Source organism: Cryptomeria japonica, chromosome 8, assembly GCF_030272615.1.
Source record: "Cryptomeria japonica chromosome 8, Sugi_1.0, whole genome shotgun sequence".
NCBI classification, from domain to species: domain Eukaryota; kingdom Viridiplantae; phylum Streptophyta; class Pinopsida; order Cupressales; family Cupressaceae; genus Cryptomeria; species Cryptomeria japonica.
The window spans coordinates 489,680,283-489,968,640 of NC_081412.1; the positions used below are offsets into that span (position 1 = coordinate 489,680,283).

A 288,358-nucleotide genomic window follows, 5' to 3' on the forward strand; every position below is an offset into this window, starting at 1 on the left:
TATGATACTATCAGTTTAATATAGCAAGAACTAACTAGGATATGATTTAACATAAATTTCTCATCATGTGCACTAAGAATTTATGTATTATCTACTCAACATTTGGCTTAATTCTAGGAGGTAATTAATAGTTGGATTTGAGAACATTTATATAACTTAAAATAAATTATAAGATAACATGGAATTCTTAAATTTATTTGTCATTTTAGTATGTTTTCATGGAGATTAAGTGGGTAACAACATATATTGGTTCCCTATCTAGGTAATAGAGTCAATTCTAATCTTGTAGACATTCTCAAGTCTTACAATTAGACTTCAATATCAATGGGCTTTCATGAATCATTTCCTTACAAATTTGTACCCTACGAATGTAGAAGACTATAATCATTCTTTGAGATCCTTAATAAAACACTAAACTCTCCTATGTTTTTCTTAGAGCATTTCAATTCTTTTCTTGAAAGAATAAGAAAATAAAACATACACAAATGCAAGAAAGTAACAAAGAAGAACTCATTGGTTCTTAATCATTCTATTCATAAAATATTCAAGTATACATCAAGGAGAAAATTATAGTAACTCACACTTTTCATATAATTTAACTAATATAAAATTTCTATACAAAGATCATCTACATATTATCTATTACCAAAATAACTCATTGTTCTACAATATGACCTACCCAATACCAAAAAGAAAATAAAACCTCATCCAAGGCTCAAAAATCTCCTTTATATAAACAAGGGAGAAAACAAGCTCAAAGCCTTGTACATATTTCTTATTTTCATTTGACTAGCATTACAATTAAGGAATATGCCACAAAGGCAAAATTGCTTCACATAGGACAAAAACATCTCAAGCCTTGAGAAAGTGCTACAAAATTTGTTAAAATCACTTGAGAATATCTTTGAAAATCATTGGAGCACGTTGATGAAGATATTGAAACTGTATTAAAGAAGATATCAACCACTATCACATCAACTCTGATAAGAAAAAGAGTTATTAGTTGACTAAAGCGGTGATGGATAATTCAAAATTGTGCTAGCTACAATGTCACCTGTTGAGTAGGATAATATCTTCTAAAATTAGATGACTAATTGAAATACAAATATACCTTAATCATTATACTTTCCAACCCATCCTATATATGTCTTCTCCAAATTCCATTAGAAAGCAAGTAATCTTAAAACCTTATCATTGTGGATGGTATCTCTGGCATCCAATATTGCTCCAATATCCTTGACAAAGCTATCAAGATTCACTTCTAAAATAAACAATTCATCTAGTGTGTTGTTCAAAAGATTTACATCTACCTCAACATAAAAACACACAAAGGAAGACAGAGTGGGAACCACTATATTGAATTGATCTTTCCATACATCTAATGGTTTGATGATCCCATGATCACCCAAAATGCTTAGCAAAAAATTTCTCTATTTTTTCTAGTAGGTTCAAATTGTCTATTACCTACTTGTCCAATTTGGTTAGACATATTAGAACTTCCTCCATTATGATTAGCATATCATTTATTGTAACAAGCTCTCCTCAAGAACATGTGGATCAAAATTTTCACATTTATGCACTAATTCAAATAGTGCAGTATTGGGAGCCCATCTTTCTACTATTCACTTCAATTTTTTCCTATCAATTAGGTACTTTTGGTAGGTAGCCTTGACATATGAATAGGCTTTCCAAGTATCATCTAACTTGATCACTATTTTAGAAAGCCTATAATCTAGATCAAATCTTTCACAATCTCATTTATTTCACTTGCTCGAGCTTATCCTTGGCACCTTCAACTTGTTCATTCAATTCCTTCATTCTTGCAAGCAATCAATCTCTCTCATATGAAGATAATTCTATATATAACTGGGAGGAGTAGAGATAATGGGCATAGTAGTAGTTGTTGAAGGGAAAGGAAATGGAGATATAACTTTATTGAGCCTAACCATTTAGCTTTCACATATTGAACATGCAACTTTTCAAAATCTGTTTGTAGCTTCTTAGTTGTTGCCTCGTTGAATAAATTTGTATTAACTACCAAGGATGTAGACCAAGGAGAACTAGTATCTAATAACCTCTTAATAATAAAGCTCATTGTCAATTCTTGAACATCACTAACAACTTGAGGCTTATTGGTGTTGGAGGCCATTCCCCAAATAGCTAGGGTTTCAAACTTTGGATTGAAACCAAAACCTAAAAGAGACAACTTTTCATGTTCCTCTATGCAAACACTTTAATATACTACCTCCTTATAGTATCCAATGCAATGGTAGAGGATAAATATGGCAGTAGGAGTATACCATTCTCTTTCTCTTTTCTCCTTGCTTCCTCTGGAATGATTTTCACTTATAACCAAACTCAACTTCTTTCAAGACTTTATTTTTTATCTCCTCATGTTTCACGAGTGATCTAACTCTACGATTCTATCAATAAATTTATTTTGGTACTCGTTCCTTCTTGATTCTAAGGTTAAAAAAACCCTAAACTCCTATATTTTACAAATGCATCATTAGGCATGAGTTGAGTACAAGCTAGGGCTCTAACACCATTTGTGTTGTCACTACTATAACTTAGGATAACTTTCATTCTACTTGTATCCATAATGATAGTTGTGACCTTTGGAAGTGATGGTGGAGGTTGATTAACTTCATACTCTTCTCCAATTTCTTTCTCACCAACAACTTCAATTTGGACTATGTCCTTAGTAGCTCCCATATATGCAGTCAAATGTTGTTGGTCAAGCTTTCTTTTCTATAGAGTTTTCTCCTAAGGAATGTCAAGAGCCTATGACTATGCAGGGAGAACAACATGTATAGTATACTAGACCTGTGGAGCATATTCAACTAAATTATAGTCTCTTTACCCTTTATAGTGGAATCCTATGGTGTGGGGACAACATAAGTTCCCCTCCTTGTTTTATATGCAAGCCTTTGTTCCTCTAGTTTTGTTTTTTTCACTAACTCCTCTTCTTTATCCAACATCTTGTGTTTTATTTTAATTGGATCATCAACATCTACAACTGCACCTTGGTATTTTGGATATTTTCTTCTTCTTTATTCCTCTTTACTCCTAATGTTTTCCCACTTGGCCTTTCTGACGGCCACCTGTTTAGCAATCATGACATTCCTAAATCTTATATTTTCTTCATACATCATCTCATGTAGGAATAAAAACCTATTAAGGCTTGTTCTAAATTTATTTATAAAGCCTTCTAGATTAGAAATTATAGTTGTGTATTGAACCATTCTATACAATTTCAATATCAAATACGTCTAACGTAATACATACTTATTAGTTTCATTGAAGCCATAGATTTTTTGGATCTAGTGAAGTAGAACCACTTCTTATAGTGATCCTCAAATGAGATTTGTCTGATTCATTAAATTGCTATATGATCTCATGATATGCCAACCTCTTGGAGATATGTTTTGGGAGAATGTGAGGGTTGACCCTACAACCATATATCCTAATAGTGGTAGAGTTGGCATTAAAATACCAATCTCTAAGTTGTGATTGATGCTTAATTTTGGTAACATGTCTACAAGTATCAAGAGGTCCAAAATCTCTTTGTGCAATCTATAATTTTCTTCATCCATCACATTTAGGATTCTTCTTATAAATACCTCCTCAAACAACACAAATTTGTATATGTTGCAGCCTTTGTCCCAAATATACATCTAGCACTATATTATATATATACCTTCACTATTAAAATGTCTAACCTCTAGATGTCATTCCTTTAATCTTGAAAATAAAAACATATTTCAAAGGAGAATATGCCACTTGAACTTAACATCCTTGGGGTTAGATCTGCTTGCTACCAATTGCTTGTGCATATTGTCTTCTTTGAGAGTTGCATAATCATATTTCAATGTTTATTATGACTTTTGGATATCAACAATCATATACATGATGGGAATTATGATTTTTACCTTTGCATCCTACCCCAATACTTTACACAAGGTATAGTAAGTATTAATGAAATGGCCTTGAAATATATCAATGGTCAATGGCTCAACATCATTTGGTAGGATTTTCATTGAATTTTCATCCACCCCCTTTACTATGTCTTGGAAATAAGAAGGCATTATGTGTACTCTTGTTTATTTTATATTTCTCCTTGAAAAAATCAACTTTTACAGCCTTGCTAGCTACTATATTCAACCCAAATGCCTCTAATATATATTCCTTACTTATACCTAACATCATCCCATCTCCTTGCAACCTAAAAAAAAAAATTCTTCTCATTGAAATGCATAGCCACTTCTTTGATGAAATAAACTCTACAAACACATTAGGAAACACTATTTTTTCCAATTCCAACAACCATGCATTTTTTGAGGGAATACTTGCTCCAAGGATCTTCCTATACTAGCATTCAAACAATAACCACACTATCATAAGGATATAATCATTTGAGCAATCTCTTGCATTGTCTAGCAATATGTCATCTGGTCCTCCTGGGCTATGGACATGATTAGGTCTTATATAGAAGACCTTGGAAACTATGCTAGCAAATCCTCATCCAATTTGAAGTAGAAGGTTGTGAACTTGTCTTACTCATTTTATCTTAACAACCTGAAATTAGATATTTTAAACTACTATATTAGGGTTTAAGAATTTTAGTCTTATGATACTTCTTTTGCATAATCACCTAGCTAGAACAAATAGAAGCACAGAGAAATAAGAAAATGAAATAAAAAATTTAATTCTGGCTAAAAAAGATGCACTCAAGTATTTTATCAAAAAACCCTAGTTTGTCGCGCCACCACCAAACAACTCTTTAATGCTCAAATCTAAAGGAAAATACAAACTAGATATTATTAGGATGTTATTGTATTATTATTGGTCTAATTGGTGAAAGAACGAGACTAATATTGATCAAGTGACTGTTACTTCTCATTTGAGTGAATAGAGTGTCCATAGTTGACCATTTTTAGTTTTGAATTTTGACCACTAATTTGGTTTGGTGAGAGTGAAACAAATAGTTGAGATAATCTTGACCAAGATTGAATCTTGTACATTGGATGTTCTCAACCAATTAGAAGAGACTATATGGAAAATATGCTTTACATGCTGGCAAATGGGCTCATCAACTTCGTAGTCTCTATCAAGGACACATGGTATTATAGTGTAGTAGCACAAGCCAAGTCGGGTCTCTCTTATTCTTCTTCATGATCATATGCTACCCAATAAAAAGTAGTGTCTAGGTCCATCAGGGATAAAATATTCTATGGTATCTTCATTTTTAGTAGGGCCCAAACTGATATTTAGGTGACACATGGCAGCATAGTGTAGGCAAGTGAGGTGGGGCCATGTGTTCATCCAAAAGTGCATGCTAGGGTGACACTTATCACTTATCATGGTAGTACAAGCAAGAGATGGGCTAGGCTAAGGGGGCCTACACTGATGCATAACCAATGAGGAGCATCCAAACTAATTTCACTAGACTAATGACAGGGTCCAGATTGTAGGGTGTGCTCAACTATATACTTAGGAAAAAGAATATAATTTGAGTGATGGGAAAAACAAGTAACTCTAACAAGAAAATATGCTTATTGATGAGACCAAAGGACATAAGTTGTAAACAATAGTCAACAAAAAATATAACAAAAGAGACTAATTTGGTTGATCTAAGGCAAAGAATACCTATACCTTCAAGAATACATAACCTAGGAATTTGTAGCGATGAGACCATTTTCTCTAGTTGAGGATACACACTACAAAAAAATATGGTAAGTATCCAAAACACTCTGATAATAAACTAGAAACAAAACAAAAACAAACAAAAATAAAGACAACATAGGTATATACAATATAATACATTGTGAATGGAGAAGTTCTAGAATTTTTCATGCATTGGTAATTCTTTCATTTCACCATTCAGATGATGTAGAAAATAAGAATCTTGGTCATGAGTGTTAATGATTGAATATAGGATTGGTCCACAAGGAATGAAACTTTCCATATTTGTCTTTTTATTGCATCCTTGCATTCCATAACAAGACCAAATCATCAGCCTAAATTTATCTACTTAAGACCTTTTTGTTAAGTAAATATTTCATTTATTGTTATCTTGTTTCAAAATTTTCTTTTGTGCAAGTCTCCTAGTCTCATCCAACTTTGTGAGATGATTGATTTTGCATGCCATAACATCATTGATGTCTTAAATAAACTATGCACTGGAAATATATTTTTCATTGGCATTCTTGCATATAAACCATTAACAAACTCAAATGGAGATTTTCATGTAGTTTTCATCACTATAACTCCATCAACCCATAGTGTGAACCTGAGATTTGAATCCAAATACTTCTTATTTTTATCAAGCATCCTCAACTACTTGTTCATTTACTTGTGGGTGGTAAGGTGAAGAGTAAGACAAGTTGATATCATAATTATTATACAAAGTTGTGAACTCTTTAGACCTAAAGCATATAGCATTATCTATGACTAACTTAATAGGGACTCCAAATCTTATAATGATATTTTATAAGAAAAAACCCATCACAATAGTGTTGGTATTTTTCCTAATTGGTATGGCCCCAATCCATTTTAATAAAATAATCTATTGGCACTAGGATCCATCTATTCCCACTACTAGACTTCTCAATGATTTTGCCAATAAAATCAACGCCCCATTGCTAAAAAGGGGCCTCTATAGTCATGGGACTTAAAGGAAATGTTCCAAAGTACTTTATTTTTCTAGACAACTTCTGATAAGCTTCACATTTTCTATGCACCTTTTGAGAGAATAAATTAAGTAGGCCACCAATATCTTGACCTCAAAATCATGTGTGTTGTTGTCACTACTATAAAATGGCCTCCAAAAGATCCATTGCATATTTCATTGAGCATCTCTATGGCTTGATCACTATCAACACGTCTCAATAAAATTTGATCTATGTTTCTCCAATACAAGTCACACTGTGAGATAACATACTTGATTGACTATAGTTTAAGAGTTCTATTTTGGCTTTCAGTCACCTCCTTTGGGCAAATCATGATCTAAAAATTACTTTGTGCCATGGTAAGGATTGCAAGTTTTATTTCTTCACAAGTATCTCTTCTTCTATATGGTTCACTTGCAGTGCTTCAAGGTTTGATTGAGTCATCATCTTGTCCATCCTTGTCTCCTTACCAAATTGGTTATTTGGATATCTATGTTCAACTCTTGAATCATGTCTATCCATCTACAAATCCTGTTGGCATTATAGTAAGAAATATTGTTGGCATTTCAATATCAGGAGATTGTTGATATTCAATAAGGATATTGAGAAGGTTATTGAAGATTATTGATATAACTGAAGAAGGATGATAACTATCTTTATAACATTATTTTGTCATTGATGTCAAGAAATTGATTATCTAATTCAGTATGATGTTGCCATATCTTGAGAAGATTTATTAGAAGAGAATTAAGATGTCGGTAAAAGACACAGAAAGAATGTGATGAATAAAGAGGAGGAATAAGTTATTCAATGGGCAACTATTACCGAGTTAGACAATGATGAGATCATGATGTTTAGATTGTTTTGATATCCTACATATGTTGTTGATTGTAAGGTTAATACTATACTATGTCACCAAGCAAAGAACCTAGTCGGTAAACCCTAAGGTTATCGATATCGGTTAATGAAGGTGAAATGTCTACCGAGTAAAGTTTAGTATTTACCGAGTTGCAACCGAGTTATGACAGTGCGCATTGGATGGATAAAAGCATTATTTAATGAAGGACAATGATTAGCTAGAGATGTATAAATGATTGGTATGTCGTGCATGAAGTTTGTTAAGGATCTATGGCAAAGGAAAATCGGCAGGAAGATCTACAGCATAGATTGAACCGCAATAACCTTATGCAAGTTCCAAGAAGGGAATGCAAGTCCCTAGGTAAGGTAAAACATTTTCAGATTGGAAGGATACATTGAACCTAGTCAAGTTTGAAGATCTGGTGGCTAAGATTAATCATGGGAAATGTGATCAAGGAGATTTAGCGGTTAGCAATTTTTTATAAATAAGGAATTGTTAATAACAATAAATGCGGGCAAGTGTATGCACGGGGATGCTACATAGTGATTACCGAGCATAGAAGCTTGAAGACCTATTTGAATAACAGAGTAGAGAGCCCCGCAGAGGGACAAGATAAGTCCTATGACTAGATTATTTTGAGCAAATAAGAATCTGCTTTAGCATTTTAGATGTGAAGTTGCAGATAGATTTTTATTACTGTTATTTTGTAAGTGACAGAAAATCTCTTAACCGAGTGGACTTAACAGTCTTATTTGTAAACCCTCTAGCAAGGTGTAGACACTTAAAAATAATTATTTTAATTATTTTTAATTCCTCACATAATTAATTAATTAATTATGTTAATTAAAATTCTTCTCAATATATTAAATATAATTAATATTGTCACTATAGCATATGATTTATTTAATAAATCAATCTCTTTCTTTATTCTTCTAAAAAATCAAATCCTCACAAATCTTCCTCTTAGCTAATTAATTTCAATTAATTTGTTAACCTACATGATTTCTACAAATCATCTTCTTAATTCATCATTAACCTAATAAATTCTTCTAGAAACTCCCTAAACTCACTTAACATTATTCTTCTAATTTTTTATTCCCTCCACTCATTCTCTCTCCTAGTCAAATTCTCCTACAAATATAAATCCCACCTAACATTTCCTCTAATCCCCTTCCTAATGAGTCGTTAATGGCTAATCATCATGATTAGCCACAAAGTCAACTCTTTGTCCTTTCATCCAGCCACTAGCTTTAAATGCTCTTTTTCTAGATGAATGTAAGATTTTCGAAATCTCACATTCCTCTAGGCATTTCCCTCTCCCAAGGAATTTTTAATTCCTTTTTATTCTTCTAATCCCCATAATATCCATTTTTGGAGAATTTTTAATTCCTCCAATGCATCTTGTAGAGTGTGGAGATACGAAATGTCTTTAAGGAATATTTCTTGGTCTCCACACCCTCTCTTGGAGCTTGTGTGAGCTCACAAGTAAATCTTAGCCCTTCATCTCAAATTCATCCTAGCCATCTATTTTCCTCTCCTCTTCCTATAAAATAGGGTTCCATCCCTTCATTCAAAACATCTTGAAATCTAGTAAGCTTATGCTGCCCTTTTAAGCCCAAGAAATCATCTTGGCAACTTGATCATCTCATCCTTATCATTCATCATTTTCATTTGTGCACAATATTGGAGAGCCATCCACATCCAGCAATCGAAGGAGCACATCAAGTGGAGCATTATCAAGGGGCACCTTCACTTCATCAAGCTCAATCCGAAGGAGAAGGTAAAATAGCAAGGTGAAATGGTCTTTTATGATATTTTAGCATTCTGCATGTTTATTTCGTTATGTTTTGATCAGTTTACCTTTCAAATTTGTTTTTCCCTCTTCATTTTGGCACGCCGGTGGGACTCACGTCCCTGAGAACTAATGTTTTTTTTTTTTTTTTAGGTTTTTTGTGAGTTGTGAGACGCAGGTTCCAGAATAGTGTGACTGCAGAAAAAAAATTATCTTTTTCGCAGGTTCTAGAATAGCGGCTCTGCATTTCTGCGCGACAGCTCCTCCTTATTCTATTCTGTTTCTTTTTTTTTTATGTTTCTGTTTCTATTGCAGCACAATAGCTCTATTATCTGATTTGTTATTTGATTTGTTGTCTATTCTGTTTTAGTATAATCTGTGTGAAAGTAGGAGAGTATGCTCTTATCTATATAGACAATCAGAAATCCAGACCTTTCACTTTTCTATTCTGTTTAGTACGACTGTATGCTCTGACCATAGGAAAGTGTGAAAATAAGAGAGTATGCTCTTGTCTATCTAGACAATCAAAAATCTGGACTTTTGACACTTTTCTATCTGTGTAGTGCTACTGTCTGCTCTGTTAATCTGTCTGAAAATTTTAGGCGCTAACTGTAGTTTGCATTTAATTTATTTATTTCCTGTTATCTGCTCTGTTTAAATATAATCTGTCCGCCCACAGGAAAGTGTGAAAGTAGGATAGTATGCTCTTGTCTATCTAGACAATCAGAAATCCGGACCTTTGACATTTTTATTTTATTCTATTTAGTGTGACAATTTGCTCTGTTAAATCTAGGGTTTCTGTCTGCTCTATTAAATCTAGGGTTTCTGTTTTGTTAAATTTAGGGTTTTTGTACTGTAAAATTTAGGGTTTTTGTTCTGTTAAATTTAAGGTTTTTGTTCTGTTAAATTTAGGGTTTCTATTCCGTTAAATATAGGGGTAAAAAAAAAAAATTTAGAGTAAATTTTTTTCTGTTTTTTCGCCATATCTTCTTTATCTTGACTCCATTTCCCTTCAAACTTCACTAGATTCTCCACATTGCCATTTTCCACATTTTCTTCCTTGGAGGCCTTATCTCAAAAATCCACTTTTTGAAGCCCAAAATCTCATATTTCTCTATTTTTAGGGTTTGCCATAACTTCTTCCCTTTTCATCCAATCACCTCCAAATTTTTCCCATATTATCCATCTTCAACTTTTGCTTCTTTGTCCCTCTTGGACAAATTTTCCCATTCCTTCATCTCTCCTCCAAAATCCCCATTTTTCGCTTGCCTATCCCTTGGAAAGTGGTAAAAACCTAGTCAAACCCCATTTACCCATCAAAGCTTTCTTCAAATCTACATTTGTCATTAGTAAAAAAGTTTTTATTCATGTTTTTCTATTCATTCCCAAAAAATTAAAAAAAAATTAATATTTTTGTCATTTTGTTGATTTTTGCAGGACGCTTGTTGAAGACTATTTTTCCAAACTACTAATCAAGTTGTTTTGCAGGACGCTTTTTGAAGACTCCATTTTTCAAACTACTAATCAAGTGGTTTTGCAGGTTGCCTACCTGATTCAACCAAATATCATGCATTTATTTAAATTAGGCACCTAGATATTAATTAAAATGGAATGAACCATTGTCTTATGTGTCTTTAAGAAAAGTGTAAAAGTAGGAAAGTATGCTCTCGTCTTACTAGATGATCATAAATCCAGACCCTCCAACCTTTTCTTGTTTGATTGTGTGTTTACCTCTAGCAGGCCTGCCCTCCCAACTTGCTCTTTGAGAAGGTAAGAGGGGAACGACCCAAGTGAGTACACCCGGACCTGGGGTTCCTAACTCACTATAATAAATAGGCCATTGACTACAAAAGGGTTAATGGTTGGGGATATATGAGAGTTCACTCTCACATTGGGTGCTTAGTAGGATCCTAGAGATCTCAATCATGCATGCGTGACTACTAAGTTCTTTGTGCTTCGTTGGGCTATAGGCCTCAATTGTGCTTGCGCAACTTCGAAGGGTAGCTCCTAATGGGAAGACTTACTAAACACCTTGTTCATAGTGGCCAAAAACCCTCTAGTCATTGGTGCAGGAGGTCGGACCTCTGAAGCAGCCCATATTCTTACAGCCCTTAGTAGAGACACAAAGTTCACCATGAGGAGTTTTCATGGGAATTGATGCTTGGCTGCCCCGAGAAGTGAGTGTCGTGGAGGGGAGCCAATGGGGTCAAGGATCTAAGTGTCTACTCTGGGTAAGCATAGATGGGAAACCAATTGGGATTCAATGACTATTGTCCTTGCCAGCCTTAAGAATGTTGTATATGAGCATGAGTGTCTTTGAGATAATATGCATTTAATCATTGTGTTTGCTTTGTTTGATACATACTTACCAAGAGTAGACTAAAAACACATCACTATCCCCAAACACTTTGCAAAAATATTTGTCAAGACACAAACAAATTGTCCAAGTCATTACCCACACCAAGTCCAAAATTGCATCAAAACTCCGTCCGTCTCATTTTTCATAAGCCTAAGAGAGAAGCTAAGAGTTTATCCTCTATGTCAACATTCAAGTTTGTCCTTTGAAACACCTACTATCGTCCAAATCAGGGTGGTCATATCCCTTCATACAACTTGTCATTTAAATAGATCCTTCATGTTCATGCCAAAGACAACCTAGTCATCAAGTTTTCTTCTAAACCATCACTACCATACCTTCTTCATCAATCATATTCAAATTTCTTAAGTCCTTTCATCCTCAAATTTCTTAAGTCCTTTCATCACAAATTTCTTAAGTTCTTTCATCCACAAATTTCTTAAGTCCTTTCAGCACAAATTTCTTAAGTCCTTTCATCCTCAAATTTCTTAAGTCCTTTCATCACAAATTTCTTAAGTCCTTTCATCCTCAAATTTCTTAGGTCCTTTCATCACAAGTTTCTAAAATCCTTCCATCACAAATTTTCTAAGTCATTTCATCACATTTTTCCTAAGTCTTTTCATCACAAATATCGTGTATGGTCACAACTCAATCCCAAAAGAAAAAGATGGCTGATCAATAATATGGCATGCTAGACATTGGTGTCCTATATGAAGATCCCACGCAAGATCATACACAAAGTGGGCAACCAAGCGATCAAGATCAAAGCCAAAATCTTGACATGGTTAACCAAGATGAACTTTGTCTAGAAGTGCAAACTTTCCTAGCAGATTCTTATAACCAAGAGATGATAGAAAAGTTTATTAAACACAATCCTACTGCACTTCTGAAATCTCTTCTTGAACATGGAGCTCAACTTCCACCCAAATTTAATAGATCCACTCTCGTCCAACAACCACAAGGAGACCTCGCTCCCACACAAAGTGTTGCACCTACTATTCAAATTCAATCAATTGCAACCCCATCAATCATCCAAGCCCAATCAATGCCACCCGCGACACCTCCCACCACGGTCTCCATCCTACCTTCTTCCTCCTTACCATCCATACCACTATCAAATCCAATCTCATCCATTCTCCAAAAAACTTCTATACCACCTCCTTCTATTCAACCACATATTTCTATTCCACAAACTTCCCTTTCTCCCAACAATGTCGCAAATTTTATCTAGACTGCATTCAATCCCATCACAACAGTTGGCAGACCGCAACCAACTGTCACACAAACCCCAGCGACATCGGTCATCACATCCCACATTCCCCCCTCCTCATCATATCAATATATTGGTGGTGGTGCACCTTCTTTGGTTCATCCAATTCTTGGGGCAAATACAATCCATCAATATCAAAGTCCACAACAAGACCTCATCAAAGAAATTCAAGACATGAAGAATATCATCAAAAACATGAAAGAAAAGACTAATAAAAGGAAAGCTTACTCATTCGAAGAGTTTTACCCTTGTCCTTATGGCCCATCTATATCAGTTGCACCATATCCCTCGGGATTTGAGATCCCTAAATTCACTAAGTATGAAGGCAAAGGAGACCCCCACGACCATGTCCAAGAATTCCACATCTTATGCCAAGAAGTCTCCTATAGTGACCTTTATCTTCGCATACTCTTTCCCAAGAGTCTCACGAGAGACGCCCTGGCATGGTTCTCATCTTTACCACGAGGTTCCATTGTCTCTTTTCCAGACTTAGCAGAAAAATTTGTGGCCCACTATGCATACAACATGGGTAATGATGTTTCTATGATGGACCTATGTAATACAAAACAAAGGCCTAGAGAAACCTTCGCCAATTTCCTACAAAGATGGCGACATCTTATCAAAAAATTCCAGTGGGACATGCCAAAACAACATCAAATTGAACTATTTCAAAAGAACTTGGTGCCTGAACTTTCACGACCTTTAATATCTCAATGTATCAAATCCTTCCAAAAATTGACCGATAAGAGCCTCGCCCTCGAACGTGTCTTGTTGGAGGAAGGAACCTTGAAACATTACCAGAAGTCATCACAAAGTTCTTCCTCTTATCATAACAACAAGCCAAAATTCTGGGCTAAAAATAAAAAGGTGGTCGATGATGGTGTAACTGATGCAAAGCGGGTCCAAACTGTGGCCGCTCCCCCAAAATCCACCACCAATATTCATCAATTCAACAATCAAAACAATTCAAATCAATCTCAAAAACCTCACAACAATGTCTCAATCCAAGGACGACCACCCCGATCGAATAATAGGACTCCAAGAGATTTCACTCCTCTTGTTGAGCCTATTGAAGTGGTGTTTCAAAAACTTGTCCAAGCAAGTATAGTGGTTTTTCCAATCACTCGCCCGTTTGATCCCAATCAACCTAAACCAAGATGGTATAATGAAAATGAGTATTGTGAATACCATCGTATCAAGGGACATGATACACAAAAGTGTATGAAACTGAAGATCTACATACAAGATCTCATTGATAGAGGTGAGATTGAGGTAGCAAATGCAAAACCTGGTAATAACAATGACAAACTCAAAATGTACCAGGAACCCTTCCCAAAGCATGATAAAGGAAAAGGCTCAACATCTAACGCAATGGATTATGACTACGCTAATCACATAACCGGTTTTGTTTTCTTAGTAAGTCGCATTGAACCTGCAAACAATCATGTCAATGTCATAACCATCCAAGGAGTTAATCCTCCTTCTTCCCAAAGTAGACCAAATCCGGCTAGAATAGTCACTCAAGGTGCCACGCCTTCCACCTCCCATTTCCAGAATGACTGTAATACAACTACACGCTGAGGAAGAGTCACCATCCAAGGAGTTCCTCCCCCACCAAACCCCCCACCCATGTCTTCCACCCGCCGATATGACCTCCTTGATCAACTTGGGAAGACACCTGCACAGATCTCCATTTTGGAACTTCTCAAGACTTCTCCGATCCATAAAGAAATTTTGGAACAAGCCCTTCTCCAATCACGCGTTCCTGATAACATCAACGCCACCCAATTTCAAACCCTCATTGGAAACCTTGCTGTCCAACAACACATTGTATTTAACTCCAAAGATGCTCCCGTGGATGAGGACCATAACAAACCTTTGCACATCAAAGCTCTCATCCACAAGCACAAGGTCAAACGTATCCTGATAGACGGTGGATCCAAGCTTAATCTATGTACATACAAATTGATAAAACAATTGGGACTTTCTGAAGATCTGATAGACACATCAAGAAGGATCACAATAAAGGCATATGATGATGCAGAAAGAATTTCAAAGGGCGTGATTACCTTACCTCTTCAAGTGGGCCCCATTACAATTGAAACTCCTTGCCAAGTACTCGATCTTGATCTCCCCTACAACATTCTCCTCGGGAGGCCATGGATTCATTCCTTGTAGGCCGTACCCTCCACCTATCACCAATGCATCAAATTCCCCTATAATGGAAAAGTGATCACTATCAAAGGTGATCCCCAACCTTTTCAATATTGCAAACTATTAGAGGGGAAGCATCCGTATCATTGCCCACTAAATAGACCTTCGCCAATGCCTCCATCTGACACATCAAATGTTGCCTCCACATCATCCCAACCAAATAATCAAATCAAGATCTTGCACAATGGCTATGGAGAATACAAATTGGAGGACGTCTTATTAATAGGAAACCTCCCTCTCTCTCCTAAGTCATTTGGTAAACCAAAAGAGCTAAAAAAGGACCCAAAACCAGTCATGCAATGCCAAAACACCACCTTCTAGCAATGGGGCCCACTTGATAACGAGAACCTCGAAGTAGATATCTCTTTATGGCTGTACCGGGAAGAGGAAAATGATCCAACAAGAATATCCAAATAAATGTACCCAAAAGCATTTGCCATAGTTGAAAAAATGGGTTACAAAGGACACGGTTTGGGACAAGAGGAGAAAGGAAGAAAAGTACCCATAAATCCTATCTCCTACAGATACAACAGAGGCTTGGGGTACACCCTGGTGCCTAAGATTACTATCGTCGGTGCCCCTTCTAGTCCTTCTTCGGATATCAAAAGCGCTGACGAAGAGGAATTCCATGAAATGCCTTATGAATATGAGAAAGATACCTTCTTTGATGCTTACATCAATACCATCACCCCCGTAACCCCTCCCACTTCACATGAGCTACATCTTGTCCATCCTGAACTCATTGACTGGGGCCAACGAGACAAACCCAATTTAGATATATGCGTCGACGATAATGCTCTCATTTCTCTCCTAACAACGCAAAATATGGAAGATTGTAATATAATTGAGGGTATTCAACTACACGAAAAGGGATACTTTGGTAGTCAAGTCAATGCCCTTATCCACAAAAAAGAGAATAAAAGAAAAAGATATGATTTCCTAGGTGAAAACCTCCTTGAGGTGCCTTTGGATGAACAAGAAATAAAAACAAAGGACGTATCTAAAAGTGAAAACCTAGAAAAGACACTTGACGATGAGGGATTTGACCTCCCTACCATTGGTTACCTTCCATAGGACAAATCAAATTTGTTGATAGAAGAAACAGACAGCATCAACATGGGCACCGAAGTCATTCCGAAAAATGTGCTCATTGCCAAATCCCTCATCGAAATTGAGAAACAAGACTTCATCAACTTCCTTACAGAGGTTAAAATCAATTTTGCATGGTCCTATTCTGATATGCCAGGGTTGGATCCTGCCTTGGTGGTTCACAATCTCGTCGTCTGCCTAGATGCAAAACTTGTAAAACAAAAACTCCGCAAAATGCACTCGCATATTTCTCTCTTGGTCAAGGCAGAACTTCAAAAGTTGTTAGACGCAGAATTTATCAAACCCATAGACTACGCTGAATGGGTCTCCAACATTGTGCCTGTTGGCAAACCTGCTGGGGGCATCCGCATTTGCACAGATTTTCGAGATCTAAATATAACTTGTCCTAAAGACAATTTCCCGCTCCCAAACATAGATATGATTGTAGATCTTACAGCAGGACATGAAATGCTATCGCTAATGGATGGGTTTTCTAGATACAACCAAATCAGGATAGCAGATGAGGATCAACATAAAACCGCATTCACAACACCATGGGGTACTTTCTATTACAGGGTCATGCCTTTTGGCCTTAAAAATGTTGGAGCTACATATCAACGGGCAATGACAACAATTTTTCATGACCTCTTGCACAAAATTATGGAGGACTATGTGGATGATCTGCTAGGCAAATCCAAGACAAGACAAGAGCACATCCCTATTCTAAAACAGATCTTCGAAAGATTGGAAAAATACAAGCTGCGCCTAAATCCCAAAAAGTGTGTGTTTGGCGTCACATCGAGAAAACTACTAGGATTCATTGTTTCCCGCATAGGCATCGAGGTTGATCCCGCAAAGGTAAAAGCTATTATGGAAATGCCTCCGCCAAAAACTCTCAGACAACTACGCAGTCTCTAGGGAAAACTCCAGTCTGTCAGGCGTTTCATTTCACAACTAGCCAACAAGTGCCATCCATTTGCACACCTGTTACGTAAAGACACAAAATTCAAATGGGATTGCCTTTGTCAAAAGGCCTTTGAAAAATTAAAAGAATATCTAGCATCACCTCCAGTTTTGATGCCACCTACCCCTGGAAAACCCCTCATTTTGTACATATGTGCTACTACAGTGGCATTAGGGGCATTACTGGCGCAAACAGATGATCAAGGGAAGGAACACGCCATTTACTACATCAGTCGGACATTGGTAGGATATGAACTCAACTACACCCCCATTGAAAGAGCATGTTTGGCATTAGTATTCAGCACACAGAAACTACGACACTATATGCTAAACAACAAGACAAAATTAATTGCTAAAATTGATCCACTTAAATATCTCCTGTCAAAAGTTGCTCTCACTGGCAGAACGGCTAAATGGGTCATGCCTCTAAGTGAGTTTGACATCGAATATGTGGACAGAAAGGCAATCAAGGGACAAGTTATTGCAGATCAGTTGGCTGAAGCTCCACTTCCAAGCAACCATCCTCTTCTCACAGAATTACCAGATGAGTTCATTATGACTGTTACCACATCCTCCACATGGAAATTGTATTTTGATGGCTCCTACACTCAAAATGGATCGGGGGTAGGAATATTATTGGTCACACCTCAAGGAGATGACATCCCCAAATCATACAAGATAGCCTTTGCATGTACTAATAACATAGCAGAATACAAGGCCCTCATCACAGGTTTACGCTTGGCTATCCATTGGAAAATAAAGGAATTACAAGTCTATGGCGATTCCCAGCTCGTCATAAAACAAGTCAATGATGAATACCAGACAAAAGATGATAAACTCCTTCCCTTCCGTACCATGGTTGAAGATCTTAAGCAACATTTCACGGCAATCAAGTTTGATCAAATCCCATGAACAAACAACAGGGCTATAGATGCAATGGCCACCATTGGCTCCCTCCTTCAAATGTCAGCACACAGTCAGAAGTGCGAGTTCTTGGTCGAGTAATTGTTTATACCAGCATACGACCTACCAAAATTTGAAATGGTGTGTGTTCTTGTTGGTCCAGAGTCCCCTTGGTACCAAGAAACCTTCGCTTTCCTCAAAGACAACACCATTCCCCCACATCTCACCAAAACCCAACAACAAACTTTCATCCGCCGATGTGCCCATTACACCATCCTTGCAGACACCTTGTTCAGAAGGCATTTTGATGGTTCCCTCCTAAGGTGTTTAGATAAACAAGAAGCCGAATGGGCATTACGCGAAGTACATGAGGGCATCTGTGGGGCACACTCAAGTGGACTCACATTGGCTAAAAAACTTTTGAGAACATGATACTATTGGCCTAAAATGGAAGAAGATGCATACAACTATGTGAAGAAATGCATCCCTTGCTAGCAGCATGGCGACAAGATTCATGCACCGTCACAAGAATTGCAGCCATTCATTACACCATGGCCCTTCTCGCAGTGGGGGCTCGATCTCATTGGGAAAATCCACCCTTCATCTTTCAACAGACATAAATTCATTATCACCGCCATCGAATACTTCACCAAGTGGGTAGAGGCTATCCCTCTTACTTTCACCACCGACAAGCAAATATCCAAATTCATCTTGAACTACCTAATCTGTCGATATCGCATCCCAAAAGTTATCATCACAGATAATGGTCAACAATTTAAAAACCAAGATGTCAAAGAACTCTGCCAAAAATTCAACATCAAACACCGCTTCTCCACTCCATATTATCCCCAAGGCAATGGCCAAGTTGAGGCTTCTAATAAAACCCTAATAAAAATCCTCAAAAAGACAATCAATGAAGCGGGCTATGATTGGCACCTCCAAATCCATCCTACATTGTGGGCCTACCGCACCTCCATCCGCACCCCCACAGGTGCCACTCCTTATTCCCTAGTATTTGGTTCCGAAGCTATCCTTCCCCTTGAGATCGAGATCCCCTCTCTAAGGGTATTGCTGCAAAACATCCTACCAGAGGAAGAATACAGAATGGCCCGCTTACAAGAGCTAGAATTGTTAGATGAAAGGCGCCTCAAGGCCTTGAATCATCTCTGGGTATATCAAAACCATATGCGCATGAGTTATCATAAAAAAGTCAGAACCCAAGAATTCCAAGTTGGTGATCTTGTCCTTATGGAGAATTAGAAAAATCTATAAGAAAGAGAAAAGAAAGGCAAGTTCAAGCCTAATTGGCTTGGACCATATGTAATCACAGCGAAATATGGATCAGGAGCTTATCAGTTGGCTACTCCTGAAGGCGATCCTTTGGATGATCCGATGAATATCATGCACCTCAAAAGGTTTTATGCTTAGTCCTCAGAAAGTCTTAAATTGTCAAAAAAATAAAAAAATGAAAAAAAAAAGATCCTGAAAAAATTGTCACTTTGGTGCAAACCTGGCAAACAGGCACCTTATGATACAAAAAAATTAAGAAAAAAAAGAAAAAATCATAAAAAGAAAACAAAACAATTCGTGGCGCTATGGGCAAGTATCTTGGTGAAGACCTCTGTGCAGGAGACAAGGTAAATAACCGGATCCATTGTCTATCATGTCGATACTACAAATCATCTGCCATCTAGCCCACCCATGCACAACATTCCTTCTTTTCCACCTCCCAATAAAACATGCGTATGATGATGAGTCTTCACCTAAGTCATGAACAAGAAATGTCCCAGTGAAACTGAGCTTTTATGCCTCTGTATAAGCTTCAAGAAGTCTTGAGAAACAATCCCAAGTCCATCCTAGTTCTACTCTTGGCAAGAGGTATCATTTGGTCGCAAGGAAGAGACTTGTTAGATTTTGTTAGATCTTTTCATATAGGCTTGCATCTTTTGCCCTATGACTGCCACTATTTACGACTGCCTGGGTTCTTCCATATTCAAGTATGTTATGATAGGTGCATACTGGGGCATATTTCATAGTATGGCATGTTTTGGATCCTTCTTGTATAAACCGACGACCTGGTACTAGTGTTTATCAACACTTACCTTCTCATGTACAAGAGGTATCGGTGTGTTTGAGGGTTTCCTTGCACGAACCGACAACTTTGTATTAGTGTTTCTTAACACTTGCATTGTTGTATGCAAGAAATTCCCATTTGTCTGTAGAGTCAGTCCACACCCTAGGTTTCTCATGGCATCCTGATTTCTATAATCAGTGGTGCAAGTCACTCAGGGCAACATCAAACTAGGTTGGCTCTCCACATTTATTGTGCACAAAATCTCACTATCATTCCATCAAATCCTAAACTCAATAATCCCATGGAATTCTCAATTGCCCCCATTTTCCTCTGCGATCTCGCATCTCTTATTCTTCTTTCCAAATACCTCACGACTACTTCATATACCTTCTTCATTTATCCCTTCCACCCTAATTTTTCTTCCTCTATTTTTTTTTTCCTCACATAATCAATTTTGATTTTGATTCATGTCTTATACAGGATGTATCTCTCCTGAAACCAAATGTTGTGATCTGATCATGTCTTATACAGGATGAATCCTTCCTGAAACCAGACATTGTGATCTGATCATGTCTTATACAGGATGAATCCTTCCTAAAACCAGACGTTGTGATCTGATCATGTCTTATACAAGATGAATCCTTCCTGAAACCAGATGTTGTGATCGATCATGTCTTATACAGGATGTATCCTTCCTGAAACCAGACGTTGTGATCTGATCATGTCTTATACAAGATGAGTCCTTCTTGAAACCAGACATTGTGATCTGATCATGTCTTATACAGGATGAATCCTTCCTAAAACCAGACGTTGTGATCTGATCATGTCTTATACAGGATGAATCCTTCCTGAAACCAGATGTTGTGATCTGATCATGTCTTATACAAGATGAATCCTTCCTGAAACCAGACGATCTGATCATGTCTTCTACAGGATGAATCCTTCCTGAAACCAGACGCTCTGATCATGTCTTATACAGGATGAATCCTTCCTAAAACCAGACGTTCGTTGTGATTGATCATGTCTTATACAGGATGAATCCTTCCTGAAACCAAACACTCTTATCATGTCTTATACAAGATGAATCCTTCCTAAAACCAGACGTTGTGATCAATTATGTCTTATACAGGATGAATCCTTCCTGAAACCAGGCACTTTGATCATCTTTGTCTTATACAGGATGAATTCTTCTTGAAACCAGACTGAATCTAAATCTTATCAATCGAATCAAATCAAATCTATTGGGATATCAATTTCGCAAAACTCCAAAGATCAAATACCTCAATTGATCTCCCGGGGGGGCATCACCATACCATAATCTATAAATCAAGAGCTAGGGCATCCTATCAAACCAATATCAACATCAAAACAAGATTATTCTTTGAATCAATGTGTCATCACACCTCGCTTCAAAGAGGGGAAAAATGTAGACACTTAAAAATAATTATTTTAATTATTTTTAATTCCTCACATAATTAATTAATTAATTAATTATGTTAATTAAAATTCTTCTCAATATATTAAATATAATTAATATTGTCACTATAGCATATGATTTATTTAATAAATCAATCCCTTTCTTTATTCTTCTAAAAAATCAAATCCTCACAAATCTTCCTCTTAGCTAATTAATTTCAATTAATTTGTTAACCTACATGATTCCTACAAATCATCTTCTTAATTCATCATTAACCTAATAAATTCTTCTAGAAACTCCCTAAACTCACTTAACATTATTCTTCTAATTTTTTATTCCCTCCACTCATTCTCTCTCCTAGTCAAATTCTCCTACAAATATAAATCCCACCTAACATTTCCTCTAATCCCCCTCCTAATGAGTCGTTAATGGCTAATCATCATGATTAGCCACAAAGTCAACTCTTTGTCCTTTCATCCAGCCACTAGCTTTAAATGCTCTTTTTCTAGATGAATGTAAGATTTTCGAAATCTCACATTCCTCTAGGCATTTCCCTCTCCCAAGGAATTTTTAATTCCTTTTTATTCTTCTAATCCCCATAATATCCGTTTTTGGAGAATTTTTAATTCCTCCAATGCATCTTGTAGAGTGTGGAGATACAAAATGCCTTTAAGGAATATTTCTTGGTCTCCACACCCTCTCTTGGAGCTTGTGTGAGCTCACAAGTAAATCTTAGCCCTTCATCTCAAATTCATCCTAGCCATCTATTTTCCTCTCCTCTTCCTATAAAATAGGGTTCCATCCCTTCATTCAAAACATCTTGAAATCCAGTAAGCTTATGCTACCCTTTTGAGCCCAGGAAATCATCTTGGCAACTTGATCATCTCATCCTTATCATTCATCATTTTCATTTGTGCACAATATTGGAGAGCCATCCACATCTAGCAATCAAAGGAGCACATCAAGTGGAGCATTATCAAGGGGTGCCTTCACTTCATCAAGCTCAATCCGAAGGAGAAGGTAAAATAGCAAGGTGAAATGGTCTTTTATGATATTTTAGCATTCTGCATGTTTATTTCATTATGTTTTGATCAGTTTACCTTTCAAATCTATTTTTCCCTCTTCACAAGGTAACATTCTAAATGAGTGTTTGAAATCCTTTGACAAGGTCACTTCTAACAAAGTGAAGATCCTAACAGATCTGAGGGAAATCCCTTAACCGGGTCACATCTAGCAATGTGTTTGTAATCTTTAACAGTATTTGCTTTTAACCGAGCATACTCTAGAAGAGTATATTTATTAGTGGGTCCGAAATCCCACAGTGGTTTTTCCCTATTTGGGTTTCCACGTTAAATCTGGTGTTATGAGTGTTATTATGATCATGTGTTCATAAGTTTGCATGTTTAGCAGTTTTTGGTTAAGTTGCTGAAGTATAAGTTACCGAGGTTGAATTTGTTGATTTTATGGAAGTTTAAGTTTGTATGATTCACCCCCCCCCCCCCTCTCATCTTGTTAGCTATTGGCATCTATACTTTACATTTAGTATCAGAACTAACAATTGGTATCAGAGCTTTGGACTCTGGAAGAAAAAGTTTAAAGGTACTTCAGGCAAAGATTCGAAGATGTATATAAGGGATGCACTGAAGCTGAACAAGTCAAGTTTCTCCACATGGCAGAAAAGGATGAAGCTGCATTTATCATGAATTGGAGAATATGCAACATATTATCTGGAGAATGATTACATTGCACCGAGCACCAACCCTATGACCTTGGAAGAGATTAAGGCAAAGCAAAAACATATTCAAGCTATGATTGAAATAACATCAGCATTGACCGACTCAGAGTTTAATGATCTAGAAGGCTATAATGATGCAAAAGCAATGTGAGCTAAGCTCATATCTATGTATGGAGGTGATGAACATGTTCAAAGAGTAAGATTAAATAGTCTAAGAGGACAACTTGAATCCATGAGGATGAATGAAGGTGAGAAGATAACCCAATACAGTACAAGACTAAATGAGATTGTCAATCAAATTAAAGGAGCAGGTGGGACTATTGAAGAAAAGGATATAACAAGTAAGTTGTTGAGAACCCTTCTACTAGCTTATGCTATTCGAGTCTCTGCAATCAATGAATTGAGGTCTATACCTAACATGCCAGTTTCTTTGGATGCTACTATTGGTAAGCTACATGCATTTGAGTTAAGTAATTTTGATAACAGCGGGTCTTCGGTAAATAAAGTAGAATCTGCATTCAGTTCTTTTCATATTGGTGAATTTGATGATTACAATGATAGAATGAGTAAGTACTCTGAAGGGGATCATAGTGGAGCAAGTGAAAGATTTCGCAAGAACATGGAAAAAGTGCACAAACTGTATGAGAAAATCAAGAAGCAAGAAGAATTTGAAGCATTATTAGCCAGAAGGTTACCGAGAGGAAAAGGTAAGTATAAAGGAAAGCTACCTTTAAAATGTTTCAATTGTGATAAAATAAGACATATGGCTTCTAACTGCCTTGACAAAGAATCTAGTGAAAAGAGAGAATATCGAGATAACAGGCAGAAAGATAACCAATACAGAGGACACCAAGACTTCAGAAGGAGAGATAGAAAGACATGTCTAGTAGTAGATGAGGAATCCAATGAAGACAAATCTGATGAAATTGATACTGAGGAAGTTGTTTATGTGGCTATTAAAGATGGATCTGATGAAGAAAGGTATGAAGGAAAAAACCTAATATCTCACATAAATAATAATGATTCTTGGATCATAGACAGTGGTTGCTCACATCATATGACAGGTGATAAACACAAGTTTGTTAAATTAGAAGACTATGATGGAGGATATGTAAGATTTGGTAATGATGCACCGTGTCCGGTAAAAGGTAAAGGATCTATAACACTTCTTGGCAATGCTAAATGTGATGATGTATACTGGGTTGAAGGTTTGAAATACAATTTGTTGAGTGTAGCATAGCTAAACAATACAGGATACCGAATAGAATTTCAGAAAGGAATTGTCAAAGTTCATGACAAGCATGGAAAGTTAGCTGCTACTGGGACACAAACAAAAGGTAATACATTTCATCTTGACTCAACTCGGAACAAGTGTCTTTATGCAAAGATAGATGATACCTGGTTATGGCATAAAAGGTTTTGTCATGTAAATTTTGACAATCTGATCAAAATAAGTAAGAAGCACCGAGTAAGAGGTCTACCGAGTCTTGAAAAACCTAAGAATGTTGTGTGCCGAGGATACCAAATGGGTAAGATGTCAGTCATGTTTTTAAAAGAAAAATCAGAAGCTTTTCAAATGTTTAAATGGTACAAGGCAAGAGTTGAAAATGAAACAGGAAGACAATTGAAATGTCTTAGATCTGATAGAGGAGGAGAATTCACTTCTGATGAATTTAACTTATTCTGCAATGATCATGGTATAAAGAGGCAAGTATCTGCACCGAGAACACCTCAGCAAAATGGGATAGCCAAGAGAAGAAACATATCAATTGTGGATTGTGCAAGAACCCTGATGATAGAAAAGAGGGTACCTAAACATTTTGGAGAGAAGCAATCAGCACTGCAGTTTACACCCTGAACCAAGTTCAACTGAAGAAAGGAACTATGAAGACACCATATGAGATCCAGTATGACAATAAACCTAATGCAAGCTACTTTAAAATCTTTGGAAGTAGATGCTATGTTCACAAAGATAACAGAAATGGAAAGTTTGATTAGAAAAGTGAAGAAGGAACATTTCTTGGTTATTCTTCTAGAAGTAAAGCATTTAAATGTCTGATCAAATCATCTAACAAAATAGTGGAAAGTGCAAATGTGAAAATTGATGAATTTGCAGAAAGAAATGATGAAGGAAATTCCAAAGAACCAGAAGATTATGAAGAATTTGTTTATGTTCAACCGAGAAGTCCTACCGAGAAAGCTACTGAAGAAAATGAAGATAATGTCCAGTTACCGAGTGATGAAGAAGATCATACAGAACCTACCGAGCCTATATTAGCCAAATTTGTTAGAAGACATCATGCATCAAGTCAGATTATAGGAGATAAAGATGATCCAGTGATGACAAGAAACAAACTAAGACAGAACACATGTCTGATTTCTGAATTTGAACCGAGAATAGTGAAAGAGGCATTTAACAGTGAAGATTGGGTAAATGCTATGACATAAGAGATTGATCAAATCAAGAAGAATGACACATGGATACTAATCCCAAGACTAAAGGACAAAAATGTAATCGGTACTAAGTGGATTTTCATAAACAAGTTAAATGAAAAAGGTGAGGTCATTCGCAACAAAGCAAGACTAGTTTGCAAAGGTTATGCTCAAGAAGAAGGAATAGATTATGGTGAGACTTTTGCACCTGTGGCTAGACTTGAGGGAGTAAGAACATTGTTGGCATATGCTGCTTTCAAAAATTTCAAGGTATATCAAATGGATGTTAAATCTGCATTTTTGAATGGTATACTAGAAGAAGAAGTTTTCATTGAACAACCTGAAGGATTTGTTGAAGACAGGAGTAAATATCAGGTATGCAAACTAAACAAAGCCTTATATGGTATGAAACAAGCACCTAGAGCATGGTATGAGAGACTGCACTCTTATTTAATTAAGATTGGTTTTATAAGGACAAGTGAAAACAACAATATGTACATGAAGAAATATGAGGACAATGGAATACTGATCTCAACCATATTTGTTGATGACATTATATTTTGTGGTAATGACTCCTTATGCAAGAACTTTGGAAATGAAATATGCAAAGAATTTGAGATGTCACTAATCGGTGAGATAAACTATTTTATAGGTTTACAGATACTGCAAATGAAAGATGAGATTTTCATTACTCAATCCAAGTACATAAAGGAAATCTTGAAGAAATTTGGAATGGAGGATTCTAAACTAGTAAGTACTCCTATGACTACTAACTGTAAATAATCAAAGAATGATGAATCTGCATATGTTGATGAGACACTTTACCGATCTATGATTGGAAAATTGCAATATGTTGTGCATAGTAGACCGGATATAGCACATGCAGTAGGTATTGTAGCAAGATTCTCTACAGATCCCAAGGAAACCCATATGACAACAATCAAGGGAATTTTCTGATACCTGAGAGGCACTGAAGATTATGGCTTAGTATATGAAAAGAGGAATAATTTTGATTTAAAAGTTTATATTGATGTTGATTGGGTAGGCAACATAGATGACAGGAAAAGCACAAGTGGTGGAGCTTTCTTTTTGGGAGAAAGACTAGTAAGTTGGCTCAGCAAGAAACAAGGATGTATTTCTCAGTCTACAGCAGAAGCTGAATATGTTGCTGCAACATTGAATTGTACCAATATAGCATGGATCAAACAACTGTTGGAAGGTATAAATGAGAAAGTTACCGAGCTAGTAACTATATTATGTGATAATACTAGTTCCATTAACATTTCAAAGAATCCAGTAATGCACTCTAAGACAAAGCATATATCTATAAAGTATCACTATCTCAGAGAAGAAGTTCAAGAGAAGAAAGTTGTGTTGGAATATATCAGTTCAAAGGAGCAATTAGCAGACATCTTCACAAAGCCACTGCCAAGGGACACTTTTGAGTATCTCAGAAGCAAGTTAGGGGTCCTACCCCTATCTTCTACTCACTGACCGAGTTCAGTGAAAGCATCAATTCGATGAATCTACATAATATTATGTGTGGATTGATGTTGATTTATGCACTTTAGAAGGTTTTCTAAAGGTGTGCAGGAAATAGTGAATAGAGACAAGTTGATCTGACCGAGACTGAGATGTTACACAACACGGCAAATCACTTCACAGAGGAAGAAATCATGATTTAGTTCTTTTAATCTTGGCATTGTTGTCAAAGGGGGAGAAGACTATAAATGGTTGACTGAATGGTAAAGCCTTGAATGATGAAAATAATAGAAGACTAATGACAGGGGGAGTAGATTGCAAAAACGGAGAAGACTAAATGCAAGTCAACAGCTCAGAAGCCTAATGAAAAATGGAGAAGACTTCAGAAGACAATAGATCAAGGATAACAGGAGAAGTCTAACAACAATCTGAATCCGAATCAATTTGAATATCTTGTTGGTATTACCATTTAATTGTTGGTTTTGCCATCAATGCCAAAGGGGGAGATTGTTGGCATTACAGTAAGAAAGATTGTTGGCATTTCAATATCAGGAGATTGTTGATATTCAATAAGGATATTGAGAAGGTTGTTGAAGATTATTGATATAACTGAAGAAGGATGATAACTATCTTTATAACATTATTTTGTCATTGATGTCAAGAAATTGATTATCTGATTCAGTATGATGTTGCCATATCTTGAGAAGATTTATTAGAAGAGAATTAAGATGTCGGTAAAAGACACAGAAAGAATGTGATGAATAAAGAGGAGGAATAAGTTATTCAATGGGCAACTATTACCGAGTTAGACAATGATGAGATCATGATGTTTAGATTGTTTTGATATCCTACATATGTTGTTGATTGTAAGGTTAATACTATACTATGTCACCGAGCAAAGAACCTAGTCGGTAAACCCTAAGGTTATCGATATCGGTTAATGAAGGTGAAATGTCTACCGAGTAAAGTTTAGTATTTACCAAGTTGCAACCGAGTTATGACAGTGCGCATTGGATGGATAAAAGCATTATTTAATGAAGGACAATGATTAGCTAGAGATGTATAAATGATTGGTATGTCGTGCATGAAGTTTGTTAAGGATCTATGGCAAAGGAAAATCAGCAGGAAGATCTACAGCGCAGATTGAACCGCAATAACCTTATGCAAGTTCCAAGAAGGGAATGCAAGTCCCTAGGTAAGGTAAAACATTTTCAGATTGGAAGGATACATTGAACCTGGTCAAGTTTGAAGATCTGATGGCTAAGATTAATCATGGGAAATGTGATCAAGGAGATTTAGCGGTTAGCAATTGTTTATAAATAAGGAATTGTTAATAAACAATAAATACGGGCAAGTGTATGCACAGGGATGCTACATAGTGATTACCGAGCACAGAATCTTGAAGACCTGTTTGAATAACAGAGTAGAGAGCCCAGCAGAGGGACAAGATAAGTCCTATGACTAGATTATTTTGAGCAAATAAGAATCCGCTTTAGCATTTTAGATGTGAAGTTGCAGATAGATTTTTATTACTGTTATTTTGTAAGTGACAAAAAATCCCTTAACCGAGTGGACTTAACATTCTTATTTGTAAACCCTCTAGCAAGGTAACATTCTAATGAGTGTTTGAAATCCTTTGACAAGGTCACTTCTAACAAAGTGAAGATCCTAACAGATCTGAGGGAAATCCTTTAACCGGGTCACATCTAGCAATGTGTTTGTAATCTATAACAGGATTTGCTTTTAACCGAGCATACTCTAGAAGAGTATATTTCTTAGTGGGTCCGAAATCCCACAGTGGTTTTTCCCTATTTGGGTTTCCATGTTAAATCTGGTGTTATGAGTGTTATTATGATTATGTGTTCATAAGTTTGCATGTTTAGCAGTTTTTGGTTAAGTTGCTGAAGTATAAGTTACCGAGGTTGAATCTGTTGATTTTATGGAAGTTTAAGTTTGTGTGATTCACCCCCACCCCCCTCTCATCTTGTTAGCTATTGGCATCGATACTTTACATTTAGTATCATAACTAACAAATCCTACCGGTCACATCCTATTGGGTGAAGATATTTTTGACTATAGCATTAGGGACATAGGTATTTATTAAATTTATCCTACAACATATGGCCAAAAATTCTTAAGAACCTTGAGAAAAACACAAACTTGCTTCTTCATTATGTAATATTTCAATTTTGTTTCTTACAAATAGTTGCTAAAAAGAGAAATGGGTTATTCATACCCTTCATGACTATGTTATAATAAGACAAAAACAATAGTATAGAACAACGCAAAAGAAAAAAATAAAAGGTTTACTAAAATCAAGAGATTTTAGTACTGATGCTTGCTTGATCACCTCATTTATGTTCTTGAAGGCTTGAACTACTTCACCTTCCAATGAAATCAACTCTCTCTTTTTTTTTTTTGGAGATTCATTTAGTTGTCTCTACAAAATTTGTTATAAATCTACTTAAAAATTTAATCTATTTAAAGAAATATTAGATTTGTTTAATAGATTTAGGGATTTGGATCCTCTCTATAGTTATTTCTCTACCAAGGTCAATCTTGATTCCATCTTTTGAAACAATGTGCCCCAATAGCTTCCCCTCTAATAACCCAAACATGCATTTCTTAGGGTTTAGAGAGATACCATATTCAAGGGCTATTGTGATTTTTTTTCAAATACATATAATGATCTTCATCCCTTTTGGAAAAGGAAGTTAATTCATCCTAATACACAACCATTATAATATCTAGTAAATCAAAAAATGCAACATTCATGGAACCCTACAATGTGTCTCTATCATTTATCAACCTATATGACATGGTGACATAAACATATGCTCCCTAAGGAGTAGTTAAGGTAGTATTGTATTGCTCTAGTTCCTTTACCTTCACTTGATTTTAGCCAAAGAAGCCATCCATTATGGATAACAACTCGCACCCAATCATCTTCTACAATATTGTTTCATTGTTTGGTAGTGGATAATTGTCTTTTAATGAAGACACGTTTAGATTATTAAAATCAACCTAAATTCTAATGTCTTCATTCTTCTTTAATACTTGAACCAAATTAGATATCCAGGTGGAATGCCTTGTAGGTTTTATGATTCCACTACCTCTTAGTTTTATCAGTTCTTAATGCATCTATGGTGCCAAAGTAGGGTAAATGGGTCTCAACTTCTACTTGAAAGGTTTCCCATCAAATCTTAAAGGTATATCTTGTTGGAAGAGATCATATCTATATACTTCCAAATCATCATTGGACCATGCAAACACATGCTTGTATTTTTTGAGCAATGCAACAAGCATAGTCCTAATATTTGGAATTTTATTTGTCTTGATATGGATTATCTCATTCCCAAACTTAGCTTCTTTTCCATAAACAACCTCCACAAAATATTGGAATTAAATCTCTTGATTGTGGCACTCATCAATGCAATGGATGGATATTAACAAATAATCATCATCCAAAAAGACCCACTAGTTGTAGATGTTCTCGAGAATAGATGCCCTAGTTTTGACCTCAAATTTTGATATCAATGCTAAGATTATATATTCTCTTATAGCTATTATTTCTAAGAATCAAGGGATTACATTCTTGGATCTTTCAATCTATACTTTGGAAAATGCATCAAAGAGCTCTATGTTATTGTTATCATTAAAGCTTTCACCCTTTTTGAGATATTAACTTAGCAATCTAATGAAACACGAGATGATCTCATGGAGTGTGGGCTTTGATGCTTAAGACCAACCTCTAGAGAGGTATGGTTTCCTTGGAGCTCACCTAATATAACTTGTGGTCCTATTGCATACTTAGAAAAATGATGAAATAAATATGAAATGAATCTATTTCTACTAGGGTGGTGAACAAAATTATTTCAAACTTGTATTACTATTTTGGACACACAACTAACCAATGATAATGTTGGTCTACACACAACTCAAAAGTTTCATATTCTCATGCATCAATACTTCATAGTGAGGTCATGCTATTTACTATCTTATAAAGAAAATATAAACTTTTTTCACAACTTTATCATTTAATATTATCCCACAACCTATAACTTGCACAAAACACATATTTTCTACCTAAAGGTATTGATAACGAGACTTAGTTTTAAGGATCTTTATACAAATAATAAGAAGATGTGTTAATCATATGATAACACAATAAAATATCTAATTATGAAGGCAAAAGGCTTATCTCTTATTGATAAAAAGGGTTTATAGTAGCTTGTCTAAGTTTTAAAAATAACTCTTTGAGTTACAATTCCATTACAGGGCCAAAAAAAACTTGCTTTCCAGTTACAATAGTAGCCTAAAATATCAATAACAAACTAAAAATACAACCAAGACCCATGCCCATTGCAACACTTGTATTTTATGTTCCAATCGAGAAAGAGGGTAGTGTCTAAAAGTTTTCTTGAATTATGTCTACTTGTCTTTTCTATGGACATGTCAATTGCATTTATTAGGTTGAGCAAAGGATTGGGGTTAATTTTTTAAATCACAAGTCTCTATGTATAGTAGAGACCATTGATTTAGATATTATATTTGATGGAAAGACAACCATATGCATCATTACCCAATAAACAATGGTTTCACATTAAATTTGTCTACACATTCCTAAAGAAAGGAGAGTTCCCTTCACATCTTATATTTGGATGGTTCTAGAAACATATCAAACCACATTTAACAGGGAATATGAAACTATAAACTCCTTCCTCTATGTTTTCCTCCACAACATACATCTAAACCTAGCACCTTTCTTTCGAAAGCCCAAGGCATTGTTTTAAGCTAACAAACCCCATGCCTCATGGTGCTTTAAATGATATTGTTTGACATTTTCGGCCATGTCTAAGATGGACAAGTACATCAAAAATTTATGATATTAAGACACTTCACCCTATGTAATATGACCTGTAATGTTGCTTTGAATGCATGCTTGCTTGAAATTGAATTTTACATCATGCAATTTTAGAGGGTATCATCTATTCATTTGATACAAGTGTTCATATTTTATATATTTTTCTAAAAGAAAGTCTCATCCTACAAATTCAAAAAATGAATAGGAAGGCAATAGTATGAATTGACTTATTGACAATTGTTTGCATCTTGAAGTATACACTTCTTGATTTTGTGAACAAATATAAATAAACCCCTCCTTATTGGTGGGTTTTTTTGTTTTACAATTTACTATACACAAAAAGTATGAATAAATATGTTAGACCAGAGATGTCCCACCTACCAAGTACAAAAGCAAGTAGGCATTTGGTAGTCAAACACTGGCATGTTCGACATGTAACCCATAGAGAGACTTTGTTGGATGACGTCCTTAGAGTTCTTTCTAGACTCATATGCATTATCTTTAGTAAGACATGTATGTGCATAAAGTATTGATAAAACTATAAAATTCTTGGGTCTAAAACAATGTATTATATTGGGTGGCTATCGTCCTAATGCACTTTCCAGGGAGCAAAGCCTAGGAAGGATAGCTCACTCGTTGCTTATTTTTTATGATCCACTATTATATGTTTGTAGCATAGCTATTATTTTCTTGACAAAAGCATGACTAGTTGTTCTTTCTTATATTCATGTGAAAGTATTTTTATCTCCTTGCTAATAATCATTAGACTATATTCTAAATTTATGAGGACTACTAAATGATCTTTTGAAAATGACAAATACACATAATTCATTATAGTCTTTTTATTTCTACACCATGAATCAATTTTTTATTATAATGTTACTAAATATGTTGGTGATTTTATTTATAGGATATTTTTCATAGACCATGTCTTTAAAATAATTGTTCAAATGCTACCTCTAAAAAATACATCTTCCATTTCCTTACTCAAAAGGGTGAAATACAAAAGTAGCTCTTGAAGAATTAATATGGCTTTGAAGATTTATGTAAGAGTTCAAATTAGATGCTTGTAAAAGTATCACCTTACTATATGATAATTGAAGTTATCTTACTCTTACCAAAGAATCTCATTTCTAAAGAGAGAAAAGAATGTTGAAGATCATGGGTACCTCATTAAAGTGAAATAATTTCATCATAAAATTTCTCTCTAGTTCCATCATAAAAGTACATTGAAGATCATGGGCACATGTTATATATTGGAATCTTAGGCATCGCTTATGAAAACCTTTGTGTAGTGATTGGTTTTTAGGTGATTTTATTTAGGGGGACTATGCATGGAACCACCTAGTGGCTAAATCCTGGATGTAAGACCTAAAATGCATAACATGAGACCTTTAGACATTATATGCTCCAAATTCAATTCAATGCTTGGCCAATGGGAGTTGCCATTAAGGGGGAGTGTACATAACAATGGCACCAGTAGATGTAAGACCTTAGGCATAAAATAAGATTTGTGGCATTTTGACAACTTAGGATGACTAAATCCTTGGATGTAACACCTAAGAGGCACAACATAAGACCTCTAGGAATTCTTAAGTCCTACAGGAACATTTTATTAAGTCCTATGAGCACATTTAATTTAATCCTACAGACATATTGTAAATTCTTCTCCTTGTAAATCCTAAACTTGTAAAAGTGTTGTATTAAGTCCTACGTGTACATTATGTAGACAACTAAAATTGTCATGTTTAATTAAATAAATATTTTTATGTATTTAATTATTTGATACTAATTCTTATATTAATTAAATAAATCTTTATTTACTTAATTAATTCACTTTAGCCATTTCTAGCCTTTTCTCATTTAAATAAATATTATTATTTATTTTAATTATCCCTTTCTAATTAAATAAATATTTTATTTATTTAATTGATCCCACTTTCTTCTATTAATTAAATAAATCTTTATTTATTTAATTAATTTATTAGCCTTTTCTAATTCATGACACTTGTCATTTATCTCTTAATTCCTACACTGCATACCCTCTCATTATTTTCCAATTTCCTCTACCTACCCTTTAATCCTAGCCGACCATTTATCTCAATCTTATCTCTCCATTTCCTCCAGTGTCTTCTATATAAGAGGATTCCCTCTTCCTTTTCAACCCTAATAACCTAATCAATCTTGTGTAATCAAGCCTTCTTGCAATCAAGATATCAACCACAATTTGTTCTTTGTTGAGATCGTGTGCACACATAAAATCTAATAGTAAATATATCAAACAAGATCAATGGAGAAATGAGACAATGAAGATTGAAACCCTACTTGATATGTGAATGGTATATCTTGTTTTGTTATTGTTTATTTGCATGATCTTAGGTATCTTCATTTGTGTATGGTGGATGTTTTTCATTGTTAGGCTAGGGTTTTTGTGGTTGGATCTTTATTAGTCTTTTAATATTATTGTTTTCATCACTACTTTTCACCATATACTTTTTGGCACACCCGGTGGGACTCTTGTCCTTTTTATTTTGACATCTTGTTTGCATATTTGTGTTTTTGAAAAGTTGCAGGTTGGATTTTGCGATGATTCTCTTTTATTCTGCGTTTGTAACTGATCTTATCGCATTTTTGCTCGACCTCCATGTCTGTGACAATTTTGGTTGTGGTTCTGATTTGTCTTTTTGCTTTGCAAATCTCAGATCCAGAAATCGCATCTAGGTTGTTTATTGTCACGTTTTTTATGCATTTTCGCGTCTAGGTTTCATATTATCGCGTTTCTATTTTGTAGGGTTGTTTTTTTTGTTTTGCGGGATAGGTTTTTCAAAAATCGTGTCTGCAAATTTTTTTTTGCGTCCTTGTTCAGAAATCGTGTCTGTGTAAGCTTTTTTCGTGTCTACACTTTTTTGTTTGTTTTGTAGGTCTAGGTTCCTAAAATCATGTCTTGGTGCTCTGTTTCTGTGTCTGCATCATCTTTTTGCATTTGGGTCTCATATAGTCGTGTCTATGTTTTCAGTTTTCATTTCACTTCATTTTAGGGTTTTTAGATTTTGGTTTTACCCCAACTTCTTTTGTACGGACTAACGAAGTGGTTCAACTGTGTGAAAAGGAGAATATGTTTGGTTGAAGGCCCCTATTTCACAAAGACATTTGGGATTTCTAAAAATTTACCTAACTTGTGTGCTTAGAGGAGGGGTATCATTTTACAACTACTAACAAGTTTGGTGCAGGACCTTTGGCAAAGATTTGATTTTGAAATTGCTTGATTTGTCTTCTTTAGTCTAGCGTACACTTCAATTGGTGCTCTAAAATTAACAAGTGTCTTTTGTGTCTTGAGCAATAGGCTTTTCTTTGTTTTACCTTTTAGAGGGCCTGCCTCCCGAGTAGCCCATAAGGCCAAGTGAGAGGGAACGACCCAAGTTGTAACGAACTAAAGCCAAGCTCTTCCAAGCCATTATAAATAAAAGTGTTTTGTGACGAAAGTTGCAAGCAACGAGTCTTACATGCTGCTATAACGTTGTTATGACTCCCCATAAACCCTATAGAGCGCAACCTCTATAGGTTGGGAGGCCTTCCATTTAACGGAGTATAACACGTTGTTGATTATAGACACCCGAACAAATGCCCTTACTAGACATATTTTTGTGTTAGAAACCAAAAACCTTCTAGTTGTTGGTACATGAGGTTGGACCTCTGATGTTGTCTCACATTCTTATGATTCTTAGTAGAGATACAAAGGTTTCCACAGGGAGTTTTCATGGGGACTAGTGCTTGGTTTCCCCGGAGAAGTGAGTGTCATGGAGGGGAGCCAGTGGGGTCAAGCATCTAAGTATCCACTTTGAATAAGCGTAGTTGCGAAACAAAGTGATATCCAACAACTATTGTCCTGGCCAGCCTTAGGATTTGTGCTTGCATATTTTTATTTCAAATCAGACAAACACACTTTCAAACATTGTGTCTTCATTGTTTGTTGTGTCTTCTTGCCACAAAAACATTCAACATCAAGATTTGGTCGCATTCAACAACTTTACAATTGGACAGAATTACAAAACATTTTCAAAATCACATATGGGTTTTACTTAAACGGCGTCTGTGTTTAGAACTTACAAGAAATTGCAAAAGATTTGTCAAGAGAAAAATGGGTTTAAGTTTTGAGATTTAAAAATCTTCTAAGGTATTTCCTATAGGGCTTCATCATTTTTAGTCAACCAGTATCAGTCACATATTTATCCATCATTTCCCTTCATTTGCAATACCTCATACACATTTTCCAAAATAGAGTCAAAAGGTTGCTTTGTTGTCATCATCATATCTTACAAACTTACTACAACATATCATTAAGTATCATTCCCGCATCAGATATATCATCTTAGGGTCCCATTTGGTCATCTTTAGTCAAGGTCAACTTACCTCATCAAGAGATCTATCATCTCTTTGGAAGTCACACCTTAATTTAGATCACATATATCTTGAACCTACATTTTGGGCATTGCAAGACAACCCTAGATTCATTCCATCTTATATCCTTTCTTGATATTTCTATAGTCTTCATATTTTCTTCCATCTTTCATTTTATCCAAGGATAAGTTCATGGTTGAAACCCATTCCCAAAGGTCTAAAAGAGAAGCCAAAGAAGCTCTAAGATCTCTCAACATGAGTACCTATGAGATTGATGGAGACAAATTTTACAATCCATTTGACAATCATAGTAATATACCAGACAATGACAATGAGAACACCAATGATAATGAAAAAGTATCTATCACATCCACAAAAATTGAAGAGAACATCATAGATCTAAGGTTAAATATATTGGTTGAAGAAATCATGAGAAGAGATAGACAATACTTCTTTCAAGTCATGGCACATAGTGAGATGAAGCTACCTCATGATTTTGATGTGTCATAAATTATAGAAGAGGACCCTAATCAAGGAAATGAAACAAATGCAAATCCTAGAGGACATAATGGTGGTAATAAGAGAGAGTGTTTCGTGTCAGACTCACCTTCATCCTTATTTCAAAAACCAAAAGTTCCCAATACCTATGCTCATGCCAATTTTGCTAGGAACTCTCATGAACAACCCTGCAGTCGTCCTTTATTGTGGAGAGGAACTATCACTACACATGCTCATGATGATACCCAAGATCATACCAATGCATACAATTACACTCAAGCGAACATTGAAAATCATGACACAAGGAGACCCTGTGTCAGATTTGGGGTCAATATTCAAGATCACTCTTATGATACCTCCCATCCTCATGGTCATGACATGTATCGACCTAGACCTAGTGCTCCTCGTTATAATACCACGCCAAGTGGTCCATATGCAAGCTACAACTATGTCCATCCTCCATATGAACACATTTATGATCAATATCATCCATACATGCATTATATCCCTCCTCCTCCACCCGGTGGCTCAAGCGGTGAGGGACTAGCTCAAAGAGAAAAGACACCACTCAAGAATGGCTTGAAAAAATAAATCATGGATTTGCAAAAGCAAATGGCTGTCATGAATACACCAAAGCAACAATATACAATGAAATATATATGTCCTTACCCATTTGATAGAAGTATTCCAATGCCTCCATTTCCTCCACATTTTGTGACACCAAAATTTGGCAAGTATATAGGCAAAGGGGATCCTAAGGCACAAATAAGAGAATTTTTCACATCTTGCATTGAGGTAGTAGGAGAAGAAACTTACTTGATGAGATTGTTCCCACAAAGTTTAGGTGGACAAGCTATGGAATGGTTCTCCCAACTTCCATTTGGAATCAAATCATGGAGTGATCTAGTAGAGGCTTTCATACAACACTTCTCATATAACATTGAAACAGATGTGTCAGTGACCACCTTATACAATACTAAGCAGAAAAATGGGGAATATTTGATTCTTTATTACAACAATGGAGAGGTCTTTCTAGTTGTTGCTCTTGTGATATTCCACAAAAACAAATGGTAGAAATGTTCACTCAAAATGTCAACAAGGATATTGGATATGAGCTAAGAAAGGCTTGTTTGTCTACCTTTAAGGAAGTCATAGAAAAGGATTGGCAATAGAGAAAGTCCTTATTGAACAAGGCATCATTAATATATTCAAAGAGAACAAAGAGGAATCAAATGGGAAAGAGAAACCCCACTTTTGGAACAAGAATAAGAACACAATTGATGATGGGATAGTATATGCAAATGTTGTAAAACTAAAAGTAACTTTCCCCAGTGCAAGTCAATACAAGCAATCAAATGAACATTCAAAGACCATTAAAGCCTCGAAGAAAATACACTCCATTGGGGGAGCCACTTGAGACAGCATTCAAAAAATTGGTTGCAAACAAGCTCATAACACTACTAGATAATCCACCTTATGAACCAAAAGTAAAACCTGCATGGTGGAATGATGGTGAATATTGTGAGTATCATAAGAGCAAAGGACACAAAACTAGCAATTGTCATAGATTAAAGGATGTCATATAAGATCTTATTGACAAGGGTGACATAGAAGTTGATGGTCATACCTCCAATGAGGAACATGCGATGTTTAAGGAGCCATTTCCTAGACATGATAAAGGTGTAAAGTGGAAAATTGAACCCTAGTGATTCCCCACCTAGGAAAGAGAAAGGAAATTGCTAGGACGATTTTCACTTGGGAGATACTTTACATTCAAAAGAGGGGTTGAATCCACTAGATCCAAATCGAAGGGAAATAAGGATGTGAATGCCAAGTGGATTGCAAGGGTTAGAATGTAATTTGCCCTCTTTTGTAAGTAGAAGAGTTGACTTGTTGACTATGCAAAAAATGAAGACAAAATGGGTGAAATAAGGAGATATCGATTCGGGATCGCACTGTAACTTTAGATTTGAGGTATTTAGACTGATACGAACTTGCCCTGCAAATTTGGAGAAAATTTGTTGGGACTGATTGAAGTTGCACCTGGTCCTCCGAAAAATGCACGAGTCGAAAAGGGTTTTTCCGTCTCTGCAAATGAAGCCTAAATATGCAATTACAGTCGTGCACTTGCAATCTACACATAGAAAAGAAGTGAAGAAGGGTTGTGGGTAGGGGTTTTCCTTATTCAAACCCCGGTTGAGGAATCAACCTTGAAAGAATGTAATTGCAAATTCTTAAATGTAAATAATGAAAATGTATACCTTGTAGATCTGCAATTTGTTGATGATGGTTTCTTTGCTTCTTGAATGTAATCACAAGTGTTGCATGAAATGAAATGTAACATGACAAAATCCTAACACACACACATGCTTGTAAATGAATGTTGTAATGTTTCTCTAATGGATGAATGAAGAAGACACGTGAAGAAGAAGACTTGATGGATGCTTGAAGACTTGAATGATTGATGATGATAATGAAGGCTTCCTCCTGAATTTCGCTTATCCTTGCTTATCTATTTTTTGCTTATGCAAATGAGAGGACTAAATCCCTTTTTATACATGCCTAGGAGAATAATTTTCATCTCACCAAAGGCCGACATAGAAGAATTTAAGTCCCTGAGAAGCAAATTAGGTCCAAGGATCAGATGGACCCATCTTAGGGCCACCCTAAGAGGGAGGAGAGGGGTGCCACACCCCTGTCCAAGGGGGTACAGGGGTGCCACGCCCTTGTCTTGCCCTATTTGTGGGCCTAGACATGGTCTCAAGGTGATGCAGGGGCCGAAATAGGAGAAGATTTGGAATGATGATGCAGAGAGAGGTCCCAATCAAGTAAGGGAATGCAGTCACAAAGGTGAGGGTCTAAAATATGGTCAAAATTGCAAGGGTTGCAATTTTATGACGCTACAAAAGGAAAAGCCAAAACATATAAGCAAGCCAATTATACTAAGATTTCCTATGATTATGACTCGACTGTTAACCACATTTCAATGGAGAATTATGTTTCTACCATTACCATAAAGGAAAAAACTCTTGCAGGTTCTACCCAAAGAAGTAAAGTTGTTTTAAAAGGCATTGGACCATCTTCCCCTTCATCTAATGACAAAACCTTTGAATGTAATGTTACAACCCGTCAAGGTAAAGTCACCTTATGTAAGGTGTTCCACCTAAGACCACCACTTCTTCATCTACCCAAAATGAGTATGACCTTGTAGATTAGTTAGGGAAGACACCCACCCTCATTTCCATCCTTGAGATTTTGTGTATATCCCCTTCACATAAGGCCATTCTTGACAAAGCATTGAGAGAGACCTTCGTACCAACTGATCTGAATGTGGACCACTTTCAAGCCATGGTGGGATACCTTTCCACTCCACATTGCCTTACATTCACAAAAGCCAATGGTGTGTCCATATGCCAACCACACAATGCACCCCTCTACATTGAGGCCTTTCTCCACAAAATCCATATCAAATGATTCTTGATAGAAGGAGGACCAGGTTTGAATATTTGTACATTGAACACTATTAAACAATTGGGATTCTGAACAAACTGTTAATTCAAAGAACAAGATCACCATAAAAGCATATGATGACAAAGATCACTCATCCAAGAGAACAATCACCTTACCTTTAAGAATTGGGCCAGTCATGAGGGATGTGGTTTTTCAAGTCTTTGATCTAGATCTCACATACAACATACTTTTGGGATGTCCATGGATTCATGAGATGAGAGCAATACCATCAACATATCATCAATGCATAAAATTTTCTCACAATGGAGTTGAGGTAACAATAAAAGGTGATCCAAATCCATTCATATATTACAATAACTTGCGACCAAGGTCAAAGATAATAATTTCAATTAATAGAGAAGCAACTCCATCATCAGCATATGTTGATCTAGAATCATTGAATTCTTCTACCTCAAAACAAGTAGAGCTTAAAGAAAAATTCAAGGTTAAAGACATGGGATGTGGTGAATATATCTTTCATGTTGATCAACTCCCACTATCTCCTAATACATTTAGACGACAAGAAAAATCTACAAAAAAATTGTAATATCAAGGAATTGGGTGTGAACCACCTAGTGTTGTGGCTACTAAGTCTAAATGCAAATCTCCTCTAGTGGTGTAAGCAACTCTTGATATCAATAGTCCTAAGAGTGGTTCCAACAAAGAATATGTTAAATATATCACCAACCCTCTTGAGAACTCCTATAGCCTTACCATTTCATCTACTCATTCCATTTCCACTCCTCTCTTAGACTTGGATAAAAAAGAATCACAAAAGCCCTTACTAATTGGGGATCAAAAATCAAGATTTGAAAAGAAAAATCTAAAAGTCAAAAATAAAGAAAATTCCTTTAATCCAAATCAAAATCAAAATCTATTAGACTCTGCAAAAATCAAAGTCAACGATAAAAATCCTATGAAGAAAAAAGAACAAGAGTTGATCTCCCCTGATATCAAAATAACTGGGGGAAAAGTTTTAAAATTTTAAGTCAAAAGGAATACTTGTTGATCCTAAGTCTTCATCATGCCATGCTACTTTCACTTCTTTTCATAATCATAAGCCTTCATTCCTCATCCACTTGTTCCACACATCCATCCCCTTTTGGCGATAGATTACATCAATCGACTTTTAATGGAACTTTCTTGAAGGACTTTGTTGTCAGGGATGCCCAAACTTCTTTAGGTGACATGCATATGGGCCTACATAGTCCACACATTAGTAATCCTACCTTAGTTCCTTCATCAAGGAAGACAATCAAGGGAGCAACATATCATTCAATCAAGGAACCACGCAATTATAATCACAAGGTGAATCCTCACAAATTTGAGGTGGGTGACTTAGTTCTCACAGAAAATCCTAAAAATTAGCAAGACAAAGATAAGAAGGGCAAGTTCGAACCAAATTGGCTTGGTCCTTATGTCATCACAACAGTCTATGGATCAAGTGCATATCAGCTCTCAACACTAGATGGAGAACTTTTGGAGGATCCTATCAACAACATGCACCTTCCCAGGTTTTACAAATAGCTTTTCAAAATATCTCAATTTTAAAAATACAAAAAAATCAAAAAATATGTCAAAAACTAAAATAAAATTATAAAAAAAATCGTTACTTGGTGAAAACTTGGCAAACAAACGCCTTGTGACACAATTTTTTTTTGAAAAATCGAAAAAAGTAAATAGAAATAAATCCATCCAACGGTGAAAACCACTTCGGTGGCGCCCTGGGCAAGTACCATGGTGAAAATCAGGTTACGGACATCATGTGTAGAGACATTGCTCCTCCCTCCTTAAAGGTTCAATCTTATCCTTTCACTTTTCACACACTCATAACCTATACATCCATAATAAATCTACTCATTCTCATCATGGCTTGTTATTGATCTACCTAAGATTGGCTAGCCATTCATAATAAACCTCCCTTTTCACCATAATAAATTAAGTCCAATTTGCAATTGGGGCAAAATTCTAAATTTGGAAGTGGTACCCTGTGCATCACATGTTTTGAGGAGCATCGTCTTTTCGTTCCTCCTTCTTTTCATGCATAATCTATAATAAGAAGTCATTTACATCGCCAATCCACAGTAAAAATTCATTCTTCTTCACAATAAAGTATTAGTTTCACGGATTCAGTCAGTTTCAGATGAGACACAAGCACCAGTGGGCTTTCAACAAATTAAATCTTCTAGCAGACTTTGGCAACAACATGGGTTTCAGCATTATCTGTTCTTTATTAGGATGACAACATTGTGACCAAATCAAACATGTTAGAATATGTGTCAAGAAACACAAATAACTTGAATATTTCATTGTATGTTGGTGTCAAGTCTTGGTTTTCTTTTAATTTCATCTTTTAAGGTGACATGTCTTTTATCTTTTCCAGGATGTCTCTGACTAGAGATTCTACCTCTAGGATGTCTTTGAATAGAAAGGCAAGGATGTGATATGCTCACCTATTGTTTTGATGTATGTGGACTGTCTCTTAGTAATGTTATGACTTGTCCAAGGATATGAGAACATTGTGATTCTAGTGTGAACTGAGGCATTCCTTGTTTGCGACTGTATGATCTCCATGCAAATAAGTACAATGATTTTCTAGGTCAAACTTATACCTAGATGGTCATAACCTATTTGCCATAATAAAGATCAATGATGATAAAGCACAAGAATCTCTTTCACTTCCATATCTTCTATCTTCCATCCCCCTTCATGATTGACCTACATCGTCCTTCCTTGAGTCCATGTAGCCCGCTATCACATGACATATAATGACATGCCAAAAATATCTGCATTTCATGTAGTTTGCACCTGCATCATCACATGTTAGTATATCTCATTTCATACATACATATAGATATCACAATCGCATCACATCCTGCATGTATCATTGATTAGCATTTGCATTCTCATATAAAAAACATAAAGGAACAAAAATATATTGCATTCCATCATGTACATATCCATCGCATTGAGCATCACAAGCATCATAATAAAACATGTAACATGCATTATTATAAGCATAACATCATCATAAAGCATATGGAACATCACATAGGAACACATGCATATAGTTGCCGCAAGGATAGATCATCTCATATATATCAAAATAATAAAGTGTCATGATACAATGACATCAAAATCTCATATGGCTACAAAATCACCCAAAGGTGTCTACATCATCATACAAAAACTGATACAAAATGGGATCCAAGATAGCTATGATGAAGACCCTCCCTCAGAGCCGGTAGGCCTCAAAGGAATCTGAGCTCCTGAAGGATGACCCCCTAGATCATCGCATATGTCCCCTCCTATAGACCCTGCGGGACCATCTTTTCACCAAAGCAGTCAACAGTCTTGTGTTTGCCCAAATCTCAGGCATATACATATTATGTCTCAATCCCATCGCCTTGATCATGGCGTGGTCCTCAACAGTCAAATCTGTTCGTAATCTCTGTGTCATAGGGAATCGCTCTCTAGACTCAATTTGGGGTAAGTACTCCTACATCCAATCAAATCAGTCATGTCAATCCTAGTGGTACTCATGTTCATCACATAGTGTTGCTTATCTTATCCTATCCTAGCCTAGTATCTATGTCAATCACATGGTGTTGCTCATCGGGCTCTATCCTAGTGCTTATGTCTATCACATGGCACTGCATCCTAGTGTATATGTTTGTCACATTGCACTTAATCCTATTCTTCTAGAGCACTCACTGGATTTTATCAATTCGACGACTTATCCTATACTCAACTTAGCAAACCATACCTATTTAGGGCACCTGTTGAGTGAATCCTCTCAGCAGCTTATCCAATTGGCAACGTATGTTTATTGAAAAATAGTCAATTCTATCCTTCTTTCTAGTTTGTCTTGTTTAGGGAAACTGTTGAGTGAATCCTCTCAGCAACTTATCCAATTGGCAACGTATGTTTATCATAGAATTGTCAATTCTAGCCTTGTTTTCAGTTGTCTTCCCTCGGGCACCTGTTTGAGTGAATCCTCTCAGCATCTTATCCAATTGATAGCATATGTTCATCATAGAACTATCAATTTTTTCCTTTTAAGACATAGACACTATTTTGTTGATTCTTCTTGAGTCAATCTTTTTCCTGTGTGACCTTGCCACCCTATCTTGTCAGTCCTTTCTAGCCTTTCTTTCTTATCGAGAGATTGTCTACAATCTTTTCAAACATTTTCATCCAATCTCTCGAGGGGGCATATCCTTCCCATCTTGAGGAATGTATCAGTGATCTTATCTTCTTTGAGCCAATGTGACAAGCTGCATTGTCTCAAAGCAAAGTGTAGACACCTACAATTGTCCTGTTTAATTAAATAAATATTTTTATTTATTTGATTATTTGATCCTAATTCTTCTATTAATTAAATAAATCTTTATTTATTTAATTAATTCACTTTAGCCCTTTCTAACCTTTTCTCATTTAAATAAATATTATTATTCATTTAAATTATCCCTTCCTAATTAAATAACTATTTTATTTATTTAATTGATCCCACTTTCTTCTATTAATTAAATAAGTCTTTATTTATTTAATTAATTCATTAGCTTTTTCTAATCCATGACACTTGTCATTTATCTCTCAATTCCTACACTACCTACCCTCTCATTATTTTCCAATTTCTTCTGCCTGCCCTTTAATCATAGTCGACCATTTATCTCAATCTTATCTCTCCATTTCCTATAGTGTCTTCTATATAAGAGGACACCCTCTTCCTTTTCAACCCTAATAACCTAATCAATCTTATGCAATCAAGCCTTCTTGTGATCAAGCTATCAACCACAATCCATTCTTTGTTGAGCTCTTGTGCACACTCAAAATTTGAGAGCAAATATATCAAACAAGTTCAATGGAGATAGGAGACAATGGAGATTGAAACCCTACTTGACATGTAAATGGTATATCTTGTTTTGTTATTGTTTATTTGCATGATCTTAGGTATCTTCATTTGTGTATTGTGAATGTTTTTTTTTTGTTAGGCTAGGGTTTTTGTGGTTGGATCTGTGTTAGTCTTTCAATATTATTATTTACATCATCAGTTTTCAACGTATACACATTCTATTATGACCTACATGCACTATATAATGAACGTGGGGACAAGCTAATTTGAGGAGATTGCATCTCTAATATATAATTTTTCATAATACCTCATAGCATCATTTCTAAAACATCAAGATTATAAATTATGCAAGATGGCTTTCATGTAGCCCGAGTTGCATGATCTTCATGTTGGCATATATTTGTGTCCCTATTTATCATTGTCAAAGAAGACCTACATTACTCGGATACTTCATTTTTCTTTTATGGAAATTGACATGTGTTGCCCCCTATTAATATTAAGGGGGAATATTACAAAATAATATTATTAGGGGTCATACCCTAATAACATTTATATATTGTTCTAATACAAGGTTAAAAATCCTTATATATATTATATGCTTTATTAAAATTATCCCATTTGAAATGACTATAATCTAATAACTATCCTAGATTATTAGTTATTTGTGAATGGGGGTTATTGAAAAGGTGTGACTGGTGAAGCCACCCTCTATGACTAGTGAAGTCACCCTTCCTCCCACGTATTTAAGGAAATTCTCTCTCATTTAAGAGCATGCAAGTTTGGATATTTTATAGTGATTTATATCACTATGCACATAAGTTATTATGGGTCATGTGGAAGTAAGGAGACATATCCCCAGATTTGGTCTATTTATGATAAACCATGTTTTGTAATTGTTTTGAATGGAATGATGCTTTATCGGGTTTTAAATTACCTCAAAGGGTTTTCCCCATGCATATCTTGTGTAATGTGTATTTTTATGGTCAATTGTATGATTTCCATCTTATTTATTTTTTATGTTGTCTATAATGATTAGTATCCTAAAATTCTAATTTTTAACATATATCCTTAAAGTTCCTAACTCTATCAAAATATTTAGGAAATCTATCCTCTTTATCTTTCCTCTTAGAGAAAGGCTCTAATTCTTCTTTACTCCTCTATTTCCTTTTTTATTTTAAATTTTTATCCATCCATTTATTGTAGTTATAGATCCTACCTCGCATGGAAAATTATGCCTACTAGAGAGGGGAGAAGTCTTTGATTTAGGATTTAAGATCCCTTATGTGATATCTTTACTATCCAAAGACCCTATAACCCTTGCAAGATCATCCTTATTATTCCACATTTTATTTTCAACTTCTTCAATTAGTTTATCTAAGACTAGCAACAACCGGACACTATTTTCTTATGCAGGATTAAAATTAGACAAGGATTTCAAATTGAAATTACAAATTTTTTTATATCTTGTATTGTACTCATTATTACCCCAATTTATTTTTCTATTGTCTTTAGCACCCCTTTGTGGACCCTTATCTAAGACCAATACATGGGAATCATTTTATCCATGATTGGAATTAGGTAGAGTGCATATTGATGTTGTTTACTTTGTTATACTCAAGTCTAAGATTATTTCCATTTGTTAGGTTACTTGAGATCTGCAAAATTCTAAGAACTAAATCTTTCACTTCATTTCATCTACAATGTTCAAAAACCTTGGAGGATACAACATTAGTCATGTTCAAATGGTTTTTTTAACAACCTTTACTGATTCATACATCACATTTTCATTGTCACTTTTATTATGGGCTTCCTCTTTAGATAAGGGCATTATGTCCCTTGTATGAACCTTCATTCTATTTTAGTTATTCCTACATTTCTCATTGTTCTGAGTGATTATCTATTTAATCTTGTCTAATTCTAGCTCTTGGGCCTTTTTTTTTATGTCCAAGGATAGTGTTAAGCATATATGCCATATTATTATGTTGGCCCCTTTGGGGGATTTTATCGATATGAATTATATTAGCACCTTCCAAATTAGTGGTTAGGGCCACAACAAAATGAGTCTCCATTTTTTCTTTCACATCATTAATGTGCTCAATATTGTTAAATATCTTAGGGTTTATAGAAGCTGTATTTTTAAATTTTCCCTCAATTTTAACAATTTCATATTTTTTGCTACATCATCAACACTATCATACTAAGTATAAACAACAACACCAAGAGGGTGGATATCCAACCATGGACATTTTTATACTTCATCATCTCTACACATCTGCATATGGAACACCAATGACAACACACATATGATAGGAAAATCATCAACCATATGTACTATCAACCATCTACACTATTTCCTTAACACTCATTTAGATCATATATATACAATGAACAACACCATGATTGCACAAGATACATCAATGAAAACATATCATCATTATCATAAGCACCATAATGAGTGTAGACATCAAACACCAAGAAGGTGGACATCCACATCAAGGAAAGTCTTCAATCATCAACTATCTCCTTAGCACAACCATTTGCACCATACATCAATGCCAACATCTTACCAACACATAAGACATGAATAACAACAATACAAAAATATCCAACAATCACAACTCATCACATCAATAATAGTCTTTAACAAACAATCATAACACATGAACAATGTAAACTTTCATTTGGCTCAACATCAATTACAACACACAAGTTGAGGGTTGACATCAATGACAACACTTAGACAACCACTGTCAACAATGGAACAATTATAAATAAGTACATAATAATGATGTGAAGAAGAACATCAAATGTCAATACAAGAGATAACCCCTATTAAATAAAATATACCTCCCAAATAGGTAGTTACTACTCTCTTAAATTCCAAGGAAAATATCTAAACAATTCTCTTTATGATAATAAGTAGAAAGAAGAATGGGAGGATGCCAAAAAAATGAGTGAATATATGTGATTAGATTCAAACATATAAGGAATCCAATAGAAAAGGATATTGGGAGAAAGAAAAACTAATATAAAAATGAATACATGATTACCTCTGATCTAAAACATGTGAGGAATCCAAAGGGAAATAAAAATGAGAGAAAGACATAAAGGATATATATAAATCCTTGATCTAAAACTCAAACATGAGAAATAGTTTTTCACAACGGGAAAAAATATTGTGATATAAAAATGGGTCTATACAATCAAATATGTATATGATGGAGGGATAAAGACATATCAGACTTGTCTTATGGATAAATAATTTTCCCAAAAAATTTATTGACTACATGAGACTTTTTCTTTAGTAGGTAGGATGGAATTTGTTAGGATAATAATTTCCTTGATAGCTTCATATGGATGGGAAGCACATTTCAAGTGGATATAAAGTTTACTTTCTTACATGGGTATCTCCTTGAGTGGATACATATGAAAAAATCTCTAGGGTTTATAAATAAGGAGAGACATGATTTATTTGCAAGCTCAACCTTTTATGTTCGCTAAAGTAGACTCCTAGACTTTGGTATTAGAATATTGACAATTTATTCATAACGAATGATTTTATCAATGTCAAAATGACCAAAATATGTACATAAAGATAAAGGAAGATCAAGTCTTGATCATTGTGCCATATTTTGATAACCTTATTTTTGCTATATCTTTACCAAGGATTATTGGTGGCATGAAGAAGGAGCTTAAGGGAACCTTTCAAAAGATTGATTTTGGATTGTTACAATATTTCCTTGGAATTCAAAAGAATTATGAAGTGGATGAGATATTTATATCCCAACCTAAGTATATTTCAGACTTGGTCACCACATTCAATATGTTGGATTACAAGCTTTCTTTTAATCCATATCAATTTGTTATGAAGCTTTTTGTTGATTGTACTCGAGTCTTATTGATGTAACATTTTATGTATAGTTAGTTGGGAATCTTATCTATCTAATTCATCCCAACTTATCTATCTAATTCATGCTATACTTGATATATCATTTGTAGCTAATTTGATTTCCAGGATTCTATGATAATGCGAGTAAAATTATTGATAAGTAGCGAGGAGTATTAATATATATTTGTATAAGAATCAAATATTTGGGGAATAATGATAATAAAATTAGTGAGATATACATATTTTTGATTAGGTAGAATATATTGATATTTGAATATATACATTATGTTATACTTTTCATTTGAGATTTACAAAAATTACATGGTCTTGTAGAAAGAAACATGTCGTTTCTCATCTACTCTAAGATATAGTAATTAGAAGTTGTGAATGCTACCTAGGGGATAGTGGGCATTCGCCAATTTCTAGGAGAGAATTTTACTTTATAGTCTAGGTTCACTACTTTGTTATGTGATAATAAGGGAGACATTTCGTTCACTAATTATCCAATAGCTTATTATATTGTTGCAAAGGTGTCTTAACCTTTCTCCTAATGTTAAAATTATGAAGTGTGATTTTTGAGTTATAATATAGAAAGTATGGGATTTGCTAGCTTCTAGGAGATATCAATATTGTGTCACACCCCGCTATGAGGTCTAGAGGACTTAAAACAATAAAATCAATGAAAATGCGATTTTTTTTTTTTTTGGATAGATTACATTATACACATGCAAAGAGTTACATTCAACAAGATAAATAAAGATACACAATTAACAACTAGCAATCGTATAACAATGTAACTCAAGGAAGGACAATATCTAAAAAGACAAACAAGGAACTGCTATACAACATCGTTCATTTACAAAGATACAAGATACATTTACATTGCTTTTCTTTTATTTTCTTTCTTGTTTTTTCATGTATAAAAAAGAAAAAAGAAAAACCAAGAAAGAAAAGAAAAGTATATAATTTTCACCATTACAATACATGTAATATGAAAGACATTTGATATTTAATATATAATAAATAACATTTATTAGCTTAAAGAATATAATACTTTCTTAAGACTATCATTTCAATTTTACTTAATTTATCATTTTTTATCACATAAAATAATAAGAAATGTACAAAAAAATATTTTATTTGTAAAATCAATATATTAATGTTTTACTTATATAATCTTGGTGGATGACTTATATATCTCATAGCATCATTCTCACCAATTAACTCAACCAATTGAACTACAACCTTTTGACTACTTATAATATAATTTTTTAATAGAACATATAGTGTATTCTTCTCTACCTTTATAATTTAATAAAATTCTTGACTTATTAAAATTATTTAGAATAATAATATTGTTATCTACATTTTTTATTTATTTTAAATTGCTATGTTAGTATATTTGGTTCATAAGATTATTTTATATAATCAATAATTAAAATTGTATTTTTTTTAATAATATAAATACAAATTTTTCTTTCCTATAAATATAAATATAATTTTTAATTTTTTTTTCAATCTAAATAAATAGAAGTTCTGTTTTGAATTTGTTTGCCACAACTCTTGGTATTGCTATGATCCTAAATAATAATAATAACAATAAAAATAACAAAATTGAACTTAGAACAATTACAAATTTATTTTCATATTTAATGGATGATTAAATACGGAAAAATATTTTATTTATCTGTGCCTTATCTCTTTTTAATCCTCTGTTTCTCTATAACTCTTTTCTATACACCAAATTGGATCTCCGTCCCCACAATTTTAAAGAGATCATATAAAAAAACCTTCATACAAAATCAAAAAACACATAGTAAGCGTGCGCTGGCCTCTTTGAGCTCAATGATGATGTTGGGGAGGCAGATAAGATTGAATTTGTAGAGAAAGAGGGAGAATGATAATGGCAACGGCAACAATGTCTGTGAATCTTACTCCCAATCTGGTGGCATCATTTACCAGTGGTAATAGGCCATGGAATCATAGTTTTAATACTAACACCGCAACAATTGGCTATAATGGCGCTACTGTACTTGCCTGGAAGCAAAGGTGCGAAGCCAATTTGGTGTGTATTTATTTGTGTGGTATTACGGCCTACGAATATTGAATTGCAATGCATTGAAATTCAAGCAGGCTAAAATTTATCTGTGGTACATTCCAAAGACGGAGGCCGCGTTTTGAATGCAGAGCATCCGTCGACGAGAATGATAATGATCAGGTACTTGAGCTAATTCTCCATTTATTTCGTTCGTTTACATTGGGCCTGACATTTTTATCATATGTTTGGGGCACGCCCAAAACCTGCATTTATATCTTTATTTGAGAATTTTGTCAGACAAGCCATTTTCTTCGACCCACAAATTGATTCATCTGCTTATTTCTTTTCAATTTTCTTTATAGAAGAGAGACATTGCTTTTTAATTATCAATTCAGAATGCGTATTAAAAAAGTCTATCAGCTACCTTAAACTATGCATATTAATTTGAAGGAGTTTCCACTTGATAACATAGATAAATCCCATTGCAAGAGAAACAATAAGTATTCCTTCCAGCCAAGAGCCAAATGGTAAGCAGAAGTTTCAGGGATTTAACAGTAAGAATGGAGACTATAGCCCTAATACTGGGCCGAGTATCAGCAGCTACATGACTTTTTTTTGGTTGGATAAACAAGAAATATGTTAAGAAACCAAGCACATAATTACAGAGCATCCGAAACTTGTGAATGGTATAACATTCTAACCGGAGTTGGATTTTCACAAATTTTAAAAATGTCTGAACATAGATCTAAACCAGACAAAAAAATAAAACCATGTCCTCTAAGGGGACATCATATCAGCTATACTCTGTAGATAATGTGTAAACAGTAACGCATCCCAAATCATATCTATAAGTATAGATAATAATCCTTCTGATGTCCAATTAAGAAGCAATGAATAATGAGCCTTCAAAAGTCTTACGGCATCACAAATATTTCTCAGTCGATGAAGGCTCCAATTAAACCAAATTTATCCAAGTGGGTTTTTAGATAACACCCTATTGAAATTTAATATAGCTTTACAAGAGCTAGCACTTCTTGTCATAAATGCAGAACTGAATGATTGAAGTCATGAAACCTCCTTTTGAGAGCATAAACATCAGTCTTCCTAATGTCTGAATGAAGATCATTCGAATCCTTATCTCACTGGTTCCCAACATCAGCATCGTGATTTTGCTGGTTGAGCAGAGTGCAATTTGGTCCTGCTGAGCATTTGTTCATTGTTTAAGCCTCTACAGCTCTCCCTTCAGGTCATATACCCCAGTCACTAGTATGGTAGGCTTAAAGCTCAACAATGAAAAGGCAAAATAGGGCCTTAGAAGGTAACCCCTTTTTGTCCTCCAGCAGCATGATAGAGAAAAAAAATCCGTTTCTTCAACCATCTGAATTATCATCCTGAGATCACTGGTAATCTAGAGTTATGTCACTTGATTGACCACTTTGGTGGGAGTATAAGCTGACTGACCCTGGTCTAGTTTCCATGGGGTTGGGGTATGGAGTCAATGAGAGGGGCTTTAGTATCCACAGCTGTAATGTCCCCTTCCTCAGCACTATCAGCTTGGTGACCATTAGTCTATTCGGCAAGTTCTTGTAGGCTAATGAGTTAGGGTTAGGGCATTCAAGGAGACTTGTGACCGTTCAGTCCAGCTAATCTGGGATTGTCAAGACTATTTTTAAGAGCATGATGACCTTTTTTGGAGGGGATTCGGGCAATTTGCCCATTTTTACTATTTTTAGTAAGCCACAGTCTAGACACCAACTTGGTCAGTTGACAGAATTACTATTTGGGGCAAAGAAGCAATAGTCTGCAAAAAATTGCGATTATAACCGATTAATCTTGAATCCTGGAGCTAGCCGATTTATTCCCCGAAAAAATCCCAATTCACAAAAAAATCACTGACCAATCATTGACCTAATTTTCAGCGATTTTTTGCATATAAATCGCATTACAATCATGTTAAAACCCCCCCAAAATGGCAAAAAAAGAAAAAAAAAATCATTGTAAAAACTCACAAAACCCTAGAAAAACTCATGAAATTACTGAGTTGCCCAGAAATAGGGCTGATCCAAGACGAAATTAGAGTCAATGTGGAATCAATCTTGAAATAGTTTGTTATTTTGTCCCTTAGTTTTCTTTTCGACCTTTGAAAATCCCTAAATAAAGGAGTGGGAGGAGCAATGGGAGGAGCAATGGCAGTCATCAACCAAATTTGAAAGGCCTCAATCATCCTAAATCGTGCAGGGCATATGAGATAGTGTCGAAGCAATTGGCATATCTGCCCTAAATCGTGACTTCGATATGATTCAAGCTCTCTACACACCCCGCCCCATGGATTCTATTGTGAATAAGTATATAATTAATATTGTAAACTAGCTTTAAAATTAATACTATTATGCAATTTTATAGATGGCATTTAGAAGGGGAAGGAGCAAACCCCTATTGTTTATAATTAATACCAAAGAAGCAATAGTTGCCTAAAAATCACAACTAATTGCGATTAACCGTGAGTCAGGCAAGGGCTTGTTTTTTTCCCCAAAAATATGGATAACTCAGCGTCATGCCCCGATTTTGTAGTAACAAATTAGATTAATAAACAAAACCATACACATCCTAAGGTGATAATGTATATGCAAACCTGACAACAGTAGTATATAATATTTCTTTTAAATCAACAGTTTGAAAGATAAATTGGATTAATTGTCATAAAATAATAAACAGGCATTAGTAGTGGCAGACCAGATCTGACACATGTCAGATCTGTCTGCCTTTGCAACAATTAAATAGATCACTAATTTATGCAGCGATGTGAATGTTGAAAATATTAGTTGTTAGTCAACACATTAATGAAGAGGCACGATTTGTCTAAAGGGAAAGGTGCGATCAAGGAAAGGTTGTATCCATCACCAAACAAAAGGGTGCAACCATTCAACCATTCGAATATATATTTAATAAGAATCGCATACTCATTAAGGATTATGGGAGATATCCATCACAAAAGATATAAGTTTTAAACTACAGAAGACCGATATATATTATCAATCAGATCAGATCAGAACTGTTATTAAGTTACAGGCAGTAACATGCTTGTTCTTGGTGGTATGCATGGGGATGTGTTTAATAAGTATGCTTAAAATATAAAGCCTGATAATGTTCTTATGCAGAATTAATAGTAATATTAATATGGACTGCAATTTGTATGACAGTCATACTTAATTTAATATATATTCATGATACATAAGAAGTTAGTATACTTACAGTCCAAATCATGCTATTACTGTCAGTATTTATTATTTAAGGAGATGGGATCAAGTTGTTTCCAAGAGGGGCAGTCTAAATCCAGACAATAGGGTGATTCCCAAGAGTGGGTGGGGATCAGCGTCCCGAGAACCTTGAGGGACAGGGTCTCAAGATAGGATAAGGGCTTGGATCTGTAAATTTTGAGGGAACCTATTGTATTTGGTATCTAAGCGCTTGGGTAACATTCACATCCTCTTCTTCCTTAAAACTGAAGTAGTAACAAAGTTTGACACATGCATTAAGAATTATGGATGTATGATAGATGAGCAAGTTACTTATTAATAAATTAATGGAATATCACTGATTTGATTTATGTTAAGATAGAATTGTCTCCTTATCAATTTAGTTTAAGTCATAAGTACATTGGAATAGGTTAATTATGGTTAAAACAGGCCTAAACCTAGTAGGGGACATTACACTCAGTCAACAATTTTCCATGATTTTTTGCATTCAAATCACGATGGTATAATCGGCTGCAAAAATTGTGAAATATCAGCAACCCTAAAATTAGCACGAAACCCACAAAAAACCCTCAAAATAGTGAAAAAATCCTGTGAATGTCTTATAAATGATGTCATGTGATGTCTTCAGTGCGTTCTTGGTCACAGAAGAGTAGAGAATGGCTGGAAATTAGAGGGTTTTTTAGCGACGTGATAGGCGGAACATCCAAGTATTCATCTTTGTCAATGTTGTTCTTTTGTTGCATTTTTCTATGATTTAGTTATTTAGTTGAAGGACCCCTTGTTTTTCTATTTTGTGCCCTATTATTTTTCTATGGTTATTTTTCAATTGGCCAACAAATACCCGAATGTTCTTCTCGCCTTAAAACTCGATAACATTCCAAGTTTTCATATTAAAGCCTAATATGGGATAGACATCACAAACATTTTTAGATGAAAATGGAGATTGATTTCAACGGCTTATGAGATTCTTTTTGATGTTTGTGCGTGATAATACTCATAGTAGAACTCATAAGTTTTTAATATTAGATATTATTTTACCTGCCATCTCCCTTTTGTCATCCTATTTTGATTATTTTTGACCTTTTTTTGCATCCAAAAACTCTAAAAAGCCTCTAAAAACATCATTTCGCCTAATAAAAAGATCATTTTGCTCTCTTCACTCTCTTTTCTCATTTTCTCTAAATTTATTTTTTGTGGGGCATAGCCCACGAATCCCCATTTCTAGCCCATGGGTTTTGTTGTCATTTTATGAAACCCTTGGTCCATCAGTGAGAACCGATCAGAGATATGTTCAATGGACCAGCGCTGCCCCAGTGATTAGGGAGAAAACCAATGGAGGCGTGAAGTGTTGTCTTGTCAGAAGGAAAGTTCCTAAGCCTTCTCTTCCCTGGAACCCCGTAACTCCGGAACCCCGAAGTTCCCAAGTTCCTAAGTCTTCTCTTCCTCGGATTCCCGTAACTTTAGAACCCCGAAGTTCCCAAGTTCCTAAGTCTTCTCTTCCTTGGAACCCCATAACTCCGGAACCTCGAAGTTCCCAAGTTCCCAAGTCTTCTCTTCCTTGGAACCCCGAAGTTCCCAAGTTCCTAAGTCTTCTCTTCCTCGGAACCCCGTAACTCCGGAACCCCGAAGTTCCCAAGTTCCTAAGTCTTCTCTTCCCCGGAACCCTGAAGTTCCCAAGTTCCTAAGTCTTCTCTTCCTCGGAACCCTACAAATCCGGAACCCCGAAGTTCCCAAGTTCCTAAGTCTTCTCTTCCCCGGAACCCCGTAATTCTGGAACCCCGAAGTTTCCAAGTTCCTAAGTCTTCTCTTCCCCGGAACCCCGTAATTCTGGAACCCCGAAGTTCCCAAGTTCCTAAGTCTTCTCTTTCCCGGAACCCCGTAACTCTGGAACCTCGAAGTTCCCAAGTTCCCAAGTCTTCTCTTCCCCGGAACCCCGTAACTTTGGAACCTTGAAGTTCCCAAGTTCCCAAGTCTTCTCTTCCCTAGAACCCCGAAGTTCCCAAGTTCCTAAGTCTTCTCTTCCTTGGAACTTTGTAACTCCGGAACCCCGAAGTTCCCAAGTTTCCCAAGTCTTCCGACTTCCTACAACTTGCAACAATTCTAGATGGCGTGATCAACCCTCAAAGCTCTTAATGCTACATCAACTCTTGCGACTTGTACACTTTCTTTTGTGGAGCTACAGGGGTGCATTTAATGATTTTTGTAGGATTTTCATCAAGTGGAGTACAAGGCCATGCTTATTTATGGTTACTTGTTGACCTTCATGTCATGCCTGCATGCTCTGACTTTGGAATGTCAGGGAATCCACCTTTTAGAAGTACTTTTCTTCTTGGGATTGCCTTGTCAAGGTATGGTCGGGTTGCTTGCATGTACACCATGTCAGGTGCATGCACTTCCCTGCATTCCCTGACTGACATTCCTTTGCATACACAAGGGTCAAGGCTTCTCTTCCTTGACTAATGGTCTCTCCTCTGTGATCAGTTTTCTATATAAAGGCTGTTAAGCCTCATTGTAAAGGGTTCTCTCCGTGTTGGCTTGAGCTATTCTATGCTCTTTCACTTCTCTTGAAGACTTGAATTTATCTTGCATTTCTGCAACTGTAAGTTTGGCCATTGGCCTTATAATGAATTGAAATCATCATTCTTGCCTTACTTCAATTTATGCATGTTGTGTATGTGTTCTTACCTTCATTGTAAGTGTATGTTTGTGGCTTTCTTTCACATATATGCTGTGTTAACTTGTTTTTGGGTGTGACTTGTGGGAAACCTTGTCCCCTCTTGACATTCAGCAAGTTCTAACCTCCATACATGCGTTGAGGTCATTCATGCAACTGAAGTTTGTGCATCTCTTGGGTATTTCAATGGATTCTTTGTGCCATTTCGGGTGGGGAGAGAAACATCTCTTATCTTGGTGCATCACGTCCTTTCATTTTAAGCATTTCTCCCTTCCTTTTCCTCTGCAAGTTGTTAGGATAGGTTTAGAAGTATAATTTGGAGTGTTGAGTTGGTTCAGCACCTGCACTTGGATTGAGAGGGAAGCCGGCCTACTCCGGAGATTCAACCCCCTCGCGCAAGGTCCCACACTTCGGGGTTGTTTCCATGTTTCACAAGGTTGCTGAGTTGATAGCTCAGCAAGGGTGCAAACTTTTGTGATAATAGGTTCCGTTTCCTTGCACCTCTTCCATCGTTGGGTTTTTTCTCACATCTAACACCTTGTGCAACTTATCATTGCTGCTTCTCAAACTCATTAAGTCCTCCATTCCCAAACCCCCACTTAGTGGGATCTTGTAGCCATTCCCGTACTAGCAACTCAGCTATTTTATAATACTTTTGTTGATTATTTGATTTATGTATCACCAAAAAAAAAAATGCAACCTCAAACTAGATAGTATACCATCTCTTAAAATCATCTATTCTAGCTTGCAGATGTTCATTCAAACATAAAAGGCATGCATAGAGAAAAACCACAAACTTTGTACTTAGTTTATAGGTTGACTTTATAAATCACACACTATATTATAATTGACATTTTGACAATTGTCACTATCTAGATATTATTTATGCTGTTGTGGTATGTTTTGTGCAATGTAATCAACAATACGAGTATAATTGGGAAATATGGGCAAGGATACACAGAGAAGCTGCTAATAGTTTACACAGAAATAATATGATGCTTCATATCTTTGTTTTTAATCAAATGCAAGTTACATATTTATAGGATTTCTATATCCTACTATTTAAGGACCTCCCTATAACAACTCTCCTAAATATTGGAGTTGTTTTAACAACTCAACACATACAAATCACTAACACGATAACCTATACAACAAACTTAATAAATAATAATCATGTCTCCTAACAATAATATTAAGTTGTTTGTTAACAACTTTATAGCTAACCTAAACTCCTTTGTGAACACTAATTCCCAACACCCCCCCTGAGTGTGAACATGGGTTGAAAGTACATCACAATACCTAATGATCACACATAGTAGCTCATCATAAGATATGAGTAGGGACATACACATCTACCCATGAGAAGCAATAGTGGAACTTGTCTCACTACGCTCATATTCTTTCATCCAAGGATAGGGACCAACACATCTATCCATGGAACCAAGGATAGGGACTAACACATCTATCCAAGGTCTTACATAATGTTTGGACAAGGACAAACACCTCTATCCAACATCAAAGTCATGAATAGGGACAAACACATCTACTCACAACAATTATGATTGGGGACAAACACATCCAATCATAATCACCATCTCATGTGACTGGGGACTAATACATCCAGTCATCTTGTGAATGGGGACTAACACATCCATTCACAAACAACCAACAATAGTGATTGGGGACAAACACATCCAATCACTTACATCATCTTGTGAATGGGGACAAACACATCCATTCACAGGTTACAAAGAAATCCAAGTCTTTGATGTTGCGTATGTAGCCACCATTTGAGATCATTGCCACTCTAATCACAAATGATATGAGATGGTTGCCGTTGCTACTTGCAAACCGATCTTGGCTTTAGTTGTTTTGGCACAAGTTGTTTTGTCACTAATGCAGTTTTACGACTCCATTGCTAGTGACTCACAAGAGGTCGCTAAATTTCCTCCAGCCTCCTGTGCCTCCACCCTCCAGTGGGTTTGCTACTTAAAAAAATTGTGTTTTGAGGCTCATTTCAAGTTTTGAGGAAAGAACATATCCTCCCCCCTAATCTAAATAATATTGAAGGTGTCGGGTTCCACCGAAAATGCACCTTGAAATGATCAACACTTTTATGAATTTGACACGACAAGTAACAACTAATGAAAACGATACAGATTAACTTTGACACAACCTATCTCTTAAGAACTTATAATATATTTTGAAATACAATAACTACTATAACTAAACAACAAAATATAATGGCTCTACCAAACCTAACAAGAGAAGGATAACATGAATATACATGATCAAAGCATTCATTCCCATCCAAGTGGTTTTGTAACACACCTATGATATTTCCCCTCACGGTGAATCTGCATTGCTCCCAATAGAAATGCTTCAATAGAATACCCTTCAAATGCTTCAGTAGATCACCTCCTTGATACAAATGAGTTTAATCCCGTTGAAGGGTGCTGCTATGCTTGCTCTATTCAAAACTTTCATCATTGATTTAGAGAGGCAAAATTATTTCCATGAGATAATGTCGTGGCTTTGTGGAATGCACCATCTCACTTCGTTGTGCCACATTTGCACTGGTGAAGTCCTTTCTTCCACTGGTATTGGTCGAGTTGCTATGCGGAATGCTCATTGAAGTGATATTTGACAGAGAAAAGTTTGTGCACTCGTTGATCCACAAAGATTTTTGCCTAAGCTACTGTAAAGAAGTCTTTGGAACACGTCTTACCTTCCCACATAGATCAAGGATATCTCAAGACTATCGATCTTCAAATGAGTGCACCCTTGGATGAAGCTACACCAACAAAAGAAAAAATTGCAATCATGAAGGTCGATCGGGCCCTGCCGACAGCGTAACACACGAATCTTCAACCCACCACGGTAAACAAAAAAATGATTTGCCAATGAATAAATCCACCACAAATGGGATCGCAGTGCCAATGGGTAAACACAAAAACAAGAAATAGAAGCCTTAAAAATGATTAAACCAGTAGTGACAAGTATACACGAGTCTTTCTCCATTTGCCAATACAAACCAATAAGATTCAATGTTCTTCTGACCAAAAAATGTCAATCTGAGAAATTAAAGATCTTGCCAAACTGCGAGCCGATCATTTAAATGAACTACCTAGCCAAGGCAACTAGCATGGAGAAAATCATGGATACATGGATTAATCCCTGTTGGTGTAAATAATTATTCATCTTGGATATTATTACACTTACTTAAGTTTACTTAGGAAATGCATTTCATAGTAGTTTGGGTATGAGACACTTGGGTGTTTGTGCCACATTGGGATAGTGTGTGTAGGAGAATTTCCACCTTTTATGGTGTTGATCTTGTTGTTACACTCCACATTCAGTGGGTGATCCGCCTCATGTGGACTATTATATTATTTCTCCTACCTACCCACACCTATTTCCTACCTACCCTTGTTTCTTATTGAGCCACATGTCATGTTTATGTGCTCACATATCCCTAGCCTTGCCTATATAAGCAAGCTCATCTACATTGTATGTAATAATTGATTTTATTGATCATTTTCTATTGATGAGAATACAGTTTATTCTTGTCCTATATTGTGTCTCTATTTTGTACATTTCATTGAGCTTTTGATCTTGGCAAAATCTCACATGGTATCAGAGCCATTGGGGCTTCATTGATTGGTTTTTGGAGACATTGTGGAAGGCTTCTATTTTCGGATCTGAGGGACTGCATTTTTTGGAGGCATCTTAGAGCGTTTTCGACCTCACCATTGTGTCCGGGAGGCCATTTCCACAAAAATCGAGTATAAATTCGACCTATTTTGGCGAAAATCGATTTTTGGGTGTGGAGGAAATATTTTGCCCAATTTGGGCGGTACGGTATGGAATTTTCGGATTTTTTTTTCAAAAAAAAAAAACTATTTTTTTTCTAAAAATTATTTTCCAGTTTGAAATTTTTTTGAAAAAAAAAAATAAATTTTTTTTTAAATTATTTTTGGGATCCGTGCCTTATGCCCAGTCAGCAGTGCCACATCAGCAGTTCAGTTGGCTGCCAAATCACCCTGCCACGTCACCAATCTAGTTGGCTGCCAAATCACCCTGCCACGTCAGCAGCCCAGTTGGCTGCCACATCACCTGCCAAATCACTTGCACAGTCAATGCCAAGTCAGCGCCCAGTCAGCCACGAAGTTTGGCCGACAGTCATACGGTCATCAAATTTAACCCCACAGTCCGCTGACGTCATCATGTTTTCAAAATTTTTGCAAGCCCCTCTCATTGAGCTTTTTGATTTTGCAGTTCAACTTCAAATGGCCATATCTTGCTCATTTTTGCTCCTTTTTTGGTGCAATTGCTTTTGAAATGGGCTAGAATTTTGTGTACTTTCATGTGGTGGAATTATTTTCTGATTTTGATCGACAAATTTTTCAGAATTCTCAGTTTTTGGTGACTGTACCTGTCCAATCCCCGTTTCTGCAACTTCCAGGTCTTCGTTCGGGCTCATATGAACTCCTTTTCAGGTGCCGTTTTTTTTGAAAGTGCATTATTTTTTGTCTACTCTTAGAATATGCTATCGGTTTGCAGCAATTGTGGGTAGAAATTGTACTTTCATCATATGGTCTTATTTGGCCAATTTGGCATTTGTATTGCATAGATCTATCCTTCTGATCTTTTGCTTTGAAGTTCTCAGCCTATTGGGGTAGTTGTAAAACAAAATCAGAACTCCATCTTGCCATTGTTTGCAAGTGGCCTATTGTACACGCACTACATATAAAGTGCCAAAATCATCATTTTTTGGGGGAGTACTTTGATTGCGTGAATTTGGGGGGGTGTCTCTTGTACTTTTGTGCTCTTGTGTTCCTTCCTTTTTGCTGTTATGGGTTCTTCTAAGTTTCCTCTCTTAACTCCTCATAATTATGCTACTTGGAAAATTGATGCATGGAGTAAACTTATGGAAAAAGGACTAACTCATTACATTGATGGAACTATTGTTGCTCTTGCTGATCCTAAGGTTGATCCAGTTGGTCACTTGGATTGGCTCACTAAAAATATCATGGCAATTGGTACCTTAAGAAAGTATGTATCAAAGGATCTCATTTTTCATATTGAGAAGTGTACTCTAATCAAGGATGCTTGGCAAAAGTTTCAAGACTTATATGGTCAAGTTGATGAGATTAGGAGATATCAAATTGATAGTGATCTCACCATGTTGGATCCCAAGATCTTTGATACTATACAAGATTATGTCACCAAGGCAAATGAATTGAGGGCACAACTCAAAGATTGTGGCATTGATAAGAAGGATACTCAATTTATCTTCAATTTGATAGGCAAGCTTCCACAAGAATATGCAGCATTTGTTTCTAGTTTCCAAACCCATAGGATGACAATGGGTTCAAGCTACACAATGCCTACATTTGATGCTTTCAATGAAATGTTGATGATGGAACAAACTAAGTTGATAAGCATGGGCATTCTTAAGGCTTCTAAGTCTCAAGCATTAGTGGCAAATCAAGGGAACAAAGGAAATCAAGGAAAGGACAACTCAAACAAAAAGAAATGGCAATCAAAGCCTAAGGACAAAGCATCATCCTCTCCACAACAAGGAGATACATCCTCTTCCAAGAGGGATAATTCACCAAAAAGAGGGAGAGACCTACTTGTGCCTATTGTAAAAAGTTTGGTCATGAGGAGCGTCGTTGCCATTTTAAGAAGATTGATGAGCTCACACATATCATCAAAAAAAAAAAATTGATTTGCCTAATGTCTACAAGAAGGATGATTCATCAACTTCCACTTCCTCACATTCAAAAGGAAAAGGGCAAGCATTCATGGCTTCTACAAGTGGGAAGACTCACTCTTTTGGGACAAGAAAAGGAAAAGCTCTATGTGCTACTATCAGTCATGATTCAGAGAGATGGCTTCTAGATTCAAGGGCTTCTCATCATATGGCATCTTCGCAGTCTATGTTCTCTACATTTGAGCCTTGCACCATGCTGCAGATTTTGATGGGCAATCATACATACATGGATGTGATTGGGAAAGGATCTATTGACATTGGGGATAACTCCTTCAATGATGTGTTGTGTGTACCCCACTTGACAAACAATCTCCTTTCTATCTATCAAATCACACATGGCGCAACTAAGAGAGTTGTGGAGTTCACACTTGAGTCAGTTTTCATTAGAGACTTGGAGACTAGAGCTATCATTGCGACTGGGGTGGTTGATCATGCATCTCGGTTATACTCCTTTTCAGATTTTGTTGATGATGGTGATTTCACATTTGATGATTCTACACATGATGATCACACTTCTTGTGATGGTTCAGTTTTTGAGGAGAACTTTGGACACTTGAACATGGGGATTCTCACATGTGACCCCGTTCTTGAGCCTTGTATTCCATCTCCTCATATTGATATCACATCATCTATTGCACCTGATGATGCGGATAGTGCGACAGTTTTGCCTTCATGTGATTCAGTGCAACAAGATATTCATTGTCTTCCAGTTTCAGATTCATGGGATGATTACTTGACAGACATTGCAAGTTTATTTATGGAATCCTACATTGCAGATTTGGGAGACATCATTGATGACATTCATCTTCTCTTTGATGAAGGTGATCCTTCTTCAATTGTTGTGAGGGAACACTCTGACCCTCTTGTTCATTCTCTACATGATCATTCTTTCGAGGTTGACGTGATTGTGGATACTTATGTACAGCAGTTGAAGGAGGTCTCTTTATTTTTTGAGGAGACATGTGAGTCTTTGGGACATGTTCTACATCCATCTCCACTAGATCTTGGAGTGCCTTTTTCAGCAGTGTGGCACAGTTTACCACCTTTAAAGGGGGTATCTTTCAGCATCGACATGGGGACACTTGAGCAGTTTTCAGAGATTCCTTTCATCATGAGTTTTCTTCATACATCTTCCCTTCATGATTGGGGAGACTTCATGGATACACCTTTGGTTTTGTTTCTTCCTAAGGGGAGGAATGTTGTTCGACGTTTGTGGAGCAGTTTCTTCATACATTGAGCTTCTATACAATCCCATCAATACGTGTATAACAAACCAAGCCATGCATACAATGATAACACAGGCCTTGTACCGTTCCGCTACGCTACTTTGATTTGGAGATATGGCTAAAACAATGAATGAAGTTATGCGGGCCTCAATTTGGAGTAGATTTAGTCAGAACAGATCTTTACCGCAGTGTCTGCAATGATCCTGATTTTGAAAGCATAATGCTCATTTAACTCATGGTCGCCTCTACTCTCAATCTCCGAAGTATCCCAGAAAGAAACACAATGTTCATCCCAGCATCAGTGTGGACATGCATCACTAAAATCTCTTTGCAGCCCATTCCAATTATGAATATCTCAACAGTGTGTCATTTCAACAATTAAAGTCACAAAAGAAAATCTCCAGCTATCTCCCTTATTGCTCGTACAAAGCATTATTTTAGGAATGCAAAAATAATGCCCATTATCTGATAGTATCAAATTGATCACACCATATTCCCCTAAACCCGCTTTGATACCAAATTGGGAAATATGGGCAAGGATACATAGAGAAGCTGCTAATATTTTACACGGAAATAATATCATGCTTCATATCTCTGTTTTAAATCAAATGCAAGTTACATATTTATAGGATTTCTATATCCTATTATTTAGGAACCTCCCTATAACAACTCTCCTAAATATTGGAGTTGTTTTAACAACTCAACACATACGAACCACTAACACAATAACCTATACTACAAACTTAATAAATAACAATCATGTCTCCTAACAATAATATAAAGCTGTTTGTTAACAACTTTATAGCTAACCTAAACTCCTATGTGAACATTAATCCCTTATTGCTCGTACAAAGCATTATTTTAGGAATGCAAAAATAATGCCCATTATCTGATAGTATCAAATTGATCACACCATATTCCCCTAAACCCGCTCTGATACCAAATTGGGAAATATGGGCAAGGATACATAGAGAAGCTGCTAATATTTTACACGGAAATAATATCATGCTTCATATCTCTGTTTTAAATCAAATGCAAGTTACATATTTATAGGATTTCTATATCCTATTATTTAGGAACCTCCCTATAACAACTCTCCTAAATATTGGAGTTGTTTTAACAACTCAACACATACGAACCACTAACACAATAACCTATACTACAAACTTAATAAATAACAATCATGTCTCCTAACAATAATATAAAGCTGTTTGTTAACAACTTTATAGCTAACCTAAACTCCTATGTGAACATTAATTCCCAACAAGTATAAAACTATGAAAATCTATTTCTTACAATTCATGGGTTGAACTCTCTATTTTATTTTCTTTGAATATCTCTATGCTATGAAAATGCCCTTAAATATATAAAAGTAGTAGTTTTTGATTGTGTTTCTACAATTTTTTATGTTTTTTTTTAAATCTGGTTTTTTCCCAATTTTTTCAAAAAATCTTATATTCCTGGTTTGTCGATTTTTTCCCCAAAAGATTAATGCTGTTATGATTTGGGGTATGTTGGTAAATGCATTTGATGATGATATTTTTGTAGTTAATGTGGCCCAGAGCAATTCTTTTATATAATGCTAAAAAGCATTAAAATTAAATTAAAAAAATTAATTTAATAAAATGACTAAGTGGATGCTTAGAGGGGAATGTTGTTTTATATTAAATAAAATGAACACTTAGAAGTGGGCACCAACTTTGGGAGACATAAGGAGAAAATAAATTAAATTAAAAGTTGCAAATCCCTAAAAGGGGTGTTGGGTTGTGGAGGCAAATAAAAAGGCATTTTGGAGCTCATTTTGATTATGTATGATTTGGATATTGTAAACAAAACTTGCTGGTTGGACTTCATTAGTGGCATTGTGAGGACAAAAACCCTTGTAGAGAACATCTTCTTCATTGGTGAAAGATCTAACCTGGGAGATTGATTGGTGGTTTCATTTAGGATTCACATCTAGGCTTTATGTGAGATTATTTTTGTTGGTATCTACAGAGGATTCAAAGGGCAGATTCAAGCTAAGGAGAGCAGATTATATTGTTTATTTGCCTCTCTTTTCTAGCCGTACCATTCCCCTTTCTGGCCATACAAGCTAGGAGGAGGTGTGGGAGTTTGTGGAGAGTGGCGCCTGGGGTTTTGGGGGGTTTTTTCTGTTGCTTTGGAGGTGTCTAAGGCTTGCTTACTCAGAGATATTCAACTCGTGACTTCTAGAGGTGATTTTGGGAAGTGGCATCCAAGTTTAGTGTTGCCAGTTTGGTTCTAAGTGCACAAATCAGACTTGTATACTTAAGATTTAATGGATATGTTTGTATTGTTCATTTGAAGCCATTTGGCCGTTTGGGTATTGAAAATATTGAACATATTTTGCTGTTATCAGTTTGTAATAAATGTGAAAATAATTCCCAACTATGGGTTTATGTCATTTTGAGCATGTTGGAGCAAAAAGAATGATTAGAGTTTCAAGTTGTCAACTAGTACTCCTCAATAACAGAAGATGGTATGGACATAATTGCATCATCTAATGATGATTCGCAGTGTATGACAATGATTGGACCATGCAATACTATGCAACATAGTAGTTGTGATGTTGTAAAGATTGGTCTGTTTGAGATTGAGTGCCACGAAGAAGAATTGTAAGGTTATCTAGAAAGTCCCATGATTATGCACTTTGATTACATGTAGGTTGGCCAAGAAATTCACACTCCTTTGTTCCAAGATTGATAAGATCGTTGATAGAATTTGGATAAGAGATGTATATCTCCGAGTAGCGCAACAAAGTGGCAGAGCATTGATTTTGAGATTGATATGTGATCCTGGTATTTTGTTTTGAGCGTATAGGTGTAGAAGGCAGTTGATTTGGTAACAAGTGCGAATTGCTTGAGGACAAGCAATTTTGGACTAGAGGATTGTAATGTCCCCAATTTATGGCTGGGTTGGCCAACATCAATATTTTAAATAAATAAATGAATAAATAAATAAATAAAAAATAAAATTAATAATGAATTTATTAAATATTTTGTTGAAGGGGCCAACTTTGGTGAATGCAATTAAATAATTTTCTCATTGTTTAGCTCGACTTGGTTGGGAAAATGTGTGGGTCAGTTTCCTTGTGCTTGGGTTGACTTGAGGAGACGTGTATTTATATAGGCCAATCATTTGAAGGAGGCATCAAAGAGTTTCCATTTGTTAATGCATTTAACGAATGCAAAAGGGAGCTCAGACGCAAACTTGAGTATCTCATTCCTAGTAGGACATAGCCCTTGCCAGGCTGACTGATTGATGCAATATAAGAGTCTATAGGGGGATATTGAGAGTAATGGTCTTGCCAGAACCTTGAGGAGAATCACCTAACACTCCATTACGAGATCCTAGAGTTCTAGCTTGCAGCTGGGCATGATTGAAGGAGCATACTAGATAAGCATGCGTTAAGGAATTGATCAACACTGATTTGGTGTATGAAGGCGGACAACATCACATCAGCCAATGCTTGTGCCTCTAAACGCAAGCAACTAAACTCATTTCATCAACACCATTATTTCCTATCAGGGGCATTTGTGTGGAAAGGTCTTGGAGATTAGTCATTTTTGTTGCGAATATCCTAAAGGGCATTTATACATTGAGACAACACCTACATAGTATAGAATACTTGGAATCGAATACTTGAACAATACATAGATGTGTTAAAGGTATAGGGGATTGTATTTGTGATTTATATGAACCGAATGCCATCTGAGTTGTCATTTTGAAATTGTTCATTGATTTCGAGTTGATTGGTTAATGTGATCTGAAGATTTGAATCTGAGGTTTTCTTTTGTAATTTGGAGATTACTATTTAAAATTCATTTTTTGTTAAAAATTACAAAACTTCACAAGCTGGTATATTTCATACGATATCAACTATGGGCAACATGGAAATATTCAAACTTTTTATAGGTCAATCCATTCATTCTTGAGTAAACTTTAGGTTGTGATTGCTTTCTTTGGCAGTTGGCTTTAGGATTTGCAATATCTTGGCTAGTGTTGCAATTATGGATCTTTTTCTATTTTAGCCATAGAAACGAGACTCGAACTCGGCGCGGACTCGGCAAGGGTGACTCGACTCAAGACTCGAGATTCGGCAAAAAAACTCAGCGAAGACTTAGCAGGACTCGACAAAGTGAAAAACCCAAGAAATTTAGAGAATTTTAAGGATTTAAAACTTGTTTCATGACCCTTTATTTAATAAACCTTAAAGGCACAATAGCATCATCAAATAGAAGCTAGTTTGATCACATACACAAGTATACATTGATCACATAAGTATAAATGTAAATTGTAGTTGAAGGAAATAGTAAACTTAGCTATATAAATATTGTCAAATGTATACAAAACTCATGGAATATAAAATCCATGACATCAAATGTTCCACACAAATATCAAAACAATAACTACAAGTCTATGGCTCAAAGGAGTCCACATCCCTCCTACGAAGGCATCTAAGGTAGGTCTTGGATGATTCAACAGCCATAGTCTTTGTCCGTGACTCCATGCCACCCTCACCAACATCAGTTGTGTGTGTGTCTACTTGTGCTCTAACCTCCTCCTCTGCCATAGCTACAACTTCCAGCCTCTCTATTTGCTTGGTCAACCCAATCAAGGTCCTCGTCACTAAAGACAAGATCCAAAGCCTCAGTGATCCACACAAGGTGTTAGATGTGAGAAAAGCCCAATGATAGAAGAGGTGTGGGGAAACGCACTTGCGTTTTCGTGCGGGCTGGAAGTGGGGGTTTGAGGGCTATGCCCCCGAAATTCTTTTTTAGGACAAAACGTCAAAAAATTTCCTTTTGTCTTTATTTGAGATATAAATTTTTTTTGAGTTTGGCTGAGTCCAGGCATAAGGACTCATTGGGTTTGAGCTGAGTCCGCAATTTCCTGGACTTGCCAGGACTCGCCTAGGACTCAAACGAGTCCGAGTCTGAGCCCCTGGGACTCGCCCAGGGTCACCCGGCTTGGGACTCACTGAGTCTTGGCAAGTCTAGGTTCTTTGTCGGGAATTTTAGCAAAGGTAAATCATTGTTCAATATAGAGTGGGTAGAAAAGAATAAGTGGAAGAGTTAGAACAAAGAGGGAGTAGAGTCTAGAAGACAACCATTATTTAAAGAAGGGAGTAGAACTTTATTTTAGTAGAGTTGAGAATTGAGAAGAAAAGAATGGAGACTATGAGGGAGGAGAGAAAATGAGATGGAGGCTGTATGAGAAGCCACATAGTGAGAGAATAGCTTGGTTATAGGTAGTAGTTACAGTTATTGTAGCTTTATGTAATTTTGTAAGCAAGTTGTAATTTTCTATAGATACTTTATTGATTTACAATAGCTGTGCATTTTTCGCTTCCATCTTGCATATGGCTGTATTGAGTAGGTGTTGAGATGCTAGATTATGCTGTTTTTCATTAGACTCCCTGGTCTAGACTGCATTTAAGTGAAGAGAGAATTATCCTTAGCCATTTGATTAGAACATCCAAATTATACTATCCACTATAAAGTAGGGAAATGAGCATATACCACTTTGCAAGCGACAAAAGGTGCATTCCAATTTATGTCATTGTTAGAGTGGTTTTGTCATTGTTCTTACCTGGGTTGTGTTGATGTGTTCACTAGGCACATGCAAACTCAGAATAAAATACCAAATTATCTTACCCTCTCTTGAACAAAATCTTTTGGATGCTGAAGATTCGCTTAAGGTTCATCCAAGAAAGACTCCAAGGTTCATGAATGTAGGGTCACTACGTGTGGATAAGCTCTGTTGGTTTGATGTGATTATACTGGAATCACAAGGGGACTTACATTCGAATGCCTGAATGCTTGATTTGCTGGAACTTAGATCCTATCTACCCAATTGGAAGATAAAAAAGAGCAAAAGAGGCAGGGTTTGAGAGAGTCTATGCTAGGACCTAGAATGTAAGAAGATGAATGAATGACTTTATGGAATCCTACTGGGCAAGGTCTCACCATCAAATAGAACAATTTGACACAAGCTTAGTGCAATCTTCTAAGGACATTTCAAAGATATTCGAACCAATACCACCAAACATTGATCACCTTTCAAGTTAATGCATAAACAATGAGTGTAGGACGATTCGAGGTTAAGCTCATGTTATTCCAGTTGACCACACAAGGCGCAATTACAAGCAGCAAGAGGCTAGTGATATATGGGTTGGGCGGATTCCACATGAATACATTCAGCAACTTCTTCCATTCAATCTAATTATTTAACATCTAACATGAAAATCCAACAAGAAACCATGCACATTGTAAAGAAACAACACACTTCACCATAACTTCAATGAAAATGGAGTTCATTTACAACTTAGGCAACAATTTCTGCCTTCTCTTCCTACTCTACTTTAACTTCTATTCTATTCTCTTAAGACTATCTACTGACTATTAACTCACTATCAGCTATTCTCCAACTATTAACCGTTACAAATGAAGAGTCTGAGCCTTTTATAGTGCTCTCAATACAATTCAACTACTCGGATCAATTTGAGATCAATGGCCAAGATTTTACAATAAAATCCCTAATTAGGGTTTGTTACAACAAACTTCTCCATAGCCAATGAGAAAATTACATTCCATGAGCGTGGACCAATAGATATTAGGGGTAGGTGCCTCGGAGTTTGTGCCATCACTAGTGGGCTTGATTCATTGAACTTGGATGCGTTGATGTAGACCTTCCTTGATTGGTGAGTGGTGACTGGGATGATGACTAGGACGCCACCTCAACTCGCATTTTGCAGGTTTGGGAAGACTTGATACTCGACATGACAAGCTTACTCAAAGTAGTGGTGATGGGATATCCTTCACTTGCTTGCCTTGGAGTGATTGTATAACATTCCTTTGATCTCTTCATGCCTTTAGGGTGTGGGGAGAATCTTTGACTATCTTGAGATCTTCTCCCCTTGACGTTCTTGTATTTGCATGATGAAGTCTTTTGAAGGCATCTTCCTTGTATCTTGTCCTTGATGTTGAAACTTTCTCCTTGAGGTCTCTACTCCAATCTTCCTCCAATCTGATCTCTTAGATTTCATACCTTGCTTCCTGCAAAACAAACAAATGGGCATCAATCTCACATGATATATGACCTTTTCACACTCCCACTTTGACTTAATTTCTTATTCTACATGTGCAGGTCTGATATGTGTTTCTATAGGGGAGATTGCTCCTTTTGATAAGTGAATTCACTGTCTAAGAGGTATCCTTATTGTCTAAGGGTGAATCTGAGCTGTCTAATGATGAAATCTGTCTGCCTTGATCATCAGGTCTGCACCTTCAAAGTCTGATTTTGCCTTTGTGAGAATGATATTATTGCTTCTTTGATAAATTCGCCTTGCTAATGATTGAATTCTTCTCCAATATACTTCACTGTCTTGATCTTGAAAATCGTTGACTGTTGGAGCTGCTTACAAAATTCGCTGATAAAAGGAAGATAATGTTTTAGTTTGATGTTAAAATGAGCTTATAAGGTCCCTTTTATATGCGATCTAGGGTAGAGATATGTTTCTTAGAATGCAAGGCTGGCCTGATTTAGTGTGAAAAAAAAGTTAAATTATCTTTCATAATGCTGGCCGACTTGGTAAAGTTTACTTTCCTTTTTAACAATTTGAATTTTAAATTTCTTTGGGCGGCAAAATACTTGCTGCTTGGGAGCTCATGCAAGTTACATACATTTTGGTCTAAACAGTGATTTCGCTCCATGTCCTTGCTAAGAACAAGCCCTAAATGGTCAAGTTCGCTCACTGTCCTTCTCAAGGACAAGACCTATGTGGAAAAATTGCTCTCTGTCCTTCCTAAGGCAAAGATCAAAATCAGAATTTTCGCTCCTTGTCCGCCCTAAGGACTGTTACTATTTGAAATTCGCTGGCCAGCCTCTTGAAAAATGCATTCTTATCAATTCGCTTCATCTATTTGGTGATCAAAATCAAGGTAAGGGTTCGCTCTATGTCCTCTCTAAGGACAAGCCCTATAATAAGTGAATTCGCTCCATGACCACCTCAAGGACAAGACATATCATTCACTTTGCTCTGTGTCCTTCCAAAAGACAAGACCTTTATTAAGTTACTTAATTTGATTTAAGCAATGAAGGTCTAAAACAAGTGATTTTCTCTAAGACCGGCCTAAGGACAGGCCCTAAAAGGAATTTCTCTTTGTGTCCTTTCCTTCCAAGGACAGGACCTAAAGTATGGGTTTCGCTCTTAGACCTCGCTAAGGACAGGTTCAAATCATTCAAACTGAAGAAAGGCAAGACAAATTCGCTTGATGACCTTGAAGAGGACAAACCTTATAACTGAAAATTTGCTCCATGATCTAAACGAAGATTTTGCTCTATGTCCTTTGTGAGGACTGCTCTCAAGAAATGGTTTGCTCTAGGACTGCCTTAAGGATAAGTTTTATAATCAAACCCGTTTCATGTCCTTTCCAAGGACAAGACTTATACCTTGAATTTGCCCATTTAAGAAGACCAGTCCGAAATAAAGAAGCTTGCTATATGTCCTTTATAAGGACAAGACCTAAATTCAATTTCGCTTTATGTCCTTTGTGAGGACAAGACCAAAAGATAAAATTCGCTCACCAACCTTCCTAAGGACAAGACTTCAAAGTGCAGCTCACTCACCGTCCTTGGTAAGGACAAGGTCAAAATGTGAAGTTCGCTCTTTGTCCTTTCTAAGGACAGGTCCAAAATGATGAATTTCGCTCTGTGACCAGCCCAAGGACAAGCTTATAGATGAATTTTTCTCTGTGTCCTTCGGGAGGATGGGACTCAAAGACAAAGTTTTCTCTTGACCCTGATGTAAGGGACAGGACCTATAATTCATTATGTGTTCAACCAAGGTTTGATTTAGCAACTTGAAGCCTGGCCAAATAGTACACAAAACCCTAGGAATGATCTAAATAACCCCTAATCACCCAACTGTTCTGACCTACTTCACTCCACCCTGAGGAGATCCACCTGACTTGATGACCTTTGAGAAACTCAATCCCTTCAAAGCAAAGGCTAAGACACCAAAACGACCAACAAAAAGTGGGGGTCCCCATTTGCAATGGGGCGATGTGTGAATATCTCACAATAGGTTGCATCTCCAATTCTTGACTCTTTCCTCTAGGTCCACCGGTCTGCCAAATTATGGAAACACTTACTTTTGAATTTGCAAACTTTGCATAACAGTTAATGCCTTCTTTCCTTGTTCATCATTGCTGAATCCATCTTGATGCTTATTTCCATTTTGTTTTTCATCCACTCCATTTCTATTCTTGAACATTTTCTTTCCCTTGACTTTATTGAAGTTTTCTTGCTCCTTTTCTTTGATCTTTTCATTCTAGAGTTGCTTCGTTTGCTTTGCATTTCTAGTTTCTTCACCAGGGTCTATATTATAAGGAAACCAAAATGAAAGACATCATATGGAGCCTTAAAATTCAAAAGAATGATCTAAACTTATTGAGTCTTTATTTGTATGTTTTACTCCACACTTTTCCAAATGCGAATAGAGTTACTTGATTTGAGGTTGTATTTAGTGTAATCAAATTCTACTGAGTCTAGAGTTAAAAACTCTTGGTGAACATACAACCTGAGCTTCATTTGTTTTTTTGAACAACACTTTGAGTATATCCCATGCTTTTATTGGGTGTTGTTACTTCTTACTATAGATGGGAAGCCTCAACTCTTTGGAGAGAAATGAGACATGAAAATTCATCTCATGCATCTTGGGAAATTTCTTTTGAGTGCTTGGAGCCTTTCCTTCTCTTATAGTGGCTTGCCACAACCCTATGTATTTCAACAATTCTTTGTTATGTTTCTCACAGATATTGTAATTGTGTCCATTGAGGATGCTGTAGCCCTGAAATATATGCCATCGTTCAATGCTTCCAATGAAAATCTGGATGTCACCAAAATCAGCAATGAGAGAAAAGTAAACGTCTACATAATAAATTTATGGCCTTTGGAAGATAGAGTATCCAATAATCACCTTTACCTCCAAAATCAAATTTGAAAATTCAAAATATGATGTGTATGGATCTGCCACATGGCATGCTATAATTCTCCAGAATCTCACTCCTTTATTTGCCACTTGTCACTTGTGAAGTCACTGTTTTTGTAATTTTTCTACTACAAGCCACTCCATAATTGGTTGATGGTGGTTTAGCATTTGATTGTCTTAAGATATATAAAATAATTTTTACTCATTTGGCCAATTACACTTTGACATGTGTCATCCATACATATGCCATGTTGGAAGTCAAAACATAGTTAAAATCCAGTAAATTCTAAATGAGCATTACAAAATTCAAGGAGGATTCAGGCTCAAACCTGACTCTAGACCCAAAAGGATGAAGTTTAGCCCACTTGATTAGCTGTATGATTGTACCCCAATGTGGATTTGCACATAGTTACAAGACTCGGACTCGCCTCGAACTTGGCAAGCTGATTTTTGACTCAGACTCAGACTCGGCGCCCGGACTCGGCAAAAACTTGGCAAATAGAAAAACCCAAGAAATTCAAAGATTTTTAACGATTTTAAACTTGTTTCATGTATTTTTTAATAAATAAACCTCAAAGACACAATAATCTCATCAAATAGAAGCTACTTTGAACACATACACAAGTTTACATTCATCACAAGTATTTATGCAAATTTTAGGCTTGAGCTGAAGGAAATAAGCTAAATTAAATAACACATCAGAAATATAGAGTGTCAAATGTCTACAAAATTTATGTAATATGAAATCCATGTCATCAAAAGTTCAATATATATATCAACATAAAAGCTAGAGCCTAGAAGTCTAAGGCTCAGAGGATCCAATATCAGTGATTGCTCAACTCTACAATTCGAGGTCCAATGCTCACATTCACACTACCACAGACCACTACTTCCAGATCCAGGAAATGGAGGTCAAGGATTTGAAGAACCCTCTCCACCAATGGCTGCCATTTCTTCCATTTGCTCCCTTTTTAATTCGTCTCTCTCTTTAAATTCCTGTAATTGAGCTTGTACTTCACATATAGCCTCAAGGGGTGCTTTTTTTGCAAGGGTTTTCATCATGGCATTCTATTTGTGCAATGTGATATTTCAACTGGTTAATACCTCCCCCATTATATTGTTTTGCAATAAATACATGTTACTTCTCCTTTTTTTGATTCAGGGATGCCATGTTTCTATTAAATTTTATGATCATATTAGATAGACAGTAAATCAAACACAAATGCACAGAATATATCCTAGGAAAACCTTCCTCTTGAAGGTGAAAAACCCAGCTACAAGGAGTCTTAATTACTTCCAATAAAATGACAATAGTTTTATAGTGAGTTCCTTCACACTTTGAAGCAATGTGACAACTGAATTTACTCTAGACTGCAATGTACAATTAATGACTGCTGTATAATGATCTATTCTTGATCAATCTGCTTCTATATCAATTGGTGCCCTTGATGATGAGAACACGCTGCTGAAGAATGAGATCGAACTTTGTGTAGAAGAACACGAACTGCTGCTTGCTGTAGAATAAGATATGTCTGACTGCCTGATATATGTAATCCAATGGCTTTGGAGGATGGAGACAAAGCCTTATATACACCCTATATGTGTTCCTTTAACCATCACGACTTTTCCAAGAGTCAACCATCATAAAACATTGTGTCTCTTTATTAACACGTTCCAAGAGTGGCGGGTTTAGTTATTTTAAATGATATTGGCACAATGAATTAATTATTTATATAAATCGTAATTGTTCCCTTCACGTCTTTAATTGTTTTATTAGATTGACGTGTAATTGTCTTGGACAATTGTGTCGGTCCTAAAGGAGTCCGACCTTAGCTATTCACATTAACACTCCCTCTTAGCTAGGGAGGAGTCCTTCTTGATAAATGAGTCACATAGTGACATCCACCATGACTTCTATTTATGGAAGTGTAAGTGAACACAAGTGTTTTATCATGGAGTCACTCAATGTGATATGATCATCTCAATATGATGTTCACCATGGCTACTTCCAGAGGGTGAATAAGCATAAATGCCAAGTCATGGAGTCTCTCACATGACATCCACCATAGCTACTCGCAGAGGGTGGAACAAGGGTTGGAACCTCAAACTTCTCTCACAGAGAAGAATGCATAACAAGGGTTTATACCTCAAACTTCTCTCACAGAGAAGAATGCATAACAAGGATTGATACCTCAAACTTCTCTCATAGAGAATAATGCATTATAATACATATCAAATAATTATCGATGTTCAGACTCCCTCTCAGCAAGGGCCTCATTCTCCACGACTCCAAGCTTGTCTCGAAAATCCACAAACTTCACTTTCACAAGAGGTTTGGTGAGAATGTCAGCCGTCTGTTCCTCAGTGCAAATGTATCTCAACTGAATCGCGTTCCTCTGTACCTTATCTCTGATATAGTGGTATTGAATCTCAACATGCTTTGTTATGTCATGGAACACTGGATTGACTGAAAGCTTCACACAACTTTGGTTATCACAATGAATGGTAGTAGGCTCCAATGATTGTCCAAACAATTCACAAGGAGCTTACGAAGCCACACTACTTCGCGAGTTGCCACACATGCTGCAATGTATTTTGCCTGTGTAGTGCTCAGAGCTACTGAAGACTGCTTCTTGCTACACCAAGAAATCATAGCAGATCCCAAACTAAAACAACAACCAGAGGTGCTCTTCCGATCAGTAACACTTCCTGCCCAATCAGAATCAGAATATCCTTCAAGAATCAGGTCCACACTGGAAGAGTATTTCAAACCATATCCAATTGTGCCATGCAAGTATCTCAAGATATGCTTGGCTGCAACTAGATGTATCTGTCTAGGTTCACTCATGAACTGGCTAAATGCACTCACTGCATAACAAATATCTGGTCTAGTGTTAACTAGATACATCAAGGACCCAATCAACTGCCTGTACATAGTAGGGTCCACAAGATTTGAACTAGCTGCAACTTCCCTCAATTTCTTCAAGTTAGTTTCCATTGGTGTGGACATAGATTTACCATCTGTCATTCCAAATCTCTTCAAGATATCGATGGTGTATTTTCCTTGACTTAGGATAATCTCATTGGGCCTCTGCCAAACTTCAAACCCTAGAAAGAAGTGCATGAGTCCTAAGTCCTTCATCTCGAATTCGGAAGTCAACTCCTTCTTACATCTATCAATGAGATGATCTTCTCCGGTAACAAATAGGTCATCAACATAAAGTACAAAGATCAACATATCACCATTGAATACCTTGAAGTAAAGGTTTGGATCAACATCATTCTTGCAGAAACCCAAACCTACTAAGTATCTGTCGATTCTTTCATACCAAGCCTGAGGAGCCTGTTTAAGACCATATAGGGCTTATTTCAATCTACACACAGGAGACTCTTTCCCATGAATCACGAACCCCTCAGGTTGCTCTATGTAGACCTCTTCTTCAATCACACCATTTAGAAAAGCAGTCTTCACATCCATCTGATGCAACTTCCATCCCTTAGCTACTGCAATGGCAATGATGGTTCTAATGGAAGTATAGCGAGCAACAGGAGCAAATGTTTCTTCGTAGTCTATTCCCTCTTGTCAAGAGAAGCCACGAGCCACAAATCTAGCCTTGTACTTTTCAATGCTACCATCAGTTGCATGCTTTATCTTGTACAACCACTTGGAAGATACAACAGACTTCTCTTTTGGTCTAGGCACAATATCCCACACATTATTCTTGAGAATGGATTGATACTCCTCATCCATTGCATCTTTCCAAACTTGTTGTTTTGAGGCTTCCTCTATGCTAGAAGGTTTTGACTCAATAAGATTACACATTAATGCAACATAACTAGAAAATCTCTGTGGTCTTTTGCTTTCTCTGAATGTGCCTCTAGGAGCGGCAAACTGTTTTGCTTCCTGCATAGTGTTTCTCGCCCAAAGAGGTCTCTTTTGAGTGTAAATTGAGACACAACAATATCTCTAGGCCCATCAGTGGGATCCAAAGGTTCAATTGGATCATTACTCATATCAGGTTCTGTAGTCTCCCTCTGAATCTCAGGAGCATGATCAACATCCATGTCTTGAGGAGTCTCATCATCTATCTCCATGCATGAGCCCTTTGATTTCCTGGATGCAACATCTTCCTCAAATGTGACATCCCTGCTAACTTCTATTTGCTTCTGACCAGGAATGTAAATATGGTAGGCTTTGGAGGTTTCACTATAACCCACAAATATTCCTCTCTTGCCAGAAGGTTCCAACTTGGTTCTCTTGTCCTTGGGAATATGAACATACACAGGACAACCAAATATTCTCAAGTGGCTGATATCAGGCTTGATACTTGAAAAGGCTTCTTCAGGAGTCATATTTTGTAATATCCAATGAGGACATCTATTCTGAACATACACTGCTGTTCTAGAGGCTTCTGCCCATAGAAAAATCTGAAGGTCTTGATCATGAATCATAGCTTTTGCAGCTTCAACAATAGATCTGTTCTTCCTTTCAGCGATCCCATTTTGTTGAGGGTTGTAAGGAACACATAACTCCCTCTTGATCCCTGCCTCAATACAAAAATCACGAAAGCTACCTGAGGTGTACTCACCTCCTTTATCAAACCTTAAAATTTTAATTTTCTTTCTAGATAAATTTTCTACAAGAGCTTTAAACCTTTAAACCTACCTAGGACTTCATCAGACTCTTTAGACCTTAAGAAATAAATCCAAGTCTTCCTAGAGTAGTCATCTATAAAAGTTACATAATACAAACATCCACTTAGGGATGGAATTGACATTGGACCACATAAATCTGAATGTACAAGATCTAGTATTTCTTTAGACCTACTTTCACTGCTATGAAAAGGACTTTTAATATTTTTGCCCATAGAACAACCTTTACAAGTGCCATCATTTACATGAATAAGTTTAGGAATACCTTTTACCATCTTCTCCAATGATGGAAGAGCCTTGAAGTGAAGATGTCCAAGTCTTCTGTGCCAGAGTTCACTGGAACTGGGAGAATCATGAATAAGAGCTTGAACAGGGAGAGTTGAGAGTTTGTATAAACTCTCATGTCAATATCCAATCACACGAGCAGTCTTGATGTTGGAGTTCTTAGGCCAAGCAAGAACTCTTCCTTCAGAAAATGCAATTTGATAGCCCTTATCCTCCAAGGCTGAAATAGACACAAGGTTTCTCTTGATCCTTGGCACGAACAACACATCACTTAGGTGTAGAGAAACTCCAGATTCAAGGTTTAGAGATGTAGCACCAAATCCTCTTTCTGAATAGCATGCATCATTTCCAATAATAACTTGAAGATTTGACTCCCTCTCCACCAAATCAGAAAGGTGCTCCTGATAGCCGGTGATGTGTTTAGAGGCTCCACTACCAATCAACCAAGTATCATTGTCTGTAGGAACATTGCTTGATAATGCTAATATGAAAAGAAAACCATTTGAGTTATCTTCAACCTCCTTCTAAGATGAGACTTCATCGATGTTTGCTCCTTGATGATTAGGTCTTGTCAAACAATCCTTTGCAAAGTGACCAAACTTGTCACACCTAAAACACTGGATGCGAGAGAGATCTTTCTTCCTCTTCCTAGAATCATGTGCAAAATCTGATTTGAAATCTCTATTCCTTTTGAAGTTGCCCTTCTTCCAATACTTACATTTCTTGGTAGATTGAGTGGCAAGAACATGTGTATCTTCATTTTGAGAACTCTCGATAATTCCTCTAGCGGTCAATCTTGATTCTTCTTGAATACAATCTGCACATAGTCAATCAAACTTAGGTAATTTGGATCTTCCACTTATGCTTTGGATAATTGGATCCCATGAATGAGGCAGACCATTCAAGGCTAGCATGACAAGGTCTTTATCAATCACTTGATCCCCAATTGCGCTTAGTTGATCTCTCAATTCTGAAATTTTCATGAAATAGGTGATAACTGAATCTCCTTTTTCCATCTTCACTTGGTGGAGTTGCTGCCTCAAGGAGGCAAGAGCCCTACTTACGTTGTTAATCTCATATAAATCTTCTATGGTTTTGAACATATCTCTCGTAGTTGTCATCTTGGAGATGAGAGGCACCAGGTGATCTCTCACAGAGTTGATTAATATCTTCTTTGCTTTGATGACATTTTTCTTAAATTGAAGCTTCTCCTCATGATCTTCAGGTACGGATAAATCCTTTTGCTCCACAAATTGAAGAAGATCATTTTCTTCAAGTGTAATGAGCATTCTAAACTTCCATGAGGTGAAGTTAGATGTGCCTTCAAGCCTATCTTCAACTTTAAGGCCGTTCACCATTTTCGAGACTTAGTAGATAATTCTCGAAGGAGGGAGAGAGGAGAGAAAGCTGAAAAGTTGTAGAGAATCTGATCACGATCTTCTTTCACCGTGGCTCTGATAGACTGATACTATGTTAAATTTTATGATCAGATTAGATAGACAGTAAATCAAACACAAATGCACAGAATATATCCTGGGAAAACCTTCCTCTTGAAGGCGAAAAACCCAGCTACAAGGAGTCTTAATTACTTCCAATAAAATGACAATAGTTTTATAATGAGTTCCTTCACACTTTGAAGCAATGTGACAACTGAATTTACTCTAGACTGCAATGTACAATTAATGACTGCTGTATAATGATCTCATCTTGATCAATCTGCTTCTATATCAATTGGTGTCCTTGATGATGAGAACACGTTGCTGAAGAATGAGATCGGACTTTGTGTAGAAGAACACAAACTGCTGCTTGCTGTAGAATAAGATATGTCTGACTGCCTGATATATGTAATCCGATGCCTTTGGAGGATGGAGACAAAGCCTTATATAAACCCGATATGTGTTCCTTTAACCATCACGACTCTTCCAAGAGTCGACCATTATAAAACGTCGTGTCTCTTTATTAACACGTTCCAAGGGTGGCGGGTTTAGTTATTTTAAATGATATCGGCACAATGAAGTAATTATTTATATAAATCGTAATTGTTCCCTTCACGTCTTTAATTGTTTTATTAGATTGACGTGTAATTGTCTTGGACAATTGTGTCGGTCCTAAAGGAGTCCGACCTTAGCTATTCACATTAACAGTTTCCAAGCCTTATCCTGTCAAACTTGGGCACCACTTCCACTACTAGTGGGCTGAGACATTATGCTGCAATATATTATAAATGAAAAAAATCAGCATAATGTCTCTTATTCTAATTAAGTTAAACTTAAAAATAAATAATAGAAAGAAAAAACGAAACTAGGGTTTCAAGTTCAACTTTCATATTTTTTCCATCAATATAAAATAAAACAAAAACAAAACAAATGTACAAAAAAATGGAAAATATGAAAGTAAGAAAGTAAAAAAATAACAAAAAATGGTACTTGCTTCTATAAATTTGCTAGAAACCTCTTCCAAATCCTTCTTTAACACCTTTAAATGCTTGAATGCAAGCTACAAACTTGCACAAACAATCAACAATCCTTATCCCCTCTTCAATCTATCTGCTGGTCTTCTCTTCAATGCCTCTATTTTTTTGCTCAAAACCCTCTTTTTCTCTCCTCGTGTTTGCAAACAACAAAAATTACTTTTTAGGGTGGGAGACAAAACATATTAACCTTTTGTTTTATTTAAAACAAAGTTATTTTTTTTTTTCACTTTTTACATGCTGATTGAGCAGTCGTCTAGCCCATGGGACTCGGCGAGTCTGCCAAGTTTGGCAGACTGGGCGAGTCTGCCAAAACTCGGCCAGACTCGGCCGAGTCCGAGTCTAGAGGCCATTGGCCTCGGTGAGGGCGACCTGCCTCGGGTCTCGGCGAGTCTTGCCCAGACTCGCAGAGTGTTGTGACCTTTTTCACACATCGCCCCATTGCAAATGGGGACCCCTGTTTTTTCTTTTTAGGGTTTTTGTTAGAGCCTTGTGACCTTCTTGCATCGGTATTGCCGAGCTTTGCCAGTTTTGAATGGTCTGAGTTTTGAAGTTGTTAGTCAATTTGTGCAAACCAAGATAGGACAGAGTCTAGACACCGTCAAAGTGCCTAGAAAGGCCAAAGGATGAAGATTGCAATTGATTTGGGTCAATTTGGACAACTTTCTATTTTTGGAAAGTTTTGCTTTTTGCTTTTTCCTATTTTTTAGGAAGTTTCGTTTTTGGCATTTCGAGTATGATCCCCGAAGTGGCTATTTTTAGAAAGTTTTTCCTATTTTTTAGGGTGCTTGCTTTTTCTATTTTTGGAAAAGGGATCTAGGGTTTGCACTGTCGACTCTGAATTACACCGGAAATGATCAACAAATTCCTCCGAAATTCAAGTTTTGTTCAAAAAGGCCAAATTCCTAAATTTTAGGGATCATGAGGAATTCAAGGGATGATTGAAGTATGGTTTTCAAATTTCAAGGCAATCCAAGGAGTATTGTTCAAGTTATGAAGATTCGAAGTTTTGATCTCATGGTGCGTGGATTTCTTGAAGTTCACCCTCCTTGGTTCTTGAAATCCATGAAGGTGATAGCAATGGGTCATGAAGTTGAGAAAGTCCGCCCTTGTCTAAGTGAAAGGTGCTTAAGATGATCCAACTCTGCCCTCACCATGGTGCAAGGAAGTGATAAAGTCCGCCCAAGGGTATGAAGGTAGCATGAGAAAGGTTCCTAAACATCATGAAGTCCGCCTTAGGGTATGAAGCAATGTGGCATAAAGTAAGTAAAGTCCGCCCTATCAAGAGGTTGAGTGCACAAACACAAGGAAGTCCTCCCTCCTTGGTCACATAAAGAACAAAGTCTGCCTTCATGAAGCTTAAGATCAGTAAAGTCCGCCATGAGTCTTGGTGCACAACCTTGGTGAAGTCCGCCCAAGAGAATAATCAAAGTGCAAATCCCTCATCAAGTCTGCCTAAAACACATTGAATGGTGCATCAAATCAGTGAAGTCCACCCAATCTGCAAGGTAATGTGGTGTATGAAATCTGTCAAGTCCGCCCTAGGGAATGGTTGCAAAGTGCACAAGTCAAACAAAGTCCGCCTTAGGAAGAAAGTTGAAGGGTCCAATGCAAGGTAAAGTCCGCCATGAGTCATGAAGAGAGAAAAGTCTGCCCTATGCTGCAAATGAAAGGTTCCTAAGTGAATTGAACTCTGCCCAAGAGTATAACATGAAGTGCACAAACTCATGGAAGTTCACCCAACTCATAAGGAATGGTGCACACATCCCTCCAAGTCCGCCCTACCTCAAGTGCGAGAAGAAATTCTTCAAGTAAAGCCCGCCCAACAACATTTTGCAAAGGGAAACAAAGTCAGTCAATTCTGCCCTCATGAGAAACATGCTAAATTTAGAGAGAAGGAATATTCCTATGTGATATCAGCACAATCTCTTGATCAAGTTCGGACTAAGTGCAGATTTGGAAAGTTTTTGAAAGAATAATATGGAAGATCAAATTCGATTTGCAGACTGAAAACCAAAATAGAAACTTCCATTCAGACTGAGATTTATAATTCAGTTCAACTGAGATTTAATTTAGAAACTTTCTTTTGCACTTTGAAGGACTAAAGACTAAATAGAAACAAATTCAAGAGGATCTTCTATGTTTCTAAATGAAGAATTCAAACTCTATACAAATACTTCATTCATTTCTTTCATTTCAACAGTTCGAGTTTGGAGAGCAAGATACTTGAAGAGAAGATTATTTCAGAGCTTCAGGAACAGTTCAAGGATTTTTCTAAGGCATTTACAAGAGGGAGAAGTGAAGATTTTCACACCAAGCATCCTTTCTACTTCTCTCTTGTCTAGATTTTGTAGGTGACGGGTATTCAAGGCAGATTTATTGAGTTTTCAATCTGGTTTTCAAATTTTGGATGGAGTTTTTAGGGACTTAGTCTGATTTTCAAATATTTTCCAGAATTTAAATATGATTTTAACATTCATTTCACAGATTTTGGGGCTAATTTATTCATTTTCAGACAAATTTCACTCCCAAACCTTCAAATCAGATTGAGTTTTCAAGGGTTTTTAAAATTTCTAATTGCTTGCAACCTGTCAAAAACTCAAGTTTTGAGGAATTGGAGTAGAAGGATCAAAAGCAGAACACACTTTGCCATCAAATCTTCGGAATTTACACTCAAAGTAAGAATTTTAACTTAATTTCTTTTGGGTTTTGCAGATCATACATGAGAGCTAAGGCGGGATTATCAAATGGAGTTACAAGCCAAATTCAGAATTGAAGACAAGTCCACGAGCAAGGTTTGTCCAAGCATAAAGATGGCCAAAATTTGGCTAAGTATGGAAAAAACTATTTCATAGAAAAAAATTCAAATTCCTCCATTATGGCAAAGGCACAAAGGAATTCTTCTCCAAATTCAAGGCACTTGAAAGAATTTCAAGATATCAAGAAAGAAAAGTCCTCAGATTTGATGAAAAGAATTTCAGACTTCTTGAGAAATTTCATCCATAATACCAGACCTATGGAAGCAAGCAGGACACCTTCTTGAAGGATTTCATCTCCTGAAGAATTAAAGACAAACTCCCAATTAGAATCGGATGGTGACAAGAAGAATCAAATTTCCATACTTAGTCAATTTCTTAACACAAACTGGAGAATTCAAGGAAGACATCCAACACGTTGAGGTGGCGCCTCATCATCTTCCAACCAATCAGATTGCTCCAAGTCAACATGTCCAGGTTCAATGAACCTGACTTATGCACAGAAGCTTCTAGAGGGCACACTTCACAATGCAACAACCTTCTATTTTTATTGTTGGTTCATATTTAGCAAGAAGGACAACTGTCCCCAAATGTAATTTTCTCATTGGTTGAGGGGTTAGTTGTAACAAACCCTAATTAGGGTTTTGATCTTTCAATCTGGGCCTTTGATCGCTGTTCGATCTAGGCCATTCAAAATTTTTGGACTCCTATATAAGGTTGCCTCCTCTCATTTGGAGAGTGTGAGGTTCTTTTGAAAAATTGTTGCAAGAAGGTTGTTTTCAGATAATACATTACATGTGTGCTTTCTCTTAAGGCCTTGTAATCTCTTTTATTTGAATGATTAGCAAGGTTCTCAATTTCCTCAACACAATAGTTTAGATTTTATTTCATGTATGTTAGATGAATGCAAGATTTGATAATTATTGATTTATGGTGTATCTCCGCTCATACTTTTGATGAACAGATGATTTTTGTTCATTGTGTAAAGTTAGTCTGAGCTTTCCTTTGTGTATGCTTAACTTCCGATCATAAGCACATCCCTTGAAGATTGCATCTGCTTTGTGTAGTTGTCCTAAGTGAGGTGAAGCAAAGTGTGGTTATTGAGATCACCTGGTCAATACCGTCTCTTGAATTCCTAGGAATAGATTAGAACTTCTAAACCCTTATCTCCTTTTCAGCTTTCATGATCCAAGCCCCAAATGATAGAGCTTCATTGTCTAAACCTTCATTGTGAATTGAATAGTCCAAACATAAGTCCCTTTGTGTATTACCAGCATATCACAACGCCCATTGAGCTTATCCACACGTCAAGACCTAACAAAAGAAACCTTGGAATCGCCATATGATCTTCTAGCAATCTTAGCATAAGCGGTGATTTTTCAAGAGAGGGTAAATTATATCTGGGTACTTTATTCTAATGTTTGGTAGATGATAAAACAGACACCAACATAGAGTCTTGTAACACTGGATTTGCACCTGTGCCAGTCACAAGCAGCACAGTGCACCAACTTCTCACTGCTCCAATCACTGCCATCCTTGATTGGTTCAATTGCATACTAGTGCCTGAAAAAGAACTGACACAAAAATTGAGGAACCAAGCCACAAAACATGTTTATTTTTGTCCCTAGTGAGCTAAGCAACCAAAACAGTTGATTAAGGCAAAGGATGAGCTAAGTTTTCACATCATAGAGGTAGTGGAACGGCAGTGAGCTAAGCAACCAAAACCATTTTGTCTGAGAAATAACTTGCTAGACCAACCATTATGGAAAAGTCTGCTTAGAGACAAATTTATATAAGAAAAAGACTCAAAACTGCTTCAACCAGTTAATTATCCAATTGTATAATTGTCCAAGTAATATAAAACATATAAATAATCCTCTACAAACACATTTATAGTTTATAAATTGCGAATAGCACTGAAAGCTTTAGAGAAGTCAGCATGCAAATGGGACTATGCATACATGTACCAGTCTTGCCTCATTATAGTAGAAATCTGCATCTGCTTAAGGTTACACGTTAGATGCTTATCTCTTGGAGGAATCTGCTTTTCATTGTAAATTGTAATCTAAACTTATATTATTGCCATACAAACTTTTTTGTAATTGATATTCTGTAAGCTCTTAGTTCTCTTCCCATCTTTATAATAGTATTAGCAGATAAACAGGCATTCCACACACATTGACAGCCACACTTCTCTCGATAAGGTTGTTCCTTGGGTTCAACTCTTAGTCAGATATAATCAAGCTGATATTCTTAGAGTTTGGACAGCTTCTAGATCCTTTACGTATCTTTCGAGGACAAAATATGTCCAAAGATAGGGTAAATTCTTTCTAAACAGACTGAACTGCAAACTGAAGCACGTCTATTCTAGAAGGCAATATAGAAGAGAATGTAGAATACCCTTATTGAATAAATGCTTTAAACTTATCATTACCCTCTTGGATTCAATTCTTTCCTTTTGCTTAACACATTATCTTTTGGAGTGCATCCACCTCGTGTTTCTGCCTTTTTTGCCTTTTTGGTGTCTATTAAACAATATGTATCTAGAGGTGCATCGAGTATGTCAAGTTCTTCAGACTCTTTTAACTTACTTTACATTGGTTTTGCTCAAATGACCAGCCATGTAATCATAGCCTCCGTTATGTGTTGTTATTTGTAACATGACTTTTACATTGTTGGATACACATGTATCTTCACCTGTATTTATATTTCCCCAAGTTGCCTACATGTTTATTCACTCAAACTATTCATTTTGAGTTTTCATCTAATTCTTAAATAAGTTTTATAGAACATGCATGCACAAATTAAAAAATGATGGCAATAAGCTCAAAATGTTGAGGCCTGAAACAAGATGGTCTAACAAATAACAGTATATAGTCAAATTTAAAGGGTATTCAGTGTAACTCTAATAGAACCATATAAAGAAGCAATCTACATGTGATTGCAAACTTGAATTGATTTTTTGAAAGTATTAGAGTAAGACGAACTGCAATAAAGTTTAGTTGAAAACTTCTGCAAATTGAAATCTACTAAACTTTAGTGCTGACATTATTGCCACTTTTATCACTAACCATTAAGATTTAGAGCCTAATATTTTTACATGATGTGATGCACTATGGCTTACATTTTATGGTCTTCATGCATGCTGTTTCTGTTCATTTATATTTTCTGTTATACAAATGATTTGAGGCCTCTATAATATTGTTTGGTGATTCTGAGGTGTTTTTTGTGTTTTCTTACACTGATGTTGTAGGAAGGCAGGGATCTGGATGATAGCAGTCAAAAGGCATCCCCTTCTGTGGACTCTGATAAGAATACTGTTGTGAACATTGAAATGGAACAGGTGAGTCACCTAGAATTCCGCTCTATTTCTATTAAATAAGGTGGATATGGATTTATTCACATATGTTTGTGATAAGGACTCACTGACAAAATATACCTTCACAGGATGAGATTGATGCTTCAAAAGTAACAAGTGGATCCCCACTTCCAGGAGTTAAGGTACTGTGATAGACATGGATGATCTGGATCATTTTATGCCCCTTATATGACAGCAGAGGACTATTGACAGTGCCAAACTAAATGTGTTATTTTTTATTTTGAATGGAAAAACTTACTGTATATGGTTGGTAGACAATATCAATAATATTGATTACATAAGCTGACATTGATTAGATGCTATTCTTCATGGTTACTAATGAGATTGGTCTCACACTATTAACTACTGTTGTTTGTTACATTTAAAACAGCCACCCAGTGAACCTGTAAAAATTCCAAAGGCAACGTTGGACATTCTCAGGGATCAAGTGTTTGGCTTTGACACATTTTTTGTTACAGGCCAGGAACCATATGAGGTGAGAATGCAGAATAAATTTTCACTTCATCCATATTTCACCCTAAAAATGGCAATTTTGGTTGCATTTCAATTTATTCATTGGATCCAATCTGTAAAAACTCATGTTTAATAGTTAAAGATTTTAAAACTTGCTATTGAAAGGACTTCTTTAATGAGTTTAAACGATACTTGAAATTCATATAAAGTGGGCTAACTAAGGCTACAATTTCTGGTATTTCTAGTTGCATATGCTGACTGGTAATTAAAAGAGAGTTGAATCTAGTAGCCATGAATTAATAAATACTTAAGTTGTTCAAAACATTTAAATTCATGTCACTATGTTCAAGTTGAACAACCCACCATTTCTCAACACAAAACTAACAAAAGGATTGATTATGAAGGTAACGATTTGGCCACTAGAGGATGTAGATGGTTGGAGAATGTTTTATTGAAATTTTTTCTCCCACAGTTCTTTTGGGAGGAATAATGCATATGCAGTTTCTGATTATCAATAACTCATACCAGATACCATTTTCTTGTTGCTAAAAGTTAGGACTTGCTCTTCCTTGCTTTTTGTTCCTTTTTATTGGAAATAATGATCAAATGATAAGTCCATTTATTCATTTAGCTGATGATGGCTGCCACACAAATTCGTTTTTCTCAATGTACTTCTAGAGAATAAGAGTTCACAGATTGAACCATAGTCTGCAGACTTGGACTCGGAGAGAACTCATGAGCCATAAATTTCAGACTTGGTGAAAATTGGGCAACCTTAAAAATACTTAAAATTTTGACAATTTTATTTTATGCAAAATACAGCTACAAAATATATCAAATTAGTTTGGTGGGGGTTTGGATGCAATGCTCCCAATGGGGTTGAGGGGCAATGCCCCTCGCAAGGGTTTGGGGGTAGCATCCCTTTTGGGGATGTCTAGGGACAGTGTCCCTAGCAGGGATGAGGGGCACACCATTTTCATAATTTTTTAGAAGGCAAAAGACAATGCATATAAATCCAAAAAATGACATTTTTGGAGTGTTCAACATGGCCAAAAGGGCTTTGAAGGTATAATAATGCATCTTTACATCAATTTTTCCACATTTTTTGGTGCAGGAAGTGAAACAATTAGACTTGCCAAATACTCACCAAAAAACTCGGCAATTTTTTTTGAAAAAATTGGCACCTAGACTTAGAAGTTAAACTTGCGAAAACTTGCTTGTAGAAAAATCATGCGAGTACTTGATGACTCACCAAGTTGGAAAACTATGGATTGAACTATCGTTTCATATCTAGTATTTTGTTCAATTGGGTTGCAGCATATGCAGGATGAATTTCCAAAATTTTATGTTACAAGAGTTAAGAAATCTAGATATAGTGTGATTTAAGTAGATTTATATAGGCAACATAAATAAGATCAAGTGAAATGATTTCTTTTGTCAATTAGGTATAATGATATAGTGAAAAGTAAAATTGCTGCAGGAGCATATTAGTACAACTTAGCACATAATTTTATTTCAGTTTGCAAAATAGGATGAGAATTTTAAAATAGCTCACATACATCATACCCAAATCCCCGAAGCTTTGAATCAGATTATAGAAAGTTATCATTGTTAGAAGATCACAGTTCAGGACAGTTAGCACTCAGTTCATTGGGTGAGGTTTGCGGAACCTTTCAATGCTTTATGGTGTTCAGCCCAACATACATCAAGGTAGTACAGGACCAGAGTGATTTGCAACTAGAACCGCATTGAGTTTCTTCAACACCGAACACTTCATCACTAAATTTTGGCTTGCCTACATGTTTCACAAAATGTCGAGATTGGAACACCTTGCTAACAACGTAGATCATATCTAAATATTGGAAATGATATATAATCACCTCTGGAATTCATGTGGAGGATAGCTAATCTTGAGAATTGATCTTAGAAGGACAATAGTTAGCGACAGGGGTACAAGGGGACGTTTCCCCTATGGTTTTAGGCCAAGTCCCCATACCGGGGACATTCTGGGGACAAGGGACACTTTGGGGATTTTTAAAAATCATCCCCAAAATTGATCTTTTTTTGGGGACATCCCTGATTGGAGGGTTTGCCTTGGAAATGCCAAGGGGACAGCTGACCATCCCCAGGACACATTGGGGATGTTTGAGACGTCCCCAAATATCTGAGGTATGGCCAGCCGTTCCCTTTTTTTCATTTCTGCACCGCCTCTATTGTTGGGTTCTTCTCACATCTAACACCTTGTACATCTTTTCATTGCTGCCCCTTAAACTTTTGGGCTTCTGAGTTGAGTCCAAGTTGTCAAACTTTGCCTTTCATCATTATGTTTTAAAGCTTTTGACATTTGTACTGCAAACTAGTTTTTGACATTGCTTCCACAATTCATATTCACATTGACATGAATTATGGAAGCAATTAAGTATTACTATTAAATTATTAATTTATTCCACTCTCATGTGAACTCTATTGTTGTGTTTACTTTTTGATTCTATAATGTATATGTCAATATGATTACATTTGCAACTTTATCAATGTTATTAGTTATGCTTTATCATATAAATCTCTCTCTCTCTCTCTACACACACACACATATACATATAGTGTCCCTGTCCCCCAAAAATGGCGTAAAAAATGCTGTCCCCAAAACCCTTCTTGCTACTTCGCCGTCTCCCCATCTTGGAAACTTGGTGAAACATAGGTTAGTGATTCAGTTAATGATTGTAGTGGAGTAATAGAGTGATAGTAGTACTTATCGTCATAGTAGGCATGTGAACCAATCTATATTTTGCATGTGCTAGGCAAGTGAGCCATTGCAATCATATTGTGATATTGAATTAATGAGAAGCTGTTTTGTTAGTTTTAAGATCAGACTGAAAATAGTAAGCAGAAAATAACAAAGGAAACACACATAACGCAGCAGTACCCTGGGAAAACCTCCCTCTTGGAGGTGAAAAACCAGCAACAAAGTCTAAATTCGTATTAACTCAGACATCAGTATAAGTCTTACAACTTCACTTCACACATGAAGTGGTATAATCAGCAGATGACCCGAATTAGGGCACACAACAGAATGAACAACACTTATTTGAGAAATTCACAATCTGATGCAGAATATTCGCTAGGTTTGAAGGTGACACACAGCCCTCAGAACAAGTTTGCAGCCTTGTGTGTGGATTCGCCAGCCCTAGCAGCAATTCGCTGATCTCAGAGATGTATTCGCCAGCCCTAGCAGCAATTCGTTGATTAGAAGAACAAATTCGCTGTGGATGAGCAGAAGTAATTCGTTGATCATGAGAGGATGATTTTCTGACTGTCTGTTTGATGCTTGTAAATGACTTTGTATATATATGAGACAAACTAACCTAGAAGCCTTAGGTTGGCCTTGCTAATTGAATTCATAATAATCTTAAGGTTGGCACCCAATATAGGGTCAGACCAATAATCATTTACAAGTTACATTTATATAAGGCTTGTCCTATCCACAAGTTACATTATATATGGGTCTTGCCCAATATTCATAGCAAGATATAATTACAAGTTACATGTATTTGATCCCAGCCCTAAGTTACATCATTTGCCTTCATGTTACATGTGTTTGGGCCTAACCCTAAGTGGTTTGGATTGCATGAGAGATAATACATAGGAATTTTAATTGTCATTGACAACATTGAAATTCAACAGTCAGGTATCCGAGCTAGCTACAATTTTCAACACTCCCTCTTAGCTAGGGAGGATAGCTGCCACTTGTCATGATCCATTCATGACCTTCATCTTGCATTGCCCGCATGAATGTATAAGCTCCATAGAGAATACCTGCAATAAAACACATAAATATCATGAACTCATTTCATGATGTCCATCTTGCATTGCCCGCAGAGGATGGATCCACCTTGCATTGCCCGCAGAGGGTGGAAGAGGTCTTACACCTCAGCCTTATCCCAGAGAAGGATACAATGCCACCTCGCATTGCCTGTAGAGGGTGAAAGAGGTCTTACACCTCAGCCTTCTCCCAGAGAAGGATACAATGTCACCTTGCATTGCCCGCAGAGGGTGGAAGATGCAAACTAAATTGCATCACTAAGATTGAGACTCCCTCTCAATCAATGCTGTGTTCTTCGCAATTCCAAGCTTCTCTCTGAAGTACTCAAACTTCACTTGAGCTAGAGGCTTGGTGAGAATATTTGAAACTTGTTCATCAGTGTTGATATATTTCAGCTGGATGGCACCTCTTTGTGCCATATCACGAACATAGTGATAATGAGTTTCCACGTGTTTTGACCTGTCATGAAACACGGGATTATTAGACATTTTAATACAACTCTGATTATCACAATAAATAACAGTGGATTCCCAAGGTTGTCCAAACAACCCAGCAAGAAGTTTGCGAAGCCAAGCTGCTTCTCTAGTTGCCACACTTGAAGCAATGTATTCAGCTTCTGCTGTACTCAATGCAACTGGGGACTGTTTCCTACTAGCCCAAGAGATCATAGCGGAACCCAAGCTGAAACAAATTCTTGAAGTGCTTTTCCTGTCGATAGCACTTCCAACCCAATTAGAATCAAAGTAGCCTTCCAAATTGATCACTGTGTTGATTGTATACTTCAACCCATAGCCAACTGTTCCACACAAGTATCATAGGATGTGCTTGGCTGCCACCAAGTGAACATGCTTTGGCTAGTTCATGAACTGGCTAAGTGCACTCACTGCATAGCAAATATCTGGTCTAGTGTTAACTAGATACATCAAGGATCCAATCAACTGCCTGTACTTTGAAGGATCTGCAAAATCAGAATTAGCTGCAGAAATACTCAACTTCTTTAAGTTAGTTTCCATAGGAGTAGACATAGATTTACAATCCATCATATCAATGGCATATTTTCGTGACTAAGGATAAGATCTTTGCCATACTTTTAGTCCTAGACAGTAATGCATTAGGCCTAGATGCTTCATTCCAAATTCAGTGGCTAATTCTTTCTTAATGCATTAGGCCTAGATGCTTCATTCCAAATTCAGTGGCTAATTCTTTCTTAATGCATTAGGCCTAGATGCTTCATTCCAAATTCAGTGGCTAATTCTTTCTTACATCTAATGATGAGACTATCTCCAACAGCTAGAAATAAATCATTCACATATATATAAGAAACAAAATTAGTAGTTCACTAATGAATACTTTTAAAGTGAAGATTAGAATCAACATCATTCTTGCAAGATCCTAAACTAATCAAATACTTGTCAATCTTCTCATACCAAGCTCAAGAAGCTTGCTTGAGGCCGTAAAGAGCTTTTCTTTAATCTGCACACATGAGATTCTCTATCTTGATTCTCATAACCTTCTAGTTATTCAATATAGACAACATTAAGAAAACAGTCTTTATATCTAACTTCAAGCTTGCAGCATTAGCTATAATGGTTCTAATATTAGTATATCTAGCAGCAAGAGCAAATGTTTCCTTCTAACTATGAGCTACACATCTAGCTTCATATTTTCAAAAAATTCCATATGGAACTCCCTCTTGATTCTTAATATAAAATTGTGGTAATCAAGTCTCATGAAGATTGCATAATATAAGAATCAATCAAGGAAGGCAGCCATAAATCAAAGATGAGAAATGCCAATCTTTTCCTTACTTCACTTTTACGAAATGGACCCATAGCACAATCATTATGATCAAGGCATACCTTCAAGTGAAGAAACCAAGCTCCCTCTTAAGCTTGTAGGCATGGTAATTCAAGAATCTCTTGAAGAGAAGCATCAACATGATTAAATATCCCAATAGAATGAATTAACATGTAAAGTAACTTATCTCTTTATTGACTAGACTTCCACCATTGACAACATATGCCAAGATTGCTCAAAAGGATATTGCCAGTCTATGATCAACTTCAACCATAGTGTAAAGCTACACAACATTCTAAAATTGTTTTCCATAGTTGAATAACAGAGAGTTAGCTATATCAGAAAACTAAGGCAAGTGTATGACTTCAGAAAACATTTTACAAAATCCATAAGCAAGGTATATAAGCCAAATTGTCTTTCCAGCCAATGTGTAAAATCAGATATGAGTATCAACCACTCAAAAGGAAACACATTGTAGTTGAGCACAAGCGTATGATCAAAAGCCAACTTCAATAAGTTAGATACCTCATTCGTCTTAGGTTTCATCATCAAGAGAATACTTACTTCAAAGAATGTAATAAGCAGTATGCTCAAATTCAAGAGATAATATCACAATGAATATTATGTGAGGATGGTGAAAGCTAGGACAGAAAATGCATTAGAGCTAAAGACAATCCTCTACACAAGAGGAGAAGAGCAAGGTTATAATAAAAGTATAACAAAGATCATGAGAGCTTTACGAAGAGCTGATGAGAACCAAGAGTTGCACGTCACAACCCTACATGACAACCTTATCCAAACATAAAACACTCATAGAACAGAAGATACAACCCATAAAAGATTTGATGCAAATCAAGAGACACACCATTAAGAGTATATAATTCCAGAGCAGCAAGACTATTGAGCATTTCAAGACTTAGATAGAATACGGTGCATTAGAACTATGTAACAAGTATCATAAAGGATCAGAGCATAATATGAAGATAGTAAGGTCATCATTGGGCATAGATACTAAATAGGATGACTAAGACATCTTACCTTTACATGCCTACCACACCAATGACTAAGGTTCCATGTTTCTGAATCTCCTATAAATTTATTCATCTTCCTATTTGTGCTTGCTATTATATCCATCATGATACTCCTAGATTTATATCTGAATACACATGCTGAAGTCTTAAGTGCCAAGGATGTATTTAGATCAATGCATCAATTCGGATCATTACAAACCACATCAAATAGGTTGAGAGATAAACATACTCAAAATAGAGAGTAGGGCATAACTAACTTCAATAATTCAAACAGGATTAGAACAAATTCTTACACAAGAACAAAGCTTGAACTAGGGTGATTGTTACAAACCCTAGGAAGATAGTTATGCAACCCTTAAAGGAATACTGAGGTCTGAAAACAAGTGCACAAACCGACATATGAAAGCACCCTCAGATGAAGTAGTTAACAAACAAGAGAACTTTGTGCACTAGATAAGGCACCAATAACAATAAGGCAATCAGATACAAATCTCCAAACCAAGTGGACCCTACAGTTGAGAATAGAGGAATGAGAACACCTGAAATCTTATTCTTGCTATCATCCCATCGATGCCCTCAATTTGCCAGCAGGTATATTGTCCAGGTTTGTTGCTGATTCATGCTAGCCCTAGTCCTGCAAAAGAAGTAATACAAGATCTACCTTCAAGCTGTTAGGCTTTATACAAGGAAACTGCTCTGATACCATGTTAGTTTTAAGATCAGACTGAAAACCATAAGCAGAAAATAACAAAGGAAACACACATAACGCAGTAGTACCCTGGGAAAACCTCCCTCCTAGAGGTGAAAAACCGAGCAACAAAGTCTAAATTTGTATTAACTTAGACATCAGTATGAGTCTTACAACTTGACTTCATGAAGTGGTATAATCAGCAGATAACCCGAATTAGGGCACACAACAAAATGAACAACACTTATCTGAGAAATTCACAATCTGATGCAGAATATTTGCTAGGTTTGAAGGTGACACACAACCCTTTGAACAAGTTTGCAGCCCCGTGTGTGGATTCGCCAACCCTAGCAGCAGTTCGTTGATTAGAAGAACAAATTCGCTGTGGATGAGCAAAAGTAATTCGCTGATCATGAGAGGATGATTTTCTGACCGTCCGTTTGATGCTTGTAAATGACTTTGTATATATATGAGACAAACTAACCTAGAAGCCTTAGGTCAGCCTTGCTAATTGAATTCATAATAATCTTAAGGTTGGCGCCCAATATAGGGTCAGACCAATAATCATTTACAAGTACATTTATATAGGGCGTGTCCTTTCCACAAGTTACATTATATATAGGTCTTGCCCAATATTCATAGCAAGATATAATTACAATTTACATGTATTTGATCCAAAGAAACGAGACTCGGACTCGGCAAGGCCGACTCGGACTCGGACTTGGACTTGGGACTCGGCGTCAGACTCGGCTACAGACTCGATTGGATTCGGCAAAGTGAAAAACTCAAGAAATTTAGAGATTTTTAAAGATTTAAAACTTGTTTCAGACACCCTTTATTGAATACACCTTAAAGACCCAATAACATCATCAAACTCGGCTCATTTGATTACATACACAAGTATACATCAATCACATAAGCATAAACACAAATTGTAGCTGAAGAAAATAACAAACATAGATATATAAATATTGTCAAATGTATACAATATTACAAAACTCATGGAATAAAAAATACATGTCATCATATGATCATCATCAAATGTTTCATACAAATACCAAAGGTAAATACAACTACAAGTCTATGGCTCAGAGGAGCCTGCACGGCAACACCCTCCTGCCCCGGCCCCCTGCGAAGGCATCTAAGGTAGGTCCTGGATGATTGGACAGCCATGGCCGCTCCCCGTGACACCAGGCCATGCTCACCAACATCAGGAACATCCGTGTCACTATCTGCCTTTGAATCTCCTGTCTGTGCTCGTGCTCTCCGCTCCTCCTCTGCCATGGCTATAGTCTCAGGCTCTATATCTACCTGGTCGATCCAATTAGTGTCAGACTCGAAGGTTAAATTTTTCCTACTTCTATCGACGCAATTTCCCCCCATATTTTTCGATGGGGTTTGGGGGTAGCGCCCCCACAAAGGGGCATCGTCCCTTGTGAGGTTGAGGGGCGGCGCCCCGCGAGGCCAAAAAAACTTATTATTTAATAAAGCCGTCGAGTGTTATTTTTCTATTGGCTGACATGTTGTAACCCTAATTTTTCTCATTCTCAGGCGGAGGTTGTAGTGAACAAAGACGAGACCATTCATTCTAAAAAAACTTTTTAAAATGTTTTTTTTTTGTCATTTTACTTAAGCTAGGCAGTAGCCGAGTTTGGGGCTCAGGACTTGCCGAGTTTGGCGAGTTTGAGCCAAACTCGCCAACTCGGCGAGTATGGCTATTTTACTCGCCAGACTCAGACGAGTCTGAGTCCGAGCCCCTAGGACTCGCCGAGCATGACTCGTACTCGGACTCGCCCGAGTCTGGGTGAGTTTGGGCGAGTCCCATTTCTAGGATTTGATCCCAACCCTAAGTTACATCGTTTGCCTTCACGTTACATGTGTTTGGGCCCAACCCTAAGTGGTTTGGATTGCATGAGAGATAATACATAGGAATTTTAATGGTCATTGACAACATTAAAATTCAACAGTTATGTATTCGAGCTAGCTACAATTTTCAACACTCCCTCTTAGCTAGGGAGGAGAGCAATCACACAACACTACAAGGGGTTAAGGAATATCAGTTTGACAAGCCCCACATCTCTTCCTTCCAAAAAGACTTCCTCACAAGGTCTCTTTCATTGGGCATCTCATAAGGTCTTCAAGAGGCTCCTAAGGATCCTATGGCCAACAATGGTTTGGTCCCTTCTCCAATGCAACAATGGCTATTTAAGGTTTGGTTTCAAGTCTCCCAGGTAAGGGTGACCTCCTTCAATCATTAAATTCAGGTTCCCTCTACCGGTTTGGATAACTGCTGCAACAAGGCCTACTAATCCTAGTAGCCCTGCCAGACCGGTTTTCCGCACTTAACTCCTTATTTCCCCAAAAGACTCAGACAACAAATCCCAGATTTGGGTACCCTTTCTGGAGTTACAAAAATAGCCTAAGGGTTCTGACCGGTTGGGAACATAAGAATCCAAGCCCTATTTTGGTTATGAGACCTAATAGCCCCAATTAGGCCTATTTTACAAAGGAGTGTGTAGACACAAACCTTAACTCACCAAACCAACTCAAGGGACACTCTTAGGACATGGCAAATACACCAACTCCTAAGTCTTAGGCCATGATTAGACCTCTAACCTCTAATGTGAGACCTGTTTGCTTGTACATACGCGGTGGCCACATGGAGTTGCCCACCTTAATGCATCAAACCCTCGCCTCTAATTGGTCCTAACCTGCAAAAGGCCTTCAAAATCTTAAAATACATTGGCCATACTTGCATCCCCTCCAAAGTCGTGAACCACCAATGAAGGATCAACAAGGTAAGGCCATTTCTTTGCAAAACCCTAGGCAAAACCGTCAAGTCTAGACTACTTCCAGGAAATTGAAGGGTTCTTCGTTATCTTGGCGAATTAGGACCTCAGACTTGATGCATCTGAAAGGTGATCAGCCACTCTAACACATCCCAGTGGTTTCCTAATCCCAAAACGTCCGTACAGTACTGTGCATCGTGTAGAATAATAGAATTGCAGGAAATTTTCAGAATTGTATTATTTTAATGATGCCAAATGTTTACAAAATCATTCTCTCTCCCCAATGATGATTGGGAATGACATTTTATACCTTCCTCAATGGTTATCAACCACCTTTTGAACTGAGGTGACCGTTGGAAAGAAGTTGCTATTTACAACCAAAAGTTGTCAACAAAGTTGTCAATTTTGAGCAACTTTTGACACATGTTAAAGCCGCCTACCTAGAGATGTTTCAATAAGTCCTAAACCTTCCTAAGACATCTCCAACACATAAACACCTATAAAATACTCAACTATATACCCCTAGGCGCATATGCCCATGGTGGCTTATCAATTTGCCAAATCCATGTCATTGGGTGACAAGGTGGGGTTTATTACAAAAATCAAACAAACAAGACTACCCTATTACATAGATGGAAAGGTCACATTCCCATGTGTGACCTTTAGCCTTTATTGCCCTTATCATCTCAGTCATGAGGTGCTCCTGCACCATACTCTCGGGGTGAATAAATCTCAAGTCCACTTGAGATGAGGTCATGTAATGTAGTGCCATGCTTCTTGATCTGATCTTCATGCAACCAAATGGCTTCAGAGTCTGGTTTTCCTTTCCATTTGACCAAGTACTGTTGGTACTCATTGTTCCTGGTCTTGTTTACAATCTTGGTGTCCAACACTTTTTTAATCTTAGGTGGCTCATGTTTGGGAATGTCTATATCTGCTACATCTTCTAGGACCTGCTGTGAGTTACCTGCATTAGAGTCACCTTTAAAAGGAGCTAGATCACAAAAATTAAAAATAGGAGATATGCCAAGGTCTGATGGTAATTGAATTTCATAAGCATTGGTGCCAAACTTCTTCAAGATTTGACATGGTCCTACTTTCCTCTGCATGAGCTTAGTATGCTTGCCCTTGGGTAACCTTTCCTTTTTCAAATTTGCCCAAACCAAATCTCCAACTTGAAACTGTACCTCTCTCCTTTTCTGATCTGCACGTTCTTTGTATTTTTCTGATGACTTTTGAAGTTTTATTTTGACCTGCTCATGAAGTTCCTTTATAGCTTTAACAAACCTCTCACCATCTGCACTTATGGGATCCGTATGGGGCAGTTTTCTCAACTCCAACACCCTTCTTGGATGCAACCCATACACAATCTGAAATGGTGACGTCCCTGTGCTTTTGTTTACAATGTCATTGTAGGCAAACTCAGCCTGAGGTAAGATTGAATCCCACTTTTCACCATGCTGCCTTGTAAGACATCTCAACAAATTCCCTAATGACTAGTTTACTACCTCTGTCTTCCCATCCGTTTGTGGATGATAGGCTGATGAGAAGGATACATTGGTGCCAAGTTTCCTCCATAGAGTTCTCCAAAAATGGCCAACAAATTTGACCTGTAAGACACTATGTTCAATGGAAGTCCATGAATCCTTGCTACTTCTCTGAAAAACAAATCTGCTATATAGGATGCATCACTAGTGAACTTACATGGCAAGAAATGTGCCATTTTACTAAACCTATCCACTACCACAATTACACTGTCAAACCCCTTTTGGGTCCTAGGTAAACCCATTACAAAGTCCATTGACACACTTTCCCAAGGTCTTGAGGGAATGGGTAAGGGTTGATAGAGACCAGCATTGGTGCTTCTTCCTTTTGTCTTTTGGCAAATGGTGCATGCATCTACAAACTTTCTTACATCAACCTGCAATTTGGGCCAAAAGTAGTGCCTCCTTACCAATTCAAGTGTCTTGTCCAAACCAAAATGACCTACCATAGCCCCACTATTCTTTTCCTTGATGATATTAGTCCTCATTGAGCACTTTGGTATGCACAATTGCCCACCTTTGAAAAGAAGTCCATCTTGGTTCAAAAAATCAGAAAACTCCACATGATACCTTTCACCAAATTCAGTACATGCCTTGTAAATCTCCTTAAAGTCCTCATCTGCAGCATACATCTCTTTCATTGCATCAATCCCAATGCTTTCTAATTGTATTTCAGATATGGTTAGCACTCTCCTACTCAGTGCATCAGCCACTTTGTTGGCTATAGGCTTGTAGGGATTCTACCCACTTCATATGCCTATGGTTTAGTTTTTCTTGGCTATTAATGAAACTCAAGGCTTGGTTGTCAGTATAGACCACAAATTCCTTTGGTAACAGATAGTGCCTCCATTTTTTCAAAGCTTGAACTAGTGCATACATTTCTAGGTCATAAGAAGAATATTTTCTCTTTGCCTCATTGAGCTTTTCACTAAAGAATGCTATAGGTCTGCCTTCTTGGCTTATGACTGCTCCTATGGCCACATGACTAGCAACAATTCAATCTGAAACACTTTGTTAAAATCAGGCAAAGCAAGTACCGGTTGTTGAGCTACCTTTCTTTTGAGAGTTTCAAATGTCTCATCTGCCTCCTTTGTCCAAGAAAACCTGCACTTCTGACCACCTTTTATGGTTTCCAACATTGGAGCACATACCTGACTGAAACCTCTTATGAACTTTCTATAAAATGTGGCTAATCCATGGAAACTTCTAACTTCACCAATAGTCTTAGGAGTAGGCCAAGAAAGGATTGCATTTACCTTATCTCGATCCATCTTCAAGTGACCGTTGGAGATCACAAATCCAAGGTAGATGAGTTCTTCCTGCATGAACAAACACTTCTCCATATTGATCATCAATTCCTCTTCACTCAACTTTTTCAAAACTATGTCTAGATGCCTCAATTGTTCTTCCTTTGTCCTGCTAAATACTAGGATGTCATCCAAATACACTATTACAGACTTCCCTGTGAATTCTTTCAAAACTTCATTCATGAGTCTCATAAATGTACTCGGGGCGTTAGACAAACCAAATGGCATAACCTTCCACTCATACAACCCTTCATTTGTTTTGAAGGCTGTTTTCCACTCATCACCAAGCGTAATTCTAATTTGGTAGTATCCACTCTTGAATCTGCCTTGCCATCTCCTCATTTTGTTGTGGTGTGAGTTTGTATGCAGCCTTGTTAGGCAATGTAGCCCCTAGGATCAAATCAATATAGTGATTGATCTCTCTCATTGGCGGCAAACTCCTTGACACTCGATCTGCAATTATTCCTTGGTATCTGTCAATGATCTCCTTCACTTCCAGACTGAGATTCTTGTCCTTTCCTTCAGCTCTATCATCTGCAACAGGCTTCTCCTTTGAGGTTGGTATTGGAAGCAATGCAAAACATATTCCTTCTTCCATCTTTATCTCCTTGAGGAATGGTTTGCCCTCCTTCATCATCACTTTGGGTTCAGTTTCTTTCTGCTCTTCATTGTTTTCAGTCAGGGGCAGTAGCTCTATGACTTTGGTTTTCTTTGTGATGGAATAGGTGTTCCTAAAGCCATCATGGTGTGCTTTGACGTCATACTGCCATGGTCTTCCAAACAAAAGGTGAGAGGCATCCATGTCAACAATATCAAACAAAATCTTATCTTTATATGCACTTATCTGGAATTCTACCCATGACTGCTCTTCTACAAATGTTTGTTGTCCCTTTGTGAGCCAAGACACTTTATAGGGGTATGGATGGGGTATCCTCCTCAATTTCAACTTCTCTACCATTTCTATTGACACAAAATTCTCAGTAGACCTTGAGTCAACCAAAACTTTACATACCTTTCCTCCTGATTGGCAAGTGGTGCGGAAGATAGACTTCCTCTGAGGCGGCTCCATAGGTGTTGGTACCTTCAAGAGGGTTCTTCTTAACATTAGTGCCTCTCCTGTCTCTGGATAACCATATGAATCAGGTTTACTACTGCCTTGATAATCTGATTCTTGGGTTAGATTGGCTCTCCTTACTCCTTGGGAACTAGACCCCATCTTCTCCGAGCATCTGCTGGCAATGTGTCCCTCTTGGTTGCAGTTAAAACATTTTATTGGTCCTGCTCCTCTTCTTGATGATCTACCTCTAAAATTAGGCCTTCTACCTCTGAAGTTGCCTTTGTTGTTGCTTTCATTCTTTGAGGAGTCTTGACTGCTCTCTCCTTGAAACTCAAAATTTGATCCTCTGCCTCTGAAGTTGCTCCTTCCTCTTGGTTGCTTACCCCTTCCTCTACTGCTCTGCTTTTGTCTTCTTTTGAGCTTCTCCTCTACCTTTAATGCTAATTGATAGCATTTATGAACACTGTCAATGCACAAGAGGTTCAACTCTTCTTGTATGTTCCACCTTAGGCTGTTTAGATACCTTGCCACTCTTTCACTTTCATCTTCAACCTTCTTAGACTTTATACTCAATTTCTGAAATTCTTCAGTATAGGCACACACATCCATCTCTTTCTGTTTGAGATTCTGCCTTCTCTTGTGTAATTGGACTTCATGGTCCTCAGGTACATATACTCCCTTGATCTCTGCAATCATCTTCTTCCAAGAGGTGATCATTCCTCTTCCCTCTTTCACTCTTTCTCCTTGCACAAAACTCCACCACGTCAGGGCTGCTCCCTGCTTTTTTGACTTGGCAATCTTCATCTTTTGGCTGTCAGCAATGTCTTCACATTCAAAGAAGTTGTTTAAGGACTCTATCTAGTCCATCACTCCATCGACATCCATCTTTCCATTGAAAATAGGAAGGTTTGATTTCTGGTCTATGGTTCTCCTCTCCACAGACTTCAAGGCATTGACCAGGTACCTATGCTCTGCAGAAACTTCCTCTTCTTCCTGCCCTTGTGTGTTCTCTTCTTCTCCCACTTCCTCCGAGCCATCAGGTCCTCCTCTCTCTAGTCTACCTTCCAAGTTCTCAATCAACCTTCTAAGCCAATCATTCTCTTCTCTGTTCTCTTGCACCATCCTGGCAAGTTCCACATTTGTCACCTTTGGAGGCAGTCTTCTAGCCTCACCCTCTGATTCTTCTGCTGACATGTACTATTCTTCTTCTCAAAAGGATTCCTTCTATGCTCTGATACCAATCTGATGCAGAGCCCTGGTATAGGTATAGGATAGGTTCCTCTAATCCAAGAGCACACCAAGGACCCTAGCAATCACACAACACTACAAGGGGTTAAGGAATATTAGTTTGACAAGCCCCACATCTCTTTCTTCCAAAAAGACTTCCTCACAAGGTCTCTTTCATTGGGCATCTCATAAGGTCTTCAAGAGGTTCCTAAGGATCCTATGGCCAACAATGGTTTGGTCTCTTCTCCAATGCAACAATGGCTATTTAAGGTTTGGTTTGAAGTCTCCTAGGTCAGGGAGACCTCCTTCAATCATTAAATTCAGGTTCCCTCTACCGGTTTGGATAACTGCTGCAACAAGGCTGCTAATCCTAGTAGCCCTGCCAAACCAGTTTTCCGCACTTAACTCTTTATTTCCCCAAAAGACTTGGACAACAAATCCCAAATTTGGGTACCCTTTTGGGAGTTACAAAACATATCCTAAGGGTTCTGACTGGTTGGGAACACAAGAATCCAAGCCCTATTTTGGTTAGGAGACCTAATAGCCCCAATTAGGCCTATTTTACAAAGGAGTGTGTAAACACAAACCTTAACTCACCAAACCAACTAAAGGGACACTCTTAGGACATGGCAAATACACCAATTCCTAAGTCTTAGGCCATGATCAGACCTCTAACCTTTGATGTGATACCTGTTTGCTTGTACATACGCGGTGGCCACATGGAGTTGCCCACCTTAATGCATCAAACCCTTGCCTCTAACTGGTCCTAACCTGCAAAAGGCCTTCAAAATCCTAAAATACATTGGCAATACTGGCATCCCCTCCAAAGCCGTGAACCACCAATGAAGGATCAGCAAGGTAAGGCCATTTCTTTGCAAAACCCTAGGCAAAACTGTCAAGTCTAGACTACTTCCAGGAAATTGGAGGGTTCTTCCTTATCTTGGCGAATTAGGACCTCAGACCTGATGCATCTAAAAGGTGATCGGCCACTCTAACACATCCCAGTGGTTTCCTAATCCCAAAACGTCCGTACAGTACTGTGCACTGTGTAGAATAATAGAATTGCAAGAAATTCTCAGAATTGTATTATTTCAATGATGCCAAATGTTTACAAATCATTCTCTCTCCTCAATGATGATTGGGAATGACATTTTATACCTTCCTCAACGGTTATCAACCACCTTTTGAACCGAGGTGACCATTGGAAAGAAGTTGCTATTTGCAACCAAAAGTTGTCAATTTTGAGCAACTTTTGACACATGTTAAATCCACCTACCTAGAGATGTTTCAATATGTCCTAAACCTTCCTAAGACATCTCCAACACATAAACACCTATAAAATACTCAACTAGATACCCCTAGGCCCATATGCCCATGGTGGCTTATCAATTTGCCAAGTCCATGTCATTGGGCGACAAGGTGGGGTTTATTACAAAAATCAAACAAACAAGACTACCCTATTACATAGATGGAAATGTCACATTCCCATGTGTGACCTTTAGCTTTTATTGCTCTTATCATCTTAGTCATGAGGTGCTCTTGCACCAGACTTTGGCAAGTACAAATGAGGCAAGTTGTGCAACATTAGTGTCTAAGTTGGCACACTCGAGAGTTATTTTTTTATTCTTCGTCACTTGTTCATTGTAATCAAATGAGAGTTTTTGTCCTCACAATTGTAAGAACACCTAGGTTCAATCCGATTGAAATGATAATTGAATGCTCTAATTAATTAAGGAGAGGTATACTCCTTATATAGAAAATTACAAGACGATCTTTCCATAACGGAAACAATTGAGAATAGAAACACGAAAGACAAAAGGGAAACTTTCTAAAACTAACTAAACACAAAAGACATAAACGAAAGTTTCTAAATACTAAATGACTAAGATGACCGTTATATCAATATTACAATATTATTTTAATACCCTCCTTTAATGGTCATGCTACTAACTACCCTATAGAAGATGTGACATAATCTGTAGGTAATTTGGTCACGAATGCATAGAAGGCTGCTCCCTTATCCTCATATCGCTCTACGACATGAGCTTGTTGCTAAGACCCTCCTTGGTTTCGCATAACTTTTGGATATGACCAAGTTTACCACAATCATTCCAACACGATGTTGGGTAACAATACTATGCCTCCCGCTATCTAGAGACAAAAATTGAGATTAGCTTCTCAAAAAACTTCACAATTCTAAAAGAACACGATTTTGCCAAAAGTTGTCAAAAGAAGCAACACCCACGATTTTGTAAAAAATTGTCAAAATTTGTTTGTAGAAGAACATTGTTTGCCCTAGAAACCCTAGGTGTGACCCAAAACAAGTTGCAAGAAACCACAATTTTGTGAAAAAAATGTTAAACCCTTGATGTCATTCTAGAATTACACGATTTTGTGAAAAAATGGTAAAAACCTTTGTTTTGTGGAAAAAATGGTAAAACCCCATGACCATGATTTTTTAGGAAAAAATCATGCGAAACTGTCCCTGATTTTTATGAAAAAAATCATAGAAAACCCTTCCATGACTTTTTTGTGGAAAAAAAATCAGAAAACACTTCTTGATTTCCGACAACAAATCTCGGTTTTTCATAAAAAAATGATTCAAAATTTTTTGAAAACAATTCTAGGTAGAAGCCACAATTGTTTTTTTTTTTTAATTTGCCAAGAAACTTAGACCAACCTCTGCTTTGATACCATGAAATGATAATAGAATGCTCTAATTAACTAAGGAGAGGAGTACTCCTATATAGAAAATTACAAGACAATCTTTCCGTAATGGAAATGATCGAGAATAGAAACACGAAAGATAAAGGAAACTTCCTAAAACTAACTAAACACGAAAGACATAAACAAAATTTTCTAAATACTAACTAAATGACTAAGATGACCATTATATCAATATTACAATATTATTTTAATACCAATAGCAGAAGAAATCTTCAACATAATAAAAGTGAGAGACCAAACCTCCTTTTATAGTTGTTTGGAGGGAAATTGCAATTTTAGAATTGTAATAATTCCTTGTCCCTCAAAAAAATGACCTTTTTGAAATAATAATAACATTCCATGTGCAAAGGCCTTATCAACTAGGCATCCAACCTTTAAAACATAAATTATTACATTTCCAATGGGCTATTACACTAAGTTCTTCATTTATTATTTGTCAACATTAGACAACATTAGTGAAATATTAATTAATTATTGAATAACTCACCCAAGTTGTGGAAACCATTGAAATTGAAATAGAATCTAACTTTAAAATTAATGACATTGGGATGATATTGAAGATGCAGGACAATTGTTGCAGCCAACTGGGAGACTTAGTAAAAATAGATAATATTAAATTACCCAGACACATGGATATTCTGAGCATAAATTTCATAGCAGCAACCTCTTAGATTATTAGGATTTAGATGGTACTTATACTCGTGAAGTGGTCAAGTCTTCTATTTTGGACACTAGTTGACCAACATCCGTACATTTATTATAAGGCCATCTAGTTACATCTAATAAGGTATTTGTTGATTTTTTGAATCATGATGCTTACTACACAATTGCCTATGGCATTTAAACCAAGTCTTCTACATTAAAACTAGTAAGGAATTAGGTTTAGCTTTTCTTCTTTTCTTCTTATTTTATATATTCATTTAATATTTTCATAATTATTCTATAGATGTATGCACATTGTGGTTTGACTAACTAAAGATAGACTTGCTCTCCAAGAAGTTTGGAGAGCACACTAGGAGCTCAAAAATGTTTTCGAAAGCATTATAATGATCCCTAATGCCAATTGAGCTCAATTCCACTAATAGAAATCCTGAAATGTTGAACCTGCATCCTCCAAAAAGTTTGGTATTCTCCACAACGCCCAAAAGCTTATGAGAAAATTTGAAAATTGGCAATAAGCTTGTGGAACAATAATTCGTAAAATGGGGACATTACAAAAAGCCTACGAGAAATAAATTATTAGTTTGGGGGTCTTTGACTAGATTCATCTCAAAAAAGGGACATGATAATATATATATATATATTAAAAATTATAAAAACAGTAATACTAGTAATTCCTAATAAATGAAACATTTGGAACCTCATAATTTGGAAAATTTAAAACTCTTAGAAATTCATAATGTAGTGATTTGTTAAATTTCAATACAAAATGAAAATTACAATCAATACTCAATAATTTTCATATTGTTTTTGGTTGAGAGCATCTTTCATTTCATTTGATTCCAAATTAGTTGCATTGCCACTCCCACAAGTTGTCATATGTGTAGAAGTTGCCTTATTTGAAGAGACTTTCGCAAGTTGTAAAACATTAGCGTCTAATTTGGCACACTCAAGAGTTATATTCTTATTCTTCGTTACTTGTTCATTGTAAACAAATGAGGGTTTTTGTTCTCACAATTGTAAGAACACACAGGTTCAATCCAATAGCATAAGAAATCTTCAACATAATACAAATAAGAGCCCAAACCTCCTTTTATAGCTTTTTGGAGGGAAATTGCAATTTTAAAATTGTAATAATTCATTTTCCCTCAAAAAATTACCTTTTTGAAATAATGATAACATTTCATGTGCAAAGGCCTCATCAACTAGGCATCCAACCTTTAAAACATTGTATTACATTTCCAATTGGCTATTACACTAAGTTGTCTCTTTATTATTTCTCAACATTAGACAACATTAGTGAAATATTAATTAATTGCTCAATAACTCACCCAAGTTGTTGAAAGCATTGAAATTGAATTAGAATCTAACTTTGATGACCTTGGGATGATATTGAATATATAGGATGATGATCACAGCCAACTGGGAGACTTGCTAAAAATAGACAATATTAAATTAGCTAGACACAGATATTCGAAGCATAAATTTCATGGCAGCAGCCTCTTAGATTATTAGGATTTAAATAGTACTTATACTCATGAAGTGGTCAAGTCTTCTATTTTTGACACTGGTTGACCAACATCCATACAATTATAATAAGACCATCTAGTTACATCTAATAAGATATTTCATGCTTTTTTGAATCATGATGTTTACTACATAGTTGCCTTTGACATTTACACCGCTTGGCTGAGATCTTGGGAAGATTTGAAGTCCTCAACCCTACATGAATTGGCTTCAAGAAAACTATTACATAAGGACTGCAGGTGAGGGAACATTAACATGATAGGAGGGTGCCCATCCCAAGAATCAAATCAGAATTAGGCCTTTGAGCCTTTATTACAAATCCAAAGTAATCCTTGTTTAATTGGTTTGGCTCCCTTTTTAAGAGTGCCCTAAATCATAGAACCTTTGCCCAAGAGGCTGGTGTGAGGAACATCACTACTCTCCACTCCTCTCAAATACTTTTAAGTATGGTTCCTAGTCCAGTCTTGATTCTGATTATTGCACCACCTCCAATAAAGCTTGGCTGCCAAAAATTGACCACTAAGACTTCCTTGTTGAAGACGAATCCCACCTTCTTGCTTTGGCCTACAGAGTCCCACTTACCCAAAATCTAGTTCTTCGAAAGAAGGTTACCCACTCATAAGAATTGCCGGGAGAGTCTCAAACTCCTTAATAAAACTTGATGAGGTTGTCAGCACTTAACATCTTTATATATGGAGGGCTTGAACCACTGACTATAGCAGAGTCACCCTTAGAACAATTGAGAGCCACTTGCATGCCCAATGGCAAACTTGCTTGCAAAACTTATCTAAAAGATTTTGCCAAGACCCTTTGGGTAGAGGCAAACTATAACCCCAACTCCAACCCTACTTAAACCTTGCCTCACTTGAGATTTAATAAATCTTGCTAGACCTTCCACCATTAAGATAAACAAGTAGGGAGAAAGGGGATCACCCTACTAAAGGCCTCTAGAAGCACCAAAAAGCTCAAAGTGCTCGCCATTTATATGAATTGACAAAGAAGTTACATAGCTCATGACCCACTCAATCTAGTCACTACCAAACACAAAGCCATCTATAACCTTATAAAGGAAGGCCCATTAAATATGGTCATAAACATTGGCCATGTCTAAATTGATGAACATTGCCTTCTCTTTAGAGGTTACCATGGAATGAGCAACATTAGTTGCAACAACAATCCCATCTAGAATATATCTACCAACAACAAAACCACCTTGCTCCTTAGAAATTAAATTGCTAAGTCACGACTTGAATCGTTCAGCTATCAACTTAGTAATAATTTTGTAGACCTCATTGCACAAGGTATTGTTCTAAAAAGATCCAACGAATAAGCTCCTCTTTTCGGGATGAGAGCAAGAAAAGTAGTGTTCATGGCTTTTAACATTTGCTTGTTCCTTTGAGCTTTCTGCACTACCTCCAGAAGATCAAGCTTGACAATCTTCTAGAATTCCTAATAAAATTCTATAGGAAACCCATATGGACTCGGTGCTTTCCCCATCATTTGAAATACAATCTCCTCCAATTCAGCCAAAGAAATAGGTCTGATGTGGTAATCATTGATCTCAGAGATCAAAGAGGGAATACATTCCAAAATGAGATTTTCTTCCTCTCGAGCAGGGGGAGAGTCCTCAACAGATAGAGAGGATTAAAATTGCAGTCTCAAGCAAAATCTCATAGATAGATGAAAGCTGATTCCCCTCAGATTATCGAAGAGAGAAAATGAGATTCCCATGTTGTCTATCTTTGACAAAATTGTGGAAGAAAGCAGTCTTCCTATCACCTTCATGAAGCCATTCACTCTGTGACTTTTGCTTCTAGAATATTTCTTCATGTAATTCCCATTCTTCTAGTTCCTTGACATCACCAGCTTTCATAATACAGTTTTCCTCAGTCTCGAGTTTGATGAGTTATGCCATCCAAGTGGGTCTAGGAATATGCTTTAGTCATGAAGACATTACCAAAGCATTGTTGATTCCATCGTTTCAGCATATATTTGACAAATTGAAGTCTCTTAGCAAAGGAGTACATTGCCATGTCATAAGTAGGCTTCCACTTGCTCCACCATTTGAACATATGTTCCTGAAGGGAAGAATCTTGAAGCCACATAAGTTGAAATTTGAAGGATGGCTTTTTTGAGAATTTGAAAAAGTTTGTAGAGAATTTGATGTGGCCAATGATTAGAACCTATCCAATATAGGATCTCTGGAGTCTGAACAATTGGTCCAACTATCCTCAACCCGAAAGGTAGATACAAGGAATCTGTCCAACCATTCAAAGATAACCTCTTCCCCACATCTTGTATTATTCCAAGTTAACTTGCCATTGTTGGGCTTAATGTCCACCAGATTCAGAAAATCATTATTATCCCGCAGAAGACTGGAAGAGAGCTCTAGCCAAGCTGTACCTTCCCTCTTCTCCTCCAAACAAGTGACAACATTAAATCTCCCACAAGAATCCAAGTGAGATAATGTAATATCCCTTGGCTAATCTGACCTTGTTTTGCTTATATGAACACCAAGGAATATTGTCAAACATTTGGCATACAACGTTTGAAGCCGCTGTAGTGAATTCTTTATTTGTCTTCTTTGGGTTTGTAGGCTGCAAATGAAGTTATGGAAAGCTTCTAACAATGCAAAGTTGTTATAGAAATGATATACTAGCTGTTTTAGACCTTTCCACACATATGTAATGACTGAAATTAACTAGTACAGCTAGTTGACATTAAGACAAGCACTTGTCATGCATCCGAAAGTACACCTACAGCCATTAGGCATTTAAGCAAACAATTGGCATGAAAGCTAAATGGCTGATCAATGTTGAATGTGGAATATGCAAATTATATCTCCATTAAACATATGCAACCTCCAAATATTTCATGATATAATCATAATAGAAAATGATGCAATGAAGTAATGATTTTCTAATACAATGACCATAGATAGAAAACCTGGTATTTCAATGGCTGCCTTGATATATTGGTTTGATTCTCCTCATATGCAAATCCCTTGTCACATATATATAGCTGTTCAACCTCTCTAAATCCCCTTCTATAGAACTCCAACTACTGTAGCGCACTGTTCATGCGCACTGTTCACGGCACTGTAGCGCACTATTCATGGCACTGTTCATGCGCACTGTTCATGGCACTGTAGCGCACTGTTCACGGCACTGTTCACGCGCACTGTTCATGCGCACTGTAGCAGCAAGAACAAACTTGCAATCTGCTCTTAAAACCTTGAATAATTTGTTGCCAAATAAGGATGATTCACAACCAACTATAAATGTTCTTCAACAATAAACTTCAAACCCTTGTAGAAAACTTCACCAATTTGCACAAATGAAAGAACTGAAGTATTCTTTCCCACAACTGCAATAATTCAGATGTTATTTCACACCTTCAAAATTGCTATCAATAGGAAGTTTTCGTTTCCTATGATCAAAGAAGAAAATTGCGAAAGCTCTAGGCTCCACAATAAAAATCAATCAAAATACTATTCATCAACTGCATTCCGAGAATGAACTCTTGCCTTTCCTTTTATTCTTTCCTTAAGAGAGCTCAAACACCTTCCTGGCCAATGTGGGATAAAAGAGTTATTCCCACATTAAATTATTCACTTAATGCACTTTATTATTATAAAGTGACTTTAGAACTTTATAATAATATTAAAATATTAAATAAATCACTTAAGTCACTTAAACTTTAATATCTCTTGATGTACTTGTCTGATTGCTAAGCCGTCTGAGCCAGGAGTCGACTCTCCTTGTTCTCCATGTGATTGGATGCCTGTTTAAAAATAGAAACCCTGAATAGTGACTTACTATAAATAGTAAGTATGTGGAACTGAGTCTAGAAATAGCTGCAAAGGCCCAATCAAGGTCGACACTGCCAATAAGCTCTGCTCAGGTGTCTTTCTATTAATAGGAACCCTGACTCTCCCAAAATAGTAACTTACTATAAATAGTAAGTGTGCCAATCTGAGTCAAAAAACCTGTGCAAAGGCCAAAACCTGAATCCAGCTGAAGAGTAATGTCTCTAATCACCAAGTAACTGCCACACGAGGCCCTCTATCAATAATTATTAGCCTACGAGGGTCAAATGATAGGCTAATTCTTACAAACTCCGATGCTCACAAAATGGGGACATTACAGTCCACCCTCCCTGAAATTGCTTGTCCCCAAGCAATCTCCACTGCAAAGAAACTCCAATCCTCGGGAGGCCCAAAAGGAGAATTGTGAAATGTCCCACACATCCTTAATCGACTCCTGTAGCACCAACATAAACATAGTTGCGCACAATATCCCTGGATCCCAAACCCGGAATGGAAGTCTGCCAAGCCTAATACCCTCTGACTTCCTCTGCGCTACTCTGATCTCAACTTCACCATGCCAGAAGTGGTGAAGCAAACCAATGGGACCCATCCAATACACTGTGCCAAACCTGTCGCCTTCTGGATCCCAAAACAATTGAACCCCACATCCATTCGCCATATAGAGATAAAAATATCTGGAAGCGTCTGTAACACAATATCCTCTACAGCTCTCGGTAAACTCCCATGGATGTGATAACTAACCAAACCGTCATGCCCACTGACACCATAGTCATCCTGTAACCATGTACCCATAAGAAAACTTTGTGACATAGAAGTAGCAAACCCTGTTGGATACATATCAGCATGATGTATAACTGACAGCTGTCCCTGCAAGTAATCCCCCATAAACTGTTGAGTCGGGCGATCGCAACTGCTAATCCCATCTTCTGAAGATGATGAATACCCATCCCAAAAAGGATGGCATCTCGGAGCCAATCCACACGGATGCATCATCAAGTCCTCTGTGTGTGGATCAAAAGAAAAATGATGAGCACTCCTCATTGTGTAGTCGCGGTAAAATGCTCCAACCTCTGTCAATGGCTCATCACTAACAACACTTGAATCGAGCAGCTGATCCCTTTGATTCTGAAAAACAACAAGCTGGCATCCAAAATCAGCTGCATGGGATGAAGTGACAGATTTGCTTCCAGGAGATGGAAACAAATCAACATGGGAGCCATACTCCCAACTAGATGACACTCTGCAAATGCCCTGTGAGGACGGAGTAGCGTTGTGTACTACCACACAACTCTCAAGAGAATCCACCATTGTGACACAAGAGCTACGAGTAAACTGTCCTGCATCAACTGTCACAGTATTGACCTCAGGAGAACTTGATGCAACTAGTGGTTCTCTACTGCTCTCAACCAAGGTACTCATCCCAGCTGAAACTTTCGTACCTATATCTGTGATAGATGTAACCACATCCTCACTACAACCAGTGGATATAAAATCCTCATCAACTACCTCTGTATATAACTGTACTATATCTGCAGTTGGTGGGGACTGTGCCAAACTCAACTCCTCGGTAAGCTTCTCAACCTGTAACTGTGACTCTTGAAGAGCCAACTCGGCACTCTGCAATGAGTCCATAGTCACCTCAAGCTCATGAGTGAGCTCATCGACCTGCTCCTCCTTTCCCTTCAATGCATCATAACAAATGCAATCCCACTCGAGAAGAAAATCCCTGTCCGCAAGTAGTTTTAGGTAATTTTGTTTCATCATTCCAATTGCTTCTCGAAGTGCATGTATCTCTACAAGGGAAAAACCACTATCACCATGCTCATCTGTCAAAGGAGTACTCCAACCATAGGTAGCCAACATCTGACGAGCAACATCAAAATGCTCAATGGTTGTGGCAATCATATTGTCATTCACTTTTAGTTGCCCAACCAAATGATGAGGATTCTGTAACTTATGACCCCCATACAAGTTTTCCGGTTCACAATATGCACTATGATATGAGGCTGATTCGTCATCACTCACTACATGATAAGCAGCATCATGTGTGCTTTCATCCATGCACACCTCAACATCTAAGGTACTGCTGCTTTGTACCTCAAAGGATGGCTCAACTGATAAGGTAGAAGTTGCTGGTATGATAGTATCTTCACACACCTCCACTCTCAAAGTAACTGCATGCCCATCCAAAGCACGATCTTGGGATTCCGTATCAACATATGAATCTTCTAGCTTGTTTTCAAAGGTCTGATCTGGAAAATCAGACTCACCATGACATGAATCCTCCACATACAATGCATCATTAGTACCCAATTTCTGAGTACTTTCATGTGACAAATTCAATAGGATCATTTTGCACATGTGAAAAAACTGCTGTCTCATGCTCATGCAAAGTTTCATCATTGCTGTCACGAAAATCAGAAGTAGCCTCTATATTAGAAACTTCTTGAGTCACCTCTTGCAAGGATGATGTAGATAAATCATTAACCAAAACTGTGCTAGTGTCTTCTTGAATCAAATCAGCATGTCTATCAAATTCATCATATAAATTTCTGCATATTTCATAGGAATTTGAAGATACCAAATCATTTTGATGAAGAGTTGTATCATCCTTATGTGTAGATTCTCTATCCATTTCATGTGTAAACAATTCATTAGCTATAGTGTGATATTTATTCCTTGCAAACTCTGTCTTATGGCAAAGACTCGGGTGCAAATCCATGTAACTCATGAAAGGAAGTTCCTTCTTAATTTTTTGAGGAAGAGTGCTATACTCCTTAAACATGCTAATCACTTCTTCTTCTTTGTTTTGTGGTGTTCGACCTTTGCTGGTAGGAAGTGAATTGAATCTTTTAGGCAACCCAAACTTTGAAAGCGTTTTCTCTAAACGCAACAACTCTCGGCTGAACTTGTATGGTGATTGTTCAAGTTCTTTCAGTGCCTGTTTATCGCTGAACAATGTTGTCATGTAGCCCATTTTCACTACCCAACTGAAAACCAAATCAAAACTGATTTGTACACGGATGATTTTCCCACCAATTGAATGCAACCATCACCCAACAGGTTGGCAGGAAACCGCTCTGATACCACTGTAATATCCCTTGGCTAATCTGACCCTGTTTTGCTTATATGAACACCAAGGAATATTGTCAAACATTTGGCATACAACGTTTGAAGCCGCTGTAGTGAATTCTTTATTTGTCTTCTTTGGGTTTGTAGGCTGCAAATGAAGTTATGGAAAGCTTCTAACAATGCAAAGTTGTTATAGAAATGATATACTAGCTGTTTTAGACCTTTCCACACATATGTAATGACTGAAATTAACTAGTACAGCTAGTTGACATTAAGACAAACACTTGTCATGCATCCGAAAGTACACCTACAGCCATTAGGCATTTAAGCAAACAATTGGCATGAAAGCTAAATGGCTGATCAATGTTGAATGTGGAATATGCAAATTATATCTCCATTAAACATATGCAACCTCCAAATATTTCATGATATAATCATAGAAAATGATGCAATGAAGTAATGATTTTCTAATACAATGACCATAGATAGAAAACCTGGTATTTCAATGGCTGCCTTGATATATTGGTTTGATTCTCCTCATATGCAAATCCCTTGTCACATATATATAGCTGTTCAACCTCTCTAAATCCCCTTCTATAGAACTCCAACTACTGTAGCGCACTGTTCATGCGCACTGTTCACGGCACTGTAGCGCACTATTCACGGCACTGTTCATGCGCACTGTTCATGGCACTGTAGCACACTGTTCACGGCACTGTTCACGCGCACTGTTCATGCGCACTGTAGCAGCAAGAACAAACTTGCAATCTGCTCTTAAAACCTTGAATAATTTGTTGCCAAATAAGGATGATTCACAACCAACTATAAATGTTCTTCAACAATAAACTTCAAACCCTTGTAGAAAACTTCACCAATTTGCACAAATGAAAGAACTGAAGTATTCTTTCCCACAACTGCAATAATTCAGATGTTATTTCACACCTTCAAAATTGCTATCAATAGGAAGTTTTCGTTTCCTATGATCAAAGAAGAAAATTGCGAAAGCCCTAGGCTCCACAATAAAAATCAATCAAAATACTATTCATCAACTGCATTCCGAGAATGAACTCTTGCCTTTCCTTTTATTCTTTCCTTAAGAGAGCTCAAACACCTTCCTGGCCAATGTGGGATAAAAGATTTATTCCCACATTAAATTATTCACTTAATGCACTTTATTATATTAAAGTGACTTTATTATTATAAAGTTACTTTAGAACTTTATAATAATATTAAAATATTAAATAAATCACTTAAGTCACTTAAACTTTAATATCTCTTGATGTACTTGTCTGATTGCTAAGCCGTCTGAGCCAGGAGTCGACTCTCCTTGTTCTCCATGTGATTGGATGCCTGTCTAAAAATAGAAACCCTGAATAGTGACTTACTATAAATAGTAAGTATGTGGAACTGAGTCTAGAAATAGCTGCAAAGGCCCAATCAAGGTCGACACTGCCAATAAGCTCTGCTCAGGTGTCTTTCTATTAATAGGAACCCTGACTCTCCCAAAATAGTAACTTACTATAAATAGTAAGTGTGCCAATCTGAGTCAAAAAACCTGTGCAAAGGCCAAAACCTGAATCCAGCTGAAGAGTAATGTCTCTAATCACCAAGTAACTGCCACACGAGGCCCTCTATCAATAATTATTAGCCTACGAGGGTCAAATGATAGGCTAATTCTTACAAACTCCGATGCTCACAAAATGGGGACATTACAGATAAGGAGCAATGGATCACACAAATTTGACATGAGACCAAAGCAAGGATTTCCCTAAAATATTAGGTGGAGCATAAACATTAGAAAAAAGGATAACTTCACTTGATTCCAAAATCAAAGTTGCTATAGAGATAGATCTCCTAGAGATCCACCAAAGAGGAACAACTTTATGCGGATCCCAAAGGCAAGAAATCCCACTAGAATTGCCTTGAAACCCCACACACTGACAATGACCTCGAACCCAAATCTTGGAGGCCATGTTTAACATACTTTCCTAAGTCAACTTAGTCTCCTGGATGAAGACAATATTAGGAGAATGGTTATGAATTAACTATCAAATAGCCTTTTGCCTAGGGATGCTATTCATACCCTTAACATTCCAGGAGAGAACAATCATCTTTTAGAAGGAGAGAAGTGGGAATTGATGGTTTTTCAGTTTCACCAATCTTGATTCCACCAATGTCTCACCAATTAATTTTACTTTTTCTTGAACTTTCTTACGTCCTGTTGATGTGTTTTTTAGACACCTCTAACACAAAATAAAATATCAAAGTATCTTATCCGCTCTTGAACAAAATCTTCCCAAATGCTAAAGTGTAAACTATGTGATCAATTAGAAGACTCTAAGATTTCTACTGTCAGGTCTTGACTCGTGGATAACCTCAATTGGGAATGTATTTGCTGGTAATCCAAGGGGACTTACGTTGTACATGAGTGCTTGAATGTTGCTGGAACTTGATCATCCGATATTGCAATCTTGTGATGCTTTCTCTTCTAATGTTGCTGGAACTTGATCATCCGATATTGCAATCTTGTAATGCCTTCTCTCCTAAACTAACTTGAATTGGAAAAATTGACAAAAGGGTAAGGTTTTAGGAAGCTTGTCTAATCCTAGGAATGCAAGAAGTTGTGAATGACTTGGTGAGACTCTACTAGACTTTGCTTTGACATCAATGTACAACTCCACAAAGCTAGTGCAATCTTCTAAGTTAAATATATGATTTTCAAATTACCACCAACAACATAGACACCATCAAGGCAATGCATATCAATGTGCGAATAGCAATTGAAGTTAAGCTTGAATACAGATTCGAATTTACCACGCAAGGCAAGTTTACAATCAGCAAACTACTAGTAGTATGGATACGCGAATTTCACCATTAATCATCCACAAGATGTTTCATTCAATTAACCGACATTAAAACAAATGAGAAGTAGAGTTCATGCAACATGTTGAATCAACATACGAAATTCACCATAACTTCAATGAAAAACAATATGTCTCTTGCAACAAGATCTTGGCAACAATCTTCACCTTCTCTCCTAATCTACTCCTACTCTAACTTCTAATTCCTAATTGCCTTAGCAACTATTCTTCTACTCTTCTAACATTAACCTTTACAAATGAGAGAGCTGAGCCTTATATAGAGGTCTCATTACAATTCAATGGCTCAGATTGATTCATGATCAATGGCCAGGATTACAAGATAAAACCCTAATGGGGTTAGTTACAACTACCATTACATTGGCCAATGAGAGATTTACAACTCTTTGCATAACCAATGAGAAAATAGGAATTGTTAATTTTTTTTTTAATATCTTCCATTTGCTGAGTTAGGCTCATTGAATCTAGACATTGTTGACTTGGAACCATTTGATTGGATGAATGGTGATTGGGATGCCACCTCAGCTTGTATTGTAGACTTGATTACTTTGCCTTGCTCCACTGATTTTTCCACCTTTAAATCTTTCATCGTGATGCTGTTTTGCCTTTGAAAGTAATCCCTCATCCTCATCATCCTTGTGATTTCCTTGAAATGCTGATCCTTGAAATATATCTTTGTTAGGTCTCCTCCCTGCCTTGGGCAATCTCCTCTTCTTCAACCTTGCATTGTCAAGTTCTGATCATTGTGTTTTCATTCCAATCCACTTGTAATTTGACCTGCAAAAGAGACAAAACCTGAATCAAAACTTTATCAATCAAAGAAACAATATATGTTGTATGCGAGTCAAGGTTTAAATTCAATCCCATGTTTCTTAGCTGTTGCGGTTTTCATCCCTACCAGCCTTAGTGGAAATTCAATCGGGATAGGGACAAATTAGTCCCTGTGAACTACCTCCTCTTTTAGCACATTTCTTTAAGTGGAAAATCAATGTGCATGGAGACTAATCAGTCCTTGAAAATTAGCTGCTGCTTAACATATTTTACCCCTAGGTAGAGAATTGATAGGCATAGGGACAACACTTAATTCAATTCCTTTGCAGGTTTTCTATGGAGTGGAAATTCGACTCTTATGGGGACAACTTGTCCTCAGCTTCATTGATCCTTGTTTTTGTTTGAATCCCCCCTTGATGAGTTTCATAGGGACTGATTGCACTTGGTTTTACCTCTGATTTGACCTGGAAATTGATGGCTTAGCCTTAATGCGTTTCCGACACCCGATTTTCAACTTTTATGAGGTACCTCTGCTTATAATTCTGGAAATCTGAATATGACTGTGAATACTGAGAAAATGATGAAAATCTCTGCGATTTTGACCTCTTGAAGGCCTGAAATTTACAATATTGATGCCCTTGATGGAGGTGTTGATCTTTGATCCACTTCACTTTTCCTTTTATCAGCAATGAATTTTCTGAATTTTTCTTATAAAAGTCGCAGGAAATAGTGATATAATCAATTCGCTCTGTCAGAAATGTCTCCCTATCCACGATTTTAGGGGGTTTAATTATGCCTATGTAATGGTAGTTGCTGATCTGAAAGTAGTCCCAATGTAGCTTTGAAAGATAATGAAATCTGAATGCTGAAGGTTGGCTGAATGTGTTGAAGGTCTTATATGGATTCTCCTTCATATATTAATGTCAAACAATGCCCAGGGAGGTGCCTCCTTGTCTTCAATCTGCAATGAAGTATTCCCAATTTGTGTCTTATTCTTCTTGTCTCTTCCACTTTTATTCATGTTTGCTTTGTTAGCTTCGACCATATAATGAACGTGGGACTAAATCACTTTATTGCTGCCATGGATGGAAAATTGCAGCCTATAGGGACTGTTTTGCTCCTTGAAATTTCATGCTTCCTTGATTTTTTTATCACTGAGGTGGAGATTCGATTTTCATAAGGACCCTTAGTCCTTAAAGTTTATCCTTTGTTCAGGTCACTTTGTTCCTTGAAGTGGAAAATTGATCAGTATAGGGACTGATCTTGGTGGAAATTTGATCCTTGTAGGGACTAATTCAGTACTTGAAATTTATCACAGTCTTCATGATCATTTTCTCATAATGGAAATTCAAAGGTCATAGGGACTCCTTGCTCTTAGCAAATTTCACTTCATTTTGATGTCTTACCCTTGGAGTGGACAATCAATGGGTATAGGGACAAAATCAGTCCCTAGTAAATTTTACCTTGTAATGCTTTTCATACCCTTGGGTGGAAAATCGAACCTCATTGGGACACCTCAATGTTCATTACTTTGTCCTCATTCCTGATGGGTAAGTTGATTGTTATTCTTGAGTGGAAAATTGAACCCCATCAGGACTAAACATTCCAAAAAAATAGATAATTTGGTGCTCAAAATGGAGGGGAAAAATGGCCTCCATCGGGATTGTGTTGATTTTCATGATTTTCTGGGTCCAAACTTGCTCAAGTTTATTTCCTTGTCCATTTGTGAGGTGGAGATTCAATTTTCATAAGGACCCTTGACGAGTTACCATAAGTTTATAGGAGTGGAAAAAATGACTCCTATAGGGACCTTTCCCATTTTTTACCCATTTTTACATCTTTTTCCACAAATTTAAATCTTTTTGCTCATTCCATTTAAGGAAAAGTGTAAACTTGTCATTTCAAAGGACGAACTGACTGACTTAAGCAACTTCAACACACTTGTAACTTGACAATTTTTACATTTCTAACACCATCCCTCTCTTTTGACTTCGACACATTGGACAATTCCCCTCTCATTTAAGGCTAACGACTAAGACAACTAGGCAAAACATCTACCCTAAAAATCTATGTTACCCCAAGTTTCTGGGAGGGGGACGACAGGGGACGGGGGTACGCGTTTTCGGGACGGTGATTTTTTTTGCCAATTTTGGGGACGGCTAGGGGACAACAAAGGGGACGGCTATATAAAAGTAGGGAAAATTAAAATATATTGGGAAATTTAAAATATTCATATGAAAACATGGATAAAACATGCACATATCCATTATAGAACCTTAACATATAAGAACTAGTAGAGTTCTTATGGCAAATTTGTGTTAAATTGAGAGTCAAAGTCAAATTTCTTATAGAATTCATTGTCAAAATTCATTGTCTATATGCAAAATTTATGGGGATGTCCCCTAGGAGTCCTCCATCCTCGGGACAGGAATGGCTGAAAAAAAAACCGGGGACGCATACTCCGATAACGTAGCTAAAAAATGAAAAAGTGGGGGTCCCCATTTGCAATGGGGCGATTGTGAAAACGTCACAACACGTCCCACCTTAGAAGGCTTCTCGAGAGGACGTTTCTTGATAGACTTTCATTGTAAACCCAAGAGCAGTGGGATTCCTTCACCTTTTCTAGTGTCTATAACATCCTTCTCCACAGGAGACCCCGAATTGTTCAAAACTGGGCCATCTTTCACCTACATACAATCACCAACTTACTAGAAGATGAGAGGGGCATATCTGTATCCATCTGAGCATCTTGACCTCCATCTTAAGACAATATGGGGTTGATAGTCTCTTGAGTCATTGTAGGAACATCTCCAACGGGACCAACTACTGATTGCAATCCAATTGGTATCCCTTCCTCTTGGACTGAATCATCCAAAGCATCAATTTGATTGAAGGTCTCATCCTGTCTATCGTTGAAGGTTTTCTTTTGTCCTCTACTCTTGTTACAAGCCTTAACAAGAATAAAACCCTCCTTATTAGCAACCCCCTTTGACATAGGGGCTTTCCCCTTATCTCCCTTAGGCATAGGATAAGAAGGACCATTAACTAAAACTGTTGCATGGTTGACTCTAGGGTGCTTCTGTTGCAGGTGACCATACTCATGGCATATCCGACATTGAAAGGGGAGAGCTTCATAATCCAACTATTGAGTCCATGAGAGGACCCAAGGAAAATTTCTATAGATATTGACAATGTTTAAACTTTATTTAATTCAATTTCAACACAAACTAGGGCAAAAGAAATTACCTTATTATCAACATTTGCTGCAATGAGTCTACTGGCTTCCCAAGTAAGCGAGCGATCATGTGCAATATGCCATTTCTCCAAAACTCAAGTTGGAGTCATGAAAGCCATACCCAAATAGGAACTTGAGGAGGAAGCTCCTCCGCAGAGTTAAAGGCTACATGCCATGGTTTGAGAAAAAGACCAACCTAGTTGAAAAAGTAAGGCCCTCCCTCAAAAGCCCCATTCCTTTTTGCCAGGCATGAAAAAACAACCTAAAAATAGTTGTTGGCAGCCAACATTATCTCTATATCCCCCTCAGGGTTTGAGGTCCTTCGAGTCCACGATTCCAAAATTAGCAAAGAGACTCGAATCCCCATGGACTTGCATATGAATGCATGATTACTCAAATAATTAACATCCCCAAGGGCCAAGATAGATTGTGGTTGAATAACTAAGATCGGGCAATCTTGGCTTTTTTCCAAACATCCATTCACCTTTTTGATTTTGGGCATTCCGTTCCAAGAAGAGCCTTTTCTGTTTAAATCCATACTCAAATGATCTTGAGTCCTTGCATGCAAAGAGGAAGAAGAATCCATCCTCCTTAGGGCCTCACAAAATGACAAATTTGGTGCAACATTGGGCCCATTCATCAAGGAAAAAGATTTGAATACCCAATAAAAACTACAAACCTCAGCCACGAAAACTCCCAATGCTAAACTCTTATACAGGTTCCAGCAAAAATTGCCTCTCCCTATGGCCAAGGAAGAGCCCACAAAAGATTCACACCGCCAACCAAACCCTAGCACTAGAAATTACCCCCACAACCCGCTCCAAGCACAAACCCTAGCTATTAAAACCCGATGCAGCCTCTCCCTTGGCAAAAACCAGACCAAATGCCCCCTCTCAGATTCAAAACACAACAAAAAGAAGGAAAAAAACGCAGCTAGGGCCAAGCCCTAGCTTACACAACATAACCGATCTCCTTCCATCGCTGTTGCAGCTCGAATCTTCTTTAATATTAAATATATTATACATTTCATATAATATTATTTCATTTTCTTGTTTTACTTTTTTAATTTTTTAATATCAGCATTTATTAATAAATTAAAATTTAATAATTAAAATAATTAATTTAGATTTTTAGTTATAATATATAAATTTTCTAGTTTAAATATTATAATGATCATTTGATTAATTTTATATATTATAATTAAAAATCTAAGTTAAGATTTTTGAAATATAGTATTACTTATTTTGATATTTTTGTGGATATATTTTACTTCAAAAACCCCAAATTTATATTATGTCTATTTAATCATGATTCTTTTTCAAAATGTTACTTGCCAAACTTTATCCACATTCGATTGTTGGCGAGCTTGAATTTGAATCTTGAGGAATATTGATTAGGTATGCTAATACAGGTCAACCATGTTTGGGTGAAATTTATGATAGCAAGGATTCGATGGTTGAAAAAATAAGAACCATAATAGAAGTTGAGGAATATGACCGCATAGAAGAATTTCTCTAAAAAGTGTAGAAGATCATTGTTAACTTCTCAAACAATACTACCATGCCCTTGCATCACTTAGCCTTTATTTTGTCCCCAAAGTATTATACCAAAGTGATACTTTACTTGCCAAGAAGGGTGGCAACATATAGAGATGAAGAGTTTTCTATTGGATACAAGATTGCATTGGAAAAAATATTCCTAGATGTAGATATATAGAGTGTTGCTTTGAGTGGGTTTGGCCGTTTCATATCTTTAGAGAATCATGATGTTTCTACTCTTAAAGAAAAGCACAAGAAAGACACACTTATATGGTAGTACTTGCATGGCCAAGACTCTATTTACTTGTAGCCTCTTGCAATAAAAGTTCTATCTTATGTATGTATCTTTTTTTATTTTTAACTTCCTTATTTTCTTTATTTTCTTTATTTTATAATTTATGTTTTATAATTGTAAATGTTGAATGTAAATTCAATAGGTTTTTAGTTCTCGAGCAACTAGAAATACATACTCTTTTATCCGCTCAGTTAAATGCAACCGATTGGGTGTAAGCAAATGTTGAGGATTTGGTCTTTGTGCACTCCAGCTTGCATCTCTTGTTATGTAAGAGACCTAATTACAATGAGAGAGTAATAAGGAATTTAGATTTTTAAGTGCCGAGTGTGCTGACTTAGACACTACTAGATGAGGTAACTTCTACATATGACATGGTTAGTGGAGTGGCAATGTAGCTGATTGTGGTTCAAATGAAATTAAACCAAATGTTGACTATGATGTTCTTGATAAAGAGAAATATGAAAATAATTGAATATTGATTGTTATTTTCATTTTGTATTAAGATTTGGCAAGTCACTAAACTATGAATTTATGATTATTTTCTTTTTTGTATTTATGAGGTATTTAAATATTTTATTGGCACTTGAATATTAGTATTTTATTATTTTAAATTTTTTTAATATATATGCGCACTCAAAACTATACTTGTACCCAAGAAAAATATGCTATACCAGAATCCTAAACTCATACCAAGACTAGAAACTTAGGTGCAGAGGAAAAAGCTGGATAGAAATCTTTGAAATGCATTTTTCTTGGATATAGTTTGGAGTCAAAGTAATATTAGCTTCTTGTTCTAGCCACAAAGAAGGTATACATCACAAAGACGTGGTTTTTGATGAGGAAAAAGGTTGCAGCACATCTCTCTCACCCTTACCTATGAACCATCAAAACCAAAAATTTGAGGATATTTTCTGTAGAAGAATCTTGAGAAGATTTTTTGTTTCCAGTGGAACAATTTCCAACTCTATTTTTACCTTAGTCTTCATGTCTTGTGCACAAAATAGTAAAGTGGTATTATACCACCATGAAAGATGCAAGGCAGATGTTGCTGTAGACATGTCTAACTCTAGGACAAAGACTTGTAGCAAGTCTCACTTGGAAGTGAATTTGGCTCATGTGTGCATAATCATTCAAACTTTGGAACCAAAAATAGTGAAGCAAGCTCTTGAGTCACAACCTTGGAAAGATGCCGCTGATGCAAAATATCAAGCATTGATGAGCAAAATCCCTCAGGAACTTGTTTTTGATTAGGGTAAATAGGTTTTGAGGGGACCAAAAACCCTGTACAACAAATTTTGAAGGGACTTGAAACCCTCGGATTTTTCACGGATTTGGAACCAATAAAGGGACGCTGTAGAAAGATACATCAAAGACAAATAGCAGCCCAACCACAAACACACATGATGGATCAAACATTACAGTACTAGTGGCAAACGAGGCTGCAAAAACATAGCAGCCACAACCAAAACAACGCCAGCCAAATTACAAAGGTAAGCCGAAACAAACCACACTGGTAGAAACAAGAGATCTAAAACAACTAATATCTTAAAGACAGAGAACAAGGGTTTATCTGGCACCCTCAGCCAACAAGAAGGGTTTTCCTAGGCTCCCTTAACCTATAACAGAACCTTCAGGTGATCTCAAGAAAAACCTGATCCTAACCAAAAACAAAAATTGGCCAAACTGGGCCCTTGAAAACTGCTAGCCTCCAGCTTGTCTCTGAAAAGAGGAGTAGGGATTTTCCAAGCTCCCTCAGCCATTAAAACCGAAAGAAACAGATCCATAAAGATAAGCATTAAGAAGCAAACTAGATCCAAGGAACTGAAAGGGTGAAATTAGACACCCTCAGTCGAACATGTGGGTTTTACTTGGCTCCCACAACCAGAAACAACCCAGACCACAACAAAACAACCTAAAGGAACCATTTGAGCAACTGGGCTTTGAAAAGGCCCCCAGAACCTTTCACGTAAAAAACCAAGAGGGTTTTTACAGGCTCCCTCGAACCAAAAAGCAACCTGGGTAACAAGGATTTGACAGGGAACCCAGACCTTTCTGTGAAGAACCACATGAGAGAGTGAACGGGTAAACCCCACCAGCAACTCAGACAACAGTAGTCGAAAAGCTCCTTCACCCCATCTCTTCACCTCAATAGAAGAGAGATCCCCCTCAAAAGGACACGGAAGAAAGCAGACTAACAACCCAGAAAGTCCATTCGTAGCTAGCAGAGCCCAAACCACTCCTCCACACCTAGTCTCCACCTCAATAGGAGAAAGGGTCACCTCAATAAGACAAGGAGGAATGTAGACCAAGGGCTTGGAAACACCTCTCACCATCCAACACAGAAACAGGCTCTCAACCTCTAAAGGAGAGCAACCCATCACAGAGAAAGCACCAAAAAACCAAGGCAGGAGAGCAGCAAAAACCCCTCCAAGAATGAGCCTAAAAGAAAACCAAGGGGCTTCTCACACGAAGAACCAAAGGCCGCCCCCAAAACCCACACAAGAGCAGAAGGCCGAAACAGATCTTGCTCCAAGCATCTAAGGAGAGCAGAAAGCCCCCATCGCCAACCACAGACAACATGGGAGGGCAAAGAAGGCGCCAAGGAAGGGTAGAAAATGCCAAAGCTCCCCATAGACACGTCCAAACCTGTTGCACCCACACCAGTCGCAACATAGAACGCCAAAGGCCCAAGAGCAGCATAATGAGAAGCACACGACGCTCCAAAGCAGCACACACCCATAGCTGTCGCAAAGACCGAAGGGAAACGATCCATAGCCACTGGCCACACAAAAAAAGGGTTCCACGAAGCAAAACCCAAACGGCCACAGGCGGTAAACAACCCAACACCCAAAAATTCTGACCCAACACGGAGCTGAAACCTGTCGTCTTCATCATCATCTTCAGATTCAGCAGCCTCCTCCCCAGAAGAAACCCTAGGCTCAACACTCCCACCTCTCCCGCTCCTACTTATGATGCTATTTTTTCAAACCCAACGCTCAGGAACTTGTTGATCTTCATTAAAGAAGGCAGTTGGATGCAAATGCATCTTCAAAATTGAAAATATAAAGCATATAGTAGCATTGACAAGTATGACTTGTAGTTACGGGTTATCCTAAGAAATGAGGCATTAACTATGAAGAAATCTTTGTCCTTGCTATAGAGATCAAGACTATAAGTATGGTTTTGAACTTTTGACAATAGAGTGTAGTTTGGTTGGCAGGCTCATTAGATGAATGCTAAGAGTGCTTTCCTCAATGGAGATCTTAAAGAAGTCTATATGACTTAACCTAAGGAATATATTACACCTAGATAGACTTGTGAAATCCATTTATGGTTTTAAATGGGCTCCCAAAGCCTACTACATCAAGAGCAATGATCATCTCCTAAAACATGGATTCAGCAAGAATTCCTAATATCCTATTTTCTATCACAAAGAGCAAGAGCAAGATGTGATTTTGATAGCATATATCGATGGTTTGATCATTGCTTGGAGTTCTCAACAAATAATTGCAATAGTGAAAAATGATCTCAAACAATCTTTCAACATGACATGTCTTGGGTTCTTGCATTATTGCTTGGACTTGAAGTGTGCAAAAGAAGTATTAGATTTTTGTATCTCAGATGAAATATTCCAAGACATTTCTTGAGAAATTTAGAATGAAGTATTACAAGCCCATGTCAACCCCGATGGAGCTAGCATTGCAACTTTTGCGGCATTATCCATCCATAGTTCCCAGGCTCAAACATTGAGAATACATGGCAAGCCCAAAATTTCCGACTCAGAAACTTAGAAAAACAACTTAAATCTCATAAAAACACATTGTTTTTGCAAAATGTATCAAATGAGTCTAAAAAGCTTGAGGAATTGTTTTATAGTAGCTTTGAGTCTTGAATAGATAAAATCACACCATCATGTGAAGCTGGATACAATAACTAGCTACTAACTGATAATTAATATGAATTTACGATGATTGTTTTTGAAAATCATCATCATAAATTGCATATCTAGGCAAGTAAAAAATTACAAATTTTTACAATTTCCTCTTTCCCATTCTAGCGAAAAATTGGGCGGAAGAGGGTATGGCCCTTGCACTCAGTTGTGGCTCTTTGCGTGGCTGCACCCTGCTGCTAGATGGATATGACTCTTTAGCCATATCAATGTCATCCAGTGACAATCAAATTTCCCTTGCTTTTGCTGTAACCACATCCGCAATAGCTTGCCTCTCAATATCAACAATCTCATCCTTTGTAACAAATTTGGCAAATTGAATCAATTCAATGTTGGCATGTGAATTCAGTTTATTTCTTCTAGCATTGATAAAGCAGTTAACAACTAGCTACATGCACTAACCATATGGGTTGAGCACGGATAGTGTAAATGCCAGTGGGTTGGAGGGGGTTGGCTGTAGCACCCCTGCCATAGCCGAAGGAAAATTGCATCTATATGATGCATGTTTAGGCTTAAGATTGTTTTTAGAAATTATAGAAAATAAAAGGAAGAAAAAAATCAACTAACCTGAGAATCTCCTAAAAAATCTTCCCAATTCGCTGTAGAATGTTTCCTTGCTGTTTTGTGTGGAGTGAAAGGGTGAATGGAGGTTTTATAGAAAAAAAATCGCATTTTTTATGAGTCAAAATCACATTTGACCTGCACCTAAATAACATCTTGACCTAGTGTTGAGTTTTTTGAATGGAATTGTTGGGTTTCAGGAAGTACTTGTAGAAAAAATCAGTGATTTTTTTTGGAAAAAATAGGGAAAAAAACCCAATGAATTTACTTTGAGAGTACTTTCTGGCCAGAAAAACTCGCAAGTACCTGGTGATTCATTGAGTACTCAGTGGGTTTGCAAACTATGGATCCATCGCTTTAGGTGAATGCTACTCCTATATTGTAAGCTGATTGGGATTCTTATTTACTTGACCTCTACTAGGCTAGATATTAGCTTTGCCTCCAATAATTTTGCAAGGTTCATTTAGAACCCTAAGGTTTCACTTTGGAAAGCAACAAAGTGAGTTTTGAGATGCATTTTTCTTTGCAAGGATACAGAGATGTAGACTATATAAGATATTTGGATGGTAGGAAGCCTACTTCAATCTTTTTTCTTTCTTGGGATCCAGTTTGGTATCACAAGGGAGTAAAAAAGAAAATCGCTATTGTTCACACTTCCACGTTAATGTAATGTGTTGCAGGTGGAGCTGTCTATGAAGCAAATGGTTAATGACATCTTTATAGGAATGGGTGTATTTAAGACAACCTATAGTTCTGTTCAATGACAACTACGGAGTGCTAAAGCTTGTTCACAATCTAGTTTTTCATGAATGCCCTAAACACATTGAGGTTCAATGCCCTAAAGCAGGATATTTAGCTCCAATATTGTTCAACTCAAGAACAACATGTTGACATCTTTACCAAATCACTTGCAGTAGTGAAGTTCATTTTTTTTTTAAACTTCTTGATTTGTACTCTTGTTAAAATGATACAATAATGGGGAAAAAAAACTTCTTGATTTGTACTCTTGTTAAAATGATACAATAATGGGGAATTGTTAGAATAAATAAATATTAAATATTATAATATAATTAACATTAATAATTAACTGTATTGTTAATGTTAATAACATTGGGTGGTTGGTTGATTCTGGTCAGTTTTTTCTTTTAATGAACTCTCTTGTATATATGCTGCTATTGATCATTGATGAATTTCTAATTGCATTCCTGAATTCATTTGAAAAATTATCTCATCACATTAGTGCTTGTGTTGCTTTTATTCTAGTCAGATGTCTAATAAGTGACTACTAACTAACAGGTACTTTTTTCTTTTTATTCTTTTCTTTGCATTAACCCTTTAACAAGTTTTATTCATAAAGAGCATTTGTCCATGAAAAAGGCAGAATTGCTATATTCACTTGAAGTTGAACTGCTATTGCTCTATTAAGGCAAGAATCAATAACTGTCATATGTCTTTGAACTTTTGGTGATAAGCAGGGTGGAGTCTTGTTTAAAGGGAATCTTCGTGGTGAAGCAACTAATAGCTATGCAAAACTAACCAAGAGATTACAGGTGCATTTCATTTTATTCCTTTTTTTCTTACAGTTGGATGGTCCCAGTTTTCTTCAGCTTTGTAATTCAGAAATTCAAATATGTTAATTTCAGGAAAGGTTTGGGGAACAGTACAAACTTTATCTTCTGGTGAATCCTGAAGATGACAGGCCCATTGCAGTGGTTGTCCCTAAGGAATCATTACAGGCAGAGCCAACTGGTAAGTATTTATGATTCATTTAATTAGTGTACTTGATGGCTTTCTTGTGATGGTGCATAGATTTTACCACAGCCAGAATTTATAAATTGTTATAAGTAAGCACTGGTGAAGATGTTTTACTTTTTCCAGTACCCATAGAAGCGCAAGACAAGAAATAGCTAAAACATGTTTTTCTTGGATCATGTTGGAATATTAACATTTATCTTTCCGCATACCTATTGTTTTCTTGGCACTTAATCTGCATGCTAGTGAGATTTTCTTCAAAGCAGCATTAGAAAACTTTTTTATTTAATACATTCAAGACAAGGCTGATGTATTATCTGATTAGATGGTGCACGTTTCTTCATAATAACGTGTTTCCTGCATAACATAAGCATAGAACATTTAAAGAATGAAAATGCATTCTAAAAAATGCCATTGCAAATAGATTTCCAGCAAATATAAAATTGTAAAACCAATGCAAAATGTAATTTTGTTTATAATATTTGCTAGAATTATTGATCATATTAATTGTTCATGCCTCCCCTAGATGCACATGGAAGACATAACACAATGGCAGCATAATTAAATAAAAACTGACAGACATAATTCTTCAGCAACTTGAAGAATAAAAGTTAATTTACAGAAAGACTGGCCATAATAATTGCAGATGATGATTGAATGTGTGCAGCTGTACCAGAATGGTTTGCAGCATCTGCGTTTGGATTGGTGACTGTATTCACTATTCTACTCCGAAATGCACCTGCTCTCCAACTGAACTTGTTGTATGCTCTATCCTCTCTTTTTGGGCTAGATGTAATGGCACAGCAATTATGCTATATAATATTATAATTTTGCAGCTGCAAGCATTCTACCATTCAGATTTTTTTCTTATTTTTTATGAATTAACATTAGAGAGAGTTCACTACTGTACACAAAATATATAACTTCTGAATCTTGCTTGAATCAACTTATTTTTCTTTGCTTCATCATAGTTGTCACAATCTCACAGGAGCTAGATCTCAAGATGTAATAAATTTTTTTGAACAATACATGAAATTTTTTATTTACAAAATGGCTTGTATAATGTTTCATTTTTCATTCAATGAACAGGCTAAGATATTATTTGAATTGGAGACACATTACAAAACATAACACTGTTTTCCGAGTCTTTTCAGATTTTGCAGAATAAGTTCATAAAACTTTGTTCATTTGTGTGTGAAATTACAATAGATTTTACAAGTATGTTATGTGAGACCAAAAACTTATTTAATTCTTTTCTATATGTTATCTAGATCTTGCAGAATAAGTTCATAAAACTTTGTTCATTTGTGTGTGAAATTACAATAGATTTTACAAGTATGTTATGTGAGACCAAAAACTTATTTAATTCTTTTCTATATGTTATCTAGATCTGGTCACCGGGAGCTGTCCTCACGCATTTTAGAGGATCTAAATCACCCAGAATTCATATAAAAAAGTATTTCAAGATTTGCTTGAGCATCTACTCAATTGAATATTTTACTCTATCCTTTTTCTATTTAGGGATAATGGGTGGATTATGTTATTATAGAAATGAGGACTGGTAAGGGGTAATTTTCTTGCAGTTTGTGAGTTTGATTTGTTTGTGCTATGGTATTAGACTAGTTTAAGGCTAAATCTATAACATGCTGTCTTTTAATGCAATTCTACTATGGAACCAAATCGTTGATGTTTTTATATGCAAACTAGAAAATTTGAAGTTAATTCAATGCCTTGTGAAAATCTAGTAAGCTATCTAATAGTGCCAAGTGGACTCAGGGCCTCATACAAATTCAAAAGTTAAGTTCAAGTTTAGGATTGGTTCTTAGGATGAGAGTTCTACAATTGGGAAATATACTGCGAGAGGTTTCTATATATAACATGTCCATATTTAATTAGACAATGGGGAAATAACAATTTTTGACAAATTCATACCCTGAACCATCACTTTCAACTGACCTATATGATTTTTTTAGCATTATTATTTTATATACACATTGATGCCTTGCTGTATTTTGTCACTATCATTTTGGGGATCAAATGGCCTAGAAACCTTCATAACCCTTTCAGTGGCCATTCTTATTTCATATTGAAGTAGCTTAAATGCTTCCAAGGGACTGTATAAGTATTCTCTGTCACTATACACCAGATAATAAATATTTTTAATTTATGCTTCTGTTAAATGCTACAACTGCCATTTGGTATCCAAAAAATAGGATTTGTACGTTCAAATTGGCTTAAGTGGGACCAAAATATTTTCATCATACCTTCTTAGCTGTCATTATTTGTTTATACTAATTCTCTAATTCTTATGTTTTACTTCTTTTGGAAACTCGAGGGAATGCTGGAAATGGTAGTTAGTTGTCATCTGTATTCTTTTTTTACTTTCAAAGGATTTTTATTCTTATATAAGATTATGTGTTTAACTTCACAGGTCCTCTTTTGGAAATATTGGACTATTGGAGGAAGGCCTTCCCGGTGCATTGATCACAGTTGCAATATTGGGAGCACATGAAATTGGTCATATTCTTGTGGCAAGAAAAGTTGGTGCAGATCTTGGTGTGCCTTATTTTGTTCCCAGCTGGCAGGTGAGATACTCCTTGCAGATAGGTTTACATTCTACTTAGTTTCTAAGCCATCTATCTATTGCTAATTCATTCTATGAAAATCTTAAGTGTTGATTTGTTCTGCATATTTAATTCCAGGATACCAATAGCAAAGAATAACATACCAATTGCATGCAATTAATGATTTGCTACTTTTTTAGAATTTTGTATTAACGCATTCCACATCTCAAGTATTAAAAATCATTAATTAACTCTTCTTGTCTGCTGATACTGTTGTGCGTTTTGCACCCACACCCCTGTTTCAGGGGACCCCCATTTTGTCTACCTGAAAAGGGAGAGGGAACCGTAGGATGAATTCAGGCCATTTTGCTTGCCTTTTAAACACCTTGCTAGGCCCAAGGCTATTCCAGAATTTTGACATTGTAAACTCAAACATTGAGAGCAGAGTGAAATCAAAGGTCAAAGCAAAGTTCGGACTTCTCGGTGTAAAAGAAATGAGGGTAAGGTCTTTTTTTTTTTAAATTGATCTACTATCCCCATGAAAATGGCGAACTAAGGCCTAAGAAAAACTTGACATCGCATTCTAAAGGGCAAAGTCATTTAAAATCACGCATCTCCTCCCAAAAGCCCAAATTCTTCCAAACAAAGGGGGGAAAGACAAAACTCGGCCTCCTTATTAGTTTTGCAAAGAACTTAAATCGCTCATTTTCTTGTGAATAGCCGAGTTTGCAAGTTAAAAAGGGGAGGGTGTATAAACAAATAAATAAAGTTCGGCATTTTCATTTGACTTGCAAGGGACGTTTGAAAATCGCACTTTGGAAGTCGGGTTTTGCAAGCGATGGAGGAGACAAAATCGCACATTTCAACCAAAAATCCCGAATTCACATGGTAAAAGGTCGAATAAAGGCAAAATCGACATTTTCACGGGTTGTGCAAACAAAAGAAAGGGCGTTTGATAAAGAAATCGCACATTCTTCTCTAAATACCCGAATTCTCTTAAATGAAAATCGAATTGAGGAATGGGGGTAGCAAATGAATGTTGGCAATTTCATTAATTTTGCAAGTTAAAAAGGAAATCACTTAAAGTAAAATCTCACATCTCATTGCAAAATCTTGAGTTCCTTCAAGCCAAAGCGGCAAGGGCACAAATTTGGCAATTTTATAATTTTTGCAAGAAACAAAAGTTCACATATTGTTCAAAAAGCTTGAATTCTCATGAGAAAAGGACAAGTTGGAAATTCTGCATTTTAGTGACCTTGCAAGTTAAAAGGGAGTTTTCTAGTATTTCGCCTTGAAGGGCTGAAGTTTTGCCCTGACACGATAAAATGCTAAAGAGAATCAAATCATCCAAAGGGCATTTTAAAAGTTGCTAAGTGTTTTTCGACGCTTATTTGTTAAATTTATTTAATTTTTCGAAGTGATTGATTCAAGTCGAAATCGATTGGTTGCAGATTGACGTCGTGGGAAGAGCTAAGGCGGCAACTTGAAACGCAAATTGAAGATAGGATCGTGATCAATGCCAAGTGATAAAGATGATGATGCACAAAGACTACCATAGAGCATTGCCAATGAAGAGTGCACTGTAGACCGTAAAGCAAATGCCGAAGATATGCGGCATCAACAGGCAACAAGTTGAAGTCCACTAGCAAGATTGAAGATAAAAGAACACGCAAAATGCTACAAGTGTATGCATATTGAGAAATACATAGCTGGAATTGATTCCAAAAAATCAGTTTGTAAAACTGAATTGTTTTAATGTAAATAGCTACCTGTGGACCCCTTATTAATGCAAAATAAAAGAAAGGGACACAGTTCAGTTATTCCTTAGCTACTTGATTGACCAAATTGATGACAAATAGTGGTTAGTAGTTGAGGAGGTGGTTGGGAGGACAACAGGAGTTACTAGGCATCGGTTAAAGCTGCCAAGTTTCTAGAAGGCAGATTGCAACTGTTGGATGTAGTCAATCCTGGTCTTTCATTCAAATTTTAAAATCTATAAAAGGTAGGGCCTCTCTCATTGTAAAGGGTTAAATTTCAGTAGTTAGAATTTTAGAGGTGAGAAGTTTAGACTTTAGCAATTAGAAATTTTAGATATTTAGAAGTAGTCATAGTTAATGGATTAGGAGTAGAATAGGAATGTTGTAAGAAATTGTTGTAATGGCAATTGGAATCAACACATGAACATTGAAGCATGGTGTTTGTTATTTTGGTGGACTCGTAAAGCAAGGAGTCATTCCTTATCGAGAAAGTGATTATAGAGGCTCTAGTTCTTATGAACCCCAAGTTGACAAAAATATTTCATGGTGGTAGAAATTTCTAATGTAGGGTTTTCAACCTCTAGATATATCAAAGAAGTGCAACAAAAGCATGGAACTGAGAGCATTTAGCACATAAACATCGTAAGGAAAGATTTAGAGTTGCGGGGATAGAGGAAGAAACTAATTTGAGCATAGTTGTAATGGCTATACAAAAAACTATGGATTAGGTAGTAGAATAATTAAAAATGAGGAAGTGGACACATCCTAAAAAGAGATCAAAAGGGCTTCTAGGGAACCACATGAAGTAACTTTTAGATAAGTCATTCAACTGAATAAGGTTATAAGAACAAGGATCTTTTAGTTCTGAATGATGAATTGGATTGTTGGATATAGATTGCTTGAGGGAAAGCGAGTTTGAGTGGGGTGGACTTGTCATGCCCTTTGTTTTGAGTCCAAAATGCACATTTCATAAATCCAATGTCTCCTTTGATCGAAATTTGTGTATGCGTTCTTCCCCTTCCTCTAAGAATTTGCTTAACTCCCCCAAGGTTTCTAAGTGTGAAGCCATGAGAAAGTTCCCAAGTATGTGTAAGCGGTCAGAGTTGTGGAGTTACCCTCCCCAACATGCATGTCTTCTCAAGTCCACTTCTCTCTCTATTTCTATCAAGATGTTAGAGTTTCGTTTACTTCCCAACTTTCTGACCATCACTTATGTCTAAGGACCCACAGGAAGTATCTTTCATATAAGTCATTGAGTTGAATAAGGATATAAGAACAAGAATATTTAAGTTCTAAAGGATTAATTGGATTATTGAATTTAGATTGCTTGAGGGCAAACAAATTTGAGTGGGGTGGACTTGTCATGCCCTCTATTTGTAGTCTAAAATGCACATTTCATAAATCCAATGTCTCCTTTATCCAAATTTGTGTATGCATTCTTGCCCTTTTTCTCCTAAGCATCTGCCTAAGTTCGCCAAGGGTTCTAAGTGTGAAGCCATACTTGTCTTCTTAACTCCGCCTCTCTCTCTATCTCCATCAAGATGTGGTGGCTTGGATGAGTAACTTTACCCACTCTTCTAGAGTCTATCAAACTAAGAGAATTGGGCTCTCTCCTAGCTCGTACGGGTGAATGAAATGTGTGGTATCCCCTTGGGTGTGTTAGTTCCCAAGTTTAGGGTATAGTTCTTAGCCATAGAGCGTTACTCATAGAAGCCCTTCATCCCGAAGGGCCGCAGACTTTCACCTACTTCCCAACTTTTTGACCATCCCTTGCTTCCATTGTGCTCCTTATTGAAACTTTGGAGTTCTGCATGCCATCATGCCTGGTTGCCACCCTCATACTTCAAACCTCTACATTCCTGCCAAATTTTATTGTCCTTCACTTACCATTTGGCATTAGGAGAGTACCATTAATGTAGAAGATTGATGTGGCTCCTCGTAGGCTTCCACCTAGCACTACCATTCATCCATATTGTTGAAATTGAACTACATGGACGTCTCGCGAGGGAAGTGTCAAGGGAGCCAATGATCACCACTCGAAAGGGACTCATTGCCATGATCAACAAGGACAATTGTAGATTTTAGTGGACCGTCTTCCACGCCTTCTGAGTCTATTTACATATAGGAGGATGCCATGGGTAGTTTAATGTGAAAGGAAATGATGAGCTACTAGTACGAAAGCCATTCCGATGTAATAGACCTAGGATAAAAGCCACTATGAGGATTTTAATGCTCCCTTAGGTGTCTTTAGGTTGTAGAGGCAGATGGAAAAAGGTATCCTTCAAAGAAACCACCAAAATCTCTAATCCGAAATCACAACAAACAATTGTTCTAGCATTTAGGTTTGAGAATGAAAACTCATAGATTTGGGAGGTTGTGGGACAAAAACCCCATAGATCTAGTGTTAGAGGATGAAACCCCTTTCAGTGGTCAAGGTGAACTCAAAGAGAGGATGCGATTGAGATTTCATGGTGGTTGATAATGGTGACAGCAAATCCGCACGACACTTCTAGTTGTTAGAAGTGTAACTTTTGTACTATAATCACCATTAAGGCAATAACTGTTCATTTGCTATATCAGATAGGTATGTTCTCTTGAGAGCTATTTTGTAATCAAAGTTTCCATGTACTAGGGTTTGTGATTATTGCCATTAATAGCCTCTTTTGTGATAACAATGTTTTGTAAGGGTATTGTTACCAGATTTTCACCTACAGGTTCAATCAGGTAGAGCCACTAAGTTTTTGAGCAAGTGGTATTTAATGGCCTCTCTATGTTGCATTTCATTACAAATGAAATAACCTCAAAAGAATGCAGAAAGCAAAGATTGCAAAGAAAGCATTTCATTGATATAAATGACCAAAGCATAGAAAGATTAGGCAAGTCTTTCAGAAAGAATGTAATCTTTATTAAAATGATAGAATGCATGTCTCACACAATAAGCCGTGAGACTGACCATGTTCATTCAATATGCATGATGCACATGAAAACTAAATTGCACATGAATAAGTAAATGCTAAAAACGCATGTCTAGAGGGTGACTAGTCATTGCCTGAATGACTGGCGCTTGTTGGCTGATCCATAAATCTGCTTGTGTTGTCCTGCTCCTCCTTGCTTCCCAGGTCCTCAGTGCTCCTTTTTCCTGCATGATTCAATAGGCAATAGGTTAGAACTTTGTTCTAAGCAATGAGAGGTCATACACTATACATGAGCATTCATTTATACATGTATAAGTCAGTCTTAATGTGCAAAGAAAGGAGATGCATATCTTAGGTGTCCAAGAGAATCAAGAGAAATCATCATGCATAGGCATATTATTTCTAACATGTTTGCTTCATGTGCAGCCACAAATCTGATCATGTTCACTTTCAGCATGTGGGGTGAAATGGGCTCCCACAAGGGTTGAGCTCAACGTGCTACAATCTAGTGTTTAAAGCGAAATATGGATTCTCTAAATGTTTCAGTATAACACAATCAAGTAGGGGTTCATTATTCACAATAGTGAACTAGTCAATTCACTGGTATAAACAACAAATCATTACTCAAAAGAGCTACATCGAAACATCAAAGACCAAGCAGCCAAGTCACATCAGAGTTAAGAGAAGAAATAAGGCATCTCATGGCATTTTCAGAAAAAAGCACAAAGGCTTCATGTGCAGTAGGACAGCCTTCCTATGACAATCCTCCATTATAAGTCAGTCACAATAGCAGTGCCAGGCATTCACAACAGACAAAGACAATCGTTTTCAAAGACTGCATGTGCATCACATATTATTACACAGGTAACAATCAGATCATGACATTTATAATGGCCAAGATTTAAAAGAATCAAGGTATATCATGTTACTCACAGACCAGCTAATGAGCACCTTCAAGGCACAATGCATGATACCATTGAACACAGCTATAGAAGGGACGCATATAATCAAATAGGGGCTTGGCAGTGTAAGTTGAATTGTGGTCATAGGACAGCCTTCACATCTACAATGCATGTGCTAACAAGGTCTACAATAAAGAGCAGTTGAGAGACAATAAAGTGGTACTTTCATTATCAAAATGACTGTCCATTTTAATCCCAAATGAAGAGAATAGTTACAGCAGTTAAAGCAGTCATATGAGGATAATTTTCAGTATTGCAGACTTTCAACAATATCCTTGCCAAATAACAAGAGAATCAGCTTTAAAGGGATTTTAGCAGTCCAAGCACAGTGATAAAGTTAAAAGCAAATGCAACAATGAATGTTTTGATCATTCAACACAGTCATTAGGAGCTAAAATCAAAGTAATGGAACAGCAGCCCTCTCAAGAGCAGCAGTGAGAGCTTCATGGTGTCGCTAGTATAGAGTGAGGCACAGTGACATGTTCCAAAGAAAAGCAACATATAAAATTGTGGTGTATTTTGCAGTCTAATGCATTTATAATGGGAAATCTTTGTTGACCTGTCTTTAAATTGATAGTTTTGATACAAGGACGGTCACAACCTTTTTGTTGACCCAGTGAAATCGCAGTCAAAAAACCTCATAATTCTGAGAAGCAGAAACAGACAGCAAGCAGCAAGTTTCTACAGTCATTTTTCAAATAAATGCAGAAAATCGAATTTCATTTGTAGTATAGTGAAATAGCAAACAAGAAGCCTCGCCTGGAGCAGCCATTGATGGCCGAAATACACAGCAGTATGAAACTAAACAAAAGCAAAAACAGTCGCAGAGGTTATCCTTTTTATTCATGGTTCTGAGTTTTGCTAAAATGGTGAAGGCAAATGCAGGGGTTTCAACTTTAAATTCATAACAAAATCGCCAGAATATGACTGCACATTATGACATGCAGATTCATTTATATGGTTCCAGATTGGGGGTAATCAGAGAGATTTTTTTTGTGCAAGAGATCTTATTTCTTTACAGTTTTATGGATGATTTTTTTGAAAAATCACTTTCAGAAAGGAGCAATTTTTTGCAAAATAAATTGAAATATATTTCAGTCATAGCAGTCCAATATTTTCAGAGGTTCGGAAAAGAATTTCTGTTTATAAAGTTGACTTTCAGAATCAAAGTAAAGTATGCACCTGAAATCTGCAAACCCTTTCTACAATTTCGAAAAAGCCTTGGAATGTGGCAAAACCCCCATGGCTGCCAGACAACTCGCAAAAAATTCACGCTCAGCTCATTATTTTCGGAAGGGATGTGCAGAAGATGGCATCCACGGCAGCTAGAATCATCAAAAAATTGCAGTTCAGCCTTCAAACTCTTGGTGTCACGTCACAGCAGAAGGATGGAGTCTCAAATGCCAAAGGGATGCGAAGAAATTCGCAGATTCGGCACCTAACACGCACAAAAGGTTGTCAAATGCCCTTCATTTCGACCTCCAAACCCTCATGGCGGCCGCCCTCAGTTCCAGCAAAAGAGAGATGGAGATATTGAATGAAAGAAAATGAGGTTTTTAGGGTTGAAATTCTCTAAGTATGCATCAATATTACATTGGCATTTTTTATTTTTGCCTTCGTTTTATTTTTCTTTCTCAACTCCAAATGCCACGCGAGGATGCCTAGGGGTCTTTTCTTTTTTACTTTCTCCTTGTATATCCTTATTAAGTGATTTGTTAATATCACTTAATAAGTGTTTTGAAATGACTATTGTTTATTAAGTGATATTAACAGATCACTTAATAAATATATCTATAAAAAATTTTAGGCATGGTTTGTAAAATTAAAAGTAATTCATTAAAGAATTTTAAATTTTTTTACTTAAATAAATATTTGTTGCATTTCATTTTTGATATTTAAAAGTCATCAAATTAATTAACATAGTAAGAAAAATATTTATTTAAGGTGATTGTTTTAAAACACTTTAATAAATATTTTTTCTTATTACATTTATTGATTTAATGAATAGAAATAATAAAATTACTTATTAAAGTGGTTTAAATTATTAATCGCTTTGAATAAATAACTTTATTGTCTTTATTTTATTAAATCGTGACTTTAAATATTAAAAGGGAAATTAAACAAATATTCAATTGAGTAAAAAATTTTTAAATCACTTTATAAGATTATTTGTTTAGTTTTATTTGATAAAGTCAAAAAGGAGATATTTGTTGCATTAATAAAGGCTTGCAGACCTATCAGGGATATTTCAGAGTCATTTATGATGCATTTAGGGGCTTTTATTGTTGCAGTATGGGTTGGTTTGACTTTTGGCCTAGCTTTTCCCCTTTCAGACCTGTTTCAGGTCTTTTGAAAGTGGGCTTTTTGGTTCTGCTCGCCCAAGAGGAGGTGGATTATTGTATTCATATTTTGCTTTTTGGAAAGCATATATGCTACAGTACTTCACTTTTTCAAGGGTTCTTCTTCATTCATCTTTTTAGCAGACTGTAATTTCTGAGTTCTCTCTGCAAGAAGGAATAATTTTGTTACACATTTTCAGGAATAACAAAGCATTGTAATAACTTTGAGCAGTGACAAGCAGTCCATGCCTTCCCATATTCTTCTGTCATTATGAGTACTTGGTGTTTATGCAGGTTTTTGTGATAGTTTTGTCCTTTAAACTGTATTTTCATGAGGGTACCTTATGCAAAAGTATAATTATTTGCAGGTTATAAGTTGTGAGTGAAATAGCAGTCTTAGGTTGTGAGAAGTGTTTTTCTCTTCTAAGGACTATGATTTCAACCTTCTTATAAATTATTTATGCAAGGGTTATGATCAACTAGGTTGTGTAGGTGAGTATTGTTACTGTCATATTGTTTATTATGTGCTGTTCTTTCTCAAGATATTCAGTTTGGTGCATCACCTGTTAGACAGTAGGTTCATTTTTATGTTTTCCTTCTCTTTTCTCAACAAAATCATCAAGGTAGTTAGGATTAGGTGATAGCCAGTTAAGAACCAGCTTTCTCTGGAGGTTCACTCCAAGTCTTAGGCAACCCACTGGCCTAGGAGGGTTCCCATGTGTCACAAGCCTGCTGAGTTGATAGCTTAGCAAACAGGGGTGCAGGTTCAAGTGATAACAGGTATCTCAGGCATGCTAATAAATACATATTTATTATTTATTTCAATTTGTAAGCTTACTCTAAGATTTGAGATTTCCATGTTAATGCACAAATTTAAAGAATGTATTGTAGGTTTATTGTTTTCATATGACTTTTCTGTAAATTTTTGGGTGTTAGAGTTGGTCAATAAGTTAGGGTTTGTTGTTTCGTGTTAAATTAAGAAATCTTGAAGCATATTTAGGGTGGATAATGTTACTATGTGAATGTTGATATTTTATCAAGTGTTATAAGACTATGGATACGGGTAATCATTCTTATGCATTTTATGGTTTTTGTGATTACCATTTAATTATTCTTAGTTTGTTAAAATTATTTGCCCTAAATCTAACACAAGATATCACATGCGCAAGAATACTCTAGTGAATTTCGTAGAAGGGTAATCTAAATGGTGAAAGATATGGAAGAAGAGGAGGTATTGATGAAATACATTGAAGGCCTTTATCGCCATAATCTGTTATGTCCAAATAAAGCTAAGGAAATAATAAAAATCATATTGAATTTGTCCTAATGATTTTTTAAATTTTTTTAACATTGTTAAAATTGGCAACTTATTATTGTTATGTTTTTTAAATGAAAGATCCAATGTAACGTTAGAAGTGAACCTTATAAAGTGTTGTTAGGAAAAGGGGTTAAAAGTGATTCTTTATCAAAAGGGTTTCTAGACACTTTTTTTCTTTTTTTTTTAGGCAAAAAGAAACAAAATAAATTATATTTCCCCAAAGAACCTATAAAAGGAGAGGTTTGGGAGAGAGGAGGGCATCCTTTGTCATTTGCAAACAAACCCTTTTCTTGAAGATCGAGTATTTGAGTTTGTCTTTGTCTAAGGACAAAAGCCCTCTTGGTTTAGAGTTGGGAGGATGAAAACCCTCTAGATTTCTCATGTGGATTAGAGGACAAAACCCATTTGATTCATTGGAGTGGTTCCATTTAAGTATCATCTTTGTGCTAAAAATTATAGAAGCATACCCAATTTTATTAGAATATTTAATTATATTTTAGTCACCTATATTTAGTTCCTTGTTTAATGGTCATTTAGCTTTTAAGCTTTATTTAGCATTTAGCTTTTTCTTTTTAATTAATTAGCTTTTAAGCTTAATTTAGCTTTTAGCTCTTTAATCTTTTACTTTAACGTTATGTTCTAATTATAGAACATCGTCTTGTAACCTCTATATATACGAATGTATATCGTTCAATGTAATCATCTGATTATTGAATCATTCATTCAATTTATTTTTCATGGTATCAGAGCATAGAAATTAAAAATTTCGAAAATTTTTGTTATTAAAATTTTTCAAAGTTTTTATTGAAGAGATTTTTTTTTAAAACTGTTTTTTTTTAAAAAACAGATTTTTTTCTCTTCTTGGGCAATTTTTCTTTTTTTTTTTTGCAGATTGAAAATTTTCCTAGGGTTTCTGCAATTTTCGACTAGGGTTTTGACCCTTCTATTCAAATCAAAATTTTATTTTGGTTGCAGATTCTTGGTGCGTTTTTCGAGAGCTCAACTGGGTCGTCGTCAGATTTTTTTGGGTGCATCGTTTTTCGTGCCTCGATTTTTGAGCCGTCGGATCTCCCACAAAGGCCGTTAAGAAGATGACTCCAGAGGAAGCTTGGTCTGGCAGGAAGCCCAAAATCAGTCATTTGAAAGTTTTTGGCTCTACAGCTTATGTTTGGATTCCAGATGCCACGTGCACCAAACTGGATCCAAAGAGTCAGAAATTGATGTTCATCGGCTACAGTGACAACCACAAGGCATATCGGTTGGTTGATATAGACACTAATCACCTCATATTCAATCGAGATGTAGTTTTTGTTGAAGAAAGAGGGCCTTTTCAGCCTTCCTCTCCTGATTTGAGCACTGAGGATCACCCTCCAAAGGCTGTAAGTATGGGTGTTCGTCTTCCCTTAGCTCCACTTGATGGGAGGGATTTAGTTGACTCTGAAGTTGTGGGGTCTCCCAGGCATGACATTGCACCCCCTGACTTTCCTCAAGATCTTCTCGATCCACATCCAGAGGAGCTTGCTCCAGATATTCTAGGCACTCTTCATCCTACAGCAGATGTTGGTACTTCTACTCTCTGGCCTAAGTGGTGGGCCAAGACCATTGGTGATCTTCATGATGATGAGCTCATTGAGGGTAGATCCGTTAGACGTAAGAGCCAACAAAACACAGTGAATTTTGCTCTTATGGCCAACATTCACAATATTTATGAGCCTCAAACATATACAAAGGCTAAAGGTGTACCTGAATGGGAAAAGGCTATGGCAACGGAGCAACATAGTCTTCTGAAAAACAACACTTGGGTATTGTCTGATCTTCCTCCAGGAAAGAAATCCATTGGCCGCAAATGGGTTTTTAAAGTCAAGTATAAAGCTGATGGAAGTCTTGATAAGTACAAGGCTCGGTTGGTGGCAAAAGGGTTTTCACAGAAGGAGGGCATCGACTATGAAGAGACATTTGCTCCCACAGCCAAGATGAGTACCATTAGGCTTGTCCTCGCTCTCTCAGCTCAATTTGGATGGAAAGTCCATCAAATGGACGTCAAGAGTGCCTTTCTCAATGGTGATTTGTAGGAAGAAGTCTACATGACGCAGCCTCGAGGTTTCAAGGTTGCCGGTAAGGAACACCAGGTATGTAGACTAGTCAAAGCACTCTATGGCCTCAAACAGGCTCCTCGTGCATGGTACATCAAAATTGATAAGTACTTGATTGATCAAGGCTTTCAGAGGAGTCCTTCAGATCCCAATTTGTATGTCAAACATACTAGTGATGATATTCTATTTCTAGTAGTCTATGCTGATGATCTCATCATTACTGGCAATGCAGCACATCTGATCATGCAGGTCAAACAAAATTTGTGTCAGCATTTTGATATGACAGATTTGGGACTTCTCCATTATTGTCTCGGTGTAGAGATTTGGCAGACTGATAACCACATATTCATTTCTCAGTCAAAGTATGCCAAGAGCCTACTAGATAAGTTTCGAATGCAAGATTGTAAACTTGCATCTACACCTATGGAGATAGGGCTCAAATTATCAGCCAAATCAGATTCACCTGTAGTGGATGAGTCTTCATTCAGGCAACTAGTGGGCAGCCTCATCTATCTCACCGCCACTAGACCTGACATCAGTTATGCTGTGAGCTATATTTCTCGTTTCATGTCAGCCCCAAAAGTTGAACATTGGGTTGCAGCGAAGCGTGTGCTTAGATATGTGAAGGGCACTCCTGATTTTGGCATTCTGTACAGCAGAAGCAAAGATCCTAGGCTGGTTGGTTTTACAGACTCGGATTGGGTAGGTTGTGTTGATGATAGAAAGTCAACTTCTGGGTATGTTTTCAGCTTGGGTACAGGTGCAGTCAAATGGACCAACAAGAAGCAACAGGCAATAGCTCTTTCCTCGACCGAAGCAAAGTATCAGGGAATTGTTAAGGCAACATGTGAGGCAATTTGGCTACGTAGGATGCTTGCACACATGCAAATGTCTCAACCAAGACCTACTCCCTTGTTTTGTGATAATCAAGGGGTTCTAAAATTAGCCAAAAATCCAGTCTTCCATGAGTGGACAAAGCATGTGGAGCTTCATTGTCATTTCATCTGCTAGCATGTTGAAGATGGATCAGTGATATTGCAGTACATTCTTACAGAAGATCAAACTGCAGATATCCTCACCAAGTCCTTGAGCCCGGCAAAGTTTCTCAAATTTAGAGGGCAGCTTGGTGTGATAGATAGCATGACCATTAAGGGAGGGTATTAGAATATTTAATTATATTTTAGTCACCTATATTTAGTTCCTTGTTTAATGGTCATTTAGCTTTTTAGTTAATTAGCTTTTAAGCTTTATTTAGCATTTAGCTTTTTCTTTTTAATTAATTAGCTTTTAAGCTTAATTTAGCTTTTAGCTCTTTAATCTTTTACTTTAATGTTATGTTCTAATTATAGAACATCATCTTGTAACCTCTATATATACGTGTGTATATCATTCAATGTAATCATCCGATTATTGAATCATTCATTCAATTTATTTTTCAAATTTCAGTTGTTTTAGTGGTTTGGGTGAACATTTCCAATTTTTTATTTTGTGCGAAGTGATAGTGTGGTTTCTAGATTTGTAGCTATCATCTATTATTTTTATTTGCTACTGCAATATTTATCTATATAGTAGAGGCTATCTTTGTTGGGTCGTACATGACTATAAATCCTACCATACTATTTCTATGCTAGGTGCTTCTTTTATTTTTGTCTGTTGTACAATGTTGAAATGTTTTCTTGTTTGTATGAATGTTTTTGTACCTTTTTGGTGTGGAAAAGTACATGACTAAGCTATGGTATCATCAAGAAAGAATGATCGCAGTATTCTACATAAGGTCTGACATACACTTTGGAAGGATTCATATGATTTAAAGCTGCCATACTTATATTTTGTATTGTTGGGTAATGCTTGTGAAATATCCCACCCCTTTGTGGATATTTAATTTTGTGATTTTTGTCTCTTTTTTTGTTTTATCTAATTTCTATTTTTTTGTGTTTTTGAGATATAATGAAATAATTGCAGGAATTTAAAGAGGAATGCTAGAAAACCTTTCTAAACTCGAATAATTAAATTCACTTTCCAAAAACTCAAGAACTTTATTGCTAATTAAATAAAGAACAGTACATACTCTAATCAAACGCCATCGAGATAACATATAAGCAGGTTACACAGTACGACCGCGCTGGAATAAAGTTATAGTAGCTAGTTGGTATGGTATGGCTAGGCTGTAATGAAGGTACAGTAGCTAGTTGGTATGGTATGGCCAGGCTGGGACTGCAAACAAGAGATTAATTCTGCCCTGAAAATATCACTCATTATAATCACCCTTCACAGCTGACAAACCCTTCAAAAATCAGATCTGAAAAATCTCACAAAACCCTACATTGGGACCATAAAATAGTACAACCTGTTAAAGATAATAGCTTCGGTCAGATAAATATGATCATGAATAAGACTCACATCATCAAAATATTTCATATATGTATACCAATATACATAGTAATAATCATTGAGTTTATTATTACTATGTACATTAATATACATATATAATCTTTCCATGAATAAATTAAATGATATAATGATTGATCATATATCGATTGTCATCTCCTTAGTATAAAATCGAAAATCATGTATGATCCACTTACTGTCGATAAAGTGTATTGACTATCCTCTTTGATCCACCATAAATCGATAATGTGTATCGATTTATCTAAATCGATTATGTGTATTGATTAACTGACTCTTCAATTTAACATACCGATTGTGAATCGGTTGTGTTAACTGAATAGTTAACCTCCAATGATGAATCGATATCTATTTAATTGTTTGTAATGGCAAACGAATTGTTAATGCCACCGATTATGAATCGGTATTTGTTTATAACAATAAACGGTCTACTAATGCCACCGATTACGAATCGGTATTGGTTATATTAGATGGGGAGGCATATCGGTGGAGAGACATGCCTCCACACGTGTGGAGACATGTCTATCCATCGATGTGCCTCCCCATCTAATATATATGACTTACAAACAGATCGATGAGGAGTGTACCAAAATCAATCAGTGCAATTCCAAGAAGATCGATCTTATTCTAAACACAGCAATAGTTGTGATATAATCAGCAGCACTTGAAGTATTATTAAAACTTAGGAATTCAATATACCTTGTGAACATACTATCTCCCTTCATACTAGTAGCAACCTGCAAGAATCATAGGTTAGGAAGATTATCAATTGTGAGATAATAAAATTAAAAGACACCTCTATTTTATCTACTAAGAAATCTAATCTACATTAACATGGTATTAGAGCAAGGTCAAGGCAGATCCGATTAGATTTGAGATAGTAGATTAATCTAGACTATCATTTTGCTCAATAGGAAAAATCACATTCCTTTCTTCATAATGGCAAGCGTAGTCAGATTCGAAGATCGTCTTGAAGGAGCAGCAAACTTTGTATCATGGAAGTTTAGGATCATGCTTACCTTAAAAGAGAATGAACTAGATTCATTTATAAAGGGAAACATACCTGAACCAGATGATGATGTTGAGAAAATTCAATGGAACAAGAACAATGGAAAAGCCATGAAAGTGATCGTGGATGCAGTTAGAGACCATATAGTTCCAATTATTTCAAAATATGACACAGCATACCGCATGTTTAAATCACTTGAAGACATGTATGAAATAAACAATACCAACAGAGCTCTCACATTGAAAAGACAACTCCATCATGTAAAGATGAATAAGAGAGAAACTGTCACATCATATTTTATGAGGATCACTGAATTGAGGGACCAACTTTCCACAATTGGTCATCTAATTGACAACAAGGAATTAATGTTGATGGCTCTAAATGGACTCCCAACATCATGGGAATCATTTATTCAAGGAATAAGTGCACGTTCAAAACTTCCCAAGTTCAATTGGTTGAAGACGGATTGCATTCAAGAAGAATCCAAATTGATTACCAGGGGGATCGACCAAAATGCAATCAATGAAGACATTCATGTATTGAATTCTCACTCTCACAAGAAAGGGAAGAAGAGGAACTTCAAGAGGAAGAAGGATAGGGGCACCAATAGAAAAGGCTCTTCCAAGAAGAGGAGGGACATGTCTCAAGTGCAGTGCTTCAGATGTGATAAGTATGGACATTATGCCATGAAGTGTCCGGATAGGCCAAAACAACAAGCCTCCATTGTTGAAGTTGAAAAGGCTAGCATGGAGAATGAACCCAAGAAGTTTGTCTTCTATTCAGCCTTATCAAGCCAAGTATCAACCAGTCTCAACACCTGGGTAATTGATAGTGGAGCCTCGCGCCATATCACCGAATTCAGAGAACACCTAGACACTATGGTGGAAAAGTCTGATGAGGAAGTAACCATTGGGGACGATTCTAACTACCCAGTCAAAGGGATTGGAACCTGTACCATAAATTTAAAATCAGGCATATCTCTTTAGCTTACTATTGACGTGTCTAAAGTCGCAGAACTACGACTTCATCTGGCCAACGCAGAATAGAATACTAAGAATCCTATCCTCTCTTGAGATAAGGAAATCCCTAATGCTGTGTGAATTTGATCAATGGGGATGACCTCAATGTTTTGGTTGTCAGGTCTTGACTACAGGATAGCTTAGTAGTTGATGTGTTTTGCTGGAAACACAAAGGGGACTTATGGTTAGATGAAATTGGTTTCGTACAGGTTCCCTAAAGTTTAACAGTCCTATATCATCTGATTTGCTTTTAATTGATGTCATTTCAGCTTGACTGGAGGGTTTCTTTGATAAAAAAAAGGAAAAAGGGAGGGATAAGGATAAAGAGTGAATAAGAACAACTAACTAATTTTATTATTTTAACTAAGACAACATATTTCAACACATAGACGGAAGTCTCAAAATAAGTAGAAATTACTTTGCTAGCGAATTAGCACAACTAGGTAAAAACCAGTGCGATCATCTAAGGATTTCGAATTTTCAAGCTATTTAGATATGAATGATAGACTTTTACTCCCATTCATCCAATTTTAATAACCGAACTTAGCACAAAAGGGGTTCAGACTAACCATGCAGAGGAAACAATAATCAACTATTTCCTAATGGTATGAACCGAGATTTTCCATCAAATATATGTATAAATAACTATCTGAAATTAAATACAGTTGCAGAAATATGAAATAAATGGAGAAGAGGACCATGCACTCACAGTAAAACAAACATAGCTTTAACATCCATTAAATCCTGTATATATTTCGCCAGAGTTTTTGCAACAATCTTTGTTTTCTGCCTTTTACAAAGAGGAACTAATTCCCTTATATAGAATTCCAAAAATGGATGAATGGCCAAGATTAAACCTAAACAAGTGGGCCAGATTCATCCTCTATCAAAACTGCCCGTACCCATAAATGGGAGGCAAAATATCAGCAACAACAAAAGGAGAAACAATAACTATCAAAAAGGTAATCAATAACTACCCAAAAGCTGCTTCAAAGGTGCACATGCACGGAGCTCAAGATTTACAACTGTTTTGGCAGTTAGAAATGAATTTTATGCCTAAAAAGTGCTTTTTTAAGATTTTAAAAGAAACTTGCACTTTAGGAAAGCACCTTCTCCTTTCATGCTGTGGACTCCTTTGTAATAAATTCGATCTTGTCGTGCAAGTACTCTCCCCAGATATCCCGATCGGTTGCATGCTCTACTCGAACGTAGTCTTGGAATCTTAGACATAACTTGAACAATTCGGTTGTCGGAGGCATAGGAGGATTAAATATTTTATAATGAATACCCTGTAGGAGGCTATCTATATTCTCCAGCTCTTCCCTCCAGTAATTTATGATTTTCAAAGCATGATATGTCTGCCTGTAGCCCACTAGCAAAATCTAGGTCCTCCATGGAGTAGGTGACCCTGGTTTTAAGCCTGTCCTTCCACTGCGGTTGCACCTCATTATCTTCCATACTACTTTTCCAATCGGGAACCATTGATCTAAGGATCTTTTCACCATGATCCTTCACATTTGACAAAGCGTCATCGCACTTATCTTGCATTTTATTGATATTATCCTTCATGTCGTTCTTCATGCTGAGAATCCAATACCATTCCTTGAAGGTATTGACATTATAAGGATTTATGATAATATCAATAGTGGGGATTTGAGAGCAGGTCCAAAATAGAGCCCTTATGAGGGGCAATGCCTTGGCAATCGCCTCATGAGTGTTATAACATTCCTTCCTTAGCTTACACATTTTGATAAGAGTAGATTCCTTATGGAGAGCCATTTCACGCAGGTCCTTGAAGATTTGCTCTCCCCTTTCCTTAATGCCTTGAATCCATTCTTTGACAGCTTTGGCGGTATCACGTACTCCTTCAAACTCTGTTGTAGTCCTTTGTGCTAACGCCAATGGGGGAACATGGGATTCAGGGGCATGTTGCAATGGTTTTAGCAGGTGATCAATATATCCCTCAGCTTGCTTAGCACGAACTCGGTACATGTCTCTCTCAACAGTCATTTCGTCGAGTTGTCTGAGCATATTCTGCACGGAATCCTTGAACTCTTCCCTTTCTTGCTCTTTGGTGGCTCGCCCTATTGGGATGGTTGTAATGCTATAGTCGGCCAATGCAATTTGATCCGCTAGCTTATCAACAGGTGGGGTAGCAATATGAATGGTACGGTTCCTCTGCTCATCCTTAGTGATCTGAGAGTAGGTCTTGGGCTTTTTCTTACCTTTGGATTTTATCTCTCAAATGCGAGAGAAGATATCCTCCAAGTTGATAGGTGGCTTGACAGCTGCTTTCCGTTGTGCACGAGCAATTAACCAATCTTGAGGGATGGCCTGTCCAGATGTTATTGCCAAATTCCCACTTTGTTCCTTGGAGGTTTCAGCTAGCTCGCTGCCTATCTGCAATTGATCTGTCATAGAAGGAACGGATGCAGTATCCAATCCCTTACTCATAGTTGAGTTCTCCCCTACCTCACTGAACAATTGTCGGGTATCCCCTTGAGACAGCTGCTCTTCAGTTTTGTCGGGCTCGTGGGTCTCATCCCCCTTTTGTTCTCCCTCAACGGTGGTGTCATCTTTGCCGACGCTAGTCAATTGTAATTCATGCCAACTCCCCTGGGTAAGCTCACGCTTACCAGCCTCTTGATTAGGTGGAATTTCTCCCTCCTCAACTTGATTTCTAGGTTCATCAAAACCAACGATCCTGACCTTTGCATCTGGCTCACCTTGTGCTGAAGGATTATTAGCCTCGAATGCATCAACATCACTTTGGGAGGGTGGAGCAGGTATATAGTCAAGCTCAACTACGTCATCCTCGGAACTAGGGTCTTTGGATGACGAATTGACTTCCGGCCTTCTGATAGGGATCTTTTCCCTTCTAGTCCTTTTTGATGCCTGAGTCCCTCTATTGGCTCTGGCTTTCTTCCTCTTCTTTCCGGGCTTGAGGTTCCCTCATCCTCCGAAGACTGGGAATTGAGACTGCCCATCATATTGTATGTAAATTGAATCCTTTCATGGGTCAGTCTCTCGATTTGCTGAGATAGCTAGTGATTGGTATACCTTCTTGGAGCCTCCATGACCGCCTCAAAATCAGTAATTGGATCCTGAGTCCAATCAATGCTTGGTAAGAGGTATTTAATTGCCTCAAACTCTTGGACTTGCAAGCAATTGCCATAATCTATCACCTGATCTGGGACCCGACGGTACTCATAAAGCCGCATTTGCTGCACACTTAGCCTAGAATACTCACCCCGTCGAACCTCATAGTCATCAGAACAGTTGCTCCAATAATCCTCAATTGATGCCTTCGCTCTGTAGCACTTGCCATAGGCTCTCTTTGCCAAATTGTCATGATCGAAACACTTCCTTGGGAAATGTTCCTGTAGGCCATAAGATGCTAATTTAGCAAATGACTCATCAGCTTGTACCGAATTCTTGAAATGCACATCAAGGGTACCCAAGATCATGGGGAAGGTGAATCCGGATTGTTTCTTATCTTTGAGTAAGCTGCCCGCTAGATGTGCCTACCTTGCGACTTCCATAAGGACTATTTTGTTTGTCAGATAGCATGGAAGTCGGAATGGAGCTCCCTCAAAGCCATATCCTGATATAGGTGAACCTAGGGAATTGAATAAACCATGCGCCATACTTTTGTACCAAAATGGTAGCCTGCTCTGAGAGCCTTATGTGCAATCCTCCTTGCATTAACTTGACTAGGTGCATTGTAAAGGCGTCATTGACACGCTCATACTGACCAATTGCGTAAGCAACGTTGTTCTTTTCTCTTTGAGCAATGTCATAGTAGTGCAGTTGAGGGTAGCATTCATACACCTTGACCTGATTTGGGTCGTTCCCGATTTCACCCTTCTTGATTAATCCTGTCAATGGCTGGTATCGGGCAAACATGTAAATCAGGTAGGAAGTCATGCTGAAGTACTTCTTTTCGTCAAGTTCGACCAACTGTGTATGGATATTATCACTGATGATTTGAGCCTAGTCGAACTTGGACTTCCCAGCAAACACCTGCTCCGTAAAGTAGAACATCCACTCTTTAAAAAAGTTAGACTGAGGGAGTCCCATAACCCGACTGAGTAAGGTGACCATATCACCATATTCGTTATGAAAGTCACTTCTGGGGGTCTTTTTACTGATCCTAATGCTCGGAGGTCTTCTCTCTTTATACCATTCTTCTTTTATCAATGTCCTACATTTAGCAGGATTCATGTCATAAGCAATCTGTGCCTCATCTATAGTTGTAGCAATGGGATTATCGGGAAATGGGATGTCAAATGCTTCCCCAATGGCCTCAGGCGTGAAATCAGATAGCACCATATTTTCTAGAACCACTAATCTGGTCTCTGGCTGATAATGTCGGGCAACCTCAACTACTAGCTCATAATTTTGCACGGATGGAGGGAAACTTGCTGCCTGAGTGATACCACTTTCCATCATCCGCCTAGGCTTGCCATAGGCGTTAGGAGAATATACCCTGTTTCTGAAATCCTGAATGTTTATGTGGCCCAAATCAGTATCACCTATGTTCTCCCATATGCTCTAGACTTTCGACTCCCTAACTCCTCCTCTTTGGTATTGGTACTTCATCTTCTCGCCTCTGCGGGGAATGTCAGATTTAGAGACCCAAGATGTTCCGATTGCACCTGGTGTTTTTGAGGATTCTACTGTCGATTTAGGCATTTATCCTGCACAACCGGACGCGGATTACGAGATGAGATAAAGGAAGCGAACAGGTTAATCAAAATAGAGGATGATGTTAGCATATAAAACCAAATATCAAAAGGAACCCCAGATTCAAAAAAAAGACTTGATGCTTCAAAAAGAGCCTGATTAAACTTGGAAGTGAAATGCTTATTTGAAACAAGAAATTAAGCTGGCTTTGTTTTTAAAATAATTTGCGACTTGGTTGCATATCAGGGTTTGGGTGTTTAATGATTGCCAAATTTTGCACTTTGGAGAAAAGTCTTGCTTAAGTTTTGTTTTTTTTAAATGTTCAAAATTTCCCTAGTCTGAATTTTACATTTCAAGGCTAATTTTCCTGAAAGGCTTTGCTTTTTTCAATATGTTTAAAGCTTTGCTTGATATTTTCCAAAAAGAAAATTGTGATCTACAAAATTTCATCTGATTAATTCTCCATTGTCTGTTAAGCATAGTAACCAGTTTTTCATTCATTAAAGATTTAAAGGAGAGAAAACGAACTTACCTGGCGAACAAGGTGGTTGCTCTGTGATTTCTCCAAACTTCGGGTTTAGAAAAGATTTGTGCGAGTTCAGCCTGCAAGCCCCTTTTTGGAATTTTAAAAAAAAACGCCTTCCTTGCTTTTTGCAATTGCGGGCTATGGAAGGTTTTTTACAAAAAAGAAAAGGGAAGGATTTAACAAAAACGCCTAACCTTCTGCGAACTTCACGTCAAAGGAGAATTCTGCAGACTTGGAAGCTTAACGCCTATCTTCCTCTTTCCTTAGTTGGTTGCTTCGGCCTTAAAAGGCTTTTTGCGAAATCATGAAAACACCCTACCTTCCTTGCCTTTTGCAATTTCGGGCCTAGAGGTTAAAATGTCAACTGTTAAAACGCCCTTTTCCTTTTGGCGACTTTATAGACGTTCGCCCATTTTCGGGCTGGGAAGACGATTCGCAAATTTTTCAATCAACGCCTTAACTATTGCAAACTTCGGACACCTGGGGGACATTGCGATTTTTGGAGTTTAACGCCTCATCTTTAGTTGGTCTGCGTTTTCGGCTGGGAGGGGCGATTTACCAATTTTGTTTTAAGTTTATGTTCGACGCCTTGCGCTTTTTGGCCAAAATGGGCTATTTGAAAAGTTTTAAGATTATAACGCTTTGCCTCTTGGTTTGCGTTTTCGGCACATGAGGCCTTTTTGCAAATTAAAGTTTAAAATTTCTAGTGTTTGCCCAATTTCGAGCTAAATGACCCTTTTGCAAAATTTAAAATTTAACACCTTTTCACTTGGTTGGCTGTCGCGATTTTCGGGGTAAAAGGGCATTTTGAAAAGTCTTAAGTTTATAACACTTTACTTCATTTTTGACTTTTGCGATTTACTTTGTCCATTTTCGGGGGAAAAAGACCTTTTGCAAACTTCGCCATTTTCAACGCCTTAGCGATTTTCGGGGTAGAAAGGAGTTTTGAAAATGTTTTAAGTTTTCACCCTCAGTGATTTTCAAAATTTGGGCAAAAAGGACGGTTTGAAAAGTTCCTTTTTTATTTAACTTTTGGCTGCTTGCCCAATTTCGGGCTAGAATGACCTTTTGCAAACTTTAGAAATAACGCCTTTCCTCATTTTCGGGCTAGAAAACGATTTTGCAAAGTTTAATTTAAACGCTTTACTTCATCTTTTCCATTTTCGGCCTGGAAAGCACTTTTGCAAGCTTTAAACTTTTAGCATTTTCTCCATATCGGGCGATTTTTGGGGTAAACAGGGAGTTTGAAAACTTAGAAAGTGAAACGCCCTTTATGCTTGCAATTTCGGGCTAGGAGACCCTTTTGAAAAGCCTGACCTTGAAACCAAATTTGGCCCTCAAAGCGATTTTGCAAACCTAGGGACAACTGACCCCTTGCCTACTTAGCCGATTTTCAGGCTTCTGCTAAAACTTAGTCTCCCTTGGGTCGACTTTAAGCATTTAGATTGCGAGACTCTCTGCGCAGGACTCCTAGGCCATGCGACTTAAAACTAACGGACGCCCCATTTCCTAATGGTTACATAGCTCACTGCTTCACTACGACTTGCTGGATCCCAAAATGTTGAATAAATATTAAATTCGAAAGACTAGGTAGGACGAAGGATGGAAAAGAAATGAGGGGGACCCTGTCGGCGACAGGGAGTGTGTGCAATGCACAACACTTACAGGAGTATTATTTGTGCCAGGAATAAAGAGAAATCTAGTCTCCATTTCTGCACTGGAAAACAAAGGGTATAGGATAACCTTCATGGAAGGCAAAGTTCTAGCATGGCCAAAGAACTCCACAATCAAGAAGGCTCATACTATAGGAGTTAGACATGGATGCCTTTACAAACTATGCACTACTCCCACTCAAGCCCTAATTCATGAGACTTCAAATTCAAACAAGATTTGGCACAAAAGATTAGGGCATCTCCATTTTCGTGCTCTACCCTCCATAGAGAAAATGGTGATTGGTTTGCCTAAGCTAAATCAAAATCATGAAGGAACTTGCAAGGGTTGTGCCCTAGGAAAGAATACAAAAGGAACTTTCCACAATAGTGATAGCAAATCTAAAAATGTATTAGAACTAATTCATTCTGATTTATGTGGACCTATGTCTGTAACCTCTATAGGAGGATTCTTGTACTATGTAATATTTGTAGATGACTTCTCTAGGAAAACCTGGATTATTTTCTTAAATTTAAATAGTCTAAAGAAATCCTTATAAGGTTCAAGGAATTCAAAGCTCTTGTAGAAAACATGTCAGGGAAGAAAATCAAAACATTAAGGACAGACAATGGGGGGGAATATACTTCAGACATTTTTAAGGAGTTTTGTGTAAATACTGGGATTAGGAGGGAGTTTACTATACCTTATAATCCTCAACAGAATAGGGTAGCAGAAAGAAAGAATAGGACCATAGTAGAAGCTGCTAGAGCTATGATGTATGATCAAAACATAGAAACTTCATTTTGGGCTGAAGCCTCTAGAACAACTGTCTACATCCAAAATAGATGCCCTCATTCACTTCTAGATAACAAAACACCTAAAGAAGCATTTACTGGCATCAAACCTGATATAAGTCATCTAAGAATCTTTGGTTGTCCAGTCTACTTACATATACCTAAAGAAAAGAGGTCTAAGTTAGAACCCTAAGGCAGAAATGGGATGTTTGTAGGCTATAGTGAAACATCTAAAGCCTATAGGATATACATACCTGGCCAAAGATTAATTAACTTAGCAGAGATGTCATCTTTGAGGAAGACATTGCTTTCATGAAATCCAAAGGCTTTCTTGAGATAGAAGATCAAGATCCTCCTGACAATATGGAAGAGGATCATGCTCTTGAGATTCAGAGGGAGACTCTTGAAGAAATTGACAGTGAAGATCAAATTGCTACTTTAGATGAACCCAGTAATGCAAACCGAAAGAGACCACTTTGGGCTAGGAAGATGATTCTGGAAGCCAAGAATTATACAGCACCAAAGGGAACCTTCAGGGAAAGCAAGAGACCTCACAGATTCTTTAGCTATGTAGCCTTGATGAGTGAGATCATAAATTCAGAACCATCCTGTGTTAAAGAAGCTCTCAATCATCAACTGTGGAAAGATGCTATGTCTGAAGAGTATCAGTCCATTGTAAAAAATGATGTCTGGGACATTGTACCAAGGCCTAAAGAAAAATTTGTTGTATCATCAAAATGGCTCTTCAAGATCAAACATGTTGCAGATGGCAGCATTGAAAAACACAAAGCCCGGTTTGTTGCTAGAGGGTTCTCTCAGAAAGAAGGAATCGATTATGAAGAGACTTTTGCCCCTGTTGCCCGATACACTTCAGTCAGAGCAGTAATTGCCATTGCAACATCAAAGGGATGGAAGATCCATCAAATGGATGTGAAGACTGCATTCCTAAATGGCACTATTGAGGAAGAAGTCTATCTAGAGCAACTTGAAGGATCTGTTATACATAAGGTTGAATCACATGTTTGTAGAATGAAGAAGGCCTTGTATGGACTCAAACAGGCCCCTAGAGCCTGGTATGAAAGGATTGATCACTACCTCTTGAGAATAGGGTTCTCCAAGAATGATGCAGATCCAAACCTCTACTTTAAGGTAATTGATGATGATATGTTAATTCTTATTTTATATGTTGATGACATGTTAATCACAGGAGAAGATCACCTAATTGCCCAGTGTAAAGAAGACTTAGCTTCAAAATTTGATATGAAGGATTTGGGTATTCTACATTACTTCCTTGGATTAGAAGTTTGGCAGCAAGCAGATTACATCCCTTTGAATCAGGGAAAGTATACTATTGACATTCTGAAGAGGTTTGGAGTGATGGAATGTAGACCCTTGTCTACGCCTATGGAAACAAACTTGCACAAATTGAAGGAAGCAGCAGTAGACTCAGAATTTGCAGATCCCACTCTCTACAGACAGATAATTGGATCCCTGATGTATTTGGTCAACACTAGACCTGATATTTGTTATGCAATAAATGCACTTAGCCAGTTTATGTGTGAACCAAAGGAGATACATCTTGTTGCAGCCAAACACATTCTGAGATACCTTCGAGGCTCGATTGGATATGGTCTTAGATACAAACATAGAGACCTAGATCTACATGGGTACACTGACTCAGATTGGGCTGGAAGTGTGGTTGACAAAAAGAGCACATCAGGATGTTGCTTCAGTTTAGGATCAGCAATGATCTCATGGATCAGTAGAAAACAATCCTCAATTGCGCAGAGTTCTACAGAAGCTAAGTACATTGCAGCCTCCATGGGAGCAAGAGAAGCAGTGTGGATTAGGAAATTGCTTGTAGGATTGTTTGGACAGCCCTTAAATCCTACCGTCATCCATTGTGACAACCAAAGTTGCATCAAGCTTTCAGTGAATCCAGTGTTTCATGATAGATCAAAACACATTGAGATTCCTTATCAGTATGTTAGAAACATGGTAGAAAGGAATGTGATTCAGTTGGAGTATATTAGTACAAGTGATCAGACAACAGACATCCTCACTAAGTCACTCTCCAAGATAAAGGTTGAACACTTTCGGGATAAACTTGGTATGGTTGAACATGTAAATTAAATTTGAGATTGAGTCTCTAATTATTTTTATTTGTCCTAATATTTAAAGATGTTTAATGTGTAAACTCTTTTATTGTCATGTGTGTGACTCCATGACTTCATGGGCCCCCTGTGAACATTGTTGAAAGGTGACGACTTTTCAATAATGAACACTTGTATCAAATTGATATTGTGAGGTGACGACTTTACAGTGATCAATTTCACTATCATGATGGATATCATGTGACTTGATATCTGTGGACATATCATGATAGTTAATATCTCTTAGACATTATGGTAGATATCATGAGACTTGATATCATTAAATAAACCATAATAACTCTACAAGAGATCTTCATGGTGGATATTATGAGTCTTAATATCCGTGGATATGCCATGATCTGATATTCATCATGGTAGGCATCATGAGACGTGATGTCAAGTGCACATACCATAAATATGGATATTTGGGAGATATGATAAATATCATGTAATTTGATATTCTTGCTTATACCACATTTTCCTTCACAATTAATGGATCTATTGTGTTATTCTCTTGGATGGATTTTATCTTCCCTAGCTAAGAGGGAGTGTTAAAGATAATAGCTTCGGTCAAATAAATATGATCATGAATAAGACTTACATCATCAGAATATTTCATATATGTATACCAATATATATAGTAATAATCATTGAGTTTATTATTACTATGTACATTAATATACATACATAATCTTTCCATGAATAAATTAAATGATATAATGATTGATCATATATCGATTGTCATCTCCTTAGTATAAAATCGAAAATCATGTATAATCCATTTACTGTCGATAAAGTGTATCGACTATCCTCTTCGATCCACCATAAATCGATAATGTGTATCGATTTATCTAAATAGATTATGTGTATCGGTTAACTGACTCTTCAATTTAACATACCGATTGTGAATCGGTTGTGTTAACTGAATAGTTAACCTCCAATGATGAATCGATATCTATTTAATTGTTTGTAATGGCAAACGAATTGTTAATGCCACCGATTATGAATCGGTATTGGGTATATTAGATGGACAGACATATCGGTGGAGAGACATGCCTCCACACCTGTGGAGACATGTCTATCCATCGATGTGCCTCCCCATCTAATATATATGACTTACAAACAGATCGATGAGTGTACCGAAATCAATCAGTGCAATTCCAAGAAGATCGATCTTATTCTAAACACAACAATAGCTGTGATATAATCAGCAGCACTTGAAGTATTATTAAAACTTAGGAATTCAATATACCTTGTGAACATACTATCTCCCTTCATGCTAGTAGCAACCTGCAAGAATCATAGGTTAGGAAGGTTATCAATTGTGAGATAATAAAATTAAAAGACACCTCTATTTTATCTACTAAGAAATCTAATCTACATTAACACAACCAGCGTTGAGAAAGGTATGGCTGGGCTAGTGAATGGTACGGTCCTCCAAAATGATCTTCGCTCTCTTCCAATCTGCAAACAATCGACTTCTAGATGCCCTATCAGATACCTTGGGATCAGTGTCTACGGGTGTGGAACGTCACCCAAGGTCATTGATTTCGATGATGCACAAATATAATCTTTGAGTGAGATTATCAAAGAGTGGCCTTGGGTGATCTTCCACACCTGTAGACACAGATCCCTCTGAGAGTTTTCGTTCTCAGAAAGCTTGAAACTTCATCAGCAAACCCTTGTTCTCTAGGGACGTCATTGATTTCTCCGAACATGAATGAATTATGAGCTCTCAAGAGCCCTTTTATAACCTTCTCAAAAACCCTTGACTTGGAGGAAATGAAATGTACTTTAATAATTTCATTTCATCTCAATTAATCATTTGATGTATTTGGCATCCCCATAAAGGCTTCATAAATGACTTTATAATCGTTAAAATAACTTATGCAATTAATACTCCTTATATCCCCTTAATATAAAGTCATTAATTTAATTACCATTATTAAAGTTGAAACTTTAATAAATTAATATTAATCATTAACTCCAATAAATGCCAATGTCAGAACATTTAATTAATTTTTCCAACTACTCAATAATACCCGGTCCGGATGACTTACTATAAATAGTATGGGATCAAATGCTCAAGAGACTTACTAAAATTAGGAAGTATGTACAAATGGAGCCTAAAAGACCTCTGGAAGGCAAACCATCAAAAAACTGAATCTCTGAGGTTGAGAGTACTGAAATAAACAACCCAAGGGTCAGTCAAAAAGCCTTGAATCACCCACAAAGGGCCCCCTAATCACCACATTAGCCTATGGGGACCACTGATAATAGGCTAACCTTTGAAAATAATTGATGCTTAGAAAGGTGCAAAAATGGGGACATTACAGTTTGTGCTATCCATACCTTTCCACATCAACTCATCTTGTCCCCCTTTTGTCGTATTTTGTCCTTTGTTGTTGTACGTTCCCTTTTGAATGCTTATCACAACATTTTGAGGATGTTTGGGAAATGGTTGTATAGGTCAATAAAGCTGCTGTATAAGGAATTTTTGATGCAAATCTTTAGTAGCAGCTATTCTATAAGCCTTCGTTACAATATTATTTGTAATATTCTCTTTTTCTGAGTGATCATCCAATAGGGTCATCTAGTCTATTTTTATACCCATAGGCTATAATGAGAGATTATAAGGGAATAAAATAAAATAAATTATTTTAAAAGTTGTCCCATTAAAATAAATCTTAAGAATAACTTTATTTTCAATTAATTTAATTAAAGTGGCTAAAATAAAAAATAAATAAATATTATAGTCACTTTATTTAATAAAGTGTCCTTCCAGAAGTTTTAAGAAGGTTAAATTAGACCATTCTAGAAGATTCAGTTGGGCCTTTAGAAGGAGATGTCGGCAAGTCATTTGGCATCCACTCTTGACTTGTTATATTTTCTTGGAGAGTTTGTGTTTGCCAGTTCAGCATGCCGTGGTACAAAATCCCTTGGGTCTTTGGTGGATTGGATGAAAACCCAATTCCATTCTATGGGTGGTTTTACTTTAGAATTCATGATTGGGCTTCATTTATCAAAATTCGAAGTCTTTTTCAAAGACAAATTTCTGAATACTTATGTGGTTGGATGAACTTCAATTTTATTTTTGCAGATTATTGTTGAAGATTACCAATTCCTTTGGATGCCATAAAATATTTGGTTGTTTAATTTAGAAAGGGGTGAGTAAGGTTAATTATTACTGCTGGGTGGACAAGGTTATTATTGCTGGCAAAAGAAGTATATTTGCATTGATGTTATTCTATTCAAATCACCCTTCATTGAATGCTATTGAGAGAAATTGCTTGCTGGGCAGTATTGATAGTTTATTCTTGGACACCTTGGCTAGGCATGACTATAGCTTTTCTGTTCAAGGGTTTGAGAATAGAACCTTCACCAATAGTGGATGGGCAACCCTAAGGAGGTCGTTTTGCATTAGTGGGAGATCACTGAGATTTGTGGATAGGTGTACAAGGTTGAATTTGGAGTTGCAGGCTGGAGTTATCCCTTTAGGTGTGAAAAGTCTAAATTTTTTAAAAGCCTTTGAAAATAGTTGCTTTTCATGAAAAGGTTAATAACTAATTTCAAGTGTCTTTTTATTTTGTCATTGTGTGCAAGCATTAGGAAGGGAGGATCATAACAATCTTTGCATGCAACTTGTGTTTTAGAAAGTGGAATACTGCCATAGATGTTCTTCCTTCAAACTTGTGTACAGTGCAAAGTCAAGCTATGAAAGTCGAATTAGGGCTATAATCCAAAAGACATAAATGTAACTTTAGGGAGTCCCACATTGTCCTATTGATGATAGCAAGAAGACATATGATTGAATTATCACTTGGTTGAGTAATAAGAGTTGAAGTCCCATATGAAGGGTTCTATTGAGTAATCTCACCTTGGCATGATTCCCTGTTTACACTAGTTTGCAAGATTTCAAGGTAAAATCCACCTTTTGATCTTTGATGCTTTTGGTCTTTTCTGAGGTGAGGCAAAGTGCATGTTTTATTATGTCCTGGGCGAATAAAGATGCATTACATTGGAACAGATCTTCTTACCAAATGATTAGTAGGAATCTGTGGTTGAGACTTTAAATGTTTCTACTAAAGCAAGCACAAAGAATCATTGAAAATTAAGCCATAGATTGTGAAACCTATGTCAAAGATCATTGCCTTGATGTGTATACTCAATGCTTCATAAATATAATCACCTTTAGGTAAAAATCTTAACCTATTTACTTAATGTTCCTAGTGCTTTGGTGCAAGTCCGTCTTTTACATAGGATAAATATGCTTCTACAATCAGGCATTCACTTAAACTAACTCTGCACTTTGACTGTGATTAGGTAATGGGTGACTCCAACCATGTTAGTTGTGTTTATTCATTTCATTTCCTTATGGTGTACTTGCACATTATGATAACGGCACCAACATTTATTTTTTCTTAATGCTGTTCTAAAACCTTGAAATCAATGGCATGGTCTCACTTCACATTGACATCAAAATTTTCTTTAGCTGTAATAATTCATGATCTTCAGTAAATTTTTTGACCATGTTCTTTAGATTTTACATTTGATGAATGTGTCTTATGATTAATGGAATGAGTCAGTTAGAAAAAGCTCATAAATGCTATCTACATATCAGTAATCATTTTGTTGTCATGCAAAGGTTGTTTTTGAATGCAGTTAGTTGCAAGGATCTTTTATTATGGAATTAAATTTTTTAGAAGGTAGTGATATAGGCCACCTAAAACGTGAAAAGATTATTAGAATTTACAGGAACTAATATACACAAAAGTAAAACCATTGCATTGATATATATTTATCTTTTTGCACCATGTTTCCTATTATATTAGGACAAACTTCTATTGTTAAAATAGTTAGATCCATAACTTTGAGTGTTTTTATTTTCAGATAGGCTCATTTGGCGCTATTACAAGGATAAAAAATGCATTGTCCAACCGAAAAGATTTGCTCCAATTTGCAGCTGCAGGGCCTTTGGCTGGATTCTCCTTGGCTTTTGCAATTCTACTAGCAGGGTTCATCTTACCTCCAAGTAATGGTCAAGAGGTCATAGTTGATGCGTCTGTTTTCCACGATTCTTTCCTTGTTGGCGGTATAGGTGAGCTACTATTCTTATTGTCATGTTAATATATGCTGTTGCCTTAAGAATAATTAAAATAGTTCTAAAAGAATTTTTTAATATTTTATGGCTGTAAGCCCTATAGATTTATAGATACTATGAGGCTTAGAGTGTGAAAATTCAATTGAATTGTAATCATCTTTTACTAAATGTTTAATATGACCGATGTGTAGAATAATATTTCTTAATAAATTAAGGCAATAATGAGTTTCTACCCATACATGGACATAGTGCATTATCTCTATCAAGAGGCCTAAAGGGAAATCAAAATTTACATCGTCATCATATAAATTCTAACATTAAAAATGGTCTACAAGACAAATATCCAGATTCCTAGTAGCAGCCATGAGAAAAACTTGTTAATGGTTGACATTACCAAGAGCTTCCAATTGGAAAGTAGGTCAAAAAACGAGCAGAGAGGAAATAGGTTGCTCCCAAGTCTAAGAGGAGACTGCTATCAAGCAACTTGTATAATATCATCTTTCAAATTTTTATTCACATGCAATTTTTTATGATTCGTTTCCATCAATAATAGGGCATAAACTAGAATATCAAATAACAACAATATTAAATGAATGATGATTTTCTTAAATTTGATTTTTTATTTATTATAGTTGCTGGAAAAATCACCGAAAAAGCTGATATGCTAACTAGAAAGCAATTACAAGCATTTTTTCTAACTATTTTAAGCTAGCTACTATTCTCAGCCAATAGCGAGCTCAGCGAGACTGATTTACAAATTAATTCTCGAACTTCAATTAATTTTTTGCGATTGTTAAATATTCGATGAATTTCGAACTAAATGTTTGAAGTTCACCAAATCTTGTAGGTTGTGACATAGGTGGCAACAGTAGTGTTATTTCTTCACACATCACCCCATTGCAACAGTTGTGTAGGGTATTGATCCAACAGCAATTCAGTCTCAAAATAGTCTTGATTGAAGAAATTCGCATGATTCAAACAAACTCCCAAAATTCCAAAATGATGAACTTCACTCTAAACAATTGTCATTCGTTGTGCTAAGGCTATAGAGTGAGGATCAACTTAGGAGTTCTAGAGAAGACCCTGTGGATCAAAGTTCCCAGACTTGGACTCGGCTCGGACTCGGCAAGGCCGACTTGAGTCGCGACTCGGCTATGACTCAGCAACGACTTGGCAATGACTCAACAAAATTAAAAAAACCTTGAAATCTAGAGATTTTTAACGATTTAAAACTTGTTTCATGCACCCATTATTGAATAAAGATTAAAGGCACTATAACATCATCAAATAGAAGCTAATTTGATCACATACATAAACATACATCCATCACATTCGTAGAAATGTAAATTGTAGTTGAAGGAAATAGAAAACATAGATATATAGAGTTATAAATGCTGTCAAATGTATATAAAATCCATGACATTAAATGTTCCCAAACATATATGTAACTGTAAACAAAAACAAGTCTACGGCTCAGGCTCTAGCTCATCCTCAGCCTCAGCCTCAGAGTAGTCTTTCCACCTCCTACAAAGGCGTCTAAGGTAGGTCCTGGATGACTGAGTAGCCATAGTCTCCGCCTGTGAGGTGCCACAATGATCAACATTAGTTGTGTCTGTGCTGGATAGTGCTCTATCCTCCTCCTTTGCCATAGCCATAGCCTCAACCTCTCTGTTTGCTTGGTCAACCCACTCATGGTCCTCCTCAGTGAAGACAGGATCGGTAGACTCAGTGATCCACTCCACTCTAGATCGATCTCTGCTAGAGTGATTAGAGAGGAGTCAGTGTCCAAAATTTGTCTAGTCCTAAGACGGAGGTTGTAATGAACAAAAACAAGATCATTCAACCTCTGCACAGACAATCTATTACGCCTCTTCTAGTGGATGTGCTCGAACATGGACCAATTGCGCTCACATCCAGAAGTGTTGCATGCCTGACTCAAAATACGAATGACAATTTTTTGAACGTTTGGGGTTGAGGGCCCAAACATTTGCCACCATCTATCTGAAATAACGAAAAGAAAAAAAATCAATCTCATTTCCAACTTTAAGGCTAGATTATAAAATAAAAAACTAGAATGCATAAGCCATAAACTTAAGAATCTTAAGTTTACATATATTTCTACCTGGCTGCAATTGTGTCCGAGCCTCTATGCACATGCTGCTTGCGAAGATTTCCCCTTCTTGATTATTATATTTATGCAGCTGGAGCGTTGTACTTGAGGCTGTGCCATCAGTACACTACTTTTGTACCACTGTATACAGGCCACTAAGAACCTCCTCATCTGCCTTGAAGTCATCACGAAATCAAAATGCCGGATTGAGGTAATAGGCTGCTGCATGGATGGGCCTGTGAAGCTGGTTCTGCCATCTCCTATCAATAATCTCCCAAATGGGGCCATACTTATCCTCATCTCCTGCATATATGGATCTAATGGCCTCCTTGGCCCTATCGATACCCTCATATATATAACCCATAGAGGGCTTCTCCCCATCAACAACTCGTAGGAGAACTACGAGGGGCTCAGTGACCTACACATAATGTTAAACAAAAACAATTAAGTCACAAATTAAATAAAAAAAAGCAAAATTGCAAAGTTAAATTGTTAATAAATTAAAAGTAAATTACTAAGTAGTAGATGCTAAATGTAAATTGTAATAAATTTACCTACACGATTTCTCCACAAGGGGTCCAAAAACCTGGCTCATCAAAAATGCAATTTACCACATCTATCCCTGCAGTGGTCGTAGCATAGGATGAGGAAGTCCACTCCTCAGCAACAAACATACGCCTCAAAGCCACCTTTGATTTCATTAAAGATTTCAGTGTGAGGAAGTTTGAGGCAAACCTCGTGATACCAGGACGAGCCAACTCCTTTTGCCTCGTGTATTGCCTCATAATGCTAAGGAGCAATGCATGATTGTAGATAAACCTGCTTATATTATTGGCCCTTTCAAGTATTGATTTCACCTACTCAAGCTTACCAATATCCTCCAACATGAGGTCAAGGCAATGGGCCGCACATGGAGACCAAAAATTTTTGTGGTGCCTCTCCATCAAAAGTTTACTTGCAGCAATTTTAATTTAATTAGAAATTTTGATGTGTTAAGAAAGTTTTAAATAATCATAGATGCCTCTCCATCAAGACTTGAAAAGTTCAAAGTTTACCTGCAGCAACATAACTTGCTGCATTATCTGTCACCACCTGCATCACATTTTCTTCCCCCGCCTCTTGTATGGCTTCCTCAATAGCCTCACACAAGTATGTGGCATTTTTCACATGTGAGGAAGCATCAATAGACTTCAAGAACATGGTGGATCCTGAAAATAGAGCAAAATAATTATCAATTATCATGTATCAATCAAGTTTCAACAAATCAAAATTAAATTTATTCAATGCATTTAGAGAAGTAGAAAATTTTGGAGTGTTCTATTCCTCCTATCCATCCAACCATCTGTCATGACGGTGCAACCCTTTTGACTCCAAGACTGTCGGTGGTCCTCTAGCTCAACTTTCATATCCTCAACCATTTCTTACAAGAGGGGGCCACTTAACTCAGCATCAGTAGGGGCTTTAAACCCTGCTCCACAAATAGTTATGGCATCTACCATGCCTTGCCAATAAGGAGACCTGTCACAAGTAGATTATGATTAGACAAAGTAGAGTTCAACTTCAAACTATAAATTTACCTTTAAACTTAAAGCAATCAAATAAAAAAGAATTACCTGGCTGCAATAAACGGAATGTTGCAAAAGTACCAAAACTTGCAAATTCGTTTTCTTGCAGCATCATGAACCTCCTTGTTCCAACCCATTCTCTCAAGTGAGGGTTGTGCCCCAGGAGTATTGCGTGGCACAAAATAACTATTCAACCTGGATTTTCGGACTCTAGGGCCAAAGGTAATAGTGCCACTAGGAGGAGTAGAAGTAGAAGCACTAGCACTAGCAGAAGCTCTAGGACGAAAGGGAGGCATGGAAGAACCCTCTCCAACACAGCTTGTGGATGTGGATGCGGATGCGGATGCAGGTGCATGGGAGCCAATAGCACTTAACTCTTCCAATTGCCTCTTCTTAGTTAACTTTTCTTGTTCATGTGTTTCTAATTGGACATAACAGAAACGTTTTGCCTCAGCAGTTTGTAATTTACATACCTCAATATCATGGCCAAGTATGCCGGCAATATGGTATTTAAATCTATTGATGCCACCAAAATTAATTTCTTTACAAAAAAAACATTTTGTTTGATTTTTTTGTCTGCCAGGAAACTCTTCAGTATATTTCCAAGCCTCATCCTTTTTAGGCATTATGAAAAATGAATGTTTATAAAACGTGAAGGCTGCTGCAATAAGAAAATTTAATAAAGTTATAAACTAATAGAAAAAATCAGCAGACCCTACTTTTTTTTAAGAAAAAATTGTAAATACATGTTTACAATTATTTTCTAAAAAAATGTAGGGTTTGCACTTTGCTATTATTCTACTTCTCTCATTGAAGTTAAACTTTAAAAATAAAAACATTCAAGATTTGGAAAGTTAACTGTTAAACTAAAAAAAATTAACAAACAAATGAAAAAAATCCATTAACATACCAAAAAAAACCGACAAAATCTACAAAGTTTAACACTTACCTCTTTCAAATGGGTTGAGAAGTCTTTCTATGGACTCCTTGATGCTCTCAATGCAAACCTATGGCCTCCCCAATGTGATTTGTGGTCTCCTTGATTCTCTTCTTCCCGGCTGGTTGCAAACCTATGGCCTCTTGTTTTCCTTCCTCTCTCTCACTTTTCCTCTCTTCTTCTCACAACTAGCAATTAGAAGACCTTTTAGGGTTAAATGAAAAAGAAATACAAAAAAAAAAACATGTCAGAAAACACTTATTTTTTTTGTTTTTGCAAGTCAAAACATTGACATGCCGCGGCGCGAGTCTTGGAGCTTGGACTCGGCGAGTTTTGCCATAACTTGCCTAACTCCTGAGTCAGGCGAGTTATGAGCAAAACTTGCCGAGTCCAAGTCATGAGTTGTCAAAACTCGCCGAGCTTGGCTCGACTAGCCAACTCGGCAAACTCGCCTGACTCGCGGCGAGTTTTGGAATTCTGCTACGGATTAACTCAAGTTGTTGATGAGTAAAATATTTCAAGTATGGGAACCTGCGTATCAACTTAGGTTGATAGGAAGCCAAAAAAATTTCTAAGTCTAAGACACTGCGAATGAACTTAGGTTGAAAGGAAGGTTAAATTGCTTATGTAAATGTCAACCCTTGATGATGAGAAAGAGGCTGCAAATCAATCTAAGTTGGCAAGAAAGATTGATGAAGAGCATTTCGACCCCAACTAATATTGAACCTCTTGCACACCAACTTAAGGTGGAAAGTTTAACTAATCAATTTCAACCCTTGATAATGAGAAAGAAATGCGAATCAATTTGAGTTGATAAGAGGGCGAATTTCCTAAAGGGATAAGAAGATATGGATCAGCCTAGGATCATAAGCAAGGTCAATATGAGAAGGTTCGATCTTCTTAAGCGACTAAAGCATAATTTTTGCAAATTAAGAAGGTTGATCAACCTAAGTCGCTCAGCTCAAGGGATTAATGAAAAACAAGAACACTTTGACTTGGGATGGTAAAGAGCATCATGCAGATCAACTTAGGTTGGTCAGAATTCACAAGCATTATGAAGAGTTCTTGCACACCAACATAAGTTGATGAGAAGCTAAATTTCACCCATATAAACTTAACTCTCAATAATGAGAAAGAGGCTCAAAATCTGTTGTTGTGTAGCTAGGTTGAATCCCTTCTAGGGCCGACCTAGTGCACAAAATGCCAAGTGGCCTGTCGGCCTTGGCATTTGGATATCTCAGTTGTATGAGTTTAATTTGGGGCAGGCCCTATTTGGGAGAACTACTTGTGTGTAACTTATGATTAAGTTAAATGTAACTTGCAACTAAGGGAGACTCATATGTAACTTGTAATATATAGTGCTGACCCTATCCTTGGCGCCAAAAGTATATGATCGACTTGAGGAATATTAGGAGGTATTGATTCATATATATGCAAGGTCATGATTGCATCAATGGAGATGAATTCAATAACATGAAGAACATGTAGAGTGCTTGGGGGTGACGATAAGAGCTTATCGTCTATGGTTGGGAAGGCAACAGATTTGAAGTTTGCCTGTGGTTAACGAGAACTACCATAAAATCAAGAAGAAGAATCAGCATTCAGAGGGAGTTTGACATATCGTGAGAAGTAACCTTGGACAAAGAGATCAGAAGGTTGATATCTGCTTCAGAGGGAGCTTGACATTTCAGCTTCAGAGGAAGCATGACATTTCAGCTTCAGAGGAAGCCTAACATTCCAGATTCAGAGGGAGCCATGTCATCATGAAGATTTGGTTAATGCATTTTTCTCTGTGATGGAGAAATTTAAGGTGAAAGCCCTTGGTAATGAGTTCTTCTCTGTGAGGGAGAAGTTCGAGGTGCAATCCCTTGTTAATGAGTTATTCTCTATGAGGGAGAAGTTCGAGGTGCAATCCCTTGGAGATGCATTCTTCTCTAGGAGAAGTCTAAGGTTAAAGCCCTCATTCCACGCTCTGCTAGTAGGCATGGTGGAGATGCATTCTTCTTTGGGAGAAGTCTGAGGTTAGAGCCCTCATTCCACCCTCTGCGAGTAGGCATGGTGGTAATGCACCCAACTCTGGGAAAAGGTTGAGGTGAAAGCCCTCTTCCACCCTCTGTGAGTAGGCATGGTGAGCCCACCCTCTGCAAGTAGGTATGGTGGGTATCATGGAAGAAATTCCATGATGTGCTTGTTCACCCTCTGGCCATATACTTCCATGATATTTCCCTATCCTTGGTGTCAAAAGTATATGGCCGACTTGAGGTCTATTAGGAGGTATTGATTCATATATATGCAAGGTCATGATTGCATCAATGGAGATGAATTCAATAACATGAAGGACATGTAGAGTGTTCGGGGGTGACGATAAGAGCTTATCGTCTATGGTTGGGAAGGCAACAGACCTGAAGTTTGCCTGTGGTTAACGAGCACTACCATAAAATCAACAAAATCAACTTCTATCGATGGGAAGTTAATCTTTCTACGCATCATGGAAAATGCAAATCAACCTAAGTTCATGGGAAGGAGTATCTAATCAAATAAGATGAAGATCAATGTCTACCCTTAGAAGGTCAAATGAAACGAATTTGAGAAGGATAAAACCAAGATGCTGAAAGATGAAAGTGAGATGTAAGGAAGATGAATTTCGCTAGAGGGTAGAAGAAGAAGAATTCACTAAACAAAGGAGATAATAAAATCGGCTCCTTACAAAGATGAGACATGAGACCTTTAAGCTGTAAAGATAGAGGTTAAAAATCATTAAATTTCAAAAGTTGAACCTCTAAAGAAACAAGTTATACAAATAAAGTGAATTTGAGGGTAATTCAAACCAAGACGGCTAGAATAAGAGGGCACCATTTCCTTTGGAAAAACACAAAAGGTAATAAAACCAATAAGATGCTAAGTCGGCCTTCCCAAGAACATGAAGAGGTGCGACTTCCAATCTAAAACATATATTTAAAACTAAAGAAGCCTTTCCAATGGAAACAAATTCGAAATAGAATCATTTCTGCTCTCCCAAAAAATCGCACAACATCAGGCTATCCCAAAATCACTTCAAGAGGTGCTATTGATTTGTCATAAAAGGGAGAAAGAAGAGCTTGTCAACATCAATCCAAACAGGTGGCCTTGAATCCACATCAAATGAGGACTCAGCGAATTTACCTCAAGAGCTAAAAGTCAAATCAAGTGTTACAAATCTGCATTGAAGAAGTGACAGTTTGAATGAGATCTTGAACATCAGGTCATTAGAAAGAAGAACCGAAGGGGCTGGTCAAAGACCAAAGCCCAAAGAGTTTAAGTCTGATTTCTGAGTGCTCATTAAAACCCAGTCGTCCCTTACTCAGAAACCTAGCTGCAGAATTTGATAATCATTAAAGAGGGAAAGATATGACTCGGATATTCTGAGTAATAATCAGATATTAAGGTTATAACATTCAAATTTTGAAGTATAAGTTACATGCACTATCATGACATTTCGAGGATTTAATATAAATTACTCTAAGTTCTGATTTTATACAGTTGAAAGCATACATATTATTCAATAGAATATCAGAACTTAGCAACATTATTGGAATATAATTTTAAAGCATTCTAACTTCGAGATTCTTGCAGGAACATGTCGGGAGAAGGATCAAGGAAGGATCAAATGAAGGCAGTGCTCAAAGGTTTTTATCCGGAATCTCAGATTACTTCAAGATGGAGGAAAATTGGAGACACTAACCTGGAGAAGTTCGACTTGACCAAGTTCAAGAGGAGAATGTTTGGCACACGCAAGCAAATGCCTTCCACCATAGCAACTAACATGATCAAGAATGGAAATTGTCAAGCTGCTGGCTTCCCACCTGCAGTCCAATGCAATGAATTGATGGTAGAATGCGCAAGACACTATGACCCCAAAGAAAGGACGATATTGGCACCTAATGGAATGGTTTTAGCACACCTTACAAAATAAGAAATCAGAGAAACATTTGGTATCCCTCACCATGATGGGATGATCGAATTGACTAAGCAAGAATCAGAAGCCTTTTTGAGAAAGCTTCTGGAAGATGTATGAACCTCATCACTTCAGGCTGGATAAATGGACCGAAGAAACCACAATCCAAAATACCAAAGAAGTTCGTACATTCTGATTTCAAAGAATAGTATGGAGATATGGTGTTCTTGTTGAATAGGATCATGGGGCGTCCACGAGGAGCAACATGTGAGATATGGATGTTTTGTTATGTGGAAGAGGTCTCTCTAGGCTTAAAGATGATATATTGGGCTAAGTTGATTAGTGACAACTTAGACATCCAGCTGAGAGAGTTGGAAAGAACAAGAGTATTTTACATGAGCTCTTATGTGGTGTATGCATTGGCTAGACACATAAGGTATAAAGGGTTGATATGTAAGGGAGAGGTAGGCATTAAGAAGGGACAACTCAAGGTTTATGATTGCTATCCTTAGTTACGACTACATGAGAAGCAACACTTTAGGAGACTCAATGATGTATTCACAATGTATCTTGGTTGTTGCAAGGAGGACTTCACATTAGACTATATAAAGGAGCTATGGCATTGGTAGAAAAGTTTGGTTCGTTGTTCATTCAATTCCCCACTTTCTCATGCATCAGGGTTCAAGGATGCTCATATCATCCATATCGTCTTCCACGATATCCCACTGATAGGATGGTACTACTCGAAGTAGTAAGGCAGCTAACAGAGTTCGATTTTATCCAAAAGGAGGAAGAAAGACAAGGAATTTCATACCCTATCTCAATTGGTAAATTAATGGAGACATGTTATTCAGCTCAAGCCGCCGAGACAACAAACATAGAATTAGAATTTTTATCAACTTGGTGTATACAAACAAAGATCACACGTTGATCCTTACAATAGAATGCCTACCATTGGAGGGAAAAGGTTCAAACATAGAGTTGATATGGAAGACTATGGGCAAATCTTGTAGATGAGTTTGAGGTTAGAAAGAAGATGTGGTACAGGATGTCAATTGACTTAATCAAGAAATGTAACATCTTTCCAGTTCCAGATCAAGTTGAAGATGAAGGAGAATAAGTATTAGCACAATATGAACAAGAGAAGGACAAATCTATCTTAACACCTAGTGGGTCTCAACCTGAGCTCACTGACATCAACACATTAATGAAGGATGTGTTGGATAATTCAAGATGGTGGGTTGATCAGCAAATCAACAATTTGAGAAGTCAAGGGATAACACTCACATATGGCAAGATGGATGAAGATTCTTCCTCCGAAAAAGATGAAGCAATGAAGAGCAATGAAGAAGTAAATAGTGAAGGGGAAGTCCCAGTCTCCAAGAAAAGGAAGAACACAACTATCATAAAGGAAGTTGCCAGTGCTGAATCACGACGGGAGAAGTCAAAGACAAACACTACCTCTTCAATCACAAGTACTTCCTCAGTGGGAGAGTTAGAAATGAATCGAACTTCAGTTGAAGAATGCAACATGGGAGATGAACAAAGAATAGAACAACCTGCTTGTGTCCAAGACAGATTATCACCAATGCAGAATTGTATGGAAGAGGAAAGGATAATCACGATGGAAGATCTAGAAGGTCATAACCAAAACACAAGTGAAAATCAAGATGAAGTTGTCACTTCAACCTTGAAGGGAATCGGTAGAGATAGCAGATTGGAAGAAGGGATGGAGTTGTCTACAGTTCCTGATTGGCTAAAAGAGAGGATGAAAAAGAAATCAGTTGTAGAAGTTCAACCTATTGGAGACATAGATGATTTCTTTGCAAGGATCAATCAAGCGAAAACACAAAAGAAGGCAAAGAAGTTCTCCCACATCTCTAGAGATTCTCTAGAGATGATTCAGGATCACACATACTACAAGTAGCAGTCCTTACTGTTGACAAACCAAGAGATGAAATCACCGCCATGGAGTATAAGGTCCAGACAATCGACATTGGGCACACAATTGAAGAACAAGAATTTCAAGAATTGGGTGATACTTTTACATCAATCCGACGAAGGCTCTACAAAGAAAAAGAAAAGAAGGATAAGGTAGAAGCAGAAAATACAAGATTGAAGGAATACATAGAAAGGCTAGTGAAGCCAATCAGACAGGAAGATAAAACATTTGTTCCACCTCCTTCCATTCCCCAAGAGCCATTTGAGAGCCTTGAAGCAATGAGAAACTCAAACCAAGGATTAAAGAGATGGATAGAAAACATCTCAAAGCAAGCGGAAGAATTTCTACAAGAGGTGGTAAGAATATATAATGAGGTGGTAATGTTCAGAGGAAGACTTCAAAGTATGGAAAATCAGTGGGAAGACTTCCCAATGGTAAAAGATAAGATGATTGCTCGTCTTAAGGTGTTGCGATATATTCCTATTCAAGTATTGATACAAGGTGGTGTAATTGAAGAAGGTAACATTTATGACTTCCATCGTTGACATAGCTCTTTGATGATGATAAAGACAACACTCGATAGGGTGAAAGGAGAGTGTGAAAAGATGGAGGAATCAATTAAAGGAATTCAATCAAAGACCCTTGTATCATCGAAGGAGTTGTTAGGACATGAAATGAATGAAGAAGATGGTCTGGATCTTGAAGAGTTAAAGAAAAAGGTAAAGAGTGTCTACTTCCAGAGGTTGGAGTCTTTAAGAAAGCCAGTTGAATGATGTTCTTTCATTCATGATCTTCATAAGTCACTTCCAAAGAAGACAAACAAAGTGGGAGAAAACTCTTGAGGCTTGTTTTGATCAGTTGGGCGTGGTATATCTACAACTAGATGCTTTGCCAAGTGTTGCCACAGAAGAACTTGAGTTAATCATGTCCAAATTCATTGCATATGGAATCAGGGAAAGGGATAAAGGAAACAAGGTTCTAGAAGACAATTTGCTGGAAAATTAGTTGTCATCCAAATTTCTCATTGGTTCTTGCCCTTCGTTGTTAGTGATGAAGATAAGGCTCCACTTTTGTTGCTTAGTATCTAGTAAAATTTGCTGGAAACCCTAATTAGGGCTCAAGTGGTTTAATCTTGGCCTTTGATTTTAGAATAATCTTGGCCCTTCATTCTTTTGGAGCTCTATATAAGCTGCCATTTTTCATTTGTAACTAAGAAGAGAGAGTTGAAGAATTGTTGCTATTTTACTGCTGGATTAATAAAGACATTGAAGTGTGGTGTTTCTATTCAATCTTCGAAGCATTTGCATGGTTATTCATCTTCTCAATTCAAGTTTAAAATTTTGTTTAAGTATCTAAGTTGACTGATAGAATGTTGTGTATGATTCATGGTGACTCCTAATCCATACCACTAGCAAACCAGAATCCTTGAATGTGCTTAAGTTCAATTGTTATTCAATCATTAATATGCATTTAATTAATGGTGTCTATGCTTGATAATAATTTGAAAATTTACTCAATTTCCTTAGAAGATTGCATTAGCCTTTGTGGATTTATTTTTGTATGTCGAAGCAAAGACTAGTAGAGTTTCACTAAAAGTCATCCTTCAGCCTTGCATTCTTAGGCGTAGTTTAGCATCTCTCAACCCTCAACTTTTTCTTTTTCTTTATCAAACGTATAGTAGTAGTAGTAAGCCAGAGAGCTACATTACATATCATTCATAAAGCATTCCTTGAAAGTTAAACATCCATCCCTTAAGAAGTACGTAAGGCCCCTTGGAGTAACAACAATCACATTGACCAATTGAGCTTATCCATGAGTCAAGACCCGACAATAGAAAACTTGGAGTCTTCCAATTGATCACAGAGTTTAGCATTTGGGAAGATTTTTCTCAAGAGAGGATAAGATACTTTGGTATTTTATTTTGTGTTTGATTTTGCCTAAAAAGCACATCAACAAGTAGTAGGGAGGTTGTGGCAACAACTAGGACCTATTTTGACTACTATGAAACAAATGAATGATAATTCCCTTTGATTTTGACAACTTTCACCTCCAAATATTTCTTATTCACCCAAATTTGGATGAAACTTGCAATATTCAACACTTATGTTATCCCCAATTGGAATCATCTTACTTAGATAAAAGCGTTTTCATCGTCCGATCCAAATTGGAAACCAAGAGGGTTTTAATCCTCCAAATTCTCTCACACCAAGGGTTTCATACTTAGATGAGAAGATGAACACAAGTGTTCAAGCTCTAGAAAAATTATTTGATTACAATAACAAAGAATTATCCCTTTGATCAATTTGTTCTACTCTTTTAAATTCCATTTGGGCTCCTTAATTTGTATTTTTTCCCCTCTTAAAACTCTCTCCAAAAGTGTTAAAAAACACTTTTAAAATAAAATAATAAAAATATTTAAGTTGTGCTTTTAAAAATAAAATTATTGGGCCCATCTTAAAATATTATGATTAATCATTTTCCCAAATCTATTACTGAGCCTAGAGGAAATGAAGAAATAGGCTACAGGTTCTCCTGATTAATTTAATTTTTAAGAAGAAACATGACACCTTATCTTTGCTCCTAATGCACTTTCTGTTTGTTTTTTCTAACTCTGCTGCTCGATCTAACTAGTAAAACTTTCTTTCTTTAAAAATTTTGCACCTCTTAGGGTATTTTGATATACACGTGTGCAGTGTCAAGCTTCAACTAAAGAATTGTAGCTGATCTGTCTATCATCCCTGAGAGTAGTAGGCCTGAGGTAAATGAATGTACTGACATGTTTTGTGAGGCTGTTGAGTCTGATGTGAGATTGACACTCAATGAATTTAAACCTAAAGCTTCCAATAGGCCTGTTGATGGGCTGGTATCATTGGAGAAATAAGGAAAATATCAAGCACATTGACTCTGAGTGTTGCTACTGAGATGTCTAATAACTTGGATGATTGGCTTGGCAATGTTTCTTGTAATAATGGTGCTTACAAGCACTTTGTGGCAGCTGCATGTTTAAATAGTCAAGAGATGAAGGTCTTGATAAAAATAAGGATATAAATGCAAACCTTCAACATGATAGAATTGTTTTAATGAATGACCTTTCTGATGATGTGCATGCCAATATTCAACTTAAGGAACAAAAACATATCTTCTTTTTTGATGTTTTCCAAAGTTGTAGCTAAATAATTTAGTTGTGAATGGATTGCATAAGTTTATTTGTGTAAATTATGACCATTGAGGTGATCATTTATGTGGGCATTATACATTGCAACTATAATGACACAGAAATACACAATAATTATGTTGATATTAATGTAATCCGTACATTATTTGATGCTATGTACAGCTAAACTCATTTTAGGAGATGTTCTGAAAGAAGGGACTAAAGTGGCTGTCAATCCTCTTGTTACATGGGCATGGTCTGGACTTCTTATCAATGCCCTAAATAGTATTCCTGCTGGGGAGCTTGATGGGGGTCGGATTTCATTAGCACTATGGGGAAGAAAGGTATGGCTCTTTGTTTTGTATGCATTTGATGTGGTATTTTTCTTGTAGGTGTTATTTCCAAAATTGTAAAAGTCCATGAACTTTTGCATGTAGAAATACTTTACAATAGTTTGGCCTTGATTGCAAATATCAGTATGAGTTAGATAGAAATTCAAGCATAATTAAAATATGTTCTATGAAAAATTATATGCAAGAAATCTTTTATTTTGTTCAATTATTTCGAGTTGAGATTTTTAATTTGTGAATTGAAAGAGTTTCTTTAATTTTGAATTTGCTTCTTCAACTGTTTTCATGAATCAATTTGAAAGATATTCATGAACTGGGTAGAAAACACGTGCTTTTAAGAAAATGAAAGCCTAGGAAAAATTCCTTTTCGGCCAATTTGATCACTTATATTAGTCATTTTATAATTACTGCATTCCTTAATGCGGTTGATATTTCTAAGCTTAGGAAATATTCTGAGACTGTGAAACCTACTCCAGGTAGGAGCATTTCTTTTTCTAATGATTTTTCAAAGAATAGAGATAGGAACATTGAGACGTAACATCTTTTTCGGAGTTTTGTGGCTATATGAAGTATTATTTGACATTAATCTAAGTTTCTGAATCGTGGGATTTTTCGGGCAATTCCAGGTAAGAAATGTACTGGAATCGGATTCTGAAACGAATCTCTTGTGGGTTTATCTAGGGTTCATGTTTTTAGATGCCGAAATGTTTAGTGATTCCACTTTGATCTTTTTGATATTCTTGAGACCTATAGTGCTGATTAGTGAGCTTAGAACTTATCTATCATGATATTCTAGTTTGATCTTTTTGATATTGAAAACTAAATTTAAATTAGTATGTTACGTTTCAAAATTTGAAATTTTTAATAGTTTTGTTTAGCATATGTATTGTTATATGACATTCTAAACTTAATTCTATTATATGTATGTGTGTACATTGTATACGTATATGTATGTACACATTATATGTGTGTGTGTTTGTGCATATATATGTATATATGTATATATATATGTGTGTGTGTGTGTGTGTATGTATGTATGTATATATGTATATATTACCAAAAATGTATCCAACCCCCAAAAATTTTTTTGCCGTACCAGCGTTTCATACCCACATACCCATTCCCACTCCCATAGTCGATTCAGCCTAAATTTGCACAACTAGGAGTGCATATGAAGGGGTAGTTTGCATTGATCAGCTAGGGATGAGCGCATTCAAGGTGTAGTTATGCATAATCTTTCCCTAGAGCGGGTTTTGAGGTTTGCTCTGCACAAAAGGGTGCGAATTATGATCTGAATTTAGGTTTTTTGGTCTGATTCTCATGTTTTGCAGTCTGAGCTTTACCTTTAGGCTTGATCGTTACATTGTTTAGGCCTAATTCCTGAATCTTTAGTCTCTTTAAACTCTGACTTGATACCTTTAGGTCTGATTGCTGATTAGAGGTCTGCGTTCTGTGTTCGAAGACCTTCATCCTTTTAAGTCTGATTTTGAATGTTTCACCCTCCACTTCCCAAGCGCATACAAGGTGTCTCCTTGCAGAGCACATTTCAAAGGTATCCTTGCACCAAAAGGGCAGAGCAGATTTGAGAGGCAAGCCATCATTGGCGGGATTTAGGCATGCTTCTGCACAAGTAAGGGTGCATAGGGAACTCAGCCTTGCATTAGCGGGTTTAAGGCCTCGGTCTGCGCACAGTACTGCAAACTACAAGGGGTTCTACTTCTGCCTTAAATAAATTTATGTTCTTGGGCACATATAGACCTCCTAGTAGCAAAGTGGATTTGTAGTATTAGTGTGCACAAGCACAAGGACTGCATTTGAGGTGGATACATGCTTGGCGGGTTTTAAGACAGTGTGTGCATAATGTAGGATGAGCACATGATAAGGGTAGATGCACAAGCATACAAGGTGGGAACCCCTTTATTAGGTGCAAGTTTTCAGATTATTTGTTGTAATTTTAGACCTGATCACTTGACCTCTTTAACTTTGTTGATCACCTTCAATCCAAGGTGGGATTCTTTAGGGCAGAAGGACTAATTTCAAGATGTACCAATGACAAGGGCGCACTAGGAAGGATGCCATTGCATAGCCTGATTTAGGTGCCTGTTCCTATTAACTTCCTTTGAGAGTGGGTATTAAGACCTTACTTGCATAAAGGTGTTGACTGAGCGCAGCTGGGCAGGTTGCTTGCACAATAAGGTGGAACAAATGCTAAGTAAAGGTCTCTCTTGAGCGCATTTAGGGGAGTCTCATGCACAAAGTCATGAGTGCAAATGAAGCTCACATGTGCACACAATAGCCTAGGGCAGGATTTACCCTATGTCTTACAAAAAATTGCATTGAAGCGCATTTAGCACCCTACCCTGCATTGGCGGGATTGAGGAAGGCTGATGCATAACTTTCATACAAGGCACAAGGGGGTCCAATATTGACTTAGGCAATTTTGATAATCTTTGAGTGCATCCTAAGTCCCATGTTGCATGGTGGATTTGGGGGCATGTTTGCACGAAATCATACATGAAATTGCCTACTTAAGTAAACACTTAGTCACATTTAGCCCTAAGTGCATCCTAGATAGGACCTTGCACAAATTGGGGTGGGATAAAAGACCTCACTTGCATCTCTTCTTCGTCTACCTAGGCCCTGCACAATTAATACACAACTTACCTCCCTAAACCTTGCATAAATTCATACGTGCTAGGAGGGGGTTGACCCCATACAGCCAAATTATCATGATTTTCACTTATAGGTCCTACATAGTGTAGATTTGGAATACAAGACTTTAAGGTGCTAGGCTTGCAGTTCTTGACGGAACTACAAGACAAATTGCCACTACTTAGCAAACCATCAATCTGTTAACGACATCTAACACTTTTGACAATATTTGCAACTTTGCAACATGACCTCAACTTTGACATTCACACAACCAATCTCTTCTCAAAAGAAAACGTTAACAGCTACGAGACTACCAAGCTTGAAGATGATCTTCTTTCGGGATGTTCCAAAGCCGGAATTGTGCATAAGGCCCGATGATAATTGTAATGGAAATGATCCTTTCTTAAGATTCAAGTTAAGGATTCAGAGTGAGATTGAGATTGATAATATACGACTCAAAGGCGTGTTGTTTCCCCGTTGGTGTCGGATTCACAATGCACCTCACTCAGAATTCACTTGTCCAATATGTGAAGAGGCTATCAACCAAGTCAGATGTCAGTCCAGATTATTAGAGCCTATGAAGGAATGCATTATAGATAGAATTTGGAGTGTCTATCTTGAACAAATGAAGTCAGCATCATCAAAAGAACAAAACATTGCAACATCATTTGGCAGTAATGGACATGAATTACAATGAGATAGCACAACCGAGCCCAATGATCCAAGCATTCAAGTGGGGGGAAACGTTTCCTACATCACACCGGAAGAAGTTGTTGGATTTAAGATCAAAGAAACCATAAAAGACCTTCAAGAAATGACAATTCATATTCAACGCTTGGAAGCATCAACACATGGGGATCAAATCGTTGCTGCAAGTGAAGAAAGATAACTGCAAGACAGATAAAACCGTTTTAGTACCTCTCATGAAGGAGAAAATTTTGATCAATGTTTGATCTTGCAACATAAGAAGTATCCCAAAGGAGTAATCCTCAATGAAGAAGTTCAATCATGCATGGACAAGATGGGAGAAATGATAAGCAGCTTGAGGCAATAAGGAATATGTGACAGCTAGTGGGCCGATGAGATGGAAGCAGAGTATGAAATGCAATTTGGGTCGGTGCTCAATCCCCTATTCAAGGTCCAGGAAGAATTGCTAAAAGAAACTGAGATACGTGAGATGTTGACCGACGAACAAGTTGTCATGATAGAAGTAAAGAATGAAGAGCAAGTCGGCTTGGGGCTCAACTTGTTATCAAATATTCAAAAGGAGTTAGTTGGAGAAATGTCCCATATTTCCAAGTACCCATTCAAATCCAGCTCACATCACGGTTCGCTCGCCATTGAGTGTGATCCCCATTTGCATATTTCAAATGCAAGTGGGATGGTACACCACCAACTTCGACCTCCCGATGAAACTGTAGATGATACGCAAGAATTCCTGCTCGACCCTTGACTTTAAAAGTTATGATTTTGATTATGTAGGTCTAGGAAGAACAACTTCTTTATGGATTAGTCATGGTCCGAATGAGTTGCCCCAATTAATAATTTCTCGAAATTTTGATTACACATGAAAGTTACATTAGGAAGGATTATTTCTCAGAGTTCAAAGATGAATTTGCAAGACTTCGGATTGTAACCACTACCATGTTGCTCCTGCACATCCTAAGAAATCATGTCAGGGCATGTATGTATCTAGGTCTTTTGAGTATTGTTCGTTCGAAAAAAATATTTGTCCTTGTTTAGATTAGGTTTTTAATTGTCATTGTTGTTTAGTTTAGGTTTCCTTTGGGGGATCCCATTTGCAAGAAAGGCGTTGTTATCTTAAGCCTGCTCAAGCGTCTATACTTAGTTATGTTCAGTCCATTTCTTTGATAAATATTTATGAAGTGCTTTAGAATTTGAGGTTGTTCTTTTCGGTTTTATCACTTTGTTAGGACTTGTACTTGACTCGGAGGGGAATCACTTATTGTGTTTTGACACCGATATCTTGTGGTTGCTATATTTTTACATGCTTAATCAATTGCTCCAAGTCATTGAGGTTTCCTTAGGAGAAATTGTGGCTAGTAAAAAATTTAAATCTTGCTTCAGCGCCACTATAATTCTCAAAGCCATTGTGAGCTTCATTGCTTACAAGCCAATTGTGGAATTGACAAAAAAAAAAGAAAAGCAATATCAAAAGAAAAGAAAATGACATGAAAATAAAAATCAAAGTCATTGGCTTTGGGAATTTACGAATATCTCCATCAGGGCTATGGATGCCTGCTTGGCAGTGGAGCAATGTTAGTGGGAATTACAGTGATAACCTCGTTAGGGCTATGGATGCCTGACTAGCAGTGAGGCAATGTCTAGGATGCTTTTGAAGTTAAGATAACTATGTGACTCGCCACGATGGATTCTAGGAGCATTAATGGTCTCATGAGCTGAAATGAATTCAATTGCACACACTTGGGTAATCCGAGATTGAGTGACTTGATCCAATATGAGATTCTGCTTCCTTTTTGAGTGTGTTCTGTAGTCGTTTGATAGGTTGGATGGAATTTTCCAAAGATTTCGGGTGTGGATTGGGTTTTATCTTTTAAGTGTTCAGGAACACTTATTCGAATAGGCGCTAGATCTTGTGACATTTTCACACATCGCTCCATTGCAAATGGGGACCAACTCTTTTCGCTGAATAAACCAAGTCTTTAGCAGTCTATGTCGTCTTCCGACCCTAAGGAATGAGTTATATGGTCTTGTTGGTCTAGATTTTGATCTTTGGAAGTAATGAAGTGACTAAGAAGGGAATGAATTCTTAAGGAATATACAGCCTAGACAGGATACAATCTTAATATTGTCATCAAGTTGAGAATAAGGGTTTTAATGTATTGAGAAATGCATTGTGCTTATTGCTTTATCCTTCAAACTTTGCATTTTGTTAACAATGAACTTGATTGATGCTTGCACTTCACAACGTTTCCTTGTCTTTCTTCAGGCATATTATGGGGAGCAAGACTTTGGATGCTAAGAGGTGGCTAAGAGGAGGACATAGTTGAGTGGGTGATATCATCGTCCAAAGAAGAGATTGCAATAATAGAACAAATAATGCACAGTAAAAGGAAGGGAATGATGGACATTTGGCTAAGTTTCAAGATAATCCTGAGAATTGATATGAGGAAATGAAAGAGAATCCTTCACAGAAGCGACCGGTGAAATTTGAGCATTTTTTGAGAACTTTCTATTTATAGAAAATCTATTTTTAGAAAGTTTCATTGCGGCCCTGATTGACCTAATTTTGTGTTTGGACAAACTTTCTATTTTTAGAAAATCTATTTTTAGAAAGTCTATTTTTAGAAACAACCAAACATTAACTACAAGTGGAACAGATATCCAGATTCAAGTCCAAACAAACGAAGATGAAATGCAAAGCATAAAGAGTCAATGCAGAAGGAAAAAATCCTCCTCCAGCCCAAAACTCCACCCAATAGTGGAAATTCTCAACAAAGGAGGAATTTGGCAAAAATTGAAAATCCTCCTCCAGCCCAAAACTCCTCCCAAGAGTGGAAATTCTCAACGAAGGAAGAATTTGGCAAAAATTGAAAATCTTCCTCCAGCCCAAAACTCCACCCAAGAGTGGAAATTCTTAGTGAAGGAGGAATTTGGCAAAAAGGAAAAAAACCTCCTTTAGCTCAAAACTCCACCCAAGAGTGGAAAATCCGGAGGGATTTTTCGTGAGGACAAAATCTTTCTCCACCACTCCAAAGGCACCCAAGTCTTGAAAATGAAAAAATAAAAAATAAAATTTGACTGTATGGGAAAATTCCTTTTTCCCCCTCCAAGTGCATCCAAGCATTCATGAAGTCTTGGAAACAATGAATAATTGTCTCTGTGTTGGAAATTTCTTCCTCTGGACTTCCAAGCAGGACAAAATTCTTGGAAAGAGAAAAAATGGTTAATTATCAGAGTCCTCCTTCAAGTTTAGAACGCGCCCAAGAATTCCTCAGGTCATGGAAATTTGAAATTTTTATTAAGGTATGGAAAATCCTTCAGGTACTCCCAAATGCACCCAACTTCATGATGGCAAGGAAGGATGAAATTTCACCAAGGAAAATTCCTTCCCCAGGCTCCAAATGCGCCTATCTCCAAGAAGGGAAGAAATGATAAATTTTGCAAAGTGTTGACAAATCCTCCTCCAGGATTGATATGCGCTCAAGGATTCCTCATAAATGGAAACTCAAAAATTTGACTAAGTATGGAGAAATTCCTTCTCCAACCTCCAAATGTGCCCATCTCCAAAATGTCATAAAATGATAAAACATCAAGGATTCATCTATCCAATCCAAAGGCAACATTAGGACATCAAGATGCATGAAGGTCCAAGATGAGCAGATCCAAGTTATGACATACAAGTTCAAGAAGAAATCCATTCTTAGGAAGTTCATGGAGGAAGAATTCCAGTTCTAAATGTAGAGGAGGACATTCAAACTCCATACATTTAGGCTTCAAGGCAATCTAGTTCCAAACCCCAATGTTCACTTCAAAGACCAAAGTTCAAGTGCAAATGTAGAAGGAAGAATTTCCTCTAGAAATCCAAAATCAAAGGTCAAAAAGTTCAAGTGTGAAAGATTTCGAGAATGACAGAATCTTCGACAGGAAAGTCCAATCCATTCCAAGAAGGTGAATTCTCGAATCCAAGTACGGGGAAAGGAAGCCTTTGAGAATTCAAATGAAGAATCAGCCCGGCTAAGAAGGATACTCAAAGAAATTCAGATAGAAATCCTCTCCTCAACGAAGGAATTGCTTGCGCAAGAAATGGGAGATAAGGAAATGACCACAAAGGTCAAGGAACACGTTTTCAAGGACATGAGTTCTTTCTTTGGTAGTTTCTTGGACGACATTTCCACATCCATTAGTTTCATGAACAAGATTCAAGAACTCAAGTCAGCTTGGGAGAAGGCTCTCAGTCAGTGTGAAAAGGATACAACAGTCATGGAGTACAAGCATGAGACTACTACAAGTGTCTTTGTGGATGAACTCAAGATAGTGATGTCTAGGTTCATTGAATTTGCCAACAAAGAGAGAGATAAGGGACGCTCACTTCTAGATGATGAGTTGTTTGATGCTTAGTTAACACTCAGTTACTGGTAACTTTACTCTAATTCTTTTTGCATAAAAGGTGGTCTTTTACTTTGAAACCCCAATTAGGGTTCCTTCTTGTAATCTCGGCCCTTGATTGCAAATAATTCTTGGCCATTCATGTGTGGAAGGATCTCTATAAAATGCCCATGCCTTCTCATTTGTAAATGATTAGATAGCTCATTAGAAATAGAGAGATCTTGCTCTTTAGAGTAGAAGTAGATTAGGTGAAATAAAATTTGATTTCATTGAAGATAAGGTGGATTCATGTTTATTTCAGCTTGTTGCATGGTTTTCCTTTGATTTCTCAAATTGTTAGAAGTGCATTGATGTTAATGGAGAATGTGACAATGTTTGATGAATTTCAATGGTTCATACTTTTTGCACTTAGATGATTTCTATTTGTAGCGTAAAGTTAGCCTGAACCTTTTTTGTATGGATGCTTAACTTATATCTTGGAATGTACAGTGTTCGTTATGATGGTGCTCATTGTGATATGAAAACTCTTTGCATAATCCCGGGAAGATTGCACTAGTTCTCGTGGATTTGTTGCTGAGCATGGCAAAGCAAGACTTGGTTACTGGGAATTCATCCATTGGAGCATGATCCATTACCCTCATTGTCCCTAGGAGTAGATTAGAACTTCTTAACCTTTTCCCTTTTGTCATTTTTTTCGAGTTCCAATTAAGTTCGTTTAAGGAAGAAGCATCACAATCCTACAATATCCGATGATGAAGTTCCAACCATAGCATCAAGAGAAGTGAAGAACAACAAAAGCGTAATTCCCCCTTGGAATACTAGCATACATCAGCCAAACAAGCTATATCCATCATAAAGTTGGAAGTTCGCGTAGGAACCTTGGAATCACTTTTATGAACTTTTGCAATCTTAGCATAAAAGGCGATTTTGCTCAAGAGAGGATAAAGTGTCTTCGGCATTTTTATCTTGTGTTGGTGCGGTCATAAAACACCCATCAACAAGTCCAAAGGCTGCATCTGTATATCAGAGGCATATGTGGGGTTGACCATGTTAGACCCATCATTGACGATTCTATTTGCATCCCATCCAAGCTATTAGTCTAATATGTGCTTCAAGGTCATTCTTGACCAATCTCTTTTCCTCAATTCAAAATCATCTGTGTAGTCTTCCCAATAATCTTCGAGTTGAGGCTCATGATGGAATGCAGAACCTAAGTGCAAATTTGTTATTAACAAAGTCTTTACTATCGAACTTTAGCCTAAGGACATCATAGGTATCCGTGGTATAATTCTCCATTGCCTTTAAAATATTGAAGGCATTTGATTGTCTTTTGTAGCTATACATCCCTAGGTGGATGGGAAATTGGATGCCTATTTTTCTTCTTTTGCCACACCTCTTATTTACTTCACAAATTTGTCTACATAGTTCAATGAGAGTGAACTTATGTTCAACATACATGGGCAGCTTCAAAGGAAAACTATCATATCCTCCTATCCTTATATATGTGAAAGTGAGGAATTGTAGAAAGTAACTGCCATACACTTTTATTAGAGTGGTTGCTTCGGGTAAGATCCTCCACCCCAAGTGTCCTTCTAACTCTCTTACCAACCCCATTGTGAATACATCATTCACCCTGGTGAAATTGGCATCTCTTTTGCAGCTGTAGATTAGGATAAAAATCACATATTTGAATGTTATTGTCAAACTCCACATAATCAAAACCTAGCAAATACTAAGTGCAATCTAGAGCATAAAACAAGTAGGATGACATAGAGAAAAATTGGTTCAGCCTGAAATGAGTTACCATGTAATGCAATTGATCACTGATCAAACCTTATGCAATCCAAGTACGAATTCTCGACACAAATGACCTAAATGGAGAAAAACATCCATTCATCCAGGTTGAATGCATCTCCATCCCCTTTGAGCCTATGTAATAAGACAATAATGTCTACAATCTCTCCTTTTAGAAAGGATTTGTCGATGGTCTTGGGTAATTTAGACTGCCCCTTCCTTGGCATAGCAAACCATTCCTTTGCAATTACATTCCTATAGACACTCTTCTTTGTGTTAAATTTGCATTGGGACAATGTAAAATCCTAGTGAGCATATTCCACTTCGTTTGGGAGCCGGAAGAAATTTTGGATTGCGGATCAATCAATGGTTATGAGGACCCCGCTATCTTGAGTCTTAATTTCCCATTATTGCTGTCGTTTTTGTTAATACACTGTAATACCAAATCTACACTACACAGTGACTAGGAAAGCGACCACTTCAAGCGAACCACTCTCTGCTAGCCTGTGTAATTGGGTGTCGGTTGGAGTTTTCCACTCTTTGCCAAAATTCGTTCAAATTTATATGCCCCAGTTTGTTATCTCCTTTTTCCGGTTGTGCACATTCGAGCCCGTTTAGGTGCTCACACCCTAGATACTTGAATTTCATGGTTTCCCCTTTTTAATGCAATTTGCGGCAAGAACTCAACTAAAAATCCCCTTTATCCCTAGTTGCTTTTGAATCTAAACTGTAAAGACTCTTAAGAAAAACCAGTTGCTCAATTGTTCTAAGAGACTTACTTCCCTCGCAGCAATGGCAACAAGATTATTTGCTCTCTGCAATCGTATCTTCTTTTTTACTCCTCTTGGTATAATAAATCTTTCAGCAGAAGCTTTGAGTAAATAAGAAGAGAAATTTGAAAGTTGGACCTGGTGCGTTCAATGCTTAACTAACTACCACATTATGTAATTAATGGTTGATGCCTCCCACAATTCACGTGGCCATGTCACTTTGATTTCAGTTTAAATAGCCTTGTCGGATTCCACCTTCAATTCTAGAAAATCCCCTTTAATTTTGCTTAGCACAAACCCCTTTTATTTTGATTCTTTCATATCTTGAAGATGGGTGGCAGACCATACAATAGTTCTTAGCATCGTGTTGGGGGCTGACTTTAGTTCCTAAACTCTCCCTCAGACCCAAAACATGCAACAAATCACCTTGAAAGGACCATTCGGTCTCTATCGTAGTTTTAGAACTTATCTTTGCAATCTTCGGAGTTTGGTTCTCCTTCTTGTGCTTTAGTGCCAATTAAATGGTCGGGCTCCAACAAGGTTTAAAAACCATTGTTGGAGTCCGATGCCTGATTTTGAACTATAAGACTTGACTTACTTGAACCAAGACATCAAAGGGATTACATAATTCAGTTCAAGTTTATGCATTGGAGTCTGACAAGGAAATTTTAACTCTCGACTTAGTGCTGAAAAATTCATCAAGGATCGACATGACTTCTTGAATTAAGATAAAAGACTGTCGAAACTCAAAGAAAAGGAACATGAGCACTTAAGTTATTGCAAAAGGGTTCGTTGAACTCCAATAGGAGTTCTTGAACAAGAGCAAAATCTTGACAAGCTATTAAACTGACTATGTATTAGGACTTTTGGAATTGTGTGAACACCACAACACATAATTTGCCATACAAAAGTTCAAAAATTAAGAGAAGAGATAAGAATTAGGTGAGAATAACAAAATTGAAATGGTAATTGCTTGATTGATTAAAGAAAATGAAGTTTTACAAAAGGCAATTACAAGACGATGTTTCTAAAAGAAACAATCATAAACAGAAGCAAAAATAGAAACAAACTAAAATAACTAATATACACTAAATGACCATTAAATAGTAATTAAATACTCTAATACCTTCCCTTAATGGTCATCCTATCAACTATACCATGTTGCCCCCTAAATTTTACAAAATTTGTTCGGGCTCAGAGACTTGGTGAGGATGTCTGCAGTCTGATCCTTAGTTGGAACATACTACAACTGTACATATCCATCTTTTACAAGTTGTCGAATGAAGTAACAATGAAGCTCAACATGTTTGGTGCGCTCGTGGAAGAGTGGATTCTTGGCATGTTTTAGCACCCCTTGATTGTCACAGAACAAGGTAGAAAGACCTGCTTGAGACATTTGCATGTTAAAAAGCATCCTTCGAGGCTAAATTGCCTCACATGCTGCTTTGACAACTCCTTGATATTCAGCTTTAGTCAAGAAGAGAGCTATTGCCTATTGTTTCTTACCGGTCCATGTCACTACACCTGTGCCCAGACTGAAGACATACCCGGAAGTAGACTTTTTATCATTAACAAGACTTTCCCAATCTAACTGTATAAAACCAATCAGCTAAGGATCTTTTCTTCTACTGTACAAAATACCAAAGTCAAGGGTACCTTCACATATCTCCGTACACGCTTTGATGCAACTCAATGTTTTTCCTTAGGGGCTACCATGAAGCAATACATGTAGCTCACAACATAACCAAGATCAAGTCTAGTGGCAATCAAGTCCATCAAACTACCAACTAGTTGCTTGAAAGTTGATTTATTCATCACAAGTTAATATGATTTGGCTAATAGTTTCAAGTTCAATGCTTTCTCCATAGGTGTAGATGAATGTTTGCAATCATTCATCATGAACTTATCCAACAAACTCTTGGCATACTTCGAGTGAGAAATAAAGATATTGCCACTAGTCTGCCAAACCTCTACACCAAGACAATAATGTAGAAGTCCCAAATTTGTCATTTTAAAGACCGACAAAAATGTTGTTTGATCTACTCAATCAAATGTGCTGCACTACCTGTAATGATCATGTCATCGATGTAGATGACAAGAAGAAGAATCTCACTACCAGTATTTTTGACTTACAAGTTGGGATCCAGAGGACTCCTCTGAAAGCCTTGTCCAACCAAATACTGATCAATTTTTATGTACGATGCCCGAGGAGCCCCTTTGAGGCCATAGAGTTCTTTCATTAGTCTGCATACCTAGTGCTCTTTACCAGCAATCTTGAAACCTGGAGGCTGCGACATGTAGACTTCTTCCTCCAAATCACCATTGAGGAAGGCACTCTTGATGTCCATTTGATAGACCTTCTAGCTGAATTGTATTGTAATGGCTAGAACAAGTCGGATGGTGCTCATCTTGGCTATGGGAGCAAATGTCTCCTCATAGTCAATGCCCTCTTTCTGTGAGAGCCCTTTAGCCACCAACCGGGCCGTATACTTATCAAGAGTTCCATCAGCCTTATACTTGACTTTATAGACCAATTTGCAGACAATGGGTTTCTTCCTAGGTGGAAGATCAAACAGAACCCATGTTTTATTCTTGAGAAGACTATGATGTTCAGCTTCCATTACCTTTTCCCATTTAGGATTTCCTTGTGCTTTAGGATAAGTTTGAGGCTCATAAATACAATAAATATTTGCCATGAGAGCAAATTAATTGTGTTCTTTTTGCTCTTGCCTCTAGAAGATCTCCCCTCAACAAATTCATCACGAACAACACCAATGGTCTTTTCCCACCATTTAGGCTGGAGAGTAGAAGCACCTATATCTAATGCAGGAGGATCAACTTGAGTAGGAGTGTCTGGAATAAACTCATTTAAATGCTGATCCAAGTGTTCCTAAGGAAAATCTAGTGGAACATGATCTAGTCGAGGAGATTCAACAATCTTTGTGTCAGAATCAACAAAATCCCTCCCTTCAGGTGGAGCTAAGGGAAGTTGAACAACCAAATTAGCCTTTAAAGACTAATCTTCAGAACTAAAAATAGGAGAAGAGAGCTGAAAAGGCCCTCCATCAAATGCAACATCTCGACTGAATATGAGGCGATCAATGCCTACATCAATCAGCCGATAAGCCTTATGGTTGTCACTATAGCCCTTGAACATCAACTTCTGGCTCTTAGAATCCAGTTTTGATCTCTTTTCATTTGGAATCCAAACATAAGTAGTAGAGCCAAAAACTTTCAAGTGGCTGATTTTGGGCTTCCTCCTAGACCAAGCTTCCTCTAGGGTCATCTTCTTAATGGCTTGTGTGGGAGACCAATTCAAAAGATACACTACAGTATAGATTGCTTCAGCCCAAAATTTCTTAGGAACATTCCTATGTTCCAAAATAGACCAGGCCATTTTGGTGATTCTGTTGTTCCATTGCTCAACAAACCGTTTTGCTAAGTATATTGGGTGTGGTAAGTTGGCACTTAATACCATGTTTTGCACAGAAGTTGGAGAAATCAGTAGAACAATTTCCCCCCATTATTTGACCTAAGAGTTTTGATGGGACATCTTAACTCTTTTTCAACTAAAGCCTTAAAATTTGAAATTCAATAAACACTTCTGATTTGTTTTTAAGAACAAAAACCCACATTTTTCTACTTAAGTCCTCAATAAATACAAAAAATACTTGGCGCCAGTGACTATTGCAGTGTTCATCGGTCCACAAACATCTGCATGGATCAACTGCAAGACCTTGGAAGCTCTCCAAGCATTGCCATCTAAGAAAGGAATCCGATGCTGCTTTCCTACTTGGCAAGCTTCGCAAATACCATGACTCTAGGACTAAATCTCAAGTAACCCAACAACCAAACACTCTCGAGCCAAGTGAGAGAGATAGTGAAGATTTAGGTGCCCGTACCGCTGATGCCAAAGAGTGCTGATGGATGAACTCTTTGCTGCCATGGCATGCTCCTGAGAATCACCAGTGTCAACAAGTTTGTAAAGACCATGATCCTCAAGGCCAACAACAACAGTATTGCGAGTCTCCTTGTCAATAATGCTGCACTTGTGTGCACTAAAAAAGACATCTAGATTCAGACGATGGCTCATAATTTGACTAACTGAGAGAAGATTCAGTTCCATGCCAAGAACATAGTATACATTGAGAAATAACAATTTTCTCCCTCCAGATTGAATCTGAATGTTGCCCTTACCAACAATAGTATACTCTTCTCCAAAAATCACAAAATCATTGAAAGCCATGTACTTGGAGAACCAATCTCGTTGATTTGTGAAATGTCCAGAAGCTCCATAGTCAATGTACCAAGCAAATGATTTGACAGGATTAGTTGGTCTTTTGGCAATAAAAGCATAAAAGGCAGACTCCTCATTATGCTCTACAACATGGGCCTTTTGTTGAGACCCTCCCTGTTTAGATTGCTCAGATGCCAATCGTTTCTTTCATTCCTTCTTCATATGACCAAACTTGTGACAATAGTTTCATGTAATATTCTTCTTGGAGTTCTCCTGAGAATTGCCTTGTACTTTCTACTTGAAGGACTTGGCTTTGCCTTTGTCCTTACTCGAGGCTTTGGCAATGAATGCTCGTTCAGTGGAGAATGTGCTAGTGCTTTTGCCAAACTGTTGTTTCCATTTATCCTGATGCAGAGGCTTGTTGCAGAGGGCAAGAAACTTGAGATCAACACTAGTGGAAGTGATATTGAGCATCTCAGTAATATGCTCGTAGGGTCAAGGCAAGCTTTTCAACATAATCACCACCATGTTTTCTTCCTTCATTTTGCAACCAATAGCTTCCAGTTAATCGCATATATCCGTGATCTTCGTAAGATTCTCCAGAAAGAACGCTCAACTTTTGTTGGACGTTTCATGAAGGTCCCGTTGTCACAAAAGTTTGCACCCTTGCTAAGGTATCAACTCACCAACCTTGTGAAACATGGAAACAACCCCAAAGTGTGGGACCTTGCGCAAGGGGTTGAATCTCCAGAGAAGGCCGACTTCCTTCTCAATCCAAGTGTAGGTGTTGAACGAACTCAACACTCCAAATTTTACTTCTAAATCTATCCTAATAGCTTGTAGAGGAAAAGGGAAAAAGGAAATGCTAAAATGAAAGGAGGTGATGCACCAAGATAAGAGATGTTTCTCTCCCCACCCAGAAATGACACAAAGAATCAATTGAAATACCTTGGAGATGCATAAACTTTAGTTGCATGAATGACCTCAATGCACATATGAAAGTTAGAACCTGCTAAATATCAAGAGGGAGAAGGTTTCCCACAAGTCACGCCCACAAATAGGTTAACACAACATATATGTGAGAGAAAGCCACAAACATACACTTACAATGAAGGTAAGAACACATACACAACATACATAAGTTGAAGTAAGGCAAGAAAGATGATTTCAATTCATTACAAGGCCAATGGCCAAACTTACAGTTGTAGAAATGCAAGAAATATACAAGTCTTCAAGAGAAGTGAAAGAACATAAGATTAGCTCAAGCCAATAGGGAGAGAACCCTTTGCAATGAGGCTTAACAACCTTTATATAGAAAATTGGTCGTAGAGGAGAGACCATTGGTCAAGGAAGAGAAGCCTTGACCCTTGTGTGTGTAGAGGAATGCCAATTAGGGAATGCAAGGAAGTGCATGGACCTGACATGGTGTACATGCAAGCAACCCAACCATACCTTGACAAGGCAATCCCAAGAAGAAAAGTACTTATAGAAGGTGGATTGCTTGACATTCCAAAGTCAGAGCATGCAGGCCTAACATGAAGGCCAACAAGTAACCATAAATTAGCATGGCCCTGTACTCCACCTAATGGCCATCCTGCAAAACATTAAATGCGCCCCTGAAGCTCCATGAATGAAAGTGTACAAGTCACAAGAGTTGGTTGGAGGATTAAGAGCTTTGAGTGTTGATCACACCATGTGGAAGTGTTGCAAGTTGTCGGAAGTCGAAGGTTGGGTCTTGCTGCAAAGGAAGAGGATTTTGGGGATTCTGAGACTTAGAGGAGGAAAAGGGATAGAACCTCGGAACTTCAAGATTCCAGGGTTTTGGGGTCAAAGAAGGGAAGAGGGTTAGAACCTCAAAATTCTAGGATTTCGAAATTTCGGGGTTCAAGAAAAAAGGAAGGCAGAAACCCAAGAATTTCGGGATTCAAGAGGGTTGTGGGGTTGAAGAAGAAGAAAAGCCTTAGATCACGAGAATGAGAAGGATGAGGAACTTGGAATTCCGAGATTCCAGGTTATGGGGGAAGACTTGGGAAACTCGAGTTTTCGAAATTGAGAAGACTTTGGAAACTTAGGTTTTCGAAATTGGGAAGACTTCAGAAATTCGGGTTTCCAAAATTGGGAAGACTTCAGAAACTCGGGTTTTCGAAATTGGGAAGACTTCGGAAATTCAGGATTTCGGGGTCATGAAGGCAAAGACTTAAGAACTTGGGAATTTCGGGATTCCAGGGTTCCAAGGTTCATGAAGGCAAAGACTTAGGAACTTGGGAATTTCGGGATTCTGAGGTTTCGGGGTCAAAGAAGGCAAAGGCTTAGGAACTTGGGAATTTCGGGATTCCGAGGTTTTGGGGTCAAAGAAGGCAAAGGCTTAGGAACTTTCCTTCTGACAAGACAACACTTTTAAACACTTCATGATCATTGGCCCTGTCCTCGATCAACTGGAGCAACGCTAGTCCATGGAACATATCTCTGATCGGTTCTCATTGATGGACCAAAGGTGTCATAAAATGACAACAAGTCCTTTAAATGTTGCCGGATCTTTAGAGCGCTCTTACCACACAGAACTTGAGGGAGCTGGTCATTAGTGATGAATAATTTGATGAGCATGATTGCTTCCTAATTGTGCACATCAGATATGTCTTGATCTTTACTTGCTGCTAAAGGTAGAGTCATAGTACCTAGAATGACCTCATCAAGGCACCAATATTTGAAGATAGTTAGCATTTGTTGTTTCCATGTGTTATAATTGTAGCCGTTGAACTTTTGATTGCTCTCTAGCATGATGTTCGTCAGAGATGCCATCTCGTCAATTGTCCAATGCACGAAAAACGAGGTAAAAACTGCAGCAATAATGAACAACTAATTTTTGTGGTCAAAATCAGTCAAAACCCTAGTGCAAACTTTGAAGGACAGTCGAGGATCTTGTTAGAGAAAAAAAATTTCTACAGAAACATCAAACCCTAGGTGCAGAGAAGGATCACACCCAAATCCATAGCCAAAAACCCTAGGTCAGGCATGCAGGTGTTGTAGAAAATTCCAAACACAACCCATAAAAAAATTGGAGCAAACCCACAATTTTGATTTGACCTCGTCACATTATCAAAAACAACACTGTAGATCCCATCGCATTCTCAGAAAACGTGCACGGTACACACAAAGGATGCCTGCCATAGAGAGAATTTTTGGTCTCTTAGAAAACGCATCGTAGTTTTTTTTTTTTTAAACTACAAATCCGTTGCAGGTTTTAATGGGAAACCCTTTGTAGCGTAGAGGAAAAGAAATGCTTCGCGGCATAGAAGAAAAACACAAAAATTCGACAGAAAAAATGTTGAAATGTGACTAGAATCTCGTCGAACTTGCAGAAAACGTGATGCTAAAAACAAGAACTGCTAGCTACAGTGAAAACGCATTGCAAAACATAGAGGAAAACCCACAATTTTGAAAAAAAAACAGATTCGATGCAAGGGAAAGCCACAATTTTCAAACACCCACAATCTTATCAGGAAAACCCTCTTGCAGAGACCCGTGATTTTTACCACAAAAAAAATAAAAACTTCAATTTTTAATTTTCCACCTTTTCAGAAAGAAAACCGAATTTTAAAAGAAAAATCCTTGATTTAATTAAAAAATTTGATTAAGACTTTGTGGAAAAGACGACAAAAAAAAATTTTAAGATTTTTTTTTAAAAACTTCACTTGCTTTGATACCACGAAATGGTAATTGCATGATTGATTAAAGAAACTGAAGTTGTACATAAAGGCAATTACAAGACAGTGTTTCTAAAAGAAACAATCGTAAACAAAAGCTAAAATAGAAACAAACTAAAATAACTCGTTTTTCTGCTTGGTGAGTATTTACAGCAAAAACTCACACAAATACTCACAAAGTTTTTGGTGAGTTTTTCACAAATCTCATGGAGGAGTCTCTGGCCAAAAATTGGCTGCTTATAAAAAAAGAGGTCCAAACGTGGCAAAAAATTGCTTAAATTACATTAGAAATGCTTTTTTTTGTTGCAAAATTCAATGAGGAGATGCATCCAATGAGTACATAAAAGAATTAAGATAAATTTAGTTATATTTGATTGATTTAAATGCAAATTGGGTACAAAATGGCATCCTCATGTGGAATGATCATAGCTGATAGTCTAAAACAAAATGAAAAAAATTATATATATATATATATATATATATATATATATATATATATATATATATTGTGTGTGTGTGTTTGTGTTGAATATGTTGTCATTGATGTCAAAGGTTGATGATCAAGGTCGTATAAATTTTGGAGGATTACTCAAAGTGATAGAGAATTGGAATGAGCTGCCCAATTGTTTGTTTGAGCTACCTGGCTACTTGGTTGAGATATTTGGTTGTCTACTAAGCTGGTTGCTTGCTTGCTTGAGCTAGTTGGCTGTTTGCTTGAGATGGTTGTGTGTCCACTTCACCTACTTGTTGTCAGCTCATCTTGCCAACTCAGTTTGCCATGTCATCGTTGAATAGCCTTAAGGTCAACTCTTCTGACATGTGTTGAAAAGAGGAACAATTTTCTTATGTTTTGGGCATAAGAAACACTAAAGCTCATTCAGATTATTTATGGATTAATATTTGCTGCACAAGTTCAAGTCAGACTTGGACATGTCGTGGGAAAACTTCAGGCTGACAACAAATAGCCGTTTATTACCTATTCATGACAAATGCTTTGGTTGTAGCTGAGCGTGGGTTTTAATCACCTTAACCATTTGGATGACTACAAAAATTAATGATAGGTTGTTTTTTTATTAAACCAGCTCTTTATTTTATTCACTTTTTTTGGGTGCAACAGCTTATCTCTGACAAGTGCAGATCAGTAGCATTTTAGGGGAGTGGGGTGGCTCATTTCTGACTGTTTTGAAAGTTTGAAACGCATTCCAGTATTTTACAGTCATCCCTACCTTTTAATAGGTAGGTCACTTTTATATGGATTGAACCGAATTTTTGAGGAGAATTTTTTGGGGGTGACTATTTCTGTTTGTGCTTGGATTGGCTTCAAAATAAAAAAAATATACATTATTATAGCATAGTTGAAGATTTTTTTTATGTGATGCTTAGGAGGTATGGGTGATTTTCTTGAGAGTCTGGAATACTCACATTATGTGCAACTTGATATATATGCCTCATGTGAATTGGTGAATATGAAGAGGTAAAAAAATATCAGTGGTTCGATCTGCTGCAATCCTTAAAAATTATGCTTCTGGTTTAGTCTGCTGCAAGCTTATATTCATTGATACCTTAACTGCTGTAAAAAGAGGGGTGCTGTGTATTTCTTGGATGGTGTTTTGTGAAGTGGTCAGTATGTTTTGAAAAGTATTTTTGAGTTTTGCATTTGAGTTTGTGATCTAACTAAAGTTGGTGCTTCAACTGAAAGAAGTTGGTGCTCACCTGTGTAATTTAGGCTGGTGCCCATTTTGTTAACGAAAGCTATTGTATGCCGTGGTTTTTACCCGAAAGGGTTTTCCATGTGAATTTTGGTGTTTGCATCTTGATGTTTGCTCTCTCTATGCTTTATGTGGTTTCTTGTTTTTAAAAGTTTAAAATACTGATTTACCCCCCCTCCTCTCAGTATTTTCTGTTTGCTTTTCAATATATATATACAAATAATAACACTTTCAAACAATTATTAACCTTGTTGATGCCTATTTGAGATTAATACCAAGCCATACCACTTCAATATCAGTCATAAATTGGCCTTTCTGCTTGCTGTACCAGCATTCTATCATTTACCATGTTGTGAGTTCATTTCGTATAGTACTTTGATCATTTTGGGAATTTAGTAGTTTCTACTTTTGCATTGCTAATGGTTTTCAATATATTTCAAAACTTATAAGTTTGGCCATTGTTGAACATGACATTTCTACCAATAGATATTTGTTTATAATCGTTTTAGGACTCAATGGAGATTTCCTAATTTTTCAGCTCTAATATTCTCATATCTTGTTATGTATTTTTTTGTGCACTTCACTACCAGAAAACATATTAAATTTATAGTTGATTTCAGTATTGCAACTCTGGAAGGCTATGCTGCCATGACATTAGTTCTTTAGTTTCATTTCCATGTATTGCATGCAGCGTAGAGCTATGTGTCTTGCCACCAGTAAGTTTGTGTCCCAATCATTATATGTTCTCACCCTTCCCATTATTAAAATATTTATTGTTATTTTTAGCTTTGTGTTTATTAATGGTCATTCAGTTTTATTTTTAGAGTTGATTATATTTTTTAGAGAGTTCTTTATTTGATTGATATGTTTTCCTGATAGAACTGAGAGTTTCTATTTTTAGAGTCAATTTAACGGTTAGTCCCAATTTTGACAACCACCTTGTAATTGCCTATAAAAGGCTTGTTATACGTTCAATAACGTACTATGATTTTTGGTTTCATCGTATTAGAGCAGATGACGAGCCTTTAAAAAAAAAAATTGGTGCCCTAGCTACCTGGAAAATATTCCAAAAATTTTTGAAGTGATTTTTTTATGAAAAAAAAAATTGATTTCTATTTGAAGGGTTTTTGATTGATTTTTTTGTGATAGAAATCGAGGTTGTTTTTTGGAGGATTTTTGTAATAAAATTTTTCATGGAATTTCATGGGTGTTCTTTTCTGCAGATCCTGAAGATTGAGGGATTCTGAAAATCGCTTTTTTTTTTTTCTGTTCTATTGTGTGCACACGAAGTCTGTTTTTCGCGGATTGTTTTTTGTCATGGCTGCATGTTCCGGTGATTTTTCTACTCAATGGTGGCAATTTTTCCGGCAGGGTTTTCGCAAGTTCTACGTTTTCCCTGAGCGATACACTTTTCATTTTTTGTTGGCGTTTTTCTGGGTGTTTCCGGCAATGCGCTTGTTGTCTTTGGCAATTATTTTTTCCTGCAAATTTTTTGCTACGCCTATGTCTTTTTCAACAACGGCCTTGGAGAGCGATTTTCGTGATTTTCTTGTGCCCGATTTTCACGATTTTTCGTAGGTTTTCCGACAGGTGGGTGACACAATCTATTGTTGTTTCTTTAGGATTTTTGGGTCACGTTTTCAGTTTGCTGACCGTCTTTTCTCCTACACAAGTCTGATGGGAGTTTGACGTTTTTTACTATAGATTTTTTGAGTTTTCGCAGAGGTTCTTTGCCGATTTTTCTAAAAAACCATGGGGTTTTTCTTCATTTCAACGCCTAGGGTTTTGGGTTTCGCATACATTTTATTTTCATCCAATCTAGGGTTTCAACAGAATTTTGTTGGTTTTTAGAGAAATTTTTTGGGTTTTCTGAATTTTGTGCATTGGGTTTTGTACCAAGGTTTTGTGCCTATTTTTCAGATTTTTCGGAGTTTGTACCAGCTGTAATTGAAGGTTTTTGACTGATTTTTGACAAGAAAATCAGATTTTTTTAAAGTTGGTGTTTGCCTCGTTTTTTGTGCATAAGAAAACGAGAGAGATGGCATCATTAAATAACATCATGTTGGAAGGTAGTTAGCGCTTCAATGACAAGAACTGCAATACCTAGAAGCAATGGATGCTTTCTATTTTTGAGTACCGGTGCTTTGACCAGATTGTTCTGAGTAAATAAACTCGTCCTACAACGACGGGCGACGACCAAACCAAGTTTGATGAGCATAACTGAGAAGTGGTTATGTTGCTGAAGGTATCAATCACCGATGACATGCTTCCAAAAGTGCCATTAGGCAAGAAAGCTAATGAGATTTGGGATCACTTGAAGAATCTTCATGAGACATCCGACAAGAGTTGAGCATTCTTTTTGAAGAACATGTTCTCAATTATGAAGGATGAAAAGATGTCACTACAGGAACATCTTATGAAGATCAAGGATATTCGTGACCAATTGGAGTCTATTGGTTGCAAGATGGAGGAAGAGGATATGGTCGTGATCACATTGAAGAGCCTGCCCAGATCCTACAAGCATTTTATTGAGACACTCAACGTTACCTCTACTAATGTTGACTTGAACTTTGATGAGTTGTGCAATAAGCTATTGTAGCAAGCCAGGTAGAGATAGCAGTTTGGTAGCAGCATTGACATGGTCAGTGTGGAACAAGCGTTTACTGTCATGGACAAAGGAAAAGGCAAGTCCACTCAACAAAAAGGATAGTGCACACCTGAGGAGGGGTTCAAGAGGAAAATCACTTGTCAATATTATGGTGGACTTGGACATATCCAGAGGTTCTGCAAAAAGAGGTTGTCTGATCAAAAGTCCAACCAGGGAGGGTCTCGCGAGTAGGAGTAGACTCATGTCGTAAAACATTCTAAAGAGGAGTCTACCTTCTATGCTTTTTGATAAGCAAATTTTGTCATCGGTTGGGTAGCTGATAGAATGACCATTAAGGGAGGGTATAGAATTTTTAAATGTTATTTTTAGCTGTGTTTATTAATGGTTATTCAGTTATTATTTTAGAGTTAATCATATTTTGAGAGAGTTCTTTATTTGGTTGTTATATTTTTGTGATAGAACTAGGAGTTTCTATTTTTAGAGTTAGTTTAACAGTTAGTCCCAATTTGGACAACCGCCTTGTAATTGCCTATAAAATACTTGTTATTTATTCAATAAAGTACTCTGATTTTTGGTTTCACCCATCTCAAGATCATGGTGATCATAATGTGTGTGGCTTTCATGTGTTTTCATTACTCAATTTAAGCTTATTATTGCAGAGAAAGCAGAGGTAATATGATTAGTCGATACAGATCCATACCATAGCCCGTAGCATACCTTCATGTCCCAGCTTACTCCTTGGCCCCTACTATTCTAAGGCTAGCTCGAGTTTTTTAGAACAACTATTTTAGCAGCAGGGGTATATTTATTTCTGCAGTCAAGCCAATGTTGCCTGCAGGAGGAGCCCCTTCAAATAATAGGGTTCCGGGGTCGTAACCAGCAAGATATGAATTCTTCGACCTTGTCGGCCTCCCTCTCATTAGGTCCTAAAAGAACTTATTTATAGAAAGTTAGGTAAGTCCTACTTGGTAGGTTCTATTAGGTAGGTTTGTCCTCACTTACTAGAAGTAGTACTATTGGAAAGCCTGGGCCTAAGTGGACATGAAAGCCTTGAAGGGCGTGGACGTAATCTCTGCTAGTGACTAGGGATCGTAGTAGCAGCATCGGTAAGCTAGACGAAGGATGCGCACGTAGTCACCGAGGTTCTCGCGTAGTAGCTGGTGACACAGATTTCGTCTCATGAACGAATCGCGGGTAATGGATGCTACCACTTATGTCTCTCACCCTTCGATACGGATCCCAGGTTCTTCGACCGTATCCAAGGGGCCCACCATCACAGCTAGTTGCTTGAATCGGCACTTTAAATGTTCTTCCATTTCCTGTTGTGGGAAAGCGGAGAATTCCTATTTACGAAGAAGAGAGATATACCGGACAGGTAAAGTCAAGTTCTTCTCCCCGCCTTGTTAGCCGGTGGTAAAGGGAGGAGTTCAGTTTGGAGAGAAGTAATGGTGCTTGAGACATTACATCTAATTGGGAGGTTGAGAAAGATACATCTTGAACAAAGTTGTGATGAGTGAAGAATAAGAATTAAAAGCCAAAATTCAAGTGCATGGATTTGAAGGGGAAAGAAGGGGAAAGAAGGGGACAAGCAAAAGGATGTTGTGTAGGTGCATTTAATTTAGAGGGAGAAGATGTTGTGATGAGTAAAGAATAAGAATTAAAAGCCAAAATTCAAGTGCGTGGATTTGAAGGGGAAAGAAGGGGACAAGCAAAAGGATGTTGTGTAGGTGCATTTAATTTAGAGGGAGAAGATGAGGAGAGACTAAAAAATGTGGATGTTATCAACATATTTTATGAAAGAGACAAAGATGTAGAGGATATATCGAATCTCTCTCTCTCTCTCTCTCCAAAATATAGTTTATTATTTGTCTATATTCACTATAATAGGTTTCGGTGATGATAAAGTTGATCATTTTATGTTTTATCTTGGTAAATATATCCTTCTCGAGATACTAAATATGGAGAACATTGTGGGACATTTTTTTCAGTTTGATGTAGGAGCAACCAAGGGTGTAGGGTAATTTTGCATCACCCACCCAAAATATTGTTATTTAAGTTTTTTATATTTTTGTTAAGGTTAGGAGAATAAAAATAAATGCAAGCTTCTATACATCTCTATGTACCTTGGAAAGTGTCCAAAGGGACATAGGAAGTTGAAATAATTTAATATTTGTAGCCCAAGTCTAAAGGCATATGTATTTTTCATGAGTGGACACATTTTTGTCATTTTCAAAGCATAATAAGGAAAAATACCCTTCTAGGCGTCCACATGTGGAAGATAAAGAGTCATGACAAGGTGGAAGGGAATGGACACCTTTCTCAACACCCAAATTGTGAATTTCAAAAGTCACTTCCTTAGGCGCCCTTTTGGGAAAGTTCTAGGGACTTCTATGAGCTGTGTGGAGCATTTCTTGGTTGCCATATGTTTCTCTCCAAGAGGGGGTGTGGGAATTCCAAGAGGCACTTTGTTTGCTATAAAAGGAAGCTTGGGCTAGTAGTTAAGCATACTGAGTTGAGTCCTTCAATACATAGCCTAAGAAGCAAGGTTTGTAGCGCCAGCTTGCAGATTTGTAAAGCCAATTTGGCTAATATTTTGTGAGTTTTGAATATTGTAGTTTCCTATCTCATTGGAGTAATAAGAAGCAACTATTTTTCTTTTTGCATTTCTTGTGTTGTTGTAGGGTGGAGTAGCCCTTCATCACAATCTTATATTAGTATTGTTTAATTCACAATATCTGGAGTATTTTGTGTACTGTGCAAAAAGTAATTACATAATTTTTCAAAAATTTGAAAGGAAATTGGATTCCAAGTCCTTGAGCCCTTTAAACTCATTCAGTCTCAAATTTTCATTGCTTTTGACTTGGTTTGTTGTTTGTATTGGAAGTTATTGCAAGGAATAAGAATGAGAAGAATAATGATGATGGAAATTTGAATTCTTATTGATAATTATTATGAAAGGGAAGAATATTGTACTTGCCGATTTCAAAAAGTTTGATGGGTTTAAGAGATAGGGGATTTACGGAAATTCACAAAGGTTTGAAAGGTTGAAAAATTAGTGAACATCTAAAAATGAGCTTCCTTTAAGGCACTATTTCTCATGTATGGTCAAGTTTGGAAAGGTTTGCTAAGTTTCAAATATTGGTGAACAATTAAAAATAGTTCCATTTAAGGATTTCTAAATTCATGATGTACTGGAAACATTAGATAAGGTTTAAAAATCAGTAAACTTATTAAGATGAAATTCATAAGGATCTCTTTCATGAAGTTTTCCAAAGTTGGCAAGTTGCCACAAGCTAAAAAATTTAGAGAACATAGAAAAATAACTTCCTTTAAGTTGTTATCTCTCATGTATAAGCTGTTTGGTAAGATTCAAATTTATCAAGCATATAAAAATTGCTTCCGTATCAAGCTATAAAACCAAGCTACAAAAAGTGTGATTGGTTGAAGAGATGGGATCTTTACACAACATCAGAAAGATTTGACAAGGTTCAAATTTAGCGAAGGTTATAAAATAGCTTCCTTTAAGGTATTATCTCTCATGTATGGTCATGTTTGGAGAGGTTTGATATGCTTCAAATAATAGGGAACATATAAAAATAGCTCTGTTTTTGGGGGGTTAACTAGGAGAATTGAAAACCGCAAGACTACAGTATGCTGCGGGTTAAACCTCACTTTAACTCTTGGGAGGTGGCTTGCCCCTTGGCTGCAATCTTTGCCAAGGTCTGAGCATACAACCAATATTCGTCTGTCCAACAACACTACCAATCAGTCTACACCATGGGGACAAAAATAGCTCATTTTTAAGGCGTAATTTCTCATGCATAAAAGGTTCAATAAGACTCATAATTTATTGAGCATATAAAAACAGCTTCCTCCAAGGATTTTATGTGAAGGTGTACATTAATAATATGCCTGCTATAACCTACTGCTTAATGAAGATAGATTCAAGGGGCTGAAGGAAGAGTGGATCACATTTAAATAGTTGCAGATCATGCATGGCTGACCAGTGTGATCTGAGGTGACTGGGAGGCATCCTATTGAATAGATGCAATAAGCTTGTGAACTTAGCCTAGGTGATGGGGCTACAGTGAGACAGAGATTTATCAAAGTAGAGTCCAGTCCAGACATGATTTTATGAGATTAAGCCAAGCACTTCACAAGGATCTTTTATCAAGGTGCACAACCAACCAATGCCACCACCAATTTATTTCACAGTATCTTTGCAAAAAATATATACCTACCCACTCTTTTTCCAGGTTTTGCACATTTTGTAGGAGATTGTTAGTACACTACAATCCAGGAAAACTAGAAACAAACGTGAAAGGATTAAAACATGGAAACTTCTAGCATCTTTAACACAGTTTTACTATAATAATATCTATTTTTCACAACATGTGTAAAGTGACAATTGTGCTGATCCATACATGGGTAACTTAATATAAAAGAGGTTAAGTTTATTGATTCTCAATAAAAACCAAAGTTACATCATATGTGGATGCTTTAAAAACAAGCTTAGTAGTATGTGGATGCTTAAAAATAAGTTTAGTAGTTCTCTATGTTGTCTCTTTAAAACTAAATTAAGTTTTTCATATTTCAATTTATCTGACATAAGCAAAGTGAAAAGAATGATGAGGGAAGCCACATTTGCTGTCGACAAAAGTATCTCAAAATAATCTTAGAAGCTTAGATTTATCACGCATTTTGAACTGCTTAAGGTGGAGGTTTGTGTGTATAATTTCAGTTAGAGCTCTGTTCACAAAGTAGATTTTGCATTAAAATTATTTTTTGGATCCTCTCAAGTAGATCTATATGAAGTGAGTTTTTTTAATTGAACTCAGTGTTTTCTTTATATTATCTTGCTTTATGTTATATGCCTTTTTCTTGAAGGACACAGAAAGACGTTCAAATCCCTGTTTGGTTCAATTTATTAGACATGAAATATTCTAGTTTTAACCAAACTTATGTGAAGCAAGGTTGAGCCTAAAGAAGAAACTCCTACAACCTCCCCACACTAGTGAATTTGAATCGAATTTCTTCTCTAGCAATAATATTTCCTAGAAAGTTAACTAACTAACTTCGCATTTAGCAGATTCTACCTTTTTAAACATTAATTAAGTTCTTTCCACACTCTTCTCCTCTCATAAGGAGAATCTTTCCAGCTACAGTCTTTGTTAGTCTTCATCTTAGCCAGTCCGCCTTGACAACAGCCCATTCAGATTAATCTGTTAAATGTTAAAGCTTTATTATGGTAATGGGCCTATGACTAGTTTTCCTTATATTTTTATGTTCGACTTCACATATATTCTTTTCCATACTCTTTGGTGCCTTTTGAGATCTTTGCATTATAACTTATGTGTTAGTTTGCATGTCTCCACTCCTTGCCATATATTAAACTCCAAACCCTACATCTGAATCACATTGTTAGGTACCTCATTCATGCTCTTCAACATTCTTAAAATAAATCAATGTCACTCATCATTTGTATGTATTTAAGTGAGTATTTTTGTCAATGTAAGTTTATTATTTTGTGGCTTCTAATTAGTATAAATTATAATATACTAATTCTATTATTGTAGGTGTGGTCACGACTTACTGCTGCATCAATAGCATTACTTGGTTTCTCAGCTTTGTTCAACGATGTTGCATTTTATTGGGTTGTATTAATCGTATTCTTGCAAAGGGGCCCTATTTCTCCTCAATTAGAAGAGATTTCTCAACCTGATAACAAAGGTTTTTTCTTAGGTATAACAGTTTTAGTTTTAGGGTTGCTTATATGTTTACCGTTTCCTTTTCCCTTTGTTTCAGATAATATGCTATAAACATTGAATTGCAGAACATGTTTTGTACGAGTATCTCCAATCATGAAGCTTCTATTTATTTACAAATGTACAGTTTTCGTGTGATAAATATTACTTGCTACAGGCATTCTTTAAATAACTTTCTAAATGGGTAGGATTGACTCCAATCATGAAGTTTCTATTTGTATATTGCTATACAGGTTTCATATGATAAATATTGCTTGTTCAAGACACACTTCCATTAACTTCAAATGCATCACCTGAACTAACTACTATTTTGTAAGAAATTTCATTCTAAGTGACCTTTATGAATAGAGACCATTTTTCTAGTAGGTAAATATAAGTCTTATTGTTCTCTGAGAAAATTTCCTCCATGTTGACCTTGTTAATGAATGGAGCACTTACATTATTGGAATCCATTGGTTAACAGATTGAGAATCTATGTATAACACAGCAAAGAGGTATAACTACATCTATGAGATACGAATTCCTAACGAAGATTAAAGATAAGAAACATAGAATAATTTGCAGGGAAATATACAAAACAAGACTTGCTGCTGGAAAGAGAGAACTCTGACCTTACTTTAGAATTTGCAGAAGAATAGGGAATATGCATGAAAACTAATAGAAAGGTTGTTTCACCTACCTTCGACATTGTAATTTGTATGCAATGTAATAGACACTGCATGCACTTAACTACTTATTTAAATGTCCTAACAATATGCGATTAATTAGAAATCAGAAATAATAAAAGCAAGTTCTCAAATTTACTCACATGTACAAGACGATGGAAACAATTAAAGCATCTATTGGATCTTGTGCTGTTGCAATGTATTATGCTTCATTACCAGTCACATTAGGGAACACGACAATAAGATTTGAACAGAAGTGTGGTGTATAACTCCAACTTTTTCAAGACTTCTATTAGAAAGTGGCATTTGCAGTCCAAGTGTGACATTTGAAATTCAATATTTTCTACTCTGCACCCACTGACATAACAACCTGCGATGTTCAGTTGAGTCTTGAGAAAAGAATCTTATTGTTTAATTCCACAAATGCCACAAATAGCAGCATTCATGGATGGTCGAAACAAAAACAAATTGCACTAGAGAGCTCATTTGCACTTGTGTGCAAAAGAAGGTGACAAAGAAATGAAATGAAAGGTCCACGATGCCATTGATCATTTATAGCTCCATTCCAAGAGCACAAGTTATTTGCCAACAAACATTCACATAAGTGATAGCATGTGGGGAGAAATTTATGCTCACATATGTCGCCATGGCACAAGACCATAGAAAATAGATGTCTTTTTTTTCCCTTAACCTTGATATTTTTCTTTTCTTTTTCTATACACTTTGTGGAAACTGTATAATTCCCATAAATCACCATTATAAAGTAAATAAGCAGTTATAGTTGTAAATGCCATTGCACCTAATGTTATGGTCTTGTGGTACCAAGTGCACAAGTAAGCAAATGCCTTCTAATTTTTGTATTATTAACTTATTTCCTTTTTTCTCTTACATTTTGTAAAACATGCAGTTGAACTATTAGTGAGAGATTGCAATGAAGAGTGTAAATATACAGTAGTAAGGCTCATTTGGCAGAGAGTGGCAAAGTTGCATAATACAGAGTCACACCAATACCATATGTGAGCAGATCCCATTTATATTTTATAAAATTTCCCCTGACCATTCTTTTTCCCTACACCTTTTAAAAAACCTATAAGCCTTATGAATGCTCTCAAAACCCTAATTCTACAATGACTAATTGATTATAATTATAAATGTGATTCCACTCTTTGCTATTATCTTGTGACACAAACACCATTTGATTTGTTTCCCTTAATTTTCCCTACACCTTGTAAAAACCCCTAAACCCTTACATGCCCTTAAAACCCTTGTTATATAGTAATAAGTGGTTGTACTTGTAATTACATTGCTACTATCCTCCTAGTCTATGCCATTATTTCAAAACAGGATCTTTGTAATTTAAGGTATGAATATCCATCAAAGCCTTGAAACTTATCAGTTCTATGCCTCCAAAAAAGGTACAAGCTTAGATTCAAGAGGAATGGGAAAATTTTGATTCAAATGGTTAAAGGGGTAAGAGCTTGTCACATGGAAGAGACAGTCGGGAAGAAATACAAGCATGAGTTTCAAGTAGAGGACTTCTGGATGAATATTTAGGATGATATAGAGGTGAAAAGAAAGATGCATTCCAGATTACCCTTGGATCTCATCAGAAAATGTAAGGTTTATAGAGTAGCCGATCAAGCCCAGGACAGTGGAGGATATCTCCAATCCTTCTATGAGAAGGAGGATCAAGAGGTGAGGATAGATTGGAACGAGCCTGAGGTTGCAGACTTAAGAGCATTGATGGATCCCGTTTTAACTTGCACTCGCAGATGGGTGGACATACAGTATCAAAAGTTGAAAGAGCAGAATGTATCTATGACATTCACCTTGGAAACAAGAGCAGAGGAAGGAGAAGCAAGTGTGAGTGAGAATGCTTCTCATTCCAAGGAATCGAAGAGAAAGGAAGTGTAATGCCCCACCAGGAACTCTAAAGGAAAACAACACAACTAGGCAACTAAAGGGTGAAATTTTTTTTTTTTTGTTAAAAACTAAGTGCACTAACTAAAACCATTGCATGTTTAAAAACACAGCAGAAGTCTACCATATGTTTTCCTAAGGGTAACCAACGAAGATTAATTTTGTAGATTATATTAACACCACAGTTAATCCATTTGATTAGATAAATTGAAAACTTAAGTTTTAAAACTACACATACATCCAAATTTCATAATAAGGAAATAAAAGTATTCCAATGTATCCAATTTCCATAAACCATTTAAACATAAGATCAAAACAATAACATTCATTTCACTGACATAATAATATTACAATATCCATAAATACATAGCTTCCAATAATACCACTGGTTACAAAGATACAATATCAAGGTTACATAAAAGTCTGATACAATGACCACAAGGTCTCAACTGAACAACAATCTCGAACAAGAGCTGATACATAAACCACAAACCAAGAAACACCAGCAAAGCCTTTCCTCGCCTGAAGATACAATTTAGATCATCCGATGGGAAGTGGCACTACCACCCGATCATGTGATTCCGAAATGGAACCACCCCACCGTGCTAGGAGATAGTAGAAAACCCTCAAGCAAGCAAAGTAAGACAAGTACGAAAGGACTACAAGAGAGTGTCATCGCATAGCTTGATGGTTACCATGGTATAGCCTCCATAGGTCCCGACCCCCATCCTTGAGTTTCTCCTTGTAACTTCTCCCGAACCTCCGGTTCCAACTAAGTCTCATGCGGACCCTACCAATCTTTTCGTGAAGACAAGGTGGTAAGTTTGCCATTCCAGGCCTTCTCGTAAAATTATGAGCCCTGTACTAGCACTCACCTATGCACGAGGTACATTTATCTTAATTAATAATTAATCTACCCACCCCCTAATCAATTATTAGGTTATCACTTTTTAACTAACTTTCGACATGTTATCCCGTCATCCACTTTGAGCACGGCCCCCCGCTCGAAAGCCACTCTCTCTCATAGAACACTAACAGGAAATGTTTCTCTCTACGAAAACTCTATGGTGAAACAGACAACCATAAACAATCCTGACAAGCACATGTGAATTATATACAAATACCAACCCAAGATTGACCATTTGGACAAAAACACACAATGGCTCATATCAAATAGGTTATACAACAACACTTGGTCTAGGAGAAATAATAACATAGAACACAATGATAAATCAACCAGAATTGCAATGAAATTAAGCTTGATTGAGACCACAATATACGCAAGATCCTATTACAGACAATCTTTCCTTAAAAAAAAAGCCAAAAGCATAAATAACATGCAATTTAAGGATTTCCAGATAACAAGAATTTACAACTATTAATACATAAACTTGACATTTGTCCAATAAAGTAAAATAAATTCACATATGTATTAATTTCCTAATGTATTTCCAATATGTATATCAAATTTAAAATTATAAGTTTTTTTTTTCCTAAAATTACTAAATTCTAAATTCTTTATTGATATAACAAAAATCTTTAAATTGACATTTAAAAATAAAACAACTATATATATATATACACACATATATATTAACACATTATAATTATTTTATTATTATTTATTTATTATTATTATTATTTTTAAACTAAATAAATAAAATTAAAATTAACATTGAATTTAAACTCTTAACTAGCTACTCTAAGGTAGCGGTGCCACCATATGGCAGCGAACGCTACCCTTGGGTAGCACTGCTGCCCTATGGCAGCAGCCGCTACCTTGCCCTAAGGCAACAGCTGCTACCTTTGGTAGTTGCTGTGTGGGTAGAGGCATAGCCTCTCCACAAAATTTAATAAATTAAATTATTTTTTTTAATTATTATCTTTTATATTTTTTTTTTTAATAAAATTTTAACAGTAATAATAAAAAACAATATTTTTCCAATAATTCCATTTTCATATAATTTAATCCTTCATCACATATATATATTTTTTTTCAGATTTAATTAACCCAAATAAATTTAATGTGTAATTAAATTTATTTTCTTAAGGTAATAAAACCATTTCTCAGAGATTCCATTAATAAACAAAACCGCCATAGCCAAAACAAAATCAAACGAGAGGAGATAATTTATCAGGTAAATACCCTTTCTCACAAATCTTGCAATTCTCCATGCATCATAAAATCTTTGATGAATTTTCTATAATAATTTTTCCTAATTTTTTTTTCAAAATTACATTCTTCCCATAAATTAGAAATACACGTCAGGCATGAATTTTAAGACAAAAACTCGGATTCACTAGAAGAGAGTTTTGGATTTGACAATTATTTTATACACATCAAGCAGAGAAAAAAAATAGAAATATTTACTAAAAACCCACAACTAAGAATTCATCCAACCTGGTATAGCTTTCCTGGAAGAAATCTGTAGAAGAGCCCTAATCCCTTCAATAACTTCCAATAAATTTCTTCATCTAAATTCTTGACCTGTTCCTGTGTGTCTAAAACAATGACATATCCCCTTATTTAAACTAAAATTCTAGGTTCAATAGCTTTTTCTAAAAAAACCTAAATTTAGAATAAAAGTAATTTTATTTTATTTTCTAATTTTATAACAAAAGATAAACAACCATGTAATAATTAAAAATCATTATTCTTTCTTTCCTTTTCTTATGCAAATTAGTTAATTTCTAAATAAAGAATTAAAACAATACTTTAATCTCAATTAATTCTTTTATTCATTTATTTATTTTATTATTTATTTAATCATTTATTTATTTAAAATTCAAGGAAACAATAAATATAATTAATCTAATTTATTTAAATAAAAATATATTTCAAATACCATGTAGCTTGCAACTTAATTTAATAATTTCTTTAATTAACTAAATTTATAATCTCAATGCATAAACAATACAATAATGAGATAATTTTATAAACTTAATTAATTAATTAGTTAAATCCACTAAAACACTCAAATTAAACAAATCTCAAGCAATTACCCATAAAAGATAAAATGACAAAATACGAAGACCGAACTAACTGACAAGACGACCAACTGACGATACTCATACGAGTGTAACTGAGTAAAATAGGGTCAACTACTATCTCCTCCACTTCCATCAGAAAATATAAGGCACACTCAGACCTGTGAAGCCAGGTGGAGACGATACCTCGTACCTACTCGGTACTTGTACCTGCAATATCCTGCATCACCAAACCACACATGCATATATATACAATATAGAAAACATGACATACACACCGATGAAGGAGAATCGCGACGTTCCCTGTCTCGGTGAAATGAGTGAAGCAAAATCATCCCCTTGCATCCAATACACTCTTAAACACACAACATATAATTTCACATTGCATAGGTAAAGTAAAATGTCAGTACATAGCAATAATCCATAAAATGCCATAAATCACAAGTATTGAAATACTGCAAATAAATTATACATCTCATCTCCAAATAAAACATAATGTCATAAAAATCTGAATAATATATCATGGTAATGTATCCACTGAAAACAACCAATAATAAAATGTGAGTCTAATGAGTTCAAACAAGTAGGGGTACTACATTCTCCCCGCCAAAACTAGGCTTACTCTTGGAAGCCTAAAATAAATAATAATATAGTTCTCTCATCTTTGCTGCATCCTCCCAAGTCGTCAAGGTCTCATCATTTGGGTCCCATAGGACCCTTACCTAGTCGATGGTACGACCCCTGAGGATCAAATCCCGACGCTGAAGAATGCACACAGGCTCCATGGAAAGCTGCCCATCCTCGACCTGCAAAGAGTTCCAATCAAGAACATGTGTCACATTTGGATGATAAGGTCGAAGAACTGAAACATGAAAGACATCGTGGATGCGGGATAGACTCGGTGGCAAGGGAAGACGATAGGCAATAGGTCCTATCCTTTCAAGGATCTCAAAAGGTCCAACAAACCGAGGCACCAACTTAGATCCCTTTCCATAACGGATCGGACTCTTCTGCGGACGCACTCTCAAGAACACACGATCGCCAACAGAAAACTGACGATCTACCCTATGAGCATCTGCATACTTCTTCTGTTTATCCTGTGCTACTACTAAATGCTCATGAATCCTATCTACCCGTTGCTCCATCTCTCGAAGAATATCCGGTCCTATAAGCACCCTGTCCTCTAACCGATCCCAACTCAAAGGAGTGCGGCAAGGACGACCATATAATGCCTGAAAGGGGGACATACCTATGGAGCTATGATATCCATTGTTATAAGCAAATTCCACTAGATATATATAGTCCTCCCAGCGTGACTGTTGGTCCATCACATACATGCGAAGCATGTCCTCTAATACCTGATTCACTCTCTCTGTCTGACCATCTGTCTCTGGATGATAAGCTGAACTAAAATTCAACTGAGTCCCCAAAGCATGCTGAAGTGAGGTCCACAATGCTGATGTAAAGATAGGATCTCTATTAGATATGATCCGCCTCGGAATCCCATGCAATCTCACTACTTCTTCTAAGAAGACTCGTGCCACCACTGCTGCTGTGTAGGAAGTTCGAATAGGAACAAAATGAGCAACCTTAGTCAATCTGTCAACTATGACCATGATGGCATCATGACGACGTGAAGAGACAGGGAAACCAACAATGAAATCCATGGAAATGATATCCCATTTCTAATCCGGTACTAGATTAGGTTGCAAAAGCCCTGCTGGGTGCTGATGCTTTGCCTTCACTTACTGACACTCTAAACACTTCGACACAAAATCAGCAATGTCACGTTTCATACCCACCCAATGATAAATCTGTCTAAGATCTGCGTGCATCTTCTTGACACTTGGATGTGCCGAATAAGGTGCACGATGGGCCTCGGTCATGATCAAAACACGAAGGCCCTCCAAAGGAGGTACATAGATATGTCCATGGTGACGAAGAAGTCCATCTGCCTCAAGGTTATACCCAGAAAATCTACCCTCTAAAGGCCTTCTGGACTCTATCACAACTCTAACATCCTGATACCAAGTATCCTGAGGAAGAACTCCAAGAATTCTCTCTCTCAAGTCTACTCCAAGGGATAATGTTGAAACTTCATGCCGCCTACGACTCAAAGCATCTGCTACTACGTTCTTTTTCCCCTGAATATAGCGAACTTCAAAATCATATTCGCAGAAGAATTCCATCCATCTTCGCTGTCGAGCATTCAAGTTTGGTTGTGTGAATATATACTGCAAACTGCGGTGATCACTATGCAGCTCAAACCGACGCCCTAATAGGAAATGCCGCCATCGAACCAAAGCATGAACTGGATAGTTCAACTCGTGGTTCTTGAGTTTATGAGACTCATAAGCAACCACACGTCCATCCTGCATAAGTACTGCACCTATACCTTCCAAAGAGGCATCTGTGCATACCATAAAATCTCCAGATGGATCAGGAACTGCCAAAATTGGAGCATTGACAAGGAGTTCCTTCAAGGTCTTAAAAGTTGCTTCACACTGTTCTGACCAAACAAACTTCTTCCCTTTTCTCTGAAGAGAAGTGATCGGATGTCCTATCCGGGAAAAGCCTTCGACAAAGCGACGATAATATCCGGCCAAACCCATAAAACTCCTAACTTCTGAAACGTTGGTCGGTGCTGGCCAATCAACAATGGCTTAGATCTTTGAAGGATCCACAGATATACCTTCTCTCGAAACCACATGACCAAGATAGTTCACCTCAATCTGGAAGAAGTCACACTTTGCTAAATTGGTATAGAGTTGATTTTCCCTTAAGCACTGTAGTACCTGACGTAAGTGACCCTCATGCTCCTCCACAGATCTAGAATAAATCAGAATGTCACCCAAGAATACAATGACGAAACAATCAAGGTAGGTGCGAAAAACCCCATTCATTAAGCTCATGAAAACTGAAGGCGCTTTCGCCAACTCAAATGGCACCACTGTGAACTCATAGTGACCATAACGAGTACGAAACGCTGTCTTAAGAATGTCTGCATCCTGAATCCGCAACTGATGGTATCCAGACTTCAAGTCAATCTTAGAGAACACCTTGGCTCCCTTAACCTGATCAAAAAGGTCATCTATACGAGGCAATGGATATCTATTCCGGATGGTTACCTTATTCAGCTGTCGGTAATCAATGCATAACCGAAGAGAACCATCTTTCTTCTTAACAAAGATAATAGGCGCACCCCAAGGGGAAACACTAGGACGAATGAATCCCTTGGTCAATAATTCTTCTATTTGCAATTTCAACTCACTTAACTCATAAGTAGTCATCCGATATGGTGCTCTCGAAATAGGTTCTGCACTAGGAACCAAATCGACACGAAAGTCTATGTCTCGCTTCGGAGGCATAGCAGGAATATCCAATGGAAACACATCCGCATACTCTCTAAGAATAGGATGACTATCAAGAGTGATTTCTTGACTCTCTGACTCATCCAATTCCTCAAGAGAAATTGCAAAACGCTAACATCCTCTACGCATACACCGCTTAAGTTGCATAGCGGAGTTCATACGCAAGGATATTGGCCTCTGTACTCCAACAATCTCCACTTCTTTCCCAGGTCATCTAAACACTCCATTGTCTTCTTGCGACAATCTACACGAGCACTATGAAATGATAGTCAATCCATCCCCAATACAACTCCATAAGATCCCAAAGGAATAACCCGAAGGTCAACTGAAATAACTATGGTTCCTAGTTTCAACTTACAACTTCGAATAAAGGCATCTATAGAAACACGAACACTTGTAGCCAACTTTACTTGCCACCTATCCGCCTGCTTAGCAGATGTAAGTCCGCAACGCTCCACAATGGAAGAAGAAATAAAAAAATTCAAAGCACCAAAATCAAAAAGTACAGAGATAGGGGTTTCATGCAACATACTTGCTACCTCAATGACTGTACCCTGATGATCAGCTTGGCGGTTCAGATGCTGCTGGCCTCTGACTACCTGTGTTGTGGAAATTTTGAGGGCACTGCGCAGCTTTGTAACCAAACTGCCCACATGAGAAGCAAGCTCCTCTATTACCTGTCGGTCCACTAGATTGCTGGAAACTTCCCTGGCTAGGGGCGTGAGATGCACTCTGCGAGGCCTGCCCTGTAGGGCCCTGTTTGCCCCTCTGCCAGTTCCTGCCCTTCTTATACTGAGAATTGCCACCTTGTTGGCCTTGGAACTGTTTTGGTTTTGACTGTTGCTGCTGTTGTTGCCCACTCTTAGCGGGTGCTTGAGGAGTTCTAAATGGTGCAGCTGACTGGGACTAATTTCCCCTAGCTTTATTTCCACTGGTAGGTGCACTTCCTATCTGCACACCTGTCTAACCACCAAGTGCACGACTAAGGTTCAGCTCAACTAATTTGGCCTTCGCCACAGCTATCTCCATTGAAGCTAGCTCGAATACCTTCACACCTCCACTGATACAGTCGTTCAAACCTCTTAGGAAATGTTGGACAAGCATAGCCTCGTCATTACCAATTTCGGCGTATTGTTTGAGCTCATAGAACCTGTGCTCATACTAGTCTACTGTCATCCCATACTGACGCAAGGCATAAAACTCATTTGCTCGAGTCTGCCTCCACTGGGGTAAGAGAAATCGTGCCCTGAATCTCTCCAAAAATAGTTCCCATGTGATGGTGTTAATGCATACATCGATCTTCTCCTCCTCTAATCTCCACCAGATTGAAGCAAATGTATTTAGACGCATAATAGCACATCTCGCCTTGGTGTTGCTGCTATATGGAAACATAGCGAAACACCGGTCCAAGCCGATAAGCCAGGTCTCTGCCTCCAGACCAGTAGCCATACCATCAAAGTAAGGAGGATTGGACCTCATCAAGTCCTTTATATGACTCAAGGAAGGTGGATCTCGGACAGCTGGAATCTCCCCTCGCCTTGGTGATCTCTCTCTCTCTCTTTCCTCTGGAATTTGTTGAAGCGACTCCTCAACCTGAGTATGAATAGGCTGCTCAAACTCAAGCCTTTGGCCTAACCTAGCCAAAACCTCCTGAAACATCTGTCTCATATCTTCCCTTTCAGAAACATGTTCTCCTGCATGCTGAGAGCTCTGATGAACAGATTGTTCCTGCTCCTAATGAACTGACTGTTTCGGCTCAACACTCACATGAGTGGGCGGTGGTGAAGGACTGTGATGGTCAGAACCACGGCCCCGTCCTCCACCTCTGCCTCCTTTGCGACCACCCATACGACCACCTCCTCTAGCTTTCTTAGCCATGACCTGGTACCATAAAAGAGAAAACGGTTCAGATCCATAGCAAGGATAAGACATGAGAGATACAAACATTTATGACCTAAGCAAGATGGTCAACTGAAAGGCACACTACAAACCCAGAGTACCGAGTGTTGAAACATGGGCTCTGATACCAAATGTAATGCCCCGCCAGGAACCCTAAAGGAAAACAACACAACTAGGCAACTAAAGGGGTGAATTTTTTTTTTTTGTTAAAGACTAAGTGCACTAACTAAAACCATTGCATGTTTAAAAACATAGCGGAAGTCTACCATATGTTTTCCTAAGGGTAACCAACGAAGATTAATTTCGTAGATTATATTAACACCACAGTTAATCCATTAAATTAGATAAATTGAAAACTTAAGTTTTAAAACTACACATACATCCAAATTTCATAATAAAGAAATAAAAGTATTCCAATGTATCCAATTTCCATAAACCATTTAAACATAAGATCAAAACAATAACATCCATTTCACTGACATAATAATATTACAATATTCATAAATACATGGCTTCCAATAATACCACTGGTTACAAAAATACAATATCAAGGTTACATAAAAGTCTGATACAATGACCACAAGGTCTCAACTGAACAACGATCTCGAACAAGAGTTGGTACATAAACCACGAACCAAGAAACACCAGCGAAGCCTTTCCTCGCCCAAAGATACAATCCAGATCATCCGATGGGAAGTGGCACTACCACCCAACCATGTGATCCCGGAATGGAACCACCCCACCGTGCTAGGAGATAGTAGAAAACCCTCAAGCAAGCAAAGTAAGACAAGTACGAAAGGACTACAAGACTCTGCAAACATCCATGTGACTCAACTCACAAAACACTAGTGACTCTAAGAAGAGAGTGTCATCGCATAGCTTGATGGTTACCATGGTACAACCTCCATAGGTCCCGGCCCCCATCCTCGGGTTTCTCCTGGTAACCTCTCTCGAGCCTCCGGTTCCAACTAAGTCTCATGGGGACCCTACCAATCCTTTCGTGAAAGCAAGGTGGTAAGTTTGCCATTCCAGGCCTTCTCGTAACATTATGAGCCATGTACTAGCACTCACCTATGCACGAGGTACATTTATCTTAATTAATATTTAATCTACCCACCCCTTAATCAATTATTAGGTTATCACTTTTTAACTAACTTTCGACGGGTTATCCTATCATCCCCTTCGGCCACGGCCCCCGCTCGAAAGCCACTCTCTCTCATAGAACACTAACAGGAAATGTTTCTTTCTACGAGAACTCTATGGCGAAACAAACAACCATAAACAATCCTGACAAGCACAGGTGAAGGATACACAAATACCAACCCAAGATTGACCATTTGGACAAAACCACACAATGGCTCATATCAAATACATTATACAACAACACCTGGTCTAGGAGAAATAATAACATAGGACACAATGACAAATCAACCAGAATTGCAATGAAATTAAGCTTGACTGAGAACACAATATATGCAAGATCCTATTACAGGCAATCTTTCCTTAAAAAAAAACAGCCAAAAGCATAAATAACATGCAATTTAAGAATTTCCAGATAACAAGAATTTACAACTATTAATACATAAACTTGACATTTGTCCATTAAAGTAAAATAAATTCACATATGTATTAATCTCCTAATGTATTTCCAATATGTATATCGAATTTAAAATTATAAGTTTTTTTTTTCTCAAAATTACTAAATTTTAAATTCTTTATTCATATAACAAAAATCTTTAAATTGACAATTAAAAATAAAACATATATATATATATATATTAACACATTATAATTATTTTATTATAATTATTTTTTTTAAATTAAATAAATAAAATAAAATAATAAATAAAATTAAAATTAACATTTAATTTAAACTTTTAACTAGCTACCCTAAGGTAGCGGTGCCACCATATGGCAGCCAATGCTACCCTTAGGTAGCGCTACTACCCTAAGGCAACAGCGGCTACCTTTGGGTAGCGTTGTTGCCTTATGGCAGTAGCCACTACCTTTGGTAGTTGCTGCGTGGGTAGAGGCATAGCCTCCCCACAAAATTTAATAAATTAAATTTTTTTTTTTAATTATTATTTTTTATATATTCTTTTTAAATAAAATTTTAACAGTAATTATAAAAAACAATATTTTTCCAATAATTCCATTTTCACATAATTTAATCCTTCATCACATATATATATTTTTTTAAAGATTTAATTAACCCAAATAAATTTAATGTGTAATTAAATTTATTTTCTTAAGGTAATAAAAAGAGATTCCATAAATAAACAAAACTGCCATAGCCAAAACAAAATCAAACGAGAGGAGATAATTTCTCAGGTAAATACCCTTTCTCACAAATCTTGCAATTCTTCATGCATCATAAAATCTTTGATGAATTTTCCATAATAATTTTTCCTAATTTTTTTTTCAAAATTACATTCTTCCCATAAACTAGAAATACACGTCAGGCATGAATTTTAAGACAAAAACTCGGATTCACCAGAAGAGGGTTTTGGATTTGACAATTATTTTACACACACATCAAGCAGAGAAAAAAAATAAAACTATTTACTAAAAACCCACAACTAAGAATTCATCCAACCTGGTATAGCTTTCCTGGAAGAAATCTGTAGAAGAGCCCTAATCCCTTCAATAACTTCCAATAAATTTCTTCACCTAAATTCTTGACATGTTCTTGTGTGTCTAAAACAATGACCTATTCCCCTATTTAAACTAAAATTCTAGGTTCAATAGCTTTTTCTAAAAAAACCTAAATTTAGAATAAAAGTAATTTTATTTTCTTTTCTAATTTTATAACAAAAGATAAGCAACCATGTAATAATTAAAAATCATTATTCTTTCTTTTCTTTTCTTATGCAAATTAATTAATTTCTAAATAAAGAATAAAAACAATACTTTAATCCCAATTAATTATTTTATTCATTTATTTATTCTTTTATTTGTTTAATCATTTATTTATTTATTAAATCATTAAATTTATTTAAAATTTAAGGAAACAATAAATATTATTAATCTAATTTATTTAAATAAAAATATATTTCAAATACCATGTAGCTTGCAACTTAATTTAATAATTTCTTTAATTAACTAAATTTATAATCTCAATGCATAAACAATACAATAATGAGATAATTTCATAAACTTAATTAATTAATTAATTAAATTCACTAAAACACTCAAATTAAACAAATCTCAAGCAATTACCCATAAAAGATAAAATGATGAAATACGAAGACCGAACTAGCTGACAAGACGACCAACTGACGACACTCATATGAGTGTAATTGAGTAAAATAGGGTCAACTACTATCTCCTCCACTTCCATCGAAAAATATAAGGCACGCTCAAACCTGTGAAGCCAGGTGGAGATGATACCTCGTATCTACCCTGTACTTGTACCTGCAATATCCTGTATCACCGAACCACACATGCATATATATACAATATAGAAAACACGATATACACACCAATGAAGGAGAATCGTGACGTTCCCTGTCTCACTGAAATGAGTGAAGGAAAATCATCCCCTTGCATCCAATACACTCGTAAACACACAACATATAATTTCACATTGCATAGGTAAAGTAAAATGTCAGTACATAGAAATAGTCCATAAAATGTCATAAACCACAAGTATTGAAATACTGCAAATAAATTATACATCTCATCTCCAGATAAAGCATAATGTCATAAAAATCTGAAAAATATATCATGGTAATGTATCCACTGAAAACAACCACTAATAAAATGTGAGTCTAATGAGTTCAAACAAGTAGGGATACTACAGGAAGGACCTGAGAAGAGAGCATTCCAAGAAGAAACAAAAGGTGAATCTTGATCGTCCACCGAGTACATCTTCTAGGCATGAAAAAGAAACAAGCCAAAGAGAAGATCAAAGACCGATAGTGTATGAGATTGATGAGTCTATGGAATCCATGGTGCAGAATGATAAACAAGGTAAAGGACAACCACCTCAGCATTCATCAAGCCAATTTCTCCAAGTTGGGGCTAAGGAGCAACAAGAAGGAAGGAATGATGATGAAGCAACATCCCCCTTTAAAGAAGATAGACCTCTGCCCAAGGAAATACAAGTGAGGGAAAGAAAGTCTTCTATTCCAGATTGGCTAAAAGAAAAACTGACAAGGATAGTTGTGGTTGAAGAGGAAGAACAAGTGTTCGACTTGGAAAGTCTCATAGGAAGTTCTCATGAACCGATAGAAAAGAAGAAGGCTACGAAGATGTCAAAGGTAATTAGAGATTAAGCAGGATCCAGAAAGGTATAGATAGCGACACCAATGATAGAAAAGTATGAGGATGAGATTCTAGCAAAGGAATATGATCTAAAGACATCTGATCTTGGTCCACTTACCTCCGAGCAGGCTATGGAAGAAGCAACTGATTCAGTGAGAGCACTTAATGACAAACTCAAGGAAGAAATGCAAAAGAATAAGAAGCTAGAAAGAGAGGTTAGTGCTTGGAGAAATTACTTTAGTCATCTTAGTCAGCCATTGAGACGACAAGGTCCGGCAATATCACCTTTGCAGGCACTTCCTCCCGAATCGGTAAATGAGGCAAAAAAGATGAAGAACTTAGCCCAACTCATGAGTTCTTGGATTGATGAATCTTACAAGGAAGCCATTGAATTTGCAACAAGGATGATGAAGACAGACCATCGGGCTATCCAGGTTCTTGAGATCATTCATAATCTATTGATAATTGTGGATGCATTCACTCACACTAGAGATGTTGTCATCCCGGTCTTGCAAGTGATAAGAAGGACACCAAGACAGATTCTAGCACAAGAGAAGATAATGGATGGAGAAGCCCATAGTCTTCTGTAGTGGTCAACTTTGCTCCAGATGAAGGAAGTTTTTTTCGAAGATATCAATACCAGATGCAGCCGAGGTGAAGACACCATCCACCCTATTCAAGACAAGGTGTTTGATGTATTGTGCACAATCCTTGACAGAAGGATTGAGATCGAGACATATGTGGATGTCCAAGAGTTGGAAGACAGGATCAAGATCATTTTTTGCAAGGAAGAGAACTTGGTCACAGAGGAGCAGCGAAGTCGGATGTATGTTACTATATTCCTAATTGAGAAAACAAAAGAGCTAGAGCCTAGATGGGAGACGACTCTTCTCACTGCTTTTGATCAAGTCCTCCAGTTGGAAGAACGAATGAAGAATCTTCATGAGATTCCAATTGCTGAGATTGAGGGGATTACGTCCAGATTCATTGAATATGCTAGAAAAGAGCATAGGAAAGGGAACAAAGTTCTAGATGAAAAGTTGTTATAAAATGATGTGGCAACTTTATTCCCATTGGGCTATGTTTCCTCGTTATTTGTGCCAATTCTTATTGGCTATGGATTGATAATGTTTATCTAAATGGGGACTTTTTTGTAACAAACCCTAATTAGGGTTTAGGTGTCAAAATCTCAGTCGTTGATCTTCTTTTGATCCAGGTCGTTCATTGTTTTTGAGAGTGCTATATAAGCCCTAACTCATTTCATTTTAAAGGGAGAGAGAGAGAGAGGGAGTTAGAATTTAAAAGAGAAATAAGTTTAATATTGTCAGCAGCAGAGAAATAAGTAGTGAAGAGAGAAAGTTGAACAATTGTTGTTTTATTTGGCTATGAGATCAATGAAATATTGAAGTTATGGTGTTTTATTGCAATCCTTGTGGCTATTTTCATGGTTGTTTATCTTCTTGAATCGCTCTTAGTAGAGATAGCATTTAAGTTTTAAGATTGAAGGACAAATGCTGTGCTTGATTTTCGGTAAAACTCATAATCCAAACCACTAGCTCCTTACTGATTGTAAGTAAGCCCTGTGTGGTCAACTGGAGGCATTAAGATTGTTTGAAAGTTCAATCATTGTTGTGGTATGGATATGTATCTTACTGATAGTATCTATCCCATTGATGATTTGAAAATTATTGAATCCCCTTAGAAGATCACACCAATTCCAATGGAGTTGTAATCTTTGGCAATACTGAAATTGGTAGAGTTTTATCAAGACCAGTCCTCATTAAGTCTTTCTTTAGGATTAGTTTAAATATCACCTCCTTAAAACCTTTATTTTTTGATCTTTTTGAAACATCAGTTAGTATTAAGAGAATCTTGTTTCCTCATTAGAAAAGTAATTGTACGAACAAGCTTTCCTTGAAAGTACGTAAGGCCCCTTGTAAAACAGCAAACACAACGACCACTGGTGCTTATCCACGAGTAGAGATCCTACTTAACAAAACCTTGAAGTTCTTCCGATTGATCCTTCTGCAATATCTTCAACATTCGGGAACTTTACTCAAGAGAGGATAAGATACCTCTGGGTATTTTATTCTGTGTCTGGTCGTGTACAAAAGACACATCAACAGGTAGCAAATAGATTTACTATGAATTCCATGAAGAAGATATCTCAAATGAATCTTATGTTGGATAATCATAGAGTGATTAATGACTTCTACGTAGTGGGGATTGGTGAGATAAATGTTTTGGGATTTTTGTTGCTTGATTCACGTGGAAAATATTCACAAAACTTTTTAAAAATGGAATTGAAATTCAAAGCGGATGGGAAAAACATGGTTCTTAGGGGCATCTCTAATGGAGCACCTAGAGTAGTCATAATGAAGAAGATGAAGGTTATTTATGAGGTCGCATAGATAGCTTAATATTTTATGTCTACCAAAGCTTCTACAGGTGGTGAGAGACATTATAATGTTGATATACAATCATTATTGGATGAACATAGTCTAGCATTTGGTGACATTCAATAAGGACCTCCATAGTTTCAAAATAACATAATTCCCATAATTCATAGAAAAATTCATAAAATAAAGCACTAAATATTCCACATGTCTAGATATACAAGAATAGAGACTTAAAATTACATTTCAACATAAAGATTAAATATTTTCCTTTACAATTATAAGAATACATAGGAAACGAATCATGAAGCCCACCATGACAGGAACTCGAATATATGTCTCCTACAGTCACATCAGGGGCGAGAACATTGCCGGAGTGGATATCCATCCTACCACAAAGTAGTTACACTTCCTCAGAATCTTTCATGATATGAAAGATACCTGACCCAACACAAGGAAGTCGAATCATGCAAATTTGGCAAGAGTAATGGAATCATGCAATAAAGTATACTAGTGTCATGATAGCATAGGCACACAATTTGCATACAACACATATAAGAAGACAAAAAACAACAATTTTACTTATCCCTCTAAAATCATTTTGAGATCCCAATTCCATCTCAATTTCCTTTATCTCAATAGATAAACATAACATGATTTATCTCAACATGGAGGAAACACATGATGCACCCACACATCCATTCTTGAAGACATACTTTAATCTATAGATAAGAATTATGTACATGAGATCCTTAAAGAGAGTGAATCATATCTAGCAATTCCAAAAAGGTGTTTTCAAAATATAAACTCGTTAGACTGCATGTATGCATATGACAGCTTCATCTTTGATACCAACTACAATTAAGGAAGCAAAAACACATAAAAGCATTCAAATGCATCAATCCATGCTTAATCACAAGTCTAGTGGGTAAGTGCACCAAGTTGTGGTGCCAAAAAGGTGCCACTTCTTACTTTTTCATAAAAATGCGTCATTGGAATCAAAAGGCCGTCCTATGGGTTGGATGCCCAAGGCAAATCCAACCCAAAGGGTTGGTATTCTCCCAAGCAAACCATTTGGCGCTCGCCAAATGAAAAAATTTGAATTTTCACATTTGGCGCTCGCCAAATGCAAAATTTGAATTTTTACATTTGGCGCTCACCAAATGTGAAAAGTCAATTTTTTGCATTTGGCGAGCGCCAAATTTGGCGCGCACCAAATGTTTTGCATTGTCCAATGTGAAGGTTTTGTGAGCGTAAATTTTTCAATCTTGGCACAAGTTAAATCGACTCCCGAAGGAGAATATATACATGAAATATAAAATTTAAGTATAGCTCTATAGGATTTATAATGTAGATTCTAGTTTTTAGAGGATCATATAAAATTTCAGACCTAGTCAAATTTCAATAATCGACATGTCAAATTTCAGTAATCAACATGATCCCATTAGCATTCTTTAGCTATGTATCTCACTCTCTTTATCTTCCCCAAACTCTAGACCTATCTCTCTCCCTCTCTTGTCTCTCTCGCTTCTTTATCTTTGACTCTCTCCCTCTCTCTTCTCTCTCACTCCCTTATTGTTTCTCTCCCCTCTCACTCCTTTCTCTTGGTCACTACATATCCCTTTTATCCTCTCTCTCTCCCCATAACTAGGGTTGTCCCTCCCTCACTATTCACCTCACTGTCTCTCCCTCCCTATATTATTACCCACCTTTCTCTCCCCCTCTAGGCTTCTCACTTATCTAATTGTCCACCCTCTAGTTCTCTCCCTCCCTCTCCACCTTTCTCTCCCTTCTCCTTACCTCTATCTATTTATGAACTCTCTCCCTCTCTCTCCAAACCTCTCTATCTCCTCATTCTCTAGGTCTCACAGTCCCTCCATGTCTACCTCTCTATCCATCTCCTCTTACTCATCTCTTTGTTCTTATATCTCTTATATTCTCCCTCCCTCCCCTCTCCAGGTCTCTACCTTCCTTTCTTCCTCTCTCCCTCTCTATCTCCCTCTCCCACTCTCTCATCTTCTCTCTTCCTCTCTTATTCTCTATCTTCATTGTCTAGGTCATTACCTCTCCATCCCACCCTATCTCCCCTCTCTATGTTTCTCCCTCCCTTCCTCTCCACCTATCTAGCTCTTCATATAGGTCTCGTTACCCACCTCTCTTTATCCCCCTCTATCTATCTGACTCCTCTCTAGCCATCTAGGTCTCCCACCTATCTATATACCCCCTCTATAGTTCTCTATGTCCCTCTCTAGCTCTCTCTCCCTCCTCCTTAACCCTATCCCTTTATGAACTCCCTCCTTTTCTCTTTCTCCCCTAACCTCTTTATCTCCTCCTTCCATAGGTCTTTCACTCCCTCCATGTCTACCTCTCCATCCATCCCCTCTTACTCCTCTCTTTGTTCTTCTATCTCTTCTCTTCTCCCTCCTTCCCTTCTCTAGGTCTCTCCCTTCATTTCTTCCCCTCTCCCTCTCTACCTCCCCATCAATACATACCCCCATATATATCTCACTCCCACACTTTTTATTTCTCTCTTCCCCTTTTATTCTCTCTCTCTATATTCTAGGTCATCAACTCTCTTTCACCTCTCTAGGTTTACCACTTCCTTCTTCTCCACCTATCTACCTCTGCATCATGTCTCATTATTCACCTCTCTCCCCCCCTCTATCTATCTCATTCCTCTCTCTTGTCATCTATGTCTCTCATCTCTCTTTCCCTATATAGTTCTCTCACCTATCTATTTGTCCCTTCTATTTATCTCCCTCTCTCTTCCCCTATATCTCCCTCCCCCTTTAACCCTATTTATTTTTGAACTCTCTCCTCCTCTTCTCACTTTCCCCCCACCTCTGCATCATCTCCTTCCCTAGGTCTTGTAGTCCCTCCATGTCTACCTCTCCCTCAATCCCCTCATACTCTTCTCTCTCTTTATTCTTTCATCTCTCCTCTTATCCCTCCCGCCCATTTATAGGCATCTTCGTTATTTTCTTCCCCTCTCCCTCTCCCTCTCTATCTCCCTCTCCCTCCTTATCCCCATCTCTCTCCCTTCCCTACTAATTCTTATTCTCTCTTTACCATCTACATCATCATCTTTCCATCACACCCTCTCTAAAGGGTCATATGGTGTCCTGAGGGGTCATATGATGTTCTATCACGCCCTAGGACACTATATAACCCATTTTAACATCCTAGTACATGATATGACCCCTCAAGACACCATATGACCCCTAAAGACACAATATGGTGTTGTTAGGGGTCATATAGTGTCCTAAGGGGTCATATGGTGTCGTTAGGAATCATATGGTGTCCTAAGGGGTCATATGATATTCTATTACCCATTAGGATACCATATGATCCCTTATGACACCATATGACCCCTAACGATACCATATGGTGTCATTAGGGGTCATATGGTGTCCTAAGGGGTCATATGGTATCGTTAGGGGTAATATGGTGTTATATGACCCCTTAGGACACCATATAGTGTCGTGAGGGGTCATATGGTTTCGTATGGGGTCATATGGTGTCCTAAGGGGACATAGAATACCATATGACCCCTTAGGACACCATATGGTAGTTTTAGGGGTCATAGAACACCATATGACCCCTAAGGACACAATATGACCCCTAATGACACCATATGACCCCTAATGACACCATATTACCCCTTAGGACACCATATGGTGGTCTTAGGGGACATATAGTGTCCTAAGGGGTCATAGAACACCATATGACCCCTAACGACACCATATGGTTCCTAAGGGGTCATATGCCATCCTAATGGGTCATAAAATACCATATGACCACTTAGGACACTATATGACCCCTAGTGACACCGTATTACCCCTGAGGACACCATATGACCCCTAACGACACCATATGGTGTCCTAAAGGGTCATATGGTGTCCTGAGGGGTCATATGGTGTTCTATCACGCCCTAGGAAAATATATAACCCATTTTAACATCCTAGTATATGACATGACCACTTGTGACACCATATGACCCCTAACGACACCATATGGTGTCATTAGGGGTCATATGGTGTCCTAAGGGGTCATATGGTGTCGTTAGGGATCATATAGCGTTATATAACCCCTTAAGACACCATATGACTCCTAACAACACCATATGGTGTCCTAAGGGGTCATCTGATGTCGTTAGGGATCATATGGTGTGCTATGACCCCTTAGGACACCATATGACCCCTTAGGACACCATATGGTGTCGTGAGGGTTCATATGGTTTTGTATGGGGTCATATGGTGTCCTAAGGAGACATAGAACACCATATGACCCCTTAGGACACCATATGGTGTTTTTAGGGGTCATATGGTGTCTCGGGGGCTCATATAGTGTCCCAAGGGGTCATAGAACACCATATGACCCCTTAGGACACCATATGTTTTCATTAGGGGTCATATGGTGTCCTAATGAATCATAGAACATCATATGACCCCTTAGGACACCATATGTTGTCTTTAGGGGTCATATGGTGTCCTAATGGGTCATAGAACATCATATGACCCCTTAGGACACCATATATTGTTGTTAGGGATTATATGGTGTTGTATGGGGTCATATGGTGTCCTAAGGGGTCATAGAACACCATATGACCCCTTAGAAAACCATATGACCCCTTAGGACACCATATGGTGATGTTAGGGGTCATATGGTTGTATGACCCCTTAGGACACCATATTGTGTTGTTATGGGCTATATAGTGTTTTAAGGGGCCATATGGTGTCCTATGACCCCATAAGGGGTCGTTAGAGGTCATATTATGTCCTATGACCCTTTAGGACACCATATGACCCCTTAGGATACAATATGGTGTTGTTATGAGTCGTATGGTGTCTTGAGGGGTCATATGGTGTCTGATGACCCCTTAGGGCACCATATGACCCCTTAGGATACAATATGGTGTTGTTATGGGTCATATGGTGTCCTAAGGGGTCATATGGTGTAGGATACCATATGAGCCCTCATATGGTATTTTTATGGGTCATATGGTGTCCTAAAGGGTCATATGGTGTCCTATTACCCCTTAGGACACCATATGGTGTCAATATGGGTCATATGGTGTGCTAAGGGGTCATATGGCATTATATGACCCATTAGGACACCATATGACCCCTTAGGACACCATATGACCCCTTAGGACTCCATATGGTGTCATTATAGGTCGTATAGTGTGCTAAGGGGTCATATGGTGCCATATAACCCCCTAAGGGGTTGTTAGGGGTCATATTATGTCCTAAGGAGTCATATTATGTCCTATGACCCCTTAGGACACCATATGACCCCTTACGACACAATATGGTGTTGTTATGCATCGTATTGTGTCCTAAGAGGTCATATGGTGCCCTATGACCCCATAGGACACCATATGACCCCTTAGGTGTCATTAGGGATCATATTGTGTAATAATGGGTCATATGGTATCCTATGACCCCTTAGGACACCATATGGTGTCGTTATGGGTTGTATGGTGTCCTAAGGGGTCATATGGTGTCCTATGATCCCTTAGGACACCATGTGACCCCTCAGGACACCATATAGTGTCATTTTGGATTATATGGTATCCTAAGGGGTCATATAGTGCTATATGACCCCTTAGGACACCATATAACCCCTTACGTGTCGTTAGGGTTCATATTGTGTCCTAAGGGGTCATATGGTGTCCTCTGACCCCTTAGGACACCATATGATCCCTTAGGTGTCGTTAGGGGTCATATTGTGTTCTAAAGGGTAATATGGTGTGTTATGACCCCTTAGGACAACATATGACCCCTTAGCACACCATATAGTGTCAATATGGGTCATATGGTGTCCTCAAGGGTCATTAGGTATCTTGTGACCCCTTAGGACACCATATGGTGTTGTTATGGGTCGTATGGTGTCCTAAGGGGTCATGTGGTGTCCTATGACACCTTAGGACACCATATGGTATCGTTATGGGTTGTATGGTGTCCTAAGAGGTCATATGTTGTCCTATGACCCCTTAGGACATCATATGACCCCTTAGATGTCGTTAAGGGTCATATTATGTCCTAAGGGGTCATATGGTGTCATATGACCCCTTAGGACACCATATGACCCATTAGGTGTCATTAGGGGTCATATTGTATCCTAAGGGGTCATATGGTGTCCTATGACCATTTAGGACACCATATGACCCCTGAGGACATCATATGGTGTTGTTATGGGTTGTATTGTGCCCTAAGGTGTCATATGGTGTGCCCTTAGGGCACCATATGACTCCTTAGGTGTTGTCAAGGGTCATATTATGTCCTAAGGGGTCATATGGTGTCTTGTGACCCCTTAGGACACCACTTGGTGTTGTTGTGGGTTGTATGTTAAGGAGGAGGGGGAGATAGATAGAGAGGGAGAGAGAGAACTATAGAGGGGACATATGGATAGGCAAGAGACCTAGATTTCAAGAGAGGAGTGAGAAAGATAGAGGGGGATAAAGAGAGGTGGGTAACGAGACCTATATGCAAAGGTAGATATGTGGAGAGGAAGGGAGGGAGAAACCTTGAGAGGGGAGAGAGGCTGGGTTGGAGAGTTAATGAACTAGACAATGAAGAGAGAGAATAAGAGAGGAAGAGAGATAATGAGAGAGTGGGGGAAGGATATATAAATGGTGAGGGGAAGAAAGGAAGGGAGAGATCTAGAGAGGGAAGGGAGAGAGAAGAGAAGAGATAGAAGAACAAAGAGATGAGTAAGAGGGGATAGATGGAGAGGTAGAAATGGAGGGAGCGAGAGACCTAGAGAATACAGAGATGGATCTAGGTTTGGAGAGAGAGAAGAGAGGGAGAATGTTCATAAATAGATAGGGGCAAGGGAAGGGGAGAGAAAGGTGGAGAGGGAGGGAGATAACTAGAGGGTGGACAATTAGATAAGTGAGAAACCTAGAGGGGGAGAGAGAGGTGGGTAATAATATAGGGAGGGAGAGGTAGTGAGGTGAATAGGGATGGAAGGAGAGCCCTAGATATGCAGAGAGAGAGGATAGAAGGGATCGATAGTGAACAAGAGAAACGAGTGGGAGGGGAGAGAAAAAATAAGAGAGTGAGAGAGAAGAGAGAAGAAGGGAGTCAAGGATATAAATTAGGGTACAAGGAAGGGATGAAAGGTAGAGAGGATGGGATATACCTAGAGAGGGAGAGAGAAGTGAGAGAGACAAGAGATGGAGAAAGATAGGTGTAGAGTTTAGGGAAGATAGAGATAGTGAGATACGGATCTAAAGAATGCTAATAGGAGAATGTTGATTACTGAAATGTGACTAAGTATGAAAGTCAATATGATCCTCTAAAAACAAGAATCTACATTATAACTCCTCTAGAGTTGAAACCACTCTAAAAAATCCTACCAATATATACATGAAATATAACTTAAAGTGACTTATACTTAAATATTATATTTCATGTATATATTCTCCTCTCGTGATGGGTATAACTTGTGCCCAAGTTGAAAAATTTGCATCACAAAACCTTAAAATTGGACAATGCAGGACATTTGGCGCGCGCCAAATTTGGTGCTAGCCAAATGAAAATAGTTGACTTTTCTCATTTGGCGCATGCCAAATGGGAAAAGTCATTTTTTTTCATTTGGCGAGCGCCAAATAGGGTGAGTGCCATATTTGGCGCTCGCCAAATGGTCTGCATTGGGAATTACCAACCCTTTGGGTTGGATTGTACTTGGGCATCCAACCCAAAGGGTTGGATGACCATTTCAGGCCTGAGACGTGTTTTTAACAAAGGATTAGAAAATTTACACATATTTTTGGCCATGCTCTCCATCAGGTTTGCACGTGTTTCAATAAAACTAAAAAAAATACCATAGAGACCTCAATATATCTCTTAGCTATCTAAGCATGTAATTCTTTTCACATTTTGATTTCGTTAAGGCTTTCATCTATAATTTCTTTTGTTAGTGTGTTCGTTTTTGGTCAAAAACCAACATGAACTATTTTGGGTATAGTTTTTTACACGTTCATCGGATTTTGAAGAAACTTACATTTTTAGAAACTAGACTCCATTCTAAACAATTTTTAAAAAAAAAATTAATTTTTGATTAGTTATCAATGATTTTAGGGGGGAGCACGCTCTAATTTTTGTTTTTTCAGGATGTGTCCACTTCAAAAATTAGTAAAAAATCATATACTCATTAAAAAATTAGCTGAAAAATCTGGCATAAACTACAAGGTGTTAGCTAATTTCTCACCAAAGCAATTTTAAAAATTCAAAAAAAAAGTTAACATTTTAGGAGGGCCACAACAGACGCTATGTTATGTTTTTTGCATAAAAATAGGACCACTTTTTGTGGCCCCCCTTTTTGAAGCCCTTAATCTCCACCATTTTCAAAAAAAATTAGTAGTTTAGAAAGTAGACTTGAAGCACTCTGACTCTTGTTCTTGTTTCATCTTCAAATTTGGAGTCTAACTATCTTCAATTTGTCGTTGAAGTTCAAACTTTGTTTATTTCAGAAAAAAGTGGCATCTTAAGACCTCCTTTTGGTACCACAACTTGGTTCACATACCCTAGTTATAAAACTTTGATTACATCTTTCAAGAAATTCATTCCAATAAGATATGTGAAGTAGTTGAACTCAAAGAATAATAATTCTTAACATGCATTGATATTGAGTGGTCTAAGACCTATACGAGCTCAAGCTTTGATAATCATGTTCATACTACATGTTACTCACCTTCAAATAATTGAAATAAGCAAGAAATAGCTATAATTTGCCAACATTTGTTATTAATATGCTAAATAAATTGTTGGTTAAAAGTACCTTGAACATTAATATAAGGAGTACAACCAATCAATTACCTTATATTGATCGAAGGTATGGATATAATTATAGTTCCTATTCCTAGATATTTAATATCTAGGGAATATAACTATTACAAAAGTCTTTTCTTAATTTGGCCCTAAACATACCATTTCATATTTGACTCAAGCAATAGGAACTTGTAGTCTTTATTGATAGCAGGATCCAACTACTATCAATTAAGAAGAAATGGAAGTATTTGAATCTTATTTATTCCAGCTACTTAACCCTTAGTTGTAAATTGAATTTCTCTTACTCTCATGCCAACTTCGTAATAAAATAAAAAATGTGATCCAAAAATATTTAATCTAAAAGCAAATAACAAACTATCTCTTAACCCCTACAAGAGACAATTTTGTATAGTGCCCTTTCTGGCATGCGTGATAATTTTCATTATTGGAGATAACCTTATATCCTATAATTTATTTTGTTAATATAATCATTTAAATATTATCTCTTAATATATATAAATAATCTATTGTTCAACCAAGTGGAGATAGACTTTATACTACAAGGTGGAAGTTTTAGTTCACATAACTCTACCTCTACATAAATCTCTAGTTCTAGTATACATAAAGTATTTGTAATACCTATATTTTGTCGTAGTTTGTCTGTAGAATGGATTCAATAGAAGATATTTGTTTATGCTCTTGCAGAACACTATTATTATATACCTTGTATCTTTGTACTCACATCTCACATTCGCATAGGCATTAATCTTTGTTTTCCTTAAATGACAAAGCTATTATTTTGTCTATTCGAAAACAAATTACTGATGTTCTATATTTTCTCCACAAAAGAATAAAATGACAACCACCACAAATGAAAACCAATTCATTGTTTATATAGAAAACTTGAGAGAGGATTGGATTTATTTCTTTTTAAAAATTGTTTTATTACAACTCATCTTATCTTATCCAAGAAGATATCTTTTATCAAGACATTTCTATCTTTATCTAAACTTAACCTCCCAATAATAATTATCTAAAGAAATGTGAGTCATAATAATTATCTTACTTTTTAAATTAAAATTAAAAATTAAACTTTCCCTCGCTTTATGCACCTTCTTACATATTTTAAAATTATAAAATTATTTTTTTTAAATGGAAATTTCCAATATCCAATATGTAAGATTTTTATATTATCCTTACAACTAATTTTTATCTTTTACTTCTCACCTGGAAAAGCTTGCATTCATATATTTATTTCCTAAGTAATGAAAAGCTTGTTTTCATATATTTATTTCCTAAGTTTTTTCTTCTTTTTTATTTGGGCAAAAGTGGCAATCCACCATAATATATTATTATTAATTATAAAATATTTACAAAAGTGGTTCAGAAGAGCATACCAGCAGGAAAGAACTAGCAATAAAACTTTTGGTTATAGCTCAAAGAATATACAAATAATTAACCCAATCATACCATTGATGGTTATAAGGATCCATCATGAGTTTACATAAGCATATGACAATTTACAGTTACAAGATAAACATTTGAGTATTGAAACTTCTTTGTGACAAAATCCAAAAAAATCAGACATATCTTCACTGCAAAAATTGGTTTAAACATATTACTCTTCTTCTATTCACCTTCCTTATCTGTCAAACCATTTGTACTTTCCTCTGATGATGTTAACTTAGAAGGTAAAGGAAAGGATAAGGGGTATCCATGCGAGTCAATTTCAACATGCTCAAGGAGTTCTGAAATGGCATCAATTTTTGCTAGGGATAGTGAATATAAAGATTCACCAATGAGTTGCCTATTGGACTGGATCCATGATCTGAATGGTGAGGAAGATTGAAACCTTAGGCCATTAATGAGAGAAATCCAGAGTGAACTTTGAATTGAATCCTCAAAAAGCAAATTTATGTCAAACAATCCTCCAATCCACTCTGTTCCCACAAAAATATTGTACTCAATTATTTCAAATAATAGAATGTTCCATTTGTACAATTGTGGATGGACAAAAGAGCCAACTAGAAGTTTGGTTATTTCAGCTGACCAAGATAAATCCATTATAACTGAAGCAAACCAAGATGATAATTCATTGGTAAAGAAAAACAGTTTGTTTGGATCCATTCTTCACCAAGTATATCTAAGAATGCATTATGAACCTTGTAACACGAAATGGCAAAAACCGAATTCAAGAAAGTTTTCTGATTAGAAGGAGAGACTTCAAAGAATTGTCCAGATAATGATATCCTATAAGCCATATTCAGAGAAAAATTCAATGCCAATGAAAAATAGTAAAGGCTTGCTGATACCTCCAATGATGGAACAAAATGGTTGCTAACAACAGCTGAAGATGTCCCCAAGAAACTCTTGGCACTATGTGGTGAAGATAAAAAACCCACTTCCAAACCGAATGAACCTTGAGATTGTGTGTGAAAAAACTTTGATTTCTAGGAAGAGAATACAATGATCGAGAAAACAAACTTGGTACCCATAGAATATGAGATCACACATGCAAGAGATTGTAATCCCGCAGCTCCTAGGGAAAAGGCAATAGATTACAATTAGCACATGAAAATGCAAAACAGAGGACCCTGGCAGAGAGATGTACCACTGAGAAAGAGAAAAATTTGAACACCTGTATATTCGCACATATGTATTTGTAGAAAATCTGAAGGAGTTGTCACCAATGTTTAGCTATTGAGGTAGTCAATTTGTGTCATAACATTGTGCAAGTGTGTTACTTAGCTGGAAAAGTTTGCACATGTCAGTGAATGAACATGCATGGTACAAAGTAAGCGTACTAATTGTGGAGAGTCGTTAGCATCACACAAACGACTCTATCACGTCAGTTTCAAACATATTAAATGTCCATGTGCAAATAATTCATATAAGTATATCATTAACATGTTTTTTTTTTCAACTTTCCGTATGCAGAGTGGGAAGATCATTTTGGAGCTTAGACATAAGTAAAGGATCGTCATGAACATCCTCTTTAGAAATAAATGTTTCCCCATGAGACAGATTGCAGTCTTGATTGGCTAAATAATCTGCTACAGCATTAGCTTCCCTATAGCAATGGATTATAGAATATTGTTCCAAATTTGAAATGATAGTTTTAATCTCTTGCATGATATACTGAATCCTCCAATTTGATACTTCTGAATTCTCGCAAGATAAGACCGTGTTCATGGAATCCCCTTCTATTTCAACTTTCTTCAAATGTACCCGAAGACCTAATAAGAGAGCTTGTGCTTCAACAATGTTGTTTGTTCCATCAGGGATTCTTGCAAAGCCCCCTTTAATGAAATTCCCCGTGTGATCTTTGATTACAAAATCAATTCCAGATATACCCCTGGATTCCCCTTTGCTGATCCATCAAAATTTAACTTGAGAAATCCTTGTGATGCACTAGTACATTCGGGGCTAATTTCTGATCACCGATCGTCGGAATTGCAACTACTTTTCGTCGAACTACCGACAAAAGAAGCCATCGAATACTCATCGTCGAAATTTCCGACAATGCCTTTGAACGTCGGAATTACGACGACACCGTGGACTCTGCCGACGGCGGGCATGATTGCTCTTCCGGTCAAAAAAGTCGTCAGACATATAGCATCCTCATCGAATGTTTGTTTAGTTTGCATCGGAATTTTGACGAAAGCTTGAAACTTTGCACCGACGAGAATGTTGTTGGTTCGATGGTTTGGTCGTTGGTCCAGTAATATGCATCGACGACCGTCCGACAAGGAAGTGTCGTCAGACATACAACATCCTTGTCAGATGTTTGTTTAGTTGGTGTCGGAATTGCAACGGCAGCCAGAAACGTTGCACCGACGAGAATGTTGTTGGTCTAACGATTTCATCATCGGTGCAAAGTTTAGTCTTCATTGTAATTTCGACGGCTATTTATTTAAAAAATATATATTATTATTATCTAGACGTAAAGAACAACTCATTGATATGTGCAGCGAATGATATTCTATCCCCATCAGCTACCAATAGGGGGTATATGTTTCAAGCTAATATGAGGCACACTGGTTTCAAGCTAATATGAGGCGCACTAGTTTCAAGCTAATATGATCAAGCACACCATGGTTGAGATGGTCCAACTCCTAAGAGGACTGTATGAACCACTGAGTACTAGTAAACCTATTAAAAATGGTCTGATAGGGAATTAGCTAACCCAAAAACAAGAGCCTTTAAAGCCAATCAAGGAGATGAAATGACTTTATCTACCTTATCTAATTTAGTTGTTATTGGGAGCTACCAAAACTTATCTACTATATATATAAATGAAATGAATTTATCTACTATATATACACATATTTCTTATAAGTATATCCCAAATTGATAATCTCATATAAAGTGTCATCCTATGTCAATACATGACATATACCTATTGAATGACATTTATATATCTCATACTAAGTAGTCACTCGTTATTATATATTCAACATATATTCAAAGACGATAATCATGCATTCCAGACTACATGAATATCCTCTTTAATTAAAATAAATCACATGTACAAGGTTATTGGGTTGATCGAGTCCAATAGCAAAGTACAATAGGTAAAGATAGTACTAAAAATAATGATACTAGCATCTTAAAAGAAAACAGAAATGCATTATGACCACCCACAAAACACTTGATATAAAATAGTTCCAACCTTTCTTTTGTTTAAGTAACTAGGGTATTTGAATTTAAATTTTGATATAAAAAAATAAAATTTTAAAGGTCATCTCTCCCCCTGTATAGTTCAACATGTCCACATGTTTACTCCTAAAAAATTTCAACTCATTTAGATATCTTATTTTCTAGTTATGAAATTGATCTTGGGACCTATGGGTTATGGGCCCATAATATACTTAAGTGAAGTTAGCATAAACCATATCAATTATGTTCAATTACATCAATCTTTACTTGAAGTGTTTAATATACATATCATCAATGATTACAATGCTTATTTCAATATACATTTGAATTACAACTTGCAAGAATAGATGAAAGAGAAAGAACATGTGTTGAGGGAGGTGGAAGTGCTCTCCGAGGTGATCATGAATTGAGTCCATCGGTCCCCAACGGTGGTTTGCAATGCCACCCGACCATGTGGAACCCTTAGGTCCACCCCATCGTGCTTGTGGAGATAGTTCCAAATAGTCAATCAAAGTATACAAGGGGGATGATAGGCTCACACATGCCATACATGATGCATACATGACACAAGTAATGGAACAATACAGTGCAACATCAATGGAGAAGGATGATACCAAGTCATGAATCCACATAGGGTCACTACTTTAAAACTACACAAGGCATTAGATTCTAGAGTGCAATGGAGGAAGTGTCATCGTATGTGCTCATGGGGATACACTATATGGAACCAAGCATTCTCTCATATGGACGAGAAGCACGATTGTGCAATCCTTGTGCTACATGAGCAGACGTGTCTCTTCCAACAAGTCCCAACGCTCCATTTGCGAGCATGCCTTTCATCGTATGTGCTCATGGGGATGCACCATATGGAACCAAGCATTCTCTCATACAGATGAGAACAACGATTACACAATCCCTGTGCTACATGAGTGGGCATGTCTCTTCGCACAAGTCCCAACGCTCCATGTGTGGGCTTGCCTTTCATTGTATGTGCTCATGGGGACGCACCATATGGAACCAAGCAATCTCTCATACGGACGAGAACGACGATCACACAATCCCTATGCTACATGAGTGGGTATGTCTCTTTGCACGAGTCCCAACGCTCCATGTGCGGGCATGCCTTTCATCGTATGTGCTCTTGGGGACGGACCATATGGAACCAACCATTCTCTCATGTGAACGAGAACAATGATCACATAATCCTTGTGTGAGTGGTCATGCCTCTTCGCACAAGTCCCAACGCTACATGTGCGAGCATGCCTTCCCAAAACACCCTTGGTGTTGTGATAGCACTCAAGGCGTGCTCAAGGAACCAATTATCTTGTTATTTGTTTTAACCCAAGTCTATTGTTATGTTATCACTTGATTACAAAACTCCCCAAACACGAATTCCAAGCGTACCACTTTCAAACGAGGGACACGAGTGGGAGTCACTCCCTAGACTCACTCTAGGACTAAGCTCATGCCATATCTAAATGCAAGACATCTCAAATACATCAAATTGTCTCAATTGCAAAATGTCATTTTCATACATAAGCAAGACATACTTAATTGGGTACAACACCAAGAGAACGGATCCCAATTGATCCCTTATCAAAATTCACATATATTTTATCATGATTCCATAATAGAATATCATCTCAAAATCATCAAATACCACTTTTCAATAATTCCCAAGTTTGGACCAAAAACCAGTCATGAGGCCAATTACCATTGATGAATGAATGAATGAATGAAGCATTTTAATGACGTCCACAAGACTAAATAGTCTATGGGACCAAGACAAACACCCTTAACTAATGGACCTCAAAAAGCTTGAAATTTCAAAGTGCATAAAATGAAAATGCAAGAATAGCCTTTTGATTCTAATCAACTCAACAATACAATACTCCCTCGATTTGTCATTTCAACATCCCAAATAGAATTGAACAGCATAACCTCATATATACTTGTAATTTCCAAATTTGGTTCATACAAATCATATAATCATCCAAATGGAGAGATTTAAATTGGAAGAATACGTTAATTCACTCAACAATTCATTTGCAACAAACTAAAATCAATTCAATTGAAAAATAGAGGAATTTGAGTTCCTACCTCAAACTTGACCAAATCTTCAAATTGACAATGTAATTGAACATAATTGAGATGAGATATGAGTTTCTTAAGTGAAGTTACCCATAAACTGTGTACAATTGTTTGAATTCTTTTAGCATAAACCACAATGAATCTACACCTATTGTCCAAAGTAATCCAGCGAGGCATGCTATCTAAAATCCAAAATCATGAGTATTGGATCCAAGAGTATAGCACAAAAATTCGGTTATAGCAATTTGTTATACATAATATATCAAGCAATTTACAACCATATCTATTTAAGAACGGTTCAACATATAAACTCTTATCTTTCTTTTTTTTGGTAAGAATTATCAGCTATAATGAATATATAATACTGTAAAGAAGGCTTTATTGTTCATTAAATAATACTGTAAAGAAGTCTTTATTGTTCATTATATTCACATGGTTTGATGGTGCAGGAGCACCCTAGGGACCTAGGTTTGGCCAAAATGGTCAAAATTTGAGATTTCAGTTTTTATTGTGTTATTTCATGTAAATAAGGCCATTTGAGGCCATTAAGATGTATTTGGACCTAATTGGGAACTATTTTGAGGTCCATTGGGCAAAAATTGTAAAAAGTTGTCATTATTGTCATGACAACTTTTTAAAATTTGGTTGGAAGGTTGGTTTTAGGCGGTTTGAGATTATAACCCACTTGGATGGGCATATATAGGCCTTTGTCACACCACCCAAGTTTGTCTTGTTGAATTTTGAAAGTTTTACTAAATGAAGTTGGAGATTTTTGTTCATACAAAAACATTTCAATCTGATCCTCGTTATTTTAATTATGAAATTCATCATATTTTCATTAGAAGTTGATTGGATATGATAGATAAGTGAATTACCTTCATTTCATCTTTTGTAGCATTGAGGTCCATTGAAATTTGAAGAAGATATCACTATTTTTCCAAAAACTATCAAAACACTCACTAGGGTTTCCAATGAGTGGGAAAAAAATGTATCTTTGGCCTTTTCACTATTAAAAACTCACACCACTAGTTGGAAAGGCTCTTGTAAATATTTATTTTCATTTCTCTTTCTTGCAGGTCTCCAAAACCTCTCAGACACACACTAGATTTGATTGATTGGTCTGATATTCTTCATGTATCGGACCTCTGGGATAGCAGCATAGAGAAAGTGGAATATAAGATAGGTGAGAGTGAAGTGCCTTGGATGGAATGTTGGAAGAGATGTGTGGGACCCCTGCACACCCCATAGAAGCATTTAGAAGCCATAAAAAAGTGCCATTGACCAAATATTAATGATTGTCCTAAGGGTACCAATTGTGACAATCACAATTTTACCAATGATACTGCCTACTCAAACAAGTTGTGTTTAGAAACCCCACTAGGTGTGGATATGTAATGGTAATGGAATGTCCTAAGAGTAGCCCTTACACCAGTACACACAAACCTTGGTGTCACAATGGTGTTGGTGTGGCCTTGGGCCAATGGTGCTTGACTGTTACAATTAGGACAATGATCTCAAACACACTTTACAATGTTTATAACTCTAATGTCCCAATCTACTTGTATATATTTTCACAAAACAATGAACAACCCAACCATAGCTATTAATAAGATTTCCCCATAAAATGCATGCAAAATGTATCATAATTGATAGGATAACTGACTTGCATTTAGTAAGATACCTCAATGAGTGGAGTTTCATGCTAAAAAGAGTACTTGCAATAAAGATATTGAAATCAATGAGACATTATGCATTCAAAAATCCACAAGGAAGATCTAATATTTATGAATGAAATTGCAAATCAATCTAAGTTACATGTTTGATATCTTACTTATATCATGGCAACATAAAATGTATATATGCACTCAACATACCTCTTTGCTTGTTTATTTGAGAATGTTGCTAGGAATTAATAGGTGAATGATACATTGATCTACACATGAATCACTTGTACTTTCCCAATACTTTCATCCCTTGGTCAAGGCCGCATACCCCCTAACACTTGAAGATTGTTTCCACCCTCTTGATTACTTAATCCATGCTCAAATCACACTAAATGACAATAGTTAGTACAAAATAGTGACCATAGCCAAGGAAGCCCAAATTTACTCATACTCAACATAATAAGAAATAACTAAATCATCTGGACCATTATTCATAACATAACCTCTTTTTCACATCATGGAAGGCCAAAATTACAAGGATCGCGCTTCTTCGAAGAAGCCATTGTTCAGAGCGACCAAACTATCAACAAGAGTAGAAGCTATTAGGCTCTTACAATTTTAGGACATATAAAGAGTTGAATCAGAAGCGAGGAAAAAAAAATGAAAAATTATTGAAATATACTCTTCACAATTCTGTCATCACGAGTGCAAACAGTCCAGTGAGGAGGACAAAGATAAATAGTGTGATGAGGATTAGAGCCATCCAATCTAGGAGGCATAATATGAGACTCTTTTTGACCCAATGCTAAGGGCTATTATGATTTGAAGCTTCTCTTAAATCCTCACATTTTTGTTGTCACATAATGAGGTAGAAGAGGCAGATTCAAAGTCTTAGAATGAGGTCGATATATATATGGATGGTAATATATGAAAGGATATATGAAAGATATATGAAGGCCATGGTAGAAGAGAATAATTACTTCACACTAAGTGAAGTTATGGAGGTAGTTGCCATGGATGTAAAGTGGGGAGTGTAAAGGAGTCTTTGGATTCATGAAGAACATTAAGGAGAAAAGGTTAGTTATATCAAGGAAAAATAAAGAAAAAGGGAAGTGATAAAGAAGGGAGGAATAAAATAGGGAAGAAAGTGAGGAAATAAAGAGGGAGATCTAATTTATTTTGGTATGTAGCCTCTACTACTCTTTTTCTTGTTGAATGATTTTGCAATGTTTTGAGAAGACTGCAAGGCATGAAGTAATGCTCATAAGGCATGAAGGAGCTATGTAAAGCACAAACCATACATATGAATACATGCAAGGCATGAATCATACATGTAAACCATGAAGTAAAACATAAATACACATAAGGTACAAGCATATATGAGAAAGGTTCTCATGGAGTGGACATGTCAAAGACACATCGATCATGAAGCATACAATAGAGAGGTATTCATGGAATAGACATCTGAAAACATCTCATTCATGAAGTAACAAAATGCTAAAGAAAATGACAAGTAATAAAAAAACTTACAAGGATGAGGTATATTCATAACTTTTGCAATCTCGCCATGGATATCAACACTAGAAGCAACTCATACTGTTAGTGTACATACAAGACAATATGGGAGTTCATTATACCCAGCAACTTGTGGTGTTGTTGTTCATGTTGGCTCTGTTGGACCTGCAATTAAGATTCAATATACATTATTCAATAAGATTAACTGTGCAACATAATGAAATATTGAAAAGTGTGTTATCTTATTGAGCTTCGCTTGGTTTCGAGAATAGTCTAATATTCTCTACTTAACAGGGCCAACCACGTGAAGGTGGAAGCTCATTTGGCCCCTCCTCCCCTCCCCCCCTAACATCACTCTAAATTCCCCATTAACATCTTATAACATTCATTCATTCATTCTTTCTACCATTAATAAAATATAACATTCATTCATTAATATCACTTAACGTTCTTTAACACATAACATTGATTAACATTAATTAACATGCAACATTCATCAATATTAATTAACATGTAACATTTAGAACCATTCATTAGCACATAATTACATTCATTAACACACAAAAATCAGTCATTATCAAATAAGGTAGATTACAATCATTTCTTTTTTTGTTTTTCTTTGAAGCTATGAAAAGACTAAGTGGAACATCGGTTTCTTCATTATTTCCCCCCTCTGCAGTTGTTCCACCCTCTGCTCGTGATCTCGATGTATCCCTAGTCCTATACTAAGGACGAGGACACTGAAGCGAAGGGGGGTCCTCTGCAATAACAAAGAAATGGGTTAAATTCAAAAAAAAAATTATTATTGTTACAAGTATTTCATTAAATTAGAGAACATAATTGTTGCGCTCTTTACCTGATGGGGCCACATCATTTTGTCTAGCCTCAACCTCAACATGCTGAACACCCTCTAGATCATCTAGAGTTGAAATACTAAAGGTTACATTAATGCTGAACACCAATTGCAATTATATTTGTTTAAAGGAATAACAGTGGTCCTCTTTACCTGATTGGGGAACATCACGTTCCTGATGTTGTGTACCCAGATCATGCTCCACTTGGTCACCACCGACTACATGCTCTAAAATATTAACAAAAAAGGTTACATTAATTACTACTATAATTACAAAGTAAGATGTTTAATTGTATTAATAACTACATAAATAAATTTGAATAGCAAATGAATACCTCCACTACTGGGATGCACATCTGGACCTTCATGTGCAGGTGGTGTTTCACGATTAGCAGGCTACATTCCAATGTCATGCACATTGTTATCATTGCTTGCTTATTTAAAACAAATATAGACACTTTATGTTGGAACTCAACATCAATTAGATTATTGGTAAAGCATTCAATTTGAAACAATTTCCATTTAGCATATTTACGTGTGTGATGGATGCACCAGAATATTGTGTATGCCCACTCAATTCTCGTAGCTGATCAGCCACGGCTGTATAGCCTTGCTGTTAGGCAATTCTCTTGTCATCTTCTGTGGGCACTCTATTGAATTCAGAGCCCTACATTTTTGCTTGGTATCGTGAATTTTGCTTGCATTGTTTGATAAAAAAAAATCGTTTGCAATTTATAGATATTTTGATGCAATATTTCATTTACACGAGATACTTACAATTCGTGCAGCAAGTTTCATATAACAACTAGAGCCGAGTTTGTGTTGCCCGTGCTTTTCTTGTCTTGCCTTGGTTGCCTTTGACGTGTCACTCAGTCTATGAAAAGTTTGAAATATGTTAGATTATATAAATATAAAGAGTAATTAATTAGTACATAATTACATTCTTAATAGTATCTCGTACCTTCTTTTGGCGTCTGGTGGTGTATTTCCTTTTTTCCTTTAAATTCTCTCCTTGGCATCCAAAATTGGGTCCTTCCACTCCCTCTCTGGAATCATGGGGGGACGCTAGTACTTTAGGTTATTCTCTAAATGGGTCATGTATTGGTCCCTCACATACTTTAGATATGTGCCAGCTTTTTCAAGGAGCTTGGTTTTGTCAAAGGTGTCATTTCCAAACCACTCAACCATATGGTTTGTCAATTCATCTTTTAACCTTTTTTCTTGGTCATTCCACCTTTTAAAGCAAAAACAAACCTGTCAAATTCAAAAATGAATTGAAGCTACATTTATTATAGTTCAAGAAATGGATCAAAGGAAAACTATTCTAACAATGATATGAAATCAAAATAGTGGATTAGGGTTAGTTCACATATGACATACCACCTTTTACATATGGTGGGCCCAAATATCTACAATGCAATGTCGCTAAGATGTTTATAAAAAATATCATTTCCTGCAAAAAATTATGGGATCATTAGTCCAAAACGAGTGATCAAAAAGTAAATTACAATTAGACTATATATAATAATAATTTTAAAGTACTTGGAACCTTTTGTATCTTTAAGGGAATCATTTCTTCGTCGCTCACCACCAATGTGGCCTGCAACGTTCCCGTACTAGCAATACGAGAATATCCAGGAAATGATGGTATGTTATCAGCAGCAGTCGCCTCTGGCGCATCCTCATGTCCATCTCCTAGTGCAGAAAATAAATCCACTATTAAATGCCCCAAGAAAGAACGCTTGAAGGGAAATAAACACATAACAGATGATAGAGCAAAAGAGGGATCTACCAACAATGGGCGGGCCAATATGACATGCAGTAGAGGATGTTTGCATGCTACGTGTTGCCGATATTGCAGTCGACAATACAGGTGGGGCTAACCTCTGATGAGGCACCGACAGCATTTGCACAGGAACATTGGCAGCAATTGAAGAATAATACATTAAGTATATCAAACATTAAATATATGAAAAGTGCAAGAATTGTAAACAAGGATGAACGTTTATTATAAACATTGACAATATCAAGTATGATGTATTTTGGGTACTCAAAGTGATAAGCCAAGAAAATCGTCGTCACTTGAAGTACCTGCAACACCCTGATCATGGCCACCAGATTCATGAGGGCACATAAATTGTTGTAAAAACAACACGTATATATTTTAGTTAATGACATAAAAGAGAATAAAATATAAACCATTATTGAACTTTTGTTATAATTAAAGCTTTCATTACTGCTTACTTGCAAGTTTTTTGTTGTTTGAATCAATACTTGCACCCTCTCTCGTATCTCATCAGTCTGAGGATACACGGATGCCAAAGCAACAATCTCTCTACTAATTTTTCTAAGAGGCTTTTTTTATCAATTCCATAGGGTGTTGGAATTTCTAGGGTCATCATCGCTTAATCTTGTTGAGTCCACATCCCTAGAGAGGTGTTCAAGTACTGCAGCTCCCTTTCCCTTTCCCTGAACATCCATCTGTTTCAAGAATATCATTAACAATTATAAAATTAGTCTAAAACACTCAAAAAGAGAACATAATAATGTAATAGTTTGCTTCTATCTAATTTGTACAATTACAATGAGGTTTACCTGCTCAGTAGAAGTGTCGGGGCTTACATCCCTATCTGTGCTATGTGGTGGATCCATGTCGCCCTGTGACAAAGAAAAAATATAAAAACGTTAGCGAAATTAAACCAATAGACTTAGCAAAAACACTTCATAATAAAATGGTATATTGGAGTCATTAATTGGAGGTTGGTTAATTTAAATGGTATATAGTACATACCACCCCCATGATATTAACTTTGTTTGTATCTGTATGATTCAAACTATAATCGATTAGAAGCTCTTCGCTTGCACTTATTGATTTTATTGCACATACGAATACATGATTTCCCTCGCACGCCTCAAATATGCAATTGGGTTGTTTATTAGTTGACCCAGGTCGTGTACTATTTATAAAACCTGCAATATTCTTTGTTGTTTTTGGCCTTCTATCAATGTATACAGCCACTCGTTTACTTTGATCATTATCTTTTTGTTGTATATAATTTGCTGACAGTGCATACCTACGCATATTTTTTTTATATCGAACAATCTGCATCCAATTATTGTAATTGTAACAAGGTCTGACAAATTCCATCAATTCAGCAACTTTGTTGTAACATACATTTATGTCGTCCATGGAAAATAGATCAAAACCATGTAATGACGAAGGTGCTATGTGATATATCCAATCGTTAACACAAAAATTAGTATTTTTGGAGGAAGTTCCTTGGGTACCCATTGTTTCTGTAGATGTTTGTACCTCAATGGCACCTCAATGTCGCCTTTGGTCTCATCATCATAAGAACATGACCCCCCTTGAGAAAGGAAAAATTTCATGCGTTTATTGAATTTTCTTCTAATTTTTTACCTCTAGTTGATCTCTCTATTGTAGACCTACTACATGTCTCACTTTCGTTTTCTATTCCTGCATTTCCCTCACTCGAGGAAGACACATCTGACAAATACCTATTTGGTGGTACCTACACTCCATCAAATGAGAGAGTTAGTTGGTAATTAGAGAGAAATTTCGCAAATGAGGGTAATGTTGATGAATAAGTCGGCCCTAAAGTTGATGTTGGGATTAAAATTTGAATAAGTCCAACTGGGGCCTCAAGTGTTGATAACTGTATTAGATTTTCTGCTAATGTCGAGGTTTGAAAAACCGAGGAAGTTTGTTTTCCAAGTAATTTAAAAAAAATAAATTATTTCTATAGGGTGTATTGACTAGTTATACTTGTCGATCCATGAGACTATGCAGGATCCTCGTCAAAGGGGTCCAGGTTCCTGCACATGTAGTTCAATTATCTTATGTTAGCTAAAAATTACATAGTACACAACATGAACAACATGAAATTTGTAGACAAAAAGAGTATTAAATAATAAAAAGATGTTATCAAAATCATTGTAAATTTTTTAATTCCTTACCTTTACTTTATGTAGACTATGCAGGATCCTCAACTAAATGGTTGACGATGTCTGTAGTTAACGACCTGTTCCCACCAACGGTGACAACATCACACAGGGACTATACATGAAATCAACACCATCAATTGAGCATCATAAGCATTACATTTGTAAGTTGATAAACAATAAATACATATGTATCATAAGCATCACATGATGTATCATCATATATGTAATTGAGCATCATAATGAGCATCACATATGTGTCATCATAAACATGTAATCCATCACATATGTATCATAAATCACCATCCATCACATAGGTAATAAACAATCCACATTCTATAAATAAACACAAAGTTCAAAAAATGTCACATGTATCATCATAAACATGTAATCCATCACATATGTATTTTAAATCAATATCCATCACATAGCTAATAAACAATCCAAATTCCATAAATAAACACAAAGTTTAAAAAATGTCACATAAATAGTCACTCTCCCTATCTCCATCTCCCTATTAAAAGGTGCATCATGAATTAATTATGTAATGGCATTAGAATTCAAAACATAATGAATTAATTATGTAACCATATAAGTCAAAAAAAAATTCTATCAAGAAATCAATATTAAATAGATAATATACTAATAACATACCTCATACATTTCATTCATCATTATGAACATCATGATCATCATCGCCGCCATCATCATCATCATCATCATCATCATCATCATCATCATCATCACCACCATCATCACCACCACCATCATCATCTTCGTCATCATCATCACCATCATCACCATCACCATCACAATCACAATCACAATCATCATCATCATCATCATCATCATCATCATCATCATCATCAGCTTCTTCTTCATCATCATCATCGAGAAACTGTCGATCGTGTTCATCATCTACTTCATCTTCTACTTCTTGGGTATATTCTTCTTCCATCACATTATACTTTATCAGCCTTCCTCTTGGATCATGTCTAACAAAAAATGACCAACCCGGTTTATGTGGAACCTCTGAGTAAAATACCTGCTCACATTGGCTTGGAAGAACATAGGGCTCATCCCTAACTGGTTCAAATGACCTTGTATTAACCATTGTAAAACCATTATCATGTTCAATAACAGTTCTATCAGGATCATTTTTATTCAATTGTAGCCTGTACCATTTGACGACAAACAAAACTAATTTGAAGGAATTAAAGTCGCACTCAAGTATATCATCCAAAATGCCATAGTATCGATTTTGAGACTCTTGAAGATGTATGTCATTTCTTGATGAAATATTTGTCACCTCAAAGACTACAATGGTGCCAAAATCACAACTTTTTTTCGTTTCATCCAACTTTTTGATGCGAAATTTATGACCATTGCAACACATAGCATTGTGGTGTTTGACCTGCGATATGTCAAACATGTAAAAATTATTGCATTGTGAGTTGATAAACATATGGGTGATTAATAAATTTTTACGTACCTGTTTATTTCTTAAACCATATGCTAAATCAATTTCCCTTTGTGTAACATTGGAATATCCATTACGATGAGCTTCTTTAAGCAATGAAGCCACATCTTCCCATGTTAATGTGCGACCAGAATGTTGACAATGTTCAATCCATACTGTCATCCAATCAAGATTGTTTGCAATATACAAATGTCATGCATCCCACTCTCGACCAACTGTACAAAAAATGAATAGACGTCTTACAACCAATTTATTTTGAAGATTAAGAATTAATTAATTACAATAACATCTTATAATTACCTCTCACTTTCCTCAATCTACCTTTCCCTGTCAAGTACTCCCCTTCAAATTTGTTAATGGGGTTGAGATCCCAAATGCGATCCACGTGGATCTTTGTTGCAAACTTAGGAAGATATTTAGAAATGTACACCATAGTCTGGTATACCATATATCCCTCCACCATAGAACCCTCAAGATGTGCTCCTTATCGAACCAAAGCCTTCAAAAATTTCAAGTGTCTCTCAACCATCCACATTAACCTAGTGTGTACAGGTCCACACAATTCAATCTCCTCAACTTGGTGTATGAGGTAGTGTTCTTGTGCATTGAAAAAAGCTGAAGGTAGACACTTTTGCATTTCACACATTAGATGAGGAATTTTTCTCTTCCAATATTTTATATCTTCTTTATGGATTTCTTTACATGACAACCCTCTACAAGATATTCAAGACGCAAAAAAAAAAATTACATAACAAGTAAAACAAATCGCAAATATAATATCTATACAACAAACTGAACAAATATCACTACTTACCTCATGTATTTTCCAAGATCATATATGACTTGCTTGACATTATTGTCGAAGTCGTCTGGGAGAGATAGAGGGAGAACGTACTGCAACAATTATAAAATTATCTTTTCATTTTTTTCTAACATAATACAATGAAAAGTACATGCGCAGTACTTAAATATATAGTAAAACCACAAGAACATGAATTACCTTAATGAAGGTATGCCAATCATGCATTTTCATCCCTGGCCCAAATTCACTTTTCTTTGATATGAGATTGTTTATGTTCGTAGCAAATCCTGTGGGAAATCAAATTTTTCGTGACTTCTTTTATAGCATTGCTTTGTTGGTCCGTTAATAACCAAGGAAGGTCACTTATATTAATCTGGTCTCCATGGCTCTTTGATTGAATGACATTTTTGATTGCATGATTGAAATCCTAAATGTCACTACAAATTTTGACATTTTTTTCTTTGTCACACCTTCCATCCAATATTTTCCATAATGTCTCTATTATATTCTTTCCAATATGCATAGTATCAAACAAATGCACAATTTGTAACTGCTCGTAGTAGGGCAACCTACTAAATTGTCGGGGATAACTTTTTAGCCCCTTAGGAAGGTGATCATTTATGCCTTCACAATCATCAATCACATCATCAGTAAACAAAACACAATAGAAAAGATGTTTTATGACATAAACCATTAGATGGAGTGGCATTACCTTGACGATTAATTCTATTATATTCCAACTTCCACGAGTGAGGTGTCAGTCTTCATGGCTTTGATGTATTCTCTTCTTTCCCATTGAAAAGATGTTTTTCAGTATTTTGATACTTATGATTTTGTGGAGAAAGTGCCTATACTCATCAAACACATGCTTTCCTAAACTTTTTGAATGATGAGATTTCATCTTTGGACCACAAACTGGACAAGCAAATTTTCCCTTTGTTTGAAGACCTACAAGATAATATATAATTGGATTAAATATGTTAATTTTTTGAATTATAATTATCATGCGCAACTTGAACACTATAACATACCACATAAATGTGTTAGCCCTAGGGCATCGTGTATTGTCCATAGAAGCATCCATGGAATTGAAATTGTCTTTGTCCTATTAGTCTAGAGACGTCATACATAGTGACACCATTCCATAACTCGAGCAACTCGTCAATAAGAGGCTCGATATATACATTCATGTCTTTAACTTGGTACTTACCTAATCGAATGAACAAAAACATTACATAATTATTATGACCATTTTACTGCAATATTTATAATTAAATGTAGATGACTCTATTTAAATGATAAAATACCTGGAACAATCATTGTCAACATTATGTGCTCCCTCTTTACTGACATCCATGGAGGAATGTTATTGTTGATAACAAAAACAGGCCACAGTGAGTAAACAGATCTCATCTCTCCACATGGATTGACACCGTCTGCTCCCAATGAAAGCCTGAGATTACGAGGTTCTTTTTTAAAGTGTGGCCACTTTTTCTCTATGTCCATAAATGTTGAACCATCCGCAAGCATTCGAATAATGTCATCTTGACTTATATTGCATGCATGGTAATCCATAAATTGTGCCAAGTTAATGCACTTGAATAATCGTTGCATACGTGGAATGATGGGAATATAGCGAAGAACCTTGCGAGGAACCCTTTTTGTTATTTTATCTATTCGATATCTACTGATACGACATTCAGGGCATTCAGTTCGAAATTCATGTTTGTGATATATAATATGATCATTGGGACAAGCATCTATTGCTTGATACTCCATTCCAATATCTTTCATAATGGCAGATAATTCTCGGTATGAACGAGGTAGAATATTTTATGGTGGTAACAAAAAATCACCTATCAATCTACAACAAAAAAATATAATTTGTTAATATAAAGAATATTAATGGTACAGCATGATTCACCATTTATTATGACATATATGACATACCTTAACATACGTGAGATTGTTATGTTGGATAAACCATTCATAGCCTTCAAGCTCACCAACAACAATACAACGGAGATAAGAGTTGTCTAGGAGCCTTCGTAAAGGGCCTTAGATGCCTTCTCAAGTAGAGGGACATCATGAACAACATCAAGGTCATCTTCATCGTCATGATCAGCTACACCAGTACTAAATGTGTCATGGATCAATGTATTTGTACCATCATCTTCAATTGTGTTTTCTGGCTCATGATCATCATCTTCCATGGGATCATTATCTCCAACTTCAATATTCACACCTCCATGTTCGTCCACTTCGAAAACCATATTCTTCGGGTTGTGTTGATCCATATCATGTGCTCCGGGGTGCTCGACCTATATAAAATTGATAAACATAAATAAACCATGATCATGATCTCATCATCAAGTGATTTCTTATGTATATAAATTATTAAAACAATATAATGAAAAACTTACCAATGGATGATAATCATGTCCACCTTCAATGTGACCATGCAGCCTACAATGTTTCTTAGTTGTTTTGATTAGAAGTCTTCTAGTCTTTAACCCCTTACAAATTTTGCAGGGACAATAACATTTTCCATCACCTTTTCTTTTCAAGTTAGACCACAATCTAGCAATTGTCTCCTTATTTTGTTGTTCGTTGATATTGTCTGACATGGTCTTTCTTCACAGGCAAGAAAATCGGGCTATAGAACTAGTTATATAGAAGTTGAAATGTTAGTTATGAAATCACGTTTCAGTATAATATACCAAATTAAATTACTTGAATATAGAAATTATGCAAATTGAACCAAAACCATTTAACTCTTCTATTTCATCTCATAACATATCTAATGGCTTTGTGGTATGCAATCCTTGTATCATATCTTAAGTTGACTAATGTCTAATTGGGGTAATCCATGAGTGTCTAATGTGAATTCATTATCAATGTTGTGAAGTCATCGAGAGTATGGTGATAGTCATCCTTATAGGATCCTCTCAATACTGTCCAAAACAGTCTAAAAGGAAAGCAACTATCCATTCTCATGCTCATGCATACTTACATGACTAATGTTGCCCTTGTGTATCCTAAACATTGGAGAGACCTTATCTAACTTGCCTAATAAATGTGGTTGTTGTCCTAATATGAAATACTGAGTTCTACCCTTGCCTCTGCATCAAACTTCTCACATTATTTTCTTCAACAAAACACACTAATATGGCAACTAATCATAATACGTGAAGACGAGGTTCACACATAAGTGTTGGCTCTCAACAATGCCACACTTCCAAAATTGTCAGGCTCAAGACTTCTCCTATTGGGTCAATCACTCATTGATGCCCACAAGGCCAAATCAATGTATCTAGGCTTCAAACTCCTTACTCTAGGCTTGGAGGACCCTACACAAGGTCTATGAACACTCACTTGGTATTACAATAGAAAGAGCCTTCCTCTAGAATTGTGTTTGCAACGCACACATCATTGGTAATCATTGTTATGATGGATGGTCTATTAGGACGGTAAATAAAATGCTTATTCTTTTTCCACCCTTTGAAACTACAACAAGGTATTTGACTTGGCAGGGTCCCCACACATCACTTCAACACCAAACATTAGGCAATTCAACCTTTTGCCTTCTCAATGCATTTTTTTTTGTCTTTCACTGGTTTTCTCGGTCTGATACATAAGGATATCAGACCTTTCATAGCATCATCGCACGCGCCTTCCAATATGTAGTCCTTTCATATTTTAGGTGCCTACACACTATGTTGTTGTTAAGTATTGATGTAGTCTTAAGACATCTCATGACTCCATTACATGTCCACACTTGGGTTTACAAACACAACTTTGTCAAAACAAAAACAATATCACTAGTAAAACTATGACTGTGACAATTAATACCCTTAGGACAGTCATAGAAATTTAGTCTATTTCATTTGGTTTTGATCCACAAACCCTTCCGAAGGTTGCATAGGGTCCCATCACTCTTCTCTCTGTCATCAACCACTTCAAAATACCAATCGCTTGGTCTTCCCACCAAATTCTTCACTCTTACTTCCTTTTACTGTCTAATACATAGAGATATCAGACTGTCCTCATGCCCAAACACGTACCAAATCTAATTTGGAGCCCTGCACACACCATAATATGATATATAGCATAAAAAAAGGTCTTCCCACACATTTGGGTGAATTTATATGCATGGGAGACCAAACTATACATTATTTACTCCTCTTGGTAAACACCAGCAAGGTTTTGACATTTTTTGGAAAAACTATGATATCTACTTTAAAACACAATGAAATTCAATGCCACAAAAAGACAAAATGAAGTTAACTCACTGCTCTACCACATCCAATCGACTTCCCATCAAATTATGATGATTTTCACAATGAAAAATGAAGAGAATCAGACCGAAACGTCGAAAAGTGCACATAAAACCCCAATTTCATTAAGCAAAACTCTTGGATGGCATGCCAAAGGCCTATTTATTCCCATCCAAGTGGGTTACAACCTAAAACCACCATAAACTAACTTTCCAACCATATTTTTAAGAAGTTGCTACAAGAAATGCAAAGTTGTCATGGCAATATGACAACGTTTTTCCCAATGGACCTCAAACTTTCACAATTAGGTCCCAATACATGAATATTTGAATGGTATGGAAGCTTCCAAAGAGGGTAAAGCTTGCACACAAATTGAACTGACATAAAGATTACAATAAAATATTTATTCAAATATGCAATTAACAATCTCCATGCACATCAATCCTCTTACACATTTAACGTCTCTCCCCAGCGTTTCAATTTTTTAGATAGTTATTGATTTGATCAAACACATGGCAATTATATTTATGGTAGAGTTTCAATTATATTTATGGTTTTTTCTATTCTTATTTCTTGCATAGCCTGTCTCTATATTGTGTCACACACCATCTCTGCAGCCTTCCAAAGTAGTGTTATGTCTGTTCATTGCCCCTTTTACTAAACTCTATAAACTGCAATCTTGTATTTATTTTTAATCGATGCTTTCCTACATTGTTTGATCTGCCATCTTGTTAGAAAATCTCATCTCTATTATGCTTTGATGGATGTCGCATCCTGTTACAAACCTCACATTTTGGCACTGGAAGAAAGGATATTAGCAAAGGTTGTGGAATATGGCTTTTACATCTACCAATTGTCATTCCATCTTGTGCATATGGTTAGAAAAAAAATTGATAAATAGGCCATAAGGTGGATGATAAGTGAAGGATGTAAGTACTAAAGGTGTGGCACTAGTGGCTTTGGTACATGAAGGTGACTAGAGGTTGTGGAAGGAGAAATGGTGGAAGTTGGATCCATAGTAGAGGTGGAGTAGATGTTGTTTACGCATGAAAATGTTAAGCAAATACTCATAAAATAGCTAGGAATCCAACTTAAGGCATTCTATTTGTTAATAAATTTCTCTACCATTGAGCTACTACCCCCTTTCTTACCATTCCATTGTTGGCTTGAGTGTAGATTATTTTCAACACCCATTATAAGACACATTATAGGTTCTTGGGGCTCCTAACCTAGCCTAGCTTTGATAACATTTTGAGCTACTACTCATGGACTAGTTAGGTTACCAAGATATGACCTTCTATTTGTTGTTAGAATGCGATCTATGACTAAGTATTAGAGGATCTTACTAACTTGGGTATCATGCTTTTATGTGTCTCTGACATGACTCCTAGTAACTATATAAGGATCTTACTAGTCCTAGATCTATGCCTTGTCTTTTTGATATGGTTCCAAGTGAGAATATATGAATCTTACTAGTTCTAAATGTCATAACTTTGTGTTTTGCATGCTCCATGTGTTTTGATATGTGTTTGACTTTCTACTTCCCTTTTATCTCAATATTGTAGATTAACAATATCATAAGTCTTGGGAGCTACCACCTTTCCAAACTTGTAGTCATCTTGACTCTTCAATATCTTGGTGAAAGAATATTTAGTTTCTCCGTATTTTCCCAAGAGTACATGAGCATAATTTCATACTCTTGCTAAGAGGGGGCTAAATATTGCATCATAAGTTGTATCTCTTTATAAATATACACTAGGTTTGGACTCACTTTAGTGGTTGTGCCTTATTTATGCCTAATTGTACTTAGGTTTGAGAATGTTTCCATAAATTTGGTTCATTCCCTTATTCATGATGTTCCTCATGGCTCAATTTTATAGGACTAGTGTCTTGGGAACCCTTATTCATGGAAATTGGACCTAAAATTTGAAAGATAAATGTTGGATTCGCAAATAGTAGGAATTTCCTCTCCAAATTTGGACTTTTCCAAAAGTTCAATTTGAAAAGGTGCAAGCTGCATATAGATACAAGTCTATTTCTCATTTCAAACCCCTATCAACTCCAACCCACATCTACCAATTTTTCAATCAAGAAATTCAAATCAATTGAGCATAGATCTATAATCAAGGAACAAGGCATTCAAAGATACAACTTTGTTACATCATTTATGATCAACTACATTATGTTTTTCCATGATGAAAGCATACACTAACATGTTCTAGAAACATTAAAGCATTTCAAAATTGAGGTATATTTGTCAATTTTTTATTTACATTTATGTTTGGAACATATTAACACAAATTGTAATGTTATGAAGCTTTCTCTGCTAGATACCTCCCTAGAACTGGTTCAAGATGACTCTCACACACATTTGTAAATCTGCAAGGAAACACAATAGACAAAAAAAATAGTAGAAAAGGAAGATGGTTTTCCAGCAAAAGACCTTAACATAGAACATGAAAAATTTAAGTAACTATCTGGAACTACTTCACTGTTAGAGGGGGTGTGGTTGATAACTACAAAAATAGTTTGACAATGGCCTCTCCTACCCTATCTTCTAATGAGAACTGGAAACTCATCAATGCTACCCGTGAAAGATTGATCCTTTAACCGGTTAGCTCGTTCTTCATTGTGTATACGTCCTAGTGCCATGGTAGGGGTAGGGTGGGACAGAGAGAAAAGAGAAAGAGAGGTTGATTACCCTCCGGGCTGTATATAATTCATGGTGGCGAAAGGGGAAAACTGGACATCGACAGCCGAGGCATAGGGGCAACATTAAAAGACTTTCGATGATGTTGACCTAGGAACGACAAAGCACGAGTAGTTGTGAAATGCAGTGGATAGCTCAAGCAATGGGTGGGACGCAAGAAATTCCTCATATATGCAAATCAATGAATGAAGGTGAAGTTTCAGCTACCTCGAATGGTGAAGATTCTACCCAAGCAATTCCTCATATTATGCAAATCTGAAATTCCTCATGCAAATATTATGCAAATCCGAATATTCAATGAATGAAGGTGAAGATTCAGAAATTCCTCATATTATGCAAATCCAAAATGAAGGTGAAGATTCTACCTCGAATGGTGAGTGTGTGAAAGTACCTTGAATGGTGAGTGTTTCGTTTGATCTTGCCAGGGGTTGATCTCGACGTGGAAGCATGCGCGGGATTGCAAATACACAAATGACTTGCCCTCTTCTTTTTTTTTTAAAGTATAATGCTCATTGTCATAGAAATTTTGACGAACGCGGGCACTTTTTTGAAAAAAAACAAATTGCATTGCTAATGCCTTCTCCGTTGAAACCAAATGTGAAATTACCGTCGGAATTTCGACGAATTCGGGCATTTCTTAAAAAAAAAAATCAAATTTGGTCACAATATACCTTCTCCGTTGGAAACCTCCGTCGAAATTATAGACCAAATGTATTAGTGATGGTACCTTCCATCTAATTTCTTTCCTATGAATAGGATTAATCATGTTAAACATTAAAGTCCCCTTAAATGGAAGAGATAAGTTATTCCATTGTGCTAGAGCTAAATTATCCCATGATGTAAAGGGGGAACTCATTTTTTTTATATTTTGTGACATGAGCCTTTACTGCTTCTACTATTGATAGCTTCATCTTTGCAATCACCTGATGGATATCATTAGATGCATTCCTAAAGATTCTTTGATTTCGTTCCCACCAAATGTTCCATACTAACACAACAGGGGCAATAGTCCATATGCATGCAAAGAATGAATCAAGGAATAGAGTGGGCCACAAATCAAAGACCAATTTTAATGAGGAATGTAGAAGTGTGTACCAAAGCAATTTTGATTTAAGCCACTCCCAACACTACGAGGCAAAAGAACAATTAAGAAGTAGGCGATCTGTAGTCTCAATAGCTTCTTGACAAAGAACACAATTAACTAGTTGTGATGCCAAGTGTAGATAATCTAGTAATGGTTAACATTGTCTTTGAGTGCAAGCCATAAGAAAGCCCCTACCTTTTGCAAACTTTCACTTGCCCAACAAAAAAAAAATCTTCTTAAAGGGATGTCATTCTCCTTTTGAACTAGATGCTTATATCCTTGTTTTACAGAATAAGAACCTGATGATGCTGGTAACCAAAAGAGCTTATCTTCTATATTTTTGTAGTGGATAACTCTTTTCTTTAACTTAGAAAGTAGGGTTTGTCTCTAGTTCAACGTAATGGCGGCCAATTGAAAGTCCTTCCAAACTGCCCTTAGAACACCTCCTTCTTGTTGAAGAGTGAAGTAGTCTTTAACCTTCTCACCCAAAATCCTCTTAAGAGCTGTTTTAATTTCATCAAGATCAACAAATCTACTCAAGGGGGGGAATCCACTCCACGAATCTTCCCAAAAAATTTCCTTGCAACCATTATCAATAATCCATGAAAGGTGAGGAAGAAAGAGATGTCTACAAGATAGCATAAAATTTCACATCTGAGAACCCCTTGGAGGATTTGCAATTATAAAAATTCTTTCTGGCTCAGGAGAATCTAAATATTTTGCTTTTAGAATAGCAGCCCACAAGGAATCATTTCTATCATAAAATTTCCACAACAATTTGGCTCCCAAAGCCTTATTCTGCTTGTCCAAATCCCAGCTCCACCAAATCATTTATCCATACATACTTTTTCCTGGGCTAACAAATGAATTTTGTTTTGAGGTGCCTTATTACCTTTCCATATGATTTTTTTTAAAAATAGACTCTAATTTTGCTCTAATCACACTTGGCATTGGCAAGACTGCCATAATATAATTTGGAATTGTTGCCAGAACCACCCTGATAAGTAGAATTCTCCTGGCTAAAGATAACCAACATTTTTTCCAAGATGAGATTCTACTTTTGAATTGAGGACACAATATTAGAACAAAAAGATTTCTTATTTGTTCTTGCAAAAAGAGGAATGTCAAGATATTTCCAAGGAAGTGATTCTTGTTTGAAGCCTAAGCATTTGATAATCTCACAGTAATCAATTGAGAACAATTTAGAAAGAAGACTTTGGATTTTGATGCATTTATCTTCTAGCCTAACACCAAGCAATATAAATCAAGCACATCTTTGATTACTTTTCCTTCTCTCATAGAGGGGTCTCCACATAAAATGGTATAGTTAGCAAATAAAATACAAGTGATAGCAATATTTGATTCTGGTAACTCAATTCCTCTCTACAAGCCAATAGAATGTTGTGTTGTAATCATTCCGCTGAGAGCATCATCCATTATAATAAACAAGGATGAAGATAATGGGTCACCTTGATGAACCCCTTGAAAAGGTGAAAAGAAACCAGTTGGGCTACCATTAATTAATACTGAAAATTTGGCTCGAGATAGACAAGAGAAGACCCATTTACACCATTTTAAATTAAAACCAAATCTAACAAGAACTTGGTATAAAAATTCCGAGTTGACTTTATCATAAGCCTTCATCATATATAGTTTAATCACCATGGCTTCTTTTTTTCATTCTGTTCTTCTTTTTTTAATTTTGTAACAAACTAAATAACTTCATGGGCTACTAATGCACTTTTTGAAGTTTCCTTTCCCGGAACAAAACCTCCTTGTTGTTGTGAAATAATTTTGGGAATCAACTTTGCCAATCTAATTGAGATTGATTTTGTGACAATTTTGTAGATAGTATTACACAGAGCTATGGGCCTAAATTTTGAAAAAGATAATGGAACAACCACTTTTGGGATAAGAGAAATATGAGTAGTATTGAATTGTTTCAACATACTGCCATGAATCCTAGATTTCTTAACAACTCGTAAAATGTCTAACCCCATAAAACTCAACATTTTTGAAAAAATAAAGTTGTATACACATCAAGTCCCAAAGCTTTATCTGTATGCATAGAAAAAACCACTTGTTTTATTTCATCTAGAGTGACAGGTTTCATCAAGTCGTCATTATCTCTATCATTTACCAGGGTAGGAATATGCTGAAGCAACTTAGAACACTTATCTGGCAAATGTGGATCTGAATTAGTGTCTTTAGCAAACAAGTTAGAAAAGAATTGCACCCCCTCCGCACGAATCGCTTTTGTATCAGATAAGAGATTCCCTAAAGAATCCTTAATTTGAAAACTTATATTTTTGCCTCCAATAGATTTCCTCTTTTTGAAGAATGTCTTCTAGTTGATCATTCAATTGATTCTATATAATTAAAGAAGCTTCATTTATACCATTACGAATGATCTCGTCATTAAGAGCTGCAATACTTTCCTTAATTTGTGCTTTTTGTTTGAAAATATTCTTAAAGACATTTACATTCCAATGCTTAATTTTTTATTTTAACCGTTGCAACTTTCTAGCAAATTGAAACATCCTTGAACCTAGAAAAAAAGGAGAATTAAACCACCAATCTCTAAGCAGCGAAAGGAATGTGATATCCCAAAACCACATTTGCTCAACCTTGAAGATCTTGACCTATTTACCTACCCATGGAGAAGGAGAAGTTGTAATTTGGACTGCAAAATGATCTGATCCAGTAAGAGACGAGATTTGTGCTACTAGAAGACCAAAATTGAAAAGCCATATTGGATTTATTAAAAAATTGTCCAATCGTTCAACAATAGTTAAGAAACCAGAACACTTATTAGTCCATGTAACATTCCCATTAATGGGGATACAATCCTATAAAGCATTTTGAGATACAAAGTTATTGAAATCTTCCATAGATTGAAGAGAAGGAATAATGCCTCCCGTTTTATCTGCAAGGGATAAGATTGCATTGAAATCATTTGCCACAATTACTTGAAAATCTGAAATGTTTGCAAGAGTAGTTGAGATTGAATCCCAAACATGTCTTTTCCCCAAAGTAGTACTTGGTCCCAGAGTTCTGTGACTCGCGGCGAGTCACGCGAGTCACATGAGTCAGCGGGCCGGGTGACCTCCGCTAGGTCACGGTGACCCTAACCCGGGCCCAGACGAGTCACAGGGTGTGACTCGCTTGACTCGCTGAGTCAGCGAGTCACCCCCTGACTCGCCGAGTCCGAGGGTCGTGACCCGGCCGACGCAGCTTGCAAAAAGTGGACACAAAAACAAAAAAAATACAACACATTTTTATTATGTTTTGTGCCATTTGCCTTTGTTATAACCCTAAAAGGGATTGCCATTCAGTTTTATGAGTGGAAGAGAGGAAAAAAGAGAGGAAGAAAGGAAAAAAGAGAGCCATAGTTTTGCAACCAGCTGAGAGGAAGAGGTGAAAAGCTTGCACAAATCACATTGGAGCAGCACTACAGTTGCATTGAGAGCATCAAGGAGTCCATAGAAGCTCATTTCAAACACTTGTCAACAAATTTGAAAGAGGTAAGTGTTAATTTTTATTGATTATGTTGGTTTTTTTTCTATATTTATGGATTTTTTCATTTTTTTGTTATTTTTTTTTTAACTTCAGCTTTCCAAATCTATATTGTTGCTTGCATACTTCAATGATTCAATCACAATGACATAAATAGAACAATAGCATAGCAAACCCTAGACTTTTTTTTTTGAAAAAATTGTATAAATGTATTTACAATTTTTTCTAAAAAAAATCAAGGGTTTGCTGATTTTTCTGAATTCTTAATTTCTTTCTTTTAAATTTGAAAATTTTAAAGAAAAAACACAATGCACAAATTAGTCTTTGCTGATTTTTTTTAATTAGTTTAAAATTTTAAATTTAAAACTTTGTCAAACACAATGCTTAAATGGTGATTTGTAAAATTGTCTTATTGCAGCAGCCCTCATGTTTTGAAAACAATTTTTTTTCCTAATGGCTCATCCTAATCCTCCATAACCTAAGCCTAGGAAACATGGTCAAAAAAATGAGGCATGGAAATACACTGAAGAATTCTCTGGTAGACAAAGAAATCAAACCAAGTGTATGTTTTGTAAGGAAATTAACCATGGGGGGATAAATAGATTAAAATATCATATTACTGGCATACGTGGTCATGATACTGAGCCTTGTGCCAAGGCACCTCCCGAAGCAGTCCGTTTTTGTTACGTCCAATTAGAAAACTCTGAAATACATAGGCAAACAAAAAAAAGATAAAGAGAGGAGTTATGTCATATTGGTTCCCCTCCACCCACATCCGCATCCAGCTCCGCATCCACATCTGCATCCATAAGTTGTGTTGGAGAGGGTTCTTCTATGCCTCCCTTTCGTCCTAGTGCTTCTGCTAGTGCTAGTACTTCTATTCCTGCTCCTACTAGTCACACTTTTGGTCCTAGAGTGCGAAAATCCAAGATAGACAATTTTTTTGTACCACGCACTACTCCTGGCGCACAACCCTCGCTTGAGAGCATGTCTTGGAACAAGGAGGTCCATGATGCAGGAAGAAAAGCAATTTGCAAGTTTTGGTACTTCTGCAACATTCCATTTATTGCAGCCAGGTACTTTTTTATTTGATTGTTTTAAATTAAAATTTAAAATTTTATGGTTTGAATTTGAAAGTTGAAATTGAAATTGAACTTTTCTTATTTAATTTATTTCAATTTGTGGCAGGTCTCCTTATTGGCAAGGCATGATTGATGCAGTAACCATTTGTGGGTCGGGGTTTAAAACCCCTAGTGATACTGAGTTGAGTGGCCCTCTCTTGTTGGAAATGGTGGAAGATATGAAAGTTGACCTAGAGGACCACCGCCAATCTTGGAGCCACAAGGGTTGCACCATCATGACAGATGGTTGGACTGATAGGAGGAATAGAACACTCCTAAATTTTCTTGTTTCCAGCGGAGGTGATTGATCATTTTACTTCTCTATATGCATTGTGATTGAAATTGAATAATTTACATTCTAATTTATTGATAATTAATTTGTTTTATTTTCAGGATCCACCATGTTTTTGAAGTCCATCGATGCTTCCTCACATGTCAAAAATGTGGCATACTTGTGTGAGGCTATTGAGGAAGTTATAGATGAGGTGGGGGAAGAAAATGTGGTGCAAGTGGTGATGGATAATGCAGCAAGTTATGTTGCTGCAGGTAAACTTTAAAAGTTTTCTTTTAAGTTTTAAGTTTTAATTTTTAAACTTTTAAGTTTTTAACTTTTAAATATTAATGGTAAAATTTCTTGATACTTATCACATCTAATTCTTTAACTAATTTAAAATTGTTGCAGGAAAACTTTTGATGGAGAGGCACCCAAAAATCTTTTGGTCTCCATGTGCGGCCCATTGCCTTGACCTCATGCTGGAGGATATAGGTAAGCTTGGATGGGTGAAAGAATGCGTTGAAAGGGCCAAGAATATATGCAAATTTATTTACAATCATGCATTGGTCCTTAGCATTATGAGGCAATACACGGGGGAAAGGGAGTTGGCTCGTCCTGGTATAACGAGATTTGCCTCAAATTTCCTCACATTGAAATCCTTGTTAAAATCAAAGGCATCTTTGAGGCGCATGTTTGTTGGTGAGGAGTGGACTTCCTCATCCTATGCTACGACCACTGCAGAGATGGATGTAGCAGATTGTTTTTTTGATGAGCCAGGGTTTTGGACCCCTTGTGTAGAGATCATGCAAGTAATTTTATAAATTTATAATATTATATGCATATTTTTGTTTTGTTTGCATTGTGCAACTTTGCAATTTTTTTTATTTTCATGCACACTTGTGAGTTAACTATTTTTGTTTAACATTATTTGCAGGTCACTGAGCCCCTAGTAGTTCTCCTACGAGTTGTTGATGGGGAGAAGCCCGCTATGGGCTACATATATGAGGGCATGGATAGAGCCAAGGAGGCCATTAGATCCATATATGCTGGAGTTGAGGATAAGTGTAGGCCCATTTGGGACATAATTGATAGAAGATTGCATAGCCAACTTCATAGGCCCATCCATGCAACAGCTTATTACCTCAATCCATCATTTCGTTTCCGTGCTGATTTCAAAGCGGATGAGAAGGTTCTTAGCGAGCTATATTCAGTAGTACAACGGATGGGCACTGATACCACAGCTACACTTCTCGAGATGGATGCATTTAATAATGCATCAAGGGCGATCTTTGCCAGCCAATTGTGCAAAGAGGGTCGGACAAAATTGCAGCCAGGTAGAAAATTCTAAAGTTTATGACATGCATTTTAATTTTTCATTTTATAATCTACCTTTAAAGTTGGAAATGAGACTAATGTTTTTTTCTTTTCCTTATCTCAGATAGACGGTGGCAAATGTTTGGGCCTTCAACCCCAAACCTTCAAAAAATTGCCATCCGCATATTGAGCCAGTCGTGCAACGCTTCTGGATGTGAGCGCAACTGGAGCATGTTCGAGCACATCCACTCGAAGAGGCGAAATAGATTGTCTATGGAGAGGTTGAATGATCTAGTCTTTGTTCATTACAACCTCCGTCTCAGGACCAGACAGATTTTGGACGATGACTCCTCTCTGATCACTCTAGAGGAAGTCGACCCCGAGTCTGATTGGCTCATTGAGTCCATCGATCCAGTCTTCACTGATGAGGACCTTGAGTGGGTTGACCAGGTAGACAAAGAGGCTGAGGCTGTGGCTATGGCAGAGGAGGAGGATAGAGCACGATCAGGCACAGCACCTATGGCTACTCAGACTGGCACATCACAAGCAGAGACTATGGCTACTCAGTCATCCAGGACCTACCTTAGACGCCTTTGTAGGAGGCAAATAGACAAGGCTGAGTCAAAACCTGAGCCATAGACTTGTTTTTGTTTACACTTTACAGTTAGATATATGTTTGGGAACATTTGAAGTCATGGATTTTATATTATACATTGGACAACATTTATAACTCTATATATCTATGTTTTCTAATTCCTTCAGCTACAATTTACATTTCTACACATGTGATGGATGTATGTTTATGTATGTGATCAAATTATCTTCTATTTGATGATGCTATAGTGTCTTTAAGCTTAATTCAATAATGGGTGTATGAAACAAGTTTTAAATCGTTAAAAATCTCTAAATTTCAAGGGTTTTCTTATTTTGCCGAGTCATTGCCGAGTCCGAGCCGAGTCACGAGTCGAGTCAGCCTTGCCGAGTCAAAGCCGAGTCCGGGTCTGGGAACTTTGCTTGGTCCATATACTATAATAATCTAAAATGTTGCATTTGAAGCTGATCAAAGCATGGATAAAATTGGCTTGTATAGTTATGAAAGAAATTTGCACACTACTTGCTCTCCAAAGTATTGCTAAAGCACTGTATTTCCAGTTTTTGAAAGGTTGATCTTGAGAGATAGAAGAAAATTTAGTTTCTTGTAATACCCCTAACATTCCAAGTAACAATCTTCATCCTTGGCCCAAAGAGTCAGACACTCTCCTAGGGCGTAATTTTACATCCAAAGTGAATTGAACACCTGCTCTAACCTCCTCCTTAGTTTACTTTGCTAGCTTCTTCTTTTTTGGCACCCTACCGACTTTGCCTTTCCCCTTCTTGGATGTTGGTATTCTCTTCGAAGGAGTTTGGTAGATGGAAGATTCTTAGGACGGGTGATCTGAAATATCCTCACTATGAACACTAAGATCCAAATCTTGCTCAATGTGCTAAGAAAGAAAGTTATGATCTTCAGAATCAGAATCCAGGATATCCTCTATGAGTAGAGTAGAAGCTTTGGCAGGTTGCTTTGATAGATGAGAGAAACAATTTAAAAATTGTTGCTTGATATCCAGAAATAAATCAATCAGGATTTGCTTTGGAAGGATGATGGAGGGCACTATCCCATTTGAAACAATCAATGAAGGGTCAAATGAAATCTGCCTTGACCACCCATTCGTTGTCATGTTGAAGGACAAATTACTTGGGCAAATTTCCAAATTTTGACATGAAGATCAATCTCGATTGCCTAAAATCTCTTCAAATGCTAAATGTCAAGGGCTTTCATCATCACATAGATAAAGGGATACTCTTCCTCCAAAAATTGATTGCATGCTTTAACTAACTGTTGTTCTCTGATAGTATCCATGTTTCCTTTCAGAAAAGGGATTTTAAAAGTGGACAAGAAATCTCTATTCCCTTCTAAATTAGAAGAAAAGAAATGTGAATTATAGCCAATCTGTTTCACTGGTCCAACAAAAATAGAGTCCTTCAGCAAAATCAGTCTAAGAAAAAAACAAAACAGCTAAAGCACCTAATCATCAAACTTATGAGCATCTTGTTTCTTATATATTAAATCTGATGTCACATGAGACATATTCAGAGCTTTACAACACATTGGGTTTGTGGAATAATCCTGACAGACATTGATCTCCATCTGACCAGTCCTCTTACATTGGGATGTGAAATGACCTAACAAATTATAATGATTTTGAATTGTAAGGGGGTCATCCATTATCACATTTTGAGTCCAACAACCAAAACTAGATCGGATAATCAGCTGTTTGGGAAAAGATTTACAAAAATCCACTAATAGGCATACCCTGACAGTCCGATCCGTCTCCTCATATGGGACCAAATCATGTTTAAGTAAAATGCCCATTTGATTAGCAAAAGATTCAACCAGATCTAAGTCTCTGTACTCCAACGGCAAAGAGGGAAAGGATATCCAGACCGGAATGTAATTAATCTTTTGAGTAGTTGGATTGAAATTTGGAGTCCATGGAAGAGTGAAAAGGTCTTCTCCCTCACAAAACCAATCTTTCCTTCTATGTACACAATCTCCAGCCCTCTTGTTGAGAAAATAGCAATGAAAAAATCCTCCCCTTTATCAATGTAAAAGAAATCATGCAAATTGTGTCAATTACAGAAGCCCCAATTTTTTTAGATCAAAAATAGGAAAAAACTTATGGGGAAACTTACTTATAATCGTTGTTTCTTTGAGCAAAGAAATTTGACCCTCCAGCACATCATCTGGTAATGTGATCTTGTACCCTCCTACACAATCTCCTATGCCCGCATTCGCTAACACTGGGATAGGCTCTGTGCGAGACGGCTCTGGTTGACGTTTCCTTACCCAAACTTTTATGGATTCCCATTGTTGTCGAATCTTAACAAGCTTATCTGGATTGAAGGGAGTCCTAAAGGGATATAAATGGGAAAAGATGGAAAACCCTTATTCCCATTTTTGATAGAAGAGTTTTGTGCGCTGCCAATTGGGATATTGTTTGGAAAGGACAAAGAATTTTTCCTATTGAAACCCTCTTGATAAGAATCCACGTGATAGAAGGGCCATTTTCCTTGAACACGGCTTTGCAGACCAGCAAGAGGAATGTTATTGGGGAAAGAGGGACAAAAGGAATTTTGAAGATGCATCCCAACCCCACGGTCATCTTCACAAATATCAAAGGCATCTTGCTTCGCTCTATTCAACTTGCGATCATGTCGAAACGACGCCTAATAGGAAGAATGGACACCTCCATGATTTGTGGCCGCAAATTTTGAAACGTCAGTCCTCCGCCATGGCTTACCCTGCACAAAATTTTGAAATCTCCTCGTTGAGATTCTCCCGCTCATCTTTCTTCCTTTTTAGACCATTTATTTCGGAAGTTTTAGTTTCTTAGGAACTTCTATAATTTAGATAAGTTACTTTTCTTTATAATGCTTACCTTTCTATATAGAATTATATAATTTTTATATATAAGGGTTTTTTGTTTTTTTTTTCCTTTCAAAATAAATTGATAATTTTAGAAATAATTTTATATTAAATGAAATTTATAAAGTATTTTAAGTTTATGAATATAATTTCATTTATAAATTAAAAAAACTTTTTTATTTGGTTCTTTTTTGAAAAGTATAAATATTAGTTATATATATTTATTATTTGAGTTTCTAAAAATATTTATTACATTGATAAAAGTTTTTAATAATAATAATAATATTATGTTCAATTATTAATATGAACTCTAGTTCAATACATTTAGAAGTTAAAGAAAACTTATTAAATAAATACATAATAATTATTCTATAATAGTATTTATGAAATAGGGTTGTGACACATTTCTCCTAGTAGGCCACCTAATAAGAGCTTTAAGCATGTCTTTGACCTTAAGAAGGGGGGTCATACCCATCATCACCACTCCTTATTGTCGTCCAAAAAGGCATAAGGTGGAGATAGAAAAGGCGGTTAGAGAACTACTTGATATGGGATGTATCAGGCCTAGTTCTAACTATTTTATTTCTTTAGTGGTGCTAGTTAAAAACATGGAACCCTGTGAATGTGAATTGACTTAGGTCTCTCAACTAGATAACAATCAAGAACATGTACCTCACCCGTAGGTTTGATGAATTGATTGGTGAGCTATTTTGGGAAAGGAAAAAATGGAATAGAAACAACTTTGAATTATCATGCATTTATTATATTGTATAAGCTCAGTTTAGCTTAATAAAACCTATGCCAATAAGGAATCTTCACCAAGAGTGCTTGAATCTTATCCATGTCAACCTTGATCCCATCTACACTAATCACACACCCCAAGTATAGAACCTTAGTCATCCCAAACTCATACTTAGACATTTTAGCACATATCGATTATATATCCATTATCCTTAAGACCTTATCAATGTATTTGACAATATAAGGATCATGCAAAAATGTGCACCAAACCCTAAGAAATTTGTACTAGGAAATCCATGCCCTTACCTAGACTAGTACAACCAGCTATGGAAGTGTATGATCATAAAAATGGAAGATGAATCTACAATTAAATACTTCACTAATATTTTGTTTGGTCTTCAACAAATCTATTCACAGTTTTCCCTTCAAATACTTACAAAATAAACTAAAATTTTCCAACAATGAAGCTCTTTTGTAGTTCCTAAATGAAACCACCTGCAAATCAACCAAGGAAGATCTTTCACAATTTTAATTGATGTTCTCTATGAGGGTTTTTGGTTGTCACAATGCTATTGGGTGAAACAACTCATACTAGCAATAACTTGTTTTTCAATTTTTGAGCTTAAGTTACAAATGAGCTCGAAAACAATTTTCCATCACCTACAAAACCCCACACCTATCTTGGGGAATTAAACATTTATTTTATTTAATTGAAATCTTATTATGTCTCACATGTAGGTGTTCCCCTTTTTCAAATCATGTTTACTTTTTAAAGTCTCATTATGTCCCATAGGTGTCACTTTATGAAGTCAAATATTTTTTTTGCTAAGTTAATAGTTGGGTAAGGGCCAACACCCATTATATTAATATCGAAAAAAAAATGTACATAGATTTAGCAAACTGAGCATATACTCCATTCATCTACTATCACATACTATCACAAACCTCCTACCAACACCCTACTAAACCAGAAAGCACCAAAAGAGCTCTTGTGGCAGTTAGAGATACATTAAACAGTCGCTCTATACCTACATACCCAAACTAGACTAACCACTATAATACCAAAATGTGGTGTAATTGTAGCTAAATACTAGTGACTATAAAAATACCCTTTTAATGGTCCTCCTCTTGATCTACTTCCTCCCTTCTGGCTCTCTCCATTGCCAAAGCATGAGCAATCACTAGACATTCTACTCCACAGGTTTGATGAGCTGGACTTTTAGCAATCTCCTCCATGTCTCTATAGTCGTTCTCCACCCACTTTTCCCATCATCTAGGAGCTCAATCATTGCCACCTCACCATCATCCCCCTCATCTTCATCAACGAGCCCTTCCTCCCACATATAATTCATCAACCAATCCCCAGTCAGGCACTCCACCATTCAAGTCAAACATTGCAGGAAGAGGATTCTCCTTGCCTTGTCCCTCCATTTGGCCTCCAGTAGTTCTGGTTTGATGGTTCAGATTTAATAGAAATTTCTGAATAGGCCCCTCGTCCTTTTTCAGATAATAGTGTTGTGGAAGAGGCACTAGCAAACCATGCCCCACATTGTCAAGAACCGCATCTATCTCTCCCAAGAAAACATGTTTGAATAGAATTTGGCACAGTTTCTTCATCGTGGCTTTTGAAACACCCAAATGCAAAGCCAAGGCCAAAAACATTGAGCAAATATTAGTGTTCACCCTATACCAATGATACACCATCAAGAACTCCCGACCTAGGACGATCTTAACTATTAGCCCAGGCAGAAAATAACAATCTAGAATCTTTGTTAGCAGCAGATAGAAAAAAAAAGAATGGAAAGAATGGCAATCTGAATATAATTTGTATTCACATAAAAAAAACTGTACATTCAAAATGAAATAAACAAGCAGATATAAAGAGGAGGCAAAAACAGTTGTAAACTGTTATACAAAACTGTCGGAACAGAAAAACCTAATAAATAAACTAATGAAAAATTAATCTAAATAAAACTAAACCCGTGATGAGATATTAACATCCCCCCCTTAAGCTGAAGGGGTTAAGCCGAGCATTTCTCTAAACTTCTCAAACTTTTCTCTGTCCAAAGCCTTGGTAAGAATATACGCTGGTTGATCTCAGTGGGGCAATATTTAAGCTATATGGTGCCATCTTTCACATAATGCCGAATCAAATGAAACTTTGTATTGATGTGCTTGGTTCGATCATGAAATACTGGATTTTTAGCCACTTTGATAGCAAATTGATTGTCAATGAAGAGTGGAGTTGATGAAATCTATGGTGTCTGCAAGTCTTCAAGAATTCTTCGAAACCATAAGATTTCCCGAGTTGCTTCAAAGGCGGCCATATATTCAGCTTCGGAAGAAGAAGCGGCTGGAACAGATTGCTTTTTAGATCTCCAAGAGATGACAACAGATCCAAGATACATTAAATACCCAGATGTAGATTTTCCATATGTGGAATCACCTGCATAATCGGAATCGGAATAGCCAACCAAAGAAAATTGGTTTGTCTTGGAGTATTTGAGCCCATAGTGTTGAGTCCCTTGCAAATAGCGAAGAATGCGCTTGGTAGCTAACCAATGAGTTTCTCTAGGTTGTTGCATAAACCTTGAAAGAACTCCAACAACAAAATAAATATCCGGATGGTTAGTTGTAGCATAAATAAAACTACCAACAAGTTTCCTGTAGATAGTTGCATCAACTAATGCTAAAGGGTCATTTGAAGATAGCTTAAGATTTTGCTCCATAGGAGTACTAAGGGGTTTACAATCAGCCATGCCAAACTTATGCAAAAGTTCACCAATATATTTTTGTTGGGTGATAAAAATAAAATGAGGTGTTTGAGTTACCTCAATACCCAAATAGTAATGAAGATGGCCCAAAGCAGTCATATCAAAACCTTGCTTCAGTTGTTCTTTCACATTTTGAATATTATTCTCATCAGGACTAGTGATAAATAAATCATCCACATAAACAACAAGATAGACAATAATCTTATCAAGGTTTTTAACAAAAAGTGTGGCATCATCAAATTCAAAATGCTATAAATTCAACTTTAAGAGATACTCGGTAAGTTTTTCATACCAGGCTCGAGGAGCTTGTTTCAAACCATATAATGATATGACAAGCTTGCATACCTGATGTTCTTTTCCATTGACTGCATACCCATCTGGTTGAGTCATATAAAATGATTCTTTGAGATCAACATTTAAGAATGTTGTTTTAACATCCATTTGGTGAATTTTCCACCCATATTGAGCTGCAAGGGCCAACAAAGCACGAATGGTGGTCCATTTTGCTATAGGTGCAAAGGTTTCATCATAATCTATGCCCTCCTTTTGAGCATAACCTTTGGCAACAAGTTGGTCTTTGTGTTTGTCAAGTGTACCATCTGCTTTATATTTATTCCTGAAAATCCACTTGTAGCCAATAGGTTTACAACCAAGTGGAGGATCAACCAACTGCCATGTGCCATTTTTCAAAAGAGCATCATACTCGTCTTGCATAGCTTTTCTCCATACTGTAATATTTTTGGCTTCATTATAGGATGATGGTTCAGAGTCAATTATGAGATTGAGTTCACCAATGGTCTCCAAGTTATCTGCACTATTGGTTTGAGCTTGGAGCCTTGCTTTGTAAGAGCTTCTTGTACCTGTTTTACCTATTTCATCAGGTCTTAAATCTTTCAATGTTTGTTGGACTTGTTTTGCCCACTTATGAGAAGACTTTGGTTGCACAAAAGATGTGACCATTTCATTACTAGATGTTGTATTAGTGGTTAATAGTTCAGAGAGTTCAAGCTCATCATGATGGGTTTCTTCTTGGTCATTTATTGATGGAGCAACATGAATTAGATCACTTGGAGATATAGATTCTATATGGGAATCTCACAAGAGTTTTCTATCAAAGGAGAAAAATTTGTGATTGTATCAAGCTGTTTGAATTTACATTCATCATTTTCAGCAATGTTGGAGGTTTCAACAAATACAACATCACATGTAATAAAGAAAGTTTTGTTGACTTCATCATACAACCGATATGCTTTGGAAGATTCTGAATAACCAAGAAAAATACACTTAATACTGTGATGTTGTAACTTACTTCTTTTGTCCTTGGGAATTAAAGCATAGCAAGTGGAACCAAAAATGCGAAGATGTCGAACAAAAGGAGGATATCCAAACCACACTTCATATGGAATAGATTGGTGTAATGCAGATGATGGAGATCTATTACGAAGATAAACTATAGTTCTTGCTGCTTCTGCCCAAAAATGTAATTTGATTCCTTTAAAATATAACATTGCACGAACCATATTCATGATAGTTCTATTCATTTGTTCAACAACACCATCTTGTTGAGGAGTACCTGGAACAGTAAAATGATGTTGGTGTTGGCATTTGTGTAGAGTATGTTGACATGATGATATTATGTTGTCATTGATGTCAATATACAGGAGAGTGAACCGGCAATATGTTGAAAAGTGAACCGGTATAATGTGGTGAACCGATATATGTGCAAAGAAGTGAACAGGTATATTGAAGCTAAGCAGCTGACAAAGAGAACCGGTATAGGGGTATAAACTGGTATATGAGCAATAGGTGAAGCGGTATGTTTGTCCAAGTGAACCGGTATGATGGAATGTGAACTGACATATGGAATGTTTTCTAGTAAGGCTTAATATGGTATGACTACCGGTTTGTAGTCTTAGCTTAAGGGTTTCCAGTTGAAGTGTTCCAAGCCTGTGTGATTCAACCGATGACATTGTGTGATGAGCTAGCATTGTAATCAAGATCAGATCATGTTGCCACATCAGCCTTGTGCGCATGAAGGATCTTGCATGAAGGAGATTGATCCTATCTACCTCGGGAATGTGCGAAGTCCCTGAAAATGGTGGAGAATGCGTGATGGGTTATCGCCTCCATGAAACGGTGAAGAACGAACGATGGAGAATATCTTGAGATCTGTTCAAGACCGTTGTATTCAAATGCAAATTGTTCAATGGCCATGATTGAACCGCCTAAATTGCTTAACCTAAATGTTTAGGGTTTAGGGTTTATGCTACCGACCTAACTGTTTCCTATAAGGTCGATGTTGTGTTTCATACTGAGGTTGTTGGCAAATGGTGTGTGTGTATCTAAGTGCAGAGATACGTGATTCTTGCCAGACCAGATGAGATAAGAGGATTGATTCCTGCATAGTGTGTGTGTAGAAGGAATGAACTTAAGCGGATCTGCATTAGGAATTGAGTGCTATTATCATATCATTGTAATACCTGTTGATCTTTAACCACTTCAACAGTTGGAAAATCCCTTAACCGGGTAGCTTTAACCAGCTTGTTGTAAATCCCTTAACAGGGTGACTCAAACTCATTGAGTTCTTGAAATCCTCTAACAAGGTAACCTCTAACAGAGTTTAACCCTTAACCGGGTACTTAGCCATCCCTTAACCGGGTGATCTCTAACAGGATCGGTTCCTAGTAGAACCTGTTGTAACAGTCTTTAACTGGACTAGGCTTCTAACAGAGCGGACTTCTAAAGAGTTCAAAAGCAGCTTGTGGGTATTCATCCCTACCGTGGTTTTTCCCAGCTGGGTTTCCACGTGAAAAATTTGTGTGTCATGTGTAGTATTTTTCATGTGATGATTTAAGTGATTTGTGTCTAAAGGTAAATCATGCTGAGCTAGCTGTTATTATATTTTTGATGATAGATTACCTATTCATGCATAAAGGTGAAATGGAAGTGTAGTATTAAGTTGAGTGGAAAGCTAAGTGATTAACCGGTTAATGCTTGTCACAGTCATTCTTAGCTTTACTGGTTGCACTCTGTTTCAGACTGGTGTTACTGTCTGTCGGACATTTGCAGTGTTTGCAGTCAAACCGGTTCAGGAAAAGTTTTTGTGACTGTACTGATTCACCCCCCCCCCTCTCAGTACCAGTTTGGTACTTATTGTTCATCATTGAGTTATCAATTGGTATCAGAGCATCCTCCAAGTCCTCTGTGTTGTAAGCTTAACCGCTTGAGGGAAAGATCCTATTGTAATGATAAAGAGGGAAAGTCCAAAGTTCAACAGAGATAACTTCAAAATATGGAAGGACAGAATAAAGATTTACATCAGCATGGGTGCTCAACGCTGGAGCTATGTTGAGAATGCTTTTGTTATTCCTACCGGTACTCTCACCGATGATCAAAAGAGAGAAATACAGGAGAATGGGCAAGTCATGAAAGCCCTAATCAGCAGCTTATCTGACATTGAGTTTATTGATGTCTAGGATAAAGATAATCCCAAAGAAGTATGGGACACTCTTGAGAATATCTATGGCGGTGATGAGCATGTAAAACAAGCTAAGGAAGAAAGCCTTAGAGGTAAGTTTGAAGACATTTGAATGGTTGAAGGTGAGACCATTCAACAATGTGGAATAAGAATCAAAACTATTGTTGGAGATATCAAGAGTGCAAGTGGTAAAATGGAAGATTCCACTGTGGTAAGCAAAGTTCTGAGATCCTTATTACCAGTCTATGCAATAAGGGTTACTGTTATTTAGGAGTTGAGATCAATAGACAAGACTAAGGTATCCCTAGACTCCATCATTGCAAAGTTGACAGCCTATGAGCTAAATAGTTTTGATGGCAGTGTTCAAAAGACTGAATCAGCTTTTAGAGCTTCTGTTGTACCATCCAGAAAAGGAAAAGAAGCAAGCACCAGTGGTGAACCAAGACAGAGCAGAGAAATGGATGATGAGGAGATCCTGATGGAATTTGAATCTCTTCTTGCCAGGAAACTTCCTAAAGGAACCGGTAAATACAGAGGTAAGCTCCCTTTGAAATGCTTTTCTTGTAACCGGATAGGACATATTGCTATAAACTATCCTAATGGTGACAACAAGGACAAACTGGAAAGGTTCAAGAAATTCAAAGGAGGAAACCAAAGAAACTGTTTTGTTGCAGTTGATGAAGGTGTCACAGATGAGGAATCAAAAGATGAAGAGAATGAAGATATTGTGTTTGTTGCAGTAAAGGAAGATGTGTCAGACAAGAAGGCTCTTGTCTCCCGCTTTAATAATTCCAATGAGTGGATTATTGACAGTGATTGTTCTCATCATATGACTGGTGACCGGAGCAAGTTTCTATCTTTGGAAGAATATGATGGTGGTGTGGTTTTCTTTGGTAATGATGCACCATGTATGGTCAGAGGAAGAGGGTCCATCTATCTGAATGGAAAGAGCAGTGCTGACAATGTGTATTGGGTGGAAGGTCTCAAACACAATCTATTGAGTGTTGCTCAGCTGAATGACAGTGGACTCACTCTGGAATTCAAAAATGGAGTGCGCAAAATCAAAGGAAAGATTGGTGATTTGATGGCCACTGGTATGCAGACCAAAGGTAACTTATTTCAGCTAAATGCAAATATAAGTACATGTCTTATGGCTAAGTTTGATGATAGCTGGATATGGCATAGGAGACTCTGCCATGTAAACTTTGATAACATTGTGAAGGCCAGTAAGATCAAGGCAGTTAGAGGACTGTCGATGCTGAGCAAACCAAAAAATCCTTTGTGCAGAGAATGTCAACTGGGGAAAATGTCTTCCTCAACCTTCACAGGTAAATCTTTCACAGCTGACAACTTACTTGATCTTGTGCATACTGATTTGTGTGGTCCTATGAAAACTAGGAGTGTGCAGGGAGATAGGTATTTTATGATTCTTACAGATGATTGCTCAAGAATGATGTGGGTGACATTCTTGAAGGACAAGTCTGAAGCCTTTGGAAAGTTCAAAGCTTTTAGAGCATTGGTAGAAAAGGAAAGTGGTAGAAGAATCAAATGCCTTAGAACTGATCAAGGAGGGGAATTCACTTCCGGTGAATTCAACAAATATTGTGAAGAGAATGGCATCAAGAAGCAACTGTCTGCCCCCCAGACTCCACAATAGAATGGCTTAGCAGACAGAAACAACCGGACTGTGGTTGAAGCGGCTAGAACTATGTTGATCCAAGGAAAAGTTGCTCACACCTTTTGGAGAGAAGCGGCGAGCACTGCAGTCTACACAATGAACCGAGTACTCATTAAAAAGGGAAAGGATAAGACTCCTTATGAGTACTGGACTAGTAAGACACTAGTGGTAAGCTACTTTAGAATGTTTGGTAGCAAATGTTATATCAAGAGGAGTGAACATCAGAGCAAGTTCAATGCAAAATGTGATGAAAGAATATTCCTAGGATATTCCACCAAGAGTAAAGCTCTCAAATGTTTCAACAATAGGACTCAGAGAATTGTTGAAAGCATCAATGTTAGGGTTGATGAAAACTCTGGGAAACCTAAGGAAACTGACAGTGAGCAAGTAGGAGATGAACCGGTAGTAACCTTCTGGGAACCGGTTGCAAATCAGCCCAATACCAATAATTGTGTTCCTACACTGGTGGATGCTGATGCTGATGAAGATGAGGATGAAGAAGAAAAGCAAGAAGAATCTGTTAAGAACATACCTAAGTATGTCAAACTCAATCATGATCCAAAGCAGATCATAGGAGACAAAGATGCAGTAATTCTTACAAGAAGAAAGGTCAGAGAAAGCTCATGTATGATCTCTAAATTTGCACCTAAATCATTCAAAGAGGCACATAAAGATGAAGACTGGATCAAGGCAATGGAGGAGGAACTTGACCAGATAGAGAAGAATGGTACATGGTCTTTGGTACCTGGACCGAAGCATGAAAATGTCATTGGAACCAAATGGGTTTTCAGAAACAAGCTAAATGAGATTGCACAATGGTAAGGAACAAAGCCAAACTAGTGTGTAAAGGATACACCCAAGAAGAAGGAGAAAACTATGGAGAAACCTTTGCTCCAGTAGAAAGATTGGAAGGAGTGCGTATGCTTCTTGCATATGCAGCTTTTAAAGGATTCAAGGTATATCAAATGGATGTAAAATCTGCATTCCTAAATGGAATACTTGAAGAGGAGGTGTACATAGAACAACCAGATGGGTTTGCCCTATCACAAGACAGTGACATGGTGTGTAGGCTACATAAAGCCTTGTATGGACTAAAGCAGGCACCTAGAGCATGGTATGAACTCTTGCACTCCCATCTTGTGAAGATTGGATTTGAAAGAACAAGTGAAGATAGCAATATCTATTTGAAATTAGAAGGAGATTTTTGAAATTAGAAGGAGATTAGATTCTAATCTGTGAAGTATTTGTTGATGACATCATCTTTGGAGGTGATGACAAGACGAGTCATGATTTTGCAGATGAGATGAAAAAGGAGTTTGAGATGTCACTCATAGGGGAAATTAAGTTCTTCATTGGACTGCAGATTCAACAAATAAAAGAAGGAATCTTTATTACTCAATCCAAGTATGTCAAAGAGGTGTTGAAGACCTTTGGCATGGAAGATAGTAAACCGGTTGGTACACCAATGGTGACCAGTTGTAAATTATCAAAAGAGGATGACTTGACATTGGTAAATGAGAAGGATTACCGATCAATGACTGGTAAGTTGCATTATGTAGTGCATAGTAGACCGGACATTGCACATGCAGTGGGTATTACTGCTCGGTTTTAGCAAAGCCCAAGAGAATCCCACTTGGTAGCAGTCAAGCGGATTCTTAGATATCTGAAGGGAACAATTGACTATGGGTTATGGTATCCATACAATAATGATTTCAAGCTGAAAGTGTTCACAGATGCTGATTGGGCTGGTAATGTAGATGACCGGAAGAGCACAACCGGTGGTGCATTCTTCCTTGGTGGTATACTGGTCTCATGGATGAGTAAAAAGAAGAGTTGTATCTCTCAATCTATAGCAGAAGCGGAGTATGTTGCAACTTTTATGAACTGCACCCAGACTATTTGGATGAAGCATGTATTAAATGGCTTCAAAGTTCTTGTATCTGAACCGGTAAGCATATTCTGTGACAATACAAGTGCAATTAACATTTCCAAGAATCTTGTTTTGCATACTAGAACCAAGCACTTTGAGCTCAAGTATCATTTCTTGAGGGAAAAGGTTCAGAACAAGGAGGTTGTGTTGGAACATGTTTCCAGTAAGGAGCAGTTAGAAGACATATTCATCAAGGCTCTACCAAAGGTTATATTTACCTATTTGAGAGGTGAATTAAGGGTGTTGCTCCTTCAAGAGGTGAACTGAAAGTATGTGCTCCACATCAGTCAGGTATTGCAGTGTCCAATATTTTTTCACGATTGATGTGTTGAAGATGCTACTCCTCAGGGGGAGTAGCATAGTGGAGCAGGAAAACTTGTGCCTCCACTTTGGCATTATTGTCAAATGGGGAGAAGATGTGAAGTGGAGAAGATACCTACAACAGAAGATGTGATGCTAGGTAATATCTTTGTATAATGCCATCAATGCCAAAGGGGGAGATTGTTGGCATTTGTGCAGAGTATGTTGACATGATGATATTATGTTGTCATTGATGTCAATATAAAGGAGAGTGAACCAACAATATGCTGAAAAGTGAACTGGTATAATGTGGTGAACCGGTATATGTGCAAAGAAGTGAACATGTATATTGAAGCTAAGCAGCTGGCAAAGAGAACCGGTATAGTGGTATAAACTGGTCTATGAGCAATAGATGAAGCTGTATGTTTGTCCAAGTGAGCCGGTATGATGGAATGTGAACTGGCATATGGAATGTTTTCTAGTAAGGCTTAATATGGTATGACTACCAGTTGGTAGTCTTAGCTTAAGGGTTTCTGGTTGAAGTGTTCCAAGCCTGTGTGATTCAACCGATGACATTGTGTGATGAGATAGCATTGTAATCAAGATCAGATCATGTTGCCACGTCAGCCTTGTGTGCGTGAAGGATCTTGCATGAAGGAGATTGATCCTATCTGCCTCAAGAATGTGCAAAGTCCCTGAAAATGGTGGAGAACGCGTGATGGGTTATCGCCTCCATGAAACGGTAAAGAACAAATGATGGAGAATATCTTGAGATCTGTTCAAGACCGTTGTATTCAAATGCACTGTTCAATGACCAGGATTGAACCGCCTAAATTGCTTAACCTAAATGTTTAGGGTTTAGGGTTTATGCTACCGACCTATCTGTTTCCTATAAGGTCGATGTTGTGTTTCATACTGAGGTTGTTGGCAAATGGTGTGTGTGTATCTAGGTGCAGAGATACGTGATTCTTGCCAGACTAGATGAGATAAGAGGATTGATTCTTGCATAGTGTGTGTGCAGAAGGAAGGAACTTAAGCAGATCTGCATTAGGCATTGAGTGCTATTATCAGATCATTGTAATACCTGTTGATCTTTAACCACTTCAACAGTTGGAAAATCCCTTAACTGGGTTGCTTTAACCAGCTTGCTGTAAATCCTTTAATAGGGTGACTCAAACTCATTGAGTTCTTGAAATCCTCTAACAAGGTAACCTCTAATAGGGTTTAACCCTTAACTGGGTATTTAACCATCCCTTAACCTAGTGATCTCTAATAAGATTGGTTCCTAGCAGAACCTGTTGTAACAGTCTTTAACCGGACTAGGCTCCTAACAGAGCGGACTTCTAAAGAGTTCAAAAGCATCTTGTGGGTATTCATCCCCACCGTGGTTTTTCCTAGTTGGGTTTCCACGTGAAAAATCTGTGTGACATGTGTAGTATTTTTCATGTGATGATTTAAGTGATTTGTGTCTGAAGGTAAATCATGCTGAGCTAGCTGTTATTATATTTTTGATGATAGATTACCTATTCACGCATAAGGGTGAAATGGAAGTGTAGTATTAAGTTGAATGGAAAGCTAAGTGATTAACCGGTTAATGCTTGTCACAGTCATTCTTAGCTTTACTGGTTGCACTCTGTTTCAGAGTGGTGTTACTGTCTGTCAAACATTTGCAGTGTTTGCAATCAAACCGGTTCGGGAAAAGTTTTTGTGACTATACTGATTCACCCCCCCTCTTAGTACCGGTTTGGTACTTATTGTTCATCATTGAGTTATCAGTTGGATCCCATTTTGACGTAGATAGTCCTAAAAAACTAGAGAAGTAAATTCTCCACCATTATCTGTTCGAAGAGTACCAATTTGAGATTGAGCTTGTTTTTCAATCATAACACGAAACCTTTTTAAAATTTCAAAAGCTTCTGATTTTTGCTGCAAGAAATAATTCCAAGTCATGTGACTGTAATCTTCAATAAACAACATGAAATACTTAGATCCTCCCACAAAATTTACTGGTAAAGGCCCACATAAATCAGAATGAATAAGCTGCAATTTTCATTTTGCTCTCCAAGTGGAGCGAGGAAAAAAATTTCTATGTTGCTTGGCAAGAATACATGCTTCACATTTTTCAATTGTTTTAGGCAAAACAGGTAAGCCATCAACACCATTCTTTTGCAAGATATGAATGTTATCATAACCAATATGCCCAAGTCTTGCATGCCATAAAAGAATAGGAGATAGACTACCTTCTTCAGTAAGATATGCAATTTTTTTAGAAAAAGAAGTGCCATTTAGTTTTAATAATCTCCCACCCTCACATCCAGTGAATATAACTTGATTATTTGATTGTTTTCTAACAACAACTTGCCCATCTTTTAACAGAATAGAGTAGCCTTGTTGTCGAATCAATACTAGTGATAACAAATTACGTTGCAATTGAGGAATAAACAATACATCATGAAGCACAAAGTCTGGAAGATTAGGCAACTTAAATCGAACAGTTCCTTTTCCAATAGGTTTGAGACTTGATTTATCAGCTAAATAAATTGGACCACATGCACTTTCATGAAATTCCTCAAAGTAATCATGCTGGAATGTCATATGTTGTGTGGCTCTAGTATCTAAGATCCAAAAATAATACCATGAGGAATTAGATGCAAAGTCAAAAACAAAAAGCACATATTGATCACCATCACTATCACAAGCAAATTGGGTTGCTCCTGGAATTTTTCATCTGAATGTTTATCATCATTATAAACTTTTGTTTTATCTTTTTGCTTAAAATTATTTTCTTTAAAACTTTCTATCTTATCCCATGACAACTTGCATTCATGTGCTTCATGACTTCCTTTTCTACCACATCTTTTACAATATAAATGTTGCCTATCATTTTGATTATCATTTTTCCTCCATTGACCTCTACCTTTGCCTCTATCATTATAACCTCCTCTTGAAGAGCTCTTATTTAGAGGTTTTTCTTGGTGAGCAAAACAAACATTTTCATTAGTATTATCTATTTTTCTTCCAAAATCTTTTTCACACTCAACCAACTTTTCAACCAATAAATCAAAAGTAATGGTTTTCAATTGTTACTTGTTTGAAGGGACTCTAGATAAGTAGAATGTGTCGGAAGGAGTGCCTTAATAAAAGCAGTGAGATAAATATCAACTTTCCCACCAGCAACATTAACATCTTGTTTTATGGCTCTAATTTTAGAAGCCAAACTCATAACATCGCCATTTTTTAATTCAAGATTGAACAATTTTAATTGTAACTGAATAAATTCTAATTCTGAATGAGAATCAAATAATTTTTTTAAATTGCCAAGGGCTTCCCAAGCAAATTTGCATCCTTGTATATGACGATATACAAGCAAATCTTTTAAATTGCCAAGGGCTTCCCAAGCAAATCTCCATTAACTGAAGCTCTTATCAAAGCCAAGGCTTTTGAATTTTTATAATTCCAAATTTCTTTTTCTTTAACATCTATTGGTTTTGTAGGTTGGGTATCTCCATCACATATTTTATACCATAAATCATTAAAAATTAATGTATTTTCCACTTTTCTATGCCATTCCAACCAAGTATCTTTTCCAGTCAATATTTCCCCAATCAATGAAACAATAGACTGCATTGTAAATTGAAAATAAATGTATATGGAATTTGCACAGTTTGCAAATTTATAGGATTGCTCAAAATCTCTTGCCAAACTTTACCAAATATAACAAGATATAAAATTCTTGTACACATAAATAAATTGATTTCACCTGAATCAATTTTGTTTCTGTATTTTGATTCTTTAGAAAGCTGCAATCTTCAAATGTTTCACATAAAAATATACTCCAAACTCCAAAGTTCTGATACCACTGTTAGCCCAGGTAGAAAATAACAATCTGGAATCTCTGTTGGCAGCAAATAGAAAAAAAAAAAAGAATGGAAAGAATGGCAATCTGAATATAATTTGTATTCACATAAAAAAAACTGTACATTCAAAATAAAATAAACAAGCAGATATAAAGAGGAGGCAAAAACAGTTGTAAATTGTTATACAAAACTGCCGAAACAGAAAAACCTAATAAATAAACTAATGAAAAATTAATCTAAATAAAACTAAACCCATGATGAGATATTAACATTAATTGCATGCAGAATCAGTGGGTGCTCATATTTGAGCACAACCACCAACCTTTTATCTGTGATCTCCTTGAGAAAGGCCATTTCACATTTCGTTGACTTCAACATCGCAAGCATGTCCATCGCAAACAAAGTTTAAGGGAAAGATAGCATGCAAAACTTATGTGTCACCCACGTCGTAATGGCTATATATAGCAAATTGCCACTAGCAACCATCTTAACAAATACACTTCCCCAAAAGCCACCATCCTTTAGATCATATAAAATCCGACCTCCTAAATTGCTTTGTCATTTTCAATGTGAAAAGGATTATTAAATGTACTTCCCCAACCTCACATGCCACCAATATTGTACAATATAAGCACTCTCACACATGCCTGTAGTCATCATACAATGGAATGATGGGATCTACACTTATCTCCACCTCATCAGCCATAATACCTTCACCAACAACTCTCCCTTGCACTCATGTCATTATTTTGAATTGATCTCCTTGATCTCCCATGTGTTCGCCTTCATCATTAAATCTTATGGAGAGTGTGAGGGTAACACATAACTCATCACCTTAATGCAATTAATCTTTTCTACCACCTCCTGTACTTTCATCTACATCACATCTCATCCATTTTCCTTAGCAATCATCTTGGCAAGGCCACCAGCAATACCATTGCCTTCTTTGTAAATGTGGTTGATTTTAAAATCTTGAAGACTATCTATTAATCTCTTAATAGGTTCTAGCCACGTTCCAATTTGGCATATAATTTTGACGAATTGCATTAATAATAATCAAACAGTCCCCTTCTAGGTCTACCTTCTCAACCCCCACTTCCTTACCCAGCTCCAATCTCATTAAGGCCACTCTAAATTTTGCTACATTGTTTGTGGTCTTCCAAATATGTTTGAATCTCTTAGCTAAAATGTTTCCATCAACATCTCTTGCAACACAGCCTATTCCAATGGATCTAGGGTTGCCTCATGAGGCCCCATCAAAATTGACCTTAATCATTCCATGCTCAAGTGCTTCCCAATTGACATTATCGTGAGGGTTTGTTAATTGTTTGGTGTTGTTATCCCCTAATAAGGGGAGAACTTTCAATCCTTGAAAAACCTTCATCATCTCTTCATCCCAATTTAAAAAAATACTCTATTTTAGTGACTTTTTGTTGGTCGCATTGTTAGCTATCTCAATAATTGTTGTTTCCATTTTCCTAATTAGGCATTCTCTTGGCATAGATTTATCCAAAAATAATCTTTGATTCCACTCTTTCTTTAGTTCCCTGATGATAGAAGATGGTATAATTTTCCATAGGTTGTCAAAATTGTCTTTCCTAATCTTGTCAGGCCACATCTCAAATGACTCCTTCAGATTTTGTGGAAGGGGGCATTGGAAGCTGGGCTTGTCCATGAAATACTTCCAACATGTCTCAACATGCGGACGGGTTAGAAGGAGATGAATGACATTTTCTTCCAGTAGCATCTTCTAGGCCCAACAATGCCAAGTGTAGCCAGTTGATCCTAGGTAAGTATTCTACTTTGAATTGATAACCATGTGAAAGCTCCTACTTTAGGCAAGCACTCTTTTCCCCAAAAAAGATGTTTTAGCCATTTTTGATCATCCATAATAGCTTACTTGATTTTATATCCTTCCTCCACCTTATATTCCCCATCCACATCTTCCTCCTCCAAGAATGCGAAACTTCTCTCTTCTAGAATCTTGGATAGGGTGATATTTTGGTCTTGAGCCACATTTAAATCATTCAAACTTTTCCATTGCTAGTTTGGGATTCCATTGGTCACCACAACTTCTCCATAGTTACATATTTTCTTCCTCCATAACCCACTTATTTCCCTTCTAATGTCTTCCAAGCTGGGATTGTTGATCAGAGCTAGATAACCCTCCCACAAATCCTCCCAAAAGGACACTTTATTGTTATTCTTGACTTCCAAGTGATGTGTTGGATGATTATCTCTTTGCATTCTAATATATAGTTCCAAATTGCAGACCCCCTCAATGGGTCAAGGGTGTTGAGAATCCATATTGGTTCATTAGAGTCTAGATACTTTTTTTGAGAATTTGTACCCACTTTTGATTGCCTTTAGTATACATGCTCCATACTAGCTTGGCCCCCATTGATAAATTCATAACTCTCAACTACTTCAGTCTTGCTCCACCAACAGCCTAAGGTCTACATATTTTCTCCCATGAAATCAAAGGGACTTTATGTGTCTCCTCTGACCCATTCTAGAGAAAACGTCACATGGTTTGAATTAGAATGTCCTCGACTGTCCTAAGAAACTTCATGCAAGACATTGAATAGACCGATATTGCTAATAGAACCACTTTTAAAATGAGGATTTGACTTGCGGAGCTAAACCACTTACCTTTCTACATCTCCATTTTCTTCTTGCAACTATTAATCAAGGTTTCTCAATAATATTTTTTCATTAATGCCAACAAATAAAGGCATCCCAAAGACTCTTCCTGTGAAGTTGGCAATTCTCAACTCCAAGATACAAGCAATCTCCCTTTGTAAACTTAACTAGACATTCAAGAAAAAGACTTCTAACTTCCCCCAGTTGACACTCCGCCCTGAGGCTTTGTCATAGTCATCCAAAACCTTTTTGATATTCCTAGCCTCAACTCTGCAAGCTTTCCCAAATAGAATAGTATCATCCACAAACTATTGGTGGGTGATAAAATCTATATCAGGTGCCACTTCAATGCCTTTCCACTTACCTTCCCTCTTGACAAATGAGATATATATCCCTAGCGCTTATACCATTATTATAAAAAGAAAAGGGGACAAGGGGCCCCCTTGTCTAATTCCTCGGGTTGAATCAAAAAAACCTGCGCCGCCCTATTCACTAGAACAAAAAACTTTGGAGTACCAATACAATTGCCTATCCATTCAATCCATTTTCCTTCAAATCCAAACCTTCTTAAAATAGATAGCAAAAAAAATTATCCACCAAGTCATATGCCTTAAGCATATCCAACTTGATCACTATGCTGGGGGTCCTTGTTTTCCTTGCTATATGGATAGATTCATGAGCCACAATTATGCCTTCCACTATAGATCTTCCAAGTGAAAAACCACTTTGTTCTTCCAAAATAACTTTGTGCAAAACCCTCTTCAGTCTATTAGCAATCACTTTTGTTGTCACTTTGTAAATAGTATTACATAATGAAATGGGTTAGTAATCATTCATACTCACAACATCCTCCTTTGGAATTAGTGCTAGGAAGGTATGATTTAATACTCCCAGCACAGTGGATTTCTTCCTAGATTCCTCTACAACCTTATGCACATCATCCCCAATAATATCCTAAAAATATTGATAAATTTTGGTCGGGAATCCATTTGGGCCAGGAGCGTTGTCTAGATCAAGTTTAAAAGTAGTAGTATGAACCTCTTCCTTGGTTATGCTTCTATATAAAGAAAGACATCAAGAAGTGCCCTACCACCCAACCCTTTGAGCCGCACCTTCCTTTTTGGAGTTGAACCATCCTCTCTTTGGTTCTCTTCTTTCTCATCACCTCTAGGATCCAACCCTAGGCAAATTACCGCAAATCGGAGATGTGGAGCTTGAACCAGTGGTACCACCATGGCAGGTCGATATTGATCCTTTTTTGACAATCGATAGCGAAACACAAGCTCAAGAGTTTGATTGCTCCCTCTAAGTCTAATCGCCCCCTTCCTTTCTCTCAGTCATGTCGGATTCCCCTTCCTTTTCTCCTATCAATGCTGGTGGATCAGAGCCACCTCGTTAGGGTCTTTATCTTATCAACACTGTCCCAAGCATGAGTAATAAAACCTTGCTCCTAACTAATTGCTTGCTTCATTTCCACCCATAAGTCCCCTTGTTCCAATGTGATAGGCATTTATATCTTCCTTTGTTCCCTCTTTGGCTTTCTTTCAAGCCTAGTGGCTACCAAAATGCATCAATGCCCCCCCCCCCCCTTGTAGGGGGGTAGGGGGCAGAGCCTGGTGGGATTGAAATAAATGGTTTGGATCTTATATCGTATATAACAAGTCGAGAAAAGTCTGAACAATGAGATGAATTTCACTTTGTTTTTTTGCTTGTAAGTATCCAAAGAGGATTTAACCTAGCCAAATAGGATGTATTTTCATTGGAATGAGACTGATAGGAGTCACTCGACCCACCCCCTGAACGATATACTAAAGCCTTGGCCCACCTTTGAGTGAGAGCTCCTTTGCTTGCTTGCTGGAAGAGCTCCAACTGTCCACATAACCATAACCAGGCTTTGCACCAACACATTTTTGTTTTCCTTCCCCTTGGCAGTCCTTCCTTTCAAATACTTGCTAACGCATCTCTGATTTAGCCAAGACATCATCCCTAATTTGATTATGGACTTGAGTATCACGATTCAAAATTGTTTGGAAGTATCTCATTGCTTCTTGATTGGCTTCTTCAATCATCTGTGTCATGTAGCCATCATCTCTCTTTAACTCCATCATTCTATTCCTACATCTATTTGCAATTGTTGTTTTCATGGAAAAATTTAGTATTTCTATCTCCTTCCTTGAGCCATGTTACTCTTGATTTTTGACACCAATAGCACTCCTCACGAGCCAATATCTCGCTCAATTCTTGATTCAACCTTTTCTCTAATTCATATTCTACCAACCTCATCCCACTCTCAATAATGACTTTATTTAAATCCTCAAGCTCCCTTGTTATCCTGTCCTTTTCTACAAAAAAGTCTTTGAAATGATCTGTATTCCATACCTTGAGTATGCTTTTGACATGAGCAATTTTCTTACTAAATAGATATAGTTTGGATTGATTACCAACCCTAGTCTCCATCCACCATTTACGAACAAACTCCTTCAAGGATGGATCCCTCAACCACATATTTTCAAATTTGAATGGACTACCTCATTTGGGGTCCTTTGGTTTGATCTTCAAAAGAACCGGGAAGTGATTTGAGTTGATATATGGGAGAATCACAGTCTCATAAGTGAATAAATCATTGCTCTAATCTCCAAATAGAAAGAACCAATCTAGCTTTTCCACAATACTAGTGTAATCCTTTCTTCCATTTGTCTAGGTGAACTTGTCATTTCTTGCTAGAATGTCCCTCAAATTGTTGCCATCAACGAAGGCTTGGAAGTCAAGCTGCACTCTTGCAATGGTTTACAACCCCCCTTGCTTTCTTGAATTGTCCAAAGTAGCATTAAAATCTACCCCAATCACCCCAATTTCACCATTAATTTGTGCCAACTAATGGGTGATTTCATCTCATAGCCCTCTTGATGTAGAGGAAGGACTAACATCAATCAACATACAAGATATACTTAAATAAACTCAAGGTGCATTCCAATTACACCACTTGGATACATTGCTTCTTTGGTATATTTCACATATGTCATCTTAAAGTTTAGCAAAGGACATACAATATTAGCTTGATCATGGCATATTACTATGATGTTGATGGCATAAAAGTTTTCATTACATCACACAACTCAACAATGTATTATTTTGTTAAACTCTCATGAGAACATTTACCATGAAAAGACACACAAAAACATCCATATCTTTCCCAAATGATCAGATAATCCAAATTAATTTGTAGGAGCTTTGTGTAGAAATGTAAAGAATAATCTCACCAAGTTTGAGCCTTTTGGGATGATATAATTACAAAGATATAGTTTTCTTAATGCTTGTTGGAAACCTTAGTTTTATGACAGACCTGCTCTCACCAAAAATGTCATAACTCATTCAAAACTTAATGAAATTGGATAAAATAAAAAGGAAATTAAACTAGATTTATTTCTCCATATTTTTCCCCTTGGTTTCAGACCATTATTGTACTGTACCAATCTGTACCATTCATTTCTTTCTGACTTTTACAGGAAAAATCAGTCATTCAAGACAACCTGTACCAAAACTAACATAACTTTTACAAATCCTAATAAATATTGATGAGACCAATTTAAAATGGAAGTAGGTTCACATTACTAACTTCTCCAACCAGTTTTAGATTATTACATGAAAGATAAAATTCATACAGGCAAAGAGAACATTCTGCAACATGAGAAAAGTTCAGAAATAATGCACAAAAATAAGGGTTTCTTCTTCTTCACAATCTCCAACCCTCTCCAAACATGAAATTTGACCTTACAAAGCCTTTTTAAGGTATTTACAATAGATTCCCAACTAATTTTTTAACTTTCAACCATTCAAATTTCCCTCATGTACAACCTAGGACTCTTCACATTCCATGTTTTTACAACTTTTTTACAATATTTACAAAATGACAACTTTAATTCCTATGACCCAAATTAGATATGAAATGGTCATTGAGGA

At 36.9% G+C, this 288,358-nt stretch overlaps 3 protein-coding genes and 2 long non-coding RNA genes across 9 annotated transcripts; 3 read left to right on the forward strand and 2 right to left on the reverse strand.

The window, feature by feature from the left end:
- The first annotated feature begins 51,028 nt into the window (after nt 1–51,028).
- Nucleotides 51,029–206,143, forward strand: LOC131060061 (probable zinc metalloprotease EGY2, chloroplastic). 5 transcript variants are annotated; one of them, XM_057993160.2, is made up of 12 exons: nt 51,029–51,321; nt 51,406–51,490; nt 87,676–87,765; nt 87,870–87,923; nt 88,172–88,276; nt 130,033–130,107; nt 130,201–130,306; nt 130,977–131,067; nt 132,741–132,894; nt 163,391–163,598; nt 177,427–177,587; nt 205,735–206,143. In XM_057993160.2, exons 1-12 carry the CDS (start codon nt 51,170–51,172, stop codon nt 205,975–205,977), a joined length of 1,524 nt encoding a protein of 507 aa, XP_057849143.1. In that variant the 5' UTR covers nt 51,029–51,169; the 3' UTR covers nt 205,978–206,143. The 5 variants fall into 5 exon arrangements, with proteins under 5 accessions (XP_057849143.1, XP_057849146.1, XP_057849145.1 ...); XM_057993163.2 differs by having other exon boundaries at nt 51,030–51,321; nt 130,977–131,070; nt 177,530–177,587; nt 205,766–205,902; XM_057993162.2 differs by having other exon boundaries at nt 51,030–51,321; nt 130,977–131,070; nt 177,530–177,587; nt 205,735–205,871.
- A 37,385-nt stretch (nt 206,144–243,528) lies between these two features.
- On the reverse strand, nt 243,529–244,235 carry LOC131857284 (uncharacterized). The gene is made up of 3 exons (XR_009358644.1): nt 243,949–244,235; nt 243,765–243,861; nt 243,529–243,654 (listed from the first exon to the last, which is right to left on the reverse strand). It is a non-coding gene; the product is annotated as an uncharacterized LOC131857284 (long non-coding RNA).
- Nucleotides 244,236–261,653: 17,418 nt separating this feature from the next.
- On the forward strand, nt 261,654–262,420 carry LOC131857746 (uncharacterized). Its single transcript, XM_059210454.1, has 4 exons — nt 261,654–261,895; nt 262,008–262,240; nt 262,334–262,383; nt 262,415–262,420. The coding sequence occupies exons 1-4, from the start codon at nt 261,654–261,656 to the stop codon at nt 262,418–262,420; spliced, it is 531 nt and encodes a 176-aa protein (XP_059066437.1).
- Nucleotides 262,421–262,430: 10 nt separating this feature from the next.
- On the forward strand, nt 262,431–263,562 carry LOC131060071 (uncharacterized). The gene is made up of 3 exons (XM_057993175.2): nt 262,431–262,486; nt 262,623–262,992; nt 263,283–263,562. The coding sequence occupies exons 1-3, from the start codon at nt 262,456–262,458 to the stop codon at nt 263,560–263,562; spliced, it is 681 nt and encodes a 226-aa protein (XP_057849158.2). The 5' UTR covers nt 262,431–262,455.
- Nucleotides 263,563–265,597: 2,035 nt separating this feature from the next.
- LOC131060076 (uncharacterized) lies at nt 265,598–266,948 on the reverse strand. Its single transcript, XR_009110284.1, has 2 exons — nt 266,265–266,948; nt 265,598–266,167 (listed from the first exon to the last, which is right to left on the reverse strand). It is a non-coding gene; the product is annotated as an uncharacterized LOC131060076 (long non-coding RNA).
- Between the last annotated feature and the right edge of the window lie 21,410 nt (nt 266,949–288,358).

Excerpts from the sequence above, each read along its gene's own strand:
- LOC131060061 (XM_057993159.2), top strand. The coding sequence starts at position 51,170 with ATGATAATGGCAACGGCAACAATGTCTGTGAATCTTACTCCCAATCTG. Across the intron at positions 51,491-87,675 it reads ACGAGAATGATAATGATCAG|GAAGGCAGGGATCTGGATGA; the intron begins GTACTTGAGCTA and ends CTGATGTTGTAG. Across the intron at positions 88,277-130,032 it reads CAGGCCAGGAACCATATGAG|GGTGGAGTCTTGTTTAAAGG; the intron begins GTGAGAATGCAG and ends GGTGATAAGCAG.
- LOC131857746 (XM_059210454.1), top strand. The coding sequence starts at position 261,654 with ATGCCTCCCTTTCGTCCTAGTGCTTCTGCTAGTGCTAGTACTTCTATT. Across the intron at positions 261,896-262,007 it reads ATTCCATTTATTGCAGCCAG|GTCTCCTTATTGGCAAGGCA; the intron begins GTACTTTTTTAT and ends AATTTGTGGCAG. Across the intron at positions 262,241-262,333 it reads TTTTCTTGTTTCCAGCGGAG|GATCCACCATGTTTTTGAAG; the intron begins GTGATTGATCAT and ends TTTTATTTTCAG.
- LOC131060071 (XM_057993175.2), top strand. The coding sequence starts at position 262,456 with ATGGATAATGCAGCAAGTTATGTTGCTGCAG. Across the intron at positions 262,487-262,622 it reads AGCAAGTTATGTTGCTGCAG|GAAAACTTTTGATGGAGAGG; the intron begins GTAAACTTTAAA and ends AAATTGTTGCAG. Across the intron at positions 262,993-263,282 it reads TGTTTTTTTGATGAGCCAGG|GCCCATTTGGGACATAATTG; the intron begins GTTTTGGACCCC and ends GGATAAGTGTAG.